We start from the raw sequence: 288,358 nt of genomic DNA, 5'->3' as shown, positions 1-288,358 counted from the left end.
AAGCTTATTTAAAGGTAAAGTAACCAATCTTCGTGGTTACAGTTAATTATAAGGAATCTATAAAAGCATCTTCTAAACTGAAACATTAAATGGCTAATACCAGGAAAACACTATTAATTAGAAACCCAAATTGATATTAATAATAAAAAGCAACCTTATAATGGGGAAATCTGTCAGAGGCCACCTCAGTCGGCATATTAAAGTGGTAGTATGGAAAGATAACCTTGATTCCATTGGGAATCTTGAGTTTTCATAAAATAATTGAGAAGGTAGGTTTTCCTGTAGTCCTAAAGTAAAACATCTGTTAATTAACATCATCATGGTAAAGGTGTAGAAGTAAAAAACAAAGTACTAAAATATTTAAAGTCATTTGATATGTTATAAATTGCATTGGAAGTGTTTAGAAAGTGTATAAAAATTAAGAGATAGACTTCAATATCGTCAAACTCTCTTGTGCATTTATACCAGGCCTTCGGTACACTGCACGTTTCCTCTCCATTTGAGTTATTGGCAAGATTGATCACTGACCCCTAAAACAATAAAAGTATCTACTACATCTCTGATCATGTACCTGAAGTTGATGGCGAGTATGTTGCAGTTTTGGGCTCCTGGAACAGCCAGCAGTAGTTCAATAAGGCCAGATGTACAAGAGACATTGCCTCCAGACTGGCTCTGTTTCATAGTGCCAAAGGGTGCTATGTATCAGGCCAGTGAAATACTGGAGCCTTTCCTTCCTAGTCCCTCTCTTGGATCAAGAGTGCTGCAGTATGCTGGCTGTGTAAAGGACATACCAAGTGAAGCAACAATTATAGAGAGATGTAAGTAGAACTTAAACACAACTAGCATTATGGCCTGCTCTCATTGAGAGATAACTGGTACGTTATTGCAAATCTGGAGGTTAAATCTATTAAATGCATCTCAAAGAGGAACTTGTACATTGATTAGTATTAAGTCCTGTACCCATATGCCTGTGATTATGATGATATCTTTTCTATTCTAGATCATATGCAGAGGGATATTGAACATGTTGAAAGTCCTAGTAAATTTAATTCATTTTCTAAATAGTTAATGAACATGCCTAAAAAGATAAAGGAATGGCTCTCTTAAGTCCTGCTTTATTCTGCTTGCCATATGCTTGTCTTGTTGTTGCTTACACTGTTTTTATGAGTTTATGTCTAGGACAGTGACTCTCTTTATGACTCACCTAGCAGTCCTAAGCTTAATCAGTGCTGTGGGAAGTGGGATTGGCAGTTTATACCCAAACCCAGCAGGTCTACCACAATCTCTCCCTAGAGTTATTTGGGCAGTAATCTGCCCAGAGTCAACAGCATAAAAGAACTCAGGAAGAACGCTGTATCCCATCAACTTTGGGAGGATGCAGCCTTTGAATGTACCTGGCCTTTCTCACTCTCATTGTCCAGTACATTGTGGCTGGCCCCTTTTTGGGCCTGCCTACTACCATCTTCTTTATTCTTTTAGTGGGACCATGTATCTTCAAAATTCTAATTAAGTTTATTTCTTACAGAATCAATGCCTTATTAGTAATATGGGGCTTTCATCCAGTTCCAACCAGTGTGCCAGACCCATCTACTCTCAACGACAACAGAATAGCTAGAGGGTTTTATATACCTTGTTAGGTATGGCCTATTCCCCCTAACCAGCAGGAAGTAGCTACAGAAGAATGACCATTGCCCTGCAGAACCCCCTTAAGAATAAGTGTATAAACCATCTGAGGGGAAGTTGAGACAGGTTAGTATATGAAAGAGGGGAGGCAGCTAATTGGGCAGACCACATGGCCATGAGACCCCTCTTGGGAAACTCTTGAGAAGAAGCTGCTACAAAGTCACTGCCAGATGTTAGCCATGAGAATCTTATTTGGAATGAGAGGGAAAGCCCGGATATCATCAACAGGCCTCACGATTGGTCCCCTGAGAAATGACAGGTAAGGCAACCAATCAGAACAGCAGGAAAGCAGATTTGGTTCAACTGATAGAGCAGCTGCCTACCACATGGGAGGTCTAGGGTTCAAACCCAGGGGCCCCTGACCTGTGTGGTGAGCTGGCCCACACGCAGTGCTGATGCGTGCAAGAAGTGCCGTGCCACATAGGGGTGTCCCCCACATAGGGGAGCCCCACGCACAAGGAGTACACCCAGCAAGGAGAGCCACCTGCATGAAAAAAGCACAGCCTGCCCAGGAGTGGCACCACACACATGGAGAGCTGACACAGCAAAATGACACAATGAAAAAAAGAGACACAGATTCCCAATGCTGCTGACAAGAATGCAAGAGGACACAGAAGAACACACAGTGAAGGGGGGGGGGAGGACAAATAAAAAATAAATCTTTAAATTAAAAAAAAAACAGCACACAGACTTTAAAAAGCCCTGACCTGCTGTGGGCTTGCTATTTTAAGTTAGCAACCCACGAGGACCGGGCGGGCTTCCACGGCTCGGCGGTGAGCCCCTAGGCCAGCGCGTAGGCCTAGGTTCTCCAGGTGTGGGGGACGCGCGGTAAAAACCACGGAGACAGCCTGTGAGAGTGAGCTAGTCCACTTTATTGCGGAAATACACTTGATTATATAAGGTCGGGTCAAGGGAGGGGTAGGAACGGGGGCGGATTAACTACGGGGCGGTAGTGGATAGGCGGAGCTGTGCAGGCAGCTATGAGGTAGGCGGTGAAGGATAGCAACGGCTGGAAAAGGGAGATAACAAAGGCTAGGAGGAGGGGTGAAGAGAGGCAGCAACACTGACCTAGGGACCTACTCATGCAACTCACCCTACAGTACACCCATGGTCCATGCGTTGGACCATGTACTTTTCTCCTTTCCTTGTTTCTTAATAAACTAAGAAACTCTTTACTCCCTTACTGGTGGAGATTTGGACCTGAAGGGTATCGGGAATGAAAGAAAGTGAAAGAAAGAACGAGAGAGCTGGGATCAGGGGGTCTGCGAGTAATAACTCCTCAGACAACTTTATTGTTTACAAGGGGCTCTCTATATACCCCAGTGTACGTGACAAGAAGCAGGCACACGTAGCCTATGTGCCAATAAGCATAAACACACAGCATACATGACATCAAGCAGCAACACATATTAACTATCAGCATTACCCATAGTCTAAGGAATTTTAAAAAATCTTACCTCACAGTACAGAGTCTAAGTGTTCTATTCACTACAAAAGGTATGTGCTCATCTTTTCTTTCAACCTCTAACAGCTTCATCCCATTTGCCAGGAACTCTTAATTACTGCATTCCTTAGGTTGCAAGTGTAGCCATGGAGACAGCACTGGCATGGAGACAGCACATCTCTCCTTGAGAGGCCACTGTGCCTCAGTTTCCAACACCTTACCTAACCTATGGTATGTCCTTAAATTCTTTTATGTGACATAAGCCAAGATCCTAGAAGCTCAGAACCCAGAGCCATCCAGTAACAAAACCCCCTGGTCTCACTTTTGGAAGAATTTCAGAAACAGGAGGAAGAAATGCTTTGCTCAGAAGACCCTAGGAAGATGTGCTCTTCAACCAGACATGCGGGAAGCACTTGGAGTGTATTAAGCAAGGTATTAGTTGCCACTATTTCTCTTGACACTTCAGGCTCACTAAGATATTGCTGGTTCTAGAGGATACATGAGTTAACGTCTTTTTTTTCTAACACATCTAACTAAGCAACATTTAAAAGGAAATTAAAACATCACTGCTTCAGCTTTTCAGCAATAGGCCAGTGTAGAAAGACACAGGCAAGCACCAAGCTTTGAGGCATTCAGGTAACATATGCAGGAAACATTTCTCTCTCTGAACATGGTCTTGAGATACTTCCCACACATGCAGTCTGAGAAAGATTATTAAAGCAGTTCTTTTAAGATGACTTTTTAATTGTAAAATGGTAATATCCCAACATCTCCCCCACACTGCGTTTAGGGAAATATTTAGAAAGTGTTTGTGTATCCTAAGAAAAAGGCTGGTACATAATTGCAAATTATTACCATTTCTGCAGGTCATGCTGACAAGATTATCACCCAGCAGGCTGACAATCAGAAATATGCTTCTAAACTGGTGGTTTTTCACAGCTGGTAACCTTTTTCTTTATTCCTGAATAGAGTGAAATCAACGTTGTATGCCTACTCCTTTGGCTTTCATGGACCATTTATCATATCAAAGCCCATTTGTCTGTGCACCAGCCTAACCAAATTAGGTAAACAGAGTCCTAGGAAGAACCAACAGCTGTTGGTGGGACAAGTAATCACAAAACACAAAGCTCCATTGCAGCAGCTGCTGCATAAACACAGTTTTCAAAATACAGCAACTAAGAGGCAGTTTAAGGAAAGAATCTTGAGGGGAGTTCTTATCTTCATAAGGCTTGTTTGAAATGGAAGCTTAAAGATTAACTCCCAATTCCTTAACAACTACAGGATATGGCCCTGCCCACCTCTCCAAGCTTCCCTTCTCCCCTCAGCCCTTCCCTGCCCCTAGCCAACCAGGTCTTGTTTGGGTCCTCAAATCTCTGAGTTCCCTCCCACCTCAGAACCTTCACGTGTATTTCCCTCTTTCTGCTCTCCAACTTCTGGTCATTCAAAAGGACTCAGTTCAAAGTTTACTGCCTAAGAATCTGCCTTGGGAAGCGGATTTGGCTCAACTGATAGAGCATCCACCTACCATATGGGAGGTCCAGGGTTCAAACTCAGGGCCTCCTGGCCCATGTGATGAGCTGGCCCACGCACAGTGCTGATGTGTGCAAAGAGTGCTGTGCCATGCAGGGGTGTTCCTCGTGTAGGGGAGCCCCATGCCAAGGAGTGCGCCCTGCAAGGAGATCTGCCCTGCATGTAAAAAACACAGCCTGCCCACCCACGAGTGGTGCCGCACACACAGAGAGCTGACAGCAAGACGACGCAACGAAAGAGACAGATTCCCGATGCCGCTGACAAGAATGCAAGCAGACACAGAAGAACGTACAGCAAATGGACATAGAAAGCAAACCAGATACCGGGGGGGAGGTGGGGACAATAAATAAAAATAAAGAAATAAATCTTTAAAAAAAAAAGAATCTGCCATTTTCTATAGGAGCCTCCCATTATACTCTCTTATAGCTCCCTGCATTTTTTCTTCCTGACCCCTACTGGAATTTAAGGTTCTATATTTCTTTCCGTGGTTATCAGTTTATTGTCTGTCATTGGAATGTAAGGTTTGTGAGGAAGAGATTAGGTCTGTTTGATCACTATATTCCCAGTGCCTGGCATGCAGTTTACACTCAGTTTATATTTGTATAAATGAATGGATAAATATATACGTATAGAGTTGTCCATTTTATGGATGTGGTAGCATAGCGCTATGTACCCCAGGAAAACATGTTCTTAAACTTAATCTATTCCTGTGGTGTGAACCCATGTAAATAAGATCTCTCTAAGATGTTATTTCAGTTAAGATGTGGCCCAAAGGAATCCTGTGATTTATCTGGATTGCAGGAATCCTTTATAAACAGAGTGAAAGTCAAACAGAAAAAGCCATAGGGAGCATCCAGAAGCCAGGAGAGGCTGCCGTGTGCATTCCCACACGACAGAAAAGCCAAGGACCAAGGGCTGCTGGCAGCCAGTCCCAGAACACCAGTTTTCTAGGGGAAAAGCATTGTCTTGATGACACTTTAATCTTGGACTTCTCCTAGCCTCAAAATCGTTAAGCCCGTAAATTCCTGTTGTTTAAACCAATCCAGTGCATGGTATTTGCTTTAGCAACCAGGAAATAAAAAAAATAATGGATGATTTCAATTATTCTTCATCAAACCCCTTGAGCCACTTGACATAAGTATCATCATCCCCAATTCACAGAAAAAGAAACTGAGGTTCAAAGAAGAGGTAACATAATTTGCCCAAGATCATACATCTATGAGTAGTGGGTTGAAATGCAAACTCAAGTGTGATTTGGAAACCTATGATTTTCTTTTTAACATTTTCTAAATACTTGCTTGGTGCCTGACCCAACACTAAACGTATTACATGGATTATTTCATTTAATCCTCAAAACAATCCTTTGAGGTAGGTGTAACTAGTATCCCCATTTTACAGATGAGGAAACTGCAATTCAGAGAGGTTAAGTAATCTGCCCAAAGTCACACAGCTAGGAAGTAGCAGAGCTGGGGCTGGCTCCCTGGGCTCCCTGAATCCAAACACCACACTGCTCTGTGTTGCCTCCAACCTCATGTGTCAGGAATAAGGAAACACTTACCAGCCACACACTGAGCTAGGGTCTAGGAATACTAGGATGTAATATAAGAACAGTGCCTGCCCTCATGGAACATAGCATCTGGAGTCAAATAATGTGACAGTCTAATTCTCTACAATGGCATGGCAGACCACAGTGGACCATGAACCTCCCTTGAGTTTTCTCTCTCCCTTCATTGATATATAACTAGAATGGTAGACGGTAGTGATGGTGACAGCAGAGAGAGGAAGGTGTGGGGAGAGACATAGCAGCTAATGTGGGTGTGTGAGTTTCAGGACCTGCCAACTCTAATTTACTCTCCTTTGGAGAAGAGGAGCCAACCCTGGAAAAGGCTTTGGCCTCAGCTCTCCATATACCTGATGTCTGGCATTTGGGAAGTGCCTTGACTTGCCTTTCTCTGATGGTGAGTTAGCATTCAAGAGTAGGGAGATTGAGAAGACCATTTTCTGGTTGCCTATACTGAATCTTAGTTCTGTATTAAGTATTCCAGAGAAACCTATTGCCCCAGCCCGATGTGCAAAGTAAGCACACAGACACTTGAATGTACGTTCATTCAGCTTTAACCTTCATTCAGCAAAAACGATTGAGCATCTAGCATATGAAAGGACTTGCCCTAAGTGCTATCAAGATACAGAGATGAATGAGGCATTTATTCACAAACTCAGCCATCAATCCAGCTCACAGTTTATTTACACATGTACACAAGAAATCATGACATAAGCTGAAACTTGAAAAGTTTCATAGGAGAGCATAAATAATGACTATCATTTAAGGACTACTTGCTATATGTCAAAAATTGTTCTAAGAATCATATCCACTTTAGCAACACACAATCATTCTATGAGTTAGGCTCTGTTATTAAGTTCATTATAAAATGAAGCATAGGGAGAATATCTTGTTCAAAGTCGCAAAGCTATGAAGCAGTGGAGCAAGGACTGAAACTCAAAACCTACACTCACTACACTATACAACACACTGTGGAGATGCTGTAGGCGCTACTGCTGTATAATGCAAATAGGCAACCTACAGTAAGTATTCAGCTCAGGGAAGTTTACTTCCACCTCGAGAGCAGAGTAACATGAAACCCTATTCAAGATAATCAGGCACAAAACAGAAACAGACAATGGCTGAACTGATGCTTGGTAGACACTAGGCATCCTGGCCACTACTGATAGCAGGTGGGTTCTCAAACGCTCATGTTGTGCTGGAAAACTCTCTCCTTCAATGCAATGTCTTAGACTTTGAATAGAAACCACCTGGGAATCTTAATAAAATTCTGGTTCAGATTCAATAGCTCCAGAAAGGAGTCTGACATACTGCATGCCTGAAAAGGTCCCAACAGCCAAAGCTGTTGGTCCTTAGAGCACATAATGTATCTCATATTCTTAACACCTTGTAATAGAGGAGCATTCTTGTGTTCATGCTATGAACCACAATCATCATCCACCACTGAAATAACAATGTTATACAATCCCTAGATTATCCCCCAGCTTTCTTTCTACTGATTTTAACCTCCATAGACTACCCCCATTATACTCACTACAATGTTTTGCCATCAACTCTATCCATTTCCCCATATTTACAATCTACCTTATTAAACATTCTACATACATTCAGCATATGCTCCCCCTTCTCAATCCACAGTCTATCCCCTTCCCTAGTAACCTAAACTCTAGAGTTTAACTCCATGAGTTTACTCATCTTATTTAGTTCATATTAGTGAGACCATACAATATTTGTCCTTCTGTGTCTAGATTGTTTCACTCAACATAGTGTCCTCAAGGTTCACCCGTGTTATCATATGCATCCTAATTTCTTTTCTTCTTACAGCTGATTAGTATTCCATTGTATTATATACCACATTTTCTTTATCCATTCATTGGCTGATGGATACTTGAGTTGTCCCTATCCTTTAGCAATTCTGAATAATGCTATGAACATTCACTTGCAAATGTCAGTTCGAGTCCCCTTGCTTTCACTTCTACTGAATGTATCCTAATAGCAGGATTGCCAGATCATATGGCACACATATGGCAGTTCTATATTTAGCTTCCTGAGGAACTGCCAATCAGTCCTCCACAGAGGCATTCTACATTCCTACCAACAGTGAAGGAGTGTTTTGATTTCTGCATCCTTTCCAACACTTAGAGTTTTTCTGTTTGTTTACAAGGTGTGAAATGATATCTCATCATAGTTTTGATCTGCATTTCCCCAATAGCTAGTGATGTTGAGCATCTTCTTATGTGCTTTTTGGCCATTTGTATTTCTTCTTTGGAAAAATGTCTGTTCAAGTCTTTTGCCCATTAGGTTGCTTGTCTTTTTATCATTGAGTTGCATGATCTTTTTATATAGCATGGACATCAAACCCTTATGAGATATGTGGTTTCCGAAAATTTCTCCCATTGAATAGGCTGCCTTTTCACCTTTTAACAGAGTCATTTGAATCACAAAAGTGTTTAATTTTGAGGCGGTCCTATTTAACTATTTTACTTTGTTCCTCATGCTTTGGGTGAAAGGTTTAAGAAGTCACCACCTACCGCAAGATCTTAAAGATGTTTCCCTAAATTTTCTTCTAGGAGTTTTATGGTTCTAGTTTTTATATTTAGGTCCTTGATTCATTCTGAGTTAATTTTTCTTTAAGGTGTGAGATAGGGATCCTCTGTCTTTCTTTTGGATATGGATAACCAGGTCTCCCAGCACCATTTGTTGAATAGACTCTTCTGAACCATCTGGGTGGGTTTGACAACCTTGTGGAAATTCACTTCACTGTAGATGTGAGAGTCTTTTTCTGAATTCTCAATTTCATTCCATTGGTCAATATGACCATTTTTATGTCAATACCATGCTGTTTTTACCACCATATCTAAGTAATACACTTTAAAGTTGAGGAGTAAGAGTCCTCCAACTTTGTTCTTTTTTAAGACATTTTTGGCTATTCAGGCCCTTCCAAATAAATTTTTTGGTTGGTTTTATTTTTCCTTTGTTTTTCTTTTTTTCCTTCCAAATAAATTTGATTACTGTCTTTTCCATTTCTGCAAAGAAGTATGTTGGGATTTTTACTGGGATAGCATTGACTCTGTAAATCAGTCTGGATAGAATTGACATCTTTTTTATCTTTATTTCTAAAGAATTTTTAGATTATGTAAAAGTTACATAAAAAAATAAAGGGGATTCCCATATATCCCAACTCCCCTTCACGTTTTTCCCTATTAATAACACCTTTCGTTAGTGTGCGTTTATTACAATTGATGAGCACATATTGAAGCATTGCTACTAACCATGGCCTATAGTTTATATTATGGTTTACACCTTGCATCGCACAATTTTATAAGTTTTGACGAAATGTATAATGGCCTATATCCATCATAGCAATATCATGCAGAACAATTCCAATGTCCCCAAAATGCCCATGTTACACCTATTCTTCCTTGTCCCTCCTCTTAGAGCCTCTGGTGGCCACTGTCTTTATATCAATGTTAAAAGTTCTTCAATTACTAGAATAATAATAAGTTTACTATGGTCCATAGTTGCATTCCCCCCTTAAGTTTTTTCATTCCTCAATCTTGAGGGTTTGGGGATGGTAATGCCCACTCTACTTCTGACTGAGAGGGACCTTTGATCCCATGGGGCAGATGGATGGAACAGTCTCCCTTGCAATTGTAGATACTCTCTGCTTTTTGGGATGGCTGTTTTCATCATCATCCTTTTGTTAGTTTTCCTGGGTGAGTCCGATGAACTGGAGACTAGGTGTTGGCTGCAACTCTGATGAGATTCAGGGCTCAACTGGCATATGAACAACCAGAAGATTTAAGTCACTGGGATATATATTTAATGGGGATAGTGCTAATTGTAGATTTAAATAAAAGGGGCAGAAGAACCATGTGTAGGAAAATTATAAATGATTCTAACTCTGTTACATTGGGGAGACAGAGTATCATATATTCCAATGTAAGGCTCATGGATGGGGTGCTTGATTTCCTGGGGTTGTCTGCCCTGCTGATAGTGTCCAGGTGTCTCTAGAGCTCTCAAGCACCCTTGCTTGAGGCATTGTTTACTGTGGCAGTCAGTGAGATCCTCCTGAGACATGCGTAAGTATAACCCCTAAAATGACCTCCTGACTCACTGAAATCTCTTTGCCGAAAAAACTCGTTTATATTTAATATTTCCCCCTTTTGGTCAAGGTCTTTTTCCAAATGCATTGTTAGTTGGTGCTTCCTTGGTGCCTGGGAGTCATGTCTCACGTGGGGGTGGGGGAGTGGGAAGGACAGGAGGCAGTGAGCTTATCGGTCTGTCCTCTTTCACTGAGCATTGCCCATGAGAATACATGGCAGGGATTCTTGCCACTCCATTAGAGAATGTAGCAGGACTCCCTAGGATAGGAATTTATTATTGTGTTGGTTACTGTGTAGGTCTCCACCCACTGAGATAACAACCCATGACCGCATGGACACATTCATACCCATAGAGGCATGCCCCAGGTGCATCCGTCCCCACACATCCCCCCACCACTGATACCCTGCACCAATGATCCTCCCCTGCCATAGTTGTAACTTTTCTGTAATCCAAAACCTTCACAAAAACAAAGCCCCCAAAATTTCTTTTTGCATTGTGCCTTTCACCACCATAAAATCTGTTACCCTTTATGTAACCTTCTTCGAAAACAAAGCAAAAAAAAATGACACTTGGATAGCTTACAGAAGAAATCATAAAAGAATAGACATCTTAACAATCTTTAATCTTCCAGTCTATGAACAAAGAATGTCCTTCCATTTATTTAGGTCTTCTTTGGTTTCTTTATAGCAACGTTGTGTAGTTTTCTGAATATAGGTCCTTGGTTAACTTTATTTCTAAATAGTTGATTTTTTAGTTGCTATTATAAATGGCATTTTTTCTGACTCCCTCCTCAGACTCCTCATTAGTACTGTATAGAAAAGGTACTGATTTTTGCATATTAATCTTGTATCCCACCACTTTGCTGAATTTGTCTATTAGTTCTAGTGACTTTGTTGTGGATTTTTCAGGATTTCTAGATATAAGATCATTTCATCAGTGAATAGAGAAAGTTTTACTTTTTCCTTTCTTATTGGGTATATTTCTTTTTCTTTTTCTTGCCTAATTGCTCTACCTAGAGCAACTAGCACAATATTGAATAACAGTGGTGACAGTAGGCATCCTTGTCTTTTTCCCAGTCCCAGCCAGAAAGCTTTCAGTCTTTGACCATGTAGTACAATGTTAACTGTAGATTTTTCACATAGGCATGCTACCATACTGGGAAAGCATCCTTCTATGCCTATTTTTGGAGTGTTTTTTATCAAGAAAGAATGTTGTCTTTTGTCAAATGCCTTTTCTGTGACACTTGAGATGATCATGTGAATTTCTTCTACAAATTATTACACTAATTGATTTTCTTGTGTTGAACCACTCTTGCATACCTAGAATAAAACCCACTTGGTCATGGTGTATAATTCTTTTAATGCACTTTTGGATTAAGTTTGCAAGTATTTTATTGAGGCTTTTTGCTCTATATTAATTAGAGAAATTGGTCTGTAATTCTCTTTTTTCATAGTCTCTTTGGTATTAGGGTGATGGTGATTTCATAGAATGAGTTTGTTAGCATTACTCCCTGTTCAATTTTTTAGAAAAGCTTGAGCAAGATTGGTATTCGATATCTTTGAATGATTGATAGAATTCACCTGCAAAGCCTTCTGGTCCTGGGCTTTTCATTTTGGGGAGTTTTTTTTTTAAATTTCTCTCCCCTTCCCCCCTGCAGCTGTCCGCTCTGTGTATCCATCCCTGTGCATTCCTCTGTGACGGATCCTATCCTTATCAGTGACACTGGAAATCTGTGTCTCCCCCTGTTGCGTCATCTTGCTGTGTCAGCTCTCCGTGAGTGCGAGGCCACTCCTGGGCAGGCTGCACCCTCTTTTGCGCTGGGCGGCTCTCCCCACGGGGCGCACTCCCTGCGTGTGGGGCTCCCCTAAGCAGGGGATACACCTGCCTGGCACGGCACTCGCTGCAGGCATCAGCACTGCGCATGGGCCAGCTCCACACGGGTCAAGGAGGCCCAGGGTTTGAATCACGGACCTCCCATGTGGTAGACGGACGCCCTAACCACTGGGCCAAGTCTGTTTCCTGAGGAGATTTTTGAAGACTGTTTCAGTCTCTTAACTTGTCATTAGTTTGTTGAGGTCTTCTATTTCTTCTAAGGTCCGTAGGTTGTTTGTGTGTTTCCAGGAATTTGTCCATTTTGTCTACTTTTTTTGTGCACAGATGTTCATAATATCCATTTAGGATCTCTCATTTCTGCTGTGTCAGTGGTGAAGAGCTCTCTCTCATTTCTGATTTTATTTATTTGTATCTTCTCTCTTTTACCTTTGTCAATCTAGCTAAGGGTTTGTTGATTTTGTTGATCTTCTCAAAGAACCAACTTTTGGTTTTGTTGATTCTCTATTGGTTTTTGTTCTCAATTTCATTTATTTCTGTTCTGATCTTTATTATCTCTTTCCTTCAACTTGATTTGGGATTACTTTGCTATTCTTTTTTTAGTTTCTCCCATCAGACATTCAATTTTAGCTCTTTCTTCTTTTTTAATGTAAGCATCGAGAGTTATAAATTTCCTTCTCAGGACTGCCTTTGCTATTTCCATAAGGTTTTGATATGCTAAGTTCTTGTTTTCATTCATCTCAAGATATTTACTTATTTCTCTCGCAATTTCATCTTTGACCCACTGATTATTTAAGATTGTGTCTTTACTCTCCATATATTTTTAAATTTTCCCTCTTTTCATTTGTTATTGATTTCCAGCTTCATTCCATTATGATCAGAGAAATTGCTTTATATAATTTCAATCTTTAAAAAATTTTTGAGACTTGTCTTTCAACCCAACATATGGTCTTTCCTAGAGAAGTATCTCTGAGCACTTGAGAAGAATGTATTTCCTACTCTTTGGAGGTGTAATGCGCTATAAATTTTGTTAGATCTAATTCATTTATCCTATTATTCAAGTTCTCTGTTTCCTTATTTGTTCTCTGTCCAGATGTTCTGTCCAATGCAGAGAATAGGTACTGACGTCTCCAACTATTTTGTAGAGATATCTATTTTTCCCTTTAGTTTTCCCAGTGTGCCTCATGTATCTTGGGGCACCCAGGTTAGGCGAAGTAATATTTATTATAATTATTTATTCTTGGTGAATACCCATTTTATTAACATATAATGATCTTCTTCATTTTTATAAAAGTTTTCCATTTAAAATCTATTTTGTCCAATATTAGTCTTGCTACTCAAGATCTTTTTTGGTTGCTCTTTACATGGAATAGCTTTTTCCAACCTTTCACTTTCAATCTGGATGTGTCCTTACATCTGAGATGAGTCTCTTATAGACAGCATATAGATGGCTCATATGTTTTAATCCTTTCTGTCAGTCTATTGCTTTTGATTGGGGAGGCAAACCCATTAACATTCAATGTTATTACTATAAAGTCATTACTTACTTTGTCCATTTTATCCTTTGGCTTTCAGTTGTCATATCTTCCCATTGTCTGTCTTTTTACCCTTTAATTTACCCTTCCTAATAATCTTCATTTCTACATTCCTCTCCAAGTCTCTCTCCCTTTTTTCTCCTCAAGCTGCAGCACTCCCTTTAGTATCTCTTGTAATTCTGGTCTTTCGGTAACATATTCTGTCAGTTTTTGTTTGTGAAGACTTTAAGGTCACCTTCATTTTTATTTCTTTTTTTTTTTTTAAGATTTATTTTTTATTTATTTTTCTCCCCTCCCCCCCCACCCCAAATTGTCTGCTGTCTGTGTCCATTCGCTGTGTGTTCTTCTGTGACCACTTCTATCCTTATCAGAGGCACCGGGAATCTGTGTTTCTTTTTGTTGCATCATCTTGTTGAGTCAGCTCTCCGTGTGTGCGGCACCATTCTTGGGCAGGCTGTACTTTCTTTCATGCTGGGCAGCTCTCCTTACGGGGTGCACTCCTTGCACATGGGGCTCCTCTACACAGGGGACACCCCTGCATGGCACGGCACTCCTTGCATGCATCAGCACTGTGCATGGCCAGCTCCACACGGGTCAAGGAGGCCCGGTGTTTGAACCGTGGATCTCCCATGTGGTAGGCAGACACCCTATCCATTGGGCCAAGTCCACTTCCCTCACCTTCATTTTTAAAGGACAGTTTTGATGAATAAAGAATTATTGGCTGGCAGTTTTTCTCTTTCAGTATCTTAAATACATCATATTACTGCCTTCTAGCCTCCAGGGCTTCTGATGAGAAATCATCACTTAGTCTTATTGAGCTTCCCTTGTATGTGATGCATTGTTTTCCTCTTCCTGCTTTCAGACTCTTCTCTTTACCTCTGATATTTATCATTCTGAGTAGTAGGTCTCTCAGAGTTAGGTCTATTTGGATTTATTCTGTTTGAGGTGCACTGTCCTTCTTGGATATTGATATTTTTGTCTTTCATAAGGGTTGGGAAGTTTTCAGTCATTATTTCCTCAAATATTCGTTCTGCCTCCTCTCTGGTTCTCCTCCTGGGACACCTAGAACACATATGTTTGTGTGTTTCATGTTGTCCTTCAATTCCCTGACACCCTGTTTCATTTTTTCCATTCTTTTTTCTTTCTGTTCTCCTGTATTTTCAAGTTCAGCTGTTCTGTCCTTGATATCACAATTCTGTCCTTCCTCAATTCAAATCTGCTGTTATGTGCCTCTGAAGTATTTTTAATCTCATCCATTGTGTCTCTCATTCTCATAAGGTCTGTTACTTTCCTTTGCAGGCTTTACGATTGTTCTTTATGCTCACCCAGTGACCTCTTAATATCCTTTATCTCTTTAACCATATTTTCCTTCAACTCCTTGCATTGATTTGGGAGATTTCTGTGATTATCTTTGATTAGTTGTCTTAAATCCTGTGTCTTGTCAGGATTTGGGGTTTAATCTTTTGGTTGAACCATCTCTTCCTGTTTCTTAGTATGGCTTGTAATTTTTGTTGATGTTTAGGCATTGGATTATGCGGTGAATTTACTCTGACATTCAACTTCTGTCTCTTGCCTTTTTTTTTTTTTTCACAGCTCTTCTTTGATATTTAGTTCAACTTACTCTAAGTCTTTAAAACTTCAGTTATCAAAATAGTGCCAGGGAATCATTGATGGGGCACAGATCAGATCCAATGGATTTGGGACCTGAAAGTCACCAAAAAGCAGTTTTTCTTCCTGCAGTTTCCTGATCTGCCATCAAATGGTGCTCTCAGCAAATCTTTCCATAGGGGTGTCTATTTCAAACTCCATTTGCCCATGACTCTGGTCTGGCCAGGGCTGAGATTCAAAGCAGGCTTTGCTGACCAAACTCTCTGAAAAGAAACCACTCTCCACCCTTCGCCACACCCTCCCTCTTCCTAAGGAGGAAGACACCTGTTCCCCTCTCAGTTGTCTGCATTGAGCCATGGGTTTTACCTAGGCTGTTCACCTTGAGGGTGGGAAATGGGCGCCACTCCTGGTAATGGAGCTAGTAACTTGTGGTTTTCATTTCAGCTTCTTTGTCTCTCTGCCCTCACCTTCCTGGATGATATGCAGTACTGTTCTGGTCTGCAGATCTCCAGAGCAGGTCCCTCAGACAGCTTTTTGCCCTTTCTTCATTGTTTTTATAAAAGAGCTGAGACCTGCCTACCTACTCTGATGCCATCTTTTCAGAAGTCCTTGAATTTGCATTTTGAAAGTTCACTCTGACTGCTATGTAGATAAGTGATTGGAGTTTCAAGAATTGAATTGGGTAAGTAGGGAAATGGCTATTATAGAATTCTAGCAAAGAAGTGCACTGTCCTACCTCCTGAGGGGTAGGGCATTGTGTGTACGTGTGTGTGTGTTTGTGTGTACTCAGTCAAGAGATGCAGGAAAAAGTGCTGAATGGGAAGCTGGGAATAGTATTCTACTACATATGTCCAAGAAGAAAAGGAGAACTAGAAATTGATGAGCAACAGTAATGTCTCCATATATAGTTAAAATGTGTTGTATCTGAATCCAAATAATTCATCACAATGTATAAAAATCAACAAGAACCAGCTGAATTACATCTCTATAAATCAGTTCATGTGACCTTGCCATTTGTGGAATACTTCTTGTGTGCCAAGAAAACAGATTATCCTGTTTTACACACATCATCTCAAGTGGTGCCAAAATAGACTAATGAGGTCTTATTTTAAATCTCCATTTAAATCTCTATCTACGGTGTGAAGCAGGATTTGTACCCAGTTCCATCTCACATCAGAGCCCGCAAACTCAACCAGCATGCAATAATTGGTTGCATGGCAATAACAAGGCCAGTCCCCTCCCATTTCTTCAAAGTTCTCTCTAGTTACATGTTGCCTTTCTGCAGACTTCACTGTTGTTTCCAATGATGTGCACGTGATATGGCAATCACATGGATACTTACAAAAAATAGACATAAAAAGTATAAGAACCATGCTTGAAAGGAAGGCAAAGCATCATAGAATGGATACTGACATTGAAGTGAAACGATTTTTATTCAAATCCTAGCTCCATCTATACATGCTTTATGGTACTGAATAAGCTGTTTATCTGCTATCTGTTTAGAATGCTCAACTGTAAAGGGGAAGAAAAAAGATACCTACTTCAGGGACTGGTAATGAGGATTAAATGGGTCCAGCTATGTAAAGCAATTAACACAGCAGCCTACAATGCCTCGCACATGAACCCTCAAAAATAAGTTGTTGTAATTGTTGCTGAGAATGTGTTATCATCAGGAGGTAGGAGTGAGGAGTATAAAATCCATGTGACTTTGGAAGGGATGTGGGGAAGGAAAGTCAGCCAGCCTAGGGATGCCCTGGCAGAGGGAATGTTCTTGGGAATACATTTTTACCTATTTTAAACAAAACTTACATTTTAAAAAAATTGCTACCCAAGGTCAAACACATGCTGTGGGAACTATAAATACCTCATTTCCCATAGGGTTATACAAATTAGTCTAATAAGCTGCCTTACATTTATTTGGGAAACAAAGTGATATCTTTTTTTTTTTTAAAGATTTATTTATTTATCCCCTCTCCCCCTTCCCTTCCTTCCACTCTGCTGTTTTTGCTGTCTGTGTTGTCTTCTCTTCTCATTTTCTCTCCTCTAGGATTCACTGGGATTCGATTGCACCATCTCAGTTCCTGGTTTCTGCTGCACGTCACCCTGACTCTCCCCTTGTCTCTCTTTTGATGTGTCATCACCTTGCTGCGTGACTCATTTGTGTGGAACACTGGCTTACCACGCAGGCGCTCGTATGGGCACTGGCATGAGCACTGACTCACCATGCAGGCACTTGCTTGGGCATAAAGTACTACTTTTAACTATGAGGAGAAACAAATAACATTAAAAGAAACATTTTCTGCTTTTGATCCCTGCATCTAAAGCACATCTGTATTCTAAATGACAAAGCTGAAAGGGAATCGAGCCTGAAAGAAATGCCCTTTCCCAGCACTATGACTCTCCTCCTCAGTAAATGTCCCATTGAGACGTGTTAATAATGACATCCATTGAAAGCCTCAGGTTGGGCTTTTTTTGTTGTTATTATGTATTTTGCTTCCAGGTAGATAAAATCCAAGCAAATTCATTTTACATACACAATCTTGTAAAAATTTATAAAAGCAGATGCCATGTATACACTGTGTGTACATATATATCAGTGGGTATATTCATGGACTGGCAACCTGGCCACAATTCCAGCAGATTCGAATGGCTCACACCCCACACTGCCTCTTCCTTAATAGAGAAACCAGCACTCTCGGGAGACATGAAGGCATCTCCAAGATCTCATCCATCTTAGAAGATACACCTGTAAAGCAAACCAGGCCTCGGTCTCTCTCTCTCTTCAGGCTCTGGTGTCAACCACTATTCCCACTACTGAATTCCCACTCTTTCTTTATCCAGCCAAGCCAGATTCTGCATGATCCTCCAAGTGCTTTCCTTTTGCAGTGCTCTCTTCCCCCTAGAATGAACTTCACCTTCGTTCTTGTCCGTCAATACCCTACCTCTCCTTCAAAGTCCAATTGAAATGCTTCCTTCATTTCTGTATCCACTCAACAAATCTTTATTGACTATCTTTATTGGGTGCTGAGGTTATGGACGCTAGAGGGGAGTGCATAGTTCTTTACATGGAAAAAGTACAACTAAGGTAACTTATGGACAATAGTTAACAGTGATATTGTAATGTTTTTGCATCAGTGGCAACCAAGATACTATATCAATGCTAAGGGTCAAAAATAGGGAGATATAAAGGGTAAGGGATTTTTTTTCCTCTGGACTAATGAAAATGTTCTAAAATTGACTGAGGTGATGTCAACAAAACTCTGTGATGAAACAGATAGCACTGAGTGTGCACTTTGGATGGATTGTACAAGGCATGGGACTGTATAACATAGTGAACCCTGTGGTAGATGATGGATGGTGGTTAACGCTGCAAATATGAGAACATTCTTACATGAATTATAGCAAATATAAAACACTAATACATGGTGTTAATAATAGGGGGATTTACAGGAAAAATACAACTAATGTAAGCTACAAACTATAGTTAGTAGTAATATTTGGATGTTCTTTTATCAACTGTAACAAATGTTCCACAACAATGCAAGGTGTTGGTAGTAGAGTGGTGTATGGGAATCCTGTATGCTATACATGACCGGTTAATAAACTCACAACTTCGTTAATTTAAAATAAAAAAGTGCATGGCTCTTACTATTCTAGAGCTTAGATTTTACTGGGGGGAGGCAAAGTATTAAGGAAAACTTAATATGTGTTTTAGTAGTTAGAAATGAGGGCCATGAAGAAAAATAAAGCAGGGTAAGGGGTTAATTAATGGCAGTATTTCAATACTACTTTGGGCTTCTCCATGAATTTCCCTTCATTCTTAGGAGGAAATAATTTATCCTTCTTCTAGATCTCTATCCACTGCTCTAATGTAGCACCACTCAAAGTCTCTTCAACGAAACACCAGCTCAGAAAAATGTTAGTGGGTTATGGGAGCAAAAAGAGTGCTGTGACTAAGTATACCAGAGGAATGATGGGCTAAACAAAGCAAATTTCTTTAAATGGGACTTTTTGGACACTTTGCCATGTTAATATGCAAAAGGAGGTGCCAAAGGCAGCCTTCTCCAAATGAGTTTGACTATGATGCCTTCCCACAGGGCACTTCAGAGGTCTAAGGTTCCTTGGAACATACTTTGGAAAATACTATATTTCTCCCTCCAGAATATTCACTTAGATTGCAAACTTCCCAGTGCAACTGTTACTGTAATTGAAGATCGGAAGGACATTCTATTGCTGTATCTAGCACATCACTCTACAAAGCTCATGTCATGTAATAGGTGTATAGAATTAAAGCACATTTGTTGCTAACAGTTTATTGTTTTGGAAAAATCTAAAGACCTATTCCAAATCCCTCACTAATATGATAGGGAGTGGGATTGGGTGAATGTAAGCTTAAATTCTTTTTGTAAAAAAAAAAATTATTAATGCTTACTTCCAGGCCTCAGTCCCCAAAAATACCCTGGGAGGTAACCTTGAAAAATTCTTCCCAAAGCATAAATTTAGCCAGAAAGAAAAGGAGCCCTTTATGCAGGGTTTCTTAGCAAGAGGTCCATGGGCTTGTATTGAAAGTCAAGAAAATATTATTCTTGTGGAGACATGTTGGTGCTGGTATGGTATATTTATTAAATAATACAGATAATACACAGGGTAGCGTGGACTTAGTAAGGAGTGAGTGGTTTTCACCTGACTGGCAAAGGAACTGGCATGGAAAAAAAATGTTATGGGGAAGTGGATGTGGCTCAACTGATTGGGCTCCCGTCTACCATATGGGAGGCCCTGGGTTCGCGTCCCAGGGCCCCCTTGTGAAGGTAAACTGGCCTGCATTTGTGGAGAGCTGATAGCCCACGCCCGCAGAGAGCTGATACAGCAAGATGATGCAACAAAGGGAAACAAGCAGAAACAGAAGAACGTGCAGCGAATGCACACAGAGAGAAGACAGCAAGCAAGCGGCAAGGGAGGGGGATAAATAAATAAAATAAATCTTAAAAAAAAAAAGATTATGAACCCCTGCCTTTATGGAACACTGAAATCAATCTTCCAGGAGAACTGCAGGATTGGAAGGTGTCAGGAAAGACACCTAAGGAGATGTCAACCCACCATAATAGAGATATCAGGGTTACCAACAAAAGCACAACTCACCTAGAGAAAAGACACAGCAAGGTCAGCTTCACGAGGGCGTGGGTTCCCCAGAGCCAGTGGGTCTCTATCTGTGACTGATGCAGGGAGATGTCCTATGAGAGCGCCCCTCTCGTGTGTGTGCTGCCACAGTGGAGAGCACTTCTTCCTCCCTGCCAGCGACAGATAAACCACTGGGCTGTGAAATGGATGTTATAAAACATGCCCTCCAGAGTCAGACCATCTCCAGTGAATATTTACACAGACTCAGGACAATAGGGGAAGGAATGGACACAGTCCCCTTTTCCATTAGGGGATTGTGTTTTATCCTAACAGAGCACAGGCTAACACACATGGTCCTAGGCATGGGATGTATTTGTGGGTCCCAGGAGGGTGGCAGGCTGCGCTAGGACTGCCCCTACCACAGACAGAAACGTAGAAACCACAATCCTTAGATTGTGCTGTCTAATACGGTGGCCACTGGCCACATTGGCTATTTAAACATAAATTAATTAAAAGCAAATAATCAGCTCTTCACTCCCACCAGCCACATTTCAAGTGCTCGGTAGCCATGCTGGCCAGTGGCTGCTGCACTACACAGCACGGAGAGAGAACATTTCTATCCTTGCAGAGCCTTCCATGGGGCAGTGCTGCTAGAAGTACAATCCCCCACCGTGGGATCCTTGAAATTACTCCTCAACAGCCCATGTATCCATCTGCCTTCCACTGAAGATCCTCAGCAACAGCCACTCCCTCCCTCCCCAGGAAGACTACTTTGTGGCCACTCATAGAATAGCCAGTCATAGGACAAACATGAAACCAGAGGCTAGCAGCAAATTAGGCATCCTCCTCAAAGGGATTGTCGTTTGCCTCTCTGCCCACCTGCTGATGGTAATGGTCATGAACCCAGAACCTGCTGCAGATTAGAGTGGAATTCCCATGAGCAGAGCACAGGTAGTATGGTCTCTGCAGAGGTGGAGAGGGTGGTTTAGATAAAGCACAAGCTAAGTAAGTGGTAGGGGAAAGTGGATTTGGCTCAATGGATAGAGCATCCACCTACCACATGGGAGGTCCAGGGTTCAAACCCAGGGCCTCCTGACCCGTGCGGTGAGCTGGCCCGTGCACAGTGCTGATGCACGAAAGGAGTGCCATGCCACGCAGGGGTGTCCCCCGTGTAGGGGAGACCCACGGGCAAGGAGGGCACCCTGTAAAAAGAACCACCCAGTGCGAAAAAAGCACAGCCTGCCCAGGAGTGGTGCGGCACACAAGGAGAGCTGACACAGCAAGATGACGCAACAAAGAGACAGAGATTCCCGGTGCTGCTGACAAGAATACAAGCGGACACAGAAAAACACACACAGCAAATGGACAGAGAGAGTAGACAACTGGGGGTTGGGGGTGGAGAGAAAAAAAAAAGTAAGTGGTAGGGTATGTATCTAGGAAAGGGTAAGGGCTGCTGCCCATAAAAGCAAGAGCTAAGCAGGGTTGAGCTATGTGCTCCTGGTGGGCGCTCTCAAGGCCAAGGTGAGGAGGCAGAGGATGAATTTCCTGTAGAACAAGAGTCTGTCTCTGCTACAGATGCTGAACCACCCACATGTACTGGAAAATCTTAAGCCAATTTCACAACTAATTTTCCTGCTAATTAAGATGGGACTGCTCCTCATTGTGAGGCATAGTCACGCCATTATGTGACAGAGCTTTCACTTAGATTGCCAACGTCCCATCACAACTGTTACTGTAATTAAAACTACTCAATTTAGCCATTACACAAAGATTACACGACAGTAAAGGAATCCAACATAACTAATCTTTATCACATTTTGAAGGTGCTCAGAAATGAGATGGAACAATGGTACAAAATATGTGCATGATACTCAGTTTTTGTCATTTTTTGGCAGGCTGGCTCACAGAAATACAAAAATTTAAGGCATTTTAATCTACAGGCATATATCTCTTTTATTGTTTCATGATGAAAAGTAAATATGGATGAAAACACCATAAATTACTTTTTTTAGGATTTATTTTTTATTTATTTCTCTACCCTTCCCCCCTCCCCCTCCAGTTGTCTGCTCTCTGTGTCCATTTGCTGTGCGTGTTTTTCTGTGTCCGCTTGTATTCTTGTCAGCAGCACTGGGAATCTGTCTCTTTTTGTTGCATCATCTTGCTGTGTCATCTCTCCGTGTGTGCTGCACCACTCCTGGGCAGGCTGAGCTTTTTTCGCACTGGGTGGTTCTTTTTACAGGGTGCCCTCCTTGCACGTGGGGCTCCCCTACGCGGGGGACACCCCTGCGTGGCACGGCACTCCTTGCGCATATCAGCACTGCATGTGGGCCAGCTCCACACGGGTCAGGAAACCCTGGGTTTGAACCCTGGACCTCCCATGTGGTAGGCAGACACCCTATCCATTGGGCCAAATCCACTTCCCCCATAATTACTTTTAAAAATCACATTTGCTGCACCCAAAAATAAATTCCAGTGTTTACATTTCATAATCCCGGGTGGTTCTAGAAGCATTTTGCCTCAACCTTACATTGCCTTTAGTTCATTGACCACAACTACTTCCAGGAAATCAAGGACTGCCTCATTTCCCAGGGACCCACAAATACAGTCTGTGCTCAGGACCAGGTGAGTCAGCCTGGCGGGATAAAACACAATCTCCTGGTAAAAAATGGACTGTGGTCCATTCCTTCCTCTATTGTTCTGAGCACGTGTAAATATTCATTATAGATGGTTGACTCTGTTGGGCATGTTTTAGGGCATCCAGCTCACAGCCCAGGGGTCTATCTGTCCTGGCAGAAAGGGAGAAGGGCTCCTCCGCTATGGCACGGACTCACACAAAATAGCAGTGCCGCAAATAGTGAAATTTTTACGTCTTCCTCTCCAGTTTGGATGCCTTTTATATCTTTTTCTTGCCTCAGTGCTCGAGCAAGTATTTCTAACACAATGTCAAATAGGAGAGGTGACAGTGGACATCCTTCTCTTGTTCCTGATCTTAGATCTACAGAACAGAGTGGGAGAGAGTGTAAACTACAATGTAAACTATAATCCACGCTTAGTGGAATGCTCCAGAATGTGTTCATCAATTGCAACGAATATACCACACTAATGAAAGAAGCTGCTAAGATGGGGGAAAGAGGGAGGTGTGGGGAGTGGGGCATATAGGACTCCCTTATATTTTTTTATGTAAGCTTTTATGTAATCTAAGTATCTTTTTAAAATAATACAAAGTATTTTTTAAAATAATAATAGGGGATGCTGGGTGTATATGTTGCACCTTTTCTGTACATATAAAAATATTTTAAAATAAAGTTTATGTAAATACGAGAAAAGAGAGAGAGAGACACGGCTACTGTGCCTAGGGCATCTCCCAAATGGATTAAGATCCTCTGGCTTTGGGGAACTGACACCTGCTAGTGAAGATGGCTTTGCTCTGTCTCTTCCCTGTGTGAATAAAACGTGGTTCCATCCGGTGCCGGGTGAGTCATCCCCCCTACCTGTATTGGAGTGGGTTGACATCTCTTTAGGTATCTGGCTGATGCTCAAGTCACTGACTTCTTGATACAAGTGTCTGACTAGACTCCTCAGGCCTGGCTGATTTCCACTCATATATTTTTTCAGATTCAGGTTTCATTTCTGCCCCCTTGAAAGCATGGATTTCCACTCATATATTTTTTCAGATTCAGGTTTCATTTCTGCCACCTTGAAAGCATGGACTTGCATCAGAATCATTTGCGGCTGTGATTACAAATGCGGCTCCTGGGGCAGGGCTTGAATCACCATCCTTGGGGCTGTGGCCCACGTTTCTGCATTTTTAATGAGCCCCCAGGAGATTCCCATGCAGACACACCAGCATATTTGACACCAGTCCCGCCAGGGCAAGGACCAACTGTCCTGGGCCTCTACATCGTCAACATCCAGTGCCTAGCAGGGAGCAACTTAATCAGAGTAGGTTGAGCTGAATCAAACTGATAAGCCCTTTCCTATTGAATGTGTCTCTTAAAAATACCAATCGCCATACTGTGTAGGAATCTGTTTACCCCAGCCCACTCTACTCACCATCGCTGGAAACCTACATGAGAAAGACCTGTCCAAGGAGCCAGCTCCCAAGACCGGGAAGGGGGATCGCCCCAACACTACCAGGAACGGCACCTCCTGGGGCTGGTGGTCACCCTCGCCTCTTCCCGCAGGGGCTGCCACACCACCGAGTGTTAGAAGGAGGTGGCCCTGTCTTCTCAACATTAAATATTTCCCTTTGGGACATTTAAATGAGTATCTTCAACCTTTACATTAGATCCAGAAGCTTGCTTAGAAATGGACGTTCCTGCATGATCTTTCCCTCAGGGATAAGGGCCTACAGGATGGGATTCAGGGCACTGCATTGTTCACAAGTAGCATCCTAGTCCCAGACGATTTTGATACTAAGGACTCCCGACCCATTCTTTAAAAAATGCCCATGTGAACAAAGTCCCCAAAGAACTCCCTCAACTTGTCCTTGAAGGGGGCTTTTGCCTCCTGGACTTCCCTTGATTCAGGAGGAGGGAAGTTGATGGGAGATTGGGGAGGGGGACTGTGTCTGCTTTTCAAACTATCAACGCAGCAGTTGTAACAATTATACTCTAATGGATGTTTGAGGCCTCCTTCCAAAGACCCTTCTGCAAATTGAGGAAAGAGTAGGGTGAACACATTCCTCAGCATTATTTTCTTGGAAACTCGCTAAGTGTTCACTTTTATCTTACCTCCTCCCCACATCCTAGGTAGATCCCACTGCTTCCCCCTAGGCAAAATTAATTAATTCCCAGTTCCTCACTCCCCAGAGCTAACTCCTTTCCTTGATTAGGGCACTTACCTCCAATTAAAGTTAATTGTTTGTTGTAGGTTCTGGAAGGCTGGTTGGTGTTTTCTTAATTTCAGGCCTGGCCCCGAGGTGCTGCTCAAATAAAGGTTCAAAGGAGGTGGGTACTAGGCAGGGAAGGGTCACCTTGGCCCCAGGTCTGTGCACATTTAGATGTTGGCTTTAGAGGCTGGACTGACCTTTCTATAGTTTTACTTCAACACATTTGCCAGAATTATGTTACTACCAACAGAGCAGTGCACAGAAGCTACAGAAACAAGTCACTCCTCCTAAAAGACATTGGCGGTTAACCTTGAAGCTTATGTTGATTTGCAGGTGGAAATACACATACACATAGGCGTACTTGTTTGCATATAAATTATTACAATGCATTTCACATAGTGAAGCTCCCTGTACCGAGGCTGTGATTTGACTCCAGCCCTACAGAGACAATAAAAGCTAAGCATTTTTACAGCAGTATCTCTGATCTTGAAAGAAAATGCTGGGCATATAGCCTTGATATACAGCAAAGCATCTGTCTTAGTTTGCCAGGCTGCTGGGACAAATATACCATGCAATAGGGTGACTGAAACAGTAGGAATTTACTGGCTCACAGTTTCAGAGGCCAGAAGTCCAAATGAAGCTGTTGGCTAGAAGGCTTGCTTCCTCCCAGTGTCAGTAATATTCTGGCTGGTCAGCAGTCCTTGCGTTCCTTGGCTTTTCTGTCACATGATGAGATCCTCCCCCTTCTCTTCCGGTTCTCACTGGATTCTGGCTTCCAGCTCCTCTCTCTGGTGTCTCTGACTCTGTCTGAATTTCTTCTGTTTATAAAGGACTCCAATAATCTGGATTAAGATCCCATGTCATTCACTTGGGCCATACCTTAGTTAAAATTTAAATAGACTCTCATCTTCAAGAGATCCTATTTATAATGGTTCATACCTCACAGGAGTAAGGGTTAAGCTTAAGAACCTGTCTAAATTGGGATACATAATTCAATCTCCCACAGCCTCCCAGGATGCTGCTTTTTAAGTCAAGGGCATCCAAACCCCTCTTGCACTCTGACTTTCCAGGGATTTTTCAGAAGGCTGAAAGCATCTTCTTCTGGTTTCTTGAGTTCAGAATTTTGCAAGAGGCCCCTGATTTCCTCAGTCTCTGCCCACTTCCAATCCAACATCCATGCTGCGTCCACAAAGGTTTATCTAAAACCTAGACCCGCCATTCTTCTCCCTGTAGAAGAAGGCTGACCTCCACCTTGCTATGGCTTCCAAGGCCTTTTCATCTGATCTGTAGTGGGTGGTATAGTGTTTCCTCAAAGTTCATGGTCACCCAGGACCTCAGAATGTGAACTTCTGTGGAACTAGGGTTTCTGCAGATGTAGGTATGGATCTTGAGATGAAATCATCCTGGATTTAAGGTGGACCCTAAATCCAATGATGGTGTCTTTATATGAGAAAGGAGAAGGGGATTTGAGACACACAGAGACCCAGGGAAGAAAGCTGTGTGAAGATGGAGGCAGAGATTGAGCCATCAGAAGCTGCAAGGATTCTCCCCTAGAGCCTCCAGAGAGAGCATGGCCCTGCCAGCCCCTCAATTTGGATCCCAGAACTATGAGATAAAGTTGTCATTTTAAGTCACCAAGTTTGTAGTAATTTATTATGGCAGTTCTAGGAAATTCAGACATGTTCCCAGGACTCTACTTTTCAAAATGCAGTTTTGGTTCCAGCTACTCTGCCCTACCTGTCCTGAACAAGACCCTTCACCCATGCTTTGGCTTTGGCAGTTCTCTCTGCCTGGAATACCATCTCCCCTACCCTGGCCTCTTGGAATTCCATCTATCCCTCAAATCCCAGTCTGAATACCAGCTGCAGCTCAGTGGATGGGATCAATTTCTGGCTCTACCACTGACTCACTTGGAATTCCATCTATCCCTCAAATCCCAGTCTGAATACCAGCTGCAGCTCAGTGGATGGGATCAATTTCTGGCTCTACCACTGACTCACTGTGTGATTATGGGCAAGGTACTTGACCACTCTGAGCCTCAAGTTGCTCATCTTCAAAATGAGGATAAAAATCCTTGCTTTATAGGAATATGGTAAAGAGTCAATCAAAGGAAGTAGGAAAGAAGAGTAAACAAAATCCCCCGACAATAATATTCAGCTCCAAACTTCATCCTCTTCTCACCTGTAGCCATCAGCATGCTGCAAATTACAAGAACTGAAGAGTCATGTTTATTACCACCATCACTGGACAGGAGATCTTAGAGGTCAAGAGGCATGTCTTGGCCATGCCCCCATGCCCAACACCCAGTAGCTATGCAATGAACATTGGGTAAAAAGTTAAATTAGTTTGTTTCCTTCTTGTTCACAATCAGATCCACATAATTCACAGGCCAGTTGCTACTGAGATGCTTAAGTAAATTCACTCTGAGGTCAGACCCATCTAGCCTTTAACCCTAGTTGTGCGACCTTAGCAATATTCTTTTTATTTCCTCATCTGAAAAGTAAGGATGGTGCTACCTATTTTGTGGGGTTCCTGGGAAGATTAAGTATGTCAGTGTGGGCTAAGTGCCATCATCGTGACTAAACTGCGAGGTCATAAGGCTTTTGTTTGGACCCTCCCCCACTTCAGCAAGGACTGCCCAAGTAAACCTTTGAACACTGGCTCATTGATTTGAAAGATCTTGGAAACTGTAGCCCAACTTGTCCAATGACCTAGGCCCACACTATGACTTTCATAGGCCCCAGGCACTTTCGTTTTGAGCCATTTCCTCCACCTCCATAAAAATAATGAAAATAATAAAAATAATGGAATTATATTTTATGACTGCTTTGGTATAAAGATGAATATAATCCACGTGGGATTCATTCTTATATATTCCTTATTATTACTTTCGTTTTTTTCTTCTGATTATAAAAGAAATGAAAAGTAAAACACTTTTGTTGACCCTAAAATTCCCAAGGACCCCTGGCACTGTGCCTCCTGTGTCTGGTGGACTCGCGGTCACTCCTGCACTGACCCCTTCTGGCTCCCCCGGCACCAGGCTGTCTCTCACTCTCTTCTTGGACCACCACTGGTCTCTCCAGTTCTCCCGTCATGGAATCTTTGCACAAACTTTTCCCTCTTCTTGCAACTCTCTTCCCTGCCCCCTTGCCCTCTTTATCCCCTAATCCTCCCTTACAGCAGAGGCTCTCAAAAGCATCCGAATGCCCTGGAAGGCTCCTTTACAACACCGGGGCTGGACCCCAGTCCTAGTTTCTGATTCAGAGCCGTCTGCACCTCTTAACAGCTCCCAGGTGATGCTGACGCTGCTGGCCCAGGAAGCTCTTTGAGAACCACTGGTTTGGCGGGCAGCTCCCGTCCACTGTTCCTGGCAAGCCTCTAAGCTCCTGATCGGGTCACGTCTCTCTGGCATATACTCTCCATGGACCAAGGGCCTCTGTTTTTCAATCTGGGTAATTATCTGACTCATGTCCCTCCCTCCCATTTGACAGTAAGCTCCACGTGTCTTCTTGCCCGCTGTCGGATATGCGTCTGGCGCATTGGAGGTGCTCAGTAAACACGTGCAGAGTGACTGCCGTTCTGAAACATTTGACCAAATTGACCCCCTAACAGCAGGGCATGCGGGTGTTGGAGTCCTCTTGCCTCACCGGCCCTGCGTTTCGATTTTGCTTTGTTTGCTTTGACTTTTTTATAGTTGACTATTTCAGAATTTTCGCGAGCAGGAGCAAGAAGCTGGGCAGGACATGCTTTTGTCGGACTGGAAGAGCCGCGCCCGCGCCCGCGCCCGCGCCCGCGCCCGCGCCCGCGCCCGCGCCCGCGCCCGCGCCCGCGCCCGCGCCCGCGCCCGCGCCCGCGCCCGCGCCCGCGCCCGCGCCCGCGCCCGCGCCCGCGCCCGCGCCCGCGCCCTCTCCTTAGGCCCCGCCCAGGCCCGCCCCCGTACCGGCCGGGCTCTGCGCGCGCACTGTGGTCTGGCCCAGCTGGGAGTCCCAGGCCGAAATAAACTTTGCCGGGACCATGTCGGGAGCGGATCCTCAGCTGGAGCCAGTCAGGTAGAGCCTCCGGCTCCGGGGACCGCCGCCGTGAGGGCCGCGGGAGCGTAGCGAGCGCGCGGCGGAAGGGTCGCGGCCCGCGGGGCCGGGGGTCGCCGTTGCTTTTTTGCTGGCAGCCCTGAGATAAGAGTCCGTTGCTGGGGCTGTTTCCCAGGTGGTGACCTTGGGTTTTTGTTACATAACCTCCTTGACCGTGAACATGATCAGGTTCTCACCTCGCCCTTGTGAGGAGTACATGAGGGTGGGACTGGACGGCACTCTGAGTTGGTGTTTTTATGGCGACTCTTCCAGGGAACGACCCCAGGGGGGCAAACACGTTTTTGCTCACTTCTGCTTCTACTGATCCTTCTGGTCAGTTCTGGGGTCTCGCCTTAAAGGGCACTCACGGTAGAATTCATCTGCGCTCCGGGTGGACCCGTTCCCTCTTCTGTAAACTGGCCTGTGCGCATCGTGGACGCCGGTGTCCCCTCCTGTGTCAACATTCAGTGATTCAGGCAGCGGCTCAGCTTCCCAGGTTAAGACAAATACCGCACAGTGGATTGGCGGAGCAACAGGAATTCAGCATGCTGGAAGGCTTGCTTCCTCCCTGGTGGGCAGCGTTCTGGTCGACCCGCAGGCCCTGGCTTCCTTGGCTTTCCCATGACGTGGCATCTTCTTTCTCTTCTGGTTCCTGCTGCTTTCCTGCTTTTGGCTCCTCCCCGTGGCTTTTTCTTTAAAAGGCCTCCAATATTAAGCTTAAAACCCGTCCTAATTAATTTGTCCACACCTTAACTAAAAATAACATCTTCCAAAGATGTTTACCGAGGGTTCACACACAGGAATGGGATTAAGACTGAAAACATGCTTTTTTCTGGTGTACACAACCCAATCTGCCACAGGCAGTTTGGCCAGTTGTATTAATAAAATTCACTGCTAGTATTTATTATTTTTTTTAATCTTTAAAAAAATTTTTTTATTATTTTGTTTTTTCAAGCTGCTAGTATTTAGCCACATGGAAAGATGCAAAAATAAAATTAAAAAAAGGAAACACTTCCCCTCAAACAAGTGCTCATCTAATGATGGAGACATTTATAACAGTAGTTACCATGCATTGGGCACTAGCTGATAACCTGCGACTGTATGTGAACCGTGTCATTTGCAGCATCTTGCAAGCATGTTACGGATGAAAATAAGGCTCAGAGAGACCATTCCTATACACTTGTGAAACCAGATCTGGCTAACTTAAACATCTGATTTTTCCCTCTATGCAAAACAAAACAAACAAACAAAACAACCTATTAAAAGGACAAAAGCAGATCCACACAGGAAGTGTACCAATTGTGGTTCTAAATCTACATTCTTGCATATTATCAAGTAGTGGCTCCCTAGGTGTGTTCCCTTAGTCCACAGCATCAGCATCAGCATCACCAATACTTGGAAGTTTGATAGAAATGCAGGTTCTCAGGCCTTACCCTAAACCTTGTGAATCAGAAGCTGGAGGCTGGGCCCAACACTGTTCTATAACAGGCCCCTCAGGTGATGCTGATGCTAGAAAGTTTTAGGAACCACAGTTGTAAGGCAGTTGAAGGCAAGGGTTTGCTATCAGCACCAGGGTAAGAGAGAGTAGTTTATGATGACTTCTTCAGCAGATCTGTCTTGCATGAATATTAACTGTGACTTTCAACATTTAAAAGGTTTCGACGTGCATTTAGGTACTAAACTGTGTGCTTAGCAGTTTGTTTTGTTTCGTTTTTAAATCTCATTTAATCTTACCAACAACCATGCAATTTATGTACTGTTATTTTTGCCAGGTTATTGAACAGGAAACCAGGTAATGGTAAGACCCAAGTCACACCACACTGGGGAGACATAGGCTGGCCTGGGAACTTTTGACATCACTCTCGTTACTAAAATATTTGTCTGGTTTGTTTCCATTTTAGAGACAATTTGATAGGTGATGCTAAGGCCCGCTTGAAAAAGCATGATGTTGGGACCAAATTTTCTCACTTGGTACCTAACAAATGTTCTGTACTTGTACCATTGTTGGCTAAAGAAGGAAAACTCCATCTGTTATTCAATCTCCGGTCAGAGAAGGTAGGTGGACAAGAAGGCCCCTGCCATCAAAACTCTGGACATTTGAAAACCCCACTAAAGTTTTGAGGCCACGATTCTCAAAAGACATTCAGAATTGGGATGTTGGAGTAGTATAAGAAGCCACAGTATAACATGGCTTTTTTTTTTTTTTGGAGGGATTTTGGAAAGAGAAGTAAGTTAGTTAAAAAGTAACTTAAACTACTTTTAGAAAAGGTTTCTTAAGCTTGGCACTACTGGCCTTTGAGGCTGGATAATTCTTTGGTGTGGGGGGCGGTGGCTGTCCTGTACATTGTGGGATGTCTAGGAGCACCGTGGCCTTGACCCACCCTATGCTGGTAGCACCCCCCAACCCCACTGAGACAACCAAAGATTTCTCCAGACAACACCACCTAACCTGTGCCTGGAGGGTGGGGAGGGGGAAGGGGGGGTGGAATGGGTAGCAAGATTGCCCGCACTGAGAACCATGCTTTTGGACTAATGTCACCCCTGGTATAATGTGAAAATACTAACACATAGAAGTTCACAGCCTACGTTCTGGAACCTGCCTGCCCGCATTTGAATGCAGGCTCTTTGTCTGGCAGCTGGGTGACTTTGTCCTAGTTACTTAACCTCTCTGCGCTGCAGTCTCTTTATTTGTAAAACGAAGGCAAAATATGTATCTGCTTCATAGGGCTGCTGTGAGGATTACATAGGTTAACAAATATAAAGCCCCTAAAGCAGGCGTGGCACCTGGCAAGAGTTCAGTACATGCCAGCTACTACCACTAGTGCCAAATGGTCTTAAAATCTAATAATTTAAGAAAAAAATATGCCAATTTAAAGATAACATTGGGCTGGGGATGGAGTGTCTCCTTACCCCTACAGCCTGGGTGTGTGGTGCCTCCCTGCTCTGGCGGCACTTCAGAGTTTTAAAAAAACTTGTAGAAACAGTAATTTCAAGCTTATCAAAGTACAAAAAGAAAATTGGCCATAATAACGTAGCTTTTTTAAGCAGACTAATGAAAATTATTCTGTTAGCAAAAAGAGCGGAGCAATCAGCTGCTGTTTTCTGGCTTTGGGATTAGACCCATGCAGGTTCTTTTTGGTCTGGGTCAGGCAACAATGACACCTGAGGTAAGGAAAGCGAGGTTCCAAGGTGAGATACTTACCTGGGAACCAGTCATGACTGGGGTTTGTTACCAGCTCTGCCAAACATCACAGAGAAGCACTTGAGGATGTTTTTTAAATTATGAGCCAGACAAGAGCAGTAATAGATGCTCTTCATTGAAAGTCTAGACAAGACCAAAACCTTAAGCACGTGGGTCCTGGTCTCTTGCGTTTCACCCAGAGCAGCTTTGCCTATTGATTTGTAAGCGAGAATGAACTTAAGCTATATAAATTCAGGTGTGCAAAGGGTCACATTGTTATTTTTTAAAAAGTATTGAAATCTAATTAAATCTGATTCTAACCCCTATCTGGCTGTACAGGCAAGAAATTCCATCTCCTCCTCCCTAGACTGCACGGCATCAAGGAAATTGCCTCCCACCATTGGAGAAGTGGGGGCTGGTCATCAGTCCGTCAGGCTCAGTGTGTGCTCTCCTAATCACTCTAGAACCTGCTCACCCACTGGCTCTAGACTCTCTGGGGTTCAGGTTCATCAGCAGCAAAATGGGACTGCAAACAGTACCTAATGTATAGGGATGGTTATGAGGGTAAAAGGGTATCTGAAAAGTGTTTGGCACACTGGTTGGCTTCATGATGTTGGCTGTTATATATCTTGTCATCATCCCACTCGCCAGGTCCTTGATGTTTAAATGCCACCTTGGTGAAGGGACCCCTCTCAGAGCCCTGGTAGCCAACGAAGATCCATCAACCCACCCTCCCCAGCCCCAGCCATCCCCTGCACACCTGGAGCACAGACCTTTAGAGCATGAGGACTGTAGAATGCTACCAAGTTTATGATGGCATCTAGTTGATCCTTACACAGATATATTGGCTCTGGTGCTAAAAATGCTAACATGACCTCTTGATGTAGCTTCTAAGCACCAAGAACTGACCTCTAATGTTCTCATTACTGAGTATTTCACATGGACCAGTGATTGTGCTTCAGCCATCATCTCATTTAACCATCTCCACATCCCTGGAGGAACACACCATCATGACCCCATAAGCACTGGGCCAAAAGAAGCAGAACCAGGGCTCCTGCTGAGCCAGAGAGGGTCTCCTTGGTAGTCCAGGATAGAGGGGCTGATGGGCCCTGGGTGGAGTAGATGGAAAGGTTTATTAAGTGCTTACCATGTTCCAGACATTCCTTCTTACATGTAGTTTGCTACCGCAGAGGAGAGAAGAGTGAATGGTTTTAATTCCCACCCGTGCCACGGACGGGAGAGAGAACGTTTTAAAGACAGAGATAAGAAAAGGAAAAATACTTAGGATGCTGCAAATGGATCCTTTTGTTCTCCTAAAGTCAGGAAGGAATGGGATCGAGGATAAAGAAGGAAGGGGTAATGCAGGGGAAGGAGAGACCCTGTTCCTTTACATCCACGTGCAGAGTGATCGCGAGCTCCCCATGTAAGCCAACACAGGCGGCTCCAGTGACCATCTTTGCTGTGCTTTAGCAAGCTCTTAATAAATGGGTCATGTGGTGATTAAGAGCACAGGATCTAGAATTGAACACTGGTTCACATTCCAGTTCCAGTACTTATAAGATGTAAATTTAGCCTCTTTGAACATTAGTTCCCTCAACTAAAGGTGAGAATAATAATAGTATAATAGTAGCTTATTGAACTGGTCTCAGACCTCCATGGGAAAAGTCCTTGTGAAACATGCACTCAGTAAAGGTTACTAATTGAAAAATATTTCTCTTTTAATTATCCTTTCACTCAGCTTTTTCCCCATTATTGTGTGTGTATGATACCTTTGGGGGGAAAGGAGAGTTTTTATAATACTGCCAGATTTTTTTTTTTTTTTTTTGGTCTTGTTCACCATGTATTACCACCAGCGTGGAATGATCCCTGGCACAAAGTAGAAGTTCAGTAAGTATTTGTGGCATGAACGAATGGTCTCATATTTGGAATCTCACTTTGCAGTTATGTTCTTTCACTATCTAGCTAAGAAGGTCACCAGGAGAAGTTTGCTTCCCTGGAGGAAAACATGAGCCTGCCGATGTGGACGATGTAGCCACGGCTCTGCGGGAAGCCCGGGAGGAAGTGGGGCTGCATCCTCATCAAGTGGAGGTTGTCTGCTGCCTCATGCCATACCTGCTGGAGGTAAGGACTGCGATTGGAACTAGTTTTCTCAGACTCCCCTGAGCCTCTCAGTGGATCTGCCAGCCTCACTATCCCATGTTTGGTCAAACATGATCCCTGAGAGTTTTGTGCTTAGACTCAAGAGAGTGGTTTCTTGCGTGGACAAGCTGCAGTGTAATTTACACTCCAAAACACCCTGCACGATCAGGCTCAGGCTGGGGATTTGCCTGAAATCACACCCATGCTTGACTTCTTCCCTTCCTCATCTTTCAATCCCCCACCCTTACCAGCTTCTCCCACCCAGAGTCTGCTTCTGGAAAACCCTGTGACCAAAGAGACTGAGCATTTACCCAGTGCGTGGCACAGTGCTAGGTGCTGGCAGAACCATGGCCCATCACCCCAGATTTCCTGCCCCGGGACATCTAAAGTTTGCTACCATCATCCTTTCTGGGTTCAAATGTTTACTTTCAATATTATTTCAATGAATGGCCAGTTGTCTCTGTTCTTGAACATGCTTCGGCTGTCCCTTCTCTGGGGATTTTCGGCAGGTCTGTTTAACCTCCTCCAGGGTCCCAGCCACACAATGGATTGTTGGCTTCTCCCAACCACTTTCTTCTGGAATTCCCCAGGAACTCCACATTTTTTTCACTTTTCAATTCAAGATCATGCAGCTCTTAATCAGCTTCTGTACTTACACTAAACCTCAGGCCTCTCCTTCAAGATTCTCAGTAGAATGAAAGGGCTTTTAATTTAACAGAACCCATGGTCATTTGCAGTTGTGGTTGTAAATAGCAACCCCCCCACATAATATAAATATATATTTTATGTAAAACATCATGTATTTGCATGTATGTATGTATATATAATTTTTTCATAGATAGGAATAGTCCACAATTAATATTCTGTAACTTTACTTTTCAATTGATTATATAGTATGTTTTTGCTACATGGACATGGAAAGATGTCTTTTTAAGGTTGGCATCATATTGCTTTGTTTGAATATACTCATATTTAACCTAACCGTCAATTAAGGACTGATAACTTCAGAGTCTTGGACTACTGAGAATAATGCTTCAAACTTGTATCTTTTCTCACTAATGGGAATGTATTATATAGACATACTCTCAAAAATGCAATTGCTAGGTCAAAGGTACTGCGTTTTATAATATTGCCAGATTGCCATTCCAAAAGGTTTCCATTGATTTATATTCACAAAAGATACTATTTTCAGAGTCATTTCAGGGATGCTCCCTCAGGTCGAGCAAACACTGTCCCCATTTCCTGGGGGACATAGTTTACTTCCGGTGCAAGCTCCTTCCCTGCTCCTCCCCCATTTACGTCATGGACTGCTTCAGTCTGTTTCCTTAGCTTACATAGAAGTGGCTTGATTTTAACATCTACATCAAAAAGTGAAATCACACCACTTCACTTCTTAATTTGTACAGTTTATTTTCTGCTTTCAGAAAGAAACACTGGTCATCCCTGTTGTGGGGTTTATAGACCACAACTTCCAGGCCCAGCCTAATCCTGACGAAGTTAAGGATGTGTTTCTGGTACCTCTGGACTACTTTCTGCATCCAGAAGTCTACTACCAGACTCACCAGATAAAATTTGGTCATCATATTATTGTGCATTGCTTCGAATACACAGACCCTCAAAATGGCGTGACTTACCACATCAGGGGATTAACTGCAAACCTTGCAGTGCTCGTTGCCTTAATTATTTTAGAAAAAATAATTTGAGGTTGACTATAATCTTGATGATCTAATAGCATCCTCTGAAGAGTACTTCCTGAAGCTATATAAATCTGCCACAAGCAAGTTATGATTTATGAGACCAACATCCAAATTACTATCCAAGAAGTTGTTGTGTGTACTTAGCCACAGAACAATGACATTTAACAGGTGTGGATCGTTTTCCTGCAGTAGAAAGACAAAAGCCTTGCCTTTTTTCCAGTTGCCTTCTTCTATGTGAAAGAGCAAAAGGTCTTTCAAAAGTGAAAAAGTGTGTTTATAGTATTTCATAAAATTCCATCCAAAAATATGTTAACAATATCTTTCTTACACACATAAGAAAGAGTGCCTGGCACATGGTGTAAGTACTTAATAAATATGTATTGAATATATGACTATGTAGCATTTATCTTATTTGTAAGAGGAATATCTTTTCTCTCGTTACAGCGTGTGACAGAACCTTCACCAAAACCTATCCCCCATTTGTTCCATGGCAGTAGAGTTTTAGCACCCCAGTTAAAAATATTACCCAGCATCTCTTGCGGTTAGATGTTCCTGGAACTAAGTTCAAGCCAATGAGACATGAGTAGAAGTTGACATTTTAGGTGATCTCCAACTTAGGAGGGTGGTAAGCCAGCTTCCCTGGAGTCCCTCTCTTTCCCTTTTCTGTGAGCTGCAGCATGGACTTGTCTGCAAACCAGCCTTGACCAGAAAGATGAGGATAATTCCTGGGGGAATGACAGAACCAAAAGATGGTGTGAACTTGGCTCTCTGAATGACTTTGGAGCAAAGCAGTCCACCGTCCTGGACTGCCAACTTGGGACTGGTACATGAGAGAAGAAGAAAATTCCATCATCTTACTGCCATTGTAATTTGGGGTCACTGTTACAGCATAGCTATAGCCCTAAATATTATACTATGTCCTAACACTTGAAAATGGCAAAATGGATTTTCATCCAAATTAGAGGTGTTGGAATTTGGGATGCTATGATCTAATATATGAATTTTGTGACAGAGATAGGATGCCCTTTGGTGGTGGGGGTGGTAGGGGTGGGGGAAGGTTGGCAGTCATCCTACAGAGCAGCTGAAAATCCCACATATCTACCCATTGGGAAGGATAACTGTGATGTCTCAAGATGATGGAGGCAGAAAAAACACTGATTTCAAGTATGAGCTCCAAATCAAAGTCATAAAGACAAATATTCTGAGTTGCATACCTTGGGTTGAGTTCTATAACTTTTTTCATATAAGAAGTGACAGGTAATTCTTTAAAGTTAAAAGGAATTTCTTTGTTTAATTGTGACATTAACCATCCTGCACAAAGTACGGGAGACTGGGTAGTAAAGAGCGTAGCCATTCTGTGATGGCACTTCCACATCTTACTGTTATTATTAGATTTTTAGGAGGCTTTAACCATTTTTAATAAGACTTTATTATAGCTGAAACTTGGTGCTCACATTAAACCCATCAATCAGCCATGCAACTGTCCATTGTTTCTATTTCCTGTGTTGGCAGAGGCAAATTCTCAATCCAATGCTTAATACCTGTAAGTACTTAAATGGCACAAATCTGGCTTCAGCCATGAATGCAGATGTTGGGTGAGCATCTCCTTTAATGTTCTGTAACTAGCCCTGCACGAGGAGGCCTAAACTATTTGTGAACAATTATATTGGTATTTGCAAATGTGTATTTACAGTCTGGTAGCAGTGTAATTGCTGGGTACATTTTGACCTTTCTGGCAGTGCAGAACTTCTTTCTAAACTGTTTGTTTATGTGAACTCCACAGGCCTGCTTGGCCCCTGATTAGAGTTGGCCCAGGTAAGTCTACAATCTGAATGAATGACACCGTAGCCACCCAGTGTAGGGCACTGGATATTTAGTGAGGAGATAGTGCCACTTTTCTCTTTAGTGATTTATTTTCTGACATACATGATCAGGGTTCTAGTTTGACATCCTTTGGTCAAAAGGAACAGAAGTCTGCCAAATTTGGCTCAAATAAAAGGAGATGTTATTGGCAGGATATACATCTCAGAAATCTATAAAACCACTGAACAAACCAGCCTCAAGAAGAATAGCAGTAGGGAGCAATCCCAACTAGCTACCTCAAAAGCAAAAGTGGGTGAACCTTCTCTTTGTTGCATTTATAGCAATGATAATAGTGAATTGATTGATACTGACCTAGAAAAGCAACCGAAACTCAGTGCTTCAGTCCCCGATTCCTTGAAGAAGCTCTGGCCTAGCTTGGGTCAGCTGGCAGGTTTCTAGAAATGTGAAAAAGTGTAAGGTGAGGGCCATGACTGCACACCCCACTAAGTCCTCAGGGCCTCTGGGGTGGGTGATGACCATTTCTGAAGAAACATGGACTAGACAGACATCTCAGCCTCTGCTGTCTCCAGTCCCTAAATTCTGTAAACTTTGTGAATTCTGACATCCGGGCAGCTCAACTCTGTCCTTTTGTTTGCATCTCTGTAGCCTTGGTAGGCAAATGTACTGAGTCTGGATTTAAGTTGCCTAGGTTTGAATCCCAGCTCCACTATCAGCCTCTTCTGTGCTTTTTTTTTTTTTTTTTTTTGTAGTTTCTAAATTTTTAAAAATTTATTAAAGTGTATCACTCAAACATAATAAGTGTATAGTAAAAGTTGTGAACATACAAAGCAAACATGCATAATGTCATACATCACCCCACCACCTTGCACTGTTGTGAGACATTTGTTACAAATTATGAGAGAATATCGTCAAAGTCTTACTACTAACTATAGTCCGTATCTTACATTTGGTGTATATTTCCCCCAACCCACCCTATTACTTGTTAAATATATTTTTATGACCAAAGTTGTAAACTTACAAAACAATCATGCACATCTGCAGAATTTCCATACAACACCCCTCTATCAACACACCACACCATGGTGGAACATTTGTTAGATTATGAGATCATATCATCAGACTATTACCACATCCACAGTGCCCATTTGGCACACTTTTTCCATACTCCACCATTAGCAACACGGTACGTCTTTGGCATAGATGCATGAATATTACATTATTACTGTTAACCACAGTCCATAGGTCACTCCAATTTCTTCTGTGCTCTGGAGCAAGTGTAATGGTTAATGTTATTAATAGGTAACAACTTGGCTAAAATGTAGTATCCAGTTTTATTTTTAATCAGATGTTCTCTGGGTGTTGATTGCTTTTAGTAAAGGAGATTACCTTTGATAATGTGGGCTGCTCTCATCCCATCAGTTAAGGCCTTAAGAGCAAGAACAGATTTCCAAAAGAAGAAATTCTGCATCAAGATGGTGGTGTCCCAACAACATGATGGAATAAAATTAATAAGTAAATGAAATAATAATAGGTTTTAAAATGGCAAAAAATAAAAAAATTAAAAAGAATTTGAAATAATAAAAGAAAAAAAAAGGACTAGTGTCAACTTCTACTGAGTTTCTGGCTGCTGTATGCCCTACCTATTTTGGACTTGCCAGCCCCCATGATCGCATGAAAATAAATCTCTAACTTATTAGTTCTGTTAGTCAGGAGGACTCAGACTGACACAGATTTTGGTACCAGGAAGTAGTGCGCTGCTATAATAAATACCTAAAAATGTGAGGCTTTGGAACTGGGTAATGGGTAGAGCTGAAAGAGCCTGGTGGTAAAAACACAGCTATTAAAGGTGGTTCTGGTAAGTGCTCAGAAGCAAGGCGCACTGTAGAGAAACGATCATCTTAGAGAATATGTATATTGCCATAAGCAAAATGTTGCTAGAAGTATGAACAAAAGGTATTTCTTGTGAGGTTTCAGACAGACATGAGGAAGATATTTATTAGGTTAGAAGCTTACAGTTCCAAGGCTGTGAAAATGTCCAAATCAAGGAATCATCAAGAGATGCCGTCTCACCAAGCTACAGCTGCGGGCAATGAGACACATGACGGTGTCACTAAAGATACTTTCTCTCAGGGATCAGCTGTGGGTAATCAAGCACATGCAGTGCATAATGGGGTCTGCTTTTTCTCCTCTCTTCTCTGGGCCTGCGGCTAGTTCTGCTTCAGGCAGCTCCATCTGTGGTTTCTCTCTGTCACTGTAGCTTTGTCTCTGTCTTTCTGTGGCTGCAGGGGGCCCTGGCGTCCTCTCTCACATGGGCAGGGGAAAATGACAGTTTTTCCTCTCCTCTCCTCCATTTATAAAGGACTCCAGTAAAGGATTAAGACCCATCCTGGGTCCTGCAATCTAATCAAAGGCCCTTAACTGCAGCAATCTAACCAAAATGTCCCTTTACTGAATCTAACCAAAAGGTCCCACATAAATAGTTTTACATGCACAGGAATGGGTTAGCTTAACATAATTTTCTGGGATCCACAAAAGACTCAAACTAGCGCCACCATCTCAAAAAAAGAAAAATGAAGTTGGAGGACTCACACTTCCCAATCTTAAAACCTATTACAAAGCCACAATAATCAAAATAGCATGGTGCTGGCACAAGGTCAGACATATAGGAAGACCAATGGAATGGAATTGAGAACTCAGTAATCAACCCTTATATTTATGGCCAACTGATTTTTGACAAGGGGGTAAAGATCACTCAATGGGAAAGAACAGTCTCTTTACCAAGTGCTGTTGGGAAACTGGATCTCCATTTAAAGAAAGAGAGAGAGAACCTCTATCTCACACCATATACAAAAATCAATTCAAAATAGATTAAAAGACCTAAATATAAGAGCCAGAACTATCAAACCCCAAAAAGAAAGTATATTTAGGACCTTGTGTTGGGCAATGGTTTCTTAAACTTTACACCCAAAGCACAAGCAGTAACAACTTACAAAATAGATAAATGTGATCTCATCAAAATAAAAAAATGTTTGTGCCTCAAAGGACTTTACCATGAAAGAGGGACAACCTTTACAATGAGAGAAAATATTTAGAAACCACATATCCAGTAAAGGCTAGATATCCAGAATATACAAAGAAATCCTTAAACTTAACAACCAAAAGACAAACATCCAATTTAAAAATGGGCAAAGAACTTAAATAGACATCTCCAAAGAAGATACAAAAATGGTCAGAAAGCACACGAAAAGATGCTAAACGTCATTAGGCATCAGGAAAATGCAAATCAAAACCACAATGAGATACCATTTCATACCTATTAGAATGGCTGCTATTAAAAAAACAACAAAATAAGCATTGGGGAGGATGCAGAAAAATAGGAACACTCATTCACTGCTGGTGCAATCTAAAATGGTGTAGCTGCTGTGAAAGACAGTTTGGTGGTTTCTCAGAAAGACATGTGTAAAACTACCGTATGACCCTGCAATCCTGGTACTAGGCATATACCCCAAAGAATTGAAAGCAGGAACTCAAACAAATGCTTGGACACAGATATTCGTCGTGGCATTATTCACAATTGCCAAAAGATGGAAGCAACCCAAGTGTCTATCAACTGATGAATGGATAAATGAATGTGGTATTCACGTGTGATGGAATATTATTCTACAGTAGAAAGGAACAAAGTCCTGATATATTCAACAGCATGGATGAAACTTCATGTCCCACTTCTACTACACTGCCCTTGGTTTCAGTTCATGGATACCACAGGTCTCTTGTACAAACTGATTCCTCAATCTAGAATGATTTCCCATTTCCCTATGCCTAGTTAATTCTTGCTTATCCTTGAGAGCTTAGCTTCTTGGGAAGACTCTTCTAGCAAATCATCTAGGTTAGTTCCCCTGCTTATAAGTTCTCTTGGTACCTTTTATCTCTGTAAGAGCCTAATGATAGTTGTCTTAGTTTGCCAGGGATGTTATAACAAATACTACAGTCTGGGTGGTTTGAACAATAGGAATTTGTAGGTTAGAAGTCCAAAATTAAGGTGTCAGCAGGATCATGCTTTCTCTGAAATTTGTTGGTTTCTTGCTGTGGCTTTCTGGCAATCTATGACTCTGTCTCTGCCTCTGACATATGGTCATCTGTTTCCTTCTGTTTCCTTCTCCCTCCTACTGACTCTGTGTCCAAATTTTCTCTGCTTAGAAGGACTCCAGTCATATGGATTAAGGCCCACTTTGATTGAGTTTGTCCTTACCTTAACTAATAACATCTTGAAAGACCCTATTCACAAATGGGTCTATAGCCCCAGGGCCAGAGTTTAACCTAATGATAACCCAAATCCAGGATATACTCCCCTTCTCCTTGTCTTTCCCGATGATGTATGTAAATCTATGAATGACTTTAGTTGGAGATGAAGGTGTATCAGCCAGGTAAAGTTGCATTGCAACACTAGAGAGCAGAATTTAAAAATGAATACTTATTTTCTTGTTCTTAAAATGTCCTCTCTATTTCTGCAAAATCAAGTTCCAGATTCATGCTGTATTCTTCAATAGTCTTGCCTGTCCCTTTGTCTTCTCTCTGCTCTCCCACTATCATAGAGGGCCTCATTTATTTTGCAAAAGGGTTTTGCACCTCATGACCACTAAGACTCACCTTCTACATTCAATAAGTTCATCAGTGAATTTTTCGAGATAAGAAGAGTTCATGTTAGGGGAAGTGTAAAAAGATTGAGAGGTGATTATTAATGGGTGGAGCCTTTTTGTTTATTTTTTATTATTATTGGAATAATGAAAATGCTCTAATGAAGATTGAAGTGATGAATGCATAACTATTTATATTAAATGCCATTGATTGTACACTTTGGATGGATTGTATGCTTTTTAAATATGTCTCAGTAAAATTTATTTAAAAATAAAAAAAGAACAGTTTATCTACGGTACTTTGGCTCCACTTAACTCTTTTTTTCTCATTTCCCTGGGGTTTTTCTTTTACTGAATGACAAGGGTCAAAGTGAGGACAGCCTTGTAGCAAAACTCAAGGGCAATGTATTGAGAAATCACTTTGTACAAAACACAATTGATGTGTAAATTCACTAATTTTTTAAGGAAATAGAGGAGCCTGAGAAATGGTGGAGAGGGGTAAATGATAAAATCGGAGGTGGGACTTGGAGTGCTTTGGGAAGTAAGCAGGGGCTATTTTGGGAGGGTACGGGGTGCGGGGGTGGGGGGTTACGGGGGAAGAACAGGGTTGAGGCAATGAGGGTCAGTAAGGAAGACCACGGTGTAAGGAATGAGAGAGTTTGCAGAAAGGGAAGCCTTTACTAAAGGAGCAGTGAGGATGATTCTAGGAATGACATGGTAGAAGGAGCGATCTTGAAGCAAAGCAAGGCAACACTGGGCTGCCAGCCCAGGGACCTGAGCAGGGCCCACAGCATTGCCCGCTAGTAAGCTACGTAACCTGGGAGAGAGAAATCAATCTTTCTGAACTTCAGGTTCCTTTTGTGCAGAGCAGATTTGAGCTAATTGGTCTCCATACTCTTCCGACTCTGAAATCTCTAGTTCTGGACCTTGTCCTGCCATATTTGCATGTAGACAGGTGTCCAAGCAGTTTTGCCTAATATTTTACAAAGGAAAATCTCTTTGAGGAAGAGAATCACTTTTTTCCTACTGTTTGAAGCTAACAGCATGCAGAGATATTATTATGTGAAATACTATTTGGGGAGGTTAATTAAAAATTCTGACTTCAGAGCAGGGATTTGGGGCACGACTGTGCAAGTCCAGAGCTCTGGGTAGAATTAGACAGGCATCTAAACGTTGAGCCTCGTTAAGCATGGTCAGTCATTGGGAAGGGGACATTTGGAAGTCAATATTCCAAACCCACGTGCTGGCTGGCTTTGTGCATTTCGTTTGAATTATAGCATGTTTAATCGGATTTAGCTGCAGTGCCTCTGCTTAACAATCTGTTTCCTTGGCAATGCAATCCTCAGGGGGCAAAGGCCATGTGGAAAACACAGGTCATTTGGTAATTTAGTAAGTGAGGTGAAAGGGACAGAATTTATTTCAACATACTTCTGTGTATGCCTCTGTTCACGTAGTAAGAAAAAGAGTAACCCGCACGTGGTAGGTCCTCAACAAATGGAAGGTACTATCATTAGCAAGAGAAAAAAAGTTATACTCTATTTTGTAATATAGTAGATGCCCAAACATGCTAGTATTCTGTGTCCAAAAATGCCCTGCCATCTCCGGGACCCATCACTTCCCACTGGAACCTGTAATAGCCTCCCAATCCGTCTCTCTGTTCCCCCATGCTTGCCCACTAGGACCCATTCTTCACTCAGCATCCAGAGAGGTTGTTTGAAAACATGAATCACATCATGTTATTTTTTGCCTTAAATTGTTCTAGTGCCTTCCAGTTGTGCTTAAAATAAAGTCCAACCTTCCCACACTGACAAAACCGTCACATCCTGGACCCTGCCCACCTCTGACCTCACACATTCCCCTCTCACCCTGGGTGCCTGACCTTCCTTTCAATGCCGTCTTCCTTCTCTTCTGGAACCACGCGAGCCCATCTCCACCACAGCCTTGTGCGCTGGCTCTCACTGCAATGCTCCTCACCCTGGTCTCTGCATGGCTGGCTCCAGTTTTATTGTCAGTTCGCAGCTTCTTTGTCCTTTCCTTGCCCTGCTGCCATTCTCTTGTACATCCATATTTTAATGTTCTGTATAATTGTTCCATATCTGATATTTTTGTATATTTATATATTTATTTGTATTTCCCCCCATCTCTCACAGTAGTACACAGCTCTCTGAGCAGGGGGACTTTTTATTATACTTTATTTCCTGCTTGGACCTCAATAAATACATCTTGAATGGATGAATGAATTAATTTTGTTGAAAATTAGAAAGCCAAAGCCATTTTGCCTCAAAGAAGTAGGTCAACACAATAATCTAATTGTATCAATGATTAGGTCAAAACCAAACATTCCCAGTCGCTTCTACTTTCATTTTATTCATTTTAGAATATTGATAATTTGCTTCACCATGGAGCAGTTTTGCAACCATTTATGCATCTGTAATTATATTTTAGAATTGTTCATTCTTTTCTTTAAAAAAAATGTCTAATATACTCCTAGCTAACTATTCCAACTTTATATTTGCATGCTTTAGGAGAAAAAAGTGAGAAAGCCTAAAAGCTCAACGACTTGTGAACTGTTTAAATAAATCATGGTAGTTTATAAAAAAGTGTATAGGGGAAGCAGACTTAGCCCAATGGATAGTGCATCCGCCTACCACATGGGAGATCCACAGTTCCAAACCCGGGCCTCCCTGACCCATGTGGAGCTGGCCCATGCTCAGTGCTGATGCGTGCAAGGAGTGCCCTGCCATGCAGGGGTGTTCCCCGCGTAGGGGAGCCCCACGCGCAAGGAGTGCGCCCCGTAAGGAGAGCAACCCAGCGGGAAAGAAAGTGCAGCCTGCCCAAGAATGGTGCCGCACACACGGAGAGCTGACACAACAAGATGACGCAATAAAAAGAAACACAAATTCCTGGTGCCACTGACACAAGATGACGCAACAAAAAGATACACAAATTCCTGGTGCCACTGATAAGGATGGAAGTGGTCACAGAAGAACACACAGTGAGTGGACACAGAGAGCAGACACCTGGGGAGGGAGCGGGGAAAGAGAGAAAAATAAATAAATAAATAAACCTTTAAAAAAAAGTATATAGAATTCCATTTTTGTCAAATAATTATATCCATATCTCTGTATTCACCAAGATGTTAAAATTTTTGTCGTCTCAGGGAGGAGGTTGGAATTATAACTGTCCTTTATGTCTGTTTTTGCATGTTTTCCCCCTAATTTTTCTAAAATTAGTATGCATTGCTTTGATAACCAGAAAAATTAATTTAAAAAACAGAAACTTTGTTAGGCTATATAATATAATGATTTGGAATGTTTGAGTAGGAGAGTTTGTATTTTAAAATAGATAAACTCTAATTCCATAGTGAAAAAAAAGACAGAAAGTAAACATTCAAATTCTGAAAAGAATTTTCAGCTTCTGAATTCAGTTGGACTGATGACATGCATTGCCTTGGCTGGCCTGGCAACACCATGTTAAAATTTTCATGGCTCTGGGACCATCTCCTTTTTTTTTTTTTTTAATCTCTGTCCTACTTCATTCCGTACCTGCCCCACAGCATCACTTCTCCACACCCCAGTGTATAATTCTCATTTACCTGCATTACAAATTGGCCGCATATAAAACACACAGAGGGAAGCAGATTTGGCTCAATGGATAGAGCATCTGCCTACCACATGGGAGGTCCAAGGTTCAAACCCAGGGCCTCCTGACCCATGTGGTGCTGGCCCACGCACAGTGCTGATGCGCACAAGGCGTGCTATGCCATACAGAGGTGTCCCCTGAGTAGGAGAGCCCCATGCTCAAAGGAGTGCCCCCTGTAAGGAGAGTCACCCTGTGCGAAAAAAGTGCAGCCTACCCAGGAGTGGCGAAGCACACACGGAGAACTGACACAGCAAGATGATGCAACAAAAAGAGTCACAGATTCCCAGTGCTGCTGACAAAAATACAAGCAGACACAGAAGAACATACAGCGAATGGATACAGAGAGCAGACAATGGGGGGGGGGGGAGGGCGGGGAATAAATAAAAACTAAATCTGTAAGAAAAATAAATAAAAATAAAACACATAGAGAATCTGAGGAGGTTTTCTAAATGTAAGAAAAACACAAGAGACCTGTGACCACTCTCTCTTTGGGCATCTGCTTTCATCAACCAATGCACATGAGGCCAGAGTCACATCTGGGGAAAATAGATTGAAATTCCCCAGCAATGGATCCAGGGCTGCGCAGGCATGTCAGAACTTGGTAGGGGACCCCATGCAAACAAGTTGTGAAAAGAAACACAGGGGCCCTAGGAAAAAATAATCTTAGAAGGAATCAAGTCTCCATAATATGTGGAGATAGCAGTTAGTAGATTGAATAGTACCCCCCAAAATTCATGTCCACTTGGGAGGTCAGAATGTAACCTTGTTGGAAATAGGGTCTTTGAAGATGTAATGAGTTAAATTAAGAGGAGGTCATGCTCGGTTAGCATGGGTCCTAAATTCAATGATGTGTTCTTGTAAGAAGTGGAGAGGACGCAGAGAGACACACACAGGGACACTGCCATGGGAAGACCGGGGCAGAGATTGGAGCAAAGCAGCTGCAGCCAAGGAGTACCAAGGATTGCCATGAGATGCTGGAAGCTGGAAGAGGAAAGGAAAGATGTTACCCTGGAGTCTTCAAAGGCAGTGTAGCCCTGCCAATGCTTTGATTTTTAACTTCTAGCCTCCAGAACTGTGAGTGAATAAATTTCTGTTGTTTTAAGCCACCAATTTTGTGGCAGTTTCTAGAGCAGCTTTAAGAGACTAATAAATTAAGCGGGGGTCGGGGAGGATGCTACAGTTAAAGGGAAATCATGGAATGAGGTAGACAGTGGTGGCCTCCACCCCGCCACTTCAGTGGTGCACGGGCACAGCTTTGGGGGAGAAAGGAAGTGCCTCCATAGCTAAAAGTGAAATCTCTTCAGAACTCTGAGGTTCTTGCCATTCATCTGTCTTAAACACTGTGGATGTATATCCTACGACCATCCCATAAGACTTGTTAATCAAGATGGGGAAAGAAGTTTTTAATCATGCAAAGATTCAAGACCATGGGACAATCACAGGTATCCTGAACTGAAGATAAGGGTTTAAATTATTGCCAGATATGGGTAATTATTTGGGAGAAAATATTGTAACTAAAAAAGAGTTTACACCTTCACATGCTGGAGATATTTATCTCTCATTCCACAGATTTTTAGTACAAAACTAAAACAAGTACTTGCATGGGACTTGTAGGTTTTTAAATCCTCACTCCTTTGTTCACATTGATCAGGCAATTCTTTTCCAACTGCTTCCTCATCCACGCACTCATACTTGAAAGAGTTGGGCCTAAATGAACCCAAATAACAAGCAAAATGAATGACCTGTGTCTTTACAGGGAGCTTTCACTTCTGAGCCTTGTTTAGTTGTGCAGAACCAGAATAGTTAATCCTGTTGTACAATGTGATTGAAGAGATTTGATGAAGTTCCATGCTTGCCTAAGAGTACAAGGCTTTTAAAGCGAGGATCACTACAGCAGAACCTAGATTCCAGCCCCACTGAGATAGTTAGAAAATCATGTTCTTGGAACTAATCCATTCATGTGGGTATGGGATCCTTTGATTGCATTTGATTCAGTTGGGACCTTGATTATATCACTTTAGGGCCTTTGATTGGACTACATCAGCGAGACTTGACACAGGTTAGATCTCTACCTTATTGCTGTTTTTATTTAAAATTGATATTTCTTTAAAAATTTTTTTTCATATAATAAACTTTATTTTAAAGCGATTTAAATTACAGAAAAGTTACATTGAAGTATAAGGGACTCCCATTTACCCCACCCACTCCCTTTCATCTATTATTGCTGGAGTCTTACATAAACCGAGAACAGAAAGCAGAAACACATAGAGAAAGAGAGCCACAATTTTGACCCTGCCATGTGAGGGTGAGAACTGCAGGAAGATAGAGAAACCCCAAGAGGCTAAGAGAGAGGATGGAGGCTGGAATTGGTGGAGAAATCCTGAAGTGAGGAGAAGGGAGAGACAAGTTATGTGCTTGATGGCCCACAGCTGAGCTCAGGGAAAAAGTGGCCTGGAGGAGAGGTCAGAGACCCAGACAGAGAGCTGCCATTTTGCCTTGCCACATGGCGGAACCTAGGATCTGCCAGGAGCCAGCCTTAATGAGACAGCATCTCTGATGATGCCTTGATCTGGACATTTTTACAGCCTTGGAATTGTAAGCTTTTACCCAATAAATCTTCCTTTATAAAATTTCCTTTATAAAATTTTCCTTTATAAAAGCTACATCAGCAGCCTTCACAAGTCAAAACACCCACTTACTTAAAATTTCCCACAAAAGATAAAGACAAAAGAAGCCAGATAAGTTGCTGTAGGACTTTGTGGTAGCTGAGTTTTCTGATCTGCCCAACATGTCTTCATATCTACCTTGATTATTGATCGTCAATGAACTTCCTATTTACATGTATCAATAAAATTGTTTTTTTCATTTAAACTAGTCTGAATTGGGTCTCTGACCCTTGCAACCAAAGAAATCCTAAATCTAATGCATTTACCACCATCCCCTCTTTAACTTCCTCCAGTTACTTCTTTTGAGATCCCTGCCATAAAGCCCAGTGTTGCTTTTCCGGCATGGGCAGCAGATTTATAGAAAATTTAAAGGACAGTGTGAGGTAGGGGAAATACAAGGCTATTCAGTCATTGAACGCAGAGAATTCTAGGCACTACTAAGTTTAGAAGACCCCCAGGAATGACATATTTTTTAAGTCCTAAGCATATGACAGAGTAGAAATTGACTGTAAAAGAATTCTGTCCTTTCCTATCTCTACTTGAGGCAATCTGACCAAATTCATTAATTTTGGCTTCCAGCCAGCAGCACATCAGTAGATCAGCCCACTGATGAACTTTCCCATTTGGAACACGAATGAGGCCAGCAATGGTTGCAGGGCATGCAGCACTGTTAAATTGGTGTTTATGCTTTTCTAGTAGAGGTAAAATGAAGTCGTGTTTCTTGGACAAAAACCATCAAATAAATTCTCTTGGCTATAAGTACACAGACCTCAGGGATAGCTAAAAGTAAACAATTAAATTATCTTAATCTCCTTATATTTTGCATTTAATTGTTCGCCTATAAAATTCCCTTCTCCTGCTCTGCAGTTGAATGTTGGCTGTGTTAATGAGAATGAACCATGCTGTCTATTATTTATTTCTCAAATTATCCTCAGTTGCCCTGAGGTTTGATCAATAAAAATTAAATCATTAAGAGGCTAACATAGTAAAAAACACGATACCCAAAACATTTGGATTATAGAATTTTTTGTTAGGTTTAAAGTCCAAAGGAAAGAATCCAACTCCTCCCCTCCAGCGCTTCCACAATAACAATTACTCCAAGAAGATTAAAAATGAATAGTAACAGCCCCAGTTTTTAAGAACATAGTGCCTGTAAGAGTAAGGATTATACGTCAATATAATGATGTTTCTAACCACGGTAATATAGAATCATAATTTCTACCAATACTTTTGAGCGTTGATGATATTTTTCTAAATCAGAGGTTGGCAATCTCAAGCCCAAGGCCTGGTTTTGTAAATAACAAATATCCATTCATTTACATCTTATCTATGGCTGCTTTCACACAATACTGATAGAGTTGACTGGTTGCTACAGAGACCACATGACACACAAGTCCAAAAATATTACTATCTGGTCCTTCATAGAAAAAGTTTTTTGAGTCTGGTCTGAATGCTCTTACAGCATTATCTTATCTAACCCTCACAAAGGCTATGATGAAGATTGATGCTATTTCCATCCCTGCTTACAGATGAAGAAACTGAGACTCAGAGAGGATTAAGTAACTTGTCTAAGTAAAGCCAGGGCTCAATCCATTTCTCTGTCACTGTAAAGCTTGGATTGTCAATGAATTGAATACTATCTCCCTAGGCCTAAAATATCATCTTTCCTTACCATTAGAGGTCTCTAAAATTCTACAAAATCTTCTCAGGCAGGAAAAGTAGCTTTGGGGTCTAGGATAGGTGTCTCTAAAGGGGGTGTGGGGAGGAGGGTTGTAGGCAGGTTAGAAGGAAGGTCCTTCTGTATCATGCATTATATAAATACCAGTCAACAATCCAAGATGTCATCCACAAAAATTAAAACTTCTCTGGTCATTATTTTCCTTTCACCTACTAACCTCTGATTATCTCCAATAATTTGGGGAAAAGTCAAGGGTTTTCCTATACCTTTTATGCCATAACACACAACACAATACAACACAACACAAAGCTTGCTAATACAAGACTTGGCCATTCAGAAGTTAGAGGAACTCTGTGGCAAATTTGTATCTTAGGTTATCCTTTTCCATGTAGAACCATATGCCCAATAATCCATAAAGGCAAGTGGCAGACTTCATGGCCATGTTTAAGGGAATTAGTCATTTCTATGACAGCTTGAGAACAACAGGGGCTTTAGGTACATTAGTTATGATCTGCACTGCCACCCACAGCATTGGAAGAACCACCCATGTTACTGATGAGAAGACCCACTAGGGCCACAGAATTGGTGAGTGACAAAGGGCCCCTGTTTGGCTCCTGATAGCCCTGCTATTCCATTCTAGTTCTGGATTGGGGCTTTCTCTTCCCATTTTATCCCTGTCCCTGCTCCTTGGACTTGCTGGATGCCTTTGATTTCTCCGATCTGATCCATTGGGAGCACTTCAAGGGCCAGCTCAGATTCAGCCTTCTACTTTCTTCTCTTCCCACTAACATGAAAATCTTGCTTTTCACTTCTGTAGACTTTCAGCTCCCAAGCACTGTTAATTTTGGACTTTCACTTTACCTAAGAGCATGCCCTGGCAAAGATCTGGTCCCATTGGCCTTGCTTGACAAGTCCAATTTCTGTCCCTGGCAACATGTACATATTTCATTGGGGAATCTGAAAATCTCCAATTAGGTGGTCTCCAGACATTGCAGGAAAAGAGAAAAATCATCACTTTCTCTGCAAAACACCATAGCATATGGATGTTATCCAATATTGAGACAAGATGGTAGAGGAAAGTAGGGAAAAAACCACATATTTTGGAATTAGACAATTCTGGCTGAATCACATTCATCCATGTGGGTATAACCAAATCATTTAGCCCTGTGGGCTTCCAACTTCTTATCTGTCAAAGAAGCAACAAGGTACTGTACCTGTTCTTCAGGGCAGTTGGGAATGATAGCTATAGTAAAACTGAAAGGCTTCCCAGTGCCCAAGTAAGGGGTGCACTGAGTAACCTTATGGTCATTACACCCATTCCAGAAACTTCACTGATCAAATTCTGCCCATTGGAGATTTTTGCCTCGACGACAGTTGCCTTTACAAAATGCTTCCTTTGATCACTCTAGTTTATGGTCAGTCCACTCACTCTCTTCCCTGGCTACTCAAAGTGTGGTCCATGGACCAGCAGCATCCGCCCCATTTGGGAGCTTGTCAGAAGGGCAGAATCTCAGACCCCTCCCCAGACCTCCTGAATCAGAATCTGCATTTTTATAAGAGTCTCCGGTGATTCGTATGCATATTAAAGCTTGGGAAGTGCTGCTCTATTTTATTCTCCTCACTAACTTCTCGTTACCATCCACAACTTTTGCCCTGTAATACATTTTATCTGGTGTGTTAGTTTTCTATTGCTACTGTAACAAATCACCACCGACTTAGTGGCTTCAAACAACACACATTTGTCTCTTAGAGTTCCAGAGGGCAGAAGTTCAAAATCAGTTACCTGGGCCCAAACCAAGATGTCTGCAAGGCAGCACTCCCACTGCAGTCTCCGTGGAAGAATCCATTTCCTTGTTTTCCAGCTTTTAAAGCTGCGTTCCTTGGCTTGGGCCACTTCTTCCATTTTCAAAGCCAGCAGCATAATATATTCCTTCAGCCTTCAAATTGCTTTCTGTCTCTATGGTAAAATCTCCCTCTGCCTCCCTTTTATAAGGGCACTTGTGATCACATTTAGGGCTCACAGGGATAATCCAGGATAAGCATCCCTACCTAAAGGTGCTTAACTTAATCACATCAGAAAAGTTCCTCCTGCCATATAAAAGGATTTATTCACAGGTTCCAGAGATTAGGATATGGACATCTTTGGGGGCCATTGTACAGCCATACCTAAGTCTCTAATTTAGTCCTTATTAAATGGTTGAACAAATTTGCTTGAAATTTTTGATCATTTAGTGGATGTCACAGTAAGTATATATGCCCCTGGGAAGGTAGCTTCTTGGAGACAGATCGGTAAATAACTTGACTATAATCTGTCATAACCAACATATTCCTTAAATTCAGATGGTTGCAATGGAAGAAAGTAACTAACCTTAGGTTCCACAAAGGAGGTGAGCTGAATCCTGAAGAATGAATAGAAATTCAGCAGGTGACTGAGGCGGAAGAGACATTCCAAACAGGGAGCAGCATTTGAAACAGCGTGAAGACATAAACTGGCAATGCCTGTTCAGGGAGCTGCAAGCAATGGGGAAAACAGAGCATAAGTGAGTCCAGGAAGTCCAAAAGGTGGGTCAGGAGGAGTCACAAGAGAAAGGGCTTGAATATCTCACTATAGAAATTGAGCTCCATCTTGTCAATAGTAGAGGATCCTAAAAGGGTTAAATCAGAGGATTGCCCAAAATCTGAATAATGTGGAAAAAGGGTTCTCCTGTGGCAGTGTGGAGGCTATTACACAAAAGCACAGAGCAGTTAAATTAACTTTCCAGATGATGATAGGTGTTTGAATAAATACCTGCACAATGTCTCTCATATGCACCATCACACTTGAGCTGCCATAGAAAGAGGGACTCAGAATAACAAGATGTTCTGTTCCAAGCAGATGCCACTCTGATCTGAGCCTGGGGTACTGCTGAGTGGTAATAACACACCAGTTGCAGTCCAGCTTCAATCCTTTTTAACTAGAGAGGGGACTACAGATATCAAATGGCAAGAGAGCTCTTGGCAAGACATGCTCAGTCTGCTCAGTGGTCCTCAGATTCAGAAGGTTTGTGTTGGTCTTAGTCATCTGCATTAAAAGAAGCTTTTTTTAACAAACATTTCTCCTTTCCCATCTCCCCTCAATCTCTAATCTGCCTTCTATCTCTGGGAATTTGCTATTTCTAGTCATCTCTTATAAGTAATATCACACAATTTTTATACTTATGTGTCTTGCTAATTTTCACTGTTTTATAACTTTGTTTTTTTCTTATGACTAAATAATATTCCACTGTGTGTAGGCACCACATTTTGTTTATCCATTCCTTTGCTGATGAACATTTGGGTTGTTTCCAGCTTTTGACTATAGGGTACAAGGCTACCATAAACATTGGTGTACAAGTATCCATTCACAACCCTGTTTTCACTCCTTTGGGGTATTTATTAAGAAGTAGGATTGCTGAACAAATAGTACCATGGTATTTAACTTTTTGAGGAGCTGCCATGTTGCTTTCCATAGTGGCTGCACCATTTTACATTCCCACCAAAAATGCACTAGAGTTCCAATTTCTCTGCATCCTTTCCAATGTATGTTATTTTCCAATTGTTAAATAATAGCTAACCTTGTTGGTGTGAAATGGTATCTCACTGTGGTTTTAATTAGCATCTCCTTAATGGTTAATGATGTTGAGCATCTTTTCATGTGTTTATTGGCCACTTGTATATTTTCTTTAAAGAAACGTCTGTTCAAGTCCTTTACCCATTTTTTTATTAGGGTTGTTTGTCTTTGTTGATGAGTTGTAGGAGTTATTTGTATATTCTGGATATTAAACCCTTATCTGATATATGATTTTAAATTATATTCTCCTATTCTGTAGGTTGCCTTTCAATATTTTTTATAGTCTCCTTTGATGTAGATGCGTTTTTTGAAGTAATTAAATTTATTTATTGTTTCTTCTGTTGCTCATGCTTTTGGTGTCATATCTATAAATCCATTGCTGAATCCCAGGTCATGAAGACTTGCCCCTATGTTATCTTCTAAGAATTTTATAGTTTTAGCTCTTATACTTACATCCTTGATCCATTTTCAATTGATTTTTGTATATGGTGTAAAGTAGGGATCTAACTTCATCCTTCTATATGTAGATATCCAGTTTTTCCCAATGCTGACCATTTGTTGAAGAGACTGAAGGTTTTTTTGGTTTGGCTTGATTTGGTTTTTTTGAAACTGGAAGCTCATACATGCAAAGCAGGTGCTCAACCACTGAGTTACCCCTGCTCTACAAGCTGCGCTTTTTTAAAAAAAGATTTATTTATTTATTTACTTATCTCCTGTTTCCTCCCCACCCCCCACCCCAGTTGTCTGTTCTCTGTGTCTATTTGCTGTGTGTTCTTCTTTGTCTGCTTCTGTTGTTGTCAGCATCACAGGAATCTGTGTTTCTTTTTGTTGTGTCATCTTGTTGTGTCAGCTCTCCGTGGGGCTCCCCTATGCGGGGGACACCCCTGTGTGGCAGGGCACTCCTTGCACGCATCAGCACTGCGCATGGGCCAGCTCCACATGGGTCAAGGAGGCCCGGGGCTTGAACCGCGTACCTCCCATGTGGTAGACAGACGCCCTAACCACTGGGCCAAGTCCGCCGCCTGTTGATCATTCTTAAAAGGCCCACTTCACAAAGAGGTTGGAAAAGTACTAAGCCCCCAGCTTTGTCCTTTCATCGAAGAAGATAAATGTCAAGGTCATGATATTTCTTCCCTCAGAAGAAAGGACCTGACAGAACAGGACTTCTTGCTAAAAGATCTTGGTTTTTTTTTCCCAACAAAGGTAATCATAGTTGTCTCACCACCTAGCAGTCTTCAGGAGGGATCTGTCCCTTCCAGAAGCAGGTGGATGTCAGCAATGGGCCTCAGATGCCTTTCCCAGGCACCATTCACCCAGCGAAATCAGAAACATTGAATGGAAGGTGGTCTTGGGCTGCAAAAGTTGCCTCTCTATTCACACAACTTCAGTCACTCTTAGTTCTTCCAGAAAGCCCTTTGCTCATGCAAACTTGAGGGCAAAGAGGCAGAGGATGCATGTGGCAGATTGGCTGTGGAAGGAGAAATCCAGAGTCCAATATCTGTAGGAAAATCTCTATGGAATCATGAAGACTGTGCCCAGAAATAGCAGAAACCTTGCCTACCGAGAAGTGCCATGCTTGGCATGGACAGGAAGTGAAGGAAAAACTAGACCAATCTACAAATATCTCCTTATACTCTCCTACTGATCCCTGACCTTTGCCCACACTGTTTCTTCCATCTGTAATGTCCACTCTGTGTGCCCATCTCATGGAAATCCTGGCCTTCTCCAGGAACACTTGTCTTGTTACTCCAAACTGTGATCTTACTCTTTTCCCTTCCTCCCTCTTTTCCTCTCTTTTGGTCCCACAGCACATTTGTGGTACTTTAATTCAACAGAAATGTAGTTTCCTAGATAGTTACACACTACGTGTCTTGAGACACATAATTATGTAGAACAAGAAGCATGGATTTGATTCCCACCTGCCCCTTTACGACTATGTAAACAAATCCCTTCGCCACCATGACACAAGGTCCCAGTGTCAGGAGCTGGGATCTGCGGCCACTGTGCCTGGGTTTTAATCCTGATTCTAGGCTCTAGCATGTAGCTGCTGTGTGATTTGGGGCATGTCAATAACTTCTTTTTTCTTCTTTAACTTTTTATGATGTATATACAATTCAAAATTTCTTATTTTAACCACTTTTGAGTGTACAATTGGGTGGTACTTATTATATTCACAATATCGTGCTACATCACCAATATCTGTTACTCCAACCTTTCATCACCCCAACATTAATAACCTCTTTAAGCCTTGGTGTCCACCTCCTTACACTGAGGAAAGGATAGCAGCTTTTCCTGGAGGAGCTGTGAGGATCAATAGGTCATCAGGACAGAGTCACTAGATGATAACAGGATTATTATTCTCAGGCTCAGTTTCCCCATCTCAGGACTTTGTGAGGATTCAAGGAAAAGCCGTGCATGAGGGCCCAAGGACTATCCACAGCAGTCTCGGTGACTCAATAAATGTTATCCTGTCTTTGGCCAGAGAGAAGAGAAATCCTCATTTTTCTTGCTCCTCTTGGGAACTTTCTATGCCTAACGAAGTGCTTTGCACATAGTAGGTTCTTGGTGTGTGTAAAGATCACCAGAGCAGATTAATCACGAATCCAGAGGGTTCAGGTGGGTTCCAGGAGGGGACAATGCCATAAGAAGTCACACGGCAGCAGGTAGGGTATGTTCGGTGGGTGGGGGGAGGGCTACTACAGTCAGGATTTGGCAGTTGAGACCCACACTTCCTGAATTTCTTTTCTCACCAGCAAAGGGAGACCCCTCCTTTCCTTCTCAGAGCTTACTAAAACCAAGGGAAAATTCTGTCCTCAGCATCTCTCTCTGAAACACCAACTTGGCCAGACTCAAGGGCCTTCACTCAAGCCTTCCAAATAAGACAGAGAGAACTGACCTTGCTAGCCAGCCAGCCTGTGGGACAATGTGCAGGGCCAGAGCTGACATGGCATTTTCTCTGCACACAGGGCACCAGGGCACCGTTGTCCCATGGAAAGACACTGCACTTGGGGTCAAGCGTTTGCATGCTAGTCCCATTTCTCACATTTGCTGTGTGCCCTTGGATGAGTCACTGTACCTCTCTGGGTGGGTGATGGTGCATGTGTAAACGTGACACCTCTCTAAACTAGGACCCCAGCCTTTGCCAACACTTTGAATTCATTATCTCATGTAATCTCCACCCTGTGTGGTGGAGCTGATGTTTGAACCAGAGTTGGTCTGATGCCAACATCATGGTTTGCATCCCTGGTTCTCAAAAGCCAGTCCCTGGGTACCATCCCCATGATTTTTTCTAGATCCATGTTTCACCGCTATTATTATTTTTAAACTTCAATATAGTTATTTTAAAGGCAAAATGTATTTCCCTACCCATGAAAGGAAAATGAGTATCACTGCCACAAAGAGAAGATAAATTCAAAATGATAAACCACACAATGTTGCAAAATTCTAGCTGGGTATTATTTACCTACTCGTGTGAGTCTCTCACTCATCAGAAAACAAATGACACCCTCGCCTGGGCAAACTGTGGAGAATTCAGTGGAGAGGGGCTGTTAACAAAGGTGTGAACAGAGTTCAGGGAAACTAACAAAGGGCTGGACAACAGCAGGGGGAAACTACCCCCTAGGGTAGGCTTGCCAAAGGTGGCAAATAAAAATGTCTGTTGCTCAGATGAATTTGCATCTCAGATAAACAATATTTTTTACATAAATAGTTTCCATGCAGTATTTGGGACCCAATTATACCAAAACATTATTCATTGTTTATCTGAAATTCAGATTTAACTAGGCATTCTATAATTTTCTGGCAAGCCTTCCTAAGGCATGAAGGACTAGGAGAGAGTTATTTGAAAACCCAGGAGAGCATCTGTAGAATAAGGGCCATTCAGTGGAAGGCATATCCTTTGCAAGGTGTGTTAGTCAGCAAAGGGGTGGTGATGCAAAATACCAGGAATTAGTTGGTTTTTATAAAGGGTATTTATTTGGAGTAGAAGCCCACAGTTACCAGGCCATAATGTATAAGTTACTTCCCTCATCAAAGTCTATTGCCATGTGTTGGAGCAAGATGGCTGCTGACATCTGCCAGGGTTCAAGCTTCCTGGGTTCCTCTCTTCCTGGGGCTCATTTCTCTCTGGGCTCAGCAACTCTGTTTTCTCTACAAGGTCAGCTGTAGACTTATCAGGCAACCAGTTCTGTCTCTCTCCCTGGGGTTTCTGCCATTTCTTAGGAGCCATCTCTATTCCTCTGTGTTCTTCTCCTGTGTGTTCACTTCCTGGGCTCCAGCTCAACACTTCCACCTCTCTTCTCTGTGGTGTAGTTTTCCCAAAGGGGACTCAACATCCTACTGACATGGCCCAATCAAAGCCTTAATCATTATTTAATCAAGTAAAAGTAAAACCTCAGTATTAGTCAGGGTTCTCTGGGGAAACAGAATCAACAGGAGATATCTGTCAATAGTATGTGATTTTAGAAGAGTCTCTCACGTGACCATGGGGATGCACAAGTCCAGGTTCCTCAGGCTGCAAACCAGGGCTCCAGCAAAAGTCCAAAGAAGGTCCTTGACAAGTTTCCAGGAGACTGTGACTGTCCAAAGTCGAGCTGGGGAATTCTCCCTGAATGCTGAAATTACTTCCCCTTTTAAGGCATGCAACTGATTGGATAAACTGTCACTCATTGGTGACGGCAATCTCCCTGGTTGATGTAATAGTAATCAGCTACCCATGCAGGAAAGTCACTGGTGACTAAAGTCCATAAATGTCCTTGTATTACAATTAACCCAGTGTCTGCTTGACCGAACAACTGGGCACCATTACCTGGCTGAGTTGACATATTAGCCTAAACATCACAACCTCTGTATCCAATACACTCTAATATGCCTGGAGGAAAAGACCAGTTTACAAACATAATCCAATATATCTTTCTGGATCACAATAATATCAAACTACTACACTAGGGAATAAAGATTCTAAATTTTGCCTCCTCCTTACTTCCTCCACTCTCCTGCTGTTATCTCTCATTATTGGAACCATCCAGAAACCAGAGGACTAGTGAAGTGAGCCTGTTGATACCTTCTGTGAAGACCAGTCTCAGAGGGCACAGAGGAGGGTGGAGAAAGGAAGAGGGCAAATAGAAGGTATGTAGCACTCCGCTTGGGACTTTGAGTCAAGATCTAAGTTTTTACTGTTAACAGGGCAGTTTAGACAGTGTTAGAGAGGGGTCAAATATTTACGAGCACCAACTGATACTTTCTCCTGATCAGAGGGTTTGGAAAAGATTGGAAAAAGGAAATAATTTTCTCAAGAAATGACTCAGTGTTATTTAGCATCAAGCCAATGTGCCACCTAAAATTATCTTATGTACCATTCATTGTGTATGTCCCACATTTTGGGAAACCCTGCTGTAAGATAAACTGCTAAAGAGCCAGGACTAGGGTGAAGTAAGTGAGGCATTTGTTTCAGAAGCCAAAGTAAAGGGGATAGGGAAAAAAAAAAAAAACCCTCAGGAATCAAGATAAAGAATATTTTAAAGCAATATTTAAAAAAATCAAAATCAATGCAAAAAGCTGTCAACAGGGTCCAACCCTATAGTTGCACAACTTGGCCTCACTTGCCTCACCCTAATCCTGATCTGCTACTATAAGTAGTGTCTGGCACTTGGTGCTGATGGTAATTATAGTGTTTTTCACATCTGGAGAGTTCTCTTCAGTTCCCAAAGCATTATTTAACATCTAGGAGATTTTGTGTGAGTCTGTGTAAATATATATATATATATATATATATTATATATATATATAAATTTCTCACTTTAACCACTTTTAAATGTACACTTCAGTGGTATTAATTGCATCACAATGTTGTGCTACCATCATCAGCATCCAATACTGACACCTTTTCATGATCCCAAACAGAAACTCTATATCTAATAAGCAATACTTCTCCCTTCCACCCTCCTCCCCATAAGGTAACCTTCAATCTACTTTCTGTCTTACATGAATTTGCTAATTCTAGATAATTTACATAAGTGGAATCTAAAGATGTTTGTCCTTTTGCGTCTGGCTTATGGCACTTAATATAATGCTCTCAAGCTTCATCTATGTAGTAGCATGTATCACAACTTCATTTTTTTCAGCTGAATATTTCATTGGGTATATATATCACATTTTAGAAATTCATCTATTTATGGACACCTGGATTGTTTTCACCTTTGGGCTATTGTGAATAATGCCACTATGAACTTTGGTGTACAAGTATCTGTTAGAGTCCCTGTTTTCAATTCTTTGGGGTATGCCTATGGGTGGAATTGCTGCGCCATATTGTAATTCCATGTTAACTTTTTGAAGAACTGCTAAACTGTTTTCCACACTGGGTTCACCATTTTACAATCCCCCCAACAATATACAGGGGTTCCAATTTCTCCACATCCTCACTAAGGCTTGTTATTTTCTGTTTTTTAAATATAAGCATCTTAGTGGGTGTGAAGTGTATCTCATTGTGGTTTGGGTTTGTATTTTCCTGATGAATAAAGATGTTGACCAAATATCTTTTCATGTGCTGATTGGTCATCAGTGTATTTTCTTTGGAGATGTATCTATTCAAATATCGAAATTTTATTTGGAAGTTCCAATAATCTATGAGGAGGCCAGGAAAAAGAAAAGTAATTCCTGTTTTACTGTCAAAGTATGGTGGTTTTTAAATCAGATAGACCTAGGTTAAAATTCCAGTATGTGACATTGAGAAGTGTCACCTTCTCTGATCCCCAAGGCTTTCATCTGCCCTTATTGCCTATTGCATACTCCCACCATCAGCAGAGCAGACTCTGCATCCAATGACAAGTTGTTTCTAGAACTTGGAAGGTGAAAAAGTCTTTATCGTAGACTCTTCATTTGCTCTCACTCCCTGTAACAGGCTTTTGTTGTTTACTTATTTCTTATCCATGAAAGGAGATGAAGGAAGGAGTGCTGAGGGCCAGAGACGCAAAGAAAAGAGGGAGGAAAAAGTAAACTTGCAGAGAAGCAGAGATGAAACGTCACACTGCCCCAGAGTCGCTGACAAAACGGCTGTCTCAGTTCCTGACTTCTTGTTTGCTGCCGGGGCTGCCCTCGGCTTCCTTCCAGACCCCATCTGGCTTTTTCTTAAACTCATTGGAATACATTTTCTTTCACTTTCAACCAAAGAGCCTTCACAACGGCAGTAATGGAAAAGTTAAAAACACTCCAAAGCCAATCTATTAATTTACCTTATAGGTCTCCTCAAAGTTCTCAATTCTTCACCTATTTGGAGTGATTTTCTCCCTCCCCCAACCAGAAGGTGAGATTGAATTGCGGAACTCACAAAATATGCCAAATAAACATCCATTTCTGCTTCATCTGCTTACCCAAAAAATTCTGGGTATTTATGGATTTACTTGTACATATGCTACATCAGACCACCTCATACATCTTGAGCCTTGAACAGAGCAGGAAAATTAAAAAATACAGAAAATGCATAACGAATCAAGTTTTCAGAACAGTCATGAAACTATCTACCAGAGATAATCACCATTAAGGTCTTCTTTTAAAAAAAAAAAAGTATTTTTTATTTATTTCTCTCCCCTCCCCAGTTGTCTGCTCTCTGTGCGATTCCCTGTGTGTTCTTCTGTGTCCGCTTGTATTCTTGTCAGTGGCACCTGGAATCTGTGTCTCTTTTTGTTGCATCATCTTGCTGCATCAGCTCTCCGTGCATATGGCACCACTCCTGGGCAGGCTGTACTTTTCTTGTGCGGGGCAGGTTTCCTTATGGGGCGCACTCCTTGCACTTGGGGCTCCCCTATGCGGGGGACACCCCTGTGTGGCACAGCACTCCTTGTGTGCATCAGCACTGAGCATGGGCCAGCTCACCATATGGGTCAGGAGGCCCTGAGTTTGAATCCTGGACTTCCCATGTGGTAGGAAGATGCTCTACCAGTTGAGCCAAATCTGCTTCCCACCATTAAGGTCTTGATCTTTCCATATCTTCTTCTTTTTTTTTTAAAGATTTATTTATTTACTTATTTTTCTCCCCTCCCCCCCCCCCCACCCCAGTTGTCTGTACTCTGTGTCTATGTCGCTGCATGTTCTTCTTTGTCCGCTTCTGTTGTTGTCAGCAGCACGGGAATCTGTGTTTCTTTTTGTTGCGTCATCTTGTGTCAGTTCTCCGTGTGTGCAGCGCCATTCCTGGGCAGGCTAAACTTTCTTTCACACTGGGCAGCTCTCCTTATGGGGCGCACTCCTTGCACGTGGGGCTCCCCTATGTAGGGGACACCCCTGCGTAGCGTGGCACTCCTTGCGCTCATCAGCACTGAGCATGGGCCAGCTCCACACGGGTCAAGGAGGTCCAGGGTTTGAACTGCAGACCTCCCATGTGGTGGACGGACGCCCTAACCACTGAGCCAAGTCCGCTTTCCTCCATATCTTCGTAATATCAAGTATATATGTATATGTGTGGGAATAACGAAGATAAGGTTATATTATTGGGGTGCTCTGTCACTTGCTTCAAATATTCTCTTGGTAATATTTTCAAAGATCCCATGGTTGTCAATTGTATGGATATCTCTTATCCTGACTCCTGTTGTTAGAGATTTCAATTTTCTAAATTTGAGTATTACAATTAATGCTGCTTTGAAAATCCTTGGAACTGAAAAATTTGCACACATCTTTAATTATTTCTTTAGAATATCTTTCTAGAAAAGGAACCATTATGTTGAAAGTTTGTTTCTTTTCAATGCTTTTGTTTCACATGCCAAAATTCTCCTCTCAACTGTTTGTGCCACTTTATGCCTCTAAACCCCCCTCGGGGAGGATCCTTTCTCCTCTACCTTTAGCCACACTGAAATGTAGTATTCAAATACTCACAAACTTACCTTCATACACATTTCAAATTTACTGGCAGAAAAAGGAAGATTAGCACTTAAATTTGCATTTCCTTTTTTTTAATATATATAAATTTTTAATAATCAATGGCTTTATTTATTTAATATATTTTTTATTTCTTTTTCAAAGATACATAGATGACACAAAATGTTACATTAAAAAAATATAGGGGAATGTGATAGAGCTCCCCTGGCTAGGAACTCAGCACTCTCTCCGTTGTTGTTTTTAACTGTAACCACTATGAAAATATCCAAACTTTTTTGTGTACCCTGTATACATGCCCCAGATAACTCCATCCCAACCATGTGCCCCCTATCAATAACACCCCACACCAGTATTCCTCCCCTGCCATAGTTGAACCTCTCTGTGGTCCAAAACTTCTTCGAAAATGAAGCCTAATATATTGCCAGGTTCCATTAATAGTAAAATGGAATATAGTGATGGGTTTAAAGGTTAGACATAGAATACATACTAATTTAGAAAAATTAAAGTAAAAATAAATTGTGATATCAAAATTTAAAAATTAATAACTTTGTTTTTGATGTTTTGCCTTCCATCACTGCAATAAGTGTTGCCAGTGACTAAGACCAATAAAGAAGGATGGTCCAACAATGAGCCCTTGATATTAATGACTATGCTTGTGAGCCTGTGCATCTGAAATAAGAACTAGGCCTAGAGCTGCAAGGTGCCTAAGAGTTACCTCCTGAGAGCCTCCATGTTGCTCAAATGTGGCCACTCTCTAAGCCAAACTCAGCATGTAAATGCATTGCCTTCCCCCCAGCATGGGACATGACTCCCGGGGATAAGCCTCCCTGGAACAGAGGGATTACTACCAAGTACCAGCTGATGATGTAACTAGAAAAGGACCTTGAATAAAAGGGCCAACTCAGACCAGCAGATTATGTTAGCCTACCTGTAATATCAGGTGTTAAAAATGCTTTCTGACCTTGAATAAAAGGGGGAAATGGAAAGGACAAACAAGTTTATATAGCTATGAGTCTCCATAAAAGAGTCAGGAGGTCATCAGAGGGGTCACCCTTATGCACGCCTCAGCAGGGTCCCAGAGACAGCCAAAGTAGATACAAGCCCAGTATTGGTTCTTCTGAGGGCTACAGAAACCCACAGATTCTATGGTCATGGAAGATGGAGTTCAGGGCCATGTCAGTTGGCCCTACTTTGCAGTTTGTGTTCCTGAGTGTGATGGAGTTGGAGTCAGATATGATCTTGTTCACAAGCCTCTCCTGTTACTTTTACCAGACCTGTGGTTGGCACTGGGGTTTGGTGTATACTCAGGGGACCTGAATCTCTGGACTGTCCATGTGATAGCCAGGCCCTCAGCCTCAACAGAAGTGCAACTCCTACCCTCTGGTTTATTGGACTTACCCCAGCCAGCCAACAGGGAGGTGAAGAAGGTCAACCACCACACCAGGGAGCCAAGAGTGTCTACAACTCCAAGCAGGAGAATTGCATCCATCATCCAAGTGGAATCTAAGCCTCCTCTTGATACAGAGGTAAAGTGGACATAACCATCCCAGGGTCCACAGGATTAGAGGAATAGAGTATGGATTAGAGTGGACTTACTGATATTCTATTCTGGAATTATTGTGATTAGCAATGGAAGAAAATGTAGCATTGATGTGCAGAAAGTGGCCATGGTAGCTGCTGAAGGTTGGGAGAGGGAAGAAGAGATGTGATGTGGGGGCATTTTCAGGACTTGGAGTTGTCCTGGGTGGTACTGCAGGGACAGTTACTGGACATTGTATGTCCTGCCATGGCCCACTGGGTGGACTGGGGGACAGTGTAAACTATAATGTGGACCATTGTCCATGTGGTACAACAGTGCTCAGAGATGTATTCACCATTGCATTGAATGTCCCATGATGATGGAGGAGGTTGTCAATATGGGAGGAGTGGGTGAGGGGAATGGGGGGTATATGGGGACATCATATTTTTTTAATGTAACATTAAAAAATATATATATATAGGAGGTTCCCATATGCCCCACTCCCCACACCCCCACTTTTCCCACATCAACAACTTCTTTCATTAGTGTGGTACCTTCATTGCAATTGATGAATCTATTTTGAAGCACTGCTACACAGCATGGATTAGTTTACATTGTAGTTTACACTCTCTTTCAGTCCATTCAGTGAGTTATGGCAGGATATATAATGTCTTGCATCTGTCCCAAAAATGTCCCCATTTCGCACCTCATTTTCCCTCTCCCTGCCTTCAGCAATTCCAGTGGCTAGTGTCTCCATATCAATGACATAATTTCTATAGTAGAATACCAGTAATCTTTTTTTTTTCCTGTCTGTGCCCATTTGCTGTGTCATCTTCTGTGTCTGGTTTTTTTTTTTTTTTTTCCTTCTTCTTCTTCTTCTCTTCTTGTTTTTCTCCTCTAGGCTTCGTGTGATTCAATCCTGAGGACCTCTGATGTGTAGAGAGGTTCCTTGTTGCTTGTGCCACCTCAGATCCTGGTTTCTGTTGTGTCTTGCCTTGACTCTCCCCTGATCGCTGTTTGTTGCATCACCATCTTGCTGCATTGCTTCCGTGTGGGCCTGGCACACCTTTATGAGGAAGCCCCGGGGATTGAACCCAAGTCCTCGCATATGGTAGATGGAAGCCCAATTGCTTGAGCTATATCTGCTTCCCAATTTGCATTTCTTTTTGAACTTTTTTTTCTTCTAGATGCTTCTTGCTTACCTAGTGGAACATTCTTAAGTAAATTGCTGCCCTGTTCAAATTGTCTGTCTTCAGCCTTTTTCATGAATGGGAGTGGTCTTCTCACTTGAGCGGTGTCTATCTGAAAATGGCTTTTGTTTCTAAGCATTCACCTTTCCATGCAATCCCAAGGTGATATCCAGATGCCCAAAAATGCAGATGGAAAAATCTCAAATAGATCACGTGGCCCATCTCTTTCCAATACTCTTTTCTTATGGGAATAATTTTTATTTTTACATAAAGAGAAAAGTTTGTAAAGTAGATTTACCTGGCACCCTATATTTTTTATTAAACATTATAAAATCTTCATTTTTCCTAAAAGAAACTCTAGTGTGCTAACTAAGATCAGTGACAGTAACTACTCAAAGGGTCTTGGTTAATACATTTCCCTTGAGATTTATTTCCAGGGAAAAGACTGTGGAGAGCCAGTTGGCCTTGAATGTTCCTCCTGCATTTTTTTCTACAGAACATTCAGTATTCTTTTAGATACTTCAGATTTTCTTGGATTTATACTCATGTTTTCTTTCTTCAAACCATAGCCAAGATTCCCTAGGCTTCAAAATACCTTTTCTCTGTTCCTTTGTTTACCATAGCAAGTAGAATTCTCTTCTGCTCTTTTTTCTAACAACTGTACTTCTCTTGTGGCTCCTGTTCATTCAATGCCTGAGTCTACTTGTGTTTCCTTCCCTTGTCACTCTCTTCCTCTCCTCCCAGCATGCATTCACTGCCTGTCCCATTCATGAAGCAATGAATAAGGTCTAACCTTTGCCTTCTAAGATGAAATGTCATAATAAGCATGCAGAGACAAGACTATACTATACTTACATGCTGAGGACTTCTCATGTTCTTATTTTTGGGACTTTAAACACCTTTTTAACTTGACCACTGCAATAACCTTTTGTTCTACTTTCAGTGGATAGTGGCCTGCCCATCAAGCTTTTCCTTTGCTTCTTTAATTGTGACACACACATGAGAAAAGAAAAAGGAAAGACTGTAATGGACAGTAGTCACCTTGGCTGCCCAGCATCTAGTCTCCCTTCCTATGTCTGTGGATCCCCACCCCCCACTCTAGAACCTGATGACTCAAGATATTTGCTTTGCCAGCTTCCCCTACCTCCAGGTAGGATGCAGGTTAACGGTCCAAGTTCCACTAATCAGATTCACACCCAACCTGGGTTTTGAAGGGTAGCAGAAAATTGGTTCTGATGATGGGTGGCAGGAGCAGTGGCAGCAATGTCAAGATTTTAGTGACAGGCTCGGTGGCAAGATTTTGGCTCCTGGCTACTTTCCAACCTCCATCGTTCCAGCAGCTTTTCAAAGCCTGAATCTGTAGTCTCCCTAGTAATTTTGTAAGCTACTCAATATCCTTTCAATAAATTCCTTTCCTTTATATATTTAATCAGCCAGTTGCAAGTAAGGACCTTGACTGATAAAAAGACTTAATACAAAATGATGCACTTATGTCAAATGAGAGCCAAATAACCTCGTAGCTATAGGATTGTTGTTTTGCAGCAGCTGGAATACAGAAAAGTAGGGGGAAATCTAGTTATCACAGGATATTACGGGCATCCTGGAATCAGGATAACCTGCCCCTTGGTCATCAATACCATATTTTTGTTGCAAACCTTAATTTTGTTTTCACAAACAGCGCTGTTCATGTTATTTTGAATTGTCTTTTTATTTGCTGCGTTTTATTTTATTTTATGCTTATGCATAGTTTCTTTTGTCTTTTATTTTTTTATTTTTTAATGTTACATTCAAAAAATAAGAGGTTCCCATATACCCCCCACCCCCCTCACCCCACTCCTCCCACATCAGCAACTCCCCACCACCACCGAGGCACACTCATTGCACTTGGCAAACATACCCTGGAGCACCGGCGCACCAAATGGATAACAGTCCACATTGTGGTTTACATTCTCCCCCAGTCCACCATTAGAAAGCAATTAACATGTAAGTGTGTTTTGCCTTTTAGGATTGTTTAAGAGTCAGCTAACAGGGAGGTGAAGATGGTCAGTCACCACACCAGAGAACCAAGAGTGCCTACAACTCCAAGCAGGAAAATTGCATCCATCACCCATGTGGGGTCTAAGCGCCCTCTCGATATAGAGGTAGAGTGGATATCACCATCCCAGGGTCCACAGGATGGAGTAATAAAGTATGGATTAGAGTGAACTTCCTGATATTCTACTATATCATAATAGAACTATTGTGACTAGTAATGGAAGAAATTGTAGCATTGATGTGGAGAAAATGGCCATGGTAGTTGCTGAGGGCAGGGAGAGGGAAGAAGAGGTGTGATGTGGGGGCATTTTTGGGACTTGGAGTTGTCCTAAATGATATTTCAGGGACAGATGCTGTACATTATATATTCTGCCATAAACCACTGAATGTACTAGGGGAGTGTGTAAACTACAATGTAAACTATTATCCATGCGGTGCAGCAGTGCTCCAAAATGTACTCACCAAATGCAATGAATGTGCCACAATGATGAAAGAGGTTGTTGATGTGGGAGGAGTGGGGGGGTGGGGGCAGGGAGTGGGGTATGTGGAAAACTCTTATATTTTATTAATGTAATATTTTTTGTGATCTATGTCTCTCCAGAAAAATACAACTAAAAAAAGTGATGGGGGTGGGGAGTGGAGAGTGGGGTATATGGAGAGTGGGGTATATAAACTGTTATGTTTTTTAATGTAACATTTTGTGTGATGTATTAACTTTTAAAAAAGATAATTAAAAATAAATAAATAAATAAAGAACTATAGGAGTAAGGATATTGCACTTGGTTTGTAGTCCTAGAAGTAAAATGATGATAATAATCACTTAAATCAATATGCTCTGGCAGGTGCCATCAGTGCCCGTCCATATCCCTTAGCACTCCCCTCTAACTCCTAAATCTGCTCTCTGTCAACACCTGCCACTCTTCCTGATGGCTTTTGCCATGGGAGCTGCTTGGCCTGAAAGCAGGGTAAGTCAGAAGTTTTGAAAAGTTAATGCTTCTGAAAGCCACCTTCAGCAAACAATAAAGGGGTATCACTGGCTCATACATAGCCCAGCTTCAGCAGTGCCCATTTAGGATACCTCAAATGCTATTCTACACTGTCTTTAAGAGTTCCCAGGGGGGAAGAGCCTCAGGTGTCCACTTGCTTGAAAATGCATACTTTTCCTGTTTTATTTCATTCCCAAACTTTCCCACTCCACTGCCAGTGTTTCCTGGGATCTTCTCCCAGATAAGCAGCTTGGACTCAAATCCTAGCCTGAGGGTCTGCTTCAGGGAGACCCTAAACTAAGACAGCTGCACATCAGTCGGCATTGTGTCTTCACCTTTACAGTGAATGCATACGTGTTGCATTTCAAGTGTATCAGAGATTGGCAGAGATGACTCCATCTGCTCCTACACCTACCATGCAGTTATATTTGTTTCCCAACTTAATTGTCCAAGGGTGCAGGAATCTATTGGAGGAGTGATTGCCACATAGAGGAGCAAATGCAGCGAGTTTTGGTGCCGCTTCTCTGGGTCCCAGAGCTCCTGACGGGGTCATGGGTGCTGATGACGTTGTCCACACAGGGTGGACTTTTGCTCTGCCCCTGCTCTTGTAGTCTCAAGCTTATATCATCGTTCCTTGGCCATCGACGTGCTCGATGTTAATGTTAATGGTAACATTAAAGCAAACGTTACCAATACCTGGCCCTTCTACTCCTGCGCAAAATTCAGCACCGCCAAAGTCTCCCTTCTCTGGGGGGAAAAATAAAGGCAGTGCCCAGGAGCTCCTAACTACCATCCCGCCTCTACCCCTCCAGTACTGCAGAAATCTTTCTCCCTGGTAATTTATCCCAGTTTGAGAAACCCTGCAGCACGTGGAGGGAAGGAGGAATGACATCATGCAGGGCCGCCTGAAGAGTCGGTGACTCACACTGCCTGGAAATGGAGCCAGGGTTGACATCAACAGGAATGGGCTGGTGTAGGTTCTGCAGACCCCACTCTTCACCGCCTTCGTTTACTTTCTGCCTCATTCCCCCTCCATAACCACTTACCCTGATCACAGCGACTCCCTCTCTCCATGCCCTTCATTTTCTCTACCTCGTCCTGCAACCTGCCTCAATTCCATCGTGGGAATGATTTAATTAAATCCTGAAGATGAAACAACAATTTTGCTTGGGAGTCTGAACTAGATAAACAGGCACACCCAACACCAAAATTCAAAATCAGTATCTGAGAGACCATCTATATTCAGAAAGCCTGTGGTAGATTAACCTAAAGTGTGTCCTTTGATTTTTCCCTCAACAAAATCTGAATGATCTTTAAAAAAAACAAAAAAACAAAACTGCCCAGAATGATTTAGTGGCATTCTAAAATCAGGTTTACATTTATTCAAGTGTCTGGAGCAAATCCTGCTTCCTGAAACAGGCTTCTGAACTTCTAAATCTGTTCACACAAGGAAAACAGGATTTTGGGTTGGAAACAGCCCTGATATGTGCTGTCACGTCGGTGACTATCATTTCAGGTCAACGTTGCGTCTGCAGCTATGACCCTTGAGTGAGGCCACTGCCACCACAAATGACTGATGTGACTTCAGCCCCTGGGCTGGAAACTCCCTGGGGCATCAGTTAGACCACGTTACTTGTTTACCAAATGGAACAAGGACATTTCAAAATCACACAGCCAGCAAGTCAAAACTGCAGGATCTAAATACCTATGGCTCGTGGCGGGGTTCCCCAACCTCGGTACTAGGGACATTTTGGGCTGGATGAGTCTCTGTGGGGAGGAGGGCTGAGCATTGCAGGGCATTTAGCAGCTTCCCTGGCCTCTACCCACCAGATGCCAGTAACAACCCCTCCCAATTGTGACAACCACAAATGTGTCCAGACATTGCCCAGTGTCCCCCCAAAATCACCTCCTGTTGAGAACCACTAGCTTAGAGCAAAGGTTGCAAACTGGAGTTGCATAGGCCAAATTTGGCTGGCAGGTAAGTTTTGTTTATTACATGTAAGGTCTGTCAGGATTTTAAAAATCACATAAAAATCCAGACTTCTGATTTCTTTTGAATAACTGGAAGACCTGGCAACCCTGGGGTCACATTTCCACATGGCAATGATGGGTTGAGTTAAAGTTATCCCCCCTGGAGACTGACCAACTGTACTTTTATTTGTCACAGTCCCCACCACTCCCTATTGTGCCCTACTCTAGACCCTACTCCCTAATCTGCTTGGGTCCCACTTTAGAGTTTAAGCCTTCTCAAAACTCTCTATGGCTTCATTTTCTCTTAAGGAAGTGCATTCATCAGCCAAAGGGGTGCTGATGCAAAATACCAGGAATCTGTTGGCTTTTATAAAGGGTATTTATTTGGGGTAAAAGCTTACAGTCACAAGGCCCTAAAGAGTCCAACTCAAGGTTGCTTTCTCACCAAAGTCAGTTGTCATGTGCTGTAGCAAGATGGTTGCTGATCTCTGTCTGGTCTCTCCCTCCTGGGTTTCCTCTTTCCCTTAAGGCTCTGTGGGCCCAGCTTCTTCCCATTCTCAGCTGTCGGCTGGCACAGGGCTTGGTTCTTAGGGTTTCTTCTCTCTCAGCTGCAAACTGTCAGGCGAACGGCTCATCTCTCCCCAGGGCCCCAGGATCAAAAATGACAGAGACTGCTCTCTTCTCGCATGTCTTGAGTGCATGTGCGCTTCTATCAGTCCACCAAGGGGGCAGGGGCTCAAGCAGAGCTACACCTTAATGACGTAGCCCAATCAGGCTAATGACGTAGCCTAAATCAGGGGTTCTTAACCTTTTTTGTTCCATGGACCCCTTTGCCAGTCAAGTGAAAACCACTGACCCCTTACAAAGTCCACACTCTTCTGTGTATTATTTAATAAATAACATCACACCAACATGTTCCCACACAATGTTTTTTTGAATTTCAATTCAAGCTCACGGACCCCTCCTTAAGAACCCCTGCCCTAACTTGATTTTATCAAGTAAACTTAATCAGAGGCCCTTCACTGAATTTAATATAATCAAAGGGTATCACACCCAGAGGAACAGACCAGTTTACAAACATGATCTTTCTCTTTTTGGGATTCACAAAAATAATCTCAAACTGTCACAGGAAGCCTCTTAGCACATTGAGGGCAGGGTCGTGCCATTTTCTCCTTTTGTTCCCTCTGTTGTTACCTAATCTGAGCAGACACTGGGAAATAGTTATCCGCTATTTGTTTAGAACAGCTTTTCCCAAAAGATGTCCTGCAAAATGCTAGTTCTGTGGATTTCAAGGAAAAAGGCTTGGAAGTCTGGTAAGTTCAGGTGAAGGAAAATTTGTATCCCTATTTAGAGATTCAAAACACAAGCTTCTAAAAAGCCCTGCATTAAAGAAAGCAAACTTGACCACAGAACCCCCTTTGCCCTACCATCCATCAAGATCCCAAGAAATTACTGTTCTATTGAACATAATTTGGAAACGGCTGAACTCGAACTCTAAATTTTTCAAAGTAAGCAAAGCTGTTGAAGTACTGAGTGCTTTGATTAAGGCAGTTACAAAGTGCTAACAAGTGAAGAGTGTTTTTTCCTAAGCATAGACATTTATTTGGGTTATATCTTTTAGATTTCCTCACAAATCGGTGTGATCAGTAGCCACATTTTTACAGATTGGAAAACAGCTGGTCCAAGCCCAGGCTACACTGAGCCTCCATCCACACTGCCTGCCTCCCTCGGACACTGTGTTGTTTAGGTGTCTGTCTCTCCCTCAGGACAAAGAGCAAAGAGCTCCTCCAGGCACAGGCAGGGCCTTACTTATGAAAGAACCAGAAAGGGAGTTGTTACTCATCAGCTACGAGACAGGAGAAGAAGATTTAGAAGGTTTTGGCATGGCAGCTCATGCAGTTTTACACATCATACCTGAAAATAAGATATTACTGTTCTCTCTTAAATGTCTTCATACTCAACATCTTGGAGCTTCAGAGTCACATAACTAGGAGTGGAAAAAATTTGGATCTGAAGAAGTTCTGGAAAAAAGGCCTGTGTTCTTCCTACTTTGCTTGTGGCAGAGTAAGAAATCAGGAATTGGTTTGGATGAATAGATGGAAGAGTAGATGGACTGAAGGACAATATTTATTGCTGGGATTCTTCTTCACTTCCTTTTATTATGTCCCCCTTCTTCACAGAACTTAGCAAAGTGCTTTACAAAAAGTAGGTGAGCAATAAATACTCTCCGCCTTGGGGAGGGGGTGGGTACGTGGGAATCCCTAACATTTTCTATATAAGTTTTCTGTAATCTAAAACTTCTTTAAAAATCAAGACAAAAAAGATGAAAAAAAAACCCTCTCTGCCTTTTATTTGAACCTATTACTAGCACTATAATTGATAAATATATGTCCCAGAGACTTAAATCTTTGATCCGTCCATGTGCCAGTTGGGCCCTGAATTTCAGCAGAGTTGCAACACCTACTCTCCAATTCATTGGACTCACCCAGGACAACTAACAAGGAGATGATAATGGACAACACCTGTAATAGTCAGCCAAAGGGGTGCTGATGCAAAATACCAGAAATTGGTTGGTTTTTATAAAGGGTACTTATTTGGGGTAGGAGCTTACAGACACCAGGCCATAAAGCACAAATTATTTCCCTCACCAAAGTCTATTTTCATATGTTGGAGCAAGACGGCTGCCAATGTTTGCGAGGGTTCAGGCTTCCTGGGTTCCTCTCTTCCAGGGTCTTGCTTCTCTCTGGGTTCAGGATTCCTCTCTTCCCAGGGCTTGCTTTTTCTTGGGCTCAGGGTTTCTTTCTTCCTGGGCTTGCTTCTCTTTCCTATGAATGCTTACATCCTGGAGCTCCAACTTAAGACTTCAGCATCAAACTTCAGCATCAAACTCCAACATTAAAACTCCAAAATTAAAAACCCTCCAACTCTGTCCCTTGCCATGGCTTTTACCTGTGAGTCCCCACCCACAGGTAAAGACTCAACACCCTACTGACGTGGCCCAGTCAAAGCCCTAAACATAATTTAATCACACCCAGGTACGTTTACAAACATAATCCAATATCTATTTTTGGAATTCATAGCTATATCAAACTGCTATAACACCCATCCCAAGAAACACAGAGTATCTGCAACTGTAAGCAAGATAGTTCCATGCTTCTGCCCCATGGGATCTAAGCTCCCTCTCAAGTAGAAGCAGAGTGGGCATCACTATCCCCAAATCCTCAAGATTGGGGAATGAATAATGGACTAAATTAGACTTATTTTTATTCTACTATAGACTTATTATTATTCTGTCAATGGAAGAACCCTTGTCATTGATATAAAGGCAGTGGCCATCAGAGGTTCTGATGGATGGGAGAGGGAAGAACAGGTGTAATATGGGGGCATTTTCAGGACATTGGAGTTGTCCTGCATGACATTGCAGTGACAGGTACAAGCCATTGTATATTTTGTCATAACCTACAAAATTGTGTAGGACAGAGTATAAACTATAATGTAAACTGTAATCTATGGTTAGTAGCAAGGCTTCAATATGTGTTTATCAATTAGTCTGGTAACAAATGTACCAGACTAATGAGGGGTGTTGTTGAAGTGGGAAAGTGTGGGAAGGGAAGGGAGTGGGACATATGGGAATCCCTCATATTTTTTATCAACATTTATGTAATCTAAAGCTTCTTTTAAAATTAAAAAAAAAGGAAGTGGGCAGAATCGTTCTCTTTGAAGAGCTTTTCCACAGCTCCTGGATCTGAGCCACCTAACTTCAGAATAGAAGAGCTAAAGCATGCCATTTTCATATCGAACATTTTGAGTTTACATCAAAACCGAAACTACATTGCAGTTTCTCACAATCATTACTCTGAAAAAGTCCCAACCAGCTGGGAATTGGCCAATAAAATAATAGTAAATAAAATTTTAAAGAACTCTCAGTGAAATCAGCTCTTAGCCCAAACCAGAGACATAAGGGAAATAAGCATCTGGGTCAGCTGGAGAGTTATTTCATTCTGACTTATAGTATGATGCTCTCACTTTGTAAGAAAAAAAACAAAACAGTAGCGGGGGAGGGAAAATATTCCCTCCTTTCTGGTTTCTCATGAACTCCATCTAAAAAAGTAAATTCTTTGCTTGCTTCTGAACTTGCATTTTACATGCCCATCCCATTACCATTACTCACAACAATCTATATCAAACTTCTTTGGTGGAAAACACAGTCCTTTGTAGCATTTGGAAGAAGCAGACAGCATTGTTGTAGCAATGATTCATGCAAGAAATAATGCAGCCTCACACCAGGGGAAGAACCTAGATAATATTCAGGGGAATGGGGGTAAAGGAAATCATTCAGAAATTAGCTTTTGGCATGAATGAGGCTTCAAAAACATAAACTATCCTGATTTAAATTCTTTACTCTGTCCTATGTGGTATAGTCTCCTACTTGCTTGGCCAGCCATGTTTACCGAACGATCCTAAACTATCGATAAGATCATGCTTCCATGGATAACAGAGTAAGGGCAGGTGAAACATTTCTAATTAGATTCATACATGACCAGGTTAATAAAGAGCTAAAATGATTTTTCTATGTCTTATGACTAACACCTTTTGGGTTTGGAAAGGGAATTGGGTTTTCTTGCTAATTTCCATCATAAAATTGGAGCTGAATTCCTATATAGAGAAAAATCAAATAGGCTGACAACACCTTTTAGGGGAGGCGTGAGAGGGCAACATGAATCTCAAGGACTGTTGTGCTTTGGAGAGTCATGAGGACTCCCCTCCATTCTCAGCACAATATACCATTCATTCGTTGAAAGCCTTTCAGTGGTATTGCGGCAAACTCGGCTATAACTTTCAATACCCTGTCTCGCATTCCCCAACAATAACAGAGTCCTGACTTTTATCTGGAACATAGTCACTTACCTAAGAAAAATCTATATATCCTGGGCACATTTGCAGCAGGATGTGGCCATGTGACTAAGCTCTGGGCATGAGAGGTAAGTAGATGTATTGCGGTGGACCTCTGAAGGCCAAAAAGAAGAATGTGGGCCTTTCCCCCATTCCCTCACACGTCCATCCTGTGAACTGGAACATGGATGTAATGATTGAATTTTGAACCATGAGAATGAGAGCCAGCCCCAGGGTGGTGGAAGCACAGAGTTAGAAGGAACATGAACCTCGATGACTTTGTGGAGGCTCCATACCACCCTTGTATGCCTTCTTCTTTAAGTCACTTTTTATTCTGGACTTTCTGTAGTTTGTGGCTCAATCCAATACTTCCTGGTCGCCATCATAGTGAAGCCTTTCCTGACCCTCCAGAGAGCATCTACACTCTCTTGGACCTTACCCAATGACTTTCAACTGTAAATACCCGCAACTCTGTCAGAACAGCTTTCTCTGGCTGCCAGTTACCAAAGAGACAACGTACAGGGAGGCCAGAAGTGGTAGATGGTTAAAGCACCCTCAACAAAATAATGAAAGTTGTTGGTGGTACTCAGCCTACCTTGCTTCTTGATAGGGATGCTCTGAGATGCGTTCTACATTGTCTCCTAGAGTTTTCCAGAGTTATTCACCTGCCATAACATGCTAGACGATATACCATGTATCGATGTCTTCCCCTTCTCTGTCTCACTTTCACAGAATCCTCCTAGTGCTTCCTGAAATCACCTCTCAAATAAACTATTTGCACTCAAACCTTTGACTCAAAGTTTGTTCTCGGGGGAACCCAATCTAAGCCATTATTTATATCCTCGGTTACATAGCTACTTCCATTAGAACTGGAAATATGTCTGTCTTATTCAACACTGTATCTCTAGTACTTATCAATAACACATGGTCAGCACTCAAAAGTTGATGAATAAAAATATCTGTTCACTTTCTTTCCTTTTCTTTCATGAGACTGGTCTTACGAGAGACTGATAAGAAATTTATTCTACCATCTTCTGGATGAGATACCCACCTATCCAGTACTTCTTTGAAGAATAATGCTGAGTTCATGGCAACCATGTTTCATTATCTTTTTAAATGGAATCAACATGAGCTATAGGAAATTATGGCACACATTCCTTAATATAAGCCTATAGATTTTGCTAAAATCTTTCATTGGCCAGATTCTACTACATCTCTCAATTACTGATCTTCTAAATTTGTTTCCTTCCTCTTGACCTGTTCTATGGAATTTTTTATGAATGAAAGATATAAAACCATAGACATTATAACATAGTGGTTAAGAACTATTATTTTGGAGTCAGCTCCCAGTTCAAATCCCAACTGTATTATCCACTAAGCGTGTGACCTTGGGAAAGTTATTCAATCTCTATTAAGTTTCCTCCTCTGTAAAATAGGGATAATACTACTATGCGCAGGATTATTTTGAAGATTAATATAATGTATATATAGTAAATGATACTTTGTATCAAAAATAATACAATAGAAAAAATATAACTAATGGACACCTTTGAAGATATTAGCCATTTGCCCCAAAAATACATTTCCCTGGAAAATAACAGAACGATTTCAAGTTATCTAGAGAATTATTCCTATAATCCTACTAAGATTGTGTCCCATATTTTCTTACTTAAAGACTTCACCTCTCCTGTGTGATTCTTGCCTCCGATTATCAATACCTTGTGAGATTCTTGATTTTGGCACTCCTCTCCCACACACATTCCCTTTCCTAGACCATATGCACCTTAATAGAGCTGAGCTGTAATACTACGTTTCACCAGCACTGGCCACTGTTACCATTTGTCCTATAATCTTTGATCTTCCACAACTCAGGATCTTAGGAAGTGAATTCTAAAAGGAACAGTTTTAAATGGAAGAATTACTGGAAGAATGGAGATCAGTTAGAGGCAATAGTGCAGGCCAAAAAAAAAGGAGAAAGAAAAGCCTTTCTATCTCATCTCTAATGATTACTAAACATAATAGTACTCAGCCACATTAAAAAAAAAAGCTAATGTCTTCTCAAAAGCCCCTTCACCTGCCACCTCTACCTGCTTGAAAGTGCTTGTGACCTTTTCTGCCTGAAGAATGTGGCTTCTCCTTCCTGGTCTGGCTCAACCGTCTCCTCCATTAAGCCTTCTCCAAAGCTCTGGGTAAATCAACAGCTCCCTCCTCTGGACTCCCAAACAGCCTCCGCATACAGTGACTTAATTCATTCAGTAAGTGTTGTCTAGCATTCACTACCGTGCTAAGTCCTGGGGAAATAGGGGAAATAACGCTGGTAAAGCAAAAATGGCCCCTGTTCACATGAAGTTCAACAGTTGGATGAATAAAACAGATCTTACCAGGTAATCATATAAAATGGAGTTTAGTTGTACAATGACATATCAATTCAGAATAAAGGATGCCTACCCAGCCTTCGGGTTGTTAAGGCTCCTGGGCAAGGGGGAAGTAGTTCATACTACTTCCAGGAGCAAGCATTCCATGTTCAGACAGCAGCTGCAGAGTCCTGGGGCAGGAGGGAACAGAATTCCCTTTTTGAGGGAATGTCAGACCCTGGCGTTTGAATGAGAGAGCAATAACATGATATTCTGTGTCCCTCTTTGTTGTCCATGCCCTATGCTCCTCAAGACTGAGCGCCTCAAAAGTGAAAGTCCCATATATCACAGAAAGTCATACTCACCCCAGGACCTGGCATAAAGTGAATTAAGAAAATTAATGTATCCATTTTATGGAGGAGGGAGTTGAGGCTCAGAAATGTTGAATGAGTTGCCTAAGATCCCAAAGCTGACAGTGGCGGAACAGCTACTAGAATATACGCCTATCATTTCTCAACCACATCCTTTCCTTACATTGCCACAAGCAATACTCTTTGTTCTAGAAAACCCGAATTTTTCTATGAGCTCTTCCCCTCACCCTCCAAAGGATGATAACAGTAACACTAACAAACAAAAAACCCGCAAACCACAAAAAGCCTGTTACTACAGTGTATGTGTGTGGGGTGTGTGCATGTGTGTGTTCCGGAGGAGACACACATGTGGTCTTCTGGGGGTCACAAGAACAGAATCTTTTTTCTGAATCCTTTTTATGGCCCGAAACGGTTCGGTCAGTGAGAATTAGCCATCACAAGGCGCCGCTGGCAATGCCGGGTAAAGAGCAAGCTGGCTGAGCCTGGAGGTCCGGGGTGGAAAGACCCCGGGATTGGACTCGTCTTCTGGGCCAATGGGATTTCTAGTTTCCCGATTCCCGAACCTCTTCGCCCTTCCAGCCAGGGCAAAGAGCCCGATTTCCCGCACCTGGGAGAGAGAGGAGGCAACCTGGTCGCGGGCAGGCATCCTCCCGGCCCAGCCATTCATCTCTGTCCATTTCTAGGCGCCGGAGCCTGCGCCGTATATAACCAAGTACTGCGCCTAACGGTGAAGACAAGGAGGCTTCTCTGCGAGTTTTCTTATCGAATCTTGGCCTCGCGGGCTGCGATCAAGAGCCCGCTGTGACACGGGCTGGGAACCGGAGCTGGGGCTTCGCCTGGGCGGGGAAGCTGGGCGGGGCGCTCGAAGGCGCGGCTCTTGGGAGGATTACGGCGGAGGCTGTGGACCGCGGCGGCGCTCGCCGAGGCTGCAGCCATTGCGCCGCCGAGCATCCCACATTCAACAGGAGGAACCCGCGGGCGAGCAGCGCCGCCAGCCCGCGCCGCAGCCGCCGCAGCCCGTGCGCCTCGCGTCCCCACGCGCCATGGCCAAGGAAGGCGTGGAGAAGGCGGAGGAGACGGAGCAAATGATCGAGAAGGAGGCAGGCAAGGAGCCCGCCGAGGGCGGCGGCGGCGGCGCGTCGCACCGCCTCGGGGACGCCCAGGAGATGCGCACCGTGGTGCTGGCGGGCTTCGGGGGGCTCAACAAGCTGCGGGTCACCCGGAAGGCCATGCCGGAGCCGCAGGACGGCGAGCTCAAGATCCGCGTCAAAGCCTGGTCCAGTATCCGCGCTTTTTCCGCTTTCTCTTGCTGGGCGCTCCCGGGGAGGGGGCGGGAGAGCCGCGGCGCGGGAGCCGCCGCGGTCGGGTCGGAGCGGGCGCCCGCGCCGCCGCCGGCCCCTCCTGCTCGCCCTGGCCAGGCTCTCGGGGTCTCCCGGCCCCCCGCGTCCGGCCGATGCTCGGGGCGGAGGCTGTGAGGTGGCTCCCCTTCCCCAAACCGGCCGTAGGGGTGGCCGGAGGAGACTGCGAGCCCTTAGCGGGGTTGGCGATGGGGCTGTCCGGCGCTCCGGCTCTGGAAGGCTGCGCTGGGGGAGCTCTGCGCGGGGTGGGACGGCTCCGCCGCCGGCGCCGGGGTGGAAGAGAACACAGTTACAAAATAAGCACCGTCCGTTCACAGCGTGCCAGCCGCTGTTTTCAGCGCTTTCCAGGCGCGGTCTTATTTTAATACTTCCCAGAACCACATAAGTTAGGTACCGTCATCACCTCCCGTTCCAGGTGAGTTATTTGTCCCAAATCGCCCAGCCGCCGCTAAGGGGGCATGGCCGGGATTGGATACTCGATCTTTTCACCCTCTATGCTGTGGTCCTGTTGGGGCCGGGGCCGGGGTGCAGGGCTGGGGGAATGCGCGCCCCCTCCCCCTTCTTCGCCACCTCCCTCCTTGTGGTCAGGTATGGGGAAGGGAATAGGGGTGCAGAGGGTTAGGTACCAAGCCTCAAAGCTCAGTGAGGGGTGAGACCCAGGTTCCAGCTCAACCTTGCCCCCTCTGCCCTACCAGCTTTTTCTGTTTCTTGGGAGTAAAAACTGATCAATGTCTCAAAACTCCCGCTCCCATCTCAGAAGGAGCTCAGCTCTCCGAGGTGCCCTTCTATTCTCCCCCTCCTGGGAGAACTTCTCCAGACCCATGCCCAGCTGGAGTGTTTAAGCCTCTTTGGGTGCCAGCACTATACGATCCTTCTCCTGAAGTTCTGGGGGAAGGATGGCCTGGTGAGCCCATGGCTAGACCTAACACTGTCTGCAGACGGGCATGTAAGCTCATGGGGAAAATGATTTAATCACAGTGGGATGGCCCGCTCCCTTCCGCGTTTTAGTAACTGCAACAGACAACTGCTCCCTAAAGCAGCAGTCAACTCAACAGCTCCCAGGTTAGAATCTGGACCCGATGTAGAGGCAAGAAAAATGCACAGGAGCTCCTCCTCCCCTTGGCTGCCTTGAGAGCAAAGGCAGGCTTCATTTATGAGACTTGAGGGCAGCTGGTGGGAGAAGTGGGTGCTGACCTCTGGCCAGCTACTTGTATATGAAGTAACCATGTTTGACTTTAAACGTGAGTCTGGGGACCTCGCTCTGGTGATTTCAGGGTAAGGAACGAGGCTTTTACAAACTGAGGGATCCTATACTAATTCTATCTGGTTAACTCTTGCTGAACCGAGTTGATCGGTCCCAGAGGGCAGAGCTTGTCTGCCCTTTTCACTGATAAATCACCAATGCCCAGCACAGTGCTTAACATACAGTGAATTCCCAATAAGTAATCGCTGAGTGCATGGATTGAGGAAAGATGCTTGGAGGGGCTTACTGAATCATTACTTATCTTCATTTGCTGGTGAAGAGTTTCTGCCTTATAAAACCATGTACTGATAACTTTCCTTCCTTAACACCCCGCCCCCAATACATAGATATAAAATGTATCCCTCCATTCAAATTGAAGACTGGGTACTAGGATTCTATGTCAGGTTATATATTCAGAGAGGGAAAATGTTGGGGCCACTTTTTAAAGCAAAAAAGCACTGTCTGCAGGGCAAATAGGCCTGTGTTTTTTAGCCTAATGCTAACTGCATAAATGTTGATAGAAACTCAAGCATTTTGAAATAATAAATGTCAAGATGAAGGCTGAGATTGATTTTTCAGAGCCAGACACACAAGCCTGTTTGTTCTTCAGTGAAACTGTATATACATATATATATATACACCACAGACATACGTGCTATGGAATCACTGAAGAGTCCTCATCCCAGGTCAGAAAGCTCACCAAACACGGGGGAACATTTGGGATACAGTATTGCAAAGGGACCAGATTGATTTTCATTTTGCTAGGCTGGAAGCAGAGTTAATTGGGTTTGCAAGGGGCGATTGGAATAGGTTTGTGAAGATTGCCCTCTGGGCCCTTCCTTTTGGGCTGGGATTGGCGAGCCAAAGATGCCCATTGATTTCAAGTATTAGCTTCTGGAGCCAGGATGACTCATTCTGTAGTTTTATGAATCAGCTGATGGCCTGCTGGATGAAGGTCCCCTGAAAACATTTATCATCGAACAGGATATGCTTTTTGCTTGGGAATAAAGCATAGTCCATGTGAAGTGGGATAGAAAATCCAACTTGGTTACACTATAAATTTCATGGATATAGGAGAGAAGAGGCAAAAGAAAGTACATATTTTCTCTCATTTTCCCCCTCCCATTTATGGCCCAATGAGATAGGTATTGTTCCCATATTACAAAACAGCAAATTAAGGCTTGGAGAGGTTGAGTAATTTTCCAAAAACATTGTAGAGTTAGGATTTGAATCCTGGTCTGTCTCTCCTTAAAGCTGTGCAGTTTTCCTTTTACTCTGTTTTGTCTCTCTTCATGGAAAGCCAAAAAAAAAAAAAAAAAAAAGGCTTCGGCATGTAAGCTTGCTTTTATTCCTTTCCTCAGTGAATATAACTCCCTTGCTCTTTCTTTTGTCTGGCTAAAGGGAATATTCTCTGGCTATTCCCACAGTAACATGGCTTGCCCCCAAAAGTGGAGACACATTGGCCAAATGCAGCTCAAAAGGAGCCACTGGAAGGATATCAGAGCCTTCTGCCTGAATTGTTATGAGAATATCAGCTTTGATGGGAAACCCATTTCACTAACTATCCATTGAACAATTTATACAGCAAGCAGTTTAAATGGCCAAGTGGAGAAAAGAATATGGCCTTTGGAGAAGGACAGACCTAGATGTGAGCTTAAGCTCCACCACTTCCTCCCTGTGTATACTGGTGTCCCTTACCTTCTCCAAGCAACCCATGCCTCATCTGCAAAGTAGAATAATAAGATGAACCTCCAGTGTGTTTGAAAGGATTGGATGCAATAAAGAGCTTGGCCTATTTTGGCACTCAATAAATAGTAGTTACTGTGGTGGCTGTCGTCATCGTTTTTGTGATATCTATACCTATATGACATATTTCTTGGTCACTTGACAACTGGGAGGCCATCACTTAAGACATGTATATTGTATAAGCCATATTATTTATATCTGCTTAGTGGTTAAGATTCAGGTCTTTCTAGACATGAATCCCACCTCTGCCACTTGCTAACTGGATGTCTTAAGACCAATACCCTATAAGCAGAGACTGACACAGGGATTCATTTTTAAGGGGCTTATTGAGGGGATGCTCTCAGGAAAAGTGGGAGAAGGAGGACGGATAGGACAAGGGAAGCCACTGAGCAAGGATGGGGTATCAGCTGGATCCCACTGGGAGTATTACAAAGTCAGTCCCACCAGTAGCAAAGGGGAAAGCAGCCTTTGGTGTCCCCCAGTCAATCAGTCATTGGCTGTGGTCTGGCCCTGAGTGGGGCCATGGAACCTCTCAAGCAGAGGTGGTTCCTGTTTGAGCTCTATTCTCCAGGGAAGAGGAAAGTCCTGAGCAACCAAAACTGGGGGCAGTTGGGACACGAGTGCTTTGGCCGATAAACGGGGTTTGGGTGGGGCACAAATATCATCCTCTCCATTGGCTCACCTTAAACGTGTTGACTCCTTTAAACTTCAGTTTCCTGATCTGTGAAATGGAGATAATAACACCTCCCTTCACTCTGTTATAATGAAGTTTAAAAGAGATACAGTGTGTAAAGGCCTTTATGAAGATGTCTGACACATAGCAAGTGGTCAAAAATGCTGGCTATTAATGTCTAAGTGATTATGCTTGATTTCCATGGACATGCTTTGTCATTTGTCATTAGAAGTGGAATTCTTTAATTAATAACTAATCTGGGACACCAGAAGCAAACTGGGATGGTCTTAGACAACCAGGGGTGGGTAGTCCCCTTACCTGTGGGTCAGATCTGTGTCCACGCTGCCATCAGTCTTGTCAAAGTGGACCTTCTCCTGGGCAGAGGCCGGTAGGATTTGAGGCTGAGGGTCTCCAGGTTGGGCTCCAGGAATGTATTTAGTAACCATTAACAAGCCTTGTCTGGTTTGTGACTCAGATTGGCTTTGGTGGAAAGGCACTAATGGATTGAGGGCATTTATTTTCCCAGACTGATTTACACCAAAAGGCCACATGAAACTGCTGGCAAGAGACCAATTGGATGAAAAATGGTACCATCCACATGGCTCCATTGGCTGATGTGAAAATGGGCCAAGGGCAGGCCACACTAGAGGAAAGGCACCAGATTGGTGGGATTCTACTTTGTCACAAAGGGGTAAATTGGAGATAAGGGAGGGAACTAGCAGTTACTGAGCACTTACGATCCAGAAGCTGAGTTGCCTGCTGTATACTCATTGTTTAATTTCATCCTAATGGCAACTCAGTAAGTTCAGTATTATTGTTTTCATTTTGAAGCTGGGAAAACTGGCATTCAGAGACATGTCAAATCATAAACTGCCAAATGTAAGAGCAATGTCAAAAATCCAGTCTTCCTTATCACTGGTTGCAGAGAAACAGAGAGAGACACAGTGACAAATACACAATAGAGAGAGATCAAGAAATCCAAAGAGGCAAACACTGAGACAGGAATACAGAGAAGAAAAAAAAGCATTAATGCATATGACTGATAGGAAATTCAACTAAGATTTAAAATTGCTCAATGCCACCTTGTCCCAAAAGAGTGGCCATTATGTTTCTGTACCATGTCCACTCTCCTTCCAATTTTGAAGTGTGGTTTACTGTTAGAATCCAAATGGGGTTGAATCACTGTGATGACTCTTAGCCCAGAAACACAATCACTACTCCTTAGATCCGCTCAAGGCATTCTCATTCCCTCACCTACCCATTTTGTCTCAATTTGTTTTCTTCAATTGCCAACCTGAGTGCAGGGTGTCCCAAAATGACACAGCCTTAAACTGTCACTAATAAGGTTGATCCAATGAAATATGACCAACATGATCATCCCTGTATTTATTAAAATAAACCAATGTAGTCCGTGGGGCTAAGTGACAAAGATGTTTATAAAACTGAGAAATTGCTGTGAGAGTCCCCAGTACACAAGCCAGGAAACACTTTGGCACTGAGGTTGGAATAAAGTGTTCTGACCTATTCTTTGTTGGGTGAGATATCAGAGATTTGACAGGAAAGGATGAAGCTGTGCTGAGTCACGTTTGAGGCTCATTTGTTAATGAGAAGGAGAGGCTGGTTTTGGGAGCTTTCTTGTTCACCCAAATTTGCATCTTCCCATTAGCTGTGTCCTGCCTGATGAGGGCTGGGGATGATGACGTTTGCTCTTTATCAAATAATGGAATGGATTTCTTGCATCTCCAGCAATTCAAGAAGGAAAGAAAGCCCAGCATCAGTGATTCTTCTATCCAGAGGAACAAAGAAGCATTTTTTGACCCCATGATTTGAACCCATTCTTTATACTTGGCCCTCTTGACTCCTGAGAATATTTTGATCCCTCTCTCAATTAAAATGGCCTTCCAATCTATCTCTCCTTTCTGTGTCTTTTCTCCCTCAATTTGTATCTCTACATATCCTTCTCTTACAATTTTTCCATTCTGTTAGTAAAAAAAAAAAAAATTAATTGCCTCCTAAGTATAACCCTAATGACAGAAGCAATAACTGGTGAAATTACAAGTGAAAGCAAAAAAAAGATAGAGAAATCAAAATTTGCTATAGTTTTTACATGGAAAAAGATTCATCCAAGTGAAAATAGTATCAGTAAAATGAAAGTGAAATAAATTGAAAAAAGCTTAACAATGCCATTTAGACTATTTTAATTAACTAAAAAATCAGCAATGTTGTCATACTTCTGATTGTATTTTTGAAATAGGTTATGTCCTCATTTTGGGGGGAGTCAAAAATCATGGAATTAAGAATAAGCTGATAAATGTGCCTGGACAGGATTTTTTAAAAGTTATGATTCCATAAATTGTTAAGCTGCCTTTGTTGTTTTATTTTTTGAAGTCGAAATAAAGTTAAAAAAAAAAAATAACCTGAGATCAAGAAGGAAGAGCAGAAATGAATGTGAACTGGTGTGTGCCTCAGTCTTTTCCCAGAGAGGCTGCCAGAAATGATTGATTGGTCAGCCGGGGAATCAGGTTAAGGTGGGCTGGAGGGGGCCTATCCTTTGGAAAGTGCCTGTGCTTTGGTTTCAGGCAGGCACATTAACACTTTTGCTTTGCTCCTCATTAACTGTATGTGTTTGGTCAAGTTGCTTTGCTCTTGAAGCCTTCTTTGCTTTGCTGTAAAATGGGGATAAAACCTTTTACAATATCTGACTCAGAGCAGGTTCCTAAAAACAGCAGTCAGATCTTAATTATACAGGGACTAGCAAGAAACCAACGGCAGGTGGCCTGTGATGGGCAGAGGGAATCATGGCTGCTAATCACATACCCGCTCCCCGCCTCTTACAGCATCTTTGTGGTGACGAAGCTCCTTGTCCACATCAGCTTCTCATCTGATCCTCACAACCCCTTGTGATAGGTAGCTCAGAAATTACCATCCCTATTTTCTAGGAGAGGAAAGTGAGACTCAGAGATAAATGGAAATAGTACAAAGCTACAACAGACCTGAGTTCAGACCCTACTCTACCATGATGTGGCTGAGGGATCCCAAGCAAATAGCCCTTTCACTGTGCCCATATCTGCACTGCTATGAAGAGTAGCTGAGTCTGAAAGTCCTGACTGTGCCTTGTACATAGCAGTGCTCAACAAAGATTATTTCCCATCCTAAATCACTCAGGTGATAAAAGCCAGAACCTGGAATTGAATTGCCATCTCCTGGTTCTCCCACCAAACTGCTTTGGCAGTACAGAGTAGGATGCTGGTTTTTAAATACTTTACCCAGGATTAGGAATGAATTTGGGCTGATTTTTTTTATCCTTTCCCCTTCCACCCCTTAACCCCGCACCCCTTTACCCCCACCCCCCCACCCTCAGCATGCTTACTCATGGAAGGCAGGGATTTCTGTGACTGCTGGCTGGGAATGAGTGGGCTATCTAGCTCCTGGCGTTAAGTCCACTCTCATTCAAAGGCAAAAAAAAATCCTGCAACCCCTGGGCACATCACTGACACTCAGTGTTCACAGTAGAGCTCACCCAGGCATGAAAATAGCACCTACCTGCCCCCAAGTTCCTGGCATTTCTGGTTCCAAGAGGTGGCAGCTTGGCATTTGTCAGAAAAAAAAAAAGTTTAATTAGAAGCCAGAAGAGACCCTTTGATAGGAAAGGGCAGCGGGCATGTAATCTCAAATTAGTCTGAGTCATTTGTGCATGATCTCAGACAGAACCTCAGTTGGAGCTGTGGTATTAAAATGAGCGAATTTTATATTTTAAAGCACAGGAGACAAAATAGATGCTTTAGAGTGAAAAGGGCTGTTTTGTTTTCCAAGGTGATGTTTTCTTGATGAAAGCATGCAGTGCGCTTTGGTCCTCAATCTCTGTCTGTGACTCCTGACCCCTCAGCCAGTCCTCATCTCTAGCTTTGTCCTGGAGCCAGAAATATGCTAACCTGTTTCCCTAACCAAACTCCCTTGGCAGGCTAAAGGATTGGGTCTTCTTACTACTGACCTCTCTAAATGGCTGTGGTCCCCAGAGCCCAATGTGGATATTATCTTCAATGATGAAGAACGATAGTGATTAATTTCTTTTTTTTTTTAATTAAAATTATTTATTTTTACGAATTACATTCAAAAAACACAAGGTCCCAATCAACCCCACCGCCCCCACCCCCCACTTCCCCCACAGCAACATTCTCTCCCATCATCGTGAGACATCCATTGCACCCAGTAAGTACATCTCTGAACATCACTGCACCCCGTAGTCAATGGTCCACATCATAGCCCACACTCTCCCCCGTTCCATCCAGTGGGCCCTGGGGGGGTCTACAATGTCCTGTAATTGTCCGTGAAGCACCACCCAGGACAACTCCACGTCCCGAAAACGCCTCCACATCTCATCTCTTCCTCCCATTCCCCAAACCCAGCAGCCACCATGGCTACCCTTCCCACACCCATTCCACATTTTCTCTGTGGACATTGGATTGGTTGTGTCCATTGCACATCTATGTCAAGTGGGGGCTTAGATTCCACATGGATACTGGATGCACTCCTCCTGCTTTCAGTTGTAGACACTCTAGGCTCCATGGTGTGGTGGTTGACCTTCTTCAACTCCATGTTAGCTGAGTGGGGTCAGTCCAATAAATCAAAGTGTAGGAGCTGAAGTCTGTTGAGGCTCTGGGCCTGGGTGTCTTATTATCAGTCCGGAGATTCAAATCCCCTAAATATATCTTAAACCCCAGCACCAACTACAATTCCAATCAAGTAGCATGCAAGTCTTGTGGGAAGAGATCCCCTCTGAGTTCAATTCCATCATGTAGAAACACCAGCTCCAAAGAAGGGCCATCTGCCATGGCAGTGAACCCCATCTGCCATGACCATAGAACCCGTGGGTCTCTTTATCCCTCAGAAGAACCAATACCTGGGGTTGTATCTACTTTATCTGTCTCTTAGACTCTGCTCAGTTGTGCATAAGGGGTGATTAATTTCTTAATAGCACTGACTGTGTGCCCAGTCTGGCTGGGAGGCACTATGCTTATTTTGGTTTTAAAAAAGTTAATGTTTGAAGTAAAACAGGCCCAGATTAAAATACTGGCTCTGATACTTTCATCAACCTGTGTAACCTTGGGAAAATTATTGAAACCTTGGTTTCTTCATCTGTCCTGTGTAATAATAGTATCTATGGGATAAACATTTTGTGAGGATAAAAAGAACTGAGGCTTCTGAAGAGTCCTAGCAAAGATGTTGGCACATTTAATATTTGTTGAATGAATGTGTTAATGAATGAGTGAAGTCCTTGTCTTAAAATGTATACTCAAAATATATTAAGGGGGAAGGGATGCAATGAAAAAGGACTTTTGACAGTTCCTCTAGCCCTCATTGTTTTCAGAATGGAATCCTAATCCCACTTATCTCCCCCAAAAGGGTCCAATACCCTAACATCAAAAGTAGCCCAGGCAGGACACGCCACCACTCCACAACATGGAGATACAGCTTAATTCCTGAAGGAACAAGAGAGGAAAGAGAACTAAAATGTATTGTGTGCCTGCTGTGTGCCAGAAACAGGGCCAAGCTTCGGGATCATCAAAGGGAAGAGGAGTCCGTTCTGCCTTGACTTTTCTAGTCCTCATTTCAGCCAGGCTGGCCCTCTTGAAGAATGTATCTCTGGACTTCTATGTTCTCCCCTTCCACATCCCTCCCATCTTTCGTCTCCACTCTCTTCATGAGTTAGTTTCATGTGGTCCTACTTCAGTGAGCTTCCTCCATGAGGTCCGGCAAGAGGTCCGCCCACATGGCAGCCCTCAGCTCCAGGGTGCCTTGTCCACGTTTAGCAAGCCTGATTAAAAAAGAGCCCCAATCTGCATATCAACCCGGAGACCTGATGGCCCTTGGAGATGCACAGACCAATCCTTGCCTCTCTTCCTTGGCCCAAGGGAATGAGGTACCGAGACTGACCACATTTGTGTCTCCTGCTCCTCCTACCCTGGCCTAGAAGAGACATCAAGATTACGGGAAGTGAGAGAGGAGGAGGAAAAGGAGGTTGGGGAAGGGAGGGACTGAGAAATTCTAAAAGGATTGGAGGGCAGTTACTAGAAGGCAGGGATAAGAAATATGCCAGACTGACCAAAAGAGTAGCCATTTTGGGCAGGAAGGAGATTTCCCTCTTCACTCAAGAAAGTGTAGAGTCAGAGAGGAGACTGGGGAAGGCTGTGCCATTCCCTATCCTCAAGCCTTACGTTGCTCGGCACAAAGGCACTGAATCACGTTCAATACTGTACATAACATTTTAAACGTTGAGACCCATCATCTTTTCAATCTCTTTTTAATCTTGGAAATGCCAGGGACTTTCTATCATTATCAATGAACTGGTGAACACCCAGCATGGTATTTGGTTAAAAGTAGGCACTCAATGAGTGGTTGAGAGATGAGTAAATATATTACCAACTTTACCCACTTCTGCAGAAGTTGCCATGTGACTCGGAAATCCGGCCTTCCTAATACCCACAGTGGCCATTCCAAGCTAGTGAGGCTTCAGGCTCCCCTCGTTGACATCAGCCTTCACAGAGAAGAAGCCTAATTTCTGCAGCATGCAGGTCTTTTAGTGGGAACTCACAAGAATCCCAAAGGCCTTGATGTTTTCAGGCAGTTTCTGTTCTCTTGAAACCAGAAATTCACTTTTTGAACTGTCTAATGGCTATTTTCCCTAAGCAGGGAGCTGTAGGTCCCTACCTTGCTCTGTAATTTTCTCCTTGCGGACACTGGTTCTATCCAGCACAGGAGGCCAGGGTGCTTGGAGACTCGGTGTGCTTCTTCTGAGGACTGTTATTCCAAGAGCACTTACGCAGCATTCCTGAGACACTCCTATACCTAGGGACCCCCGGCCCTCCCAGCCTGGACGTTAGAACAATGTGTTAGAATCAAGAGGATTTCCGTGCCTCTGGCCCCGCCTCCCTTTGCACTGTCTGCCCCTCACCCCCCACATCCCCCTGCCCCGGACCCTTTAATACTTTCCAGGTAATTGCATGGATCTCTAGAGGTTTTGCAGGTTTGCTCAAACACACAGTTCTCCTTGTTCCCTGACCTCTTCCTCCAGGTCCCACCCTGTTCCTGCTGCCAAAGTGGCCATCACAGAAATTACCCAGTGCATGTTCCCCATTTCCTACCAGTTCATCGGGCTCCCTTCTTGGGCTCTGCCACCCCTCCTGACCAATACAGTTTACAAAGGAGCATATGCCATCTTAGGCGTTCAGTCCTCGGGCTATTTGGAGTTAATAATAATGATTCTTATCTTTAATTATTTACCATTATTGTAATGGTGCTTATTGAGACTTTCTATGCACCACAGGTGCTATACTAAGTGTTTAATAGCGATGTCTCTAATACCAAACATTTTACAGATGAAGAAACATGAGCTAAGTGAAGGTACTTGATAAGACTACACAACTAATAAGATAAAAAGGGGAGACTTGAGTTAAGATTTGTCTCTCTCTAAGGCCCATATCCTCACTCTTTTTGCACCCACCTCTCATTGCTCTGACCTGGAAGTGAAGGGTGATCTAACAGGTGCTAAATACTGCACTCAGAAGCAAGCCTTCCCCTTGTACAGCTGCAGGCTTCTTCATCCAAGCTGGTTTTCTTCAACTCACTCTTCACTTAGGATGTGGCAGGGTTTTTTTGTTTTTAAAGATACATAAATCACATAAAATGTTACATTAAAACATAGGAGGTTCCCATATACCCCACTCCTCACAGCCCCCACTCCTCCCACACTGACAGCCTCCTTCTTTAGTATGGCACAGTCACTGCACTTGATGAGTACATTTTGGAGCACTGCTACATAGCATGGATTATAGTTTATATTGTAGTTTACACTCTCTCCTAGTCCATTCAGTGGGTTATGGCAGGATATATATTGTCCTGCGTCTGATTTTGTTTGTTGTTTTTCTCCCCTCGGAAGGCATATCTGCCTGCTGTTCATGCAAACAAATACATAGCAGGTCAGCCCCACTGGACCATACCGTAAACTCCAGATAGAACTTGAAACCACATTCTACATGGCCCTCTCCCATTCCACCCAACACAGACGTCCAAGCATCCTTAAATAGACTATCCATCAAGTTACAAACTTTCTTTTAAAAAAAATGCACCCTTTGTCTAGGGATAGAAAGAATTGTTTTTCCTTTTTAAAAAATATTTTTATTTATTTATTTCTCCCCATCCCCCTCGTTGTTTGCACTTGCTGTGTCTCTTCGTCTTCCTTGTTTCTTTTTAGGAGGCACTGGGAGCCAAACCTGGGACATCCAGTGTGGGAGGGAGGTACCTAATCGCTTGAGCCACCTCTGCTTTGTTGTGTCTTTCATTGCTTTTCCTCCCTTCGTATCTTGTTGCGTCATCACGTTGTGTCAGCTTGCTGTCTTCTTTATTTTTTTATTTTTATTTTTTTTTAAAGATTTATTTATTTAATTTCCCCCCCTCCCCTGGTTGTCTGTTCTTGGTGTCTATTTGCTGCGTCTTGTTTCTTTGTCCGCTTCTGTTGTCGTTAGTGGCATGGGAAGTGTGCGTGGCGCCATTCCTGGGCAGGCTGCTCTTTCTTTCGCGCTGGGCGGCTCTCCTTACGGGGTGCACTCCTTGTGCGTGGGGCTCCCTTACGCGGGGGAGACCCCTATGTGGCAGGGCACTCCTTGCGCGCATCAGCACTGCGCATGGGCCAGCTCCACACGGGTCAAAGAGGCCCGGGGTTTGAACCGCGGACCTCCCGTATGGTAGACGGACGCCCTAACCACTGGGCCAAAGTCCGTTTCCCTTGCTGTCTTCTTTAGGAGATACTGGGAGCCTCTGTGCCCTGTTTTGTTGTGTCTCTCATTATGTTCCTACTTGTTGTGTCAGCTTGCCACACCTGCTCATCGCGCCAGGCTGTTGTTTTCTTTAGGAGGAACTGGGATCCGAACCAGCGACCTCCCATGTGGTAGGCGGGAGCCCAGTCTCCTGAGCCACATCCATTTCCCACTTTTCCTTTAACTACGCTTTGCCTAGTTCAGTCAGCTCATGGGGAGCTATTAAACCACCATTCCTATGATTGGTCTGAATGATTTTGTAATTGGATTCTCTTTATCTTCCTGCTAAACTCACTCATGCTGCTTCAACTGGGGACATTATAATAAACTCTGACTCAACATTTTGCAGCTGGAACTGAGGATGCATACTGCAGTTGTCTATATGTCCACCTTTCTGAAGCCGTCCATTCAGTATTACCTGTCTTCAGAACCTTGAGGCCCTTCTCGGTCTGACCTTGGGAGAGTCTTTGTGCCTCTGGATCTGCTACTTCATTAGGAGATAAATAACAAGGGCAATTTCCACTCCCCCCACCTCAATGCCGTGAACCTCAACATCTCTGCCCTCAGCCAGCAGCGCTTGGGGGAGATGCTACTTCTTCCTTTTGACCTTCGAACATTTTTATTTCCTTTTCCTTATTCTTCTTCCTTTCCGTGTCCTTAATATAGCTGGGCTTGTTTCCTCTAGATTAGAGACTTAACTTTAAAAAGAATTGAAAAACATTGTCAAACTCTATTTAAGGTCTTTTGGAAAACAAACCTGGATCCATTCCTGCCACAGAGCAAGACTTCTCAAAACCTTTCTTTTCCCATCTATATTCCCCAGTACCTCCCAATCCCTCCAAACTCTCTCCCCTGTTTAGGCTGTAGATGTGTTACTAGAATAAACATTTTAAAAAGCAAACCACAGGACTGTGCAGCAACACAATCAACCCTAATGTAAGCTATAGACTATAGTTAACAGTACAATTATGGTCTTTTTTATCAGTTGTAACAATGGTATCGCACTAATGCAAGGTGTTAATAATGGGGGGTATATGGGGACTATGTATTTTCTGCATTTTTCTGTAAACCTACAACTTCTCTAATAAACAAAAAATATATATATATTTAACAAAACAATATGAACAAATAAACAAAAACCAAAACCCCAACTCTCTCCTTTTTCTCTTCAAACTCTCCCAGAATCTCAAATGCTGCCCTTGATATCTCTTGTCTCTTGCACCTATTTTTGCTCAGTTGTCATATCTATTCTTTTATCTCCCAGAAGTAAATCTTAGCTCTTTCCAAAGTGCATCAATCAAGCAGGTCTTTAATCTTTTCAGTTCTCCCCTCCCTGTGACATCAGTGTACACAACAAGGTTGTAAGCCAAGCATGGCTGAGAGATATCCTTGACAAGAAGAAAGAAGAAGCTCAAATCACTCCTCGATATTTTTTTCTACTTATACCTTCCGTTGAGGTATCACTGTTTGAGAGACTGTAATGTGCTTCTCCCTATGTTAAGAAGAGAATATTAAAAAATGGATTTTAGGACAAAACCTCTGTCCTAGAGTTGTTCACAATCTACAAAGAAGATAGTGGGGGTACTTCCTCCTTCTCAGGCTAAATTTAAAATTAAAGTAATTAAATTAAATAAAATGAGAAGCTTAGTTCCTCAGCCATGCTAGCCACAATTCATGTGTTTGGTAACCACATGTGACTAGTGGCTGCCATATTGAACAGCACAGATACAGAACATTGCCACTGCCACAGAAAGTCCTCTTCAACAGTGCTGCTCTAGTCTTCACCCCCATTTCCTAGTGAAATAATTGTTCTACAAAACATTGTTTTTTTCCTATTGTCCTTTATTTAGAATTGTATGACTTTATTTTTTCTTCTTCTTTATTTTCTTTTAAATGTTACATTAAAAAAATATGAGTTCCCCATATACCCCCATCCCCCCCACTCCACCCTTCCCATATCAACAACCTCTTCCATCATTGCGGCACATCCACTGCACCTGGAGAATACATTCTGGAGCACTGTTGTACCACATGGACAGTGGTCTACATTGTAGTCCATATTCTCCCCCAGTACACCCAGTGGGCCACAGCAGGACACACAATATCTATCATCCATCTCTGCAGCACCACCCAGGACAACTCCAAATCCTGAAAATGCTCCCACACAATATCTCTTCTTCCATCTCCCTACCATCAGCAGCCACCATGGCCACATCACTATTACAATTTCTTCCCTTACTAATCACAATAGTTCCCCTGCAGAACACCAGAAGTCCACTCTAATCCATACTCTATTCCTCCATCCTGTGGTCCCTGGGATGGTTATGTCCAGTCGCCCTCTACATCAAGAGGAGCCTTAGATTCCACATGGATGATGGATGCAATTCTCCCGCTTGCAGCTGTAGGCACTCTTGGCTCCCTGGTGTGGTGGCTGACCCTCTTCACCTCCCTGTTAGCTGGCCAGGGTAAGTCCAACAAACCAGATGGTAGGAGCTACAAGTCTGCTGAGGCTCAGAGCCTGGCTGTCACATGGACAGTTCAGCTATTCAGGTCTCCTGAATATGCACCAACCCAAATACTAACTGCAGGCCCAGTAAAAGTAACAGAAGAGGCATGTATAGAAAGGTCATATCTGAATCCAACTCCATCATACTCAGGAACACAAACTCCAAAGTAGGGCCAACTGACATGACCCTGAACTCCAGAGGCATCTGCTATGACCGTAGAACCTGTGGGTCTCTGCAGCCCTCAGGAGAACCAGCACCTGGGTTTCCATCTACCTTGGCTGTCTCTGGTATCCTGCTGAGGCTTGCATAAGCATCACCCCTCTGGTGACCTCCCGACTCTTTTTGGAGACTCATAGCCATATAAACTCACTTGTCCTTTCCATTTCCCCCTTTTATCCAAAGTCAAAAAGCAGTTTTTAATACCTGATATTACATGTAGGCTGAGATATTCTGCCGGTCTGAGTTGACCCCTTTATTCAAGGTCTTTTTCTAGTTACATCATCAGCTGTTGCTTAGTAGTAATCCTTTGGCACCAGGGAGGCTCATCCCTGGGAGTCATGTCCCATGCTGGGGGGAAGGCAATGCATCTGAGTTTGGCTTAGAGAGTGGCCTCATTTGAGCAACATGGAGGCTCTCAGGAGGTAACTCTTAGGCACCCCGCAGCTCTAGGCCTAGTTCATATTTCAGGCACACAGACTCATAATTGGAGCCATCAGTATCAAGGGCTCATCATTGGACCATCCATCTTTGTTCATCTTTGCCATTGCACTTGGGGAATTGTTGCTGCAAAACATTGTTTTTTAATCAGCAGCAATGTGTTAGGAAAATAACTGGAGCTCCTGGGAGAAGCCCAGCTGTGGCCTGGTGCTGCATTTTCCCCTTCATGGAGAGGAGGGGGGTGCGGGGCTGGAGAGGTGGGAAGACTGGGATTTGCCATTCCTAGGTGATATTTTTCTGTGAAAAGCCTCCCTGATGCAAAGTGCCTTAATAAGGGTCCTCTCTGTGGTAACTATGACCCTTCTCCCATGTTCTCTCCTTTGGAATTGTCATATTATGTAGAAATGTATTTGTTGATCTCTGAACTCCTGGGAGGCAGTTGTAACAGTGCCTAGCACAGACACAGAAACATGGGGCATCTGTGGAATGTAAATTGAATTAGACTGAATGTTCCACATGAACAGTCACTGCCAGGCATTTGTTTGAAGTTGATGCCTCCATGAGTAAGAAACATGAAATTTAGAAACTTTAATGTTTTCAGGACCCTTCTTAGGGATTAATATCTGCTGTGCCCCCAGGAGAGGCTGAGCATAGATAAAAAAAATTTCAGGTCCAGACTCAAAGGGGTTGGTCTTGGCATCAAGGAGAGTTTGTTTTGGATCTATCTGTGGTGCAGTGCTTCCCTTTTAAAAACTGTTTTAGATATTTAGATTCTTAGTATATCTCCTTGGCAGTTTTGTTTCATGTTTGAAATACTATTAAAGTGTGTTTTGAATACTGATTTGGCTATGTGATATGAATATATTTCTTCTCTCAGAAACTGTAGCAACAACAGATCGTACAACTGTATCTCAAACTATATCACCCTCATCATCACTGTGTTTGTCATGGATTAAGGGAACCTCAGCATCAGGGGTAAAGTTGTAGGTTATGAAAAACATCAGACGTGCCTGAGAACCTGATGTATTTCATATGGCTGCTGTATTTATTTGTTTGTTTAATCTAAAAATAGTGGTTGTAGGGCTGGATACTGAGGGGACTCGTGTCAGGAGCCAGGGGCCAGCAATGGAAAGAGGGGAGTCTGGGGGGTCCTTGCCACTCTTCTGACCACTCAGTGAACACAGGTGGCTTCTCCATCCTGAGAGCCATCCAGGACAATTCTGGCTGTTCTCAAATGAGAGAGGCTAGAAGAGATTTGCATCCAAGGTATCCTTGTTTTAGACACAGCATTATTTCTTTCATAGCATATTTGTGCCATTTCATTCTCATAATCTTAAGATAACAAAACTGGTGCTTAAACAAACCAAAACAAGAGAGGGAATGGGGAGTGGAGAGAGAATCACAAGCAAGATTTTCTGAGATGAAGGCCTCTTGTCCTAGGCATGTTCAAGTTATCAGCTGAGACAAAGAAACAAAAAAACTCCAGTCCTGGGAAAATCAGGAAATGAATCAAAACATCATCTGCTTATTTGCTCCCACGTGGATTTTGAGTTAAATTTAAAATATTTTGGTGACGCTATTATCAGCTGGGTGGGAGCAGCGTAAAGAAGGGCACACCTTCCATTGCTCCTTTTGCTCAGTGAGGCCCCACATCAGGTCTGCTTTGCTCCTATCTGAGCCCACAGAGGCTGCCATGGATTGCTGGTCCCTCTGGTGCTCACCACACAGCAGATGAGTGAAAATTTCTTGTTGGAATTTGCCTGCGTTCTCCCCAATGTCCAGGACTCTGCCAATGTTCTTTGTTCCGACTTCCCACAGACACAAAGAAAGCCCTGAACTGCTATTTCCCACGGGCTTTCCATAGTGACACACCAACCCAGAATGTATTTTGACAGTTCATCTCCCTGCTGTCCTTCTCTTTTCTTTTAAGTCTCTGCCCTGCCTGGATTATTTGATCTCTAATTCTCCCATTTTCCTTTCCTGGAACTCAGTCTCTCAGATTCCACTTGGAAGATTTCCCGTGCTTTTTGGCAGAATAATTAATTCCCAGCATTAGTTATAAGAAACCCTAGACCTTTCCTCCTTGGGGACCACCATGCAAAGAAGCCCCATAAATATTCACCATAAATATTCACTCATGTCCTGGAACCACGAGGGCATAAAACCCTGAAAGGAGAGCTCTTGTGCCCCCTGTAGTGGAGGCTGGGGTGCACCACACAGGACTCCCTTTTAGGACCCAGGTGCTCATTCCTCCAGCTGCTGGCAGTTCAGATGGCTGAGTGCTCACAGCTCTGTCCCTCCTGAGACATTGCCCTCACCTGAAGGATACCTCTTTGCCCAAGTCTGCAACCTCTCCTTGGAGGCAGCCCTCGTGCCCAGCCCCCATACCTCAATTTAGGGGAACTCTGAGGGACTATCCAACTCTAGAACTCTCCATGGATCAGCTGAGATCAAAGATCGGTTTCCCCTGTTCCCCTCTACAACTGTGGTTCCCTAGCGCACTCCCTAACAGACTTCCTGCATGCCCAGGAAACCTTGTCTACAGTGGTGATGGAGCAGGCGCTGAAACAGAAGTCTGCCAAGTTCAAATTCTGGAAGATTCAGATAGAAAAGAATCAATTCACTATAGACCTGAAGTCCTTGAACAAATCCTTCTCAGACCTCAAGAAATTGGAGAAACAGAAAGAGGTGACTGAAGGCTATTGCAAAAATGAAGAATCACTGAAGGAATGTGTTTAGAATTTCATTTTAGGAACTGAAAATGAAGGCCAGAGATACCAAGCACTGAAGGCTCATGTAGAAGAGCATCTCAGTGAGGCCAGTCACCCAGGAAGAAGCAGGTGCAGATCCATTACTGGAAAAGACCATCAAGCAGAAGACTGAGGAAAATGATGAACTGACCACAATCTGTAATGACCTGATGTCAGAGATGGAAAACTCTGACATGGAAGTCACTGACCGAGGACCTTCTCTCCCTCCTCCTGTCTGTGTGACTGTCTTTAAGCAGGTCTCATGTACTTTCCTCCCTTTCTTTTGGTGGGGTTCTAAGTGAGCTCTCACCTATTATACAGAACCAGACCTATGGCAGTTTGCATGGTGCTAATGATGATAATGTGATGATGATGATGATAGTAGCTCACACTTACTGAATGTTTTTTGTGTACAAGTTCTCTGTTTTATATGTACTGCAGCATTTAATCCACACCAACACCCCACTGGTGGGTAAGGCAGATTAAGTTGTATACTCCAGGAAAAAAAAACGTGTTCTTAATCTTAATCCCATTGTAAATAAGCCCTTTTTTTTTTTCCATCTGAAACATCATTTTATTGTATTTTCCATTTAATGCAATTTTGAAAATTTGCACATCAAACTAAGGGCACAACTTCAGAAAACACTGGCCTTATATCACTCAGGGCCTCTGTGTATGTTGCTTTTTAAGGCAATTACCTTATGGGAGCCCAAAGGTAAAATAATAATTAGGAATGATTATTCCCATCACAAAATACTTCTCCACATAATCCCTGAACGATTGAGAGCTGTTAGTGATTTGCATGTTTGTTTAATGATCAGAGGCTCTGTGGCATAGGGGAAGGGGGAGCAGCATGGAAACTTAAAGTATGATGTTTCCATAGCTTATTAAAAGGCAAACTGAAAGAGAAACCAAATATAATCAAGGAAAAGGAGATGAGGCCTACAAACATGTGATGTGACTAAAAAGATTTTTTTTTTTTAATGAAAAATTTTTATTGCCTTTTTTTAAAAAGGTACCTCTTTCATCAGTGTGGCACATTCATTGCATTTGATGAATACATTTTGGAGTACTGTTACATTGCATGGATTATAGTTTACATTGTAGTTTACACTCTCCCCCGGTCCATTTAGTGGGTTATGGCAGGATATATAATGTCCTACATCTGTCCCTGCAACATACATAAGCAACAAATGTATAGTAAAAGTTGTGAACATACAAAACAAACATGCATAATGTCACACAGGGTCCCATATATCACCCCATCACAAACACCTTGCATTGTTGTGAAACATTTGTTACAAATTATGAAAGAATATCATCAAAATGATACACTAATTATAGTCCATATCTTACATTTGGTGTATTTTTCCTCCAACCCACCCTATTATAATTTTTAAAATGTATTTTTATTACAGAAATTGTGAACTTACAAGACAATCATGCATATGTGTAGAATTCCCATACAACATCCCTTCACCAACACACCACACCATGGTGGAACATTTGTTACAGATTATGAGATAATATCATCAGGCTGTTACCACCAACCATGTTCCATAGCATACATTTGATACACATTTTCCATTCTTCCCCAGTATCAACATAGTACATCTTTGGTGTAGATGCAAGAATATTATACTATTGTTGTTAACCACAGTCCATAGGTCACACCAATTGTATTTCTCCCGTACTTCACCTCTTTCCCATGACCCTGCAATAGTGACATACATTTGCTCTAGCTCACTGAAGGACACCCTTGTATCTGTACCATCAACCACGATTCTCATCCACCTCTGGGTTCACTGTGTTATTCAATCCCTAACTTTCTTTCAATTGACATTTATATCCCTTGACTACCTTTCCAGTCACATTCCCATTTATAAACCAGCTGCTACTCACAATAATGTTAGCATCAACTCTATCCATTTCCACACTTTTACAGTCAAGTTAATTAAAACTTCTACATACATTAAGCATCAGTAGTCCTTCTCAGCCCTCCTCCTATCTTCTAATAACCTATACGCTTGGTTTTAACTCCATGCATTTATTCTTATTTAGTTAGTTTATATTAATGAGACAATGCAATATTTGTCCTTTTGTGTCTGGCTTACTTCACTTAGCATAATGTCTTCAAGATTCATCCATGTTATCATATGTATTCCAATTTCATTTCTTCTTATGGCAGCATAGTATTCCATTGTATGTATATATCGAATTTTGTTTGTTCATTGGTTGATGGACACTTGGGCTATTTCCATCTTTTGGCAATTATGAATAACACCACTGTGAACATCAAAGAGCAGATGTCTGTTCATGTCATAGTGTTCAGTTCTTCTGGATATATTCCTATTAGAGGAATTGCTGGATTATATGGCAGTTCTATATTTAGCTTCCTAATCATCAAACTGTCTTCCACAGAGGCTGCACCATTTTACAATCCCATCAAAAGTGAAGAGTGTTTCCATTTCTCCAAATCTTCTCCAGGACTTACTGTTTTTTTTTTTTGTTTTTTTTTTTAATAATGGCCATTCTTTGTGATGTGAGATGATATCTCATTGTTTTGATTTGCATTTCCCTAATGGCTAGTGATATGGAACATTTTTTTGTGTGCTTTTTGGCCATTTGTATTTCCTCTTTGGAGAAATGTGTCCGTTTAAATCTTTTTGCCCATTTTTTAATTGGATTACTTGCTCTTTTAATGTTGAGTTGAGTGATCTCTTTATATAGACTGGAAATCAAACCCTTATGAGATATGCAGTTTCCAAATATTTTCTCCCATTGAGTGGGTTGCCTTTTTACCTTCTTAATGAAGTCCTTTGAATCACGAAAGTGTTTTAAGTTTGAGGAGGTCCCATTTATCCATGTTTTCTTTTGTGGGTTGTGCTTTCAGTGTAAGTGCTGAAAGCACTTAAGAATACACCTCCATAGAACTGGGATAGTTCATTTGGGAAAGCATTAGACTGAAGAATACATCACCTACCACCAGGTCTTGAAGATGTTTTCCTACATTTTCTTCCAGGAGATTTATGGTTCTTAATTTTATATTTAGGACTTTGAATCATTTTGAGTTCATTTTTGTATAATGTGTGAGATAAGGGTCCGCTTTCTTTCTTTTAGCTATGGATAGCCAGTTCTCCCAGCACCATTTGTTGAATAGACTGTTCTGCCCCAGATTTGTCAAAAATCACTTGACCATAGATGTGAGGATCTGTTTCTGAACAATCAATTCTGTTTCATTGGACTATGTGTCTATCTTTATGCCAGTACTGTGGTGTTTTTACCACTGTAGATAGGTAGTATGATTTAAAGTCCAGAAGTGAGAATCTTCCAACTTCACTTTTCCTGTTTAAGATGTTTCTGGCTATTCGGGACCCCTTATCCTTCCAAAAAATTTGAAAATTGTATTTTCCATTTGTTTAAAAAATGCTGGTGGGATTTTTATTGGAATTGCATTGAATCAGTATATCAATTTGGGTATAATTGACATCTTAATGGTATTTAGTCTTCTAATCCATGCGTATGGAATGTTCTTCCAATTATTTAGGTCTTTTTTTTTACTTCTTTTAACAATGCATTGTAGTTTTCTGAATACAAGTGCTTTATAACTTTGGTTAACTTTATTCCTAAATATTTGATTCTTTTAGTCACTATTGTAAATGGAATTTTTTCCTGACTTCCTCTTCAGATTGTGCATTATTAGTATAGTATATAGAAACACCATTGATTTTTGCGTATTAATCTTATAGCCTGACACTCTACTGAAATAGTTTATTAGTTTTAGCAGCTTTGTTGTAGATTTTTCAGGACTTTCTAGGTATAAGATTGTATCATCTGTGAATAGTGAAAGTTTTCCTTTCTGATTTGGATGTCTTTTATTTAAGTTTTTATTTAAAAACTTGTCTGATTGCTCTAGCTAGAACTTCTATCACTATATTTCAACAGTGGTGACGGTGGGCATCCTTGTCTTCTTCCCGATCTCAACAGGAAAGTTTTCAGTCTTTCACCCTTGAGTACAATGTTAGCTGTGGGTTTTTTCATATGGCCTTTATCATGTTGAGAAAGTTTCCTTCAATTCATATCTTTTGTAAGTATTTTTATCAAGAAAGGATGCTGCATTTTGTCAAAGACCTTTTCTGCATCAATCGAAAGGATCAAGTGATTTTTCTTCTTTGATTTATTAATGTGGTGTATTATGCCGATTGATTTTCTTTGTTGAATGACCCTTGCATGCCTGGTATAAAACCCACTTGATCATGATGAATAATTCTTTTGGTGTGTTGTTGGATTCAATTAGCAAGTATTTTGTTGAGGATTTTTGCAGCAATATTCATTAGGGAAATGGGTCTGTAATTTTCTTTTTTCTTTTTGTAATATCTTTATTGGGCTTTGGTATTAGGGTGATATTTGCTTCATAGAATGAATCTGGTAGTGTTCCTTCTTGTTCAAATTTTTGAAAGGGCTTGAGTAAGATTGGTATTATTGTCTTCTATGAATGCTTGGTAGAACTCACCTGTGAAACCATCTAGTCCTGGGCTTTTCATTTTGGGGAATTGTTTGATGACTGTTGCTATCTCTTTACTTATGGTTGGTTTATTGAGATCTTCTATTTCTTCTAGGGTCAGTGTAGGTTGTTCATACAGTCCTAGGAATTTTTCCAATTCATTTACATTGCCTAGATTTTTGGCATACAGTTGTTCATAATGTCCTCTTATGATCTCTTTTCTTTCTGCGGGGTCAGTAGTAATGTCCCCGTTTGCATTTTTTATTTCATTTATTTGCATCTTCTCTCTTTTTTTCTTTGTCAGTCTAGCTAAGGGTTTGTCGATTTTGTTAACTTTTTCAAACAACCAACTTTTGGTTTTGTTAATTCTCTCTGTTGTTTTTTGTTCTCAATTTCATTTATTTCTGCTCTGATCTTTGTTATTTCATTCCTTCTTCTTGCTTTGGGATTAGTTTGCTCTTCTTTTCCTAGTTCCTCCAGCTGTGTAGTTAGGTCATTGATTTTAGCTCTATCTTCTTGAGGGCTATAAATTTCCCTCTTAGCACTGCCTTCACTGCATCCCATAGGTTCTGATATGATGTGTTCTCATTGTCATTTGTCTCAAGATATTTGTTGATTTCTTTTGAAATTTCTTCTTTGACCCACTGATTATTTAAGAGTGTATTATTTAATCTCCATGTGTTTGCGAATTTCTCTTTTTCTGCCTCTTGTTGATTTCCAACTTTATTTCATTATTATCAGAGAAGTGCTTTGCATAATTTTGACCTTGTTGAATTTATTGAGAGCTGTTTTGCAACCCAATATATGGTCTCTCCTGGAGAAAGATCCAGGCACACTTGGAAAGATTGTATATCCTGCTGTTTTAGGGTGCAATGTTCTGTATATGTATTAGGTTTAGTCCATTTATCATATTATTCAACCTCTCTGTTTCTTTATTGATCCTCTGCCCAGATGTTCTATCCAATACTGAGAGTGGTGTATTGAAATCTCTGACTATTAATATTATTGTTGAAATATCTATTTCTCCCTTCAGTTTTGCCAGTGCTTGCCTCATGTATCTTGGGGCATCCTGTTTAGGTGCAAATATATTTATGATTGTTATTTCTTTCTGGTGAATTTCTCCTTTTATTAATATATAGTGTCCTTCTTGTCTCTAATAATAGTTTTGCTTTTTTTTAAGATTTATTTTATTTATTTATCCTCCCCCATTGTTTTGCAGTCACTGTCTGCTCTCTGTGTCTATTTGCTGTGTGCTTGTCTTCTCTTTAGGAGGCACTGGGAATGGAATCTGGGTTCTCCCATGTGGAAGAGAGATGCTCAATCACCTGAGCCACCTCAGCTCCCTGGTTTGTTGTGTCTCTCATTTTGTTTCCTCTTTATGTCTCTTTTGTTGCTTCATCTTATATCAGCTCGCTGCGACTGCCCACCCCGCCAGCTCTCCTTCTCCAGGAGGCACTAGAAACTGAACCCGGGACCACCCATGTAGTAGGCAGAAGTCCAATCACTTGAGCCACTTCTGCTTCCTGCAGTTTTGCTTTTAAAGTCTATTTCATCCAATGTAAGTCTAGCTACTCGCCAGCTCCCCCTTTTTTTTTGGTTACCACATGTATAAAATATCTTTTTCCAGCCTTTCACTTTCAATCTGTTGGTTTCCTTGGCTCTAAGGTGAGTCTTTTGTAGACAACCTATAGATGGCTCATATTTTATCATCCATTCCACCAGCCTGTATCTTTTAATTGGGGAGTTTAATCTATTAACATTCAGTGTTATTACTGTAAAAGCAGTTTTTACTTCACTCATTTTTACCTTTGGGTTTTATCTGTCATATTTTATTTTCACCACTCTTTTCACATTTTTAGTTACTTTTACTGATATAATCTTCATTTCTAGACTCTCTTCCAAGCCTCTCTCTCCTGTCTTTTCTTTTCAGGCTATAGCTCTCCCTTTAGTATTTCCTGCAAAGCCAGTCTCTTTGTTATAAACTCTCTCAGTTTCTGTTTATCTGTGAATATTCTAAACTCATCCTTATTTTTGAATGACAGTCTTCCTGGATATAAGATTCTTGCCTGGCAGTTTTCCTCTTGCAGTATCTTAACTATATCATACTGCTGCCTTCTTGCCTCCATAATTTCTATTGAGAAATTGGCATTTAATCTTATTGGTTATCCCTGATAGTTATGCATCACTTTTCTCTTGCTGCTCTCAAAATTCTGTCTTTGGTGTTTGACATTCTGATTAGTATATGTCTCAGAGTTGGTCTATTTGGATTTATTTGGATGGGAATGTATTGTGCTTCTTGGACATGGAAATCTATGTCCTTCATAGGATTGGGAAATTTTCTACCATTATTTCTTCAAATATTCCTTCTGCCCCTTTTCCCTTCTCTTCCTTCTGAGACTCTCATGACACATGTGTTTGCATATCTCTTGCTGTCATTTAGTTCTCTGAGACTCTGTTCAATTTTTTCCATTCTTTTCTTTATCTCTTCTTTTGTATGTTCAGTTTTGGAGGCCATGTCTTCAAGCTCACAAATCCTTCCTTCTACCTGTTCATATCTGTTGTTATATGCTTCCATTGTATTTTTAATTTCGTTTATTGTGCCTTTCATTCCCATATGATCTGCTATTTTTCTATGTATGCTTTCAAATTCTTCATATTCACCAGTTTCTTCTTAATATCCTTAATCTCTTTAGCCATCTCACTGAATTTATTAAAGAGATTTGTTTGAACATCTATGATTAGTTGTCTCAACTCCTTTATGTCACCTGGAGGCTTATCTTGTTCCTTTAACTGGGCCTTATCTTTCTGTTTCTTGGTATGGATTGTAATTTTTTGTTAGTTTCTTGGCATCTGGCTTACTAGATGTATTTATTCTGGGTGCAGTTTCTCTCTTTAGTTTAGGGCTTTCTTGCCCTTTCTCCCTTGTTGGTTGTGTAATAGGAGCTGAGAATGTAGTTGGTGCTGCAAGCTGTGGAAGCCCAACAGTCTAATTTGTGTGGGCTAAATGTACCTGCAGTTGCCCTGAAAGGCTGAGGAAGTACTGTCCCTTCTGCCCTTTAGGCTATGGAACTGAAATCACTGATGCCCAACGGTTCAGTCCATGTAGGCTGAAAGTTCCTGCTGTTGCCCAGAGTGGCTAAGGAAACACCAGCCCCCTCCTATCTTATTAGGGGTTGGGGGTGGATCCACAGGCACCCAACAGTCTGTTTAGGTCAAAAGTGCCTGCCACTGACCAGAGAGGTTGAGGAAACACAGTTCCTGTCCTATCTTACTTAGGGGTGGGGATGGAGCTATAGGTGTCAGACTGTTCAGTCTATGTGGGCTGAAAGCACCTGCAGTTACCCAGAGAGGCTGGAGAAACACTAGCTCCCTCCTCTCCTATGTTATTGGAGGGGTAGAGATGGAATCAAAGGTGCTCAACAAACCAGTTTGTGTGGGTCAAAAGCACCTACAGAGGCCCAGAAAGGCTGAGGAAGCATAGTTCCTCTCCTGTCCTATTGGGATTCAGGAATGGAGCCCTTCATGTCCAACTACTCAGTGTGCCTACAGTTTCCTGGAGAAGCTGGTGATCTTCCTGCCAGAACTTCCTCCCTACCAGAGGTGGGGCTGGGATTTAGGTTAGAGTTACAATCCAATCTGGGTTGAAAGAAACTGGTTCCTACCTTCACTGTGATTTTCAGTCAGCCTGGCTTCCCGTCATGCCAGAGATGGAGTTAAAATGCTGGCTATTGGCCTCTTTCTGACTTGGACAGTTTAAACTTTAGCTATTCTTAGGATTATTCTGAATTTACTAATTAGTAGCTGAAGTTGGTACCCAACTGCCTTTTCCTCCCCCACTTTTGGGAAAAGGAGCTTCCAACTGTAGCCATGGAATAGCTCTTTAGGACAGCTTGTGCAGTAGAGTATGGGCACCAGCCTCCACAGCGTGGAGTGCCCTACTCACCAAATCTTCTCTGCAGATGGGCATTCCTCTGCTTCCATTATTTCAGAGATGTTGCAGTTTGCTTTTCAGGTCTCCTTGGGCTCGTAACAGGTGCTTTAGATAGCTCTGGGTGATTACTAACTGCCCTGTAGGATGAGCTGACTCTTGGAGCTTCTTATTCTGCTGCCACCTTGCTCCTCCTCCCATAAATAGACCTTTTGAAGATGTTATTTTTATCAAACATGTGGTCAATTAAGTTGCATGGATCTTAATCCTATGACTAGAGTCCTTATAGAAAGTAAGCTATGTCAGAAGTCAGCAGGAACCCAGAAGAAAAAGGAGAGGACATTGCCATGTCATAGGGAAGCGAATGAATGCAAGAATTGCCAGCTAGCCAGAATGCTACCAAGCCCTCTAGCCTCTGAAACCAAGAGGCAATAATTTCCTGTTGTTATGCCAACCAGTTGTGTGGTATTTGTCATAGCAGCCTGGAAACTAATACAGTGAGTATGTTATGATCCCCATTTTTGAGATGAGAAAACTGAGGCTCATGGTCAAGCCACCTGCTTCAGGTGGATCATTTTTATACTTTGTGTGATTGCAGGGGACCCCTGGAATGACTCATGGGGGCCAGTGTTTTGACTTCCTGGTTATCTTGTGTGTTGATATATCTCCTGGTGACCATCTGAGCACTTTGTCTACTCCTATAAAATCACTCCGCATGCAATACTGGAATCTGTTTATAAGATTCTATTTACCCACAAGAGTTTTGAGCCTCTGTTAACTTTGGGTGTCCAATACCCAGTATACTGCTCAGTATACAGTAAGTGCTTAACATGCCAGTTGAGTGGAGAAATCCCCTTTTACCAACTGGGAGAACTGAGTGTTGAGCTCACAAAAAGGAAGAAAAGTATGGTAGTCAAAAGCACAGGCTCTGGATTCACGTCACTCTTTCAAACCTTGGCTGTGTGAACCTCAATGTGTTTTGTTCTTTGTAAAATGGGATTAACATCACTTATCTGTTACTGTTATTATGGTCATAAAAATGAAATTATGTCATGCATATAAAGCACTTAGCACCTTGCCTGATACATAGTGTGCACCCCATAAATGCTAACTACTACAACTCTCTAGCTATCTAGCCAAAAATCAATTCTTTATGTCCCCATGACCTATGATTAGAGAAATTGAAATAGGGGTTTCTAGGTATTTGTTTGTTTCTTGGGGAACCTTCCAGCAATCACAAAGCCCTATAGGTGCCCTTCTCAGCAAGGGTCCCTCCCTTCCTGGACATTTTCTTTTTTCATGGGAATGCCTGAAATATGGCTTCTAGAGCAGTCTTTCTCAAGCCTAACAGCATGTGAGATGTGCACCAAGAACCTGCTAAAGCTTCTAAAAGGGGCTCTTGGAGGTGGTGCTGGAATATACACATTTAGAGAAATAACCTTTAAAAAAACCCCACAGATGATCTTGATGTCCATGCAGAAAATGATTGTAGTAGAGGTACCATCAGCCTGTACTCTCCAGTCAGTAACTGCTGTTGTCAGGGGTTCAACTGCCATTACCCACAAAGAGTGAGGCCTTAGGGTCTTTATGGAGTCCTTCAAAGACCACTTGGAATTCAAAGTGTCTTGGAGATATTTCATAGAATCATAAGAGCTCATGGTTGGAAGAAACTTTGGCTATTACCTATGTTTTAAATTCCCTCCTTATCTTTCACTGTCTTCACAAACAGCCTTAGCAGCCAGGAACATGCCATCCTATCCCGTATTTTTATTAGGGACTTGGATAGAGAAGTCGATGGCATGATAACTACATTTGCAGAAGATACAACCCAGAAGAGAGAGCGAATTTTTTGGATGAAAGAATTAGATCCAAGGAAGAGTCAGACAAATTGGAATGATGAACCTAATCTAATAAGACTACATTTAGCAAGAGTAAATATAATCCTCTGGACTAGGATAAAAAAAATTTAACTGCCCTAGAGGACAATGAGGGAGCTTTTCATTGTCTTATCTATTTAATTATCATCTATTAATTTTTACCCTGCTTCATTCCAAAAAAGACTTGAAGTAGCTTAAAAAGAAACATAATAGAGCAGCAATTCTCTAGTGTAGTCTACAGACCAGCAGCACCAGCAGCACTGGAAACTTGTTAGAAATGCCAAGTTCTTGGACTTCATTCCAGACTAACCAGGTCAGGAATTCTTTGGGTGGGGCCTGGCAATCTCTGCCTTAGCAAGTTCTTTTTGGATTTCTGATGCATGCTAAAGTTTCATATCCACTGTATAATGTTTAAGATTTTCTTAAGTGGAAACTCCAAAGCATTCAGAAAGTTAGAATGAAATTGGAAGTGAGGCTATCTTAGAGAATGAATATCATAATGAGGCCCTGACATTAAGACTACATGGGCACACAATTGGCTCAGAGCTTCCTAACAGCCACTATAAGGAAAGAAATATAGCCAGTGTATATACTGTACTTAGTCTATAAGATGTATACAGCCATTCCTTGTGCTGAGATTTAAGGAATATTCTTCTATGGGTCTTCATAAAGAAGTAAATGTTTATTGTAATGAGTGACATTAACAGTATCCCTTTAATTATCCATTGCTTTGCCTTCAAATATTAGTGGCACATGATTTGTGAAGCATCTTACAATGATTGACAATGGTAGTCCATCATGATACATGGTACAGTCAGTGGTTGACAAGGAGCTATAAACTTGGCCCCTTGGTTGTGCTCCTTCAGCAGAGGCAGTGAGTGGAGGAGGTCCCATAAAGAGATCGTAGCGAGTGATGGGGCAGGGCTCAGGGTCTAGATCCTGGCTTTGATGGGTTCTGAAGGTATGACCTTAAGCAAGTTACTTAATCTCTGAGTCTCAGTTACCTCCTCAGAAAAGGGAGTATGATAGTTCATATCTCATAGGAGGATTGTGAGTCTGAAATCAAATAAGGTATGTGAAGCACTTAGCACTGTTCCTGCCTCAAAATTAACCCCTTGGTGAATGTTTGCTATTGCCATGCCACATGAGGAGTTGGTAAGTGGATAGATCTGGTACAGCAGGTACAGGTATTCCATTAAAAACTGCTCACTTCTCCTTTGTGTTGAGATACCTGCTTTACATCCTCTTCCTAAAGATCCTCAGTGCCCCTGACAAGGTCCCCCCATGCCTCTCTGAGGAAGCAGGATGCCCCAGGCTATTATAAAGTCAGTGGTAGCCCTTGCCCCTGGGATTTTAGTTGCTGGCCATCTGTTTCCCTTCACTGGGCCCCGTTCATGCTTGTTGGTGATTGAAGGCAGTCCTGTTGAGCAATGTGATAAGCTTCTAGGATAAAGCCTTCTCCTGGGGGCTGGCATGTTTACAGAACTCGCAAGTAATTTCTTCTGGCATTTCTCTGTCAGGGTCTTAAGAAATCATAGGTTTCTATGAAGGAAATCACTGTGTGTTAAAATATTTGTGAAATGAGATGGAGTGCTTGATTTGGGATGTAGAAATTCCTTTTATTGTGATATAGTGATACCTTATTTATTTGGTTGTTTCAGAAAATGGGCTGTTTTATAGAAGTGATGATTAGAGGTATCTGAAGCTTTTCCATTTCAGCTCTAAGACTATTTTTAATACTCTTTTAATGGGAGTTTTCCTAAAATATATCATGTACTTCTATGTTCTTAACAGAAGTTAAGGTGTGACTTTAAAGGCTCACATTTACTGAGTACTTACTATATACCTGGCACAGTGCTTAAGTGTTTATTCTCATTAATCCTCACAACTCCGTGAGGTAGAGCCTATCGTGACCTCCATCTTACAGATGAGGGAACTAAGACTTTCAGAGGTTAAATAACTTATCCAAGGTTACACAGGTAGGATTGGTGGAATTGTTCCCAGGTCCCCCCATATGCTTAAGAAACTAGCCATGTTATTGGAGAACATTTTCGTTAATAATGATCAAAATAACTATTAAGCAGCAAAATAGAGCCCTTAGAGTCTATACATGTATTTCAGAAATGTATTCACTACTCTGAGCATTCCTTGGGTGGTTTTTGGGAATTAGTACCCAAACTGGCAGCACATATTTTTGAATATTCATGAATATCCCTTCATTCAGCAGATGTTTCTTGAGTTTTTACTCTGCTGCTGTGAAACTGATGCCATGCCAGGTACTCTGGAGTCAAAGAAGTATGAGGCCTACAGCTGCTTTCAAGGAGGGCACATTTTAGAGATATACCAACTGGGGCAATATATGACCCTTGCCTGACTTGTGACCAGGAAAACCTTGAGAAGGTGGTGAATTTTGAACCCAGTTAGCAGTCTTCCTCACCTTTATCCATTCTTTGTGGATGACACTGATGAGTAGAGACCAAAGGATGTTGGTGGAGTTAGGTACTTCTTGGGCTTCAAAGAGGCCAAGGGAAAAAATGGGCAAGGTGTACTTAAGAAATAGTTCACATCGTCTTACTTAGAAAAGAAGCTGTGGGGAAACGGACTTTGGCCCAGTGGTTAGGGCGTCCATCTACCACATGGGAGGTCCGCGGTTCAAGCCCCGGGCCTCCTTGACCCGTGTGGAGCTGGCCCACGCGCAGTGCTGATGCGCGCAAGGAGTGCCGCACCCTGCAGGGGTGTCCCCCGCATAGGGGAGCCCCACGCGCCCCGTAAGGAGAGCCGCCCAGCGCAGAGGAGGGAGCAGCCTGCCGAGGAATGGTGCCGCCCACACTTCCTGTGCCGCTGACGACAACAGAAGCGGACAAAGAAACAAGACGCAGCAAAAAGACACAGAAAACAGACAACCGGGGGAGGGGAGGGGAATTAAATAAATAAATAAAATAAATAAATAAATAAAAATCTTAAAAAAAGAAAAGAAGCTGTGGCCAGATGCTAATGGGCTTTGGGCCAGAATTTGGTTTATATAACCTGAGTCTTTCTTAGATGGTGGCCTATTGAACACAGGAAGTACATTAGAACTACATTTGGAAAATGCAGATGTTCAGTTGAATGTGTTTCCTCATATGATTAGTAAATGTCTGTTAAATGTATTCCTACCAGTAGTTCTAGAAAAATGAAACAGTTTGGAGCATTGCTAGTATCATTGGAATCAAGTATATGGTTTTCCAAGGTGATGACTTTGGCATATTTTTAAATGATAACTCTATTTCAAAAGTAGCATGTTTAATAGAAAATATCTAAGAGTTTATCTCACCCAGAGATAACACTGAGATTGAAACAAGCGCTCCAATATTCCGATATTCTTTGGACCATTCCCTTTATCTTCAGGTCACCCTCCCTAGCTGGACATAATGTAATCTCTTGATGGGTCATACTCACTTTATAGAGGGTGCTGTTCATGGAACAGTGCTGGCCGAAGTGTGCGTGATGATTGAGGTGTGATGGGTGGCTGTTTTGAGACCTTTCCATTTAGGGTTTTTTGTCTTTCTGTCTCATAGGTTGGCTGGTGGCCATTTGTCAGGCTGATTTCCATGTGTCCTCTAATAACTTCTTCCTACTATAATTTTTACCCTTATTAAGTGCTAGGCCAAGCCAGCCAATATGTGTTATTAAAGAAAGAGCAAACAGGCTCTGAGAGGGGATAAAAGGGCTCTCTTTTTAGTCAAGATTTATAAGCTCTGCAACGGCTATTTTAACTGCCAAACAACATTACTTCTCTGCATAAAGATAATTGAGTTTTGCTTTATTGGTGACATCTAGCCAAATGTGGTTGTTATTAGGCACACTTTGCCAGAAAGAAGGGAGGAAGGAAGGAAGGGAGGTGGGGAGGGAAAAGAGGGTAGGAGAAAAGGAAGGAATGGGAGAAAAGAAAAGCCAAGCCCGTGCTTTCTTTTGGGTTTCATTTTGAATTTCACTTCTTTCGCATTTGCTGTTCACAGTGGTTTAAACTTCATTGACTTGATGGTGCGACAAGGGAATATCGACAACCCTCCCAAGACTCCGCTGGTGCCAGGATTTGAGTGTTCTGGGATTGTTGAAGCTCTGGGTGACAGCGTGAAAGGATACGAGGTAATGCTTAGGCTTCCCACATAAAGAACATCATTTTTCTGGAATCTACTGAGATAATGTCAGGCTAAGCAAAAATGTTGGAAATAATCTATGAGGTATTATTATTGGTGTCTTATTTGATTTTATTAACAATGTTTATAAGGGTAGGGCTTTCCAGATGCATAATGTTTTTCTCAGGAACTATCTTGGTTACGCCTCACAACAATCTGGTAAAGCAGGCAGGTAAAATCTTGTCATCCCCTTTCTTCACATTATGGAGCTATTAAATAAGAGCCTTGGCCCTAGAGTAACTAACTGTGCGTTCTCCCTTCCCCACCCACAGCTTCCACTTTTCCCATCACTGCAGGTTAAAACCTTGGTTTAAAACCAGAAAAGTCAAGGGAGAGATAGCTTCTGAATTTCATTTGGTTCTTCTAAATATCTATTTAGCTGATGCATTTAAATTTATAAATTATTTATTTCAGGCATGGGGGAAGTGGCATTTTTGAAAGCAGACATCTTAAAGCCAAAGGGTAGAGATATCTCAAAACGGGGCAGAATTAGCCATGGATTGACCACTTTTAGGGTAGGGTCATGAGTACGTGGGGGGTTATATACTATTCTGACTACTTTAGTACAAGTTTAATATTACCCGTAATAAAAAAATCCTATCAGTGAAAATATGCATGGCCTTTACTAACATTATAATGCAAATCAGATAGAATATGGCCCATAAACACTGAAAAACTGGGAGCACATCAATTGCAAAAACTTGTGGTTGTTGGGGGCCACTGATGTAAACTGATTGTAAAACTAATGTAAATCAGGTACCAGAGCTGTAGCTCACAGCTAAGTGCTTTGCTAGAGAGCAATGAAGGGAGCTAACACTTGAAAACCTACCAGAACTAGAAACATGAGCAAGTTATCCATGACCCTGCAATGTAAAAATTATATTATCATTTTACAGATGAGAGTCAGAGGATTCAGTAATTTTCTGTGACATCAGAAAGGTAATAAGTGGTAGTAGGACTTGGATTGAAATCATCAGAGCCATTTTACTCTTCGTATAATCCCATGTTCCCAAGCCCCAAATGCTGCACTACTAAATACAGGAAAGGAGAACCATAGAAGAATCCTATAAAACGCAATGCCAAAAGGCCCTTGAATTGACTATGAGCCTTTGCCTCAGGCTCAATGTGTCTCGGCCTCAATATACTCTGAAAATACCAGTATTCTTCAAATTCATTACGGTGAGCATCTGGAAATCTCATCCCACCCACTTATCAATATTTTTTGCCAATGGCTCCCAGATAATACAGCAGAAAGATGCTGAGAAAGCAGAAAATGAGCTTTTTCTTTTCTTTCATTTGACTTTACATTTTCTGTCCCAGGTAAGCAATATAGCCAGAGGCAGCACCATCTCTCCCTGAAAGTACTGCATATAAGAAATGCTGTCAGCTCCTTATTCCTCCACATGGCACTGAAGGAAAGATTATACTGTGTACTCTATTAATCTTGAACATTGAGTAAATTACCCAGTATTTTAGAATACGAGTAGACAGGAATGAGAGTGGATGTGGTTTAGAGGGAGAACGTATCATGCTTGATGATGTACTTTTTCCCTTAAATATGATTTATATTCTGCTAGTTACCACTGGCTTGCTTATTATCAAGCCTACCCTTCAACTTCCCCTCTGCCTATTGACTTTCAGCTGCCCAAGAAAATAAAAAAAGCCACCTACAGGTTTTCAGTCAGGGTGTGGTTTGAGAGAAAACCAGTACTATCAGTCCCACTATAATTTTGACTTGAGATTTTCAGTCATTTTGGAGATGGAATTCCATGCAGCAGCATGCTGAATAGTTCTCTTGGTTTGATCGATTGTAAGAGAGGCCTGGGAAGTCACTGCCAGAGTTGCAGTAGTAAAGGAATAATTTGTGCTCATCTACCCAAGACTAATTTCTTTTCCTTGGCAGAATCAAATAATGAGATGTCTTGGACATTATAAAAGGGGGAATAGGTGCCTCCAGGCTTTGCTGGGCTGATTCAGTGCTTTAGCTGTTTTTACTATTTGGACAATGAAATTGAAATGGTGGAGTCAAATTGAATGAGAGACTTGGGAGCAGTCAGCCCTGTTCTGATGGCTGTGCCCATCACTGTCAAGGTGATTGAAATACACCTTCCAGAACAAGGTATTAGTCACGTGGGGATTTCATCCAGTTCCAACCATGGTGCGGGACTCATCTTCCCTCAACCACAATAGAATAGCCAGAGGGTTTTATACCCTGTCAGGTAAGGCCTACTCCCCCTAACCAGTAGGAAGCAGCTACAGAAGAATGGCCATTGCCCTTCTGTTTCCCCTTAAAAATAAGGGTACAAACTCTCTGAGTGGAGAGTTGAGATAGGTTAGTATGGGAAACAGGGAAGGCTGCTGATCTGGACATAGCCATGAGATCCCACCCAGAAGTCCCTGAGGGAAGGCAGCTGATTGAGAACAAAGCCATAACCATTACAGCCGAAAACCTGCCAGAGACTCTGGTCCCATTGTACCAGTTGAAATTCCTGGACCCAAAGAAGCCCCAGATAACACCAAACAGAAAGGTCTCCCTATTGGTTCTCTGAAATCTAACAGGTGAAGGTGGAAAGGCAACCAATCAAGACAGCAAATAGCTGAGATCCTTTGGGACCCCATGTACGTATCTCACCCTGTAGCATGACCCACAACCATGCTTTAGGTGTGTAGATTTCTTTTTTTTTTTAAGATTTATTTTATTTCACCCCCCACCCCCGTCTGCATTCTGTGTCCACTCGCTGTGTGTTCTTCTGTGTTTGCTTGCACCCTTGGTGGCACCGGGAAACTGCATCTCCTTTTTTGTTACATCATCTTGCTGCGTCAGCTCTCCCATGTGTGCAGTGCCACTTCTGGGTGGGCTGCACTTTTTTCATGTGAGGCGGCTCTGCTAGCAGGGTACACTTTTTGTGTGTGGGACATTCCTTGTGCACAGCAGCTCTGTGCATGGGCCAGCTCACCACGTGGGTTAGGAGGCCCTGGTTATCAAACCCTGGACCCTCCCATGTGGTAGGTGGACACTCCATCAATTGAGCTATGTCTACTTCCCTTTTTTTTTTCTTTTTCTTGTTTCTTTTTTTTTTTTTAAAAGCCAGTTACCCTGCTCTTTTTTTTAAGATTTATTTTTTATTTATTTAATTGCCCCCCCCTCCCCAGGTTATCTGTTCTCTGTGTCTTTTTTTTTTTTTTGCTGCATCTTGTTTCTTTGTCCACTTCTGTTGTCGTCAGTGGCACGGGAAGTGTGGGCGGCGCCATTCCTGGGCAGGCTGCACTTTCTTTCATGCTGGGCCGCTCTCCTTACTGGTGCACTCCTTGTGCGTGGGGCTCCCCTACGCGGGGGACATGCCTGCATGGTGCGGCACTCCCTGCGCGCATCAGCACTGCGCATGGGCCAGCTCCACACGGGTCAAGGAGGCCCGGGGTTTGAACCGCGGACCTCCCATGTGGTAGACGGACGCCCTAACCACTGGGCCAAGTCCGTTTCCCTCTTGTTTCTTAATAAAGTCATTACTCCCTTGCCTACGCTATGGCATGTCCTTAAATTCCTTTGTGTGACATAGCCAAGAACCTAGAAGCCCAGAGACCAGAGCATTCTGCTAACAATTGTGTTATATATTTAGAAGTTATGTTGATATCATAATGAACATATACATTTGCAACTTTTTTCTTCAACAAACATTGCTGAGAGTTACTCATGTTGCGACATAGACCTTAGGATTAGTTTGTTTTACCAGCTATTGATTTTCCATTTTACAAATATACCATCAGTTATTTATCCATTCCCACATTTGTGGACAATTAGGCAGCTCCAATCTCTCACTATAGCAGACAATGTTAACATGAACATCTTTATGCACATATATAACAATTTTCTTGGGGCACAAGCTGAGAAATGGAATGACCGTGCACTCTTGTGCCCTTGCTTTTATGCTTTTTCTTTATGTAGGCTATGTTTGTCAATGCCTCTAGCCTCGGAATGTAGTCCTTTTGGTGCTTTGTTTCCTTAGTTACCTTCAATATGTTTGTTTGTTTTAAATAAAGGACTATCTTGTTTTAAAAAAAAAAAGGTGGTTGAAATACATTTTTTCATTACACTCTGTTGACACTGGTGGCCATCAGCTATTCTGTGGTATTGAGCCTGTATCTATAGGTTTTCTTGAGTCTGTAAAAAGAGGATTCAGTGTTAGACTTAATTATCTTCTGATTCAAATTGCTGCCTCTAAGATGGCATTCCCAAAATTCTCCACTTGGTCTTCAACCCTTCTATTAATTGCAACACTCACCGGCAGTGGGACAGCCTTTCCTTTCTCTCAGTTGTCCTCATTAGACAGCTATTCTTTCTGCTTCAAGAAATATAGTGACTCTGTATTTAGCTCTAGTCATTAAATTGTAAGCTTCACATGGTCAGAAACCAATCTTTTGTTTTTAAGAGCTAATATATATCACTCTTTCCCCATTTCTGTGCACTGTGCTAAATGTGATGCATGCATATTCTGTCATTCAGTCTTCATAAAAACCCTTTACTGATCCTGTCCCCATTTCAGAGCTGAGGAACCTGAGGACTAAAGAGTTAAACTAATATTCCCAGACTTGGTAGGTTCCCTTGCCATACACTCTTATATAGTTTTGTTTTTTTGTTTTTAATTTATTCCCCCCCTCCCCCACAGTTGTCTGCTCTGTGTCCATGTCCTTCTGTGTCAGCAGCACTGGAAAATGCATCTCTTTTTTGTTACATCGTCTTGTTGCGTCAGTTCTCCGTGTGTGCAGCGCCACTCCTGGGTAGGCTGCACTTTTTTCGTGCAGGGTGGCTCTCCTTACAGGGCGCACTCCTTGCACATGGGGCTCCCCTATGTGGGGGACACCCCTGTGTGGCAAGCACTCCTTGCACACATCAGCACTGCACATGGGCCAGCTCACCACATGGGTCAGGAGGCCCTGGGTTTGAACCCTGGACCTCCCATGTGGTAGGCGGACACCCTATCAGTTGAGCCAAATCCCCTTCCCTTATATAGTTTTTATGTCTTCTTTGTAGCACTTATCTCAGGTGTAACGAATCAACTATTTGTGTCCAGAGTTAGTAGCTTTGCTACTCTCTAGCTAACTGGATTTGAGCATGTGATTTAATCTCTCTTGGCCTCAGTTTAAATGTCTGTAAAATCTGTTTTGTTCATCTGCAATATGGGACTCTTACAGAACCCATTTCAGAGGGTATTTGTAAAGATTAAATGAGGTAACTCATGTGAAATACTGAGGACAATGCCTGCCATATAGTATGTGCCCATTATGCATAGCTGTTGTTCCTTACATCTGGTTGCATTCTCCTGTTTCACTCCAAGTCTGGTTAGTCTTGTTTAGTCTCCCACACTGAGATTTACACTGATCTTCTGCTGCACTATGTTTCAGATTCACTGAGGTTATGAACTCAGTGCTAACCTTCCACACAAATGCCACAAAGAAATAGGCACATAGGGAACTCATTTGGGATGATAGAAAGCAAATGAGGGTGGATTTAATTCTTAACCTTGCCCTCAGCACCTGCACTGCTTTCAGCAAGTCTTTAACCATCTCTGTGGCTCAGTTTCCTCATCTCTAAAACAGAGAGATTGGGGGAGTAGGGGTAGCTCAGTGGTTGAGTTGCCTGTTTTCCATGTACAAGGTCCCAGGATCAATCCCTGGTACCGCCTAAAAAAATAATGACAGTAAAAATAAATAAATAAAACAGAGAGGTTGGATGAATAAGATGACCTTCCAGTACTAATATTCCACAGTTGTATGATGTGATGCACATTGAATATTTGTGCTCCAGAAGAGGGGTAGAGAATCAGCTTCTGTGGCTCCCAGGGAGGTTTTCATAGATGGGCTTCAGAGGACCCACAAATGCCTTGAAATTGGGAGGCAGGTAGGGGTATGTCTATCTAAGGGTTTTAATGAAATTATTTAAGAAGGAATCCACAGCTTTCACCAGATTCTTTTTTTAAAATTTTTTATTGAATTTTTGAAGATACATAGATTACAAAAAATATTACATTAAAAAATATAAGAGGTTCCCATATACCCCACACTCCCACTCCTCCCACATCAAAAACTTCTTTCATCATTGTGACACATTGATTGCATTTGGTGAATACATTTTGGAGCACTACTGTACTACAATGTACTATACATTCTCCCCCAGTACTTTCAGTAGGTTATGGCAGGATATATATTGCCAGCATCTGTCTGCAATATCATTTAAGACAACTCCAAGTCCCAAAAATGCCCCCACATCACATCTCTTATTCCCTCTGCCTTCCCTCAGCAACTACCATGGCCACCTTCTCCACATTAAAGCTATGGTTTCTTCCATTACTAGTAGAATACCAGTAAGTCCACTGTAATCCATATTTTATTCCTCCATTCTGTGGACCCTGGGATGGTAATGTCCTCTCCACCTCTATATTGAGAGGGGGCTTAGACCCACATGGCTGATGGATGCAATTCTCCTGCTTGGAGTTGTAGATACTCCTGGTTCCCTGGTGTGGTGGTTGACCATTTTCACCTCTTCGTTAGCTGACCTGGGTAAGTCCAATGAACTGGAGAGTAGGAGTGCAACTCTGCTGAGGTTCAGGGCCCAGCCGGCACTTGGCCAGTTCAGAGATTCAAGTCTTCTGAGTATACACAAACTCCAGCGCCAATCACAGGTTCAGTAAAAGTGACAGAAAAGGCATATGTCTATCTAAGCATATGTCACATCTGAGTCCAACTCCATCACTCTCAGGAACACAAATTACAAAATAGGGCTCACTGACAAGGCACTGAACTCCAGAGCCATCTGCCATGACCATAGAACCTGTATGTCTCTGTGGCCCTCAGGAGCACCAGTACCAGATTCTTAAGGGCATAGAAATCCCTCAAAAAAGATTAAGAACCACTTAAGTGTAAGGAAGTAAAATTTCCACTTCGGAAATGAGAAATAAATTCTAACTTTAAGTGACACTCCTCCCACTCCCCACCATGTAATTTTGGGTGTCTTTATTCACTCATTCAACTGATATGAAATGAGAACCTACACTGTTCTAGGACCTGATGAAATAAAGAATGTGGTCAAAAGTCCCTGCTCTTAAGGAACTTACATTCTGATTGGGTATGGGGAAAGTAGACAATAAAGACACTAACACATGAATGACTAAGATAACTTCAGATAGGGACACTATGTGCTTTGAAAAGAAAACTGGATGATGTGGTAGAGTGACTTGGAAGGGAAGGAGGGCCTCTTGAGATGGAGTGGTCTCTGAGAAAAGGACGTAAGAGCCATGTTCACATATATCTCTCAACCTTCAATGATGTGCTCTGTGAGTGAGGGAGGGCAAGCACTGCTTTGAAGAAATGCTCCCTGAAGAACAGACAAGTGGAGAAACTTGCCTGAGGTCATATAGCTATGAGGGGCAGAGTCAGGATTGGAATCCAGATTGGGGCATCTTGGCCATTTATTTCAGTGTTTCAAGAGGCCTTCCCAACCACTTGGACAGATTGGACTTTCACCTGGAACAGGAGAAGAGAATAGGCGTAGGTACTCCAGGGTTTCCTTGGTTCTCTCTGTGCAAAAATTTTAGCAATAAGAAAACTCAACATGACTTTGACAGATGCTGCCACCAGTCGAGGGGGCCAGTGCTACCTTAGAATCCTCCTAAAACCAGCAAGAACACACATTTAGGCTGAAAACTAGCCCCATTTGCCAAGAAAATGAAAGCTCAGTGATGCTCATACTAGCCAGCTGCTGCTTTGTGTGATGTGTCTCGTTGTTTAGGGGCCTTCTGGAGAGAAAGAGAAGGTCCCTCCAGTTGGCATGGCTGAACAGTCAGGGTAGCCTCCAGTGCTAAAAGAAAGGGGCCTGACCAGAATGAGGGAGGGCTCTAGAGCCAGGCAGATCTGTAGTGGAATCCTTTGGGCTCTGCTCTTTACTAAGTTGCTTAATCTCTTAGCTTCTGTTTTCCTATCTGTAAAGAGGGCATAATAAGAGTTTCTATTTTGTGGAGTTTTTATGGGGATTGTATAAGGTCATGTAAAAAAAGGCACATAGCCCAGTCACTGAGCCGCCTCTGGGGAATGAGGAAAAAAAAAAGGCACATAGCAAAGACTCAGGAACGTCACTTATTATTTATAATAATACCTCCTCTCGGTCCCTGCCCTCAATAGTTTCCTGGAGTTCCAATCAAGGCCTGACACTGTTCTTCCCCTTCAACCAAAAACTGGATCCTAGGAGACTGTCAGATTATGAGGGTTAATGAGTGACCTTCTTACCCACTCCTCCTTAGTTCCCACCCATGGAGAGGTTAGGACAGGTTCAGTTACTCATAGCCATCCATCAATTTATAGCTTACTATGTCCCAAGCACTGGGCTATGCCTTGAGAATCCATAAATCAGTAAGACCCAGCCCCTGCTCCCTGAGAGCTCACCATTCAGAGGGGGAGCCAGACATGTCAAAAGGCAACCCCGATACAATGGGATCAGCACAATGAGGGATTATATAATGAGTTGGGTGAACTTTGGTTCAAGACTTGGTGGTACCACTTATGACTATGTGATCTTGGGCACGTTACTGAACTACTCTGAGCTTCAGTTTCCCGTCTGTAATGTGGGGGAAATAATATTAGTTTCCACATAGAGTAGTTGTGAGGATTAAATAAGGTTCTTGGGAGAAGGGGGTGGTGGTGAAGATGGAAGAGCAGGAAATATGGATGTTCATGAAATCATATTAATGACATGTGAAACACAAGTAGCAGTTAATTTTTTTTTACTGCAAGCATGTAACAAATGCCATTTATTTCATGGAAGTATAAAAAAAGGAGACTGAAATGCAAGAGAATTTGGATAGGGGTAATCAGTATCTGAGTTATGAGAAAGAATGTTTTATACCATGGACAGCCCCCATTTGTTTTAGTCCCTACATGAACCTTGATCATGAGCCAGCCACCACTAACCTGTGCTTCCTCATGCCCAGATTGGGGACCGCGTTATGGCATTTGTCAATTACAACGCCTGGGCAGAGGTGGTCTGCACACCTGTGGATTTTGTCTACAAGATTCCAGATGACATGAGCTACTCTGAGGCTGCTGCCTTCCCCATGAACTTCGTGACAGCCTACATGATGCTCTTCGAAGTTGCCAACCTCCGGGAAGGGATGTCTGTGCTTGTGCACTCGGCTGGTGGTGGCGTGGTAAGTTGGCTGCTTGTGGCTTCGGCCTGTGGTCATGATAAAGGTAGAGGTGTGACACCCAATTGATAATGACATTCTTATGTGAGCTGTGCCCATCAGTAGGGAGATCTTTCATGATTCCAGTGAAGCTCACATAGAGGATTGTAATGGGACAGGGTTAGCCCCCTAGATGGTTTCTCTAAAGTTTTCAAGGTCTCCATGGATGGCTTGTGAGGATTCACCTGGGACTCAGTAGGTCTCAGAAATGGTTTCTGTCGAAAGTCATTCTCAATCTCGGTATCATGATGGACTGCCATGTCAATCATTGTGAGATGCCTCACAAGTCATGTGCTACTAATAATATTTGAAGGCATAGTGGTGGATGATTTAGTTTTTCAACAAATTGCAGTGGGTTCAAGAATGTTCCTTTTTTTTTCAAGGATTTATTTTTTAAAATTTTATTTCTTTCCCCTTCCCTCCCCCAAGTTGTCTGCTTTCTGTGTCCATTCTGCTGTGTGTTCTTCTATGTCCGCTTGTATTCTTGTCAGCAGCACTGAGAATCTGTATCTCTTTTTGTTGTGTCATCTTGCTGTGTTAGCTCTCTATGTGTGCGCCTCTACTCCTGGGCAGGCTGCACTTTTTTCATGTGGAGGACTCTCCTTATGGTGTGCACTCCTTGTGCGTGGGGCTCCCCTATGCGGGGGACACCCCTGTATGGCATGGTACTCCTTGCGTGCATCAGCACTGCATGTGGGCCAGCTTACCACATGGGTCAGGAGGCCCTGGGTTTGAACCCTGGACCTCCCATGTGGTAGGCAGACGCCCTATCCATTGGGCCAAATCCACTTCCCCAGAATGTTCCATATATTAACGACACTCTTATTCCTTTGTGTTCTGATGTATTTTCTTGGGTGGGAGAGAGGTGGGCAGAGATTATACTAGTACATTGAATATTACACATAAACCTAAGTACACCCGTGAATATGGTTGCATCTATGAATGTCAGCTATCAGTTGTTTCTTTGCCAGGGTGGTGGTGGTAAAAACGATGTAAATCAAAATTGCTGCTCTGATGTTCAGGGATGGCAGAAACTGCATCCACAGCTTGGCCATATCTCAGGGCCAATCATTCAGTTTATACTGCATGCCTGACACTTGGCAAAAACTACCTGTCAGTCATGGTCTACTGATCTTTCAAAGAGTGGGAACTATTATTCATTAATTTAGCATGTATTTATTGAACATTTATCATGTCCTGGACTCCATGGATATAGAGATGAATAAGAAAAGGTCCTGACACACTGTTTAGGAGGATTTGAGAGGTTCTCAGAATGAGTGATTGCATGGTGTGAAGAATTCAAAGATAAACTCTTATTGTTGGGTCTATCTCGAAAATGTTTTGCTGGAGGTTTTGCTAACAATGACGTTTTATTTTATCTTGGTTTTCTCAAATCCTTTATAGCATAAAGAACATTTCTGTTTTCCCTTCCTGAAAAGACAAGTGCATATGCAAAAATGTGAAGGCAAAGACAGGAAACTTTAGAAATGCCTTAAGAGGAATATCTTCAATCACTTTAGCAAATTTGCTGATGTCTTTTGACCATGTATAAAGATATAATAAAATCTAAACGTCCCTTAGGAAAAAAATGGATTTCAGTTCCAGTGAATTTGCTAACAGCAAGTAAGCCTTTTAGAATGCTGGCATTTATGATCTTAGTGTGCTCAGCATATGAATCATTAGAGGCTTGTTTTCATATCTTTGACATAGTGCCAATCTTTACAATAATGCTGGACTCAGTTCTGCCCAAAGTTAGTGTTTAAACAACAGCACTGATGATATTTTATTTCATGCTTTCTTTTCCACTTGAATTTGTTCCTGGAAAAAAAGAAGGATGTATCAAGGGTGTATGCCAATAAATTGAGGGAAATGACAACTGTTTTTATCCAGACTTATTCTGGGTTTAGAAATGCATATACTACAACAAAGACATAAAATGCAAAACAGGTGAGGTACTAGGACAAAGGGCCAATAAGGATAAGAAAGTAAGTTGCTGTAATGTGCTATGAAGTCCTAAACCTTTGCTGGAGATGGATATCAGTTTTGACTCTTAGCTTCCTAACAGGGAGTGCAAATCAGGAAAATTGATTAGCCATATGAGCTAGTGTTCATTTGCTGGAAACAAACCTGCTATTGGAGAAAACCATAACTAGTGCTGGGTTTCGAGAACAGAGTAATAGTTTTCTGTGGCTTCTTGGAGGGAATGTATGCTGAAATGCAATGACCATCGTCAATGAAACTGTTAGAGTAAATGCAACTATTTCCATGACGCTTTTTCTTATGGTGCCCCTAAAGTGGTAACATCAAAGTAAAGCAAAATGTAGTGAAAGAAAATATCCTGGACCAAAAAGATAAAGTCTGGCTTAATCTAGGGACAGAGTTTAAAAGGTGGTCAGACTGCCCATCTTTCAGGTGGGTCAGTCTCCCTGAGTAGAGTTTCTCCCAGCCAAGACATGATAAATGTTCTGTAAGTTCAAGACTATCCTTACAGAGAAGGTGTTTGGTCAATGGATATCCATGTAGGTAAACACTCAACCACACCGAGGAAGGACTGACAATATCTCATAAAAACTGAGGAGGCCTAAAGAGAACCCAGACTGGTCATCCACACCACAGACGCAAAACCAGCGAGTTCCTCCAGGCAGAACCAGATTCCCCATAAGAAAACAATTGGCTACCACTCTCCTAGTGGGGGGCAGCCCTGGTGTAAACATTTTTGTGCATTATCTGTAATGCCCTGGGAGGGGGATAATGAGGTGATTCTTATGACTATTGGACAAATCTGATCTGTGCAGCCACGAGCTATATGGCTGCCGTAGTTGGCAGAATAGTGGCCCCCAAAGATGCCATGTCTTAATCCTTGACCTGTGAGTATGTTACCTTATAGGGATAGGGATCATGCGGATATGGTTAAGGACCTTAAAATGGTGAGATTTTCCTGAATTATCCAGGTGGACCCAATGTAATCTCAAGGGTCCTTGAAGATGGAAGTGGGAGGTGTAAGAGATAGAGATATAAAGATGCTACATGACTGGCTTTAAAGATGGAGGAAGGGGCCGTGAGCCAAGGAATGTGGAGGGCTCTAGAAACTGGAAAAGGAAAGGAAACATTCTTCCCTGTAGTCTCCAGAAGAAATGCAGTCCTGCCAGTGCCTTGATTTTTAGCCCAGCAAAACCCATTTCAGACTTCTGACCTCCAGTACTGTAAAATGAGAAATCTGCATTGTTTTAAGTGACTGTGTTTGTGGTGATATTTTACAGAGGCAGTAGGAAACTAATGCAGTTGCTTTCCCTCAGCTGCCTCTCTCCCTCATCCCTCACCATGAATAGTCAACAGAGGCCTGAAGAAAAAGTGGGCAGCAAGTGGCAGAACTAAGATTTGGATCATAATCTGGTTGATTCCAAACCTTATTTCTTTCTACTTGACAATCTAGAATGTTTGGAGAGCCCCCACCATTCATTCCTTTGTTTATTTGTTCATTTAACAAATATTTCTTCAACTTCTACCCAATGCTATGTATAGACATCTTAAGAGTGAAAACAACGTGGCCCTGTAACACATTTCCTAACTTGATGCCAATGAGCTGAGAAAGATTAAACCTAATTAAGGTAAAGAGTCCTTAATTGGGTTTATATACAGCGTTCAGTTCTAATGGCACCAAAACGTCTGTCTGATTATTTCCAAAAGATGGGGTATTTTCAGCCAGCCAGCTTTAGGTATTATTTTGAGGAAGCTTCAAAATAGCCTAGAAAAGGAGTTCAATCCAAAGCAAGATACTCTTGCATTGCCCAAGTGACTGCACTGCTTCCTCACATCTTTGAAGATATTGTCTTCCTCTGATAATAACACAGCCAATGGTCTAAAAGGGTAAGGACCCTAATAAAAATTTTAGAACCAGGTTGAAAATTTCCTCATAGTCCCTTAAAGGAAAAATAACAAGCAGCAAGAGTGGGACTCATAGCAGGGACCGTGAGACAAGGGTTTCACTGACAATCCAGCTTAACAAGCCTTGTTGAGGAAGCCTCTAAGACCTTGAGCCTCCAGACTTGGCAGTGTGTTCAGTTTCTAGAGATTGACAATACTGTTGCAATATGATTATTTGCTACATGTCTGGGATTTGGGGCTTTCCAGTTTGCAGAGTCCTTTTCCCTTTATCATCATCTCATTTCAATCAAGATTCCTCTAAACACTGAGTATCATTCCTGTTTTGTAGAAATGGAAACTGAGCCGTAGAGAAGGTGGAATGGTTGTGAATGTAACATCAGACCCCACCCTAGCTTCCTGACCTTCTGCTCCAGGCTCTTGCTGCCCCACCACCCAGCCTCTAACCATCAAACAGATGAATCAGTGCCTCTCTCAGAGATCTCATCAAAAACAAGTAGTCTTTCAAAATCTATAATCCCGTTACAATCATGGAAAAACATCATACAAACCTGAATTGAGGGACAAACCCTTGACTAATTTTGGTGACAGAATTGTCAAGGTTGTGACGAACATAAAAAGATTGAGAAACTGTCACAGACCAGAGGAGACTGAGGAGACGTGACAACCAATGTGGTATCATGGGTTGGATCCTGGGACAGAAAAAGAACGTTAATGAAAAAACTGCTGAATTCTAAATAAAGTGTGCAGTTTAGTTAATAATATGGTGCCATTGTTCATTCCTTAGTTTTGATAATTGTGTCATGGTAATATAAGATGTTAACATTAAGGAAATCTGGGTGAAATCTCTATTACTATTTTAATTTTTCTGTAAATCTAAAATTATTAAAAAATATAGAGTTGAGAAATGGGGTGGGGAGGGAGGGAAGGAGGAAGAGAGAGAGAGAGGAGAGAGAGCTAAGGGAAACACTTTAGAATTCTCTCTCTTTCCAACTGAGTGTGTTTCTCCATGGGACCTCCTTAGTTTTCCCCACCAAGAAGGTATTTTTTTTTTAAAGATTTATTTTATTTCTCTCCCCTTCCTGCCCCTCCCTCCCCCCCCCCCCCCCCCCGCCCCTGCGTTGTCTTGATCTCTGTGTCCATTTGCTGTGTATTCTTCTGTGTCTGCTTGCACTCTTGTCATGTGGTACCGGGAAACTGTGTTGCTTTTTTTGTTGCGTCATCTTGCTGCGTCAGCTCTCTGTGTGTGCCGCACCACTCCTGGGCAGGCTGTGCTTTTTTTGCATGGGCAGCCCTCCTTACAGGGTGCATTCGTGTGTGGGGCACCCCTACACGGGGGACACCCCTGTGTGGCATGGCACTCCTTGTGCTTGGCAGCGCTGCGCATGGGCCAGCTCATCACATGGGTCAGGGGGCCCTGGGTATTGAATGCTGGGCCCTCCATATGGTAGGCAGATGCTCTATCAGTTGAGCCACAACCGCTTCCCAAGAGAAGGTATTTTTGAGACAACCTAAAGACAGCTGGTTCTTCTTTCCTATTCTGGCTCAAAATGTAAATCACAGGTAGAGTTGGATGAAGCACCCTGAGTCTCCACAGGCATGGAGAAGGCTCTCTCTACAGGCATCCAACGAAGACATTTGGAGGAAGTGTGGGCAGGCTGAGAGCAGCTGCTCCAATCCCCGCAGCCTGAGATGAACCATAGATCTTGGAAAGGAAAGAAGAGTCTTACCTTTCAGACAGAATTAAATGGCTACCACTCAGTTATCAAATCCTATTCAATATGTGTAGGGCATTTCTCACTGCCATCCAGTTCCCTTAAAAGGTGAGGCACATAAGGAGGATGGCGGGCAGAAGCAGTAGAGTGGGCATCATGCAGCTTTCCCACCTGGATCCATGTGCTAGTGGTTTCTCCTGAATGACTAACTGACCATACATCATTTTAACATTAAACTGCAAGAGCAAATAGAAATCCGCAGTGTGTTGAAGAATTTGGCAAGACCATCTGCAGAATCAGCTATAGGAGTGCATGTCACTGAAGAAAAAAAACCATCATTGTTCACGAAAGTTACCAACATCTACCCAGCTCCATAAACCAGCAACCTGAAAACCACATTTAGCTCTTCTCCTGCATACCACGAGTTCCCAGATCCCGTGCTTTGTTCATTTGTTCATGAGTCATTCACTCATTCAACACATATGTAGTGAAGGCCTATGCTGTTTGACAACTGAATTAGGCACTAGGCATTCAATAGAAAATGAGACAGATTTTCTTTTTATTTAAGGAGGAGCCCAATGAATCAGAGGGGATGTATATATAAATCAAATAATCACAGGAAGAACTTTGCCAAGTGCTATGAAATACAAGCTGTCGTGAATGTTTATAGTAGGTAGCTAACTTGGGCTAGAGGTGGGGATGGAATCGGGAAAGGCTTCCCCAAGGAAGCAGCATTTGCACAGCAGTCTGAGGGTGATAAACAGGTAAATTGGAAAAGAGTGGAGGTGGAGGGTCTTCGTAAGAAGTGGAGGAGGGGGTGGGCCCTCATGAGCTGTGGGGCTCTTAAACTTCATCCGTTCCTGTGGATGTGAACCCACTGTAAACAGTACCTTATGGTGAGGTTACTTCAGTTAAGGTGTGGTCCAACTGGATCAGAATGGATCTTAATCCTATTACTGAAGACCTTACAGGGAAGGTCACCGAGAGGGAGAAAGCCAAAGAGAACAGCCAGAAGCTGGAAATCAATGGAACTGGAAAGCCAGGAGAGGCCACCATGTGCATTGTCATGTGACAGAGAAGCCAGGAACCAAGGATCACTGGTAGCCAGACCCAGAGTGCCACAATCTTCTGGGAGAAAGCATCACCTCGATGATGCCTTGCTTTGGACTTTTCCTAGCCTCAAAACCATGAGCCAATACATTCCCATCATTTAAGACAACCCATTGTGTGGTATTTGATTTAGCAGTCAGGACAGTAAAACATATCCATTGTGTTTTACTTCTGGCCCTACCCTCTCTCATCTAGATTACTTAGCTGACAACTACCTGATTTCCTGCCTACAGTAGCCTCTCCCTTGAGCCTGCTCTTTATTTGCAGCCAGAGTGGTTTTCCCAACACACCAATCTGCTCTTGTCATTCCCCTGCTGATGATCATAGTGACTTGTTGTTATCCTCAGTTTGAAGTTCACTCTCTGTAGTTTCTTGGCACACACAGCCCACATGATCTGGCCCTTGCCTCTCTCTCTCCGTATTTCTCTGACCTTGTCTCCCTGTTCCACTTGACTTCAATACTACAGAAGGACTTACACCTTCTGTAAGGTGTATGTAGCTGCCCACCAAGCCCAGCTTCCACTTCTGGGGAAGAGGACTGGTGGTAGTAAGTGGCTCCCCAGCCAGAGGCTACGAGTCTAAATCACACCCCTCCCCCACATCTAGCTGGGCCATGTACCTACATTTGGTTCAATGGAATGTGGGCATAGGTCAGGTGATGTACACCCCTTCCAGGTCTGTCCTATAGAAAACTCCCTCGAGATCCCTCACAATCTCTGTCTTCCCAGTTTCCAAGCAGATGCTGAAGTCAACCTCAGAAGTCACATGTTAAAGATGGTAGAACTTCCATAAGCCTGGGCCCCTGGATAACTGCAATTTCCTTTCCCCATCAGATGCCCCAGCCGTTCCCCATTGACACTTGGGACTTTATGTGAGCAAGAGAAACAAAGAAAAATTCTATTATCTTAAGCTACTCAGATCCCAGGGATTATGTTATAGCAGCTAATACTCCCTTCACTTCACACCCCATATATCTGGCTTTTCCATGTCGCCAGGCTGTACTCTCCCTCTCCCTCTGCTCTCCTAAGGGTAATAGCTAAGGGATGGGCCCAGGAGTCACTCCCTATATCCAAAATCCACATCCTTGCCCAAGCTACTTAACTTCTCACTTTCCTCATTCACGTGATGGGTATATTATTAATACAGTCCTCAGAGGGCTCTTCTGCAGGTTAAATGAACTAATGCTTAGGAAGCACTTACCAAGGCCTAAGCATAAAGTAAGTGTTAGCAATTATCATTACCAATGCTTGGCTTGCCCAAAAAGCCCTCCAGCAGAGCCACTGGGTCTGGTTCTTTTTGCCCTGTACTAAATGCTTAGTAAATGTTTATGAGCTGAAAAGCTTGTTGAAAGCCATTTTTCCTATGTTCTAGAGAAGTTATTTGCTAAGCAAGGAGGCCCCACTGTGGAGTTGACCACAGGAAAAAAATTCATTCCTATTGATCTATTGAGAGGTCTTTGGGGCTCTTGCTTTGCCATCTAACATTCTGAATATTCTTCCCAGCTTTTTTTTTTTTTTTTTAACTGCATCTTCTTGTGTGTAGTAGTTTGAGTGAGGTCCCCATTTGGTGGCCTCTGTGGCTGTCTCACCTATCACCCCATCCATCATCCCATGGCCCTGCTGGACTGAGTCCATGTCTTTCAGGGTCCCAACTAACAAGCATGTATGTGGTATCTCAGAGCTAGAAGGAAACAAAGACATAGGCCAACATTTCCCAAATTCTAGTCGTGTACTAGGCTCAGCGAAAACGTTATTTATTTATCTCTAATACCAACCGTCCCCGTTGGATAGTGTGTGACAGTGAAGGGGGAAGAGTGTGGGCTTTCAGGTTTAACCCCAGCCCCACCTCCCCAACCACTCAAAGGCTCAATTTCCTCCTCTCAAGTGGGACGATGCTAGGGCCAGCCTTCCATGGCACTTGTGAACCTGGAGCAGGGCTTGGCACATGACAAGCGCCCCATGAACTGTAGCTCTTCTTTCCCAGGTTTAGTGTTAATTAACAGCAGTGATCAAATCGGAGCCCCCAAATCCAGGACCAGGAGCTCCCAATCCCCTCTTTGGCCTGCACCACACCTGAGGCCTCGGGAACATCTGCACCGATCCCTCCTTTCTTCTGCCTGCCCCACCCTGTGCCAGGATAAGGGAGTCTTCCCCATGGCACGGCCTTCCGGTGCCCAGGCGCCCACAATGAGAGGAAACAGAACCTCCGAAAATTTAAAGAGAACAAAGCAGCTCTACCACGTCCTCGTGTAGCATCCCGGGGAGGAGGATTAACTGCCTCTTTGCTTCAGCAGAGAGGCCCATGGTGCAGGCTGGAGACTCGGCGGACTGCCGAAGACACTCGTTCCCCAACGCCCAGCCCTGGGAGGCTGGCTGTCGCCTGCCTAAATGTCAGCGATGCTCCCGAGACGTTTCGGCACGCAGGGTCCCCGCATCCCTGCTGGTGCTGACAGTCAATGACTGAACTCCTCACAAGTCAGTAATACGCCGTAGGTTAAAAACAAATCTAAAAACAGTTCTTCTGAGCTACGACTACGTTGGTGAAAGCCTCACTTGATCTCTATTCTAGTTGCTCTGAACCCCTTTATAGGAAATGATGACTGGGAATAAAAAAAACCTTTTGTCATAAATATTATAAAGGTTGACTTTGGCCTCTGAGACAGCATTCACTCATTTAATTTTAGTAGAATAAATATACCAGTTGGTGAGGGGATAATGAGAGCTAAAAGATATCGATCCCAATAATTTCCATACATTCTCTATGAGGTAGATACTATCCTGCATTTTAACAGAGGAATGTGAGACTCAGAGAGGTCAAGTAGCTTGTCCCAGGTCACACAGCTATTAAGAGGAAGAGCTGGCATGTGAAGTTGAGTCTCTCTGAATACACAGCCCACCTTGTCCAGGAACCGAAGGATCTTCTGGAGGAGAAGGAAAGGATGTTCCGTTGTCTCGGCCAATTTTCTGAGGGGTCAGTCATGTTCAGCACCAAGGCTGTTCTTGAAGTTAACTATTGAGCTGAAAATAAGCCCCAGGCTGCCATATCCATGGAGGCAGGGATGGTATGACCTGCTCGTCCCTGTATACTGAGTGCCCAGTCCAGTGCCTGGCACACTGGCGTTGCTTGATAAATTTTTGTAGAAAGGATGAAGGGAGGGAGGGAAAGAACAAAGAAAAGGGCAGAAAGGGCAGCATTTAAGTTATGGAAATAGCATGGGACTTAGGGCCCTGACGCTGGGGTCAGCTGGCTTCCATCCTAGCTTCCCCCAGGCGGGGCGAGAGATCTTGAAAAAGTCACTCGATTTCTTTAGGCGTTGTCCGTAAAAATGGGTAAAATACCTGTCTCAGTTTTACAGGGTGCTTTAAAAAGAGGATTATGTAATGGGCTTAGTTAGCATATAGGAAATGTAAAAGTTAGCTATTGTTACTATGACGTTGTTACCACCATTATTTTATTAGGATTATTACTCAGGGATCTACTCTGGCATTTCTAGCCAGAAAAACAAAGCAGCAAAAGGAGCATCAGCTGCTGGCTGGCCAGGGCAGCCAGGAGCAAGGGCACATGAAGCCAGTCGCAGCTCCCTTTGTGTATCTTTCCTGACGGCCGCCTGCTCCATGTTCTCATGTATTACTGAGATTGTCACACTAGCCCCTTTCCAGACATAACTTTCTTCAAACACGCAAGACATAACTAGACTTTAAAGAAAATTTAGCTCCACAGTTTTGGCCCCTTGGATGCACGCCAAGAACTCCAGGCACATGGGCTTTCTTTGCTGAGTTTCTAGACCCCTGGGACCCATCCACTGCCTCAGCGACACACCCGAAAGGCCACAGTTGCTTTTCTGAATATTATTACCCATATTAAGAAGAAAAATCGGTTTGACTGGGAAAGAGCGAGACTCATAGCAAAAAGTAGCCTCGTCACATTTGAGGCGTGTGGTCTCGCTTCTCACTGACACCCGCCAGGCTGGCCCCTGGTCACGCTGGGTCCATTCCGCAGATTACCGCGTGGCTATCTCCACAGCACCCTCGGGTTCCCCGCTGTATGACAGGAGACGGGGATGAGATGTAAAGCCCAGCTTTCCCTGACGCAAGTTTCCTTGTGCCCCAGCTGGAGACCTCCCATCCCTCGCTGCCAGTCCCCCTCCCAGGCCCACCAAACTGAGTCATCCCTTCGCTTTCTGTCTCTGACCTTCTTCTCTCTCTCGTTCCTTTCTGTCCCTTTGTCTATCTTCCTTTCTATCTTTCTAACTTTCTGTCACTTTTCTCTCTATCTTTCTGTCTTTTCCCCTTTCCTTTTTTCTCCTTCCTTTCTTTATTTTCTGTCTTCTCCATTTTTCCCTCTTTCCTTCATTCTTTTCTTCCTTCATTTTTGTCTCCTTCCTTCCATGTTCTTTCTCTTATTCCTCCTTTCTTGTGTCCTCCCTTCTTTCTTTATTTCTTTTTATCTGCCTCTCTCCCTTCTTCCCTTTCTCCCTCCTTCTTTCTCTCCCTCCCTCACATCCTTCCTTCCTTCTTTGTGAGGCTTGAATGAATCAATATGTGCAAAACATTTAAACAATGCCTGGCGCACAGTACTTGCTCCATAACTGTGTCTAATAAAACTGTAGTGGAAGCTATGATATCGATCCAGGACCGCCTTCAGGACCGAGGTACTCGTTTCTCTAGCTTCCTGTGGTGTTGGCTGCTGGTGCCTCACAGCTGTGTCCCTCTCTGAGCCTTGCCCTCAGAGGGAAGGGGCTGCCTGGGGCAGCCCACTTCTACTGGCTGGTTGAAGCAGGGCTACAGAGGCCTGGTCCCCTTGTCTCAATCGAGACAAATCCGAAGGGCCCACCCAGCTTTGGATCTGCTCGTGGCACTTACTAAAGCACCTACTGCAACCACACCACAGCTGAACTTCTCCCTCTGCCAAATCCTCTTCTCTTATTCCTTTCCTTGTCCCACTCCTGAGAGAACTCTCCATTAAATGCCTGGCACGCTGATTCCCACCTCTGAGTCTCTTTCCAGGAAACCTGGCCTAAAGCAGTTATCAGGAAGACCGTGACGATTATTGGGTGTCATACCCGTAGCCCCTGCAGGCCCGCTGCCTCTGGGGTTCGCTGGTAGAATTCCTCAGTGTGGCGCTCACGTAGACTGTGCTTCACAGCCTTAAGCTCGTTTAGTTCAGGAGGTTTACCTTCTGCTTTCTGAGAATCCTGCACCTCACTCAACGGGGCTGCGTGCCCAGGAGAAGCCGGTGATACTAGTGAGTTGAATACATGGACGTGCAGGGGAGTTGATGAAGACCGGCTTCTTGCTAAACCATCTGGGCTCCCCTAGGTGTAAATACAGCCAGCATATATGCCAGCATTATCATAAAAATGACTTCACAACGTGGCCCTGAGATGGGTAAGCTGGGCTCTGGGCTTTGGCACCCTGGGGTGGGATTTTCTGGCAGTGTAAGGGAGAGGGAGGTGAAGTTGTGTCCAGCTTAAAGAACAGAGTCATGGATAAAAAGATTAAAGGTGGATTTCTCTCTAATTGGCAAGTCGAGTAACCTCTCTGGACCTTGGTTTCCTCCTCTTTATAAGGAGGGTTGGAAATAGTATCACAGTGCTGATGCGAGTGTCAGGTGAGTTCATTCATGCAGAGCCAGGTTCTCAGTGTGCTCCCCAGGCCCACCGCGTCGGCACACCTGGGGACGTGTTAGAAATGCGGGTTCTCGCGCCCCACCCCAGACCTATGGATTCAGACACTCTGGGGTGTGGCGGAGCAAACTGTTTTAACAAACTCTCCAAGAGTCTCTGATGCAGGTTCAGGTTTGAGCACCACTGGTCTAGGCTATTTAGAATGGAGTCTGGCACTCAGAAGTTCAGTAACAATTGGATGTCACTGTTATCAGGCTTTAGGACTTTGCAAACTGTGAAGCACCACGTAGATTTCAGGAATGTATTATTATTCATTCCAATCCTCCACATTAGTACATGCTAGTGCATATTTATTATGGTATACAAGTTAAGCATCTTCGGCGTCAGGCTGACCTGGGTTTAAATCCCAACCTCAGCACCATACCAGATGATCTTAATGCAGCTGTTAACTAAGTCTCAGTTTCCTCATGTGTAAAATTGGCATAGTAGCACCTCCCTCGCAGGGGTCATTGTGAAGTTTAATGAGATAATATATGGAACCCTTAGTACAGGGCCCAGCACTGCGAGAGCACTCAGTAAATGGTACCTATTATGTCCAAACCTCGCCTATGTCAGAAAAAAGAGGTAATCAAATAATTATCTTGTACACGATTTGATGTTTGCTAATAAAAGCTAATTGGTGAGGGGGGAAAAAGGGGACTCATAAAATGCCACCCTTAAGTGTCAGTGCACTTGAATGGTTATTTCAAAATCTCTGAATGCCAAACCTGTGAACTCTTTCTCTTTCTATCTTTTCTGATCCCTGCCTAGCTGGCTGCTTGCTCCGTTGGCGGAAGGGATGATTTCCTTGCTGTAGTGTGAAGCCAGTAGTTGGGAGTGTTGGTGACATATCTTAGTGTAAAACAGCAAGAAAAATAGCTCACGGGAAGTATTTGAACTCAAAAGTTGCTGTTTATCCTCTTCAGTTTTGTTTTTATTTGGTGACCATAAAAATCTGGCTGGTATTTATGTCTGTCTAACCTGCATCATGTATTCAGTTTTGCATGCCAGGAGAAAATATGACAGACAGGTTGTTTTGATAAAATACACAGCCACTTAGTATCAATATGTTTACCTGTGAGGTAATAGGGTGCAATTGTTGGAATCTGGGGCTCTGGGTTCAAATTCTGGCCCTCGTACTTGCTCATTGTATGATCTTGGACACGTTTTTTAACCTCTCTACAGCTCAGTTTTTTTGTTTGCAAAATGAGAAAACTCAATGTATATCACATAGTTAGCACAGTGTTTGGTTCATAATACTCAGTAGCACTTAGCTATTTTTATTTGCAGTGTTGGAAATTATGTTTTAGACTATCTAGTATAGATTTAAGAAGGAACATATTCAAACTACACAAGCATGCTTGTTTTTGCACTGTTTATTTTGCCCTCTCCATCTTCAGGTCAGATTGTGGTTATAATAACTCCAGTCTCATACTTTAAACAAGTGACATGAATTTAAAACTTAACCATTAAATCATTTGAGGCGTGTGGTCTCTCTTCTTACTGATACCTGCCATAACAACTTATCTTTCATAAGCATTTAGAAATGTTCTTCTATAACTCTAACCCCAGGTAAGAGTGCCCACTTATATTCCCTCCTTGTTGAACTGCATGTGATAGATCGTCCCACCAGCCCATGGTGGCCTTTGGGCAATGGAGGGATAAACTAGTACTTCCTGTCCTCTCATAAATGTCCAGCTTCATTCAGGCTATGTTGATGAACAGGAATGTCCTGAGTGCCAGAGAGCTAACAGAGAGTCCTACCAAGCTGTTAGCCTGACTCCTGAGCACCCTGCATTTTAGAACTGTGGCCTCATCATTCTGAAAGGGTGAGGAAGGCGGGGACTTTCCAGGTCATTGGAAGAGCCTGGCAGCTGCTTCCTCTGAAGACAATTGTCCTGAGCTCAGCATGGGGTTTGAATATGCTGGCAAAATGGAAGGAAGTCTTAACTAATGCAAGGGCAAATCTGGACTTTCCCTTTTCTGTTGGGCTACTGAAAGCAGTATACCAGAAATGGGGAGTCCTTTTACAATGGGGATTTATTAGCATACAAGCTTATGGTTCTGAGGCCATGAAAATGTCCAAAGCAAGGCATCATCAGGTGATGCTTTCTCCTCGAAGCGTGGCTGCCGGTGATCCTCACTCCTCTATCACAAGGCAAGGCACGTGGCAGCGTCTGACTTCTCATCTGGGTTTCATCGCTTCAGCTTCTTGCTTCTGTGGCTTTCTCTCTCTCTCTTCATCTGAATTTCATTCTCTTATAAAGGACTCCAGTAAGAGAATTAAGACCCACCCTGGGCCATGCTTTACTGAAGTGATCTAAATCTAAAGGTCCTTCACTGAAGTAACTAGTCAAAAGTCTCTTCTTACATTAGGTTTGCACTCATAGGAATGGATTTACTTTAAGAACATCATTTTGGGGGATGCATATAGTTTCAAACCATCACACCATCAGAGGAGGCTACCATGGCTTTCAAAACCAGGCTGGTCACTGTTTTCCAAGAGGAAAACTTTGCAACCTCTTTCTGGGCTGAATGAACCTGAGTGTCAGTGGAAATATAGCCCACTCTGTGCCTGGCCCTGACAATTCCCTGCGGAGACAAAGATAAGACACAGTCCTCAGTTTCAGAGGATTCCTAGTTCTCTAGAGGAGACCAACAAGCAACTGAATAGTGAGAGTATGGAGTCTACAAGTATAGAAACAAGTGGAAGGAATGGAAGGAGCTCAGAGAAAAGTATGATGAATTCTTTGTGTGTGTGTGTTATAAGTTAGCAGAGTTCTTAGGGATAAATAGTTTCCCAGGTAACTAGGAAACACGGCACAGACGCCCAGAGAATATGATATCTTGAGGGAGCTGCAATACCTTGAGTAAGGCCAGGACTAAGGAGGGAGGTGACCATGGGTGAGAAAGATAGACTGGGATAAATCATGAGACACCAAACTCTTTCAATTTTCATACCACAGGCTACACTAATTGAATTTTATTCATAACTCTTTGAATGGATAAATTGATGGATGACTGGGTTCTAAGGTAATACCAAGCAGCAATCTTCCAAATTTCACCATGAAATATATATTTTTTATATTTCCATACTTAATTTTTCACAATCACGCTGTTCAGTTCATTATTTCATTATACTGAAAGAGTGAGGTATATCCTATTATTATCAACCCATTTACGATAAAAAAAAATGAGGTTTACTAAAGTGAAAGGCTCGTCTAAAGCCACATTGTTGGCAAAAGTTGAAGGCAGAATTCAAACTCTAGTTTGTCTTCCGCAAAAGCCTGTGTTTTTAACCACTAAGAGAGGTCAGGAAATGGTGAGTAAGACAGCAGGTACAGGTCTACCCATCTGCTTATTGCTCCTGCCCACTCACCTGTTTTGGGAGCATCAAAACAACCTTGCTGAACAGCCTGTCTTTTCTGAGACACCAGGTCGTCATTGGGGGGGCAGGAGCGATGTTTGTGGGGCTGGGGAGCTGGTGGATATGCATGCTACTCGCTTCATCTCTGGAGGCCCAAATAAAGAGGCTCAAACCCAGGAGGCCCACCAGACTTAGCAAATACAAATATTGCCAGGCAGCCCTGCATTCCCTGGGACTCCTGAGTTCTCCCAGAGGCTCTAAGCCTTCCAGGGAATAATTAAGCTAGTGAGGCTGAGAGCCTGGATTTGAGGAGATTAGGAGATACGTCCTGTCAGGAATGCATTAAGAAGGGCAAATATGTTAAGCCTCAAGAGCAGCGCCTCAAAGGAGCCCTGTTCTCCAGAGCCCATCCCCGTGATGAAAAAAATGCCTGCATGTTCAAGGCCAAGCCCTGACTCCCCTTCACAGGGCGAATTGGAGGCTGGCCAGCCTCCTTGCTGCTCGGGGTTCTTCCCCAGCCACATGACCCCACAGGCACGGAGACAACAGGGCCACAGTATGAACCTATAGGAGGGAGGATGGAGGAGACAATCCTTCCTCTGCCAGCAGGTGCACATGCAGGTGGTGGACCTGAGGCATTCAGCCAGTAGGCTCTGACTGAGCGCCCACCATGTGCCAGGAAGCACGCTAGGTATCTGGGATGCAGTGGCAAACAAAACGGACGCTGCCCTTGGAGACCACGTAAGAATGATACATAGCCAAATAGCAAAAGAATGAGCGTGGCCTTATTGGATGAAGGGTCTTTGCGGATGTAATTAAGTCAAGGATCTTGAGATGAGATCATCCTAGATTTAGAGTGCGACCTCAATCCAATGACAGTTTTCTTTGTAAGAGAGAGAAAAGGAGAAAACACACAGAGAAGGAGATGGGAAGACAGGCGGAAACTGGAGTGATGAATCTACCAGGGAAGGTGACTGCCACAGCTCCCAGCAGCTAGGAAAGAGACATGAAGCAGAGTGAACCTGAGGGTCTCCAGAAGGAAACAGCCCAGCTGACACCTTGTTTGTAGGCTTCTGGCTTCCACAACTGTGAAAGAATACATTTCTGCTGTTTTAAGTCAACCAGTTTGTGGTAATTTGTTATGGCAGTCCTAGGAAATGACTACAGATACAGTTGATTGATAGATAAGGGGGGGTGGTGGTTAATGTAAATTGAATTGTCAAAAACCTCATTGAGGGGGTGACATTTAAGCAGAGACAAAGAGGCAATTGGGTGAAAAGCAGGGTAGTCATTGCAGGCTTTAGGAAACAGCAAATGCAGACACCCTAGGCAGGGATTGCTGATGGTCTTAAGTCATTGGAGTAGGATTATTCTCCTTGTCTAAGAACAGAGTTTACTTGCTGAGATCTAGCCTGTTCCTCATTAGGCTTTGTAGCAGATTCAGTGATATCCTGAATTCAGATTCAGGGATACTCTACTCCTGAGATCAGCTGCAAACAGTCCCAATTCATGCCAGGGTTTTCCTCCAGCTCTCTTTTCAAGGTCATTTTCTAGTTTGTAACGTGGCTTATGCCTGGAGCAAGCTTGAAGTGCCCAGGAGTCAATGCTCCCAGGAGCATCCCTCAACACGTGAGACATGGGAGTTGGGGTATAAATACCCAGCTTCCTCCCCTTTGGTGGGAGAATTATGAGGTGTGTTAGAATCCCTCAAAAGGCCCCCAATACAAATGAGTTCCATTTGTTCACTGGAATAAACCGTTTTGGGGGCTTTCCTTCTGTCCCTGCCTCACCACCCCACTTCTTCCCTTTACTTCCAGGATCAGTTCCCAAATAAATGATATGGCCCCTGTATTGGTCAGTCAAAGGGGTACTGATGCACAATACCAGAAACTGGTTGGTTTTTATAAAGGGTATTTATTTGGGGTAGGAGCTTACAGATACCAGGCCATAAAGCATAAGTTATTTCCCTCACTAAAGTCTATTTTCACATGTTGAAACAAGATGGCTGCCAACATCTACAAGGATTCAGGCTTCCTGGGTTCCTCCCTTCCAGGGTCTTGCTTCTCTCTGGGTTCAAGGTTTCTCTTTCTGGGGCCGGCTTCTCTTTCCTCTGTGCGCTTACTTTCCGGTGCTCCAGTTTAAGGCTTCCGCATCAAACTTCAACATCAAAACTCCAACATTAAAAACCCTCAACTCTGTCCTTTGCCATGCATTTTATCTGTGAGTCCCCACCCCTTGGTGAGGATGCCCTAATGACATGGCCCAATCAGAGCCCTAATCATAACTCAGTCATGCCCAGGTACAGATCAGGTTACAAACATAATCCAATATCTATTTTTGGAATTCATAACCATATCAAATTGCTCCACCCCAAATCTTTATCTTAGGGTCTGCTTCTGAGGAAACCCAAACCCACTGAACTAGTCTTTCATGATCAGCCAAGGATGAACTCAAACATCCCTCCTTGTCACCCCCTCCCCAGCAACCATCACCCCCTGCCCTCCCGATGCCTGTCCGTTCTTCTTCCTTTGCCTTTCCCAGTTCTTCTTGGCTCTTAGTCTGACAAACTCCTGTTTGTCTTTTAAATGTCACCTCCTCTTAGCAGGCTTTCCTGCTCTCCCGCCTCTACATCCTCTACACTGTCTTTGTAACATGGCCCTCTTGAGACTTTACCTATTCATTCAGTCAACACGTGTGCATTAACTGCCTCTAACTGCCAGGCTCTATGCTGCAGTTACCCCTGGGTGTGCCCGTGCTCGGCGGATCTTCTTGAGGTTGGAGTGGGTCTCAGGTATTTCTGGGCTTCCAGCATGTCGCACAGGGCCTGGCCTGGAATGGGTGTCTGGTAATTGTTTGAGCAAATTAAATTGAACCTCACCTGTTCCAGGCAAATGCCATCTGTATAATGATAATGAGGTTCTTAATTACACAGTGGAGGACACATTTATTAAGTGTGTGGAATTAATAAATTTGTACCTTATCAAGATATGAACTACATGTAGACACAGTTTCCTTGCTTAAAATAACATGTAATCCATTACTGTGTTTGATTTTCCAGTACCAAAATGTATTCTTCAAAACAGAAATGACTCTTGACAGGCTCCACATTATCCCTCTGTGGACCACTAAGTCTGAAATTCCTGTTTTGCCTCCCCAAATTTCTATTTAGAACTTTACTAAACTCTTTGGCTTCATAATTTCGTACGGGTAGGGTTGTCAGGTAAAATACAGATGTAACCCTAACTACTAGCAATATTTCCTAAAGAAATGATCAGAGATTTAATTAAACAATCAGTTTTACAGTAGGAAGTAAAACAGATTTGGACTCTGCCTACTGGAAATTACAAAGGTCTGTGTACAAAGATGCTCAGTGACATATGCTTTACAGTACTGTAACTTTGGAGTTTCTGTAAGATGGGGATTGGTCCAAAGGAACTGTAAATATATCTCTACAATGAGACTGTTCTGCAGTCATTCAAAATGATAAAGAATTTTTCTTAACTCAACAAAAATACTCATAATATAAGCTTAGATTAAAAAACAAAGCAAAACAAAAAATAATCAGGACACAATAGTTATATTCGGCATGATCCCCAAATCTGTGGGAAACCAAATATTGATATATACATATTGGAAAACTACTGGAACAAAGTAAGCCAAAATATGAAGAATGGGTTTTTCTAAGATATGGCACTATAACTGACATTTTAATAGTTTTCTGTATTTTCCAAATTTGCCTTTTTGTAATTGGCATGAACATGTGTTGCTTTCATAATAATACTTTCTAAAAAGATTAGTATAGATCAGCAAGATCCTTCAAGTGCAAAGTATGGCATTTCATTCCCTGATATGAAGTATATCAAGAGAGCTTACTAAAATGTTTAGAGTTTGTACTGCACTTGGGGAAAACTGCCTTCAGTTGTGCCAAGAGCTTTTTGGAAATGAGGAAGCAGACAGGAAACTCTGAAACTGCAAGTGCTGAAAGCTTTGGTGTTTTCATTGATTGCAACCTATACATATTTACTGGCCAAACGTAGTGGGTATGTCAGGGAGACAAAAGCCAAAGCAACCCCCCACCTTTCCCTCTGCCCACCCCTGTGCCTCCAACCTATGGGCTTTTTAAGCTGTGTTACCCTCACACTGTACTACAAGTCACCGCAAAGCCGTGGTGAGGTAAGTCATCGTATTTTGACCAAACTGCACATTTGACTTTTGCCACAATTGTGGATACATATCCTGCCTGTCACAGTTTAGACATGAGGTACAGCAGAAAAAGCAATATAACTTCCTGTGAGTAAAGGAAAATCTTAAGTTGAAACAGTGACCTAAGTAAAGATAACTGTTTATTAGACCATGCAAGAGCTTTGGCTTCTGAACATGTATAAAAAGAGCATGGTCAGACCACTGAGCAGTTTCAAAATAAAGCATCAAAACCAAAGCGACAGTAAAATGACTGTAAGTGCCTTTACAGAGGCTGTGAGATACTGTTAGGCAGTCGTTGTGAATGGCAACATAATCTTCCCGGTTTGTTTAGTGTTTTTTTGAACCTTTTGATCCACTCAGTTATGCTATCCAAAATTCCATTATACAAAAGAGGATTGTAAGCACACAAATATTGAGACCACTGATGCTTAAATGGAGAAGGGTGGTCTGACTTTGTAAGGGAGTTACCATCACACTGGCCACTGGCCACTGGACATAGGTTTATTTGCCAAAAAGGACAGTTGGGGGGATTGAACATGCTAAGGCTGGAAAAGAGAATATTCTGGATGCAGTAACAATATTGCAAATTATCAAAAGGGGTGAGGTATACCAGTCTACTGTTTTCTGTGTGGTCTTCCTAGAAGCATAATTTACAAGGATACAACATAAGTAAGACCTTCTGAACATTAGAGCTACCCCTAAATAGAATGGGCTAACTTAGGGGGCAATTAGTTCTCCATCTCTGGAAATGTATGGGAGGAAGCTCAATCAGACTTCCTGCCCCAGGTGGGAGAGGGAATAGATGACCTGAGAACCATTTTGGGTATCGAGAATTTTCAAATCTGCGCTTTCAGTGCTCCTCATGGTTCCCCCTTTCTGACCCATCCCCCTCCACGTGTGATTGCCTGGTCCATGATCTTGTGGAAGAGAGAGGAGAGGAGTTGAAGTATAACTATGGTATCAGCTGGTACCTGGCAGGGTGCTAAGCCCTTCACTCCTCACATCCATCTTGAGGATGGCACCGTTACTCTGCACATTTTACAGATGAGAAGACTAATGTTCTGAACACTCGTGTGACTTGCCCAATTCCAGAGGGCTAGGAAGTGTGGATCAGGGATACTTCTGCAGACAGTTGTCTCCAAAACCTGCCACTTCCTATTGCTAGCATCTAGCAGAGTGCATGGCACATAGGAGGTGTTCAATAAATTTTTGCTGAATGAAACAATAAATATGTAAGATTTTTGGAGCCATGGAAAAGATACTCTGAAAGAAGCAGGGTATTGCCTTGCTGAGATGGAAAAAAAGGACAAAGAAAGAAGAGAATATCATTCATTTATTCATTCCCATATTTTCTGAATGCCTGTGTGCCTGGCTTCAGATAAAAAAGTGAGTAAAGACATAGCATTGGACCTGGTGGGTCACCGTTTAAGTGAAGGAGTCAGCTTGGTAAACAATATAAGAATGAATTAGGGAAGTGGACATGGCTCAACTGATAGAACGTCTGTCTACCATATGGAGGGTCCAGGGTTCGATCCCAAGGGCCTCCTGACCCGTGTGGTAAGCTAGCCCACACGTAGTGCTGCCGCATGCAAGGAGTGCCATGCCACACAGGGGCGCCCCTGTGTAAGGGTACCCCACGTGCAAGGAATGAGCCCTGCAAGGAGAGCCACCCTGCATGAAAAAAGCACAGGCTGCCCAGAAGTGCCACCGCACACACAGAGAGATGACACAGCAAGATAACGCAACAAAAGAAATGCAGTTTCCCGGTGCCACCGGATAATGCAAGCAGATGCAGAAGAACACACAGCAAATGGACACAGAGAACAGACAATAGGGGTGAAGGGGAGAAATAAATAAAATAAAATAAAACAAGCAAACAAAAAACAGACACAGAGAGCATACAGCAAGCACAAACAATGAGGGGGGAATAAATAAAATTAAAAAAAAGAAAAAATGAATTAACTGTGTTCTTGGCAGCATTTGCAAAGTAAGGCAGATAACTTTGAAACTTTGTGTTAATATGATTGCCAGGACAAAGAGCTGAGAGGTGTGCCATCCTTTAAAGAGGAGGTCTGAGGATGGAGAGGTATAAAAGGTCACACGGATAGGGCTTAACATCTGTTGGGAATTCCTAGCTGGAGACCTGGTCAGGTGCATTTCACTTCTCTATTGGCCTGAAAATGTGCTCTCACCCAGAGGTATCCAGTGGCACCTTCCAGCTATGAGGAGCCCTGTACCATCCAGTTCAGAATTTTGGCTGAGGGATTTGAAATCATAGCAAGAGTTTTGATGTCTCATCTCCGAGGGCTGGCAAGGGAAAGCAATGACTTAAGAGTTTGAGTATTCCATGCCCAGGGCAGGTGCTTTCAAATGAAACTGTTGATCACAGCGAAACAGTGGTAAAACCAAGGTCAGGTTCATGATCCTGTTGAGAGACCTGGATAATTAGATGCCTTCAATGGACAGGGACCTCTCATAACGGGCACGAAGGCAGAATACAGTTGTGAAAACAACCATATCACACTCCGTGTGAGGATACTTACTTTGTGCCCTGCTCTCTGCTCTTGTATGTTGGTTTCAAAAATGCCTGTGTGTAACGAGCAGGCAATGTAGTAGAGAGGAAGTGAGCTTTTATTTCCTTAGGCTCCACTTTGTGCCTGATCCTGTGTGAAGCTCTGTATTTACCTGCCTATTTAACACTCATCACAATCGTTTGAGGTAGGTAATAGTGTGCCAACTTTAGAGATAACAAACAATATCTGATCAAGATCCCTCAAGTGATAAGTGGTAGATCCAAGGACCAAAATCCAATCTCACTGATGCCCAAACCTTTGTTGTCGTCTCCTGTCCACCCTATGAGTTATTTTCCTTGACTTAACTTTAGGGTAACCATGTGACCCAATTTGCCCAGGACATTTCCAGTTTATGCCTGTTGAACAGGCAAAATAAATAATAGCATCCCTTTCACTTTTAAAAAGTATCCCACTTTGGACAGTAATTTAACGATCATCCTACCTAATAAGTAGTTTGATTTTTTTTTTGGTTGAAATGGATGCATTTATCAAAATCACAGCTCCAAACTGTGGGTACAAATTGTAATTTGGCTGGAAATGCAAATCCGGCATCCTACTATGCAAATGTAGTCATCCAGGAAATTTATCCAGATGCACTACATGGAAGGCAGCCAGCCTGGAAGTGCTTCTGACCTGCCGTGATTTAGAGCCCTATGAGGGGGACTTAGCCATCTGGTGGGCTGGACTGGCTCCCTGGTCAAGATGCCAGCCACACAGTTGCTGGAGTCCAACTATTAGGCGACACGGGGGTTATGGACTGTGGGTTTCCTATGGCCACCGTGGTCTCCTTGATTGGAAGGTGGTGCTGATGAGAGTTATAAGACTTGGTATGATCTTTACAAGGGCTCGTTAGTAGAGTTAAAATGTACTGTTGGCCAGGATACACGATGCACAAAAATAACCAATCCATGGAGCAAGTGAGGGATGCCCACACTCCAGATGCCATGCTGTGAGCCCTGGCTCAGACCTGTACCTGCCAGGAGAAAGAGGAGAAGGGGAAGGGAAGTGAGGGAAGGGAAAGGCACAGGGAGGAAAGGGGCAGGAAGGGAGGGGAGATTCACAGCAGAGAAAGAAGGATGAGTAGCTGGTGATAAGAGTGTTAGGGCAAAGAAAGGGCTATTCACTCTGCTGGGGGTTTTGGGAAGGCTCCCTGGAGGTGATTTGGAGGGAGGTAGAGAAGATACCCGATTATTGAACACCTGCTCTGGGTCAGCCCCTGGGTGAAGCACATTACATGTGTTTCCTCCTTTGATTCACACTTGACCTCCTGGATAGATTTGCTTAACCCTAATTTAAAGATAAGGAATCTGAGATTCAATGAGGTTAAGTGACTTCCCTGAAGCCAAATAGAAGCTAACCAAGAAGTGATAGGTACAGATCCAGGAGATTTGCCTTGCCCTGCAACCTCTTAATTGCCTTGTTTTGAGTTTAACTGTTCAGCAGGCCAGTGACAAAGGGCAAAGAACATGGACATAGGGACCAAGAGGCTTGGGGTTAAATCCCATGGCTTCTAATGCTGCACTTAACCTTTCTGAGCCTTTGTTTCCAATTACTAGCAGGATAGCCTTGAGTATGGTCCCTGGATCTTTCTGAGCCTCAGTTTCCTTGTCTTAATGATGAGAATATGATGCTGGGAGAATAGAATGAGATGTGAATAAAGGTCCTGGCACGGCGCTTAACAAAGAGTAACCAAACAATAAGGAATGGTTCCCCTTTTTTCCCTCCTCGGAATCTCCTGACCCACTTCTGTCCTCAAGCACAAGGCAGTGGCTAAGATTGAGGATGCTGAGCCAGACTGAGGGTTCAAATCTTGTCTCTGCTGCTTTCTTGCTGTGTGACATTGGACAATTACTGAACTGCTCTGTACCTTCATTCTCACATCAGAAAAATGAGGATGAAATAGTACCTACTTCATGGAGGTCAAGATAAAGATTAAATGAGCACTTAGAACCATGCCTGGCACACAGTAAGCTCTGTGCAGGTGAGGGTGAAGAAGTAAACCACCACTCTTCATCACTTGCTTCTCAACCTCTGCAGTGAACTCGGAGCAGTCTGAGCAGTAGAAAAGGTGTAAACATTCCCTTTTGCAGACAACCATTGGGCAGAGCTGTAGCTGGCTGGGAGAACCTGGGTGCACCACAGAGCTGAGGCCTGGGAGCAAGGAAGACTGAACCATTCGAGGGGTCGAGAATTTCTGACTCTGCTCGTGGGGACGGGCCTTCTTTTCTCCTCTTGTGTCACTGGCTCACAGAAGACCACAGTGGTCATGCCGTGATCTACGGGATCCCACACACTAAACCTCAACCTCATGTCAACCTCAGCTGGGAAAAGAGGAAGTGGACTGTGACAATACACAACTAACAAAATGAGAAGAAAACTTTTTACAGCTGTGGTCTCAGCAATGGCTTCATGGTAGAATTACTCAGGGAAATGATAAAATATATGCTAATAAGCAGGCCCCACTCTATTTTTAAATAAATCACCTGTATGAAGATATTCTGAGCCTCATGTGCGCTTTATAATCTAAAAGACAGGGTGATGCCATTAAGAATGATGTTCGGCAATGGTTTCTCAACTTGCACTGTATCAGAATCCCCTGGAGGGCTTGTTAAAGGTCAGATTGCTGGTCCCCACTCCCCCAGAGTTTCTGATTCCGTAGGCCTGGGGTGGAGCCTGAGAATCTGCATTTGTAACATGTTCCCATTTGATATACATTGAGAAATAATGGATACATGTCATAAACAACAGAGAATGAATCGAAAGACATTAGCTACCTCATTTTTTTCCAAAGAATATGTGTGTGGCAGTTTGAAATCCTTTTATGGAACCCCCCCTCCCCCCCAAAAAAATTCTGTTTTTTAACTAATCCATTCCTGTGGATGTGAGACCCTTTTGATTGGAGTACATCAGTACAGTGTGACTCAGGTTGAGTCTCTGCCCTCTTGCTGGGTCTGATAGAAATGGAGACACACAGAGAGGGACGCAGCAAAGGGAGGAGCTCTACCTTCTTTGATCTTGCAATGTGAGAGAAAGGACACCAGGTCTGCCCACAGCTCAAGGCCCAGGGAGAGATGAGCCATATGCCAGATAGCTGGCGGCTGAACTCAGGAAGAAAAGACAGCCAAGACTGAGAGAGGAGGCCCAGAAAGAGACAAACCCTGTGCCTGGTTGCTCAGAGGAGCTCCAGGAGCTGAGTTCAGAGAGACGGTAAGCCTGGAGGGGAAGGCAGAGACTTGGGCAGGGATTGCCCTCCATCTTGCTTCATCATGTGGCAGCTGACTATGGTGAGAAAGCATCTCTGACGGTGCCTTGATTTGGACATTTTGCGGCCTCGGAACAGTTAGCTTTTACCCCAAATAAATCCTTTTTATGAAAGCCAACACATTTCTGGTACTTCATACCAGCAGCCCTTTGGCAAACTAAGACAATGTACCTCCTGCTCTTTTGGATTAAAAAAAATTGTCCATATTAATATCTTAAGCAACTAAAAAATGCCATTCCCACTCTTTCCACTTTTACTTCTTCCTTCTCTCTCATTCCTCAGCCACATGTCCCTGTAGCATCTACTTGTTGAAATTCCCAGCACATGTATGCTACAGGAAGTGTCATGTATAGGACAATAGCTTTGAGTGGCAAAAGAAGAGAAAGAAAAGCTGACTGATTTGTGGGGCAAAATAGGTGAGAACATAGGATATTCTTTGTTGCTTTTGGTTGTGGGTCACACAGACCAGCTCCCACAGGGGAATTGAATTTCCTCTCCTTGCACCAATGGAAAGAAGTGAATTGTTAGACAAATAACAACACTGATCTAAAAACAGTTTCTGACCCTCTGTCTAAATGCCAACATGAGAGTTTGTATTGTCATAAGAAAAGTGTTAAGTACAGCTCAAGTATCCCATATACCAGATTTTTAAAACATATATATAACATTCAGTTACCTTTTTTAGTCTGAGGCCCTCTATGTTTTGATGAAGATCAGACATCAAACTGAATTCTCTGGAAGAAAAAAAATCTCACTATTTCCTCGAGGCGCCCTCTTGGTACATTCACAAGTTCATTCTGATCATTCTTTTCCATTCTTTGACCACATTTCCATTCTGTGGTTTCCATGAGCTGTTTAAAAACGAAAACAACTTTTAGAAGAGGATAAAGATAATTGTAGCTTAAAGGTGATCTCAGAAATAGCCAAGGTAATAGTAGGAAGTTCTACTTTTCACCAGACTTAGAGAGACCTTAGAGTAACCTTTCATTCTAATTGGGGGTCATGGGTTGCTCTTCACACAGACTTTCTCAGCCCAGCTAAAGAACCAGTCAGCCTGACCTGGGATTCTTAGATCTGGAGAGACCGTAGAATCCTCACCTCCACGTTCTCCTTTTAAAGATGGTGAGACTGGGGCACAGGGGAATTAACTTGCCCAAAATTACATGACAAATTTGAAAACATGTAACTTGGCTATGGGAGAATCCTTTCCTTTTTCTTATCTAGTCTCTCCCACACAAACACACACCCACATACCCCATTTTGGCTCACCCCTTATTTTATGCACGTTTGAAGACATGTAGGGTACCAATGTTGTCTTGCTCTAGTGGCTCAGAGGTTGGTGTTGGTATTTTCATCCTTGTGGCTTGGATGTGTAATTGTACTTTTTCAATTGTGGTAACATAAAATTTGCTATTTTAACCATTTTTAAGTGTACAATTCAGTGGTGTTACTTTACCACCTTCTATTACTAAAACTTTTTCATCATCCAAAACAGAAACCCTTTAAGCAATAACCCCCATTCCCTTCTCCCCAGCCCCTGATAATCTCTAATCGACTCTCTATGAATTTGAGTATTCTAGAAATTTCAATATAAGTGAAATCATTAAATATTTGCCCTTTTGCATCTGGCTGATCAAACTTAGCATAATGTTAGCATAATGTTTTCCATGTTATAATTGTACCCCCCCCACCAGATACTGCTGAACTTTATTGCAATGTGGTTTAATGCACTATTCAAATATTAAATGTTATAGGCACATGAATATAAGAATATATTATCTGAAAGATAAACTGGTTTGTTTTATATATATATATATATCTACCTCAGTGAAATGTTTAAAATTCTTTCCCATAACAGCCTGACACTGATCTTGATCTTTGTTGGAAAGTCTGATGTATGATAATGACATTTCAACAGTGAGAGATTTAGGAGATGATCCCAGTGTCCATCTTCAGAACATATCACCTGAGGGCTGACAGCTTCATTCCTTAGTTCCCGGTATTTCCCTGAAGTCTCCCGTCTGGAATATAAACTCAGCATTTAAAAGTCAGTCTTTAAGCTAATTTTTGTGCTGCCAGCTTGGCTTGTATCACCTCATAACTCTGTCTGCTCTTTGCGACATGGTAAATGTTCCTCAGAGGAGATTAGCTTTGTCGGCATATGGCGAAGCGCCCTGATGTCATCAAGAGGCGTCCTCTCCCAGGGCTGCCTTTCTTCTGAGGAACTAGGATTCAATTGTCCATTCCACGGACAGTGACTAGATGAACTCTCTCATGAAGGTATTCCATTTGTTTTAAATTTGTGTGGTGGGAGGACTGGGTTTTTGTTGACTCGCATTTCTAGCACCGCCATGTAATGAAGCATCCTCTGCGTCCCACACCAAAGACCCACCATACTTGTGTTTTTGTCCGAGAGGTGTCCACCTCGGTTGCGGTTGTGATCTTTCGTAATCCATCGAGAAATAGGTTGGTGAGCTGCTGGAAATATCTTCTGCCAGACATGAAATGCTGAGGAAGCCCCTCTTGGCGCCCCTGCACCGCTGCTGGAGCTGTGACCCTGCTCCCCGCGCCCTCTGCCCTGAGGCCTTTGTGAACAAGAGGGACGGTGCCCTGTTTGTGAGCTGTTTTAGGTGACCTGCTGTTACCACAGAGGGACGGTCAGGACTTGGGGTGCAATATCAACGACAGGTCACACTTCCAGGGCCTATCCGTGTCCACACCAACTTCGGCCATTGCTTTTTCCTGAGTATCAGATGTAATCCAGCAGGATGAAACAGTTCACGTTTTCCCCCAAATGCCTTACCTTCTGCATTGCCGGCCTTTCGTTTGGCAATGGAGTCCAAGGCCTAGAGGAGCTGGGAACAGGGATGCCTGCGGCTCCTCTCCTGGAGGAGGCTTCCCAGCAGCTTCCACTCCTCCCGGCGGTCCACCAGGTGGATCGAGGCAGGGTGCCCGCCATGTTTCCTGGGTTCCCGGGAAAGCCCTTAAGAATTCTGATCCGTTACCAAATAGCCAGCGGCTTGAAGATTCGCTTCCTCCCGGGTCGGAATGGGTAGCATTCTGATTGGTTTGCCGTCATTGGGTTCCTCGGCTTTCCCCTGTAATTGTACCTTTTTTTTTATTAACACATTTTTTAAATTAATGTTAACAGATCACTAGAAAGTTACATTAAAAAACATAAGAGGTTCCCATATACCCCACTCCCCACCCCCCACCCCCATCATTTTTGTAAATTGTATTTTTTTGAAGATACATACATCACAAAAAAAGGTTACATTATAAAAAACATAAGATGGAAGTGGACTTGACCCAATGGATAGGGCGTCCGTCTACCACGTGGGAAGTCCGTGGTTCAAACCCCGGGCCTCCTTGACCCATGTGGAGCTGGCCCATGTGCAGTGCTGATGCGCACAAGGAGTGCCCTGCCACACAGGGGTGTCCCCTGAGCCCCACGCGCAAGGAGTGCACCCTGTAAGGAGAGCTGCCCAGTGCGAAAGAAAGTGCAGCCTGCCTAGGAATGGCGCTGCACACACGGAGAGCTGACACAAAAAGATGACGCAACAAAAAGAGACACAAATTCCTGGTGCCACTGGTAAGGATAGAAGCAGCCACAGAAGAACACACAGTGAATGGACACAGAGAGTAGACAACTGCCGGGGGGGGGGGGGGGGGCGGGGGAAGGGAGAGAAATAAATAAAAAATACATCTTTAAAAAAAAAGTAGAAAAAAAAAAGAGGCTCCCTTATACCTCCTATCCCCCCACCCCACTCCTCCCACACCAACAACCTCCCCCATCATTGTGGCACACTCATCACACTCAGTGAACACATTTTGGAGCACTGCTGCACCACATGGATAATAGTTTACCCTGTAGTTTACACTCTCTCCCAGTACATTCAGTGTGTTATGGCAGGATATATAATGTCATATTGCATCTGACCCTGCAATATCATTTAGAACAACTCTGAGTCCCCAAAATGCCCCCTCATCACATCTCTTCTTCCCTCTCCCTGCCCTCAGCAACTACTGTGGCCACTTTCTCCATGGCAATGATACAATTTCTTCTATTACTAGTCACAATAGTGTTATAGTAGAATATCAGTAACCACTCTAATTCATAGTTTATTCCTCCATTCTGTGGACCCTGGGATGGTGATGTCCACTCCACCTCTATTTCAAGAGGGGGCTTAGATTCCACATGGATGATGGATGCAATTCCCCTGCCTGCAGTTGTAGGCACTCTTGGTTCCCTGGTGTGGTAGCTGACCATTTTCACCTCCCTGTTAGCTGACCTGGGTAAGTCCAATGAACCAGAGAGTAGGGCTTGCAACTCTGCTGAGGCTCAGGGCCCAGCTGGTACATGGACAGTCCAGAGATTCAAGTCCCCTGAGTATACAGCATCTCTAGCTCCAACCACAGGTTCATTAAAAGTGACAGAAGAGGCATGTGTAGAGAAATCACATCTGAGTCCAGCTCCATCACTCTCAGGAGCACAAATTCCAAAGTAGGACTCATTGACATGGCACAGAACTCAAAATCCACCTGCCATGACCATATACGCTGTAGGTCTCTGTAGCCTTCAGGAGAACCAGTACCTAGGGTTATATCTACTTAAGCTGTTTCTGGGGTCCTACTGAGATGTGTGTAAGCGCGACCCCTCTGATGACCTCTCGACTCTTTTTTGAAGACGCTTAGCCATATAAACTCATTTCTCTTTGTCATTTCTCCCTTTTATTCAAGGTCAAAAAGCCATTTTAAACACATGATTGTGCATGTAGGATGAGATATTCTGCTGGTCTGAATTGACCCTTTTATTCAAGGTCTCTTTCATGCTTATTTTATTAACACTTGTCTCCTGCATTAGAATACAAGCTCCAAGATGACAAGGATAAAAATATATACCTTGTTCACCTTTGTATTTCTAGCACTTCTCATGGTGTCTGATCCATCAGAGGCACTTATTAAATAATCCAATAATGATGGATATGTTTATATATGAAGTACTTAGTATGCCCTAGGTAAATGTATTAAGCCTTTTAGATGCATTTGCTTCTCTAATCATTTGTCTGCTATGTCCAGCTTTTCTGGAATAGGATCTTGCTTTGAACTGCAAGTCTCTTGATAAGAGCTGTATCTAAGAGACCCAAAGCAGTGCATTTACCGTCCTTAGATTTTCTGCTCTCTGTGCTCTGCTTGACCAGCAGCCCTGGAATTAGAATAAGTTGGTTAAAATCTGGTTGGAAATTTGATCACTCATATGAACACCAGGCAAAGCAATTCAAAGATTGGATCAGTGAATCAGTGGATACTGAGGAACTAAGTTTTCTCTACGACGTCAGTTCCCATGTCAGCAACTTCAGTGCTTAGCTGGATGGATGGATAAAAAGAGTCAGTGAGACCTGGATTTGCTCCCAGCTTAAGCCATGTAACCTTGGACAAATTCCTTAACCTCTCCAAATCCCCATTTTCATACATAAAGGTGAAACACTAATATTTACTTCAAAGCTGGTTTAAGGATTTAGCAAAACCTTTTAGCACAGTACATGGCACATTGTGAGAAAAAGGAACCACAGTTGCTATTTTTGGCATTATTAACAGTAGGTAAGAAAGGTAGAAACTTGATGCAGGATTCTTACATTCTGAAGAAGGAAAGGAAAATCATTTAAAAACAAGAATATGCAAATCTCCATTTATTGCTGTTGTTGAGAGAATAGATTGTCATGTTCACTTTATGTTCTGGTTCTGGAGGTAAATTGCAAAATCCTTTTTATTGAAAATTCATTCAGTCCTCTACAAATGTTTATTGAGTCCATGCTATTTGCTAAGCACATGGGAGAAATGAGAATAAATTAAATGCCGATTGTGTATTTACCTCGGGAGTTGAAGGGAGAATACAGATTTTCTATAAATGTAAGGGGAAGCATTTTTCTGCTTAAATACAGAATGCTGAGCATTATTTACTTTAAAAAATAACTGAAGACCTTGCAAGAGTTTCTCATTGAATAAGTGAACTGATAGAGAGTTAACAGGCCAAGGGATAGTAAATAGAATGTACTGAACCCAAGATGAATCTTAGAATTTATGGTTTCCACCCATAAGACATTACTTATATAATCTCAAGTTTACTACCACATGTATCTTTCTCTTTAAAATGGAAATGGGAGAAGCAAATGTGGCTCAACTCATAAGGCCTCCGCCTACCATATGGGAAGGTCTGGGTTCGATCCCTGGGGCCTCCTGGTGAAGAAGAGAAAGCGTGCCTACATGGTGAGCTAGGGCCTACGTGGCGAGCTGAGTGCACTCATGGTGAGCCGAGTGCCCACACAGTGAGCTGAGTGCCCAAGTGGTGAGCGGAATGCCCATGTGGGTGCTCATGTAGTGAGCCAGTACCTGTGCAGTGAGCCGAGCACCTGCACAAGTGCCATTGTGGTGAGCTGAGTGCCTGCATGGTGAACCAAGTGCCCGCTGGGTAAGCCAGCCTGTGTGGCAAGCCAGTGCCCATGTAGCGAGCCAGTGCCTGCATGGTGAGCTGAGTGCCCACGTGGTAAGCCAGTGCCTGTACAAGTGAGTCACACCGCAAGATGATGATGCAACAAAAGAGAGACAGAGGGAGGCAGCAGAGACCAGGAGCTGAGGTGGCACAATTGACAGGGAACCTCTCTCCCCGTCAGAGGTCCCCAAGATTGAATCCCTGTGAATCCTAGAGGAGAAAGACAAGAAGAGAAATAGGTACAGAAGATCACACAGTGAATGGACACAGACAACAAAAACAGTGGGGTGGGGGAGTGGGGGGGGAAAGGAAGAAATATATACATATATATATATGTAACAAGCACAAATATATTTTTTTTTAAAATGGAAATGGTAAAGCTCTGCTTGGTTCAGAGACTAGCTATTTTAATTAAATCTAAACTTTCAAATTCTAAGTTTTATTTTCACCCTACAATGCTAAGGACATAGAAAGCTACAAAATTATGAGGCCTTCCCCCAACACACTGAGATCCTTTAGTTTCTCATGTCTCCATTCATCAAGTTTTATCTGGTGCCTGTTATGCGCCAGTCCATGCCCTGGGCACTGGGGTACAGAGGCAGGTGAGCCATGATTCCTGCCCTCATGAAGCTCACAGATAGGTGAGTGAGCAATTACAGAAGGCTGTAGCGGATACTGTCATGGAGGAAGGAACGTCAAATCTATCAGGGCATAAGGAACAGGGCCTGATGGTAGGACAGTGGATATGCTACTTCTGCTGATAATCATAATGACACCAAGAAATAATCATAGTAGTAGTCATAGTTGTAGTGGTAGCAAATATTTATAAGCACTCACTATTCTAAGCCTTTGATGCATTATGTCATATAACCCCTCAACAATCCCACAATCTAAGTAGTATTACTGTCCGCATATTTAAGATGAGCCCAGCTGGTTAGTGCAGCAGCCAGGCTTGAAGCAGCTCAAGCTCTGCACATCCTATCCAGGTGGCCCTGGACCAGGGACTTAACTTCTCTCAACCTTAACTTGTTCCTCCATAGAATAAGAGTAAAGGCTTGTTCTGAGAAGGCCATGAGATGAAGTTCACACAGCTCCTGGCATGTAGCTAATGTTCCATGTGGCAGCCCATGTTCCATGTGTTGGTGGGAATCAGGTATTGAAAATGTGAAGGGAAATAATATTAGTGAGTTAGCTGAGTCAGATCATGGAGGGCTGAACTTGGGTGATAAACTCAAGGGTTTTAAAAGCATGAAAGCAATGGTGGGCGCTGACAGCTGTAAGACAGATAGAGAAATGCTCAATGCTGTGTTTGAGAAAATCACTCTACCCACAGTGTGCACACAGGGAAACAGCCAGACCAGTTAGAATGGTGTTGTCATAATCTAGAAGAGGAAGTGTGGCAACCCAGACCAAGGAGGGGACAGTTGCAAGAGATTTTGAGGAGAAAGGAACAACACAGCCACAGACTAACTGGATGTTGGGGTGAGGGAGGAAGAGGAATCCAGATTGATGCCCAGATGCCTGGCTTTAGCAGTGGATGAAAAGTAGACTCCCATCCATTGAAGCAGAGGGTGTAGGAAGAGGGTTCACTTCGTTAGGGATGGCAAACGAGTTGTATTTTGGATCAGTTGAGTTTGAAGTGGTGTTTTGGGGATAGCCAGTTGGAGACAGATGCCAAAATGGTAGTTAGACACACACATCTAGGACTCAGTGGCTTGATACTATAACTAGAGATTAGGGTGTGCTCATTATTTCTGTCATAACAGCATCTATAGCATGGTATGCCTGGTACCTAACGGGAATTTGAGAAAATATTTGAGTGAATAAATGTTATGGTTGCCAAAGTACAGAGGACTGGAGGCTCTGCAAGGATACTGGAATTAGCTCTAATTTTCTATTCTAGCACTAACAAGATTAGCTGAAGCCCAATCACTATTGAACTGTATTTGTGGCATATCTGAGGCCAATGGATTTTAGAGAATTGCTGAGTTGGTTGCTGATGTTTGTATTTGCTAGAAAGGATAGTCCTCTCTTTGTTCCCTAAAATCTGGGGATAAAAAAATTAAGCAAATATCAAAGATATTCTTAGAGAGGAGAACTCTAGCCTGTCTGGAGTCTTTGGTCCATGACCATATTCTGAAATGTTGGCCTCCAAGTGAGCATGTCAGTGACATGTCTATTTTAGGTAACAACTTAAAATTCTGTTTAGCTTAAAATGTCAAAATAACCAGACAGCATGGCATAACAGAAAATGGCAGTACTAGAAGTCAGGAGACCTTACTTTGAGTCCCATATCTACCTCTGAAAAATTGGGTGACCTTAACCTTCCCTTCATCTATAAAACATGGATGGCAGGGGGAGGAAATTAGATGATCTTCCATCTTTGACATTTTGTGGTTCTCTCAGTATTGTCTTTAATTGCCACTAGTGGGAAGATAACATTTCCATAAATTGACCGGCTGACCTGATTAAGTCCACCAACACAAAGACATGTAAATAAGGTGGTAGGCAGAAATTAATACTGCAGATGACTTGGCAGAATAATTTCCCTCCTTAAAATGGCAGATGGAACACTGGAAAGAGACAGCACTTGGTTTTAGCACGCATCTTAATTACCAGCTGTAGCAGTTTGATATTGTTTATGAATTCCAAAAATAGATATTGGATTATGTTTGTAAATTGATCTGTTCCTCTGAGTACATTAGATTGTATGGGATTCAGAGGTTTCACTCTTACTTGATTAAAGTATGATTAAGGCTTTAAATGGGTGACATCAGTAAAGTACTTGGTAGGCGGGAACTCAAAGAGAAAACGACAAGGCAGAGGAGAGTGTTGGAGTTTTAATGGTGGAACCTGGGTAAGTACATACACAGAGAAGTATATATGTGAGGAAAGAGAGAAGGCTCCATTAGACCCAGCAGAGGTCCTGGAAGTAGTTCGTCAGTTTACAGCTGGCTTTGTGGAGCGAGCAGAGCAGTTGAGCCTGCAGAGAAGTGAGCCCCAGAAGAGAAACAAGCCTTATCCCAGTCCACAGCTGATATTGGAAGAAGCTGGGACCATGGAGCCTCAAGAGGAAGAGGAAGCCTGAACCCTTGCAGGCATTGGCAGCCATCTTATTCCAACACGTGGCAATTGACTTTGGCGAGGGAAGCAACTTATGCTTTATGGCCTGGTAACTGTAAGCGTTTATCCCAAATAAACACACTTTATAAAAGTCAACAGATTTCTGGTATTTTCCATCCGAAAATACCAGACTGACTTATACACCAGCCAATTGGGTTTTACCGAAAGATTTCTGAGTGTACACAGTCACAAGCATTTTGCCCAGCAATGACAATATCCACCATATTGAAAAGAATATGGAAAATCACCCATTCCTAACTGCATATGTGACTTGGACTGGTTTAATATTTGAAACTTGTGTGTTGAACTTTTCCTTATAAGCCTAGACCTCTCAGTCCTGGATGTAATGAGCCACTGATTATTTGCTTAATCAGCAATTAAGATTTATTGCATACCTATTAAATGTCACATTTGTACCAGGTGCTTGGCCTGTATTACAAGTTGCCTCATTTAACACCATGTTGTTGGCCATGCTGTGTGGGGCCAACCTCCACATGCTAAAGGTTGCTTTCTGAGCATTTCTATCTAGCTATGGGAACATGCTTGTCCCATAAGACAAATCAGAATGTGTGAGAATTACTTTTACAGAAGCAGCATCCAACCAATATCAGATGGAAATTTTTGATGGATACATAACGAACTTCCTCATCTTGGGGTTGGGATAATTCTGTGGCAGGGTCTACACTCGCTCTCAGAATTCCCCAGGGTTGTTGAGCTCCTTTTGCCCACAGTGGAAATGAACTTGATAACAGCCTTTTTTGCTGCATCTCTTGTCTGACTTCCCTACCCTGGTATTTCCTGAGATCATTCCCGAGTACAGTACTTACACTCGAATTCTTGTCTTGGGGTCTGCTTCTAGGAGATCCAAACTAAGACATTTCCAGTAGCCTAAGGAGTGGCTACCATTATGCAGAATTATAGATGAGGAATCTGAGGCTCATTGTGGTTCAAAAACAGCTATTAATCTTGGTACTGGGGTTTGAGGTTGAATCTGTCTGACTTCAGTACCCATCAACTTTTCCTCTGCATCAGTGGTTCTCAGCAGGGAAGAACGTTGTCCCCCAGAGAAAATTTGGCTGTATTTAGAAACACTTTGGGTTTTCAAATGGAAAGGTGCTACTGGCATCTAGTGGATAGAGGCTAGGGGGATGTTGCTAAAAAAAAAAATCCTACAATGCTCAAGATAGACCCCTACAACAAAGACTTAACCAGTCTGAAAATTGTCAGTAGTGCCAAAGTTGAGAAACACTGCTCTACTATACCCAACAAGCCAGTTTTGGATGGTGGCTCTTGTGTGTGACTTGTCTATTGCTTTTCACTTTCAGGGCCAAGCTGTAGCTCAGCTGTGTTCCACCATCCCCAATGTGACTGTCTTTGGAACAGCTTCTACTTTCAAACATGAAGCAATCAAAGACTCCGTGACCCACCTGTTTGACAGAAATGCAGACTATGTGCAAGAAGTAAAAAGGTAAGGTGTTTGCTCTAAAGAATATTAATATTCTCTCTTTAAAAACAGTGGCATTCATTTAGCAATGTATTGATGGCTTAATATTACTAGATTCTGTGCTGAATACTTCACATTTATTAACTCTTTTAATCCTCTACAACTATTATTATCCCCATTTCACAGATGATAAAACAGAGCAATTAAGTAACTTGCACAGTTAATGTTAATGTTAAGGTTAAGGTTATACTAGCTGCTGTAACATTGTCTTAACACATAGAAATCTACTTCTCATTTGTTCATATAACAGCTGAAGGTAGGTGTTTGGAGGGTGATTTTCCATAAGGAGATTCAGGGACCCAGGAAGGAAGGGCAAGAAATGAGACTGGGCAAGGAGACACATACAGACCTTGTACGCCAAACTAGGAATGTGGGCTCCAACCTGGGTGTGATCAAGAGCTGCCAAAGGATTAAGGTGATGACATGATTAGGGTTTTGAACAACCATTGGCAATTTGTGGAGAATGGATGGGGAGGCCGGAGGCAGAGCGATCAGTCCACAGGCTTTTGCAGTCACCCATGGGGGAAGGTTGGATAAGAATTCAATCCATTTTTCACCTGTGCTCTTGAAGCTGTTGATTGTGACCATGTGTATGTCAACACGAGGGGCAGCTAGAAGCCTAGCTGTCACCACTGTTGCCAGTATTTTCTGTGGGTCACCCCTGCTGCAGCTCAGGACTCGAGGCTGCGTCTCAGGGTCTGCGTCACTCACAGCTTCCGAGAGAATTCAGAGGTGCCCAGAGCCAGAGTTCTGATTTTCCAGTACTAGACTATAAAATAGGAAAGTTGCCCAGTTGGCATCATCTCAAAGAAATAACAATTTTCTCCAAATCACAGAATTAATATAGAAATTGAAGGACATAAAGATGGAATTTATGGTTATATGAAATGAGAGATTTAGACCAGATTTGGTGAAACTTGGGAGTCTGTTAGAAAAGAGTCTGCTGATGGTCTGATATTTCAGATTTGTTTTTAAAATTTGAATGCAGAGATGGGAATATAATTTAAGGCTGTCCCAATATTTCCATTAAGACTTGAGTGTTTTAAGCTAGATATTACAAGTTCATCCCCTGTTTATTAAACTTCTAGAGAGATTGCAGGTTAGTTTTAAAGAGTTCCAGAATATGCATTTCCCAGACTTCTTCATTTTTTATCACTCTCACGTAGTTCTTTCTGCTTTTATTTGAGTCTCTTAGGTTGCAGACTGGAAAATGAACTATGTGAATGTGTCCTGGTACCACCCGTTGTCTCGTCAGTAATCTTCCCCCTTAAGTGGTATTTTGTGAGCATTTTTATATTTGTTCATGCATCCACTTACTCAATAAATATGCATCAAGTGTCTCTGATGGGCTAGGTCCTGGCACGGTGGGGGAACCAGCAGTAACCACCCGATTGTCACTGTCCCCAGAGAGCTTGGAGTCTACTTGGGGGTAGAAATGTGTAAAACTATTAAAGAATCAATTGATTCATCCATTTGTGGAAATCTGCTCTGGGAGAGAAATGGATGTTGCCAATGGAACACATGGAGTCAGGGAAATCAGACACATCTCTCATCGAAAAGTAAGATTTTGGCTGAGAATCTTGGCGAAGGATGAGGGAAGAGCATTTCCAACTATAGAGAATGGCATGTGCCACTATAGTCAGGAAGGGTGTGGCAAGTTCAAGAATCTGAAAAGAAAAGTGCAGCTGGAGGTGTTCGGATGTGGTGAGGGAGGAGGGTCAGGAAGTGGTAGTTCTGAAGACTGTGACAGCCCATAAAGAGGAGGCTTCTGCTTCCTTCTCCAGGCAAAAGCATCTGAGACTCACCTCCCCACCGCCTTCATTCAAATGTGACCTCCAACAGTTCTTTGGGTTTTTCAGTAGAGCCCCTGGGATTAGACTCAAAATGATGGGAAGCCACAAATATGTTTATAGCCTCTGTCCACTAATCCTTCCCTCTGGATGTAATCCGAAAGCAGACAAACGCAACTGGCACAAAGCTGCCTGTTGCGGAGCCCAGCACAGCTTCTGCTCCATCGCAGGTGCTCAGCGAGTGTCAACAGGGTGAATTACAGCATTGTCTGTCATTGTGAAAATTCCGAACCAGCCTCCGTTATCAACAGAAGAGAAATGGCTCAGGAGGTTATGGTACACCCCCACACACATACATTATGCAGCTCCTAAAAAAAGGATAGCTATAAAGACTGCTTCACAAAATGAAAAAAAATGCCTGGGATGGGATATTGAGTGACAAAGCAGAAAGCCAAATTCCATCTACACTGTGATCACAGCTTTGTACACATTCTCAATGCATATGGATGTGAAAGGAAAGGAGAGAGTAAAAAAAAAAAAAATCAAATCACTAACATGCAAGGGGAGTGGTATCAGAGTGATTTGCCTTTAATTTTTTTTTTAAGATTTATTTATTTATTTATTCTCTCCCCTCCCCCCCCACCCCGGTTGTCTGTTCTCTGTGTCTATTTGCTGCATCTTTGTCCGCTTTTGTTGTTGTCAGCGGCACGGGAATCTGTGTTATTTTTTGTTGCGTCATCTTGCTGCGTCAGCTCTCCGTGTGTGCGGCGCCATACCTGGGCAGGCTGCACTTCCTTTTGCACTGGGCAGCTCTCCTTACGGGGTGCATTCCTTGTGCGTGGGGCTCCCCTATGCGGGGGACACCCCTGCATGGCAGGGCACTCCTGCATGGCACGGCACTCCTTGTGCGCATCAGCACTGCGCATGGGCCAGCTCCACACAGGTCAAGGAGGCCCAGGGTTTGAACCTCGGACCTCCCATGTGGTAGACAGACGCCCTAACCACTGGGCCAAGTCCGCCGCCTGCCTTTAATTTTTGATCGCATATATTGTTACACAATTATGGGTGCAATAAACCAGAAAATGTTAATAAAATAACATTTCTTGAGGTACAAACTCAAGAATAGCAACTGATATTTATAAACTCGTGAACTGGTAAGTCTCTCTGGAACAGCCGCTCAACCTTGATCTAGACCCCGTAAAGGTAATAGAGAAAAAAATATTTATGCCACCGACCTTACATATAATATATATAGCTACCCTCTCTCTGCTTGGGAGGAGAGGATATCTATGGCTGAAACCAAGCTAAAGGAAGTTAGGAGTCTTGAATCACCTGCTTCTCTCTTCATGGGCTTTAAAAATAAAGAAGAGCGAAAGATCCAAGAGTTCTGGATGGCCAGCCCCGACGGTGGTGCTTGAGAGATGGGAACAATTTAGAAAGTGGGGAGGGAACCCCAGGCAAGGTGGGCAGGGACAGGAAAGGTGGATGAAAGCAGCCGTGTTGGATGGGCTTCTCCCAGGGAGAAGGTGCTCTGCTAAGCCCTTTGCCTACTCCATTTCGTGTCCCCCTTAGACAATTCCGCAAGTGAAAATTCTTGACCTCATTTTACAGAGGCTTAGGACCCGATTTGGCCTCAAGGGTTGTGATTCTGTATACTTTCTATGCTACAGAACTCCTCTTGGTTTACAAAGGGACTGGAAGAAACTTTGAAGGGAAATTGGTGTGTTCGTTGATACCTTGATTATAACGGTGGTTTCACAGGTACATATGTTTTGTGAAAACTCAGCAAATTGTCCACTCTATATATGTGCAGTTTATTGTATATCAATTGTATCTCAATGACAAATAACATACAGACAAAAAAAATCTGCCTTTAAAAAAAATCAAGCAACTTTTTAAAAAACTTAATTTGGGAAGTGGACTTGGCCCAGTGGTCAGGGCGTCCATCTACCACATGATAGGTCCGCGGTTCAAACCCCGGGCCTCCTTGACCCGTGTGGAGCTGGCCCATGCACAGTGCTGATGCGCGCAAGGAGTGCCTGCCACGCAGGGGTGTCCCCCGCGTAGGGGAGCCCCACGCGCAAGGAGTGCGCCCGTAAGGAGAGCCGCCCAGCGCGAAAGAAAGTGCAGCCTGCCCAGGAATGGTGCCGCACACAGGGAGAGCTGACGCAGCAAGATGATGCAATAAAAAGAAACACAGATTCCCATGCCACTGACAACAGCAGAAGGGGACTAAAGAATACACAGCGAATGAACACAGAGAACAGACAACTGGGCCGGGGGTCGGGGGAAAGGGAAGAGAAATAATTTTAAAAAAAACACAAAAAACCACTTAATTTGGTAGGAAATGGGTACACAATATTTTTTTAGACATTGCTTTCATTTGTCAGTCATTCATTCAACAAGTACTTTGGTGAACAAGACAGCCACTATCCCATACCTGTGATATGGAGCATCCAGTCCAGTGGAGGAGGCAGACAGCTCAATGGGCAATTGCAGGACAGTGAGACATACAGAGTGCATGGAGGGAAGCAGTGTTTAAATGGAGCCCAGAGAACATGCAGCAGCTTTCTCTCAGGGCTTGCAAATTTTATGAAGTAGATCTTATGCTCATTTTACAGATAAGGGAGCTGAGGCTCAGCCTGGTTGAGTAACTGCTGAGTTAACTTCAAACAACTGAGCACTCGGCAGGATAGGAGCCCAGATCCTTCTGGCTCCAGAGCTGGTGCTTTTCCTACCACCCTTGCTCCCTCTCACGGGAACATTCGGGAGTGGCTTGTCCATAGGCCAGTGAGGCGCGCAGGCTGCCCACTTTGAAGAATGTGGCCCCCGTGAGATGCAGGCGTGGCAGGCAGGGGCTGGGTCGGGACCGCTCAAGTTCAGCACATTTTGGGTCAGATAATAAAGCTGCTGTGGGGGACTGCCCTGCGCAGGGTTTTGTGTTTTCCGTCTTTGTTTTTTGTGTTTTTTCTTGTGCACAGGGTGTTGAGCAGCACCCCTGGCCTCTAACCAGTAGATGCCATTAGCAGCGCCACCCACCCCAGTTGTTATGACCAAAAATGTCTCCTGACATTGCCCAGTGTCCCCAGGAAGGACAGGCAAAATGGCTCTTGTTCTAGAACCACTGAGCTTGATTGGCCAGGCTCTTTAAAGCCCTTATATAGAGTTAAAATTAGATTATGTAAGAAACACGGAGTCCTTTGCAGATGTGAAGCCGCGAACAGCTATTATGAAAGATGAGTTCACAAACAATTTTATCTGCCCACAGTGTACAGTAGAGATGAGAGAAGGGACAGTCAGAATCTGAGAATACAATAATGGAAGTGCCGAGGAAGAGGCAAAGCCCTCAGATATTTTGTAGGAAAATAGGATGTGGTCACCAAGCAACTGTGGGAAATGCTGAAATGATGAGCCAAGACTTCTTTTCCTTTTTGCTGTTGTTAGATGATGGGCATCGGAAGCAGTAATGATTTCCGTTAAACCAGATAAATAAATATAAGTGTGGGAGTTAGACCCTCAGGGGTCTATCAACAAGCCAGGGGAAAGGGGACTGGAGCTGAGGTGAGGGAAGAACTCACACTCCTCAAGCATTTGCTGAGTGACTGCTTTGAGCTGCCTCTGGAAACTGGGGGAACAGAGATGAGACGCAGCCCCTGTACCAAAGCAGCGCAAAGTCCACAGAGGACAGAATCAGAGCTGCGCTGTAGAGGGAGCTGCTATTTGCCCAAACGATTTGGGTTTGCACGTACCAGTCATAGGCGTGACAGGGGAGGATAAGCTCTGAAAATCATACTTACCTACTGCTCTTCTGTACCTTCAGCACCTTCCACAATGCCTGGCACATAGTAGGAGTTAATCAAAATATTAGTGGAAATTAGTGAGAGTCTAATTTCCTGGGGAAAACAGAGAGAAAGTGATCAAGAAAGGATTCCTAGAGGTGGTGTTGTTGCCAAGTACACGCGGGAGCCTATAATAGTAAATATTAATATTTATTGAGAAGCCTACTGTGCTCTGGGCATTGCGCTCAGCCCTCTGCGAGAAGCCTACTGTGTGCCAGCACTCTGAAGTAATCTCATCCCTCCATCACCAACATCAAGTGATGGTTAAAACTGTGGCCCAGATGAATTCTCAGAGAAAAGGGAATTCAGAAACAGAAGAGCTGAGTGGCATGCCAAGGATCCAACTAGAGAAGAAGGTCACAATAAAGAGGAATTCATTTTTTGGCAAGGTCAAAGGGTTTCTCTCCCAGCAGTTGCTCTATTGGAACCTAATACCACTCCAGAGAAAGTGATCGCTGACCCGTGTGGGTGAGGAGCGAAGAGGCAGAGTTCACAACAAAGGGGCAAGGGTTGGGGACAAAGGAAGGACAGTGCAAAGGGCTTGGATCAGGATTCCCAAACACCTTGCTGCTGAACGTGGGCTGTGGAATCCCTGCTCTGGGGCTGTTTGTGTTTTCTAAATCTGCAGACTGACAACAGCAGAAGGCAGACCCAAGGACCATTGCCTTTGGCTCCCTGCCCCTCACTCTCTGCTTTCAAGTAATTACGATTTGACGTGTGCAGGCAGGACAGACGCCCCAGGAAATAGGGTTATCAGGAAAGGAGACAGCGCCTGTCTCTGATGAGTGAAGGGAGGTCTTTAACTCCAGCTCTGTTTGTGATGTCCACAATCCAATAGGAGTGCTAGGGTGCTTGTAAATGTGAGCCAGAGTGGCCAAGGAGGGCCAGTGCCGAGGCTGCCGGGGGAGGCAGGGCCTGGAGCATTTGAATAGATCCAACTGAGTCCCACTAAGTCTTGCCCCCTAATGGGAATGGAGGACTTTATTACTATTATTATTATTATTAGAGAAATTGTGGATTTATGGAACAATCTTGTGTAAAATACAGGATTCCCATCCACATGTTTCTAATGCATGCAGTTTTGAAGGTACATTTTTCACCTTAGCAGGAACCATGCCTGCTTGACCCTGGGAATGTCATCTGCCTTTACCCAGCTTGTCCTTTCTAGAATCAACCTCCCCTCCCCTCCCACTCACCCCTTCTGACCTTCCAAATGATGTAATGACGGCAGGAGGGAGACAATCTGTGTCTTATTTGACCCCTGCACAGGCGCAAGCCGTGCCCTACCTGTTGCAACTATAGAAGTGCTGAGAGAGGCAAGAGGAGGAACAGGATCTCTGAATATGTAGGAGACCTATGGGGGTCTCTTTCCCATGTGCCAAACGTGGGGCCTCCTGCTGGGAGCCTGTGTGGCCTAGAAGTGGCAGTGGGGTCACCCGAGGGCCGGCCACAGCTCACCCTGTAAAACTCTACTCCACTCTGGATGGATCAAACTAGGGTCCTCCTAGGCTCTGCTTTGGGCCCCTAGGGTAAGTCACTTCAGCCTTAGTTTTCTCATTCAAGTGGAGAAAATAGTGGCCCCTGAATCAGAGGGTTGACATGTAGCGAAAATGAAATGAGACTTAGGATGGGCTCAGCACTGCACCTGGCACATAGTAAGTGCTTATGAATGTGAGATACTGCTCTTCTAGGAAGGTCAAGGGCATCACACCTTAGCTCTCATGGTTTCTGGGCTAGTGGCTTAACCACCCTGCAGGTTGCTTGGGTTGATGGGTGGGGCCAGCTAATACTAGGAAGTGTCTGGAGTTTGTGGCAAAGAATGTGGACTCAGGGAAAGTACAGAAGTGAGGAGTATCAGACAAAAAGTAAAGAGATGGAGTGGGCAGGGCCATCACAGGTACCTGGCAGGTGTGCCCAGCCTGGCACCGGAGAGGCTGCTTCTGACCACAGGTGGGCGTTCGGCAGGCAAAGGGTGGGGGGAAACAGGGTTTATAGGGAGGGCTTGGCCACCCCGAAGGGCTGGCTGGTAGAAGCAGAGCAGAATCCACTTCCACAGGAGTGAGCGAACGTGGCAGAAAACAGACCCAGGCAAAAGTAAGAAGATAGGAGCACGGTTTCCTAGCCCACAATACCTGGTGAAGGAGACCTGGTCACCAGGTCTGAGGCGCCAGCCCAGAGCCAGCCACCCCTGCTCCCTCTCCTGCACCACCTCACAGCAAGCAGCAAGCTCCCCCTCATTTTCTCTACTTCAGCTCCAGCGGCCACTTCCCAGTCAAATGTATTTTATTTTATTTTATTAAAGATTTCTTTTCTTTTTTTTTAAAAAAGATTTATTTTATTTACTTCTCTCCCCTCTCCCCCCCAGTTGTCTGCTCTCTGTGTCCATTTTGCTGCTTGCTCTTCTTTTTGTCTGCTTCTGTTGTTGTCAGCGGCACAGGAATCTGTGTTTCTTTTTGTTGCATTATCTTGCTGCATCAGTTCTCTTTGTGTGCGGCGCCATTTCTGGGCAGGCTGCACTTTCTTTCGCGCTGGGCAGCTCTCCTTACGGGGCGCACTCCCTGTGCATGGGGCTCCCCTACGTGGGGGACACCCCTGCATGGCACAGCACTCCTTGCGCGCTTCAGCACTGCACATGGGCCAGCTCCACACGGGTCAAGAAGGCCTGGGGTTTGAACTGTGGACCTCCCATGTGATAGACGGACGCCCTAACCACTGGGCCAAGTCCACTTCCCAAGATTTATTTTCTTTATCCCCCCTTGCCACTTGCTTGCTGTCTGCTCTCTTTGTCCATCCGCTGCATGTTCTTCTGTGTCTGTCTGTCTCCCTTTGTGGCATCATCTTGCTTCACCAGCTCTCCCTGGGGCACAGGCCATCAGCTCTCCGCAGGCATGAGCCAGCCTACCTTCATAAGAAGGCCCCATATGGTAGATGGGAGCCCAATCAATTGAGCCACATCTGCTGCCCTTATTTTCATTTTTTAAATTATTGGTAAATGTCTAATATAAGTCTGAAGGGGAAGAAATCAAGTTCCTTTGAATTCACCACTATATCCCCCAAAGCCTAGTGCAGTGCCACATGCTAAATATTTAATGAATAATTTGATTAATTAATAAAAAGTGCCATCTTAGATCTGAGTAACCAGTCTAGACCAGTGGCTCTCAAAGTGTGGTGCTGGAATCGGCAACAGCAGCAGCACCTGGAAACTTAGAAATACAAGCTCTTGGGCCCCACCACAGACCTACTGAATCAGAAACTGGGTGGGGAGAAGGGGCTTCTGCAATTTGTGTTTTAAAAGCCCTCCCAGTGATTCCAGTGCACACTCAGGTTTGAGATCTTACTTTCCTGGTTCTGAACTTACAGGCAAGGCTTTAGAGGACACACCTGTGGCCATAAGCACTCCATGAGGCCGGGAGTTAAGCTGATGGCTTTGGATTGGCCTTTGTAATGGGCTGTATTTTGGATGTGACTTGAGGGTTGAATAACATATTCACATGAAGGTTCAGCTGTCAAAGGCCAACACAGGATGGCAGAGACTTGTCTAAGCAGCAGAGGACCCAGCCACAACTGGGAGCTCTGTGTATAGGAAAGTCTGTCCTACATCCTCCAGAGCCTTCTTGACCCACAGCTCCCTCCTGCTCATACTGGAAGCCGAGTAGCCATTAGTAAACTACATTAATGAGTGAATGAATCAATAAATGAGTAATTGAATGGAAGAAGGGACCAACAAATGTTTTTTCTACCTAATAGAGTAAAACTTGGATTTTCTTTACTGTGTAGTCCTCCAGTGCTATTGGAAAGTTTTCTGTATTTAACCCTCTTCCTCTAAGAGTCCATTTTAGGTTGGACATGAAGATTGGACAAATCAAAGGCTGCAAATTCCATTAACCTACCTTTATATCTTCACTGAAGAGGGAGGTGGGGGAGGGAGGAAAGCTAATCCATTCTAGACCAATGCCCCACGAAGATAAGGAACATGTTGGTTAATTCACTCTACCTCCTGCTCCTCCAACAGAGCCTGGCACCCTGTGCACCACAAATATGAACTGTTAACTGACTTCCGGAGAGCCTGCAATGTGGCAGGCAGTGGCCTAGTATTTCTTTGTCTCCTCATTTCATCCTTACTGAAAAGAGACATACTCTTTCCACTTTACAAAGGAGAAAACTGAGGCTCAAAGAATTTGAGTGAGGCCACAAGATACAGACTCAACTGCCAACCCCAATGCCCCTGTTCTTTCCCCTATCAGGGCTAGTTCCCAAGATAAGCCAAGACCAGATCCTTGGCTGCCCCCAGCTTTGTATAATTCTTACAACTAGACTGAGGAGGGCAAATCCACCTCCCAGGCTTCTCCTACTCCCAGAGTTCTGACTGTTCCTAATAAAGAGTCAAACAAATGTCGCAGAAAGGAAAGAGGATCAACTGGGTGTACTATTTTGCTTTGTCTTCTCACCGTTTAGAATCTGTGCCGAAGGTGTGGACATCGTTTTGGATTGCCTCTGTGGAGACAACACTGGGAAGGGTCTCAGCCTTCTCAAACCACTGGGCACCTACATTTTATATGGTAAGTGCTAAACAGCTTCAGGAATGTGGTGAGTGGTGGGAAACATTGCATGTGTGCCTACAGACAGAAGCTCTGAATCCTGAAATGTGTTGGGTAGTGGGATTGGGAGTGTTTGGTGTTTGTATTATTTTCTTCTTGCTGCTAGTTGTATTCAATTATAAAAAGAACACGTCTCTACTGCCCTCCTACTCCCGTGAAGATCCCTGAGTCCATGACAAGGCCAAGCAAATGTAGTCACCAAGATGATGGCATGGCACCATTAAGGAGTTTGAGCCACAGAAGGTGGTACAGATAGAAAATGTTCATGGCCTCAGAGGAAGTACAGAAAATGAGGCAATGTAGGATTTACTGTGGATGGAGACGAGTGGCTCAGATGTGGGGTTTTCGGTTGGTTTTTCGTCCATTGAAGATGGGGTTGTAAAGCAAAGGCTCCCCTTCCTCTAAGCCACTTCTTTGTGTGTCTTGATGAAGACACAAGCCCTGAATAGATGGAGCACATGTCTGGTCCACTCTGCTTCTACCTCCACTTCTAAGCTTTTGGGTGAGTGGGTGGGGATGATGGATGGATTGATAAAAGACATCTGGGAGCAGGTTTTCTCTGGCAAATTGAGACTGGAGAGATAACCCTCTTCCCCCTCCTTCTTTCCTGTTAGAAGCTGCAAACTAATGTAAACATTAATCTTCACAAAATCAAAAGTACAGATCTGAAGCCAGATGTCATATTCCAAAGCTATATTGGGGTTATCTGCAGTTTGAGATTCTCACCACTTATTTCTTCTTTACATACAATAGAAAATTGAGCCTTACCTGTGGGTAACTCAGGGGGGAAAATCAACTCAGTCTCTGCTATTAGCAATGATTTGACTCAGCTGAGGAGCTTATAAAAGAGGTATTGGAGGGGAATAAGTGACATCTTTTTGTCAACATCAGATCATTGTGACAAGAGTTGAGGGTACCAGAGTGGGGTAAACTTCCCATTGCTGGAGTGTTCAGTTCTTTTAGTAGTAGCCATATACTGGGAAGTCCCTGAAGGTAGATGCATGAATTTTTTTATTACTATTGATAAGAAACATGAGCCATGAAAGTCAATGCACAATGTAGAGATATTGGATATGACTAACATGTGAGGCAAGTGCAAATGGGTGATTTATTCGTCCTAACTTACTATTTACCAGTATTTCTATTTTCACCTCAATTCCTGGATATCGTTTTGGTGGAATTCAACTTGATCAGCTCATAAGTACCTAGTTCACCGCGTTAACTGTTTGATCAGTAATGGAAGCCTGGTGCTATGGTGTCTGGTGGCAGTCACCCCAGGAAGCAGAAGCAGTGCTTTACCAGCCAAGCCAGCTAATAAAGATTAAAATATAGATCCCCCTCCCCACCCCCCCCACCCCCATTAAATAGCAGTTCCCAAATCTTTGGGAACAGGGCAGAAAAGTGTTGAAAAGGCACCCATATGGAATCTGAACACTTACAACACTGGTAAGAACCCTTTTGTCCCCTAAAGGGCCCCCACAAAGGAGTTTTTCCTCTCTGCGAGACCATGTTAGGGATCCTTTCCCAACCATGCCCCTCATCTGCCCTCTTGTTCCAATGGACAAGTCTCAGTTTCTCACACCATTTGTCTTAAATGGTTTTCTGCCCAGGCCTCTTTGAAGCTGATGCATTGGCCGCACCATTTCCTGAGCTTCTGGATCTGCCTTCTTCTATACCCCATTTTTCTATCTAATCTGTTTCAGCCCCTCTCACACCAAGGTGCCCAGACCCAGTCCAGGTCATAGCCCAAGGTCCCAAGGCCCGGGAATTGAATTCAAATACAGAAAAGTAGGCTCATGTAGGAGTTTGTTTCTCAGTGTCCAAAAAGAAATCAAAGAGATGTTTCAGAAACATATCGTGATATTAAAATATTGGCCTAAATCCAAAGGATCCCCATGCCCAATTTCCCAAAACAGTGACATGATTACCATAAAAATGCTACTTCCTCTTTGATCCAGGGACACTTAGCTAGAATAGTTAACTGGGTACCACCTACCCACTCATCCCCATTTCCCTCATTTAAAAAAAAACAAAACTGGATTAAATTTGTTTTCCAGTTATTGCCAGGTCTGGACCAAACAACTGCCATTCTTCCATGTGTAACAAGATATGTTTTCCTTAGCAATTCCTTGATTTGGGAATCCTCCATTTGCAGGTTCATCCAACATGGTGACTGGGGAGACCAAGAGCTTCTTTAGCTTTGCAAAATCAGTAAGTATCAATGCACAGCTAAGGTGCTATGGTGGTGTGTTGATTTGCATGTTGTGAGCTCTTCCTTCTAAGGTCATTGACCTAATCCTTTTTGTCCTTCATGTCCTTCATTCAGTTGCAATAAAACCTGCATTCCTGCTCTGCTCATTAAAAATGGGCAAGAACTCAGAATTGGGCTGCTTTTCTCTAAAAGAAGCAGAGAGGTGGGAGTGTCAGGGAAAGTTAAGAAATCTTCATTTTTGCTTCACAGAGACTGGTTGAGTGTTGGGGCTTTCATTCATTGCTCAAAATTGAACTTAGCACTGGTTCATTTTATTTGCCCCATGGAGAGGCCAATTTTCAGTTTGGCCACTTCCCTGCCAGTTCTCTAGGATTACTTGAGATATCTCTGTATCCTTAATCTACTGAATTGTCTCTGGGAAGGGAGGCAGGGCTCGTTTAACTTTTTTAGACATGGGCAAGTTTATAAACCACTATCCTAAAGTATCACGCTCTGAATGTGATGCCTACTTTGCGATTGAGAAGCAACGTCTCTAGCACTCAACCCATAGGAACCTTCTCAGGTCCTCACCTGGAGCTTCCCACTAGAATTCAACTAATTTAGGCTTGAGCTTTGATTCTTACCCCACCAGAACAGGGACTTGCTGCTCCTCATAAGGAGAAATAGAGGAGTAGCTCCTCTATTCCCAGCCTTCTGTGCAGCTAGTGCAGTTGGTTCACTTTGCAAGCATTTTCTGCCTGTCTACTATTTGTACACCTGGGCCAAGCCCTGGAGTTGCACGGTGAATGAGGGGGGCATTTTTGGCTCTTGTGGCACTTACATTCCAATGAGGGAGATGAACCCCCAGTAAGTAAAGCACATTAATAACATGATTGTAACTGGTTCTAAAACCTCCAAAGGGGAATAAAAACAGAACGATGAGATAGAACAAAGCAGGATGGGGGTGGAGGCATTTTAAATAGCGTCACCAGGGAAAGCCATGATATTGGTTCCCTCTAAGTGCAGCTTCCTGGGTGCCACCTCTGGCTGCCAAAAGCTTCACCCCCAAACATTCCTTGGTTCTGGAATGGATAGTACTCCCTGCTCCCGTGAGATTAGCATTAAAGGGCCTCCCTTTGCGTTTGCCCTTTAAAACCAGAGTCAAGAATCAGGTCAACTAGGGAATCTCCAGGAAGAACAAGAACAGAATCTCAGACAAGGGTGACACTGGAGCGTGTCCCTTTACGACGGGCTTCGTACCACTCGCAGCTGTTTTGTTGTTGTGGCTCCAATTAACGTGATCCTGCCAGGCTGCTTTGGGTAACCAAATTGGTCCCAAATTACATACAATTGTAAGAAATGTTTTCCCTTTCTCCCTGAAATGCACAATCACAGCACACCAATGTTAACAAAATAATTGCAGCGTGTCCGTGTTCAATGCAGGCATTCATAAAAACAGGCAGCGTGGAGGCTGAGGCTCCCCTGCCGGGAACTGGGGTGCCCATTCTCCCAGCACTTTGCAGCCGGAACTCAAGAATGAAGACTTTCCCTTTCGGAGGCCTGGTCCAATGTTAGTTGGTCAGTTAGAAGCAAATGGAAGAGAGGGCATCTTTAATGCCAGGGTGTAGAATGGGGATTTTGTTCTGGAAGGCTCTAGAAAGGAATTTTCCTCCATACAGTCAAGAGAGGCTTAGCGGCTAAAGGCCTCCTTGGAATCTCTTGGCTATGTTGTCTTCCACCTTAAGACTCCTGCAGAGCCTGTGCTTCACTCTTTCTCAAAGGGGCCATTTGTTTTGAGACCATAAAGAAGATGGTAATAACAGGTGAAGCTGACGTTTAGAAAGCGGTCTGGCTCCAGATCCTATTTACTAAATCAAAATTGCCTTCCAACTCAAGGTGATAGTTTGAGTAGTTAGCATTGATAGAGTACCTACTATATGCCAGACGCAATTCTAAGCATTTTATATGTATTAACACATTTACTTCTTATGAAGGTCCTGTGAGGTAGGTACAGTGAGGAAGTGGATAGACAGAGAGGTTAAGTGACTTGCCTAAAGTCACACAGCTAGTAAGTGGCAGAGCTGTGATTCAAAACTGGGCATTTGGCTCCAGAACTCTCTTAACCACAATTATTATAGTATCGGCAAGCATTCCTTCTATAGACATGTGTAGAGGCATTGAAGATACACTGCTAATCAAGTTACTAAAATCATTCTCTACCTTTGTTTTCACAGCAAGCAGCCCATCACTCTTCTCAAACCACCCCCAGGCCCTTCTGGAATGTACTTTGGGGGAAAATTCCATGTATGAACCTCATCCCTGCCTTAAACCTGATTTCCTCACAATTATTTTCCCAACAACATGATTTTCTTACCTTAGGAAAAAAATTAAAATCTTTCGTTTTTGTGAGCATCCTCAATCCTTTTTGGAATGATACAGATTATAAATAAACACACCGATAACATAAATATTATGAATATAATCAGGGGCCCATTGCATCGCTTGTTGCCTTCTGTATTAAAACTGGTATTAAGCATTTCATCTTTTAGAACTTCCAGAAACTGGGAGTTTAAATTTCTAAATGATAAGTAACACCAAAGGAAAAGCAGTTAAATCAGAGCAAAGCAGTTGGGTAATCATTTCCGTAGGTTGTTAATGGCTTATTTGTTTAGTCTGGTGTCTGGGAGGAGATGAGATGCTGGAAGGGAGGCAGCCACCTTTACCAGTTGCATTTATCCCACCCAGAGGTTTAGTCCAAGGTTGCTGAACCTCAGAGCTGTTGACATTTGGGTCTGGGTAATTCTTTTCTTTGGGGCCTGCCTTATGCATCGTAGGATGTTGAGCAGCATCCCAGCATCTACCCACAAGCTGCTAGTAGCACTGCCTCTCCCTGCCATCACAACCAAAAATGTCCCCAGACATTGCCAAATGTCCCCTGAGTGGAAACATCATCATCCCAGTTGAGAACCACTGACTTAGTCTCAGCACTGGCCTCGTCGCCCCATACTCTTTCTTCTTCCCATGTTACACTTCCCTGTAATTTTTTTTTCAGGTTTTTTTTTTCTTTTTTTTTTAAATTAAAGTTAATAGATCCCAAGGAATGTTATATTAAAAAAAAAACAAAAAACCATAAGAGGTTCCCATATAACCCACTCCCCACTCCTGACCACATCATTTTTGTAAATTGTATTTTTTTGAAGATATATACATCACACAAAAAATGTTACATTAAAAAATATAAGAGGTTCCTGTATATCCCCCATCCCTATGCTTCTTCATCCCATGAATTCCTCCTCATCTCTCCCTGTTCAGCCTTGTTATGCCATTGCCACGTCCCCATTGTAATTTGTAAATTTCTCTGCCAGCCTATTCCCTTCACCAACCCCAAAACCATGACCACCATTTCCTAAGCCTGACCCAGGGCTTCATACCTAATTCTCCCAGACAACCCCTGAGGCAATATCATTCCCCGCTCTTCAGCTGAGAATACACTGGCAAAAAAGAATAACAGTGAGCAAGTGGTACCAGGATTCATGGCCCCGTAGCTGATGATCCTAACCCTATTCCTTAACGTCTCAATTACAGGGGGCCTGGGGCTTGCTTTTGTGAAGGGCCCTCTCTCCCACCCAGACCCTGAACTTTTCACAAGCACCACTAGCTACCGTGTCCCAAGTACTCTAGGCAGTGCCTAGCAACACAGATGCTTTCCAAAGTCCAGCCCAAGAGTTAAGTCTTCGGTCAGCTTGAATCTGCCCACACGCAGCGCCCGCCTCCCCCTGCAGTGGCTGCTAATATTGGCAGTGCAGTGCAGGTGGCCGTCCCTGAGTCCTTGTAACCCAGTGCCGTCTCTCCTTCTAGTGGTGGCAGGTCGAGAAAGTGAACCCTATCAAGCTGTATGAAGAGAACAAAGTCATCGCAGGGTTTTCCCTTCTAAACCTGCTCTTCAAACAGGGCCGTGCGGGCCTCATTCGGAGCGTGGTGGACAAGCTCGTGGGGCTCTACCGCCAGAAGAAGATCAAGCCCGTGGTGGACTCCTTGTGGGCCCTGGAGGAGGTAAGAATGCTGGTTTCCCCGGCAAGTAACCTCCTTGGCTTAGGCCAGGGATGCCTGGGCAGCCAGATACGATCTTAAACTAAATGATTTTGCTCTGTTTGTTTTCATCGAGGATAGTGGTTTGAATTTGTGGAAGGCTTTACGTTATCTAGCGGTCCTCATACCATGTGCCTTGGTATATGCTGGGTGTGTCATGACTCCTTCCTGGGTGGGCCACCCAATTTGCATCACAGTGTAAAATCCACCTGGGTTAAAAGAGAGCCTTCACGTTGTTGTGTGGTCTCGTATATTGTTGCCTTTTGCCTATTTAAGAGATCCTGGTCAGGGTGAACAGTGGCTCAGAGCTGAAATGATTTGTGCGCTAACCCTAAAGGCTTTGGGCCCTGCGAGCCGTTGTTAGCTGTCATGAAGGGTATTGTAGTTTTGCTGAGTTGTTGAGTTCAGTGTTGCACTGAGTCTTCTCTTTAAGTGATCTGCCAAAAGCTCTGGTATTTGAAAACGTTCCTTGGGCAAAAAAGATTAAGAACCTTTAATGTGACTGTTTAGGATACTGAAGCATGAACTGGTTCTGTTGATTCAAATGGGTCTTGCTAGGAGGAGATCAGGTTTAGGAAATCAAGAACAGACAATGTCTGGGTATTTGGGAAGTAACCTATGGTAGCGGCCCACAAGGATAAAATGAAGAGAACTGGCTTCAGTTTCAGGAGGCATTTCACTGAGGAATCCTTCTAAGTCAGGGTTTTATAACCCAGGGAACCATGAATCCCCTGAAAAAAAAAATTTACAAACACATGGGATTGTGTAGTTTTGCGTTTTTTCATGGGTGAGATGCCTTAGAGTATAGTCCTTTTTATGCTTTTCGGGGTCATGGACACTTTTGACAAATCTAACAACACTAAGTTCTATGGAACAGAATGTGGCTGTCCTCCTAGTTTTGAGGCTGAAACAGACTAAGTTGGCCAAAATCCAATGACTTCTCTATGCACAGAAATTCCCCCAAAAGTTATTTTAGGGTCACTGTGTCAAATAGGGCTGGTCCATAATACATGGACCAGAAGCGTGCCTATATATGCCTCTCTGACATCACTAAAATATTTTGTTTCACTTTGCAAAAGTAGTACATGCTCATTATATGAAATTCATAAATTAACCAAAAGGAGAATATAAACCATGAGTCCACATCCCGAAGATTAACATTTTAGTTAGCATAATGTTAACATTTTGGTTTGCTTTCTTCCCATCTTTTTTCCATTGCAGATGCTTGCTGTGATTCAATTTATTACTAAATCAAATCAGATAATCATGTATGCCTTCTGTTGTGTAATTTCTAAGATGGTTGGCCTATTGTTATAATTTCCTTGAAAATGTTTTTAATTTAAAGAGTCTAATGTCCATATGGTGCATACCACACTATCTCTGGAAAAGGGAAGGGCTAGACTGCCTCATTACTGGGTTCTCAGTGTCAGGGAAGAGAGAAAACTGAGAATAGTCAAGACCACAGCTAAGAGATTAATTTGTCCATGGGGCAGAGAAGGGGACTTATAATCAAATTCAGTGCCAAAGGGACCCATGAAACCCAAGAGGGCCCCTGTAGGCCCAATGAGTCCTTGAAGCAATGGGACTTTCTACCATGGTGATAGTAATCCAGTCACCAAATATTTATGGAATAGCCACTATGTGTCCAGCATTGTTCAGAGGCTGGGGATACAGTGGGGAGCAGTTGGCCAGTCCCTGGCCCTCATGGAGCTTATCTTTGGGGTGAGGATGGAGAGGATGGATGAGGATGGAGAGGCAGACAAAACTAAAGTGAACAAAATAAGCAGGGTATTTCCACGTGTGATAAGTGCTTGGAAGAGAATAAGTTTTCCCCCTAATCATGCCCATTGAAATTTGAAACCACAGATGTGCCATGTACGTCTTTATGTGCAGTTTGTTGTAGACATAAAAAGAATAAGATTTTTTGTATACTCTAAGAGCAGCTTTTCACCCCTTTGGGGATGATTTTGCTCCCCTTGAGAATACATGCCATAGAGTGACTGTAGAGAAGGACGGGTTTTCCGAGGAGGTGTCATTTGAGCTGGGACATGAAGGAGTCAACAAGCTAGAATAGGAGCATTCCAGGCAGAGACCCTCAAAGGAAAGGGACGAGGAAGGAAAGGTCTCAGTGGATTCGTTGAAGGGACACGTGGCCAGTTCTCTGGATCACTGCAGACCACGGGAGGAAGGGTGCCAGTAAGCCTGAAAAGGTCAGCAGGGCCAGATGGAAATTTGAATTTTGCTCTAAGTATTATGGGAGGCCACTGAAGAAGGGTCAGAGAGGAAGTGCCACTGTCAAGAGCTGAACTAAGTGGGAGAGCACCGAGCTGCCGGATGTCAAGGTGATCAATTAAGATGACAAGCCGAAATGAAAGTAACAGTCAAGGCTTTAGTCATTTACTGAGATAGTCTAAGCAGGAGGCTGAAGGGGAGAAAGCACCAGCTCCCCGATTCCATTTTCTACATGGAACGGTGCTGGGAGAGGGTCAGATGCATGAGTGCAGATGTGGGGTTGTCTCACTACCAAGGGAGATCTGAACAAAAGACTCCAGCCCTTTTATGCACCTGGGAGTGCAGGAGAGGGGGAAAGGTCAGGAGTAGAAAAGGAGTGAGTACAGATTCAGAATGCAGAAAAGTATCTTCCAATTCCTTTCCTTCATTCTCCCTGTAAAGACAATCAGGACCGCTCTAATCGAGGCTGGACTCCCTGACTGGTCCCTCATTTCCTGATTGTCCCTCTCCCATGCATTCTCTGCTCGAGAGAGTGGACTCATTGATAGCTAACCCAGATCATGTTCCACCCTGCTTAAAACCCTCCCATGGCTTCACAGGCCACCTGGAATATAGTCTAAAGTTCTTACCGTTGCAGGGCCCTGCCCAGTCTAACCTCACTTTGTCTGCCTTGCCTCTTCCAAGTTTCAGCAACATGCATGTTTTTGATCCTTGAATCCACCCAAACCTTTCTAGCCGCAAGCCTTTGAACCTGTTGCTTCTTCCATTTTAAAACTTCCCTTCCTCCTCATTGTTCGTGTCTCAGCTTCGAGGTGACCTCTACACAGAGGCCTCCCTACTTGCCCTCTTGAAAGTAGCATCCCCCATAGCCACTCTTGCCAGGGTCATTCTCTCCCTTGACCCAGGTTGATGTTCTTCATTGCGCTTATCACTGGTTGGGATTATCCTGTTCGTTTATTTTTTAACTTATTTAGAGTTATGTCTCCCCTCCATCAGAATCTAAACCCTATGTGAAGAAAGACCTTGACCCTACTGTTCAAGGCCCTGGTACCTGGCAGAATAGATGCTGAATAAATTACTATTATCTCAGTGAATTAATGAATCCATGAACACACAGGAAAATAACTACTTGGATATTTTTTATGTTTAACAATAAATATGGGTTGAATGAATGAAAGAATGAAGAAATGCACAAACAAATATACTGAAAGAAGAAATTATTACTTTAAGACAGGTCTCTCCAACTGAGCACTTTTGGCATTTTCGGATGAAAAGTTCTTTGTTGTAGAAGACTGCCATGTGCACTGTAGGATGTTCAGAAGCACCCCTGGCTTCTACCTACTGGGCGCCAGTAGCAACTGCCTTCTCGGTTGTGACATTGTCAACTGCCCCTTAAGGGGTGGGGGTAAAATCGCCTGTGGCTGAGCACCGTTACTTTAAAAGAAGCCATATATGGATGCCAGTCACTAACAAGACAAAGGCGTAATGGATCCTCATAGCAGGCTAGTCCTCCACCAAGGGAAGACAGACGGCTGTGGCATGTTTGCCAACAAAAGCTTCCACGGCTACTCATCGGTAACACCCACCAACTTGCGGAGGGTTCTTTTCTGCAGTATTTACAGACACCTGTTTAGAGCTGCAGTAGGGCCAAGCTCAGCTGTTTATCAAGCCCACGCAGCCCTTCTGGGCTGGAAGAGAGCATAGCATGCGTATTGCTTGTAGACCTCAGGAGGAGCACTATAATAATTTTTCCCCTCCACTTCAGTAAATGATTACACAAAATTGCTTTTCAGGCCAACTCTTAACTTCATCTGTAGAATAGAAAACCTGTAGGGATTAAAACGAAATTTTCTCAGGCTCTCTGAGCCCTCAAACTAGAAGATTTAATAATTTCAGAAACTGTTAGGGTTTCTTTTCAGTCATCCATCTTTGACTTTATTATAAATTTAATACACAAAGCTGTGCGGGTCCACTGCAGCATTGCAGCATCAGCTTTGCCGCCAGATACTGAAAGTGCAGCTGAACATTAGGTTGGGGGAAAAGTTGACCTCTCTACACAGTTACAAGGTAGGAAGGAATGAAAAATAATTACTTTTTTTTTTTTTTTTTTGAGGTACTGGGGCCAGGGATTGAACTCAGGACCTCATATGTGGGAAGCCGGTGCTCAACCACTGAGCCACACGGGCTCCCTTAACCACTTGAGCCACATCCAGTCCCCCTTACACTTTTCGAATCTAGCTGCTGGGACATTCTTGAGTACCTTCTCTGTGCTAGTACTATTTTAGAGTATAAAGTCTACAGAAGAATTAGACAACATGTTCACTGTCCTTGAGTTTATGATTTAGTTGCTGAGACAAAACTAAGACACAAGTGGAGAATAACACAGTGTTACTTATGTGACTAGGGTATGAACTGCAGGTACAACTGGAATTTGGGAAATAATGAGATATGTAAAAATGAGTGTTTAGAGATGGTTTCTAGAATGAGGTGGTGCTTGGGTAGAATTGGAAAGATAGAAATTATTTGGCTAATATTGGGGTAAAAAAAAAGACATTACAAGCAGGAGGGATGGTGTGAACAAAATCACAGACACAAGTGTGAATATATAGGGTCGATGGGGTAGAGAGAGAAGTCTGAGCTAACCAAAGCAGAGTTTGCTTGGTGAGGCAAAGAAATGAGTTTGGTTTGTTCGATGGAGTCAAATCATGGGGACCTTCACTGCCAGGCAGAGGAGTCTAGTTTGAAATTCTAACCAAGGGGATTGCTGTTAGAGAAAGTAGCCCAAAGGGCGTGGAACTGTTCAGTCTCTCAATTCCCTGAGGCCCACCCTGGCCCCAAGTATGGTCACTGGAAAGATGTGTGCCTGGAATAAATGTAGCTAAGGGCTCTGATTAAAAATACCTTCACTCATCTGCCATTTAACGTTGCACAGAGAGCTACCTGGAGATCATGGCAATTTTTAAAATCCACTTAAGGCATTATCTGTAGCACTTGGCACCATTATTTACATAAAGGTCTATGACTGCACTGTCCAATATAGAAGCCCTTAGCCATATGTGGATATTTCATTTTAATTTCATTAAAATTAGATAAAATTAAAAATTCTCTTTCTCAGTTGCACTAATTACTGAAGTGTTCAGTTGTTACATGTGACTAGCGGCTACCATATGGGACAGGGAAGATATAGAAGAGCATTCCTATAACTGCAGAAGGTTTTATTGGAGCTGGTCTATCAGATAATGTCATCTTTCAGTTTAAAGGTAGGGAAAAAACAGCCTCCCCCAGCAATCTGACATGATAATCTTTTATGAAATTATGTTAATTATGCCCTTACTTTTATTTCTTTTTTTTCTTGTCTATAGGGAAGTTTATTGCTAAAGTGTCCCTAATCCCTCATTATGTGTTCCCTGCATTTTTTTTTTTTAATCTCGTTGCATCATCATCTTTTTGGTGCGGTTGCTGTGCTGTGCAGGGGCCTGTACCTGTCTGTGCTGCACAGGTCTGGGACACCTTTTTTCTTTTTCTTTTTTTTTTAAAGATTTATTTGTATTTATTTCTCGACTCCAGGAACCGATCCTGGGACCTTCCGGAGTAGGAGAGAAGCGATCATTCTTTTGTGCCACCTCAGCTCCCTGATCTACTGTGTCTCCCATTGTCTCTCCTCCATGACTCTTTGTTGCGTCATCTTGCTGCACCAGCTGTCTGCGTGGGTCAGCTCTCCTATGTGGGGCAGTACTCTGCGCAGGCCAGCACTCCCTATAGGACAGCACTCCACATGGGCCAGGTCACCCCATGGGCCAGCTTGCCTTCACCAGGAGGCCCTGGGCATCGAACCCTGGACCTCCTATATGTTGGATGGGAGCCCAGTTGCATCCGCTTCTCACCCTCCTGCATTTTTATCTTAGAGATAAAGTGAGTTGCCCAAGATCACACAGTTAGTACTTGACAAAGCTGACATTCAGACCTAGACAGCCTGGCTCCGCATCCATGCACTTAACCTCTGTACTATGGAGAGAAGAGGCCTGAGCCGAACCCAAAGACGAGCAGAGGACAAGGTGTCCACAGACAGGCCAGTGGTGAGGGGACCACTTTGGCCATCTGACAGGTCATTAGTGTCAGCTGCTGCTGACAGGTAAGAAAGTACCTAGAGAAAAGCCTTGGACTTTGACCGGGTGGTCATTGTTGACCTTTCAAAAAAGTAGTTTCGGGAGCGTGATGAGGGCAGAAGTCTGACTGTAGCAGATCAGGAAGGGAACGTGTGGGTAGGACAAGCTGACCACCAGCATAGGCCTCACAGTTGGCACTGAACAGAACAGCTGCCTGGAAAATTGCCAGGAGGTGCAGCATCAAGAGAAGGGCAGTTTAGAAAGTGATTGCCCAGGGCTGGGGGTAGCGGGAGGTTGGAGGGAAATGGGGAATGACTGCTCATGGGCTACAGGGTTTCTTTTATTTTTGAGTGATGAAAATGTTCTAAAATTGATGGTGATAATTGTTGTGCAACTCTGTGAATAGACAAAAAAACCATTGAATTATACTGCTGCAAACGAGCTCAGCGATAGGTTGGCTCAAAGGGAAGGCAACATAGAACTTTACAAAATAAAGGACAGAGAGAAAGACACAAGAGAGGAGATAAAGGTGGGGCCAGAGGAGTCACAGCTTCTGGAACTGAGAGCCTTGACCCTAGTTTCCGCCTCATATTTATTGGAAACTACCAAGCAGCTTTTTGCTATCTGAACTGCAACATCATTTACAGTAACAGGGAACAACAGCAACATCTATAATAAGGCAACATCTACAAGAGAACAGGTGAAACTCTTTTTCCCACATTGTGTGATGAATTATATAGTATGTGAATTATATCTCAGTAAAAGTGAAATGTCTATCATATATCATATATATGTGTATATGTATATACAGAGAGAGAGAAGGCTGTTTAAGTTTGGATGAAGGGGATTTAGGAGATGAAGGAGGCATAATGTGGGAAGTTCTGAACCCTGGCTGCAGTCCACACTAATATCCCAACTGAAGGGCCTTGGAAACCTACTCGGCCTGGTCTACTCTGCCTTGTTTCAAATGAGGAAACAGGCCTCAGAAATGACTTCTGTTTGCTTTATGTTCTTAACCTTTGTTTTTTCCTTTCCTGCCATATCTCCCTTTCTGTCAAGTGAAATCCTAGGATTTCCAGTTCAACGTAATTTTGCCCTTCTGTCCACACACACATTTTCCCAGCATGCCCAGACATGTGTGTTTTCTGTAGCTCTAACACATCAGCATCTTCCTTCTGTGTACCTGCCCTCAACCCAGCTCTGAGCTATCAACTAGATCGAACAAATCAAGACACAGCTCTGACTCAGTTTATTCTTCCATGGCTGGCGGAATAATGGCCCCCAAAGATGCTCACATCCTAATCCCTGAAACCTGTGACTGTGACATTATATAGCAAAAGGACTTTGTGGATGTGCTTAGCTGAGGATCTTGAGAAGGACAATTTGCCTGGGTTATCTGGATGAACCGAAAGTAATCACAAGGGTCTTTATAAGAGGAAGGCAGAAGGGTCAAAGCCAGAAATGATGTGACCATGAAAGCAGGGGGAGAAAAAGCAAATGTAATGAGGGACTATGAGCTAAGAAATGAGGGTAGCCTATAGAAGCTAGAACAGTCAAGAAACTGATTCTGCCCTGGAGCGTCTGGAAGGGACATAACCCTGCAGATACCTTGATTTTGGCTAGTGAGACCCATTGCAGCCTGTGATCCAGGACTATAAGAAAGTAATATTTTTTGTTTGTTTGTTTCTGTTTGTTTTAAGCCAATAAGTTTGTGGTCATTTGTTACTGCATCAACTTGAAACTAATACATTATCCTTTCAACAAATGCCAGGTGGAGTGCCTGGCTACTGTGTGTCAAGCTGGGCTTTGAAAACACACTTGCAAATGAGAAGACCTGCATCTGCCCTCAAGGAGCAGCCAGTATGGAAAATGAACAGCCAGACACTTCCATAAGCAGGAAGCAAATGCTGAAGGAAAAGAGTTGGGTGGGAGCATGAGCTGGGCATGAGCTAGGCAGCCTGGACAAAGGCCGAGGAGCCAGAGGCAGGCAGTGAGCAGGCACGTTCAAGTACACAGGGAAAGCTCCATCCAGATTGAGCATGGAGTGATGGGGAGGCTGGGGAGGGAGACCTTGAGAGGAGATACCTCATGTTCCACCTGTTCATCCCTCCCCCTCCCTTCTGAACCCTGGCAGCCACGATCTTTATATAAATATTACAAATTCTTCCCTTAACCCAAGATTATAACTACAATAACAATAAATTTACTTTGGTCCATGATTACCACCCCCCCTCCCCCCATATGTTCCACCCTCAGTCTTGAGGGATTTGGGATGATGTCCACTCTGACTGCTTCAGGGCAAGAGGGGTCATAGATAGTATGGGACAGAGAGAAGGAATTGTTTTGCTTGCAGTTGTAGATACATCTTGTTTTCTGGAATGGGACATGACCATCATCACTGTTTTGTTGGTTGTCCAGGGCAAGCCCAAAGAACTGGAGTGTAGGAGTTGACCGCAACTCTGCTGGAATTCCTTGGTTATCTGTTAGTTAGGCCTAGGGATGGTTTTGAGCCCAAAGACATCCTCAACATTCTTCCTCTTGCCATAAACCCAACCCTAAGTTAAGAATTCCTGCTTTTGGGTCCCCCACGCTTACGTCCCTTGTTGACTTGCTTATGGACAATCAGCTGTGAAAGAAGGGGGTTAATAATGTTCAAAGGGTGCTTGGCAGAGAGGAAGTTCTCAGTTTTTACTATTATTGCTACAGTGTGTTGAAAACATATCCCCCGAGTTGAGATCTTTGAGAGCAGGGAGTCCCAGCAAGGTGCCAAGAAGAACACAGGATGTGCCAGGCAAGCTGTCCAGGGCCTTAGGGCACTCCTTGCCACCAGCCTGGTGCAAGCTCTGCCTCCTGCCTCTAACTAGAAACAGTCTCATCCACACCATAGCACAAGCTCTGCCTCCTGCCTCTAACTAGAAACAGTCTCATCCACACCATAGCACAGTGTGTTGCAGGAGTAGGCATATTCTCAGCTCAATGCTCATTGTTACATGTCTGGGAGTTTAGCTCTTAATATATTTGAGTTAAGAAGGAATCAATCACTCTTGTCCTCACGCCTGTCACTGGGCTGAAAATAATCACAAAACTGGATTTCCTTCTGAGCCAGGGAAGGAGGCAAGGCAGGCTGCTCTTGGCTATGTTTTTAAAAGATCTGGGCAAAGATGGTGCTGCTTCCGAAAGCTAGAAATGTCTGTTTACTTGTTTGCCCTCCAAGTTGATGGAGGAATCACTTAATATGTCTTATTTACAAGATGGTGCCAGAAAGAATGTTTTGAAGTATTTTCCAAGGTAACTGTGTTGCAGACAAGATTAACTTGCAGATTAGAATGTGCATTTAAATCTGAGAATGCCTGAATGAAGGTCATATGCTGGCAGGTAAGCCTGCTGTGGTAATTGCTTCCACTTTCATCTTCTGGAAATGGGGACACTACCAGGTTCCCTGTTATCTCAAAGGATTTTGTGATTATCATGCAGTCGCTTGAGTTTGTGTGTTGAACCCCTCATAAACTGTAAACCACTCTGCAAATACACAGTGTATTTTCCTGTGCAGGAGCAACTCCGTTCTGGGGGTATAAGCACCTGGAAATGGCATTGAAGGATTGCCTTTCTCAGCCCTACACTTTCCTGCCCGTTCAGCGAGCACTTCATTTTTCTGAGCCTCATTATCTTCATCTATAAAATAAGAATAACTGAGTCTACTTCCCAGGACAGCTGTGGGAATCAAATAAAATCCAAGTGAATATTTTGTGAATAGTGTAGGGCTGAAAAGACAAAATTTAGCCTAAGACTCAAAGGGGCAGCTTCCAGAGCAGGACCCAATCCTTCTCCCTCCACTTATGGCTTTAGGTCCTTGGAAAAGCTAATGCCACTTCTTTTGGAGCTTCGCTTTCTTCATCTGTGAAGTGGGCATGATAATGGTGCCTCCCCTATGGGGTGGTGTTGAAAACTTGAAGGGGCAGTGCTTGGAAATCTCCCAGGGTACGAAGGCACACGCTCTGTACAAGGCAGCCTCTGTACTTACCCTTGGGTGGGGCAGGATGGACGGACCCCATCTTCCTTACGTCTTGCAGTTAAACCTCCAAGGGCTGGTTTCCCCCTTGATTTCCAGCTCTCACATTTGCCACTGCCACAATGATCACAAGCTTACCAGTGCCCTTTCTTTATGCTTTTGTTCCTTTACAAGGGCATTCGGGGGAGCTACTTTATGGAACAGAAGCTCTTAGCAGTACAAACGATAAACACACGTTTGTGTTTGGATTCCTCCACTCTTTCAACCAACATAGTCTCTGACTACCAAACTCTTAGTTCATTTAGGGTGCTGCTGCCAGGGAAGTGCCATGCTCTGGTTAATCATTTAATAAACTCTAAGCCAGCAGGGGCTGTGGAGCCCTAGACAAATGGCAAAGCAACATTAGTGGCTAAAGTTTGATATTTACTGAAGCCAGACCTCCAGCTGAGCACTTTATATGTGTTATCTCATCTAGTCACAGCAATCCTGGAAGGAACTACTACTTCCCATTGCACAGATGAGGAACTGGGGCTTGGAGAGAGGGTTAATTGACCTGGCAAGTTCACAAAGCCAGGAAGAGGTAAAACCAAGGCTGCACCCTTAGGTGGCTCTCTCCTGAAGCTGTGCTCATAGTCACCAGCTCAAACCCCTACTTGTTTTGACCACCTTGTCCCACGTCCCTGCTTGCACACATCCAGATTCAGTGTGTGGGGGGAATGGTTTTCAAGATCTTGGATCATCAGTTCCTAACTTTGATGATTACAGTAAACATGATTTGCATCTCAAGCCTTGGTTTTCTATATCTGTAAAATGGAGATGATGATCCTTTCTCTTCCTGCTAGTTTTAAAGTTTGTTTTAAAGAGTTCAGCCCACACAGGTTGGGTAGGTAATGCACCCTTACATTGTTTCCTTCTTTCCACTTCTCTTCCAAAGCATGTATTTTTTGATAACTTCCCAAGTATATTTCTCATGCACCATCATTCAGCTGATTTGCTCAACAAACGTCAGTTGGGTGAGGATGGGATGTGCTGATCCCGCCTTGTTCCCATCCTTGGAATCAGACAGCCATGTGATCCTCACCTCAGCACTCTGAGATTGGTGTTGTTATCCCCAAGTTTCAGATGGGAAGACTGAGGTAAGGAACCCTGATGTCTCTTCCAAGACACATATAGCTCCAAGTAACAACACAAATTCCCTTGACTCCAAGGACAGTGTTTGAGCCTCACCACCTCCCCTTCCACCTTATCCAATGGCTACAAATTATGATCTAGCTAGGCTCGAATTTTACTGCATTCTTATTTGTTGGTGATTGGACATACTGCAAATGAGCCCCTTCTCTGTCCAAGCTACTGCATGCAAGGCCATGCTGGAAAGGGTAGAGGTGACACTCCAAGGGGTAACACCCCACCACATACATTCTATTTGCACAGCATTTAATTGCCTCTTTGGAGATCCCCATAGTAAACCCACAGAGGTAGGACAGGTGCCATTATACAACCATTATACAGATTTTTAAAATTGAGGAGGCAATTTGCAAAAGATAGTAGAGCCAGGAATCCAAGGCAGGCTGCTTATGTGTATGTATGTGTTATATTTATGAGTTCATATATGTTTTTGTCTGCATATATGTGTTTGTGTGGGTGCTTTGCTTATGGGCTTGTTTTGCTTTATTTCCTCCAACCTAAATGTTTTATTTCAATTTAAAATTTTAATTATAGATCTGCAGCAGATATATATAACATTTAACCATATAGCCACAGAAAATAGAAAAAAATCACCAGTAATTGTGCCACCCTAAACACAGCCACTCTTACTGATTTAATGCATCTCATTGTCAACTTTCTTCCCATGTATCCTTTTTCTCTCCACAGTTACAACTGCATGTGCCCCAGGTCCCCTCGTGAGCTTGTCTAGGCACTTGGAATCAGGAGTAGGTATGATGCTAGTTTAAAGAAGAACATGGGGTCAGGGCAAAATTGAGGAGGTGTTTGCTTTGGACCAGCATTGTCAGTAGAGCAAGGGGGAAGGACTACCTTTACTTCCAAATTCAAGGCTGTGGAAGCATCAAGTTTGAAGTGATAGCCAAGAGGTTCAGAGATGGGGGCTGAACATTATGAATGTTGTGAATGTAGAACCAAGGTGGTGAGGGGTGGGTGTGTCCTGGCTTACCTTTCATTCAGTGTTTGATGAAGTATCTGATCTTGTTCCTCTATGTTGCTTCATAGTCATAGAATCACTGGAAAGTGCCCTTACCTGAGTTCTAGCAAATACTTGTGCCAGAATGTCTTGCTCATTCTCCTACCATAAACAAATTCAGATAAGGGATGGCAGACTCCGTGGCTTGCCAGCCATCAGCACTCCCTCCCAAGCAGATGTTACCAGTCGACTCGGTCTTTTCTGTCGCATCCATCATCAGGGCTTTCTCAGCGCAGCACTCCAGCCCCCACTCCCACTGAGTCAGAGTGGCTGTGGGCAAGTCCCCGTACCTGACCGCACTATATCTTGACCAGTGTCTAGCGTGACATGAGTGGGTTGAGCAGAGAGGAGCACCTTGACATCTGGTTCTCTCTGGGATGTTCTTGTCCTTGCCATTAATGTCATTTATGGTTTGCTGAGAAAGGTGCAACCTTAACAGGCATTTGTGAAAACTGCTGTCAGGCACAATTTTTAAGTCCAAAGCCATTCACAATTTTCCTAACTCTGGCTAGTGGGCATTTTGCTAATGCATTTTTAAATAATATAAACCCCAGCTATGTGAGGTCATTCCGTGTTTTCTATTGAAACCATCCAAATCCCTTGTGTATATTTATATAATTTCCTAAAATTCTCTTTATTAACAAACAAGAAAGCATAGGCAACCATAGACCTTAGTGGCCAGTGAGTTCATTTTATTCACTTTCCTTTTTCTTTTGTTCTAATCCATTAAAAAGTAGCAGGAGACCATGGATGAAATAAGAAACCCGTGCTAATAGTCACTGCTGAGTAATTAACCTCACCTGTGTATGTCAGGGACCGTTAGTGAATTGGGTTATTAATATAATTCATCCCATTACCATAAAAACATTGCATAATTATCTCAATAGATGACAAGGCATTTGATGAAATTCAACATCTGTTTTTTTATTCAGTCTGTAATAACTGAGCCATGAGAATTTTTCTTTCTTAGCCTGATAAATGCCTTAAAATGGATTTTAAAATTAAGATGCCAAACAATATTCGGTTTAATGAAAAAGTACAAGATCCTGAACAGGCTACACAAGATTAAGGTGGCCCCTATCAGAAGTGCCCAGCAAAAAAGAAATGAAAAATAAATATAGCAAATGAATAAAAAAGGTAATGCCTTGTACTCTTGACGTAGGTAATGCTTTTAATGAGTGGCATTCCCATTTTTAAAAAGTGTCCTTAAGAATGATGTTCCTTTGTTTCTAATGCACATCTCCGGGGTCTGGTCTCAGATCTGCCAAGTAATAAAAGGCTGGCAAGAAACTTACCTCAATTAACTAGAATTTGCTACCTGTAAATTTTGTGTGAATTACAACAGATAGATAGTAAGCATGCAGAGAATATGATATTCATCCCTGTTGGGTAAGATCAACCTTTGATTTACTTTCTTTTATTTGATTCTCTTCCTGTTGGAATCCAAGGCTCAAAAATGCATTTCCCTCATAAAATATGTAATATAGGCTCTCTGAGCTTGAGTTTCTCTGAGAGTGAAAATTAAAGTTTTTAGCAATTTCAATAGATAATAAAATTAATAATAGCTCTACTATTTATCAAAGACCTGTCCCAAGCCAAGCATTGGACTGGACTGGAGTATACAAAGATGGGGAATAAAACACAGACCCAAATAATCTTGCAGAGGAATCAGGGAGAGCCACCATATCTAGTCTCTGCAATTTGATTGGTTGGCAGTTAGCTTGGATATTTCTCTTTTTATAAACAATCATGTAATGTCACTTGATTAGCATATAACAGAATAACTATATCCTCCCATTACAAGAAAAGTGTAACATTTATATCACTCTTTGTTTATTTCTAGTGTTACTGAACTGCCTTCCTTTTTCATTAAAGGCACTCATGGTTTGTCAATGTGGTTTATCTGTTCTAAGGTTTGGTTTAATTAAATCCTACCTTATTTATTACAGTTCTTAGTTTTAACATTCCCTTTGGCTTATTGCTTTCCTTAATTCCTAAATTCCCTAGGAAGAGACTTAAATTAATCCTTCCTTTCTTTCATTTCTAACAAATATAAGAATTTTGGATAAAGAAGTATCCTTTAAGTATTGTTTTGGCTGCTATGGATTCCTTCCCTGACTTTAAGAAAATATTTTTTCCAACATCCATGCAGTTACACTTAATAGTTTTTCATTTATTCCTAAAATAACTTGCGTTTATTGAGCACCTATTATTTACCAAACCCAAAGCTGGGCCCTGTGGAGACAGAAGGGTCAGGTGCCTTTGAAAAGAATACCAGCTGGTGGTGAAGTACAAGTATCAACAGACAAATTATAGTGTTGCAAGCTCAATAAGGAGATAGATTCATAAGATGTACTACTGGCAAATAAGAGGAATTCCACTCTGTTCTACATGCTTAGGAGAGAGCCTTACAAACAGTCCCTTACCTCTTGGTGTATTGGACTTTATTTGTATACCTCTTGTTAACAATTTATGAAGAACATTAAATGTTTTAGGTGCTCCAAATGTTGAAATAATTTTCTTAGACCTACAAAATTAAAGTTAACATTAAATTTGTGACATGACTTCATTATCTTTAAAGAAGAAAAGGATTTGAGACAAAATCAAGAAAGAAAAACCAGCAACTAAGATAGAACATTTGAAGTTATTCTTACTTCCCTTTCCTTTTTGCCAAGATTCTCAACTTGTTTTTTGAGTTTAAAGATTTGACAGGGAGGTTTCTTCGGGTCTTCCATGGAGGAAGCTGCTGAGAGCAAATGTTCTCTGCTACGAGGCCATTTTCCTGTTCAGATCCATTTTTCTAACATGCTTTTCCTGCTTCTGGTTTCCAGTTGGCCACCATTTATCAGTGCCTTCTGTTGTTCCTATTATTCAAAGGATGACTTTCTTTGTTCTGTTTTCTCAGTTGGCAGACTTCACTTCTTCATCATTCTCTGTTTATGCCATTAGATGCAATTTCAGTTTGTTGTGTTATGGTATTGTCCCTTAATACTTTGAAAATATGAGTCACTCTCTGTAACTTTCATCTTCTATGTTTATACTTCCTCTAAAGTATTTTTAAGCTTATCCCTGGCCTGCAGTGATGAGAAAAGTGCCTTTAAAAAATTGTTGTTATTGGCAGTATTTAATGTACCCCTCATTGACATGCTAAGTATATTATTGGATGTAGGAGCTGTGGGCATATGTTTACTGTGGGTTTCATTCTGTTTTGTATTTCCTTGCTTGTTTTTTGAGTTTCCTCTCACTGCCCCTTGTGTTTTTTTTTGGGTGACCATAAGGAATTCACTTCACCACCTTCCCCCCAACAATGAGGGTTGAATGAATGACTCTTCCCAAATGTGCCAGACAGTTCTTTAAAGTGTTTTCCTCATTCACTCATCAGAAAGTTTATTGATACCTCTCTGTGCTAGGGGATATTCTAAAGTGTGGAAAACAAATCCCTACTGTCTTAAGGGTCTAGAATCTATAAGGAGAGATATTGATATGTAAATACCTCAATTACAGTACAATGTCATGAGTGCTGTCAAAGGATTCCCCTGGGGGGAAAGCACGATGAATTGTGGGGAAAACCGAGCCGGAGCTCAACAAGGAGCTCTCACTTGACCTGGGTCTCTGTTGATAGGCCACCCCCTGCTGGTAAGTGTGGTTATCACAGAAGGACAGTCATGTGATTGATAGAAATTTGTCAACAGACTCAGAGGATGCCTTAGTCTGGGTTCTCCTCAAAGCAGAGCCTGAGATACAAGTTTATATGCAGAAGCGTATTGGAGAGATGATCTCAGGGAGGAAAAGTGAGGGATGAGGAAAGCATTCAAGAAATGAGGGAAGTATGTGTTATCAGAGGTGGCTACTGCTATCAGTGACTGGGGCTTCATACCCTGGGAAGCTAGGAAATGCATCTCACAACTGTCTTCCTGGGAAACATAAGGGGGAAGCATTTGTAAGTGCCTGTCATTCTCATCGGTCCAGGGTGACCCCCTAGGCACTGACTCCCCCATACTTCTGAGCTATGCATGCATGCCACTAGGCTCTCCAGACTTGCATGAGAGAGCCTCGGGGTAAAGCAAAGGTATAGGCAGGGCCCAAGGCACTGTCAGCTTGCACCTGCACAAAGCTGGTCAAAGGCTGTGTGGAACTGGTCTCAGCAGAAGTAGTTTGAGTATGAAGTGGGGCCAAGAAGATGTAAAGTCCTGTACAAGAGGTATCTGATGCAGCAAATATAAACTTTCTTCAATGGAATGAGACATAGAGGCCTATAAAGATGGTTATACCTTGCAGGAAGCAGCAAAACAAACAAACCAAAGCTCCCAAACAGAGGCATATGCAGTGATGTGCTGGCAAATGTTTTAACAACTGGCCCTGAAATGTGGCATTTGCCAGTTTCCATGGTATGAATTCTCCTACAATGTCCAATATCAAGTTATCCACATGGCATCACTAAATATGCAGTTAAGAAGAGGTGCGCCCATCAGCCCTTGGATCTAGCTCCACTGGTACACATTTCCTGGTCCCAAGTCTCGTGGGATTGGTTGATAATACCATCACTTGGGGAGTGGATGTCACCAGGTATAGAACTCCTGTTGCTAGTCTCCCTTGTGGAGAAGCTCTGACTGGCTGTGTGCCTGCTTGGCCTGACCTGGCACAGTATAACTGGGGAGGGGAGGGCGCAACATCAGAACATTCTGGAATGTTTACTATGAGTCTGCATAGGTTAAAAAAAAAAAAAAAAGATGAGTATCCATGCAGAATCTCTTTCCGTAGCCTCAGGCTTCAGGCCTGCCTAAGTTCCATGTCTGCGTAATTCTTTAAGTCTCTGTTTGGCTGTTATTTCTTCAGATACCCGCCTCCCAGCTCAGTTCCATCCATGTGCTTCCCTGTACTTCCAACACTGAGATAAAATTGCCTTTTTATTGTCTATATTCCCCACCAGATGATAAGCTTCCAAACAGGAGGGGCAGGCATCATGTTCGGTTTTATATTCCCAGCACTTAATTCACCAGCTCAGTGCCCGAAAACTCATAAATAGCAGTTCTCCTCCTCCTCTCTTCCTCAGGGAGGAGTGCTGAGTGAACATGAAGTGCTGTGTCAGCCCCTGAGCTGGGCAGTTTAGGTCTATTGAAAGGGAAACCCCATAGCTATGTTTCTTACCATCAACGGTTTTAGTGCCCATTTGGAGAGTGCACTTATAAAAGCATAAAGTAGCAATGAAAGATTGCAATAACAGTTCCATGCAACAATAGAAGACCCATCATAAGGCTCTCCGTGATTAATTGCCAAATAAAATCTCCCAGATAAAAGGAGCTGTTGGAATTCAGAAAAAACAGCCAAGAACACTGCCTGAACCTGCAGAAGGGTAGGCAGTCATCAGTCATCATCTGACAGCCATGATCTTTCAAAGGCTTAAAATAAGAAAAGGAGAGCAGAATTGAGAGAGAAAAAATCTTTCCATGCCTCGATACTGCCTCTGCCCAACAACCCAGGCCTGCCAGCTCGCCCTCCTGCTACCTCCTTCTGATAGCAGCTCCTACGGGAACACCTCAACTCTTTTAAAGAATACAATTTGAAACCACTCACCAAGAATTGTCAGCAGCAAAATTGCTAGAAAAGGTCAATCTTAGGAGATTCCTTTTTCTGATCTATTTGAGAAAATAGGAGTAACCAGTAAGATGACATTCAATGAGAGTAGGATAGGGAATAGGAATCTTCTTTGCAAGCATGTATATTCTTCCCATAAAGGAAAAAAAAAGGATACCTAAGATCTTAGTGGATTCTCTGGGGCTCCAACTAGGGCCCCAGTATGAAATGTGGATGCATGGATAACATAACTGCTTCAAGGAAAGGGAAAGGGAACACTTGGGCGATGGGAGTTTCTCTCAAAGGGAGAGTTCAGAGATTTCCAGATAATACTTCTCAGGTGTGTTTCACAGACATGAATCCCAGTGATTTTGGAAATTCAGCATGCAATAGCCTTTCTTAAGAATATATTATACGTTGTGGCATTTTCGAGGCTCTGAGAAGTCCTGTATTAAAGATCCCTTAATGCTAGTTAAATTACCATTTCCCAAAGTTGTTAGCATATTATTATTACTATTACTACTCCTACTACTCCTACTACTACTAGTTTACATTTCTTGAGCACATACTAAATACCAGGAACTGTACTAAGTACTTTATAAGCATTTTACATTGAACCCTTACAACTATATAAAATGCAATTTCTCTCTCCATATTCTTTTCCAGGCTCAACCAGCAAAAGAACAATCCAGATGTCTTAAGTCTCTGAGAAATAAATTTAACAAGTAATTTGAAAATTATAGGTTCAAATAAAAGATGCAAAAATCATGATTATAAATGAGTATAACTATGTTAGATTGAGGAAATGGCTTTTCATATATTCCCAGATAGAGCCCACCAAGGAGGTGTTGATTTCATGTAGCTGTATGACTTGCCTATGGTGTCCAAATATCCCTATGGCTCTTAGGATGACTTTTGTTTGAGGCTTTGTTTACTGTAGCAGTTTGTGAAATCTGCATAAATGTAGCCTCCAGAGTGATCTCCTGACTCTCTTTGAAATCTCGTAGCCATAAAACTTAATTTTATTTAATATTTCCCCCTTTTGATCAAGGTCTTTCTCCAAATGCATCACTGATTTACACTTGGTATAATTCCTTGGCACCAGGGAGGCTCATCCCTGGGAGTCATGTCCCATGGTCAGGGAAAGCAATGAGTATATTTGCAGAGTTTGGCTTAGAGAGAGGCCACACTTGAACAACAAGGAGGTTTTCAGGAGGTAACACTCAAGCATTAATTATAATTAGGCTTCATTTCATTATTACAGGATAAGTTTCGTAGGTACAAGCTTTACAGCTGAGAGCTTATTAGCAATGTTTTGTAGTTTTCTGTTTACAAGTCCTTTACATCCTTGGTTATGTTTATTTCTTGATATTTGATTCTTTTTGTAGCTATTGTAAATGAATTTTTTTTCTTGATTTCTTCTTCTGAGTGTTCATTGCTAGTATATAGAAACACTACTGATTTTGGGGTGTTGACTTAAACTCTGCTACTTGCTGAATTCATTTATATTAGCCCTAGAAGCTATGTTGTGGATTTTTCAGGATTTTCTGCACTTAGGATTATGCTATCTGCAAAGAGGGAAGTTTTCGTCTTCCTTTCCAATTTGGGAGTCTTATTTCTTTTTCTTACCTGACTTCTCTAGCTAGAATTTCCAGTCAATGTTGAATAGCAGTGATGATGGTGGGCATCCATCTTTGTCTTGTTCCAGATCTTACAGGGAAAGCTTTCAGTCTTTCACCATGAAGTATGATGTTAGCTGTGGGTTTTCCATATATGCCCTTTATCATAAGGAAGTTTCCTTTTATTCCTAGTTTTCTAAGTGTTTTTGTCAAGAAGTGGTGCTGGATTTTGTTAGATGTCTTTTCTGCATCAGTCAAGACCATGTGGGTTTCTTTTTTCCTTCATTCTGTTAAGGTTGCTTATTATCTTAATTGATTTTCTTTTGTTGAACCACCCTTTCATACCAAGGATAATCCCACTTAATCATGGTGTATAATTATTTTTATGTACTGTTGGATTTGGTTTGCTAGTATTTTGTTGAAGATTTCTGCATCTATATTCATAAGTAATATTGGTCTGTAATTTTCTTTTCTTGTGGTATCTTTCTCTGACTTTTGTATGAGGGTGATATTGCCCTCATAGAATGAGTTTAGGTAGTGTTCCTTCTTCTTTTTTTTAAGATTTTGAGCAAGATTGGTGTTAATTCTTCTTGGAATATTTTATTTTTATTTATTTTATTTATTCTCTTCCCACCCCCTCCCCAGTTGTCTGCTCTCTGTGTCCATTCACTGTGTGTTTGTCTGTGACCACTTCTATCCTTATCAGCAGCACCGGGGATCTGCGTTTCTTTTTTTTTTTTTTTAAGATTTATTTATTTATTTATTTTTCTCCCCTCCCCCACCGCAGTTGACTGGTCTCTGTGTCTATTTTGCTGCGTCATCTTCTTTTGTCCACTTCTGTTGTTGTTAGCGGCATGGGAATCTGTGTCTCTTTTTGTTGCATCATCTTGCTGTGTCAGCTCTCTGTGTGTGTGGCACCATTCTTAGGCAGGCTGCACTTTCTTTGGCACTGGGCAGCTCTCCTTATGGGGTGCACTCCTTGCATGTGGGGCTCACCTACGCAGGGAATACCCCTGCGTGGTACAGCACTCCTTGTGCGCATCAGCACTGCTCATGGGCCAGCTCCACATGGGTCAAGGAGGCCCGGGGTTTGAACTGCGGACCTCCCATGTGGTAGACAGATGCCCTAACCACTGAGCCAAGTGCGCTTCCTTGTTTTTCTTTTTGTTGAATCGCCTTGCAGTGTAAGCTCTCCGTGTGTACAGTGCTGTTCTTGGGCAGGCTGCACTTTCTTTCACGCTGGGCGGCTCTCCTTACAGGGCTCACTCCTCTAAGTGGGGCTCCCCTACGCGGAGGACACCCCTCCATGGCAGGGCACTCCTTGTGCGCATCAGCACTGCACATGGGCCAGCTCCACATGGGTCAAGGAGGCCCGGGGTTTGAACCTTGGACCTCCCATGTGGTAGGCAGATGCCCTATCCATTGGGCCAAGTCCACTTTCCTCTTCTAAGAATATTTGGTAAAATTCCCTAGTGAAATCATTTGGTCTTAGACTTTTCTTTGTTGGGAGTTTTTATTTTTACTGCTTCAATCTCTTTACAAATCAATCTTTTGATTTGCTGAGATCTTCTATTTCTTCTTGAATCAGTGCAGGTAGTTTGTGTGTTTCTAGGACTTTATCCATTTTATCTAGGTTATCTAATTTGTTGGCATACAGTGGTTCATATCCTCTTATAGTCCTTTTTATTTCTGTGGTTTCAATAGTAATCCCTTTTCATTTCTGATTTTAGTCATTTGTATCCTCTCTCTTTTTTTCTTTGTTAAGTCTAGCTAAGGGTTTGTTAATTTTATTGATCTTTTCAAAGAACCAATTTTTTTTATTGATTCAGTTTTTTAATTCTCTATTTCATTTATCTCCATTCTAACTTTTTTTTCTCCTTCCTTTTGCTCTCTTTGGGTTTTGTTTGCTCTTCTTTTCCTAGTTCTTCCAGTTTTGAAAAAAATCTTTCTTCATTGTTAACATAAGCATTTAGAGCTACAAATTTCCCTCTCAGCATTGTCTTTGCTGTATCCCATATGTTTTATTTTCATTTTCCTTCACCTCAAGATATTTCCTAATTTCCCTGTGATTTCCTTTTCAACCTATTGGCTGCTTAAGAGAAGCGTTGTTTAATTTCCACATATTTGTGAAATTTCCATTTCTACCTGTTATTGTGGTTGGAGGAGATACATTGTATGATTCTAATTTTTTTAAAAAATTTTTATGAGGCTTGTTTTGTGACCTGAGATACAGTCTATCCTGAAGAATGATCCATGTTTACTGTAAAAGAACATATATTCTGTTGGTGGTGGTGAAGTGTTCTTTATGTGTCTGTCAGGTCTAGTTGGTTTAGAGTATCATTCAAGTCTTCCATATCCTTATTGGTCTTCTATCTTGATGTTCTAACCATTATTGAAAGTGGTGTATTAAGGTTTATTACTATTAATGTAGAACCATCTATTTCTCCCCTAAAATCTGTCAGTATTTGCTCCATGTATTTCAGGGATCTGCTGTAAGTTGCATATGTATTCATAATTATTATGTCTTCTTGTTGAATTGACCCCTTTAATAGTATATGATGACCCCAGCTCTCTTATACTTACTTCTTGCATGGCATATATTTTTTCCATTCTTTCACTTTCAGCATACATGTATCTTTGAATTTAAGGTGAGTTCTCTTGGAGACAGCATATAATTGGGTCATGCTGTTTTAATCCATTCTGTCAATCTCTGCCTTTTCACTGGCAAGTTTAATCCACTAACGTTAAAAGTCACTACTGATAATACAGGACTTTATTCTGCCATTTTGATATTTAGTCTTTGTAAGTCTTATATCTTTTTTGTCCCTCAAATCTTCTGTTACCATTACTTTCAAATTTATTTGAATTTTATATTGTACCATATTGAGTCCCTTCTCATTTCTATCTGGATATATTTTTCATCTGTTTTCCTTGTGGTTATCATGGGGTTACAATTTAACATCCTAAATAGATAACAATCTGATTTGATACCAACTTAAATTCTATAGCATTCACATACACTGTTCCTATACCTTTCAGTGCCCCCACTGTTTATAGTACTTATTACAAATTATATCTTTGTATATTGTGTGTCCAAAACCACGGATTTATCATTACTTTTTATACATTTACTTTTTAGCACTTGTAGGAAGTGAGAAGTGGAGTTACATACCAGAAAATACAATATAATAGTACTGACACTTATAATTACTCAAATGGTTACCTTTACCATAGGTCTTTATTTCTTTGTTTTTTAATTATTATTTTTTTAAATTTCTCCCTACCCTATCATTTGTGCTTGCTGTCTGCTTGCTGTGTCCATTCTCTGTGTGTCCTTCTGTGTCTGCTTGTCTTTTCTTTAGATGGCACCAAGAACTGATCCTGGGGCCTTCTGGAATGGGAGAGAGACATTCAATCACTTTGCCACCTCAGCTCCCTGGTCTGCTGTGTCTCTTATTGTCTCTACTCCGTATCTCTTTTGTTGCATCATCTTGCTGTGCTCACTGTCTGCATGGGCCAGCATTTCGTGCAGGCCAGCATTTCTGTGCAGGCTAGCATTCCACGCAGGCCAGCACTTGGCATAGGCCAGCTCTCTACTTGGGCCAGCTTGCCACATCAGCCAGCTTGCCTTCACCAGGATGCCCTAGGAATTGAACCCTGGACCTTCCATATGGTAGATGGAAGCCTGATAGCTTGAGCCACATCAGCTTTCCTGAGGTCTTTATTTCCTTTATGTCCTTTCCTTTCAATCTGAAAAATTCCCTTTAGCATTGCTTTTAGGGCAGGTTTAGTGGTGATGAAATCCCTCAGCTTTTGTTTATCTGTGAATGCCTTAATCTCTCCCTCATTTTTGAAAGCAAGTCTTGCCCCATAACCAATTTTTGGTTGGAAGTTGTTTTCTTTCAGTACTTTTAAGTATTTCAAACCACTGCCTTCTTGCCTCCAGCCTGACTCATCTCAATTATCTTTTCTTTGAGTTCACTGATTCTTTCTTCTTCCAGCTCTAATCTGCTCTTGAAACCCTCCAGGGAATTTTTTATTTCAGTTATTGTGGTCTTCAACTTCAGTAGTTCCATTTGGTTCTTTTTAAATTTTCTTTTTTTTTTTTTTTTTTTTTAAGATTTATTTATTTATTTAATTTCCCCCCCTCCCCTGGTTGTCTGTTCTTGGTGTCTATTTGCTGCGTCTTGTTTCTTTGTCTGCTTTTGTTTCTTTGTCCGCTTCTGTTGTCATCAGCGGCACAGGAAGTGTGGGTGGCGCCATTCCTGGGCAGGCTGCACTTTCTTTTCACGCTGGGCGGCTCTCCTCACGGGCGCACTCCTGGCGCGTGGGGCTCCCCCACGCGGGGGACACCCTTGCGTGGCACGGCACTCCTTGCGCGCATCAGCGCTGCGCATAGCCAGCTCCACACGGGTCAAGGAGGCCCGGGGTTTGAACCGCGGACCTCCCATATGGTAGACGGACGCCCTAACCACTGGGCCAAAGTCCGTTTCCCTAAATTTTCTATCTCTATTGAGATTCTCATATTATTCATTTATTGTTTTCTTGATGTCCTTTAGTTCTTTCTCTGTATTTTCATTCATCTCCTTGGGCAAATTTAACATCATTTTTTAAAGTCTTTGTCCAGTATTTCCATTCTCTTTCTAGTCCAATGCAAGCAGACATTTGACCCCACAAAGTGTCAAACCCATGCTTGTCAAAGTCATTTCTGGCCCCTACACTATTAAGACTCTCAGTCCTCATCTTCTTGATATACTGACCACTCCCCCTACAATGATACTTCTTCACTTGGCTTCTAGGAAACTCCTCATCCTTTGTTTTCATTCTGCCTTACTGGCTGTTTCCTCTTAGTCTCCACTAAGGGATTTTCCTCTTCTCCCTTCTTCATGTTAATGTGTCTCAGGGCTCAGTCCTTGGGAGTTACTTCTGAGACATGTTAACAACTGGACTGGACTGGGATGTTCCCTGAAGTAGCTGGAAGAAGATATGATTCATGGAGTAAGCGCATATCTTAAGAAAGGAAACAGGCCAGAGATGACCAAGACAATATTGGTTATCAGATCCAAAGGTAAGTCTGAGGTCATAATTAGAATCAATATTAGAAAACTAAGAATACAACAAATTTTGGAATGTAAGGTAGATGAAGTGGAAGGTTCAAGACCATGTCTTTGAACCTCAGGAGGATGCTGAGGGCTTCTTCTCCTTAGCGAAATTGTTATGCAGTACCAATATTAACTGAGAAAATGCCTAAGGTTGCCTTATTTTCTCAAGCTCTTTGGTTATCTGCTCATTTAAAAACTAAAGCCACTCACACAAAAAGTATTGAGAGAGCTTTCACTGCACCCAAAAATTATGTTAAACCCTCTGAATTACATATAGTTGCAGTGATGTGCTGGAGCTGGTACATTCTAGCTCATAAGAGCCAGTTGTAAATTTTTCAAGAATATTGTGATCTAGTGATTAAACAAAGCCATTATTAATAAATTAAATTAATTCACAATTAAATATTAAAAACCAAGGTGACAAATAGTCAAAAGTCATCACTTTTATTTTACTACATTTGATTGTCATCTATACCTTTGAGATTATTTACATTTATTATATCTCTATGGTAGAAGTACTATATAATGCTATGCTACCATGCATTGCTTCCTGTATTAGTCAGCCAAAGGGGTGCTGATGCAGAATACCAGAAATCTGTTGGCTTCTATAAAGGGTATTTATTTGCGTATCAGGCCATAAAGCATAAGTTACTTCCCTCACCAAAGTCTGTTGCCACGTATTGGAGCAAGATGACTGCTGACATCTGCCAGGGTTCCGGTTTCCTGGGTTCCTCTCTTCCTGGGGCATATTTCTCTACAGGCTCAACTGCTCTGCTTTCTCCACAAGGCCAGTTGTAGATTATCAGATGAATGGCTATTCCCTCTTCCCAGGTCCTCTGCCATGTCTCACATATCTACTTCTCTGTGTGTTTTCTTCCCAGGATCCAGGTTCAAAACTCCTCCCTCCGTTCTCTGCAGTGCAGTTTCTCAGTGAGAAAAGTCTACTGACAGCCCAATCAAAGCCCTAATCATAATTTAATCATGCCCAGAGGAATAGACCATATTACAAATATAATCTAATATCTATTTTTGGAATTCATAAATAATATCAAACTGCCACACTTCTAACTCCATTCAGTGACATCACTTTGGTAGCTTGCAAATAAGCCACAGTGAGAAATTGGGGAACACTACAATCAGGGCTTGATTTATCTTTTGCTGATTGTTGAGACTTAAGAACATGATAGGGAAAATGTGAAAAATGCAGATTACACTAAAAAATGTGTCATGTCAAGTGCTGAAGCTGAAAGAGGATATAGTTTATTGAATAAAATTGGCATGAAGGTGAGAAATAGTAGATCATGTACCTATCACATATAAGATTAAACAGTTAATTTATTAGAAAAAGAGTTCATGGATTGGAATGCAAATTGATTTGTCAAATCATGATTGAATTGTGACCATAGGTGAGCTACAGATAAGAGTATAGCAAAAATCAACAAAACAATTCTATGGGAATCAATTGACTTTGTGGGCTTTACAATAAAGAGTATTGCATATTTTATTGTAATTTGTAACTTATGTGCTACATGTTCTTTATATCAGTAAAAAGATTCTTAAAAACTTATGTACATACACATATGCGTACATTTTTTTGAGTCAGTTGTTAAATATTTACCAGCACACCAATGGATATGAGCATGATCCTGATACATGGGAGCTTAAAGTCTGTTTCAGGGGTAAACAAATGGCATGGGTAAAAGAAGAATTAGGGGACATGACCATGTATGACAATGTACTACATTGTATAATACAGGAAAATGTTGCAAAAAGTCTAGTGAATAGATGGAAGAGATCCACGTGGGAGTCAGCAAAGAGGTCTTAGAGAAAGCTGAATTGGGCAAAGCCTTGAATGAAATATTATAGGTAAAAACAGCGTAAGCAAATACTTAGAGGTAGGAGATGTTGTTGGTGCTTCATCACTACACAGATTGTGAGACTGAGCCTGTGGGAACGGAGGAACGAATGGAATCTTAATGGCAAGTAGGGTTGGAAAGATGAGGCAAGGCCAGATAGAGAATCTTATAGCCAGAGCAGAGCCTGAGACAGGGGTTCAAGGTCAAGGTATTTATTTCATAAGGGAGGTCAGAAAATGAGACAAGGAAGGGAAGGCAGTCAATACATGTACTCCCAAGCCAGCTACTCCTGTGGGCAGTTGAAGGTTAACCCCCCAATTATGGTCTTCATAAGGAAACTGTAAGAGACATGTAAAATATCCACATCAGAGAAATACTTAAAACCAACTCCTGACAGCCATTGGTTGAGAGCTCCTCCGGGCATGGAAGCTATTGATTCCCTGGTGCTTACAGCCTGCTATGCAGGCAGCGTCAGCAAGATAAAGCAGCCGGGAAGAGAACTGGTCTATCAGGCACTGTGGGGTCAGGAAGGTGAGGGGCCAAAGGCAGGGCCATGATGGCATCTCCATTGCTAAGTCACTTTGGGTAGATGAAGTAGACAGTTAGGGTTTACTGGATGTTCTTAAGCAAGGAAGTGGCCTTGGAAATGCTGCCTCCCCAAGAATTCTCCATTATAGCAGAGGCTATGCAACATGATACAGAAGAGTGTGTGAGGGGCTTGGGCTCAGAAGACCAGAGTTCAAATCCTACCTGTGCCACTTAGTAGCCATGTGACTACCGAGCTCAGGAGGCTCTTGTCTCTTCTGTAAAAGGGCAATACGACTTCATTCCCCATAGGGTTGTTCTGAATATTTTTAAAATGTATATATGAGGATATTTTGCAAATTAGTATTTTGTCATTCTTATTAAAAAAAGATTGAAGTTTTTAAAATAATATATGGTACATTCTTTTTTTTTTTTTTTAATATACTCTTAATAGGATCCTTCTTAAGAAGTACTGAACTTGGCTCTTTTTATCAAGACAGGCACATCTTCCAAGTGATCTCTCTCACTTCCCTTTTGTTATTGTCCATTTTATTATTGATCTCCCATGTGAAGTACGTTCTCTGATGAGGGGTGATTTTACTTATGGTACATTAGTCATTTTCAGTCATGCCAAGCAGAAGCGCTAACATACTGCTTTGATAAAAAATCGTCTCTGAGTATTACTTCACTGAATCAAAGCTTATTATTCATCCACCAGCACTTGAAGAACTTAGGTAAGGAATATTATTGACTAATTTGTCTCCTTGGCCCAATGGAGCCTCTGAAACGTAGCCTAGATTCTCAGAGTCACCTTGAAGCATCACTTCATTAACTGAGGACCAATTTTGAAGGAAGATGAGAGAAAAAGAGAAAAGGGGTTAGAGGAAATCTCAGCTCATCTTGCTAAAATCATAAGTTGAGAGAGGGGATATGGACCAGAAGAGAGGAAAACTGGAGGAGTAGAAGAACATGCAAAGCATTAAGTCATCTTGAGCTTTAAGATGTTGCTGTTATATAGAAAGGCATGTCTGTGCCTTACAATTTAAATGATATTTTTTGTTAAAGTATTTCTTTAAAAGACATCACCTTTAATATTGAATAATAAAAATTGCTAAAGGTACTCAGGTCCCACTGCAAATTTAACAGAGATAATTAAATCCATCCTAAGTCAGTCCTAAAGATCCCTGTTCAACTTCTAATAATTGCAACTAAAAATGTGCTTTTCAATCCAGCTCAGAGAACTCCCATTATTAGTCCATTTACAAGGCTACAGATCAGAAAACTGAGACTCAGAAAGACAGGCATGAGGTGGCACAAAGATTTCAGTTCTATCTGTCGTCTATGGGCCCCTCTGGTATGCTGCCTTGCCTTTTTTTCCATTGAATCTTCCAGAATATAGGAGAGATTGTTATCAAAGTTTGCTAAGGAGTAATGAAGAGGTTAGATGATCCATCCCCCATACTTTAGGTGGGAGGCACAGGGGGTTCAGGATTCTGAATACCCAGACTCCCCCTGGTCTTCATAGTTAGGGACGCCCCAGGGATGGAAACCAAGTGGTGTCATACACTGAAGTTCTGAATCTTCACGACCCTCTAGGTCTAGGCTGCCGCTTCCCAGCATCCTAGGAAACAGTCAGTTATTTCACTGTCAGCTGGTCAGGGGAATATAAAGAGTAGAGACATAACCTGAACCTTTATTTCAAAAAAATACACTTTGAATTTCATGGTCCAATAATGCCAAGCAAAGGCATTTAGGAGCTTGCTAATCAGCTCAAGCAATTGGAAGTTTCTTTCCCTGACCCCGCACCAGCCTGTCCAGCAAGCTGTTTTTCCGTGGTATCTCAGAGGCCAGGAAAAGGTGATGCAGGTGAGCCCAGTAACCTAAATACTCATTCGGGCATTTAAATTTTTTTTTTCTCATTATATTCCAATTAATGATGCTATCCTCCTCGTAGCCGATCAAAGTGGAATCCTCTCCATCTCTGCAGACACACATTCTGTCCATTCTTTCCTCAAAACTTCTCTTGAATATAGTCCTTTCTCTTCACTCCCACAGTCACTGCCCTAATTCTACCTGCCACCTTTTCTCGACTAGATTACTTCACTGTCCGTTTGTCTCCCTGCTTCCTCTTCCCTCCTTTTGATCCCTGCTCTCCTTGCCTCACTGTGGCCAACAGCAGGTCCATGTACCTGCTGGGAGTGGAGGTGCCACCCATGGTGCACTTGGTAGACCTAAGCAGCAGGGATGATTGAGAGACTCCTCCAATCTTCTCTCCGCTTTCAGCTCCATCCTGCAAATATTGAGGCTTAAAATGGGCAGGAAATGTCTCAGCCCTCCCAAGCTGATCGTGAGTTTCTGCATCTTGCAGGATGGCAAATGGCAAGCAAGGTTTCCTAACCTTCCAGTTCATAAATGGTTCTCTCAGTATGAACTGCCAGTGATTCCTTTGCTTCTGTGTCGTTCCCCACCCCCCTTACCCCTGGGTGGTATCTCTCCCCTGACTCCCTCCAGAGTCCTGGTTTCATCCTGGAGTAGCCCAGCTGGGTGTCACCCACTCTCCATCCTGGTGAAGCTGAGGCAAGTTCTCGTTGGAATAGGAAAAGGAGCATATTGCCTTTTGTATTCTTCAAAAGGGGCCTCTAGAAGACAGACACACCTTTCTCTTGCTGACGTTGGCACACTGGCTCAATACAACTTCATTGTGTCACTATTCTAATGACGTCTCTGTTTCTTTCCACTCCCTTACCAGGAGGCAATGAGCACACATCCACACACCATGAGGAGGGGCAGGAAAGAAGGCAACAAGAGGAGAAAGAAAATTCTCTTCTACCAGAAATTCTTCCAGACTCAGCCAGATTTCACTTCCTCCAGAGAGTCTTCTTTGTTCACTTCCCAAGATGAGCTAAGCTCTCCCCACTCTGTACTCCCTGTGTTTCCTCTACCCTACCATCTAGCATACTCTATGAAATTCTTTTACTTTCCCCTGCTTTTCTTCTCTCCCTCCATCGAGCTCAGTGGTCCTTGGAGACAGGAACCTTCCCTTTTTCATCTTGGAGCCTAGAACAAATAGCACAATACCTGGCCCAAAAGAGGTTTCCAGTAAAATGTTTGCTAAATAGAATAAATCCCCCCCTCCCCCACTAAGCATAGCCATTAGTTAAAATTAAGTTGCTCAGGAAGCAGGCACTATCCATCATTGCTTCCTATCTAACTTCTTGTTTATGCAAGAGCGCCTTGGCTGAATAAACGATGCTAAGGCATCTATCTTCCTTTTCACAGCAGAGGCTGTGCCAATGAGGAAGAGGAAACACTGAAACCAAACAGCCACTAATGAGAGGCTAAAAGTCTCCCTAGAGTTTCTAAGTGTGTGTGAGAGACAGAGACAGAGACAGAGAGACAGAGAGATGTTGCCTGCAACCTGGGTGCCCAGGGAAAAACAGAAAACCCTTGTGCTTCCTGATTTGCAAACCAGGTTGTGCTCCTCAGTGATGGGTGTTGTACCTAGAGCACGATGCTGTTTTGATTGGAAAGGATGCTGGGCTGATTGGTTGAAACAAAACACTCTCTAATTAACAGAAATAGAGGCTGGAGCTGGGATGCAAAGTGTTCCTCAACAGTGTTGCCAGGCAGCCTATTTAAAATTAATTAGAAGTGGGGATATGTGGAATCAAATGATACCCCCTCCTCTGCTTAATAAGGCTGGGTTAGGATGGATAGGATATGGGAATATGCAGGTGCTAATGAGTCAGTTTGAGCTGCTTTCTCAGATCCCATTTCTTTAAGGGATGGCTCTCATGCAGCATGAGCTACAGTGAGTATCTGTGAAATAAAGCTGACTGTGACAGAGAAATAGAAAGAAATGATAAACTATCCCTTATTGTATCAATCTCCTTGGCCCCTAGGTTTGTAGAGCAAGAGTTCAGAAAGGAGAATTCAGAAAGTGAGAGATACACTTGTTACTATTAAGACAGCCTCAGTCTATCTCATTTATCTAAAAAGCAAACTTCATAGCACAGTCAGAATTCCAGAAGGAAAAGCAAAGTGATCGCTGTTGGGTCTGCACAGAGGTGCAGAAAACATATGCCGACTCGGGCGAGACCTAGTTCAGCTCCTGGGAACTTTTACTTTTCACACAGTTCTATCCACCACAAATCTCCCTTGCTTCTAATCTGTTCTGGAGAGGGATACGAAGTTTGAGAAGGTGGAGGAAACTGGTAACGGCGGGTGTGCTTACAACGGCCAGAGGGGATAGCCTGTAGCCCAGCAATGGAGGAGAAAAACACAGAGCAGATCTCCAAAAAGCAATCTAAAGAATTCACCAAAACCAGCTGCCATTTAGCGAGAACAAAATAACTGCTTATGCCTCATCAGCTCGTGAAACCCCCTGAGTTCAGGATATTAACTCATGATCACAATGATGGCCCTGCATTCTGTCTTCTGAGAAGACTGAGTATAAATAGGTATGTATGTGTGTTTACATATACGCAATATGTATATACGAATATATGAATGTAACATATAAGTATATATAGTGCGTATAGTGTAGGTATGCACATGTGTGTGTTTTTAGCGAATTCAGCACCCATACATCCAGTGCATTCATCACAAGTTTACACTGATATCCGTTCCTCTAGATCAGCAGATGGCAAATCAATTTTATCTTACATGTCAATTTCAGTGGGCTGGCAGTGGCCACCTGGAACTGGGTTGGAAAAGATCCTGAGGCCAAATGTGATCTTAGAGATAAGAAGGGCTATCAATGATTGGTCTTATGGGTGCCGCTGGGTTTGAGAGGAAAGTGAGCCTCTTGCTGTTTTCTTAGTTGGAACATGGTGGGGCCCAAGAACACGGTAAATCAAGACCCTGTTGCTCTGACTCCTCATGGAATTGCTTTTACCAATCAGGTTTGACTTTTTTCTATCATGCATTGAAAGATAGCACAAGAAGAAACTGTGTTGTGTACCTCGTAGGGTATTTGAGGCACCTTATTCACTTCAGAGATTCCTCTTTATGAGCACCTATGGGAGAAATTCAAACTGTGTTTCTCCTGAGAGCATGGTTTGCTCTGATTTTCTTGTGATTGTGACCCCTTTAATGAATTATGCTTACGTCCTTGCACTGGTTGCAGGAGCCAGTGGGGGTGCTCCTGCAAACCTGTATGGAACCTTTTATATGCATTCTACCTGCTCACCTTATCCCGGCTTAATTTTATTTCTCTATTAATACTTCCCTTTGTCCTACTTTGCCTTCTTTCTTTGAGACCTTCACACATTTTTTTTTCTAAGTCCCTCAAATCCTACTTGAATAGTAACGGTCCAGGAATCTCGTACATTTTAGAGTTACAGATTAGTGCCTATTGAGACAAGTTGTTACTTTCTGGAAAATTCAATATGTGGAACACTACATTTGATAATTGAAGAATCATTCTCTGTGTGTGTGTGTGTGTGTGTGTGTGTGTGTGTGTGCGCGCGCGCCGGCGCGCACTTAAAATACACGTGCTTCTTATCAGGTCTTGGAATTAAAAGGGACCACGTTCAAGCTGTGCTACTCAGAACCACGGAATTATGGTAATTACCGAGGCCATCAAGGCAACCGAGTTAGACACGTTTCAATTGAACACACAAAGGGAGACTAAGTTATTGTTTGAAATGTGCTGCTTATTAATGGCTGAAAGAGAACATTCTTTTCCTGCCTTGGCCTCAGAATGAAAGGAGATTAATTCTTTATGATGGAAAGACAGGCAGCTGCTGGCAGCTCGTCACAGCTGGGGATGTGATGAAGAGATTTGGCATGTGACAGCGAGAACGGGACTCCTGTAGGGGAGAAACAGGACAGCATCCTTCAACTCAGCACCAAGGGGGAGAAGGGTATGAATAGATAGGAATTGCCTACTATGTGCCAGGCACTGTGTTAGGCACCTTATAGAAGTTCTCATTAAGCTTTCACACCCCCAAATGCTTCCCGTTTGATAGATGATGACACCAAGCAGAGGCCAGAAGCCCCCACTCCACAGCCACACAGCTAGTAAGTGACCGGCCTGCCTCCCCCGCATCCCTGCCAGCGCATTTCCACTGTAGCAGCGTCTCCAGAAGTGTTCTCTGTGAACCACCTGAGTCAGAACTCTGCATGAGTTTTATAATGCAGATTCCAGGGCCCCGCCCCAGACTCAATAGTTCAGAATCTCGATTCATTTTGTTAATTGGGGCAAAATTAACAAAACGCAAAATTACCCATTTAAAGTGAAAATCCAGCAGTGTTGAGTGCATTCCTGGTTTACAACCACCACCTCTGTCAAGTTGCAAAACAGTTACAGCACCCCAAAAGGAAACCCTGCGTCCACGAAGCAGTTGTCCTTCACTCCCCCACCCTCGGCCCTGGCAACCACCAGTCTGGGTCTGTCTCTTGACACACTGAATCTTGAGTGCCACCACACCGTCCTGGGGCCTCCCGAAGCCAGCGGTGTCCTGCCCCAGCGGTGGGCTTTAGACAGTTCCCTGGACTCACAGCACGCCCCCCCGGCAGAGGCTATGAACCTGAATGACCTACCCTCTCCCCGCAGCCCGGTGGTGTGGAGAAGGGGCAGCCATGAGTTTATTCATCAGCCACGGTGACAGGCCCTGGGACTGGGTGGGCTGCTGACAGCATCCCGTACGAGGAGCAACCTCAGGACACAGACCAGGGCCTCAAAATCCTCGTCCCTTGGAGCATTTTCACAGCATCAAGCAGATTTCCTCACCTGTCTTGCTTTTCTTCCCTCTCTGGGGCCAGCCCCTGCCTGGGCGCATGGTTTCCTGCCCTGGGTCTTAGAGGGCTGCGCAGGGTCTTCTTTGAGCTTCTTGGTTGAAGTTTCTCCCTGACGGTGGCTGTCTTCACCCATGCTGGTACATTCAGATGGCTTTTGAAAACTGCCTTCCCTGAACAACCAGCCGCTGGGACTGTCCCAGGACATCTCTCATCAGCTTGGCGGCCCAGCTGCTGGCACGTAAGGGGACTCCTGTATCAAACTGGCCCTCTCTCCACAAGGCCTCATGTCTCCATCATGGTTTGGGGCCTGGCTTCCGCCTTTCCTTTCCTTGGCACAGAAAAGGGCTTCACTTGATGCAGCTCTGAAACTAGACACACCAGAGGATGAATGCCAACCATCTCTTAGTAGCTCTGGGGCACTGAGCAGCTCACTCGACCTCTTTGGACCTCGGTTTGCCCATCCGTACATAAAACAGGTGTCAGCTGGAGCCCCTGCCCCCTGCCCGCTGAGGTGCTCTATTGACTTGGACCTGCAGCCTGTCCCCTGGCCTGCCAAAGTCTGATGCTCAGCCTTTGCCCTTAGCTAATGCCTGTCGCTTATGCCTGGGGATCTTCCTTGTGGGGTCAAGGTCTGTTTCACCCGGGACCACCTCGGCATCAAGCTCAATCCATCCCTGGCTTCCATAAGACAGGGCACACACCACGCATTTCGAGCTTCGGCAACATTTGCTTAAGATGGGGCTTTTGAGGGGGGCTGGGTCACGGCAAGAAGCATAACTCAGCTCCGGCCTCCTATCAGCCTCCACCCCACTCCCCTTCCTTCCGCCTCCCCTCAGCCCCGCGGCCCCAGACCTTCACACTCTTTTCTCTCTACCTGGAAAGGTGATTTCTTCTTTTATCTTAACTTGGTGTATCAGCGAGTACCTACACCCTGGACAGGGAGAGGACCAGCTCGTCTCTATCCCTTCTTGTTTTAAAGGATTTCTTTCCAAAAGTCTGGCTCTCTCCGTATGAGGAGCCCCTCGGCATGAACTGTCTCTCTGTTATAAGTGCACACGGCAGGTGGTCGTAGCCCCCGGCCAGGGCTTGAGTTGCAGGTCTGACCTCCGTCCCATGAAGGTGGCCTTGTTTGGAAATGGGCTCTGGAGATGGGCTAGTTAAGCTGAGGCCACGCTGAGTTAGAGTGGGCCCTGATCCAGCATGACTGGTGGCTCTGTGGGAAGAGGGACAGTTGGACACAGACATGCAGACACAGGGAGAACACCGCCTGAGGGTGGGGGCAGAGAATGAAGTGGTGCCGCTGCACGCCAAGGAGCGCCAGGGACTGCCCGCAGCCCGTGAGGCGCTAGGAGAGCAAGGAGGGCCTCTGCCCTGCAGGTGCTAGGGGGAGCACGGCCCCGCCGACGCCTTGATTTCAGACTTCGAGCCCCTAGAACTGCAAGACAATGAAGTTCCATTGTTTCCAGCCATCTAGTTTGTGGCAATTTCCTGGGCAGCCCCGGGAAACTAAGATACCCCCTCACAAGGCATTTACAGAGACAAGAGGTCCTATATGTAAAGCTCTGGGCAGAGTATCCAGATCATTGGAGGTGCTCAAAGCAGCTAACTTGCCTCCCCTGCCACTAATCCTGTGGTTACAGTCAGGGCAGGCCAAGGAGGTGCCTAGGGTGCAAAACTTAAGAAGGCGCTCACTCCCTCCCAGCTTCAGGTACCCCGTAAAAATGAGCACCTTCTTAAATGTTGCATTTTCAGTGCCTCCTTTGCCTCATCCTAGTTCTGGCCCTGGTTAACAGTATTCACTTCTGCTCTCTACCCCTCAGGTTACTTAACTCTGACAAGCATGAATTTGAGCCCAACTTTACCATTTGAACTTGATGGAGTTGCTTGAGCTTCAACCTCCTGTTTTCACAATGGGTTTGATACCCCTGAATGTAAAGGATCATTGAGGGGATAAAAGGTCTGAATATTTCTCCAGTAGGTACTGCTTTTCTCATACACGGAAAGAACCATTTCAGCTTCCCAGGTTCCAATGTGTTGCAAATGAACCAAGCAGGATATGCGACCAATCCGAACAGTTCTCCCTGTTTCCCTTCATCAATTCAATTTTGCTTTTCCCTGCCACTACAAATGCCATCGATTCTAAAGGGGAGACTCAAGAAAACTGGGAGAATAAAATGGAGCCGGAGCCTGGGGAGCTGTTGCTGGGTCATAGAGCAGAGCCTTTGAGAAGTCTTTTAAGCAAGTGAAAAGCCGGGAGCATCATCTCTCTTTAATGTTCTCCCTTCTTGCCTTGACAGTCATTGACCATGAAATTGACTAGATGATCAATGGTATATGTTCATTTGCTTATTTGGTCCCTTTCCATTGCTGGTCCATCATTAAAAAAGAAGAAAAAAACCCCCAGAATTCTCAAATAGGTGGCAGTTGATTAAGTACATGGAAATGTAGCCAGATTGTTCAAAGAGTATTTCAGAACTAAAAGTTAGCTTCACGGCCCTCCCCAGTCCTGTCCCATCCTCAACTACTGCTCTGACTGTTAAACTCCCTGGTCTAGAGCTGGGCCTGAGCCTTTGCTTTGGGCCCAGAAGTGCTGCCACATCCCACTCCTGGCAGTCGCCCTCCGAGTATGACCTGGCAAAGGAACTCTGGTTTCCCAGGTTGGTCATCCCATCAGGCTGACCCAGAAGTTAGAAAACCACCCATCCTTTCCTCCACATTCTCAAGGTCGTTGCACGTTTACATATTCTCCCTGTCTGGTCAAGAATAAAGATCATAACTATGTATTGAGGCCTTCTTACACATCTCTGTTAGGAGGGCTGTGCATATAGTGAGTACTGCTGTTGTCTGCATTTTACAGATGAGGAAACTGAGGCACAGCAAGATCAAATTGCTTGCCCAGATCGCCTGGATAGGAAGAGGCAGAGCTGGGAGTCAGCATCTTTGTGTCCCTTTGTGGTCCCCCTCAGTATACCCATCCATTCACATCAGGCCTGACTGGCGGTTCAGTTTGTGGGTTTTTTTTTTAATTCCTATAGCCATAAACTTTTCTAAATTCTTTCAAGTACAGTTAATGTCTCTGATCTATGATTCTGACTCCCTTTCTTCATGGAAACCAGAAGTTATTTAACCTAAAATTCCACCCCTCCCTATACAACAAGCTGCCTTTACCTCAAAATATCCGAGTAGTTAAGGCAGTTTGGCATCTTCAGTGTCGGCTTGCCTCCCGTGGAACGGTTTTGTGGCAGGATTTATTGACAAGGCCTGTTAATGTAGTTGAGTGCAGTCACGGCTGGCTTCCCTTTGTGAAGCTCTGGACAGCGAAGTCTGGCTCTGGATCATTTCCTGCCTGTGAGATCCTCGGCAAGTTGTCACCTCTCTGCTCACCCGGCTCCCCTCCAACAAATGGCAGTGGTGACCCCCCACCTCACCTCTAAATGAGTATGAAGAGCTCTAAATGAGGAAACTTACATAAAGCACTTAGCACAATATCCTACACTTGGTTAAAACTCATTGATTGCTAGTTCTGTTATCGTTATCACTATTATTTTCATTGTTAACTATTATTCCATTGTGGATGGGGGCAAGGACCCAGTGAGGTTGTCTCAGCTTAGAAAAAGTTACTTGATGGTGTTGAGACTTTTCTAACACTACCTTACGTGTGAGACACACATCATAGCCAAATATCCCATAATTGACATCACAGAGACCTTTATCTTGGGCATTACATCCAACGTTTTCCTCTGAACACATTTATACCCCACTCCTCCACCATGGTGTGATATTTAAGGCAACAATTATACTCCAGAAAATAAGATTTGATCGCAAGCCCTTCTTAAATGACTTATTTCATATTACTCACCAAAAACAGTCATAGAAACAATTGTGTGAAGCATCGTAAATTGATGGGGAAGTCAGGTAAGTAAGAAATGCTCTTTAAAAACGAGTGTTTAAAGTTTCTGGGTTGCACCAGGATGCTCTGTGATTGGCGTGCTGTGCGGTGCTGATGTGCTTTGAGTGCTCTCTGAGCTCTGAGTTCTCTCGCTGGGTGGAATGTGACATCCTTCTTTGTCTCCAGAAATCCTCCTCCCTCTCCGTCAGCAATTAGGCGCTTGACTCAGTGCAGCCTGAGCAATCGGAGGCTCTGGTGCTGTCAGGGATCATTAGCGCGGGGGAGATCAGCAACTGCTTTTAGCATTGGTAGACGCTGGAGTAATGTGAGCTCTGTGTGCGTGTGTTTTTAAGTACATTTATTTGTATTATTCCCTAAGGAGTTTCAAGACATGCTGAATTTCCTTGGGCGTTTAATACTTCATAAATAAAGCTTTTGGTAGCTTTTTTCTCAGCCCTAGCAAATCATGGCTATGTTCTGGAGAACATTTAAAATCTAAAAGTCAATTTCAAGTGGAAGAAAAGAGCCCCATTTTCCCAAGCAGTCAACATATCTCTAGCCAGGGACATTTTCAAAATGGAAAGTGCTGCAGACAGGAACTCATCTGGGAAATCTATGGCGAGCCTGGGGCTGCTAGGGGAAAGAGACAAAGGCTGCCCTCACCCTCACTGTGACCAGGCACTGTTCTAAGTGCTTTGATTTAATACTCGGACAATGACATGAGGAAGGTACTGCAATTATCCCCATTTTACAGTTGACAAAACACTTAGAGGTCAAACAGATTTTCTGAGGAGATCTAGCAGGTATCTGGTAGATCTGGGATTAGAAGCCAGCAAAGTGATTCCAAAGCCTACCCTCCTCGGCACTCTCCTCTCCCATCAGTACATGTTGCTACCTACATGCCTTCCCAAAAAAGGCATAGTGTTTCCAAATGAACCATCAACCCATACTCTATCCTATATTCCTTATCATTCTTGGAATCAACCACCAACACCCAACCCTAGTCCATATTCCTTATCCTTGGAATGAACCACCAACTCCCATCCCTCTTTCCTGCCACACATAACATAAGTGGCAGCCATTGGGTTTTCCCTGCTCTTAGCACTGCTCTTTTTCTTGGGCAATGCTCAGCTGTGTCCCATACCATGGGTCCTGCCCCTCACTACAGTGGAGGAGAGCCAGCAGGAACTTAGTCTGACCTTGTCCTTTAAATGACTCTCTGCCCTGGCAGGTGGGACAAGTTCATTGGGGTCAAGCTAGAAGCCATGTGAAGTCATGAGAAGTCCCTGAATCGTACTTGACAAGATATCCCCAATCCTGAAGCAGTGTTCTAGGATGGGTCCCAGGCCTCTTGCCTTATTTCCACATCAGCGTGAGCTTTCTGACACTTGATAAAATCCTCTGCAAAACATCAAGTACCCTGGTGCCTGGACCATCTTAATCCCAGGGTGTTGAAAGTCTTGGTTGTTAAGAAAACCCTTAACTCTTGTTTCCTGGAGCTGCACATCTCCTGCTGGCCTGCCCCAGTATCACAGAGTTCCCCCAGGAAGCAGGCAGATGAGCGCCTTTGTTCTCCTTCCCACCCAGTGTGTTTGTTCTTCTGGAAACAGAAAGTGCGGAGAAAGGTGGGTAGATCTCCCGACTCTGCATTCTTTCTGGCTTGAGCCCCAACAACCTAAGTCAGGACATAATAATACATATAATTTATTGAGCCTTCATTATGTGCCAGGCAATATACTAAGCATCTTAAATCCAATCTCATTTAAACCTCACAACTTCAGTGAAAGATAATGGTATTACCTCATCATATAGATGAAGCTAAAAAATTAAAGTGGCCACTTGCCAGAAGCACATGACCAATCAGTTGTTGGGCTGGGTCATGGCCATTCTACTCCAGGGGCAAATGACTTAAACCTTTTATTAGATTGTCTCCTAGATTGAAAGTATTGCCTCATAAGAACTTTCTTCGAGGGAAGGGGGTGGACGGACATTCGACAGAATGTTGGAAGTGGAAGATTCTGGGCTTTAACTATTTCCGTAGCTTCTATTTTTATAGAAGCCCAGAGAGAGGACGTAACTCATCCAAGATCACACATTTTACCTCTGGGGAACAAACCTCTTCAGCCTACACAGAATTCGCTTTTATAACAGACTTTCCAATGTGTATTCCATGGAATAGTAAGGCCTGTGAAATGTTAAATGGTGGTTCAGGGAAGGAATGGTAAAGGAAGGGTTCTTGGGCCAATTACTGTATTTGCTGAAATTTAAAATTCACTAGTTACTTGGAACATATCCTGATTCTACAAATAAATTTTGTGCAAAGAAAAAACTTTTCATCATACCTTTTTTTAAAAAGATTTATTTATTTATTTCTGCCCACCCTCCTCATTGTTTGCACTTGCAGTGTCTGTTCATCTGCCTTGTTTCTTTCCTTTTTTTTTTTTAAAGATTTATTTTATTTATTTGTCTCCCCTTCCCTCCCATTGTCTGCTCTTTGCATCCGCTTGCACTGTCTGGAGGCACTGGGAAACTGTGTCTCTTCTTTGTTGCATCAGCTCTCCATGTGTGCAGCACCACTTCTGGGTGGACTGTGCTTTTTTCATTCAGGGCAGCCCTCCTTGCAGGGCACACTCCTTGCACATGGGGCACCCCTGCATAGGGGTGCCCCTGCATGGCACGGCACTCATTGCATGCAGCTGCACTGCACATGGGCCAGCTTTACCTCACAGGTCAAGAGGCCCTGGGGATCAAACCCTGGACCCTCCATATGGTAGATGGATGCTCTGTCAGTTGAGCCACGTCTGCTTCCCTGCCTTTTTCCTTAGTAGGCACCGGGAACCAAACTCTGGACCTCCGATACAGGAGGGAGATGCCAAATCCCTTGAACCACCTCCATTCCCTGCTTTGTTGTGTCTCTCATTGTGTTTTTCTTCTTGTATCTCTTTTTGTGTCATCTTGTATCAGTTTGCTGTGCCTGCCAGTTGCGTCAGCTCACTGTCTAGCTCGTCCTCTTTAGGAGGTACCAGGAATATTCACTCCCTGCTTTGTTGTGTCTCTCATTATGCCTCTCCTTTTGTGTCTCTTGTTGTGTCAGCTTGCCACGCCTGCCCACCACACCAGCTTGCTGTCTTCTTTAGGAGGCACCAGGAACCAAACCAGGGACCTCCCATGTGGTAGGCAGGAGCTAAATCGCTTGAGCCACATGTACTTCCCTCCTCATACCTTTTAAAACATGACTTTGTAAGGAGATATAATTATTCATGTAACTGCTGAATATTTTACAATGGAATCCTAGTAAGAAATCTTAAAGTCTGGATATGGAGTAATACTTGTCAAATCTCTGAGGGAGGAATGAATATCACATAACTGAAAGAAATATATTGTTCCTAGTGAATGCTGAATGCTCGAACATGGTTAGTAGGAATGGATTTCAGTTCCAAATATTAGGATGAAAACCCAAATTCTACCTCTAAGCAGTTGTGTGGCCTTTAACCTACTATTTTTTATAAGAATACTTCTGACTTGTTCTGAAAAAGTGTTTGTGTACTGTGATGCTTTCCCGTTGCCAACTTTGCCACTGAGTCACCATGTGTCATTTTGTCTTGGTTTCCATTCTTTGATCTATCCTGGGCATTTAGTGCTGGGTAATTTTTGGATTCTTTATCTTTTGTTGCAGGGTAGGGAAACAAAGCAGGATATCCTTCATATAAGCTTAAAATACGGTGAGTTTAAGAAACACTGGGTTGAACAAAGTTAATCAGGCTTCTTTCCTGCAGGACTTCTTGTGGATAGAGTGTTCAGCATTTTCCATGCTTATCTGACTGTGGAAATGCTTTCTTTGGGGAACATTTAATAAAATTTCCCAAGGCAGTAGGGTTCCATGGAACACAGTTTGGGAAACTAAGTTCTCTACCAATATATAACTATGCCTCTGCCGTCAGATTGTCAAACCCCAGATATGCAATAGTTCAAATTTGGGTGAAGAGCTAAACAGTTGTTCACCATTGAGAACCTATGGTAGAAACGGAGTATGGTGAAAAGAATGCAAGGCCTCCTCCCAGCGGAACACTCCCTGAGATAGAGTTGTTCATTATTTATACTCACAACAGCACCCTCAGGCTTTTCGTTCTCTCTGCTCTGCCCACAGACCTGCATTCTTGTTTGCCTCGGTGGATTCACAGAAATCCACAGGGAGAAAACAAAGGGAATCCTTCTTTTCCAGCAGTGCTGAGAGAGCACACAGGAGAAGGGGGTCAGGGCTCAGCACATTAGCCCTCTGTACCAGCAGAGTAACAAAGCTGAGTGAGGCCAGAACTTGGGGGTATTCTCCTACACTTATCTCAAACTGGTGGCCTGCTCCGCCCCCACTGCAAGGGGGCTGGGAAGTATAGACTTGCTGAGTGCCCCGGAAGGAGAGGAGAATTCAGTACAGGTAAGTGCCCATGTCTCTATCTCAAACCCTGAAAATCTTAATAATTTCAGTGGCCAACCAAGAAAAGGAAATGAACGTAATAGGTTACTTTTATACAAAGTATCATAACTTGCAGTTTCATAACTCTATCTCAGTTGAACTTTAGAGCAAACGTACCATGTCTTTGTTTCCATTTTCAAATGGATAAGTTTTGTAGCTCAGAATGGTTAGGTAAATTTGCCCCAGATCCCTCGGTTAGTAAGTCACAAAGCCAACATTACACCCATATCTGCCTGATCCCAAAAACTATGTTTCCCTTTCATGGCTATTGTGAGAATTGATTAAACTAGAAATTTATTCATTCAAATATCGATAAAACTCCTACATATACTATTCACTATTCAGGATGTGAGGGATTTAACAGATACTACCCTTACTGAGCTTAAATTTCCATTGGTGTAAAATAATAACAAGGAAATAACCAAATAATTGCAGTTAATGACAAATTCTAGGAAGAAAACATTAAAGCAGGCCAAGGGGATGAAGTGGTAGGGGCTGGGGAGGCAGCTATTTTGGATAAAGGAGTCAAGGGAAGCCTGTCTGAAGAGATGATTTGTAGAAAGGAGCCTAAAGAAAGTAAGGAAGCAGGTCTTATGCAAAGCAGAAAGAAGAGGGAATAGCAAATGCAAAGGCCCTGAGGTGGGAATGTTTGGCAAAGAGCAAGGAGGCCAATAAGGCTAGAGTAGGGGAGTAAGGGAGGGAGGGAAGAGTAAATGAGGTCAGAGAAGCTGGCAGGCGGTGCAGAGTCTGGCAGAGGAGACACACAGTGTGGAACCTGGGGGATTTCTAACCGCAATGGGAAGGAAGCCATTGAAGGACTTTTGAGCAATGGATTGACCTGATCGGATTTTCTTGTTTTTAATGATTCCTCCTATTCCTTTGCAGAGAATAGACTGTTCCAGGAGAGAGGGGATAAGAGTAGAAGTAGGGAGATAATTAGGAAGCTACTGAAGTCATTTAGGGAAGAGGTGACGATAGCCAGGATTAAAGTAGTCAGAAGAGTGGTGCAGATGGGTCCACTATGGAATATATTTTGGATGTTAACCCAAACAGACTTGTTGGTGGGTTGGATGTAAAGATTGAAGGGAAGAAAGGAATCAGGGAAAACCCCTAGGTTTTGACCTGTAATACCAGGTAAACAGTGGTGTGGTAGATAGAATAATAGCCCCCAAGACGTCCATGGTCTAATCCCCCCAAGTCTGTGACTGTTATATGGCAAAAGGCATTTTGCAGATGTGATTAAGTTTAGGATCTTAAAATGGGAGCGTAATTCTGGATTAGCCAGGTCTGGGCCACATGTAATCACAGGAGTCCTTGTAAGAGGGAGGCAGAAGAATCAGAGTCAGAGAGATTTGCAGCTGCTCAGCTGCTGGCTTTGAAGATGCAGGAAGGTGCCACAACCTCAGCAACGCAGGCAGCCGCTAGAGGCTGGAAAACACAAGGAAACAGACGCTCTCCTCAAACTTCTGGAGAAATGCAATCCTGCTGATGCCTTGATTTGAGCCCAGTGTGGCCTGTTTCAGACTTCTGACCTCCAGAACCCTAAGAGAGTAAACTGGTGTTATTTTAAGCCACTAAGTTTATGATAATTTGTGACAGCAGAAATAACAGATTAATACAGTATATGTACATGGAACAGTGCTTTGAAAAGTGTAAAGCACTAGGCAGTGGCCACCATGGAGAACTAGGAATTCAGCAGAGAGGTCAAAGGGGGATGGGATGAATTATTATTCAGCCCTTAAAATGGGCAAGTACTTAACTGTGTGCTAGCTTAGAATTTCACTGAGAAGCAGGAGTCAATTCATGCTTAGGCCTGCAGCTGGGGATGGAGGTCTAAGGATGAGGAGATGCAGGGCCAGGTCTAGTGAACCAACTCGCAGTCCAGGGAATGATTTCCTGGCAGCCTAAAGGATTTGCCTCTCATTTTGCCTCCACAAGGAACTCTGATTTTGTTTTAAACTTTGAGTGGAGAAGAAAAGGCATCATGATGCTTCAATCCTTGATGGTTCCACAGAGCATTTCTTCAGACCACCTCGAGCCCTTGTCGCTCTTCCTTCTGCCCCCTCTCCCAGCATAGTTTATTTCTCTGGGCTCCAACTCTTAAGTGAAACTGGCAACATGATTCACAGGATATATGGCATCTCTTTAAAAATAATAGATTCACTTGAAGAGTGGAATTCGTTTTGGTCATATGAGAAGTCTCCTCGTCTAATCTGATACCATTCTAAAACGATCACTGAGCTTTTTACAGAGTGCAATTAGGAAATGCCATTACAGCTTATTAGGGATAATGAAGTAAATTGCCAATGCAGGTAACAGAGCTGATGTTCTACAGCATTACAACTCTTTGGGAAATCAAAAGCATGCAGCTTCCATGGGGCACCAGGAATTTTTTCGAACACTTTTAAACCTACAGGAATCTTGTACCCAGAACTTCCTCCACTCCCCATTCAATGATGTTTGTGAAAAAGTCCTTCCCTTGTCCAGATCTCAGAGGGACAGAGAGAGACATGATCAGAAGGAGAAGCGGGAGAAGTGGGGAAAGGAGTCAGAGTGACTGGGTTGTGATGACAGCCGATGCTGGAGACAAAATTGCTCCTTAAAAACGATGGCAGCTCCAAAAGTAAGATGGTGAGAATAGGATACACAAGCCGTGTGACCATGGACAAGAGGTCTAATCCCTCTGAGCCTCAGTTTTTCCATCCACCAAATGGAAGTAATAACACCTCTTTGCAGGGCTATTGGGAATTCTGATGTGATGGTGAATATAACATACTCAGCATTCTCCAAAGCATAGTAGCTGCCTAATAAATATTCCTGTCACTCCCCAGAGTATCCTGCCTCCATCTCTTCTAAGAACTTGTGGCACATGCCTGGGAGAAGGGAAAGATAGAAAGAAAGGGGTGGGCATGATAAGGTTGTACAGGGATCATAGCACCAATGACTTTTTCTATAAATTCCTTGAACCAATTGGGAAAAGACCTGAAATGACAATGGGAGCTTCCTAACCCAGAGCCTAGAGTATAAACTCAACCATTCCTGGTTATCTTAATATACAGATACTAAAGGTTAGCAAACACTTGTACTTCTGTCACCGTATTTCCTCTGCACTAAAGCCCTTTAGGGCAATAGTTATCTCCATTGTAGAGCTGAAGAGACTGAGGCTCAGAGTGGCTCCATGACTTACCCTGGATTACTGAGATGAGTAAGAGGAACCTGGATCTTCTCAAGTCACCAAGCAGGCACCTCTGTGCAAATCTGAAATTAAAAAGGTAGCAGCATTACTCTGAAAAGGTAGGATGAGCAGTTATTTCACCACCACGTCCATTTGATGCTGAGGTCCAATAATGAAAGTGAGTCTGAGCCCACCAGAGAGAAGACCACAGCTTGGCTCATGTTTCCCTGGCCCTAGCACCCCCTGGCAGGCCCACTTGGCTTCCTGCCACCACCTGGGAAGGGTTACTCTAAGAGAACAAAGAAAGAACCCTTCTTCTGATGAGTGCTAGTCACTGTTGCTTATGTCCTCTGACTGCTGAGACTAGATTTCTCAAAGTGTATGCCACCCAAGGCCAATTCCTGAACCTTTCTTTGGACCTAATGAATCAGAGATTATTGGAAATTATTGGCCCCTGGGACCCTACTGCACAGTACAAGTGGGAAACTCTAAGCCCCTGTCTTGTTTCTCACTCCCTTGCCTAGTAGATACAGCAGGTATTCATTGGATTCAAACTGTCTACCAGGCTCTGTTTTAGAAACTTGGGATATACCCATAAACAAAACTGGCAAAAGACAAATCCCTGTGTTGTAAAGCTTATATTCTACTGTGTGGGGTTGGTGGGTAAGGGGGCCAATAATAAACAACAAACAGAATGAATAAGCAAATTGTTTTTACTGATATTATAAAGTGATGGGTGGTAAAAAATAAATAGAGGAAGGTAAAGGGGGAATTCTATAGTATGCAAATGGAAGAGTCTGGGTGAGTTGGCCCAGGTGTGTCCCTGGCTCCTTTCCCCACTTCTGGAATGAAGTTGAGACCTTTCCCTCTGGCACCCACCAGGACTGCTCAGGTCTGGGCTCCCCAATGCTTTTCTCTGCTTTGCTGCACTGAGAACCCTTTGGTTTCTATGGGCTCCACCCACACAGGCCAGTGGAATAACCCTTCCGGTGCTAGCTGGAATTTCTCACCACCTCTCCAAGCTAACACTGGGAAGGCACCTGTCTGCACTTCTCTCTAGAACTGAGCACTTGGCATTTTCTGAAGTGTCAGAACCCTCAGTGGCGTGCTGCAAACGGTATGCTTCTCTTTGCAACTATGCATTTGGTGATGTTCACATTGCTAGTTGAAATCAGCCGCGATGAGAGTATTTGCACCATGGAAATCTGCAAGTGCTCCAAATCAGCAGCCCCCCACCCCAAACTGTTGTTAAATGTCAGCCACCATGCTGCTAACAAGTACCAGATACAACCACCCAGAAACATCCCTCCCAAGCCCTATCCTCTCCCCTGTGGGTGTGGCCCTCTCTTGCTTCCAGGATAAGTAAAAACTAAAGGGCTTGAAATTTGGGACCAAAAGATGCACAGAAAGACTTGGAATAAAAGAGATAGTAGGGACTTACGGGGACAAAAAAAAGGTGAAAATTTCCTGCACTCAATTTATCATCTTTTATCTTGTTTTTTTCCTAACAGTCATTACACCCTTAGAAATTGATGCATTTCTGAGGCATTATAAATTTCAACATTTCGCAGGGCTGGCCCCCAAATAGCTCATTAAAGGAAAGAAGGATTGTCAGTGTACTTATTATACAATAATCAATTAGAGCAATTTCTCAGCAGTGGTTTCTATCACTCTTCTTTAAGATGAAATAATAGAAATGAGATCATCGGACTAAAGGGCATCGTCGGGCACATCACAAGTGTTTCCACACAAATTCTCCAAGGTAGGGGAAGGGAATGGGCCCTCCCCCCCCCCCCCCCCCAGAAGTCTAAGGCTAGGGCATAAAGAGGCTTAAGCAAGCTCAAAATAATGTGGCAAGCTTTAGGCAGTGGTGTGCTGGTGAACGTGTTAACAAGCAATCTCTGGTGGTGGACAGAGCTCTGATTAGAAGCATTTGGTGATTTCCAGGGTGTAAAGATTCCCACCAAGGTTGGTTTCAAGCTACCAATGTGCTGTCAGCTGGCTTACTAAATTCCTCCAAATTTAGCAATTTATTCTCATGAGACAGTATAAGGCGGGTCCAAAACGCTCCTTTATTTTAGCTTAAAAATTCACATGAAGTCTGTGTTTACCTCACTGATACACCCATGCTTAATTAAATCATCACAATAGTGGTTTTTCTCACTATTTGCAAATCTGCCAGCATCATCTATTGTTTGTTTCCCGAAAAGCTCCACTCCCATGTGGGATGACTTGGGGTGGGGCATGGAATAGCATCCCAGCGAATCATTTAATGGAAAAGTTATTTCTTTTCCTTCCCTCTCAGTCTTCCCGGTTATATCAAGAGGAAAGTCTCAGAGAGGTGCTAGTCTGCCCTAAAAGGTCTTGGTTACTTGTTCTTCTCCCTTTTTAACAAAGAGGAAGTAGGCCTCAGGCTTAAAGTCTTCAGGCAGGCAACAGGATCAAGCTAGGATATAGTAAAATTCTCTTCTTTTCATTTTGTTTACTTGTGTTTTGCTTTGTATGGCAAATAATTTTGAATTTCCTTTTCCGAAAGTAATTCAGAGTTTTTTAAAAAATATTTTATCATATGTAGTACATAGAGGTACCTGGTTGAAGCAAAAGTCACACACAGTTGGGAATCCTCATAAGATGAGAGCCAGCCTCTTGGGGGGAGGGGGTGGTGTTTGCGGGGCCCTGTGGGGCAGAGAAGCCCGGAGGCAGCTTCCTTGCATTAGCTGCTGCTCCCTACCTTTGGGATCTCATGTTCCCATTCATCTGCTCACCCAGACAGATTTAGAGTCATGCAGTGGTGTGATGTCTTGGGCTGATTTGTAGCAGCTGCCATTTCCCATGGTGTAAATATTCCCAACATGGCTGATTTCCAACACCTGTATGGCTTTAGTGAACTCAGAATTGGGAAGAGATGGACACAAATCAGCTCTCACGAGCCAGTAGGAGCTGGCTGCAGGACACCGTTGACGTCAACCACCACTTCTATTAGGGTTTGTACTATGCAAGCCCCAAAAGCTGTGACTGCTGATTATGATTATCACCAATTTGCACATCAGTGCCTTTGGGGCCAAGAGGTTATATGGCATGGCCAAGGCCACACAGGCAGCAAGTAGTGGCATTGGGGTTCGAACCCTGGTCTAAGTCAGCACAGGCCCTCCACGCCAGCAGTGGGGTAGACATCACCCACTCAGGGCACACCCCATGTTCCCTTCAGGTGCACTCTTCCCCAGCTTCAGGAGTACAGCTCCCTGCCTTGCACCACTCAAGGTCTGACATGCTTTTTCTGGCATTTGAAGCGCTGCCCATCTTGCTTATCTCTCATGGAACATCAGCATTCAAGAGAAAAAGGGGCGTGGAAACATGTAAAGTACAGTTCTTTCAGGTAGCTGTTCAGCCCCTAGAAAGCCCCAGTTATCTCCCTGCTTTTTTTTTTTTTAAGATTTATATTTATTTCTCTCCCCTTCCCCCCCCCCACCCCAGTTGTCTGTTCTCTGTGTCTATTTGCTGCGTCTTCTTTGTCCGCTTCTGTTGTCAGCGGCATGGGAATCTGTGTTTCTTTTTGTAGCGTCGTCTTGCTGTGTCAGCTCTCCGTGTGGGCGACGCCATTCCTGGGCAGGCTGCACTTTCTTTCCCGCTGGGCGGCTCTCATTATGGGGCGCACTCCTTGCACATGGGGCTCCCCTACGCGGGGGATACCCCGCATGGCAGGGCACTCCTTGCGCGCATCAGCACTGCACATGGGCCAGCTCCACATGGGTCAAGGAGGCCCGGTGACCCGGGGTTTGAACCGCGGACTTCCCATGTGGTAGACGGACACCCTATCCACTGGGCCAAGTCTGCCGCCTGCAATGACATTTTACTTCATCTCCTCTTAGTGGCCCCCAAGGCTCTGTGCTAAAAGTGTGCTTATCTGCCTGCCCTCCCTGATCCCCCTGACCAGTCAGCTCCTGAGGCCAGGGAGGAGGTGTGATTCACCCCTGCAGATGTTTATTGAGTGGTTGGAGCAATCCTGATGGGGTTGGCATTTCTGGATCCTCCTCCTGGGCGCTCTGTCTCTGAGGCAAGCTTGCAGAAGTGAGGACTGTCTCGGGGCTGCGTGTGGTCAGGGCTGAGTCTCGGGCTAACCCGCTGTCCTGCACTATGGCAAGTGGCTGCACACCTGGCTGCTTGTCTGAGCTCCCCCCACATGCAGTCATTTCTAGAGGTCACTGTGGCCCTCTGCTCTGGAGGCGGGGAGGATGAACATGCTAGAACCCCACAGAGGAAGCAGCAAACAAGATTGTATTGGCTCGTAAAAACAGTCTCTGACTTATGTACAAACCAGGGGCTTTTAAACACCTGTACCTGGGTGAACGGCGGCCGGGAAATGGGCAAGTCGTTCCACCTCTCCCTGCTCTTTTCCTCATTCGCGTTCTGTGTCCTCTACCACTGCAAGGTTATCAGGAGACTCAGAGCTGATGTTGTGGTCTGAGTTGGGAGATGAGTAAATTATTGGAGTTGGTTATCTCTGAGCCTTTAGCTTACATGTTACACCCAGTCCTCAACTCATTTAATAATTACATTAAAAATTACAGCTCCATGGCACTGTTTCAGACACTCATTGTCCAGGTGAGGAAAACGAACCTCTGAGATGTTGCCCAAAGTCACAGAGAATAATTTGTGGAACCAGGATCAAATCTAGGCAGTCTCACTCCAGAGTTGGTGCTCATGACCTTTGCATCCTACAAACCAAAGAAGCCGGCATCCACAGGCAAGCAGGTGCATGGGGCAGGGACGAAGCTAGATCTCCTTTGACCAAGGATTCTGGTTGAAATGAAAACATTTGAGGGGTTTCCCTAAGCAGCCAGAGTGGACACTGCCTCTGTCTTCCTCCTGCCGCTGTGTTCCTAAGGTGGTGACCATCGTCCTGGTTTCCCACAGCCTGGTATGCTGGCTCCTGTAGCACAGGTCCTGGATTTCTCATTTTTTTAACAAAGTATTATTCGAATTTTATTGAAAATAGTTCTTGAATGGAATTTTAAAGGTTTTTAAAAATACAATAAAATCATTGGCTGTCAAAAATTTTAAAAATATGTAATTTGTTTTTAGCACTCAATGCTCAGAAGTATCTCTATTTTGAGGATTTTTATGGTCACCCTCCCAGTGCCCAGCAGCCACCATTGGTTGAATAAAAGAATTTATTCAAAAGTGTCCATTAAAAAAAAAATTACAGCTCCATGCTTGGGCCAGATGATGCAGGGGGCAGAGTAAATAACGGTGGTGGCAATTATGGGAAATCTTTGGGGGAAGAGAATTCTTTTGGGGGAACAGGAGTCATGAGCTCACAGCCCTCTCCCTTTGTCAGTAGTGATTCTTTCCCCCTCAACCCCCCCCCCACCCCGAGTTAACTTGGGAGGATCAAGTTAAGGGTGGCCCCAGGGTCCCTTGCACATGTAGGCAGTGTGGTACCGTGGTTTGGGTTCACATTCTAGGAGCACAGGGCACCGGGATCTTATAGAGCAGTTGGCAGCTGTTAGGGTGCTATTACCCATCTCCATTTACCTCCCGTGACTGCAGAACCAGGGCAAGGAGCTCTGTCCCCAGCTGCCAATCTGAGGACTGGCCACAGACGCCCATCTGCTGTCTGCCTCTAAGGTAGGGGTTCTCAACCAAGAGCTCGCTTGCCCTCTAGGGGACAGTCTGCAGGCATTTTGGGTCGTCACAACTGAGAGAACACTACTGGTAGTTAGTGAGCAGAGGCCTGGGGTGGTGCTAAACATCCTGCAATGCACAGGTCAGCCCCACTACAAGAATTATCTGCCCTAAATGTCTCTGAGGCTAGTGTGAGCTACACCTCTCTAAGGGAACAGTTTTCCCTGGTCACTGCCTCCCATGTGACATTCAAAGATGCCTCCCAGCACAGCTGCCCATGGGAGCCAGCACCGCATTTCTGGAAGAGCAAAACCAATCACCCAGAGGATGAAATAGTCATTTTTACCTCTGCAGTGCTAAGGTGTGGGTGGACACCCTGGTACATAATGTACAAATACTCCACTAGTCATTCACAGAAATTTCTCTATGTTTTCCCTTTATTGTGTTGTTATTTTTTTTCTTTTTGGTTGATTGGTTATTTTGTTTGGGGGCAGAGAGGATGCACCTTGAGCACTTTCACTGTCTTGCTTAGAGTTTCTCAGCATTTAATATCCTTTCCTCGTCCTTTCAACAAATAGTTTTGGGTACCTACAGTGTACTGGGCCCAGGGGTAAGCGTCAGGAATAAAATATTTGACTGAGGCTCTTAGCCACACTTGTGTGACAGGGCCACCATGTTGGAGAAGGACAGAAACAGACTTTAGAGTCACATAGACGCTAGCTGGGTTCAAGTCCCAGCTATACCACCTTCTAGGAGTGTGACTTTGGGAAAGTTACCAAACCTCTCTTAATGTCAGTTCCGTAATCTTTAAAAATTGCCATAATGCCCCACACTTCTCAGGCTTGTCAGAAGCACTAAATGGCCAAACAATGGTGAAATTGGGGATGGAGGGGGACAGGACAGAATAGATTTTAAGTACCCTGCCTCCCATCTTTGAATTCTAACTTTCCCACTTTTTTAGCTGTGTAAATTTGAGCAAAATTACTAAAGTTCTATGACCCTCGGTTTCCTCGTCTATAATAGTGCTCCTACCTTGTAAAGGGCTGTGAAGAATAAGGGTAATGATGTCTGTCTGGTTATTGCAAGATTTACAGCATGTTGTATGTGCTCAGTAAACCTAGCCATTCATTATCTAATTACTGTTACTGTCACATTGCCTCCAGTAGTGCAAATATTGTTAGCTCTTCTCATGAACATTATTATTCTAGATCTGTTTCTGTTTCTTCAACACTTGTGGATGGCTGAAAGGCACGTGTACCTGCTTCTTGCTTGTGCCAAGACTCTGCAGACTGATGAGCAGTGGGAAAGGAAAACAATCCAAACAGATGGGCCCTTCATGGGGCAGGTTTCTTATAATCCCCACCTGTGCATATGTAGAGGTAAACTAAACACTCTAGAGCTTTCTCCAGCCATGGGATAATATCTTTAAACCCTGCCTGGAATCCCAAGTAATTAAGAATGATGAGGCTGATTATAGACTCAGCTTTGTAGACCAGCCTGTCTACTATATGATTCATGCAGATTATCTGTTTTCAATTATGGAACCATCCAGAAGCCTACATACCTAACCTATCAAATCTGTGAGGGCAAAGACTCCGTATCATTTGGCTTTATAGCTCTTACAATGCCTAGAACTATGTTGGCAAATAAAAGAACCTCCCCCCCCCAAAAAAAAAAAGTATAATAAGTGGCCTGTGTTATCTGTAGAGACCACCAACTCATTCACTTGGCAATGTGGCTGATTCCAGATTATACAATATATTTTTTGATTGCTATTTTCTTCTTCCTATAAGAAAAGTAATGCATGCTCAATAGAGACATTTTTAAAATATGCCCCTTCATTTTCAGGACATGGAGTTGTCCTGGGTGATGCTGCAGGGACAGTTACTGGACATTGTCTGTCCTCCCATGGCCCACTGGGTGGACTGGGGGAGAGTGTGGGCTATGGTGTGGACCATTGACCATGAGGTGCAGCAGTGCTCAGAGATGTATTCACCAAGTGCAATGAATGTCCCATGATGATGGAGGATGTTGTTGTTATGGGAGGAGGAGTGGGGTGAGGGGGGTGGGGGGTATATGGGGACCTCATATTTTTTTAATGTAACATTTAAAAAAAATAAAGACAAAGAAATTAAAAAATAATAAAATATGCCCCTTCGAAAAAAGGAAAGAAAGAAAATACCTATAGCCCATTACCTGATAATAATGGTTATGGATGATTTGGTACATTTTTCTTACAGTATTTTCTTTTTGTACATATAAGGTCTTCCTTTCGTTTTTATTTTACTTTGTTTTAGGGTTTGACATTTTTTGAGAAAGAATCATCGCACTGATTTTTAAAGTGTCGACTGCTTCTTTTCCTCTTATAGCCCTGTAGAAAAGCATTTTAGACTGTTATGGCTACATAATATTCTTACGAGAGGGTATTGCAGACCTTACTCAGCAACTCCCCTGTTCCTGGACATTTTCTATTTCCCATTGTTTCTACTGCATTTTCTATTGCCCTAGCTGCAACAAACATTTTGGGTATAAAGCTTTTTTAAAAACTTCTGGATGTACTATCATTTCCTTGGGATGTATTCTCAGAAATAGAATTGCCAAGTCAGAGAAATTTAAAGACTTCGCAAGGATTTTAAAGGTCTTGAAAGACTTCGCAAATATTTCCTAGATGGCTTGGTGTGGCTAGGACTTCAGTTTCTTACTAGTTTTCTTGTTAATGGTCGAATTGCCACCCACCTCCCCAGTTCTGCCGAACTCTTTACCTGCTATGGGACATCCCATATCCACGCCCCCATCCCCACCCAGTCACTCCACAGGGTCTGACTATTCTCCAAAAGCCACCCCTTGGAGGTCAGTCCTCTTTCACCACCCAGTGAACCCCAGTTTGGCCTCCCCTCCCTCACATTGCCCAGGTGGCTGAGGCAGCGGGCCTCCGTGCACGGAAGCAAAGTCACTAGAAGAAACCCCTCCGTCTTTCTCTTGATTTTCTTCCCTGTGTTGTACCTGTTGTTCGACTCGTTGTCATGGCAACTCAACCTCAAGGCTAATAGATATTCCTCGGAGCTTAGAGGAAAAACCTCAGCTGACAGGCAAGCAGGTATGGTGCAGGAAAGAAAAGGTTAGCCCTCTCTTTCCCCTCCACGCCTTGGCAAATGAGGAGAGATAATTAAATATTAGACTTTAGAGTCACACAGACACTGACAGACAGAACATAAGGAAGTTTCCGGGCTAGCCAGGCCCTCTGTTTCCAGTGCTAATTAAAATGGATGACGATAAATCAGATTACCTCAGATCTCATCTCTCCCTGGTGGAGAATCTTTCCAACCTTTGGGGAATTATTTGGTTTCCAACCCGCCTAACCTGATCTGAAAGACCAGGAGGGATGCAACAGCACACATCGATAGTCCAGCCTCACATATCACAGCATCACCTCCCCTGCATCCCTTCTTCTCGCTTCTCAGTGGTCTCCCAGTTTCCCCTCCAACAGTGCCCCACTAGCCAGCACCGCTCTCCGCTTTACCTTCCTGAGACGCTCCTCAGGTTATGTCCAAGTGAAGAACGCTCTCAGCAACTCAACACAACCCATCAGTGGACAATTCCCTTCAGCATCGGCTCCAGCCTCGCCCTGGCCTTGCCCCTGGAAACTTGATGCCACCCTCCCTGACTTGCGGGCCTGAACGAGCCATCCGTGCCCTCTCAGAACTCTGCGTTTGCCTGAAGAGCATGCATTTTCTCTTCCTGGAAAATGCCTTCCCACCCTTAAAGCCCAGTGCAGAGTGACCCTAAATTGAGTCATTTCCCCCCTGGGCTCGCACACCTCTTGGTTCCTATCAAGGGTGCAGACCTTCCCACACCTTCTTGTAATCAGCTGTTTCCGTGGCCCCATCCCGCTGCAGCCTGTGGGCTTCACAAGGGCAGGGGTGGTGTGTGTTCATCTCTGCACGCCGCCTGGCACAGAGTAGGTGTTCAGTATGTGGAAGTTGTTACCCTTGCAAAGATGGCTTTGGGTTAAGAGGGTACATTCTTCCATCGGGGCAGATGTGAAAAACACCGCGAGCTTCTCCAGCACCAGACGTCTAAGGAACCCAGCCCTTCCTTTGCAGCAGCATCATCAGCACACGCTGGGTTCCTAGCAAGGTGGTGTAAGGTTTGCATTTGGGTCCTGGGATTATTGTTATAGTTGTTGGTTTTGGAAGAAAGCTCAAAGCTCACATTTTACAAACATTAGTTCTGAAAAATTCCAAACATACACAAAAGTAGAGATAATAGAATACTGACACACAGACACACACACGCACACACCCCTCAGTTAGGGACTCACCACCCAGCTTTGACCATGATTCACATTTGAACAATTTTGTTTCTTTCATCACTTCTCCTCCCCAACTATTTTGTTGGAGTATTTTAAGACAAATCTAGACCTATTATCATTTCATCTGTAAATAATTCATAAACTATCTCTGTTGAAATCCCAGTTCTTCTACCTCTATTTGTGTGACCTTAGGCAAGTTAATTAACCTCTCTGATTCGCTTTTTTTCGACATGTATAAAATATGAATATTATTGTCATAGGGTTATAATGAGGAGAAAATGGAATATTCCACAAACAACACTTGACACTTGGGATCTGCCCAGCGTTTGCTATGTCGTCAGGATAGTGACCAGTTACCACTACTATCATCATCATCACCATCATCATGTTATTATTACTGAATGTACTGCACAGTCGCAAGCATTTGGGATATGAGAGACATAAGAGTAAACCTCTCAGTGCTCATGAGTCTGTAGCAGAATGGGGGCAGATAGGGACTCAGAAAAACTAGAGCATCAGAGACCAAACACGAGGCTAGAAAAATGAGGGCTTGAACTAGGCAGTGATGGAGAGTGGAGACAGTAGGTACAAGGAGATTAGAACAAAGGCCACCCACTTGATTGGCTGCAGCTGGTGACATGCTGCCTACAATTAAAAATCAAGTTTAGTTTCTGGTGGCCTGGAGAGAGTAAGTATTGCCTTTTCCCAAGGAAAGGGAGGGGCAGGTGGTGAGAGGTAATGAGTTTCATCTCATTGTCGTCGCAGCGCTGATGGGGCAGCCTTGAAAAGAGGCTTAGCCTGTGTGGCTAGTGATTACGACAAAGCAGTTTGTTCTGCTCTTGCAAAGGATGCAGCTTTTTCTGTGTGCCTGATGGTTCATTTTGTTTTGTAGTTATTTAGACTTCTCCCAGTAAGAAGCTCCAGACGATCCTACCCTGTAAACTTTACTCAGTCCTTTGCCCTATAAGCTTGTTTCACCACTCTTGTGATCAAAGTGAAGCTGATTCTTTATTCACTTTACTCACTGAGTATACGATTAACACGTGCTCATCCTGGATATTTTGGAAAACACAGAAAAAGTGTAACAGAGAAAATGAAAGCTAGCCCTAACCTTACCATTCAGATATAGCCAGAGTTAAGTTGATACAGGCTGCTATTTTTGTTGACATGTATTTTATTTTTTTATTTTTTTAAAGATTTTTTAAAAAAATTTATTTCTCTTCCCTTCCCCCTTTCCCCCGCCTCCAGTTGTCTGCTCTCTGTGTCCATTCGCTGTGTGTTCTTCTGTGTCTGCTTATATTCTTGTCAGCGGCACTGGGAATCTATGTCTCGTTTTCATTGGGTCATCTTGCTGCATCAGCTCTCCGTGTGTGTGGCGCCATTCCTGGGCAGGCTGCACTTTTTTCGCACTGGACAGCTCTCTCCTTATGGGGTGCACTCCTTGTGTGTGGGGTTCCCCTATGTGGGGGACACCCCTGCGTGGCACGGCACTCCTTGTGCGCATCAGCACTGCGCGTGGGCCAGCTCATCACACGGGTCAGGAGGCCCTGGATTTGAACCTTGGACCTCCCATGTGGTAGGCGAACACGCTATCCGTTGGGCCAAATCCGTTTCCCCTTACATGTATTTTACATGGATGTGATCACATTGAGTATGCAATTACTTATTATGCTTATCTAAGGGCTCTTCCAGATTGGTAAGAGCTGGTAGAAGGTGATCTTATAGGGATAGTCTCTAATTCCCTTATCCATTCCATTCCTGATGGACATTTTGCCCCAAGTTTTTGCTTCTAAATATTAAATAATAAATATTGACTATTAATTCAGGGACTCTTTTACTCATAAAGCTTCATTCAGTTTCTTTAGCTTCCCTTCTTTTAAAAAGACTGTTGCTACTAGTAACAACAGCTTCCCTAGAAGAACTGTTTATCACTGGTAATCAAATAATGGATGAAGGGATGTGTCTCCTTATAAAATCATGACAGCTAGTAAGTGAAAACCAAGTTCTAGAATAAGGCTATTACCATTTTACAGTCCCCAATAAGAATATTGAAGAGTCGAGCTGGCATCATGAAGAGGGCACAGCAGTCATTGCGTGCCTCCTGGAGAAGGGACACCCTAGCACCTATGATCTTGCCAAGGGACCCATATTAGTCTGATCGAGCCTCCTCCTAACTTGGGAAATGTAGAGAACAGGAGGACAGGCAGGACTGCACTATCCATCTGCAATCTGCAAACTCCAGGCCAGGAGGAAATCCACCCATCAAACAGCTTGCAAAGAACTTGCAAGGAACAGGAGAAAGAAAAAGAAAAGAAAAGAAAGGGGTCTTGTAGATTACAAAGGACTTAAAAAGGCATCATGTTTTTTAAATTGAGCAAGATTAAACTGTACGACCTAGGGATGCATAGTTGGGTAAACAACTAAAAGAAAGGCAGTGAAGTGATCACTCCACAAGTCAGGATAGTACGACAGTTTGGAGGGAAACCACTGAGATTGGGGCAGGATATCTCAGGTGGTTTTGGGGTGGCCAAGTTCTATTTCTCAACCTGGGTGGTTACAAAGTATGTATTTGTTTTTTGCAGTTTTCTGTTTTATTTTAAAAAGAACTTTTAAAAATCCAAAAAGAAAACGAGAAAAAAAACAAAAAAAAGCAGGGTGATTTTTTTTAAAAGGTGTCATTTCCAGGTCCTTGTCCATATGCAATTATTTCATTGAGTTGTAGTTATAGCCAAATTCCATTTTAGTTCTGGATTTCTTTTTCACTTGACTGAGCATGGATTTGCATTTCTTAATTCAAGGATGCACATCTCTGCTAGCCATTGGTTCACATGAGATCCTGCTGTTTCCTTCCTTGAAAGAAACAGGTCCACTGGCTGCTTCTCCAGCCTGCAGCTCTGCTTCTGATTTTTCTGCTCCATCTCAATAAGATCTGGCTCATTATGCTGTGTGTGCGTGGGTTGCCTGAGCAACCTGCTGATTCTAGTTTATGCACACACACCATATGACCCCGCTTCATGGAGCTCATCCGCAGACCATGAGCAGATGAAAACTCCACTGCTACGTCCTCTGAGCGGTCATGGAGAGACAGTGCGTGTGTTTAATTAATGGTAAAACAATATCCTGAAGGTTTCTTAATGCACTGAGCAGAGGTCAAGTTATTTGATGCTCGTGGGGCATCAAAGCTTAATCTGATTCTTTCCCAGTCGCCCTCGAATAAGGGGAGGGATGTGGCTGCGGCTCTCTGCTGCTTTCCAACCTGCAATAATATCGAAGCCCACGCCTGAGTCAAGTGATGACCTGGGCCCTCTCTAGATATTAAAAAAGAGAAAGCCAGCTCTCCAGGCATTTAGGAGGCATCTTAGTCAAGCAGAGGGCAAGGACCTTGACTTTCTTGTTCTTCCCCATGAGTCCATCGAGCACGATGAGTCATGGTGGGTAGGCATTGTTTGTTAAATGAAGCACTATCTAAACTCAAAGGAAAACTTTAGAGCTCCAGAACCACTCAGAGTGCAGTGCCGCCAGAGTCTCACCAAATAGACCTAAGGCTGAGGCCAACACATCATGCTTCTGAATTTTATTGATACATATTAATAAAGCATACGGTTCATCCAAAGTGTACAATCACATAGTTTAATTGGTTTAATCACATAGTTGGGCATTCATCACTTCAGTGATTATTAGAGCATTTTCACTATTTCAATAATAACAATAATAAACAAAAAACAATCAAGAAAATTCTTCACCTCCCAGTCTATGTTTCCCCTGCTTTACAAAGCTGCTATTTCTGGACAATTATGTACTTATCTATTAAACAGTTTTATTGAAATATATTCACATACCATATAATCTATCCAAAGTGTATAATAAATGGCTTTAAGTATAATCACAATGTTGTGCATTCATCACCACAAAAAATTTTAAAACAATTACTCCAAAAAAAGAACTCCACATCCCTTAGCATTCCATCGCCAGCCCTACATAACTACTAATCTAATTTCATCTTTATAAATTGATTTATATTTACATTTTGTAGAAATGGAATCATGCAATATGTAAGACTTTTGTCTGTTTTTTTTTTTCACTTAGCATAATGTCTTCTGTCTGATATTAACATTTTGTAGTATTAACCTGCATTTGTTCAGCTTCAAAGAAAAAGGGTCTTATATATGCAATTTTGCCCATATTCATATTTCATATGTGGTTTTACTATGCTATAAAGTTTCATGTTACATTTTTAAACTTTTCTTTTATGGATATACATAACTTTAGGCTTTCCCTTTAAACCACTGTCATACCCACATAATAGTAGTACTAGTTACAAACTTTATGTTGGGCTTTCAACTTTACTATTCATTTCCAAAGATTAACACACATCCCTTTTACCAGTTCTGCACAAGTTAACCCTTAGCTTTCCATTCTCTAAACTCATTCTATTTTCTGGCATCCCATAATCAAATTAGTAACTCCATGAGATTACACAGTATATTTAGTTTATAGTAGCACAGTCATACAGTATTTGTCCTTTTGTGTCTGGCTTACTTCACTCAACATCATGTCCTCCAGGTTCATCCATGTTGTCAGATGCTTTATGACTTCATTTCTTCTTACAGCTGCATAATATTCCATCATGTGAATACCACAGTTTATCCATTCATCAGCTGATGGCCACCTGGGGTGTTTCCATTTTTTGGTGACTGTGAATAATGCTGCTATGAACATTGGTGTGCAGATGTCTGTTCATGTAACACCACTTGATTTTTTTTTTTTTTAAAGATTTTTTATTTATTTATTTAATTCCCCCCCCTCCCCTGGTTGTCTGTTCTTGGTGTCTATTTGCTGCGTCTTGTGCTGCGTCTTGTTTCTTTGTCCGCTTCTGTTGTCGTCAGCGGCGCGGGAAGTGTGGGCGGCGCCATTCCTGGGCAGGCTGCTCTTTCTTTTCACGCTGGGCGGCTTTCCTCACGGGCGCACTCCTTGCACGTGGGGCTCCCCCACGCGGGGGACACCCTTGCGTGGCACGGCACTCCTTGCGCGCATCAGCGCTGCGCATGGCCAGCTCCACACGGGTCAAGGAGGCCCGGGGTTTGAACCGCGCACCTCCCATGTGGTAGACGGACGCCCTAACCACTGGGCCAAAGTCCGTTTCCCACACCACTTGATTTTGATGCAGGCAGCCTTCAGTCTGTGCTTGGAGAAAAACAAATCTAACCAATGAGTGAGTTGAGGAAAAAGACCATATCCTGTTGCGTTATTGAGCATCTGCCATCAGGACACTCTTTCTAGTCCTGGGATATAGCAGAACCAGACTTTCTGAGAGCAACTCCCTATCCAAGGTGTTATGTGGATACTGAGATGAGGCAGATGCTTGCCCTTGAGGGACCATAGACTAATGGGAGGGATAAGGATGGAGAGTATGTTCTTATAACACTCAGCTGGGGGCAATTTTACCCCCATGGAACATTTGTCAATGTCTGGAGGAATGTCATTGGCATCTAGTGGGTAGAGACTCTGGATGCTGCTAAGCATCATGCAATGCACAGGACAGGCCCCATCAGAAAGAATTATCCAGTCCAAAATGTCTGTAGTGCTGAGGTTGAGAAACCCTCCAAGAGAGAATGGAATAAAAGTCAGTGGCACAGGTGCTTCTAAAAGGACAGAGGAGAGAATACGTTACTGGTCCTACAATGCAGTGCCCACGATGTCCTATAGCCTTCCTTTGTCTCTCCCACTCCTTCGATATCCCCTGCTTCCATCCCATTGTTTTGTGCCTGGCAACAGTGCATCAGGCTCGAGTTATACAGGGCTGAGTTTGAAACCTTCCTTCTCCATATCTTACCACTTAACCTTGGGCAAGCCACTTAACCTCATAAAACCTCAGATTTTTCTCAACTTTCCTCTAAGAGCAACAGGGGCTCAAGAAGAAAAGGGAGAATATTTATATGTATCCTCAACTGACAGTCCTGCTTACCTCACAGGGTTTGTGTAACAAAATGAGATAATGTATATGAAGTGCTTGGCTCAGTGACAATACACTTGTCATATGTCAGCTGCTGTGATGATGATGAACAATGTCCTCTACCATCCCCTGGATTCACCTTCCCTGACTCATCACTTTAAATTTACCTGGATTTTAGATTCAGCTCTTTCCTTGAGAATCTTGTCTTCTAATAAAACCATGTGCAGGTGGTGACTCATATCACTTTGGTCCTAGGTCCAGAACCTCTAGTCCCTTTTCATCCTTCCTCTAATAGAAACACTCCTAAAGTCAAAGTGGTAGAGAACCAGCTTTCTAGAGGAGGAATTTCACTGCAAATACCTCTTACACAAATAGAATCACTCTTCTTTCCATTCCATTTCCACTCTTCTTGCCAGTTCCCAGACAACTTATCCCAGGCTGGGAGTCTGCCTGCACAGGCCACCTAACACTTCTCTGGATGACATAGTCAATGCATCTCAATTCCCTTTGCAATAAAAATACCCCAAACCCTTGTAAAGTAGACCTTTCTCACCAAGTCTAAGGAAAGGTCATCTCTGTCTTCTAAAGATTACTTTCCAAAATGACTGCTGGTATAATGGTCATACCTTTGGAATGATGGTGACCCACTTGAGAACTTTCAAGGTTTAAAAGGATCTTTGTACTTCTCATAGTTATAATACTTTTCCATAAATTCTCACATTTGACAATTCAGATTATACAACAGATTAAACAACAAATGTTTTCCTGCAGTTCTTTCTTTCTGAGATATGGAGTATCTCCAGGACAGGAATCATCTTTTGTACCTTTGTATCTTCCTTCCCCATTCACCTGTTGGGATAAACATCCATCAAATGTCACTTCAGTTCCATTCAACTATCCAAGTCCAACACTGTAGAACACTGCTAAATGATACAAAACAAAAACTGGAAACAATTCACTAGATTTTTTTCTTGTGCCTTAGTACAAAATACAATTGAAAAGAATATATACTTTGACTTGATTATGGATTAGGCAAATTTCTGCAGAACACTATAGTTTTTGGTTCTATCTTTCATTCATTTGAACCCCTTATGGTCATGATCAAGAGATTTAGTGCCATCTGAGATGTCATACAAATGCCCAGCTCAAAGGACCAGTTCCTCCATTCAAGTTTTACTGTCTTCCTTTTTGCTTTCCTTTCTTCCTGACCCTCAGAATGTTCCTTAACCTCTTCTAAACCAATGTTCCCACCAGTGGCCCCGATATTAGTGTCCTTCTGCTGCTGTAACAAATTTCCACAAACCATGTGGCACAGATTTACTATCTTACAGTTCTGGGGGTCAGAAGTCCAAAATAAGTCTTACAGAGCTAAAATCAAGAGGATGGCAGGACTGTATTTCTTCTGGCAGGTCCAGGGGAGAATCCCTTTTCTTGCCTTTTCCAATGTCTGAAGGATGACTGCATTCTTTGGCTTGCTGCCCCTCCCTCTATATTCAAAACCAGCAGCATAGCATCTTCAGATCTCGCTCTGACTCTGACCACCTCGATCTCTTGTAGCCTTCTTTCACTTATCAGGACCTCTGTGGTTACAGTGGACCCACCTGGATAATCTAGGATACTCTCCCCATCCCAAGATTCTTAACCTAATCCTGGGGATTAGAACGTGGACATCCCCCAGGGGCGGGGGTTGGGGGGAGGTTGGGATGTCAATATACTGTCCACCACAGACCCTTAAAGAAAATCCTCTTAGAGTATCTCCATTGGCTGTCTTATGGCCAAGCAGATATTTCTCTTATACTAGCTACCTTACTATTTCCCTTCTCTAAAAATAACAGCCATCTTTGCAGGGCCAGGACTAAGATAAGGCAAGAAAGGTGGCTAGGGTGCAAAGTGTAAGAAGATGCTCTCAGAATCATGCACGTGCTGACCCAAGAATGAGTGCTCCCCTAACTCTTACACCTTAGCTGCTTCCATGCCCTGCTTTCTTTTAAATACACCATATGGTGTGATCCAGGATGGAGTCGAGTGTTTGATTCTCTTCCCTGCCTTCCTATCAGGTCAATTTATGGTTCCTGACATGCTCTTTTCTAGACTCTTCCACCTAGATTAAAATCTTAGTGCTCACTCACTTTAGACTCTGGCAGTTACTTGATAGAACACAAAAATTCCGAATTCCAAGCCTGTTTGTAATGAGCGTGTTACTTTTAAATACCCCACTTTGAATGTTAAACAATCATCAATCTCTCTCAAAGATGGACATTGTTAATATGAGTAATATTCTACAGATGACATTGGTATTCTGCTTCTTAATTATAGCATTATTCATTTCTTCTTTTTCTCAAAGCTCTTAATTTGTTATCTAATAGGCACAGTGATCTGTGGAATAATCATCTTTTTTTAAAAATTTTAGATGGCTATGCTTATTACTCTTCATAGCACAAGCAAAGTGCTTTGGTTATTAAGTTGTGCATTTGTACCCTAATGACTTGGTGCCTTTCATGTTTTTTAAAAGGAACTTGAATATTATGAGGCATTAAATGAGACACCAAACAAAGACTGAGCATTGTTAACTCTCATTACCTGAGTGCAAAGGAACTGACCACTCAGATGGAAGATGACTGGAAGTGGAAGGATATTCTTGATTTGTATGATCTGATGTAGTCACCTGCGTCCTTGGAAACTCTTTGGAATGTGGTACCAAAGGCCCCAACTTACCTTCCCAGCATCTTGCCCCATGCTCACTTGTGTTCTTTCATCTTCATACCCATTGGCCTTTGCTCAGTCTCTCCTCCCACTTTCCATGCCCTCTGCTTAGAATGGACCCCTCTCCCTTCTTGTCCTAGTTAAATTCTACTCATTCTTTAAATAAATCCCAGCTCAATTGTCACTTCCTCAGGCAAGCCCTCTATGATCTTCCCAGAAAAGTCAAATTTCCTATCTACATTCTCATAACATCATCTCAATTATCAAAAATTATCAAGTGACAATCTTATACTTTTTGAATCACTCTTTGATTAAGTGTGTATCTCACACAAGACGAAAAGCTACATGAGGACAGGGAATCTTGTTGGGGTTTATCATTGTCTCCATAGGGCTTAACATCAATACATGCTCAGTATGTCTATTGAATTTAAAAGAAATAAAAGGGTGTGATCAAGTGTATCAGTCAGTATCCTAGCAGGAAACAAGCAGCACATTCAACTGGGGTTTTGAAGAATATTTTCTAATGGAGCGAGTAATTACTGAGGTGCTTCATGGTTAAAGGAATGAACAGAGCTGTGAGGCACCCAGAAACTGTGAACAGTGGGAAAGAATTACCAGCTGTAGACCTGAAGGGCCAAAAGCACTACCAGAGCCCAGGGAAAACTGGTGCCTGGCTGGAGCAACAGCTGTGAAGGGGCATCACTATTATCAGGGACCTTCGTCAAGGCAAGGATGGAGGAGAAAAACCCATGACTCTTCCTTCTCCTACCCTCTGATCTGCCAGGCTCTTTTATTGGCCAAATCCAACTTGAAGTTATAGGGCAAGGGAGCCCATAGCTACACCCACACAGTAACCGAGAAAGCGTAAGAATGAATACTGGGAGCACCCCCCAAGAATAACCAGCACACTAAAATGGTAGCCCGGGAGCCCTCCTCAACTTTGACTGAAGTGCCCAGAAATCCCACCTCACGTAGATCCAGGGAAGACAGGAATAAGTATGGCTATAACTACTGTTCCTCTGCTTACGTGATTAGCTAAATTTTCCCCATAGGTTAAGCTCCAAGTCTTGAATGCCAGTGGATTTCATTGAGAGCATGATTCAGTGGCACAAGATCAGTTCCAATGGGTTGACATCCATTGGGGCTAACCAAACAAATCAGGAACTCTGCATTATTGAGTCTGGCCACACAGATTAAAATATTTTTAATAAATCATCCTGAGAGCCACAATTAGATGCTGTAACCCCTGCACTGTGGTGTGTCTTTAGTCTTGAAGGAAAGCTGGGGCAGTTCCCAAAGAGGATGGGCTTCAGGAACAAGAGTCTTTGTCGATTGTGAATCTATTAACAGAGAAGCAAATGAAGTCGGAGGCAGGAATTCCAGAATGTCCATGAAAGGGGATTCTCCTTGGTCCACTATAATCTATCTAGGTTCTTCCCATGCCTTGACCCAGTCCTGGCTCTCAGATTCCTTGGCCTGTTCCAGTCTCCAGTCTATGTTTTGGGCATGGAGATGGGAGAAGAAGCCAATGTTCTCTAAGGGTTCTAATAGTCTTCTCATTGTGGACCTAAATACTCAGGCTCATATACACCCAAGGCTCAAATGATATCACATTTATGCATTGCATTTAGGGTGATCCCAGATTAGTCTCTTCAACCCATTCTTCTCTCCTAAGTCTCAGGCACAGGTGTCCCTTGCCAGACATTTCTCCCTGGATGTCCAGCCAGAACCTCAAACATAACACCTCTACTTGAACTCAGTCTCTTTCCCTTGGAAAGGAAACAAGGTCTGAGTGTAGAGAAAGCACTGAGCTTGGACCCACGTCTTCTGACCCTGCTTCTAGTTCTTATGCTCGTCAGCTCTATGATGAAACATTTAACACCTCAGAGCCCAAGGTTTCTTGTTCTAAAATGAGGCTCCGAGAAGGTAAAGGAAATGTTAAATAAATATGGATATTCTTATTTTGAGTATTTTATCATTGTGTTGTTACAAATTCCTCACTGGGTCCTCCATTCTGACTTCCCTGTTTTCATAAATGCAACATAGTCCTCCCTATTAGCTGTGGGTCATCTTCAGTTTGTCCCACCCTCAGCCTCCACACTCAGTCACCATGTCCTGCCAGTCACAACTTATAATCACTCTATCCCCAGGCCAGGCCCACCCTAACCTTTGCAGGCTCTTGGGCAAGAGCACAGATGGAAGCTCCCAGGCCATAGTCAGCACCTTTCTCTTCCCACCCCCAGGTGCCAGGGGCGGTCTTGCTCCCATGATGGGAGAAAGACTTCATGCAGTCTTAGGGCCTTTGAGCAGAGAATTCTGGAAGCCCAGAAACCCAGAGCATGGTCTAGGAGGATGAGGTGGATTTCAGATTTTGGTGGGCTGCTCTGTGGCCCCCACAGAAGTCTCAGCCCACAGGTATGGGTACAGCCAGAGCAGGGCAGGAGCAGGGCCCTCTAAGTGGTGCCCAGGTCTCCGAGTGGACTTTGGAGTCAGAGCCAAGTCTGATTCCACTTCTTGTTAGATGGCCTTGGGCATATCCATCAATTCTATGGGCCTTGGGTCCCTGCCCTGTAGAGTGGGGAAAACTCCCTCACCAGGTCAGTGTAAGAATTAAATGGGATATTGTGGGTGGGGGCGGAGAACGTGGACACTTTCAGAAATCCAGTAGAGGACGCTGAGCCCTCAGGTTTCACCTAAAGAAGCTCCCAGTGGAGAACAAAAAGGATGTCTGGGTCTGAGGAGACAGAAAGTGACCATTTATTCCATGCCAGTAATGGTGCCAAATGCTTAACAGGCTTCGTCCCTCTCCCTCTTCAGGGCAATCCAAGGAGGTGGGTATAAAACTTACCTCCACTTTGCAGAGATGAAAGAGATTCACATAAAAGTTGGATATACTGCCCAAGGTTGGTGAATGGAGGCGTCTGGGTTTGAGCCAAGGCTACTCAGTTCAACGAATGAAGGACCTCAGGCTGGCCAGGTGCCTCACGCCTCCCGGCACAGCCTGGTGTCCACAGCAGGAACCATGTGCAATTGGTAAATTGGGGAAGGATGGTGGACTCACAGGTAAATCCCGTTTGCTCCTGGGTGATTTTTTTCCAGCTCGCTAATGGTTTGAAGCAGTCAGGGGCAGGCTCTCTCAATTAAAAAGAAAGTCTTAGCAATATGTGAAGACCTTAAGAACATATCTGAAAACCTACACGAGGGGTTTCCTTAGTGCAAACAGTGGCTGGTTTATTGGCTTCAAGATCTGTCACAGTTTTCAATAAAGTTAAGCTATGGCCAAGTTGGAAATTCTGTGGAATAAGATGAAAAGACATTTTCCCTTCTATTAAAACAATGAATTGGTGAGTAGGCCTTCATCTGCTCCAGATTTATTTTATTTCGATGAGGCAGACTCTCTGAAATGAATGCCCTCCTTCCTCGAAAGGAGGAAACCTGAGCCTCAGGGTTTAAGGCTGCAGAGATTAGACTGCCTGTGATGCTTTGTGCAAGGCCATGGCGATTTAACTGGGCTATACTTTTCTTACGGTTGTTACTGTTCTCCTTAGAGCTCTCTGGCTACAGAGTTCCAGAGATTTTGAGTGGTCTTCTCATACTCTGTTGTTCCAATAGCCTGTTGCTTTTAGGGCATGGTTTTACAGAGCTTGAATGCATTGTGAAGTTTTAGCAAAAGTCTCAATGCAGCCATATAGTAAATGATAATAGCCTGTCCCACGCATGGACCACTTGGGGAATGGGGGATGGGGGAAGAAGAGGAGGAGGGAAGCAGTTGTAGGAATGCCTTCCAACACCATCATTCTAGAAGTCTTCTTCTATAAAAGAAGGGATTGAAGAAGATGGTCGTGAGGCACAGAAAGGTGAAGTGACTCACTCAAAGTCGGGCAACAGAGCTGGGAGTGGAGCCCAGTCCAGGGAGCTCCTGCTCCCGATTGGTGACCTTGGGAGGCCTCCCAGGGTCTCAGGATTTCCCAGTACTTTGCAGAGCCCAGGTCACACCGTTAGGGTATGGACACAGGCCCCGGCTGAGGAGGGAGCTGGATGATGCCCTGGGAAGCTGGTGGGGGCAGGAGAAGAGCAGAGCATGGGAGAAGATGCACACACAAGCCAAGTGGTCTTAGATTAGCAGAGGCAAGTGGGGGCTGGGAAATTTAGGGTAGAGAGCATCAACCCAAAGCAAGAGATTTTTCTTGGACCTTCCTGGGCCTTCTCATGAATGTGGCTCAGTGTCATTATCTGGAACCCTTGCAAGAAGCTTCAAGAGCATAGGAAGGCAGACTGATGAATCAAGAAGTGCGGCAGCCTGGGAGACTGGAGACATGTCTTCTTACCAATTCTGCAACAGCCTTGGGGTGTTAACCCCTGTGGCTTTCAGTCTGTCTTTCTGCAAAAGGAGGAGGTTGGAGAAGAGGCACATTTAGCTTTTCCCAGCAGTAGCAGTTTGGCATAGTTATGAATTCCAAAAATAGATATTGGATTATGTTTGTAAACTGTCCTGAACCTGGGCATGATTAAGTTTTGATTAGGGCTCTGATTGGGCCACATCATTAGGGCACCCCACCTAAGGGTGGGGACTCACAGATAAAAGGCATGGCAAAGGACAGAATTGAGGGTTCTTAATGCTGGAGTTTTGATGTTGGAATTTGATGCTGAAGTCTTAAGCTGGAGCCCTGGGGAAAGAGACGAAACTGTTCACCTGATAGTCTATAGCTGACCAATATGTGAAAATGGACTTTGGTGAGGAAAGTAACTTCTGCTTTATGACCTGGTATCTGAAAGCTCCTACCCCAAATAAATACCCATGGTAAAAACCAACCAATTTCTGGTATATTGCATTAGCACCCCTTTGGCTAACTAATACACTGCCTCAGTCATGTTTTGCTGTCCTCTTTCTTTTTCTTCTAAGTGCTGCCAGCGTGGGGGAGGAGGACTGTGGGCCTGGGGCAGGCAGGTGAGATAGAGACCCTCATGGTTACTTGCACAGCTGGTTCTGGGGCAGGCCACCTGGATTCAAGGCTGGCTCTGCCACTTCGTGGCTGCCGAGATTCTAGACAAGCAGTCAAGCTCTCTGAGCCTTGGTCTCCCCTTCTGTGAAATGGAGTCAATTAACTTCTCCTGCTTCATGGTGTGCCTGCTATCAAGTAAGCATTGTCATCAACTTTGGCTACCCTGATAACTCTAACTATGTGCGTGAGAGAGTCACAGTCTAGCCTATTACTACATTGCTCAGACTGCAAGGGCCTTCTAAGAAGGGCACTATCTCCCCATCACACCCCGCTTCCTGATTACGCCCTGCCCCGCTCCCCCATTACCTGCAAGTCCCCAGAGGCCTTGGCATGCAGTCTGAAGCCCTGCACGAGCCCACCCTGGAGTCCACTCCCAGCCTCACTGCGGGACCCTCCCACCTCACCCTCTGGGCTCCGTGTGCCTGAGCCCCTCTCGCTGTGGGCAGGGCATCCCCTCTGCTAAGGACGCCCTGCACTCCTGCTTACGGATTCATCCATCAACTTTGCCCCTTCAAGGCTCACCGCGAGGTGGCCTTTTCGGGCAAGGCTTCTGCCTTAGTTTCCTTGTAGGACTGTAACAAAGACCACAGCAGGGAGGCTTAAAACAAAAGAGTGATTGTCCCCAGGTGTGAAACCAGGGGGTTAGCGGGGCCAGAGGGTGGACCCTTCCTTGCCACTTCCACCCTCTGTCCTTGGCATTCCTTGGCTCGCAGATGCAGCGCTTCAGTGTCTGACTCTGTTGTCCTGTGCTGTTCTCCCCAGCGTCTAAACTTCCTCTTCTTGTAAGGACGACAGTCATGTTGGATCAGGGCCCACCTACTCCAGTTTGGCCCCTTCTTAACTAATCACATCTTCCAAGTAACGTCATATTCATAGACCTGGGATTTAAGATTAAGCATGTATTTTGGGGGTACCCGGTTCAACTCATAAGACCTTGCCATCTGGCAGACCACGGTGGCTTCCCACTCTCTCCCTCCACATCCCCCAGTGCTTCTTGCCATCACTGCCCTTGCTCTGCTGTTGTGCAATTAGCTGTTTATATTTTCAACCCCTTGGTAGACTGGAAGCTCCTTGGGGCAAAGACCGTGTCTTCTCTGTGCTAGATAAATGCTAGTTGAACAAACAGCCTGTTCCCTTTGTACAGCCTTTGAAAGGCTTTTAGTTACTTTACATAAACCCAAGATCTGCCATTCACAGCAGTCCTGTAAAACAGAGACCCTACCAGGTCCCTGCTCATCTGCGCCCCCCATTACCCTGTCTCTGCACTCCACCCACCCCAGCCTCCTTCTTCTAGAGACTCCCACTATCTGACCCTCCCTGGAGCCAGTAACCCATGCCCTTCCCTGCCCTTGGATCACTGCCCAGCTCTTCACTTATCCGTCTTCTCCTTAAACCCCCTGTGTTAGTTCCCTACTGCTGCTGCAACAAATTATCCTAAATTTAGCAACTTAAAACAATACGAATTCACTGTCTTGCAGTTCTGGAGGTCAGAAATCCTGAAATCAAAGTTGCAGCAGTATTTCGTTCCTTGTGGAAGCTCTAGGGGCAAATTCATTCCCTTGCCTCTTCCTGCTTTTAGCAGGTGCCTCTACATCCCCTGGCTCATGACCTCTTCTACAGCAGTACCATCCCTCCCGCCTCTGCTGTCATCAGCACATTACTTCTCTGACTCTGACCCTCCTACCTTCCTCTTATAAAGACCCTTGTGATTACATTGGGCCCACCCAGATAATCTGGCATAATCTCCTCATCTCAAACCCTTGACATAACCACATCTTCAAAATCTCTTTTACCAGACCCACGGGTTCTATGGTCATGGCAAATGGGGTTCACTGCCATGGCAGATGGCCCTTCTTTGGAGCTGGTGTTTCTACATGATGGAATTGAACTCGGAGGGGATCTCTTCCCACAAGACTTGCATGCTACTTGATTGGAATTGTAGTTGGTGCTGGGGTTTAAGATATATTTAGGGGATTTGAATCTCTGGACTGATAATATGACACCCAGGCCCAGAGCCTCAACAGACTTCAGCTCCTACACTTTGATTTATTGGACTTACCCCACTCAGCTAACATGGAGTTGAAGAAGGTCAACCACCACAACATGGAGCCTAGAGTGTCTACAACTGAAAGCAGGAGGAGTGCATCCAGTATCCATGTGGAATCTAAGCCCCCACTTGACATAGATGTGCAATGGACACAACCAATCCAATGTCCACAGAGAAAATGTGGAATGGGTGTGGGAAGGGTAGCCATGGTGGCTGCTGGGTTTGGGGAATGGGAGGAAGAGATGAGATGTGGAGGCGTTTTCGGGACGTGGAGTTGTCCTGGGTGGTGCTTCACGGACAATTACAGGACATTGTAGACCCCCCCAGGGCCCACTGGATGGAACGGGGGAGAGTGTGGGCTATGATGTGGACCATTGACTACGGGGTGCAGTGATGTTCAGAGATGTACTTACTGGGTGCAATGGATGTCTCACGATGATGGGAGAGAATGTTGCTGTGGGGGGAGTGGGGGGTGGGGGCGGTGGGGTTGATTGGGACCTCGTGTTTTTTGAATGTAATTCGTAAAAATAAATAATTTTAATTAAAAAAACAAAACAAAACAAACAAACAAAAAAAAAAAAAATCTCTTTTACCCTGAATGGTAGGTAACATCGTCGCAGGTTCTGGGGCTGAGGTTATGGACATCTTCATGGGTCCGTTTTTCTTTCTAACACACTGCTTTCCCAGTGATCCTCTTTAAGCATAGTGCCTCCCCCCACCCCCACTTATTCTCCATCATAGACTACTATACAAGACTGTCTTCATAGCTCAGTATTCTAATTGTGAAATCATTTTTGCTATGATTCGCCCATTTAATAAAGAGTGCATCAGTTTTGCCCATCACTTTATACGCATCTCCTGGCATGGAGTTTTGGCACTGCTGAATGACTGAATGAATGACTGAATGAAGAATAGAGATGTCATCATTTAACACAGAAGGAAGCCGAGGCACAGAAAGATTAGGTGATTTGCTGAATGACTATACCTAAGGTAGGACTTGGCTCCCCTCCATTAAGCCCAGTGATATTCCCAGTGTTCCCTGCCATCATCTACTTGGGATGATATCGACGTAGCCTTCTGGGAACAAGAAATATATATATATTTAAAAGCCCAGACAGCCTCTCTGCTCAGGATGTTGGCATGGTAAGGTGTTCAAATGACATGACTTAAATTTCCTCTTTCTGGATGGGAAGCTGCCTTCTGGGGAGAGTATATCCAGATACCCAGCCCTGGAAAATCCAGCTGCTGAGCCCAGATCTGGCCAGCCACACAGCTGGCGGTGGCATCTCAGTCTGCATGTGGGAGACCCTGGCCTTGAATATGAGCAGACTCCCCTGGGCCACCCAGGCAGCACTGAGCAGGCCACCAAGAGACAGCTGCCCAAGCCAGGGGCTCTGGGGTGTGGGAAAGAAGAAACAGAAACCTCTGAGTATGTCCCAGCCACATGGTACCCACTGTCTCCACAGAGCCACTTGTTCATTTGTTTGCTCATGCATTCATTCATTCATCTGGATGGCTACCATGTGCCAGACCCTACATTGCACTCTGGACTTTGAGATAGAAGCCACCGTCCTGCCCATCTAGAGCTGCCCTCTCCAATCCGGTCATCACAGAGTCACAGTCAGCTACTGAGGACTAGAAGTGTAGATAATCTGAACTGAGATGTGCTGTAAGAGTAAAATATACATCAGATTTCAAAGACTTAGTACAAAAAAAATTTTAAGTATCATCAATATTGTGAAAATTAATTTCACAAATTTCTTTTAACATCTGCTATTTTGGCCATTAGAAAAATTTTAACTACATTGGTGGTTTGCATTATATTCCTATCGGATGGTGCTAGTCTAGAGACTTGCAACTTAGAGCAAAGGCTGATGAGTTAGTTACAAACCTGGGGTAAGGGCCTGGTCAGCCGAGGTGCCAAGGAGCCCACCCTGGGCGGGGGGCGGGGGGGAGTGTATTAAAAGTGGGGGAGCATAGAACAGCTTCTTGGAAGAGTTCACATTTAATTTGACAGTTGCAAAAACAAGTCCAAGTTAGCTGCAGGAATCTGGGCTCTCCAGGAAGGGACCCTGTCTCTAGAGAGGCTTAAAGCTAAGGAGCACGGTAAGTACTTGATGTCCTCCTAAGGAATCTGTTCCAGTGATGGCTGGGAGAATTCTATTGTAATCCTCAGGCAAAGTTTTACATGTCTTCCAATAGCCAAGTTCAGAAAAGTTTTAAGAAGGTAAAATTAATGTTAATGTTTTATTTAACCCAGTATATCCCACTTTGGATCTACTGGGTCTCTATAACCCAATACATCTCAACATTGGGTCAATATCTAAACTTATTAATGACATATTTTGCCTTCATTTTTTGGTCTTAAGTCTTTGAAATCTGGTATGTATTTTACACAAGTCAATCAGGACCTGCCACATTTCAAGTGCTTGATTGTCATATGTGGCAGTGGCTCCTGCATTAGACATTGCAGGTCTAGCCCTTTCTCTTGAAGACAGTGGGAAAGGTTTAAGCAGAAGAGTCACCCACTGGGGTACCTCAGTTTACAAACTGGTAACTTGGGAGCAAAGTCTCTTTTTTGCAGACTTGGCCCTGTCACGGTGTTGTTTGAGAGTAGAGAGAGCAGAGCCCTGTCCTGCTGGTTGTCCTGAAAAGGGTATTTTAGTTTTTACAGGCTGCCAGTGCAAAATGCCAGAAATGGGTTGGCTTTTATCTTGGGAATTTATTAGGGTGCAAGCTTACAGTTCTGAGGCTGTGAAAGTGTCCAGATCAAAGCATCATCAAGAGATGCTTTCTCACCAAAGGTTGACTGCTGACTGTCCTAGACTCCTACCACATGGCAAAGCAAAATGGCGGTCCAGTCTCTGCCTTCTCTTCTCCAGGTTCACTTTCTCCTTGAGCCTAGCTGTGGGCAATCAGGCATATGGCTTGTCTCTCAGCCTTCAGGACCCCCTTTCTCTCTCAGCCTCTGGGCTGCAGGCAGCCCTGGGGTCCTCTTTCACACAGTAGGGTAAAATAGCAGCTCTCTGTGTGTCTCTGCGTGTTTCTCTCATTTATAAAGGGCTCTAGCAAGAGGGCCGAGACCCACCCTGAGTCACGGCTCACTGAAGTACTCCAATCATTGACCCCCAGTGGAATTCAATTCAATCAAAGGGTCCCTTAACTGGATCTAAGGAAAAGGTCCTACCACACACAATAGGTTTACAGATGCAGGAATGGGTTCACTTTAAGAAAAGAATTTTTTGGGTTCCACAAAAGACTCCAACCAGGACAAAGGGGAGGAAACCTCTCTCTCAGTTCCCACATGGTTCCCGCTACCTTCAGATGGTGGTCCAAGGAACGGAGTCCTTGGTCTTTTCATCTGTAGGTTTCTCATCTGTGAGACTGTCACCAATACTCACCTCAGAGGCTTGGGTTGAATGCTGTACATTGTGCATTGATCAGAACTGATCAGAAAATGGTAGATTTCTTCCTTCTAAATTATTATCAGAAGGATAGCCTAAAAGGATGATATAAATTCAAACAGCATGACTTGGAATCAGATGACTTAAATGGTCTCCTGGAAACACTCCTAACCCTTTCTTCAGTGTTTTAAATCCAGTCCTCCACATGAAGGAACTTCAGGGAATCAGCTCATTTCAAAGAGAAGTGTCCAAGAAAATATGCATATTAGAGCCAGCCCTGCAGGGGGCTTTTTTTCTAGCATCACAATAAGCTGTAACTGGTGAGAAAACAGCTTTTCCTTTTCTCTGGGCTCTGTCTAATTGGAGAAGTAGCTTAAAAATTGTTCCTACTCTCCAAGGAGTTTCCAGGTGCTTAATGACTTGCCAAGATAATAAACAACTGAATTCTGGGAAGCGAGAGCTGCTATTATCTACCACCTTTCTCTGCCTTTGAAAAACAAACAAAACAACCTGCCTGGGCAGCATTGGAAAAGAGCACCGGTTCTGAAATCTGACTGACCTGCATTTGAGCCACAATTCTGTTGTTAATAACTATGTAATCCTTGGGAAAATTGCTTATGTCTTTGAACATAAGGGTCCTTCTCTGTAAAATGGGTATAATGTGTATCTTTCTAGGGTGTTGTGAGAATTCGTAAGAATTTATTAGAGAGAGCTTAGTTCTCTATAGCTGCAAAACAAATTACTCCAAAACATAGTGGCTTAAAATGACATTTATTATCTCACAGTTTCTGTGGGTCAGGGATCCAGGCACAGCTCAGTTGGATCCTTTGGCTCAGGTTCTCTCACAGGGCTGTAGCCAAGGTGTTGTCTGGACTGCGGGCTCATCTGAAGGCCCTACTGGGGAGCGGCCCCTTCCCAAGCTCTCCTAGCGGTTGTAGCCCCTGTTTCTCTCAGGCTTTGGGCTAAAGACCTCGGTTCCTCTTTGGCTGTTGGCTGAAGTCTGCTCTCCAATCTTGTCACAAGACCCTCTTCACAAGGAAGCTCACCACAGGGCCGCTTTGTTCCTCAGAGTGAGAAAGCACGAACAGTCAGAAAGGAAGCTCAGGAGAGACTGCAAGACGGAAGTCTTGAGCTTTTGTAACCTCATCTCCTTTGCCACACGCTTTTCAGTAGAAGCAAGTCACTAAGTCCATGGCACACTACAGGGGAGGAGATTACACGAGACACGTCTACCAGGAGGTGGGGGTCACTGGGAGCCATTGTGAACACTGCGGTAGTATATCTTCTCTGTAAGTAGTAGCTGCTGTCATGGCTAAAACTGAAAGCACTTTGAAAATCAGTGTTCACCAGAGAAATAAAAGGAATCTATTCTTGTAAATTGTATATTCAGGCCAGGAAATTCAACAATCATATGACACTATCAGTCTGTAAAACAGAGGTTGATTTTAACTAATGTCAGGCTATCCAAAGACTGCTTTTAAAGATGCATATAATTTATAACGAACACTGATTGGATAACATGTTACCAAATAAGGTATGGCAAGGGGAGTTAAAAAGCACCCGTTTCTCCTCCTAATGCATTTATTTTTATCTCTTCCTTGTTATTTTAGGATATCCATTTTTATGGAGATTTAAATAAAAATAAAAATGTATATCTCAACTTACTTTAACTTAACAGTATCAAAAGCATTTAAGCCTGCTGTATTTTTTTTTTTTTAAAGATTTATTTATTTATTTAATTTCCCCCCCTCCCCTGGTTGTCTGTTCTTGGTGTCTATTTGCTGCGTCTTGTTTCTTTGTCCGCTTCTGTTGTCGTCAGCGGCACAGGAAGTGTGGGCGGCACCATTCCTGGGCAGGCTGCTCTTTCTTTTCACGCTGGGCGGCTTTCCTCACGGGCGCACTCCTTGCGCGTGGGGCTCCCCCACGCAGGGGACACCCTTGCGTGGCACGGCACTCCTTGCGCGCGTCAGCACTGCGCATGGCCAGCTCCACACGGGTCAAGGAGGCCCGGGGTTTGAACCGCGGACCTCCCATGTGGTAGACGGACGCCCTAACCACTGGGCCAAAGTCCGTTTCCCAAGCCTGCTGTATATTACTTACAATCAGTACATCCACAGCTACACAACATTTCTATTCGGGAGATAAATCTAAGAGCCTTTGTTTACTTAGCCATTCCCATATTTTGTAACATATGACTTGTTTCATTTTCATGCCATTAAAAATGGCTATGATTCTCTTTTGTGCAGTAAGTTTTTCTCCCCCATAATTTGAGTTATGTCCTTAGGATAAAGTCCCAGAAAAGCAATTAGACTAAGAACATTTTAATGGCTCTGTCAGGTTTTTATCCAAATGAATAGAAGGATTTGGTTTTTAAATAAGCAATCCCTGCTCCATCAGCCCCAGCCTGAGTTCCTCAAAGGCAGATGCAGTATCTTACTCTTTTTGCATTTTTTCTTAAACCACGGCATCTGGCCTATAAGTGACATTGAATGAATATTTGTGGGCTGAATGAATGTGCAAAAAGATTTAAAATTCTGAGGCTTCAGCTGGATCTTTTTTGAGAGATGTTTCATTTCCATTTAGATTTCACTAAGAGATGTGGATCACTAAAGAGGTTTCATCAAGCACTGGACTCTGTGTAGCCCTTTCCTTCTCTCATTGACTCCTCACAGCGCCTCCTACAGTTCATTCTTCACACAGCACAGGGCTGAAATGTGCAAAGCATAAATAAAATGAAGTCATGTCCTTGCTTTTTCAGGGGTTCCCAGGAGCTATCCATTGGCCTGACAAGCCCCAACATTTGAAAGGAGTCTGGAGATCCTCTTTTATGGGGAAAACTACTGATGTAAAGTTTCCACCTAAAAACAAGGCTTCTTGGAAATTTGCCAGAATGTAGTTCAGCCCTGGATAACGGGTCAACTTAGCCAAAATGTGCATCAGAATTATATACTATTTAAGTCATCAGGGCACAAAATTTTCCTTAAAAAAAAGAAACTTTTATTGGTCAAATTTTACTTGGTTTGATGTGTCTTGCCACCCTGCAGCACATACCTCTTGGATTTCCAGAGGATCTTTTTTTTCTTCTTTCAATTTTCACCATCTTGTTTCAGGAGCTCCTTGCTCCTTTAATAACTCTCAGCTTTTAGACCTGGGAGACCAAGTCTTGGCACTGGATTAGTGTGTATGTGCCACAACCAGAGCTTATTTGTACCCCAACGTTGATACCATCACCTGCTTAGCCGCTAAGGTTGAGCCACACCGCCCCCTGGTGGGCAGCTGATGACTTGGCTTTTCCTGGCCGCTTTCTCTGGGCTCCAGCTCACCTGACCAGTGCTTCCCTTTCTCTGTCTCTCAGGTGAAGGAGGCCATGCAGCGGATCCACGACCGCGGGAACATCGGCAAGTTAATTCTGGATGTAGAAAAGACCCCGACTCCACTGGTGAGTGGAAAGCAGAGGAATCTGTTCAGTTGAACACAAGAGATTTACCGAGGGTTGATCAGGTGCAGGCATAGGTGGGGCAGAGGGAAATTCAAGCAGCTTGTGGGGTGGGGGAGGGGAGAGGACTGCATAAGTCAATTATACAGCTGAGAGACTCTTCACAAACTTAGCTCAGGGCTCAGAAGGGAAGGGAACTCTTCAATGAGAGCATTTCAAGAGCAATCCCAGGACACAGACAGAAAAGGACAGAAGCAAGAAACAATAGACCTCTGTCTGTGATAAGTACTGTCTCTTGACTGCCACCACTGGGAGGATTTCCTGATAAATTCTAATAAATTCACAGTCACATACCAAACAGAATGATGCCAATTGCCTCCAAGATGCTCCCTGGTGAGTCCATTGAGTTTATTGTCTTTTATGAGGATTAAAAAAAAAACAATGAGCACCGTGTATGGAAGGGACACCAGCAGGAATAAAGCAGGTCGAATGCACATGTGCCCCTGCAGGAGCCACTTGAGGGGGCAAACGAGGTACAGTGGTGCCTGCACAGACAACGGTCACCAGGCTCGGGGCTCTCAGAGCCCAGCTCTCGGTCCCCCCTTGTCATGTGATCAAGTTACTCTGCCACTCCAAATTGTGACTCCCGTCTGTAAGTTGTGCTCCTAAGGCAGTAAGAGTGATATTCATAAAGCAGAGCCTGGTGCACACTAAACACTATGCAAGGGTTTAACGGAAAATACATAGGGAGCATTTTTGGTTCCGTTGTTCACTTGATTTTTTTCTTTTTCTCTTTTAGTCTCAGAGCTGCATCAGTCCTTTCAAAACGAAAAAGAGCTAAAATTTCTCGCATATTTTAATTTTGTTTTAATATTTCCTTGACTTTTGCCGTCATAGTGCAGTTTAGACGTGATGGCCATTTTACTTGATGTAGGACAATTTAAGGATAGGGCATTTTACAGTGTTTACGGGAAGGATGACAGTACCAGATCTAGTGTATTAAATGCCTACGAAATGTTAGGAATGAGCTAGCAGATGTTTGAAGGCCAATGAGGGGACGTGGTTATGGGTAGAAGGGGGCTTAGGCCCTCCGTCCTGTGTACCTTCACTGTGGCCTGTGAACACATTGTCAGCCCATCGGTCAAGAGCAGGCAGGTCTTAGAACCATGCTGGGTGTCTGACTGCTTTCAACCAGGCAGCTGGTACTGCCTCTCTCCATTGCACATGAGGACCCGGTGCGTCCTCAGGCTGACAGAAAGCTCAGGGGGGTCCTCAGCAAAGCAGGTGTGGGGTCAGCACTCAGGACTTGCCTCGGCGTGGGCCACCATCCTTATTGCTGAAGGCTTTTCCCCTGGCACCTAAAGAAACAAGGAGAACAATGGGCCTTCTCAGATCTGTGGTATCTGGGGTTTCCTTCAACAAGGAAGACTAGGCTTGAAGGAGGAAGAGCGTGGAGTCAGGCTGAACTTAGGACACCAGGAAATCCAGGATGGGTCCAGTGAAGGAATGCCCAGGGCCAGCACCTAATGGAAAAGGCAACAGCACAAAGGTCAAGGTTCCCCAGAAACGGGTAACGGAGCACCACCCGCTCGGTGGCCTGCAGCAGCAGAAGTTTATCCTCTGACAGGTCTGGAGGCCACATGTCCGAGTCAGGGCCGTGCGCTCTCTGAGCCTGTAGGGGAGACCCTTGCTCCATGGCTTCTGGTGGTGGCTTGATGGCCATCCATGCTGTTCCCTGCCTTGGTCCTCACATGACACTCTCCCCCCCTCTCTTATAAGGAGCCCAGTCACATTGGTTAAGGAGCCACCCTACTTAGTATGACCTCGTTTTAACTTGTCTATTTCCAAATGTCATGGCGCTATTTCTACAGAAGGTCATATTCTGAGGAATTAGAACTTTCTTTGGGGAGGGGGCACAGTTCAGTCCCTCATCCCCACTCAGCAGGTGTGGATGGAGAGGACAGGGAGCACAGACCAGCAGGGACGTTCCTCCCCTTGAAATGCCACGCTCCCAGCTCAGGCTGCCTCTGCCCTGCTCCTGGCCATCTGAATGTGGTTCTGGGCTGAGACATGTGGGCACTGTACGGGCAGGGCAAGGTAATTGCTGCTGACAGCTCTGGAGCAAATTTCCCGGGAGGCGGAGGGCTGAGTCTCTCAGGCCTGGAGTCTCCTCTCAGTCATGCCGGGCCAGAGCAGAGCCAGGAGTCCGAGCTGAGGTGAGGGCTGCTTCCACCAGACCCAACAGTACAGCAGGCAGCCCTGCCCTGGTCCTGGCCACCTTCAGTGTCCAAGAAAGATGGGGGCCTTTTCTGAAGGCCACAATTCTAACGGGCCCTGTGTCCTGGCTGCTAACCTCTGCTGCCCTGCCAACTTCTTTGGTTACATCACTGTTATGTACTGAATCCTGCTCCCTACAAAGACAAGTTCAAGTTCTAATCCCCAGGTCTATGCATGTGAACCCATTTATAAACAAGACCTTTGAAGAGGTTATTAGTTAAGGGGAGTCCAAACTTAAGCAGGGAGGCTTTAATCCCATATGACTGGAGTCCTCATAAGCAGAGAAAATTTGGAAAGTCGAGGGCAGGGGGTGTAGGAGACAGATGGCCATGCGATGGAGGCAGAGATTGAGTTATGGACACCAGCAAGCTACCAACAGGATGCTACAGGCTTCAGAGAAAGCATGGGCCTGCCCACACCTTGATGTTGGACTACAATCTCCAAAACCACAACAAAAAATTCCTGTTGCTTCAGCAGCCAGTCTGTAGTACTTGTTATAGCAGCCCTAGCAAACTAAGACAACTACCTCTGAGTCTCCCTCTCCACTGCTCTGAAAGCGAGCTAACAAAGTCATTACAACTGCACAAAGTGCTTGGAGGATGAAAGGGAGGATAACGTGTAAGGCGGCACTTTGGTGGATAAGTAACAAAGTGCTCCATGAGGGAAAATGCTAGTGGTTTTCTCCTATATTCTAAAAGTAGGTATGGCTCTGGGCTAGTTCAGAGGACAAAACTGGAAGAAAACAAGAGACCCCGTCCTCCTCCATGTTATCTACAGTTCAGCAGAGGCAGGCAGACATTCGTCAATGAGTCACACGTATAAATGGGGCGTTGCACCTGTTAACCAGTGCTATGGAGAGGAGGTCTATGGGTCATGAAACAGAGAATAAGGGGATTGCTCTGGGTGTCTGGGAAGGCCCCCATGAGGAAGTGGACTGGGAGCTTGTGGAAAAGTGCATGTTTCATAGGCAGAGGGGGTGGGGCAGCATCCAGGGAGAAGGCATTCCCTGTGTAGTGGCCAGGAGGGGTGACTGCACCCAGCTAGGCCATCCTATAGTAGAACTTCCACGAGTAAGAATGAGCAGCAAGAGCAGGCAGGGACTGAAGGTTTGAAAGGTCTGAAGTTCAAGGTAAATTACCAAACTCAGGACATAGGAACAGAAAGGAAATCGGAGGCACAGTCCATGAAAGGGGATATTAATGGAAAGGACCAAATTTTTTTAGCATGTAGCATGAGCTCAGCACTCTGCCAGATGTTACATCTTCATCATTTCATTTTGTTTCACCCAGTTCTTCTACCAACTTTGTAAAGGTGGATTGTATTAACCCCATTTTAAAGATGAGGAAATGGAGGCTGGAAGAGGTATAATAACTATGCCAGGTGATTTTTAAAAAGGGCCAAAGTTGCTATCCGCACAGAAACTACATTCCAGTGCAGAAATATAACAAAGTATTTAAGCGCACCTTTGTTTATATTGTTGTTTTTACTCTTAGCAAGTAATAGAGACGGGATATAAACCCTGGTCAGTCTGTTCAGTGGCTGCTTCCAATGCCCCACCCACACCCTATCAGCGCTCAGGGTTCCCCCGAATACCCGTGACTTCCTCCCACAAACGTCTGCCTGCTCTGCCCGGGAGCTCCACTGGACATCCTTGGGTTACATGCAGAACTGGCCAAGATGCCTGGAGCTAACCAGTGTCCCCAGAGCATCCCTTAGCCCCTAAGAGAAAGGAATGGATGGAGACACACTCTAACTTCCTCACCCATCAAGTGGGACAACTTGGACACACATTCCTCACAGTCTCCCAGAGGTCCCCAGCAAGACGGAGCCCGTGTTGCCCATGGCAGGAACTTGCTTATGAACACACCCTATATTAGTGTCCTTGCCTTCGCTGACTCATCTCTTCACTCCCCTACCAGTGACCCTTGGGATCATCTCCCAAATTCCAAATACTTGCATTCAAAGCCTTATCTCAGAGTTGGCTTCTTGGGGAGCTAAACATAAGACACCTAACTCCACACTGCCTTCCAGGGGAAGCAAACATCTCCAGCTCTTAACCCTAAAAGAAACCCCTTGAAATGACTGGGGCTCCATCAGGGAGACATCAGTCAGATGCTGTGAGAAGGTAGAGGGCCCTCTCAAACTGTTCTGTTGAATTCCAGATGGCCAACGACAGCACAGAGACCAGTGAGGCAGGAGAGGAGGAGGAGGACCACGAGGGCGATGGCGAGAACAAGGAGCGGATGCCATTTATCCAGTAACCCAGGACCATCAGGAGAGCGTGAAGGATGGTTTGGAAGAAGAAGGCCAGGCTGAGAAAGCTCTTCCGTGCCCCAGTGAACAAATGCTGTAGTCCAGTGCGTGTTGTGTTTGTCTGCAGTCAGCTGAGCTAAAAAGCCGTTGATCACTGTTGTTTTCTGAATTTAAGTGCCAATCCCATTCCGTGCAGTATTCCATCCCTCTCCCATCTGTGAGTTCTACTCTCCCTTCTCCCCTAAATCAAAACCATCCATCCTTGGGTCCTTCTCCACAGTTCTAGAACAGCCTTGCTAATTAATCCAAGCCTACAGCCCAATGCCTAAAAGACCAGACATGGGCAAAGACAAGTTTGGATGGAAAGGAATAATTACAAAGCACTGTCCAGGTCCTGGAATTCTTCAGGCCAGTGATACTTTTTGCTGCCAGCCACCCATGCTTCAGGCAAGATCCCTTGCCAACTTGGCTGGCAGAAAGAGGGTAGGCCAGGAGACATTGTCATGGGCCCATAAATTTAGAACCTCTCCAAAAGCACTTTCGCTCTCCCTATTTAAGAGGCAACTTCCTTATGTTCCTTTAGTTATTTCACTGTCAAAAGGTTTGAGCCACTCTCCTATAACTTTCTGGTGTTTGATTCTTTCACTGGTTCTTATCGGCGTAACAGGGAGATAGGTGTGGATTTTTCAGGATAGAAGATGGGTCAGCAGCATGAGTTTGAGAACCAGCCACAGAGGTTTCTCTTCTGAACCTATATCCTACGAGCAAAATCCATATGTATTTTAGTTTTAAGAAAACTCACCAGGTGTGGGACTAATTCAGAAGCATTACTGAGACTCAACACTTTGCTCACTCGCCACTGGCATGACCAGTTCTGCTCTCCAAGTCCTGAGAGTAAGCAGCACGATTAGCGTGGATTCCCCAGGCAGAGCTCCCTTGTACACGATAGTTGGAAAAATCAATGAGTATCTTTTCTCTTGCCAAAGCATGTTCCAACATGCTGCAGACTCTACTGATAAGATACGAAAACAATGATGCTCAGCATCGGATGCCAAAGGTGCAGTTCCTTCCCTCTGATAGATAAAACTGTGATTTAGACCCTAGGTAGGGCTCCTGCTCCTCGGAAATCAGGGCCCAAACTTGCCAGCTGCACACATTTGTCTGATTTTCCAGCTCCTAAATCCCTGAGAAACCCCTGCCCCCATCTCCACCCCCACTTGCTGGGCTTGAGAGGTATACACCGTTACCCTCCAGAAAGAGAAGGGGTTCAGTGTCTCCACAAATGGCCTCCTCGGTCTCTCCTCCCATCCTCTTAGCCAAAAGGTTTAACTGCATCACTCACAAGCCAGCTGGAGACAATGTTAGCACCCCAACTCGCTTTGCATTCTGGAAGGCATCAGAGGGTTCCCACATGGCCCTATTTCTCCACCAGTGAGCCTTAGGGTCGACCCAGCTCTTCCCTAAGTGATAGGAATCAATACAATACAGCGATTATCTATTTCCAAAGCCCGTTTGTAACAAATGTTCCCCCGTTAACCATGTTCTATTCCCTATCCTAAGCCTGCGATGACGACTTATTTATGCCAAATATTTATCTGAAGGAAGTTTCTCCTCATTGTGAATGTGTATGTAAAATAAAATGTGAAGACAAGAAAGGTGCTGTCCTCTAATGCTCAGTGGGATGAGAGTGTTTCAAAAGAGGACACCGATGTCATCTTCTCTTCCTACCCTAGGACTTACCAAGCTTCCATTTAGAGAGAACGTAAAAGTTGTACCCCCCCCCAGCACATTTGCCATCCGCTGTATTATTGACCCTGCTTCTCTGGTAACCATGCTGAAAATGGAGTCTGAGAGAAACCCAAGGAGAACCTTGCCCAAGTGACATTCCTGGTGGGCAGAAATGGCATTTTCTAGGGCTGGAGGAGCAAAGACCACTGGTGGCATCAGGGCTCGTCTCTTCCAGGGGAGAGGGACTCGGCTACAGATTCCAGGTGGCTTCTGTTATCTCCAGAGAGACGCATAAAAAGTCTTTCCTTCCCAAGTCTGGTTTTGTTCAGTGTTTGTTTGCTTTTAATTAGCAAAGTTAGTACAGTAATCCAAATTATGTCATTTGGTTAAAGAAAACCCTTTCCTCTCCTCAAAATACAGAATGAGAGGAGAAAAGTTGAGTTTGACCAATAAGATCAATTTATACCATGCACAATGGAGGGGGGGGGAGAAAATATATTAACTGTTTAATGTACCCTCACTTTAAGCACCTTCTTTCCCATCACATAATTGTTTTTTGGAAGGAAGTATAAAGAACGTCTCAGTTTGCCTTAAAGGAACTGTGAAGGCTTCTCTGTAATTTAAGCTTGATTGGAGTGAACCGAAACATTGTCTGATGTATTTGTGGCTTTAGAGCTTTTGTTATATTGTGCCTACAAAGCAAATTATGTTTACATAAAAAATATAAATAAAGTATTCAGCATAGCATACCCTGGCCTGGCATCGGTTACTCCACATAAATACTGGTTGAATAAGCTGTCCCACTTAAAATGCAAGCACTGGGTAACTGAGAAAGGAAAAAGGGAAAAAATGTTTCGTTTCCCAAATGAGAAACTAAAGGCCACATGGAGAAGATGGGAATAGAGATGGGACAAGCCTTTAAAAATACATTGAGGGAAGCAGATTTGGCTCAACAGATAGAGCATCTGCCTACCACATGGGAGGTCCAGGGTTCAAACCCAGGGCCTCCTGACCCATGTGATGTGCTGGCCCATGCGCAGTGCTGATGCACACAAGGAGTGCTGTGCCACGCAGGGGTGTCCCCCGTGTAGGGGAGTCCCACACACAAGGAGTGCACCCCATAAGGAGAGTCGCTCAGCGCAAAAGAATGTGCAGCCTGCCTAAGAATGGCGCTGCCCACATGGAGAGCTGACACAACAAGCTGACGCAACAACAAAAAAAAGAAACACAGATTCCCGTGCCGCTGACAACAACAGAAGCGGAAAAAGAAGGAAGACGCACCAAATAGACACAGAGAACAGACAACTGGGGTGGGAGCGGGAGGGGGGGAGGGAGAGACATAAATAAATATTTTTTTAAAAAAAGAATACAAGTGGCTACAGAAGAACACAGTGAATGGAGACCTGGGGGGCAGGGGGCAGGGAAGGGGAGAGAAATAAATAAAAAATAAATCTTAAAAAAAAAGTACGTTAAGTCCCTCAAAGAAGAAAATGCTAAGTAAAAAGACTACTAAAGACATCATATAATGCTAGTAGCAAACATTTATAAGGCATCTGCTCTATGTCAGATGCTCTAATAAGAGATATGCACTTGTTTGCTTACTCTCCCAATAGCCCTGAGACGGGGTCTTCCATTAGCCCATTTTATTTATTTATTTATTTCTGAAGATTGATTTATTTATTTCTCTCCCCCCCCCCCAACCCGGTTGTCTGTTCTCTGTGTCTATTTGCTACAGCTTCTTTGTCTGCTTCTGTTGTCATCAGCGGCACAGGAATCTGTGTTTCTTTTCATTGCATCATCTTGATTCCTGGACAGACTGCACTTTCTTTCGCACTGGGCGGCTCTCCTTACCGGCGCACTCCTTGCGCGTGGGGCTTCCCTACACAGGGGACACCCCTGCGTGGCACTGCACTCCTTGTGCGCATCAGCACTGCGCATGGGCCAGCTCCACGGGGTTTGAACCTCAGACCTCCCATGTGGTAGACGGACGCCCCAGGCACTGGGCCAAGTCCGCCGCCCCCATTAGCCCATTTTATAGGCGAAAAAACTAAAGCACAGGGAGGTCTTGCCGCTGGACGTATGATCACACAGCTAGTCAGTGATGGAGCCAGGACTTCAAGCCTAGCCGTCACCTCTTGCATCTGTGTTCTTAACCCTCCTGTCATGCTACCTCTCACCATAAGTAAAAAGGAAATACAACGCATTTCAAATGACCATCCCTTGCTCCCTAAAAACGTTTCAGGGATTCTGTTCCCCCGATTTCAAGGATATGCTTGTAAAGTTGTTTTGCTTTGTAGCAGATAACATGCATATCAAGAAGACTTTTTTTTCTGTGCCTGGTTCTCCAAGCTTTTGGTGAAGTGCTGATTTAAAAACACACATCTCAACAGTTGTCATTTTCATGATCTAAAATCCTCAAGGTTATCAAAGAGGTACACGCAAGTAAATCTTCAAGGGCTAGGATTTCACGAAAGAGGAATTCAAGGCTGAGAAGGCTTGTCATATTTCTCGGTAGGAAGCAAAAATTATAAATAGAGAGCTAGGCCTCATGTTATTAAAATGCACATGTATGAACCTAAGTTGACAAAGTAGAAAAGTTAGTCACATTGTCAGTGAACTGCTCCACTTTATAAAGGCACCTTCCTTCTGATGTGTATTCTCATTTAATGCCCATGAATGGCGTATAAATCCCATGCCTTCACATAGTCAGTCCTGGTACACCGTCATATTTAAACAAAATCTAAACTCAATTCAACTCTTCACTTGCAACACTGAGAATGGGAAGGAGGCTTAGGATTTGGAAACAAAATTCTCTGGCAATGCGGGTGAGGTTAGGGTAGTCGGGGTAATGATATCAAAAGCCATTTTGAGCACAGGGAAATGTTTGTGTAAAAACAAGGAGGGAAGAATGTTGAAGGGTATGTTGGAGGAGTGGAGAGGAGTACCATGTAGGGGAGATACGAAGGGGGGCACAATGGGGTGGGAGGTGGGCCCGGTGGGAAGTTGGCTACAGACCTGGAGGTCTTCAAAGGCCAAGCTGGTAACCTTGGATTTCCAGGGAAAGGGACACGCACGTGTCATGGTGTGGTCACAGGAAACCTTGGGGTGGAGGCGATTCCAAAGGGTAAATCAGGGCTCAATGGGGCAGGAGATGTGGCTAGAGGTGGCTGGGAGTCAGGCTCAAATACCCTCCCGTTTGAGTCTCCCAGCAGCAGACCTTGGGACAAGGATTTAAATGGAAGGGTCCTGAGGAGGTGATTTCAGGAAGCACAGATAAGGGAGAGGGCAAGCAAAACCAGGAAGGAACAAAGCCATGAGCAGTTACCCCTGGGGGAGATGCAGACACACCCCAGTGTAGTCCTGCTCACGGGGTGGGGAAGCTGTCATATTTACCCAACAATTCCCGTGCATCACAGCTGGCGGGGCTCCTCCCGACCAGGGTGCTGATACTCTGCCACTCTTATCCTGCCCCTGTGGGTACGAAGCACCTTGCTGTGGCTGGAGAATGCCCTCTGGGAGTCAGAGAAAGTCGCAGGAAGCCACTGCCGCGCTGTATACTGGAGCAGCGAGGGGAGACGGAACAGGTGCTCACAGCGCCTGTGTAGCTCTGCTAGGAACGAGCCCTTCATTCTGAAGGCAGAGGAGAGCTTCGGGGCTTCTGAGGCTCCCCATAAACTCTATTCCAGTCTTACGAGCCATCCCCGCCCCTCCACTCCGGCTTTTCCATCAGCTCACACCACCCCTTCTTTTCTGTTTGTTTCTCCACTGGTCTTTTCACCTGGGGAGTATAGATTCTGCCTAGAGGAGATGCCACTATGCTTTCCATCTCATCGCAGAGGTGTGGCTCCACTGGCAGCTTAACATGGCTCTTTCTCACTGGGGCCAGAAAAATCTGGGCTCTATGTTAACTGGGACCACTTGTGTGTTTGATGATTCTTTACTGTACTTTCACTAGGTGCAGAACTCTGTTCTGGGTCCTAGAAATAGAAAGAAAGCAAGACACAGACATTGTCCTCAAGAAATTCACAGTCCAGTATAGTGCTGTCCAATTGAAATGGGTTGTGGGCCACATAAAAAGTTAAATTTTCTAGTAGCCACATTTAAAAAGTAAAAGGAAATGAATATAATTAATTTTAATAATATATTTTATTTAACCCTGTATATCCAGAATGCTAGTGTTCCAACGTATAATCAACATAAATGCTATGAATGAGATATTGCACATTCTATTTCTCATAGTAAGGCTTTGAAATCTGGTGTGTATTTTACAATTACAGGACATCTCAATTTGAACTAGCCCCATGTCATGTGCTCAATTGCACTCCTGCCTAGCGGCTACCATTTTGGACAGACTGGTCTAGAGGAAGAGCAGATATGGACATGAATGTATGCAATACAGCTTCAAAGATACAATGTTAGAGGGCAGAGTGGGACTTGAAGTGGGGAGAGAACAACTCTGTAATGGAAGGGCATGGAGAGGAAAGGGTACTTGGCAGCTATGACTCTTGAGTGAAGTCTTTTTTTTTTTAAGATTTATTTTCTTTATTTCTACCCCCCTGCCCTGTTCCCCCATTATCTGCTCTCTGTGTCCATTTGCAGTGTGTTCTTCTGTGTCTGCTTGAATTCTCATTAGGTGACTCCGGGAGCTGATCCTGGGAACTTCTGGAGTGGGAGAGAGGCGATTACTCTCTTGTGCCACCTCAGCTCCCCTGTTCTGCTACGTCTTCTTATTTTCTCATTTCTGTGTCTCTTGTTGCGTCATCTTGCCACACCAGCTCTCTGCGTCGGCCGGCACTCTTGCCTGGGGTGGCTTTTCCCACACAAGGTGGCATTCCCATGCAAAGTAGCTCTCCTGCACGGGGTTGCATTCCCGCATGGGCCGGCACTCTGCATGGGCCAGCTCACTGTGTGGGCCAGTTTGTCCTCACCAGGAGGCCCTGGACATCGAACCCTGGACCTCCTACATGGTAGATGGGAGCCCAGTTGGTTAAGCCACATCCGTTTCCCTTGAGTGAAGTCTTGACAGAGGAGTGGGCGTTGTTAAGGAGAACCATGTATGTAAAGCACCCAGCACAGTGCCTGGGCCATATCAGGCACTCAAAGAACATGAGCTGCCTTTCTTTATCCCCATCTATCAAGGCTGGGAAGTACCAATAGTTACCTTCCTTTTTTTTTTTTAACAGACCCCAATATTTTGCTTCCAGATTTATTTGCAGGGGGGTGGGGACTAAGTGATTTTGCATTTTCACCATGAGCAGAACGTGCAGAGTTTCTTTTACCAGCCAAGCAAAGATGTTGGGAAATATGTTCCATGAATTATTCAAATTGGCACCCAAACAAGGGAGTAACTCAGGCAGAGGCAACAGAACATCACGCCATATGCAGCTGGCAGGTACACCTGGGTCTGGGCAGTGAGGAAGAGCATAAGTTTTGGGATCTTACCCACCAAGGATCAGTTGAGCAAGGTGCTTGGCATCTGAGCCTCAGCTTCCCCCTGTTGAAATGGGGACAGTAATATATCATCTCTATTCTAAGATTGCTATGAAGACACCAAATGAAACACTGGGTGGTCACCTGACTGAAGCCAGATTGCAAATGCCCTCAAGATAAACTCTCGCACTTGTTCAGCAAAACACTGATCAAATGTCTAGCATGTTCCTGGCGCAATATATTTAGTGTCTGAGCACCGAAAATAAGAAAGACATAGCCTCTGAAGTGCAGGAGCTCATGGCTTAATAACATGACAACAAATAAGTTTTAGCTCTTGTGCAAATGGCAGTCTGTTTGTAGAGCCTGCCTTGGGACTGAAAGCTTATGTGAGCTGAGCAGTAAAGAGGGCTGCAGTTGACTAGGAATGTCTATTGGGAGCAGGTGGTAACAACAGCCTATCGTCAGGTACATTGGTGAAGTACAGGGCAGGTTCATGGAAAGCTCCATAGCTATTGGATGCATCAAAAGACAAGATGGGAGATTAATAAGACTGGATTGTAGAATATCATGAATATCACTTCAAGGAACTTGGGTTTTACACTAAAGACAAAGGGGTTAACCAAGGGATTACTTAAGAATGGTCTCAAGGAAGAGACAACTTGGGAAATCTTCCCCAAATGAACTTCATTCTACGTGAGTCAGCTTTGGGAGGCATAAGAGAGGGGAATCCATATTAGAATTACGGTACTTTGGCACCACTCCTCCAAGGTCCATCTGTCATTTATTTGGTCATGAGGTAAGGCAGTCACTAAACTGACATGTGTGGAGAAAAAGAATACCTCTCCATTTCAAGGGTAGTGAAACAAGGAGGGGCTAATGGTACAGGCTTTTCTTGGCAAGCTGAGAGGCCCTTGTCCATGGGAGTCCTCCAGAAGCTAAATCACCACCTATCCAAGAGGAGAGTCAAAACTTTCAAAGAACAGCAAAGCAGATGTGGCTTAAGCAATTGGGCTCCCGCCTCCCACATGGGAAGTCCCAGGTTCAGTTCCCAGTGCCTCCTGAGGAAGACAATGAGGGAGCCATCTTAGGGGGAGGGGAATAAAAAATTGAATTAAAAAATTATTTTAAAATTATGAAAAAACTGGGAAGCACACTTGGCCCAGTGGATAGGGTGTCTGCCTACCACATGGGAGGTCCGCGGTTCAAACCCCGGGCCTCCTTGACCCGTGTGCAGCTAGCCCATGTGCAGTGCTGATGCGTGCAAGGAGTGCCCTGCCACGCAGGGGTGTCCCCCCAATAGGGGACCCCCACACACAAGGAGTGCGCCCCGTAAGGAGAACCGCCCTGCCTGAAGGAAAGTGCAGCCTGCCCAGGAATGTCACCGCACACACGGGGAGAGCTGACACAACAAGATGACGCAACAAAAAGAAACACAGATTCCCGTGCCGCGGACAAAGAGGCAGACAAAGAAGACGCAGCAAATAGACACACAGAACAGACAACCAGGGTGGGCGGAAGGGGAGAGAAATAAATAAAAAATAAATCTTTTTAAAAAAAATTATGAAAGAACAAACTATCACAGAACAGAGACTCATGGCATGCTCAACATAAAGATTGAAATTCTTTTTTTTAAAAAAACAGCCCCAGCTCAGTTAGGCATCCAGAGAGTGAATCAAGGCAAACCCATGAAAACAAGATGAATATTTACTGAGGTCTTGCTTTTTGCCAAAGCTTTTACCAATGCCCTCAATGAATACCCATAATGCCTTGAAAAGCAGGCATAGTCACCATTTACAGATAACGACACTAAGGTTCTGAGATGTTAAGTGACCTGCCCATGTGCATTCAGAAAGCAGAGAGGTCCCCAGGACTACAGCTGGGGAAGACGGTGGCACCAGATGCAACTTAACATCCTCCTGGCAGTGTAGCCAACCCCCTCCTTCCCTGGGAAAGAAAATAATTTCCTCTCCACTAACCTGAGTGTGGAGCAAGGTGCTCTCAGGAAGGCTCTGATTAGCCTAGTTTGGGTCACCTGCCCATCCATAACCTGATCATTGGGGCAGAGGGATGATAATTCTGATTGGCCATCCTGGTCGTGTGCCACCCCTGTGACTGGCCATAAAGGAAGCAGGGTCATCTGATTGACAACCCTACCAGAACACTTCCTGTAGAAAAGGAAGCCGAGCAGTTGAATCTGTGTCCTTCACAGCTACAATGTGTGGCGAACATACTGTGTGCCAGACACTGTTTTAAGCCCTTGTAGCAGTCACGAAGGATGCCGTACCACATCCCGTCTCCACCCGCCAGAAATCACCTGTAGCTGCAGGTGGTTTCTGACATGCTGACAACTTCCCACCTCAGGCACCCAATTCTGTCTTTTTTTCCGGGCCTGTGGGCTTGCTCCAGCCCCATAGGACACAAGGGTACAAGGGCAACCCAGAATTACTGGAGTCGGTGTGTTTGGGGACTGGAACCCCCAGAGGCAACTTCAACCAATGGAGGGTGAGAGCCTGTGGATGATGCCCAGATTCCCGTGCTCTGGTGCCGGGATTCTTGGGCATGTTCCACACAGTCTCTCAAGGGTAGGATTGAGTGCAAGGTGCCCACACGATAACTCACCTCCACCTCCTTATGGGTTTCTCTCCTTTCCTTAGGTCATTCCCCCCACAGTTGCTTCTGGCATTTACCTCCCAAAGAAATAACCTGCACTCAAATCTCTCCCAGGGCTGCTCCAGGGGATCCCAAATGAAGACAACATTTTACATGTATTAACTCACCGAATACTCATAAGAACCCTGTAAAGTAAACGATACTATCCCCGTTTTATGGTTAACAAAATGAAACTCAGAGAAGTTAAATAAAAGGCCCAAAACGACACAGCTAGCAATTCCAGAATTGGGGCTGAGAAATAATGCCCAATTCAGTGCAGTAAAACCACATGATACCACTTAACAAGTTGGAAAAAATTATTCAAGAGCTAAGCTAGCCTCCTAATTAAAATGACTTCTGGAGTCCTCAGTTTTTCGAAAGCCTGCCCAGGGAGTGAGAAGGGATTATTGCTGTTTTCCTGACTCTGAAGAACTCTTTCTCCAAGGCCAGCGGGAGGGGGCCCAGCAGCCCTGAGGAGTTAAAGAGCTGCGCTGCCAAACAGAAAAGCAGAGCAACACGTGCAAACCCAACACCTTGGTTGCTTTGCCCTTTGCAAAACCTAGCACAAATGCTAATTTACTGGGCCCAGACTAACCCTCAGCTTGGCTGCTGCTGTTGAGAGATTGTCTGATCACTGCCAGTGTTTGGGGCAGAAGTCTGGGCATCCCAATGATCCTCAGAGATTAATCACCTGGCAAGGCAGGAAGACAGTGTACCATCAAATTATCAACTCAGCACTTAGAGTGTTTAATTACTAACCTGATGAGTTGAGAGTCTATCAAAAGCGCCCATGTCCAGGAGCTCTTCTCTCACCCTCTCTCTCTCTCCTAATATAAATATTATTAAGGAGGCTCCATTCAATTCTACAAATATTTACCAAGCACTGGCCATGAGCATAGCCCTGCTTTCCTTGTTGTAGAGGATTAGATCATCCCAGGGGGGACACTGCAGGCAAAGAGCCCACTGTCTGGAAGAAGGAGAGAGACAGGAATATCCGTGGCCAGGAAAAGGCCAAAATGAGAGAAACTCATGGGATTCTGGGGTGCAAAAGTGGGAGAGGTGATATTTGGGTGGGGGATAAGAAAGTTTCCATGGAATAAATGTGGGGTAGACAGTCTTGGTTTTGCCTGCCAAGAATTTGTTCTCCCCAACTTAGAGCTCAATGGTTAAGAGCTGAGGTCTGGAGCCAGATGTCCAGGTTTGAATCCTGGCCCTTGTAGTTGCCAGCTGTATGGCCTAGGACAAGTTATTTAACCTTGGAGCTTCCAGTACCTCCTCTACAAAAGCAAGTGATAGCATTGGCTGCTTCAGTGGTGGTTGTTCAGATTAAACGAGTCAATACATGTAAAATGCTTACATGAGGGCCTGGCACATGACAAGTGCCTGTGGTCAGTTGTTTTATCAGTTGCACTTGACGTTCCTCGAGGGCAGGATTCCCTGCCCCTTTTGTGTGTTGTGCTGGGGGACCTGTATAAATCAGTATACCCAGCCACCCTCAAACCAAATTGGGGCTCAGCACCCAGAGGCAACCAAACAGATGTTCTCCTAGTCATTTGAAGCTAAGGAAACAGGATAGGAAAATGCTTGGAGCCCATTTATTTTAAGAGTGGTGCCCTAAAGAGACTCTTTGTGAATCCCCAAAGCTGCCATAGTTCTGTATTTTGTCAGACTTGTCTTAGAGTCTGTGAGTTGCCCCATACTTAAGTTAGCCAGATCTGATTTCTGTTGCAAGCAACCAAAGAAGCCTAGCTGATAAAAAGAAGACATTTAAACAGGATCTTGAGTAACTTGGTAGAGATATACCTAGGATGGCTCAGCTTCCTGGTGATACTGACACAGAGGGCACCTTGATTTCCCATAAGAGGGTCAGGACATGTAGTCTGGAAAAGGACTTCTGTTGCACATCAGAGATAAAAAGCAGGCTAAGAGACCACAGATGTGCCAATAAATAGGCAATTGTGAAATATTCCAAGTTTCTAACTGGGGCAAAATGGTCAAATATTTGAAGTAGAAAAAATAGAGCCAATATTCCCACAATACAAGAGCAGTATTTCTCAAATTTCAGTTATTTGCACAGCAGCCTCTTTGTGATTTTTGTCATACCGTGGCCCCATATGTGTCACTAATGTTTTTCTTTAAGTCAGCTTACATTTATTAATTTTAATAATTTTTTTGTAATTTCTGTTACTGCCATAAATGTAAAAAACCAATATTACTTGCCATGAATATAAAGCAACCATAAATATTTGCACAATGGAGCCAGGTGAAGGACTCCCACTGGCCAATCTGGGATAATTTGACCTCCAAAATAAATAATGATAGTAATGGAGTGTAATCCACTAAATAAAATAAAACTCCATAAATTTGGAGCAGATGTGACTCAAGCAGTTGAACTCCTGCCTCCCACATGGGAGGACCCAGGTTCGGTTCCCAGCGTGTCCTGAAAAAGCAAAACTGAATAAACAAAACAAATGAAAACACCAACTCAGGGGAGCCGATGTGGCTCAGTGGTTGAGCACCAGCTTCTCACACATGAGGTACCTCATTAAAATAAAAAAATGTGTGACCCTGGATTGGATCCTGGACTGGGCAGAGGTCACTGGTGGGGAGGAACTCTAAAAGCATTATTTGGGCAATTGGTAAAATTTGAATGGACTGTGGATTGTATCAATGTTAAGTTGCTTGCTTTCAATCATTGTATTGTGGTGATGTCCTCGTTCTTAGGAAATACACACTTAAGCACATAGGTGAAAAGAGGAATGATGTCTCCAACTTACTTTCAAATAATTCAAAGAAATAAAACTAGGCAGAGAGACACTGAGAATGATAGAGCAAATGGGGCCAAATGTGATTAGTAGGTGAATCTGGGTATAGGATATTAAGGAGTCCCTAAAGTTATTTTTGCAACTTTTCTGTAAATTGCAAGTTATATCAAAATGAACAGTTACCAAGGGAAAAACTAAAAAAATTAGTATAATAAAACATGTTATTAGAGTCTAATTTAAAACTATTATCTATTAAAAGTCTCTAAGCTTGAGGCCAGTTTCTTGTTAATAAAAAAGAGATAAGCAAGTTTTAGAAAGATCTTAAAAGACATACCAACATCCAATTAAAAATGTCTCCTTGATACAATAATCGGGATTTAAAGAGAATTGGAAAGTATTCTCTCCATATGATCCAATGTTCTTTAATGTATGAGCCCCAGTGGTATGAAGACCGAAGTTGGGGGGAAGCTGTGCTCAAGCACACGTTTGTAGAAAGCTTGTAGAAGCTTCCATCTACTGAGCAGCTGGAAGCTGGGGAAGGCAGGAAGCCAGGGCAGTCTAATCGCCTTTCTGAGTTCTTGGCTGGGAAGACCTGCCAGTGCATATGATATAATACCCAGGGGTTATATGTAAGAAATCTATTTTGCTCACAACCATTTTGAAACAGATCTTGTTTCTGGGTGGTGGCAATATTTTCTCCAACCAGCCGTTTCTATTTAAATGCTGGCTAAGCCCAGCCTCAACAATGAATCACCAAGACAGGAGTTTTGTTTCCACCACACCAGGAGATGCAGATGGAAAGAGAAATCATTTGTTGGCTACTCATAAAGTCTGTTTCCAGCTTCCGACCACCTGCAGTTGCAAAACTGAGAGAGAATCACCAAATGCCCCCCCAAAATGATCCCAATACTTTGAAAGGGCTAAAACTTCAGTGGTACCAAGTCGTGCTAAAAATGAAAGCACAGTCCACACCCATTGTATTTTTCCTAAGAATCCCCATCATCGCCAACACCATCCCCAGTAATATTTACTGCTTACCACATGGCAGGATTCCTGCTAAGCTTTCTGCATAGATTATTTCATTTGCTTCTCTCACCCTGTGAGACTGTGCTCTCATTTTACAGATCTAAAACCAGAGGCTAGGAGAGGTTGAGAAGTTATACATACAAATATACTAGAGAGAAAGAAAAAAGAATAGCAGCTATGAACAGCAGAGGAAGCATAGAGAGATTGAGAGGCAACAAGTTTTTGTTGTTTGTTTATTATTATTATTGTAATAATAAAAGTACTCTAAGAATGATTGCGGTGATGAATGCACAAATATGTGACTACACCAAATACCACTGATTGTACACTTTGGATGGATTTATGCTTTATTAATATGTATCAATAAAATGGCTTTATTAAAAAAAAAAAAAGGAACTAATCCTGGTTCCAGGTAAACTCTCTGCCTCCATATGCTTAACCACCATCAACCATGAAGCTATGCTGCCCTGTAGAAAGGGAAGAGGCATCTTTATTTTGGGGACTTGCCAGGTAAATACAGGCTGCCCAATTAAATTTGAATTTCAGATAAACAATATGGTTTTTTAAAAAATATAAGTATATCCCAATATTGCATGGAACATACTTATACTTAACCCCTGGCTCAGAAGACCTGTGGATCAGCTGTTAGACCACAAGGCTCAACTACACCAGTGGGATCCTGATTTTCTGGGTTTCTTTTACAAAAATATATATGCCCCGTGCCTATCCAATCATTTAAGAATTTTCTTTTTTCTGGTGGGAAAGGGTAATGACAATAAATGAGTTCTAGAAAGATACCAGAGAATCCAATAGGCAGTTGTTTTAATGAGACAGTACCAGGTCCAGTGAATGAGACAAAGAAGCCTGAGCTTCGAGTCACAGGTCTGGACAGGCCCTACAGTTCAGCTTTGTCTGCTGTGCTACTGCCATGAAGTCCCTCTCCCTTCCTGAGCTTCAGGCCCCTCATAAGCACAATGAAAACACTGGGGGGCAGTTCTCAAAGTGTGGTTCTCAGGCTGCCTGCATCAGGATGACCCAGGGAACTTGTCAAACAGATAGCTTCTTGATTCCCAAACAAGACCACCTGAATCAGAACATTTAGGGGAAGAACCAGGAAAACTGTGTTTTAATAAGATCTTCAAGGGCTGCTGATGCATTCTGATATCTAAAACCACCTGGGCTAATGAGTCTTGAACACGTCCTGCTATGTGAAAGAAGAGGACATGTATTGTGTACAGTCATTTGTATGAAATACCCCAAATCAGCAAATCCAAAGTGACACAGTAGATCAATGGTTACCAGAGGATGGGAGAAATAGAGAGGGGCTGCTTGATGGGTATGGGGTTTCTTTATGGAATAATGAAAATGTTCTGGAATTTGTTAGTGGTGATGGTTGCACAACCCTGGGAAAATACTAAAAACCACTGAACTGTACACTTTAAAAGGTGAATTTGATGGTATGCAAATTATATCTAAATTTTAAAATATAATAATAAATAAAAATTAGTGGAAAAAAAAACTGGACTAGATGATCCTCAACTGGGTTTCCCCAGAATTGTCTGATGAAAGGATCCATGGGAACTGAGTGTTAAAACCCCTGCCGGATTGAAGGACAAATACTACATGACCTCAATAATATGAAATAAGCAACCTGCCTCAGAGAGCTAGAGACTGGAAAAGAGGCTTACAGGAAATCAGGGGGTGGAGGAAGGATGTGAGCCGACGTCTGCAGGGGTGGAATCTATGATGAGCTGGCGGTAAGTATGAGCACAAAGAAGGGACAAAATGGGGGCAAGGGGTTGCCTTCGGGTGGGGCTTTGCGGGTTTGAGGGGGGCTGGGGATGGGCGGAGGGGTAATATTGCCAAAAAAATTGGGGGGAGGGAGGGGCAACATACGAGCATAGGAGAGTGTCAGGTGTTCGTTGAGAGTAAAATGCTGAGAAAATCGTATCAAAATATAATTAGGAGGGTTACCTGTTTAGGATGCTCAGGGGGGATGATCTGATGCAAGACGGACTCCGGGGGAATGGCTGAAGACTCATTTTACCAGGGTGGGTTGTACCATTGGGTGGAGACCCAAGAAGTGAGAGTTGGGGTGGACCCACATCCTGGGGGGGACTAATGCCATCAAATAGAGAGAACTGTATCTCTCATGAGAAAGGGTGGCTCCCAGGGCATTAGAGCAGTTGAGAAAGTCAGGCCCTGAACACTGCTGCAAGTATCTCTGGACATGGCTTCTCGGGAAATGGAGATTGGCTGTCGCTGTGGGCCCCAAGGGGAGGGGAAAATGGATGTGGAATGGATGGAACCAAGGTAAATGTGGGGGCAAGAGAGGAGTTTCGCGAGAGTACACGAGGATGAATATAAAACATGTAATACTACACCAAAAACATATAGGGGACGACAGACTAATAATGTAAACCATAATGCAAAACATAGGATAACTAAAAAATTTAAAAAACTGTACATCCTAAAGTATGGACCACATTGTAAGCACAGATGTCACCTTGTTTGAAAGCTATTGTTTTGGAATCTGTACATCAGTTTCAGGAAATATGATATGAATAAGTTAAAAGATTATCGCTGTGGAAGGGAAAAGGTTTTATGGTGGATCTGTGGGAGTACTGTGTATTGCATATATGAATTACTGTGATCTAAGACTCCTGTGAAGAGAAGCTCAATAATTAGAAAAAAAAAGAAAAGAAAAAGATAGGATGTAGAAATTTTTCCAAATCAATATGTACTCTAGATCTAACCTTTAAACTCATCACTATATTCCATTTTACTAGTAAGGGAAACTGACATTATGTTGGGATTCACTTTACAGGAAGTTTTGGATCACAGAGTGGTTCAACAATGGCGGCGGAGGAATACTGATATGGGATGTTATTGACAGGCTATATATGGTTGACAGGGAGTTATACAGGGCATATGTCCAGGGTACATGGTAATGTTTAGATATACTCATAGTGGAAACAATTAAAAACAACAGCTGGGGGGGGTACTGGGTTCCTGGCTGGGGGGTCTCTGTCGTGGTCCCTGGGGGAGCAGCGGCAGTCCCCCAGGTGCAACGGTAAGAACCAGGAAGGAATGAGGGCCCAACAGTGGGCTCCTGATACTAATGGCTATGCTTGTGAGCCTATACACCTGCAATAAGAACAAGGCCTAGAGTAGCATTGTGCCTGGGAGTTTCCTCCTGACAGCCTTCATGTTACTCAAATGTGGCCACTCTCAAAACCAAACTCAGCATGTAGATGCAGTGCATTTCCCCCAGCGTGGGACATGACACCCGGGGATGAGTCTCCCTGGCACCGAGGGATCACTACCACATACCAGCTGAAGATGCAACTAGAAAATGACCTTGAATTAAAGGTTCAATGCGGATCAGCAGAATATCCCTGTCTACATATAATAACATGACTTCAAAATGCTGTTTGACCTAATGTAAGGGGAAAATGGAAAGGAGAAATGAGTTTATATGGCTACGAGTCTCTAAAAAAGAGTCTGGAGGTTGTCAGAAGGAATGCCCTTATGTACAACTGAGCAGAGTCTAAGAGACAGATAAAGTAGATACAACCCCAGGTATTGGTTCTTTTGAGGGATAAAGAGACCCACGGGTTCTATGGTCATGGCAGATGGGGTTCACTGCCATGTCAGATAGCCCTTCTTTGGAGCTGGGGTTTCTGCGTGATGGAACTGGACTCAGAGGGGATCTCTTTTCACAAGACTTTCATGCTACTTTACTGGAATTGTAGTTGGTGCTGGGGTTTAAGACATATTTAGGGGATTTGAATCTCTGGACTGACAATATGATACCCAGGCCCAGAGCCTCAACACACTGCAGCTCCTACACTCTGATTTATTGGACTTACCCCACTCAGCTAACATGGAGTAGAAGAAGGTCAACCACCACACCATGGAGCCTAGAGTGTCTACAACTAGAAGCGGGAGGAGTGCATCCAGTATCCATGTGGAATCTAAGCCCCCACTTGACATAGATGTGCAATGGACACAACCAATCCAATGTCCACAGAGAAAATGTGGCATTGGTGTGGGAAGGGTGGCCATGGTGGCTGCTGGGTGCAGGGAATGGGAGGAAGAGATGAGATGGGGAGGCGTTTTCAGGACGTGGAGTTGTCCTGGGTGGTGCTTCACGGACAATTATGGGACATTGTGGATCCCCCCAGGGCCCACTGGATGGAGTGTGGGAGAGTGTGGGCTATGATGTGGACCGTTGACTATGGGGTGCAGTGATGCTCAGAGATGTGCTTGCCAGGTACAGTGGATGTTTCGTGATGGTGGGAGAGAGTGTTGCTGTGGGGGGAGTGGGGGGTGGGGACAGTGGGGTTGAATGGGACCTCATATTTTTTGAATGTAATATTTTTTAAAATAAAATAAAATAAAATAATAAAAAACCCTGCCGGTAGGTCACAGGACAGCTACTGGGGGGCAGGGGGTGGAGAGGCTGTGAGAAGGTCTATACTTAAAAGAAAGAAAACTTTTTGTCCAGCAATTCCTGTATTTTATCCTACAGAATACATCTTAAGGAATATTTTCCCTCCTGCTAAACCTTCCCCCAGCCCCCTTGTAAAAACATGCTGTGCAGAGTTCTAGGGGAGGTCAGTGGAGTAAGATGCAGCTGACGGTCTAGTTGGCAGGTGAATAGCTTAGCATACAGTAGTGAATAGGGCACAGCTCCAGGCCGCCTGCCTGGGTTTCATAAATTCTGGCCCGCCCTTGCTTTATTAGCTGTAGGTGTTTGGGTCAGTCTCAAGCAACACCACCGCCACTTCCTAATTCTACAAATTAGGATAACAATAGTCCCAGCGGATTTAAGATTGTCATGTGAATTAGACGGGATCATGGACATAAATCATTTAGCTCAGTGCTGGGCTCATAAGAAGCACTCAAACACCATCACCTCATTAGCATGCCTGGACGATGTCTTGAGAAAGAAATCTCAAAGGACCGCAGTGACGAGTATGTATTTACCAACTTTAAACTTCTTGTAAGACAGAAAGAAAATAGTTTCAAGAATTCCCTGAACTTGAACTTGGACTCTGAACCGTTTCTCAATAACCTATCCTAAAATGGTAGATAGGTCCTGCATTATAGATTTCTGCTGTACCTCCTTGAAAGTCCTAAAAGAAGAGGAGAGAGCTTGAATTCACAATGCCACAAGTTAACACTGAGAATGACTCCCCCAGGGGTGGGTGGGTGTGGGGAGAGTAAATTTGACCATAAAGAAGCAGGAGGCATTTGATAGGTAAATAACATGGTCAAGCTATAGCTCTCTTTGGTGGTAGGGATAGGGGTGATTCTATCTTACTTTTGGGGGGAAATAAGCCACTATATTGTAGTACCTAAATGGAGGGGGTGGGGGGACAATTGGAGGCAGTTAACCATCAACTACTAACAACAGCTTTTCCAGAGCTATGACCTGACAGAGGATTTCTATTTTCCTATGGTGTTTATTTTTATAATCCTTGGGTTTGTACACTGACCATGCATCACTGGGCATTACTTTGGTACTCCAGAAAAAATAGCGTGAATTCTGCTCGAGTGTGTATGTGTGTGTGTGTGTAAAGCTAAAGTGGCTGGAGCATCTCTGGACCTCAGATGGGGCCTGTTCGTGTCCCAGAACTAGCAAATTCTAATCACTCTATTATTAGATTTGACTTTCCTCCTTAGAAAGCTTCAGAGAGTGATCCTCAAACTTCGAATGTGCATGAAAATCACACGGAGCTTGTTAAAATCCACTCCTATATACCTAGGAGAGGACTCACTGGGCCACATGAAAATTCTCTGTGTAACTTTCTGAGGAACTGTTCCACTGTTTTCCATGCGGCTGAACTATTTTACATTCCCACAAGCAATGGATGAGGGCTCCAATTTCTTCACATTCTCACCAACGATTGTTATTTTCTGTTTTTTCATTATTATTATTATTATTATAGCCATCCTCTTGGGTGTGATGTGGTATCACAATGTGGTTTTGATTTGTATATCCCTAATGACTAACTGTTCCCTTTAAAATGGTTCGTTTTATGGTGCGTGAATTTTACCTCAATTTTTTAAAAAAGAAATGCAATTGCAGACTAAATCACTTACAGTATTCTAATTTAAAAGGTCTGATCCCCCAGGAATCTGCATTTTCACATGCACCAGCCCTGGTGATTCTGCTGCATTTTGACAAAAACACACTAGTTAGGAGCTTGGTTCCTCCAGAGACAGGCATGAGCCCTGAGGCCAAATGCCGGAAGCCGTCACAATCAGACGGCCCCAAACCCTGCCTAGCTGAGGTCACGTCGGTGGAGAGCAGGGGAACTTGCCACTTCTGTTTTGAGACTGTCTATATAAGTAAAGAACTTAAGAAATGTTACATTTACCAAAAATATATAGATTTAGAGTTGCATGGTTTTCTGAATCCTATCAGTAAATTTCTCTGACGGCAGAAATAACTTCATCTGAAAATAAGGCCAAAAATCTAAGCCTTAGTTCCTCGGTGTAAGAGGCCTGGACCAAATGGCCTCCTTGCCCCACCCATGGCACACCCCAGGCGAGGCTCCCAGGCATCCTGACTTGAACTTGGTGTGAGGCTCCTGCCACCTAGTGGTCGGTCAAGGACACCATGCTAATGCCCCTTCTGAAGCTCTACTCGGCTCCCCTTCAGTGATCCAGCCAACGTTTATCAAGCACCTTTCGTGTTGCCAGGCGTGCGCTGACTCTGGAGGTAAGTAAGATTCCATCTTACAGAGCAGAAAGGAACCCTGCCGAGCACATAAAGTCAAGCCATTCCCAATGGTGAAACCGAGGCCCAGGGGGCAGGAAGGGGGGGTACTGTATGCAAGTTCCCACAACAACTCCTGATAACTCACTTCAAATGTTCTTTCCTCCACATAATAGGGGTGTAAATTCAAGTCACTGAGGGGTTTGTTTTTGTTTTTTAAATTCGCCTGCCCAGGGCCCCACTCTTGATTTCATAGTCAGGAACTCTGGGATGGGTTCTCTGATGGTAAATATATTTCATAAACGCCACAGAGATTTCTCATGTCTTCCCAATACACACACACACATATCGAGTTGAAAACAAGTCTTCCATGAACTCCACTTGGCATTTTTTAGTTTGCAAACTGCCTTCATGTCCTTTACTGCATTTGGCCTTCACCATAGTCATGTGAGGTGAGGGTAACCTCCAACTTGCAGAGGAGGAAACTGGAGTTCACAAAGGTCAAGTTCATCCTTCAGGGCCACATAACTAATTTTGTAGACAAAGCAGAGTCTCAAATCTAGCTTCTAGCTGACACCAAATCCCATCGTTCTCTGCTGTATTGGGCTGCCCTGGATAGTCCATCGGACAAAAGTATGCATGAAGTCAAGATTAGAGGACTGTCCCTAGTCTAGGTCAGTTATTATATGATAACATTATAAATTCTTATATAGTAAATACCTTGACAATGCACAATGTGCAAAGCATAGGGAAGGAATGGTTTTAGAGATGAGCAAGACACGGTCCCTGCCTTCAAAGTCCTGAGTAGCCTCTGTAATCCACCTTCACATATAATCCACTTAGTCCCAATTATCTGCCCCCTCCCCCCCCAACTCTCTATACATGCAAATACACACCCACAGTGGTGTGCTGGCAAACAAGCTCTCCAAGGGGAAAAAAGAAAAAGAAAAAGCCCTAATTTGTAGCTGCTGATTTCCATGGTCTAAATAACCCCACCATGGTCGATTTCATGCTATCCAGAGTTTAACAATGAACTTGCAAAATTCCCACTACTGTATTAGTTTCTGGTTAACCAGCATTCTGTGGCTGAAACAACAGAAATGTATCACTTTACAGTTCTGGAAGTAGGAAGACGGAAAATTGGTCTTATGGACTAAAATCAAGGTATCGGAAGGGTTGTGCCTGTTCTGGACACTCTAGGAAAGAGCCCACTTCTTGTCCTTTCCCGCTTAGGGAATGCCTGCATTCCTCCCAGCAGTGGCATCACTCCAACCTCCGCTTCTGCTGCCACGCTACTTTCTCTGACTCTTTTGCTTCTTTCTTTAGAAAGACCAGTCTTCAGGATAATCTCTCCATCTCACAACCCTTAACACAATCACAATTGGAAAGTCCCTAATGCCATAGAAGGTGACATATTCACAAGTTCCACAGATGTCCCTGATGGGCCATTATTCAGCCTACCACAAATTTAGTGGTGAAAGAATGCCAAGGGTCCTGAAAGAGTCAGCATTCGCTTAGTGTATTCTGTGCATCTGGCACTTGGAAAGGAAAGATGGCTAAGAAAGGGAGGAGTCCCACTCTCAGGAAGTTTACTTGCAGAAGATCCATATAAACCATAGTTGACATGGAAACGTCCTGCAGAGCTATGACACTGGGGCTGGTCTCAAGATCCCAAAGCACCAATCCCTGTGTCTACAGGTGTTTTTGCAAACTTTGTCACATATGAGCCTTATAATATAGGCTTATATAGACAGGTACTATCTTCATATCAAAGAAGTAAAGTCTGAGATCAGATGGTCTATAAATGGTGGAGTTAGGATAAGAGGCAAGTTACCCCAAAGCCTCACTCCGAAGTGTAGCACCATGCCATCATTAAGGGCCCCCCTAAGAGAATATCCTGGGCCTTGGCAATCTCTATATTTGTCCCACCTGCAAAATGGGGCTGTACTACTCAGGATTCTTTCTGCTGCCAAGGACAGAAATCCAACTCAAGCTGATTTCAATGAAAAGAGAAGAAGAACATGGAAAGCAGACTTAGCTCAACAATTAGAGTGTCCACTTACCACATGGGAGGTCCACAGTTCAAATCCAGGGCCTCCTTGGCCCATGTGGAGCTGGCCCATGCACAGTGCTGATACACACAAGAAGTGCCCTGCCACGCAGGGGTGTCCCTCGCGTAGGGGAGCCCCATGCGCAAGGAGTGTGCCCCGTAAGGAGAGCTGCCCAGTGCGAAGAAAGTTCAGCCTGCCTAGGAGTGGTGCTGCACACATGGAGAGCTGACACAGCAAGATGATGCAACAAAAAGAAACAAAGATTCCCAGTACCACTGACAAGAATACAAGCAGACACAGAAGAACACACAGGAAATGGACACAGAGAACAGACAACTGCGTGGGGCGGGGTGGGGGGGTTGGGGGGGGATGGGAAGAGAAATGAATAAAAATAAATCTTAAAAAAAAAAAAAGAAGAAGAACAAAAACAAGACCAAATACATTAATCAGGGGTGAGAGCATTTATTGGTAACCTACAAGCTCTGCGTTTATAAGAATGTAAGCTCCAAGAGGACAGGAACCATGCCTCTTGAACTTTGCTAGTCCTCAATATGCTGCAGAGCGCTCGGTGCATCAAATGGGTTCTTGCGGCGGACACACCCTCGGTGACACACAATGAGTCACACTCTCAATTAATCCCATCCCTTTGATTATGGGTAAAACCCATGACTTGCTTCTAATCAATAGAATAGGGCTAAAGATGATGGTGTCACTCCTTTGATCATGTCACATTAGATGAGATTTCATCTTAGCAGCCTGGAGGAAAGATTCTCCCTTGCTGGCTTTGAAGAAGCGAGTTACCATGTTATGGGAGGGCCTCTGAGAGAGCACATGACTAGGAACAACTGGTGGCCTCTACAGCTGCAAATTATACCACACAGGTAAGTGTGAGCAATAATTAGGAATACATATAACGGTTCCCAAAACAGTAAGTACCAGGACACATTCGACCAGGACTTGAGCTCCATGAGGGCAGAGATTTTGTCTATGGGGTTTATTGTTAAATCTTTGCACCTAGAACACTTCCTGACACATAGCAGGGACCAATCGATATTGAACAAATGAACAAATTTAAAAGAAGGATACAGACTTGGGTCAAATTCCAGCCAAGACTAACTCCTGGTCTTCTCCATTCACAACCCAGCAAAATAGGTCTGACAAGGTGTCTTCTTACCTCTACCTATCCATTCTCAATGGGACAAGCCTTGGGGGAAATGGCATTATTATTCCAGAGGAAGCAGTAAGGAGCATGAATCCTGAATTATGAAAATGAGCCACAGTTATATTACTACACTCAGGCCTTGTCTGCAGGATTATCTGATAAATATTTAATCAAGCCTTGTCAGTTATATAAAGTAAAGGAGAAATTCAATTCCCCTGTCATCGGACTTCTCATCCATAGTGGGACATTTCATTTGCTAAACACCCAGCATCTTGCTTCATTAAACAGTTATGCCCGACAAGTCGGTTGAACAGCACTGGTACAGATTTACAAATAAATGTAAGTGGAAATTTTACTTTCTTACAGAAATAGCACTAAAAGCATGAGAGAGGCAGAGTGGGAAAGTAAAATGTTCTTTGAGTCGAGCATGCCACATACTACATCCTCAGCCATGAGTCAGAGACCCAGTCCTTCATGAGATGTGCAGGCTACCAGGAGATGCAGGTGTTGCTAAATAACAAACTGCCCAAATTATGGTGATTAGTGTTCCAAAAAGAAAGTATCCATGAGTTAGCCACTCCTCTCAAGAGTTTAAAAGAAAGTTCTGAGAAGCCCTTTCCTAAAGAATCGGAGATCTGAAAGATATTGCCAGGTAATGAGTTTGTGGCAGACTCTATTGTTGTCTACCCAAAGCCATCCCCCTGCCCTTTTCCTTGCTAACAGAAACCCTTTAATTCAAGTGGGAAACCTCTTCTCAGATGTCCCCTAGCAGATTTCATTCTTTCTTTTTTTTCTGCTTTCTCTTTTCTCTTCATTAATGGTTTCTAATACGTTAATCTTCTCCTTTGCCTAGCCATTGCTTCCTGTTAGTTTGAATGTTTTGTAATTATTTAATTAAAATTTGGACATTTTGCTAAACTCATATAGACCTCACCTGGGAATATTTTAATCAAAATGCCAAATGCCAAAAATAAAGACAGAATTTTGAAAACCACTCTTGTACAAGGGAGCCTAAATAAGATTAAGTGATGATTTCTCAACAGAAACCATGGAGGCAAGAAAGCAGTGGGAATTTGTTGGCTCATGGTTTTGAGGCTAAGAGAAGTCCAATATCGAAGCATCAGCAAGGCAATGCCTTCTCCTGAAGACTATGGCATTCTGGAGCTGGCTACCAGTGATCCTTGGTCCTTGGCTTTTCCGTCACATGGTGATGCACATGGCAGCATTTTCTCCTTTCCCTACTGGGTTCCATTGACCTCCAGCTTCTGGCTGCTTCCTGTGGCTGCCTGCCATGTCCAATATCCTTTGGTTATAAGGATGTCAGCCATGTTGGATGAAGTCCCATCCTCACTTTGTTTGGGCACACCTTAAGTAATAACATCTTCAAAGTTCCTGTTTACAAATGGGTTCACACCCACAGGCCCAGGGTTTAGAACCTGAAGCATAACTTTTGTAGGAAACATGATTCAATCTCCACCATTACATGAAGAAATAAAGATTTCTGGTGAGGGTAAAGACATGGGTAAATATAAATGTGTTTACTGTTGTATTTTATTTCCTACAGGATCTAAAACGTAATGAGAAATCAGTGACTTGGGACACCAAAAGTATAAACATGTAGTTTGTGACAAGGCTACATAAAGGTGTGGCGTCAGGGGATTGAGGAGTTAAGGCAAAATGAGTACAGGGCTTCTGTTTGGGGAAATGGAAAAATTTTAGTAATAGAAGGTGGTGAGGGTATTGCAATATTGTGAATGTGATGAATCCTACTAAATGGTATGCTTGGGAATGATTGAGATGGGAAAGTTTATGTTGTATATATGTTCCCAAAATTAAAAAAAAAAAAAAAAGAGCAACGTAAAGAGATAATGACAACTAAATGTAATGCACGATCCTGGATGAGACCTATGAGATAAGGCTCAAAGGAACATTATGGAGATGACTGTAAGCTTTTTAACAATGTTAAATTTCTTGAACTTAATAACTGCAGTTAAGGTCGTCACATAAGTAAAATCCTTCTTTTTAAGAAATGTACATGGCAGTATTAAGTGTTCAAGGATCATGATGTATACAACCCACACTCAAGTGTTCAGAAAACTGATGGATGAATGATAGACAGATGATAGATAAATAGATAGATAGATAGATAGATAGGTAGATAGATAGATAGATAGATAGATGAGAGATAGAATGATATAGCAAATGTTAAAATTAGTGAATCTGAGTATCTGGGGGGTAGAAGTATGTTGGCATTCTCTGTATGGGAGTCATATTATTTTTGTAGCTATTCTATAAATTTGAAAGTATTTCAAAGTAGAAAGTTTTTTTAAAAAGATCATACACTAACTATTTACATAGTGGTATTATTTATAAAAGTCAAAACCTGGAAATGTCATAATGGTCTATCAACTGTCAAATGGATAAATAAAGTGTGATATCTTTATACAATGGAAAACAGCAACAATAATGAAATGCATAATAGTAATGAAAATGAACAAACTAAAACTACATGTAGCAGCATAGAGGAAGCACACACAATAATTTGAGAGAAAGAAGCCAGACATAAAAGAGTATGCACTGTATATTTCCCACTTGTATAAGGTTCAAAAATGTGTAAATGTAATCTATGCTGTTAGAAGTCCAGGTAATGGTCGCATTAGTCATCAAATGCAGTGTGACAAATTACCCCCACGCTTAGTGACTTCAAACAATAATAAACATCTGTTATCTCACACAGTTTCTGTGGGTCAGGAGTCAGGGAGAGGTTTAGCTGCTGGCTCTGGTTCAGTCTCTTCCGAGGTTGCAGTCAAGATGTTGGCTGGGACTGCAGTTACCTGAAGGCTTGACTGGGGCCAGACAATCTGCTTCCAACATGGTGCAGTCATAGAGGTGGCAGGTTGGTGCTGGCGGTTGATAGAGGCCTCGGTTTCCTTCCATGTGGACCTCTTCTTAGGCTGTCTGAATGTCCTCATGACATGGCAGCTGGCTTACCCTAGAGCAAGAAATCCAAGAGAGACCAGTAGAAGCCACACTGTCTATAAACTAGTCTTGGAAGCCACACACTGCCATTTCTATAGTGTCCTACCAGTTATAGGTCAGTCCTATTCAATGTAGGAGGGAACTACTACACAAGTACGTGAGCACTGAGAAGCCAGGGTCATTTGGAGCCATCCTGGAGGATGCTCCCTGTCGTCATCCCTCTAATTCAACTCTCAGATGGGGGTTCAACCAGAGGAAAAAACCATTAGGAGATGTACATGCGCATGTGTGCATACACACACACACACTCATTAAATGATTTATCACATGGATTTGACCTTATGATATGGTGGAAGCACATTAAACAGTCTCTGTAAGGCTCTCATCATCATGGCTGATACTGGAGCCTGAAGCCTCAGGGCCAGCAGCGGGGAAGCGAAGATGGATATAAAGCAGAAGAAAATGATGATGCACTAGACTCCACGGTCAAGAGCTGGAACCCTTATCTGTCTCTCACTGCCTCCAACTTTGATGGTGGGGGTATGAGCAGGGGAAGTGGCTTGCCCACCATAACCAGAAATATACAGGGAAGGGAATTCGGAGAAATGAAATTCAGCTTAATCAAATAGGCATGTTATAAAGCCACTCCAGTGGTACACCCTTGGGGAGTAGTGACTGGGCCAGACCCCAAGGGAGCTTCTGAGGGGCTGAAAATGTTATATTTGTTTTATCTAGGTACTAGTAGCACAGCCGTATTTATTTTATGAAAAATCATAAAGCTGTCTTCTTACAATTTGGGCTATTTCTGAGAGTATATTATGCTTTGATAAAATGTTTACATGTAGGACATTGATACATGTTTTATGCAGAAAACAGGAAATCAAAGAGAAAAAAAATAATATCAGCACCCAAAAGTAACCATTATTACAATTTAATCTGTGCCTCATCTATATACAGACTCACATCCATGTAACCCTATACGCATTGCCCCCCATTCCTTATGGTTTGTTTTGTAAACTGCTTTTTCCCCGTTATAAATATACTATGGGCATTTTACATATAGATCAATATACTTTTATAGCAGACTTTCAATGAGAGCTTAAAAATCCAATATGGTAATCCTCTTTGAGTAATCCCCTTTCAATTTTGGCTGTTATTTAGAAATAACTCTTCTGCTGACTCCTTCTAAATGACCATCAATAGCCCCAGGACAAAGACTATGTTTGCCCTTTTAGTCCCAACAAAGGGCACTCAAGGCAAATACTGGATTTCTCGCCACCAGTCTCAGCTATCTGATATATATTTTGGACTGTGGTCTAGACTCCTTGGGTACAAATAACTCATAGAAGGAAGTGGGTTTGGTGAATGTGGGTCTTTCAGATACCTCAGCCTGTCTCCTGGACTTGCTGTCTCCACATCCAAACAACCAGGCTCTGAGAACGTTTCCTGTCTGGTTTCCACTTGAAGGACTCCTTTAGCAAAAAAACCCAGCATCCGATGCAAATTGGATGATCTGAGAAAAACAGACACGGAAAAAGACTCCTGAGATGAAAACTAGACACTAATAAAACATTGCTTCCTTCACTATTTACCAGACATTCAAAGATGGATCTGCTGTGGTTTCCTGAAAGGTAAGAAAAGTTGGTTCATATTCTAAAGCCCTAAAAGCTCTCACCTCTGAGAAAAAGTGCAGCATTTTCCTGACACCAGTGCAATTCTCCATTAGCCTGCCATCTTGCCACCTCCCCTGAGGCGCCTCTCCACACCCCTGAGAAAAGATAGAAAATTTAAATTGGCCTCTTACAGTTTTTTCCTTGATAAGGAAATCTAAATTGGGGCATCCCTTCTTGAAAGTTATGTATGATGTTGATATTTGGGATGTTTTTATATTAGATGGGATTGTTGGCAATAAACACAAACGTTCCTGCTTTGACCCACCCAGCCTCCTCCTTCACATGAGTACGGAGCTTGGGCCCCAACTCCTCTGCAGAGCGCTCTGGTAACCTGGGCTGAAACACAGAGCCTCACCCAAGATTTGGGTGCCTTTGCACCCTTCTTAGCTCAGACCCACATCTCAGGGGCCTACTGTCATCCATCTATGTGCATACTACAGAGGAACAGAGAGATGGAAGGAATGCTCGAAGAAGAGCAAAGAGAGCTGACCACTCCCACATGAGCCCTTGTATGAGTCAGCAAGGGAAGTGGATGTGACTCAAGTGATTGGGCTCCCATCTACCATATAGGAGTCCAGGGTTCAATTCCCAGGACCTCCTGGTGAAGACGAGCGGGCCCGAGCAGCAAGCTGGCCCACATGGAGTGCTGGCCTGCATGGAGCGCTGGCCCACATACAGTGATGATCTGTGCAGGAGTTCTGGCCCCCATGGCAAGTTGGCCCGTGCAGAGAACTGGCGCAGCAAGATGACGCAACAAAAAGAGACAGAGGAGACACAATAAGACACAAAGAAGACCAGGGAGCTGAGGTGACACAAGAGATCGAGCACCTCTTTCCCACTCCAGAAGGTCCCGGCATCAGTTCCCCGTGCTACCTAAAGAGAAGACGAACAGACACAGAAGAATACACAGCAAATGGACACAGAGAGCAGACAATGAGGGGTGGGAGAGAAATAAATAAAATAAATAAATCTTAAAAAATAAAAGAATCAGTGAGCCTGTCTGCTTTACAAGTATTAACTTGTTTAAACCCTTCTATCCTAAGTGTTATCATTGTCCCTTATTTTATAGATGGGGAAACTAAGGTGTGGTGAGGTTGAGAAAACTACCTCTGATCCAAGAACTGTAGCAGAGCCAAGATTTCTCCCAGGCCATTCAGGTTACACATCAGACTGTACTGCCTTTCAGTAAGTCCACTTATTGAATTGTGTGTCTTAAGAAAATATTCCGGGAAGTAGACAGGGCTCAACTGATAGAGCGTCTGCCTACCATGTGGAGGGTCCAGGATTCAATACCCAGGGCCTGCTGACCCGTGTGGTAAGCTGACCCATGCGCAGTGCTGTCACGTGCAAGGAGTGCCCTGCCATGCAGGGGCACCCCCGTGTAGGGGAGCCCCATGCACAAGGAGTGCGCCCCACAGTGAGAGCCACCCCACGTGAAAAAAGCGCAGCCCGCCCAGGAAGGGCTCTGCCCACATGGAGAGCTGATGCAGTAAGATGACACAACAGAAAAGAGATGCAGTTTCCCAGTGCCGCCTGACAATGCAAGTGGATGCAGAAGAACACACAATGAATGGACACAGAGAGCAGACAACAGGGGGAAGGGGAGAGAAATAAAATAAATCTTTAAAAAAAAATAAAGAAAAGAATCCCAGTATAGAAAAAAAATACACAAAGATATTCATCTCTACATTATTTATAATAAAGGAGAAATTGAAATTAGTTGAAAGTTCCACAACTGAGAAGAGTTAATAAGGAGGGACACAAGAAATGTTAGGTGTCCATTGAATGAGGTGTAATAACTTGGATTGTGGGCAGGCTAACAGTTGCAAATGTGCACTATTGCAGACCCACCAAGGCTTTTATTTGACATAGAGAGCCAGGTCCCTGTGGACCATCAGCCCACTTCTCATGCCCCTATATATTGTGGGAGAATTGGGAGGTGAGGTTCCCAGCAGAGGTTCTAGGACAACTCGCTAACTGGACAATTAGCCCCAGAAGGGAAAATTCTTCAAACCAGGTTTCTGCACTGCCATCCTTCTAAGAGACATTCTTATTACCCCACTTTCTATGGGAGAGGCACTGTTCCAAGCACCATATGTATTCTCACTTATTTCACATAACCATCGAGGAGGTATGTGCTTGTCATTGGGTTGAATCGTGTTCCCAAAGACACGGTCAAGTCCTCACCCACGGTCCTGTGAGTGTGACTTCCTTGGAAATGGCATCTTTGAAGATGTTCTT

At 43.5% G+C, this 288,358-nt stretch overlaps 2 protein-coding genes across 2 annotated transcripts; both read left to right on the top strand.

Moving 5' to 3' along the window:
* The first annotated feature begins 29,165 nt into the window (after positions 1-29,165).
* NUDT7 (nudix hydrolase 7) lies at positions 29,166-36,571 on the top strand. Its single transcript, XM_058279673.2, is given in 5 exon segments — positions 29,166-29,296; positions 31,216-31,369; positions 34,458-34,616; positions 36,059-36,330; positions 36,332-36,571. Coding segments are annotated over 5 exon segments (711 nt in total). The 5' UTR covers positions 29,166-29,261; the 3' UTR covers positions 36,423-36,571.
* Positions 36,572-78,966: 42,395 nt separating this feature from the next.
* Positions 78,967-260,399, top strand: VAT1L (vesicle amine transport 1 like). Its single transcript, XM_058279672.2, has 9 exons — positions 78,967-79,823; positions 112,602-112,731; positions 121,760-121,975; positions 158,727-158,869; positions 168,990-169,093; positions 171,288-171,343; positions 175,182-175,376; positions 253,314-253,397; positions 257,834-260,399. The coding sequence occupies exons 1-9, from the start codon at positions 79,591-79,593 to the stop codon at positions 257,930-257,932; spliced, it is 1,260 nt and encodes a 419-aa protein (XP_058135655.1). The 5' UTR covers positions 78,967-79,590; the 3' UTR covers positions 257,933-260,399.
* Positions 260,400-288,358: the final 27,959 nt, after the last annotated feature.

Source organism: Dasypus novemcinctus, chromosome 18, assembly GCF_030445035.2.
Source record: "Dasypus novemcinctus isolate mDasNov1 chromosome 18, mDasNov1.1.hap2, whole genome shotgun sequence".
In the NCBI taxonomy this organism is placed as follows: Eukaryota; Metazoa; Chordata; class Mammalia; order Cingulata; family Dasypodidae; genus Dasypus; species Dasypus novemcinctus.
The sequence above is the reverse complement of the archived record's forward strand: the minus strand, read 5'-3'. Positions and strand labels throughout refer to the sequence as shown.

Bases quoted from the DNA above. Each gene is read 5' to 3' on its own strand.
- VAT1L (XM_058279672.2), top strand. From the start codon at position 79,591: ATGGCCAAGGAAGGCGTGGAGAAGGCGGAGGAGACGGAGCAAATGATC. The intron at 79,824-112,601 runs GTCCAGTATCCG...TGCTGTTCACAG, and splicing joins AAGATCCGCGTCAAAGCCTG to TGGTTTAAACTTCATTGACT. The intron at 175,377-253,313 runs GTAAGAATGCTG...TCTGTCTCTCAG, and splicing joins CCTTGTGGGCCCTGGAGGAG to GTGAAGGAGGCCATGCAGCG.